Source organism: Schistocerca serialis, chromosome 2, assembly GCF_023864345.2.
Source record: "Schistocerca serialis cubense isolate TAMUIC-IGC-003099 chromosome 2, iqSchSeri2.2, whole genome shotgun sequence".
Taxonomy (NCBI): domain Eukaryota; kingdom Metazoa; phylum Arthropoda; class Insecta; order Orthoptera; family Acrididae; genus Schistocerca; species Schistocerca serialis.
Window position 1 is genome coordinate 174631713 of NC_064639.1, and position 288358 is coordinate 174920070.

The following is a 288358-nucleotide window of genomic DNA, read 5'->3' on the forward strand; positions in this document are numbered from 1 at the left end:
ACTATCAACTCCTTCATTTCCTGTTCCAGTCGCGAATGCTTTGCGGGACGAACGATTGCCGATAATCATCCGTGTGTCTTCGAATATAATCTTATAGTTCATGAGGTTTTCGCGAGAGATATATTGGAGGAAACATTATATTTGTTGACTCTTCAAGGAATGTACGCCCTCAGAACTTTAACAGTTAACCGTACCGTGATGCAGAACACCTCTCTAGCAGTGTCTGCCACTACATTTGATTGGTCAGAGAGCTCTTCAAAGCTTTCACGCTTACGAAGTCAACCTGTATGAAAACACGCTGCTCTTCTTTGGATCTTCTTTGTTTCCTCTGTCAACGCGATCTGGTACGGATCCCGTACTGACTAGCAGTATTGAATTACTGGTCGAACGAGAGTTTTGTAGCTATCGGCCTTGATGATGGACCACATTTCCTGAGGATTTTTCCAATGAATACTACTCTTTCTTGCGATTAGTTTTATGTGATCTTTCCACTTTAAATCGCCTCGTACGCATAGTCCTGGATAATTTATCGACGTAACTGCTTCCAGTGATTGCCCTGCAAAGATGTAACTGTACAGTAATGCGTCTTTCTGTCCACGTATGCGCAAAAACGTTACATTTGTTTACGTTTAGGGTCAACTGCCCCTCCCTGCACCAAACGTCTCGTCGATCCTCCGCAGGTCTACAATTTTCTAATATTGCGACTTCCCTGTATAAAACAGCGTCATCCACGAAAAGCCTCAAACGGCCATGTCATTTATGTAAACTGCGAAATGTAGTGGTCGTGTAACACCAATTTACATTACAACCCACTGGAAGTTCTCCGCGTGGAACGATTGCAAAATGACTGTAAAAGAAAATTATTTATGACACGACTGAAATGGCCAATACATAACCTACGTACCATCACAGAAACGCAATTGGAAAGACCTCACCCGAAATCGCAAACGTCGCACACCTCCAAACTGCCTCATGCAATGCCCAAATCAAATGCACGCGACTTGGTAGTCTCGGAAAATAATTGCGTTTCCCACTGTCTGCGGGACCGAACAGCAGTAAACAGATGTAAACACGTTTCGACGGTGCGACAAAGAGCAGCTCAAAGATTTTACGCCATTTCTCGTAGCTGGCCATTTAGTATCTTTGCTGAATATTGCAAAGACTAATGCGCAATTTTAGAAACTGAAAAAGTTGTGGGCAAAAATTAAAGTGAAATTGGCAGGTGACTTTTAGGGCTAAAACTTGATGATACGATTTGCTGGAGTGTTCTGACAAAAAAAAATTGGGGGAGAGATCTGGAAATCTTGCTGGTGACGGGAGTATCTCAGCATCACATAGAAAGTTCATACAGACACGTTTCATGTATGGACGAGAATTGTTCTGCAGAAAATGGCACCAATACAATGTCACATGAGAGGTATCACATGAGGACGCAGAAAGTCCGGTGGGTGAGATCATACACGATGGCTTCCCACTCCATGACGCGGGAAATAACACCGCTGTGACTCTCCGAGACAGTGCAAGATTGAGATTGCTCCCTAGGTCACCGCGAAACACGCTGACGTTGGTCATCCGGACCACTGCTGAACCGCTATTACAGGATTGGGCGTAAAAATGTGGCCTGAGAACATAATTCCAAGGTACAGAGAAACACAGCAGTGGAAAGGAATACAGTACTTACCTGACTATAGCAGGTGTTGAAAGTCGCACCCATTCATCTCTTGGCACTTTTGGGCCATGATCAGCAAGTTGTTGAAGGCAGATCGAATTTGGAACGCCGTGTTGCGGGTTCGGTATGTCGAACCCGGGACTCCAGATGGCAGAGCTGAAGCCAGCACCCACCGCGCCGTATTTCGTCAAGAGCGTCGAGGGGCAGTGCAGACTGATACAGCGGTATTCGGTAACTTTGCTTTATTCAGCTAATTTACAGTACTCGATGGTGAGGCGTAGTGTCAGCGTGCAGCCCGCCGATGTCCCGCGAGTCCAGCCGACTCAGCAGACTCCTTGTATGCCGACGCCACTGCTGTCGTCATCAAGGCCGCCCTCCGATGCTCTGCGACTTGCGCAGCGCTGCTGCCCGCAATTCCGGAGACTACTACAGTCCCTGGTCCTCGCTGCCCTCCGCCCAGTTTGGTTCAAATGGTTCAAATGGCTCTGAGCACTATGGGACTCAACTGCTGAGGTCATTAGTCCCCTAGAACTTAGAACTAGTTAAACCTAACTAACCCAAGGACATCACAAACATCCATGCCCGAGGCAGGATTCGAACCTGCGACCGTAGCGGTCTTGCGGTTCCAGACTGCAGCGCCTTTAACCGCCCAGTTTGGCCTGCTCTGTCTGACCATGGGACGAAGGTGGATGTACTGGTCACCGGTGGCCCTCGGGCCGCCGCTGCTGCCAGGACAGGACCGGAATCGACTCCGCGCCCTACTGGACACGGTGCCGCAACTTGCCGTTGGTGGTGATTACCGGATGGTAACACCTGCCGCTGTCTCTGGCGCTGTCACAGCGCTGCTGTGCCTCTCGCAGCGTACGCCTCGCCCGGACCCCGGTACGCCAGGTGGGAAGCGAACGTGGCCCGTAAACTGGAGTGGAGCCGAGCCCCTCCTGTACCTGCTGCAGACCACTGTCACTGACCTCTTTCAGGCAGACCGTGCGATCTCCAAGTTCCAGGCTGCCGTTCCATCCCGCCCCGGTGTTGTATCCCTGGAGGCGGAATATAGCCCGAACAAGTACATAGAAACAAAATACAAGTTTATGCCGAATACTTATAACAATGTTGCCAAACTGGCCCCTATAAGCGCAGACGGGCAGAGGTCCGTCCCAACGCTCGACTGACCTTGCTCTCCCTGTCAAGCTAAAATTGCCCATCCATTTATATTGGTTTCTCCATCGCTTCTGACGTAGTGTCAGAGAGAGACAGAGGATATGGCAGGGATAAATTCCCACACGTCAGCCATTTACATATCGCCATTCCGGGATCTCGTCTAATGCCCCGCCTCATACATCGCAATAACTTGAAGCAACGCTGCAGTTTCCTGCCTCGTTGTTGCTCCACTCACAACAAATCGTGCGTGCAATACCGCCGTCGCAGCTCCGCCCCCGTGAGTGCCATGTTTACCTTGCCTGGCCTGCTGGCTGTCGTCTGTTACCACACTCTGCCAGTGGCTCCAGATTTCATGGTCCAACCGCGCCTTCATTGAATTTTGATAAAATTCCCTTTCCCTCGACTAGGACGGACACTAGCACAGCAGCTGGAATTGCTGTAGTTCTTGAAGACTGTGAGGGCTGCCGCGATACACCTTAGCCTTAAGCACTCCCCACATGAAGTAATCCCACACTGACAGATCAGGTGACCTGGGTGCCCAGTTAGGGTCGCGACCAGACTGAACTCTGACAACAGTCTGTCAGGCGTCAAAATTGTATAAATATGCACAACCTGCTGTATGGGCAGTTGCTCCATCGTATTGCAAGTAACTGTAGATCTTTCCTTCTGCATTAATGCTGCCACAAATGGTATCCAATCGTCTGGGCGGCTTTTATTTACACCATCTTGTAATTGCTGAACACAGTTCGACGCCTTTCATCCGCATTCAATGCTTCCCGGTCATGGCACAACTCCAAATGTAGTTGATTTTGTTGTGATATGAATGGCACCCTAAGCATGAAACAGTAATTCCGTAGACCGGCTGATGCTAGTTGCCACAAATATTGCAGGATGACACAGGCTGTTGCTGGTTGTCCGTTACTTGTCGCAGAAGACAGACACAGTTATGAAGTGATTAGTGTCCTTGGTTCAAATGGCTCTGAGCACTATGGGACTTAACATATGTGGTCATCAAACCCCTAGAACTTAGAACTACTTAAACCTTACTAACCTAAGGACATCACACGCATCCATGCCTGAGGCAGGATTCGAACCTACGACCGTAGCAGTCGCGCGGTTCGGGACTGAGCGCATGGCCACAGCGACCGGCGTGTCCTTGGTGTACAGTACTGGAATCCTCCCTTGCGGTGACCAGGCGTGGTCCACCTGAATCTTGGCGACGGCTATGCCCGCCCTCACGTTCCCAAACAGTCCAACATGGGGGTACTGTCACATCAGAATGCCCCACTATTCGACCAACCAGCCAACCTGAGACCCTCAGGGAGGCTCCTTCCAGTCTTTGTCAAGTAATGATAACAGTTTCGCACACGAGCACGGGGATCTCCGTGTCCATCAAAGCGATCACTTAGTATCTGACGCAGTTCACGGCCCTTATATACCCTACTAAATCTGGTAACAACACTACACACGAAAGACACTACTGCACTGCGGTAGCCTTTCTACATCGCCCAGAAAATTATGCCTCTAATCATCTACAAATTGTCGACGATTTGTACGTGCGCGAAGTTTTACTGACATCTGCCGATGTCTTGTGGGTGCTTCTCAGTTTTTGTCCGTCATTGCAGTTGAGAAGTCTTGCTAGTTGGGGAACAAAATGTCTGAGGGTGTCCTGAGTAGAGCAGATAAGAAACACAAACCAGTAATACTAAGGAAAATATATCGAACGTAAATTTAATTATTAGGAAGTCTTTCATGAGGGTCTTTGTCCATGTGGAAGTGAAACGTACTCAATGAACAGTTAAGAGATGAAGAGACTATAAGCTTTTGAAATGTGCTGCTGCAGAAGAATGCTGAATAGTAGATGGATGGATCGGATAAAAAAATGTTAGGTACACTGAACTGCACTTACGGAAAAAAATTATGGCACTACTTCACTTAAACAAGGGAACAATTGAAAGATCACTTTCCTAGGTATAAAAACGGGATATGAGAGGGGTTGTGTAGAGGGAGAGTAAGGCTTTACTACGAATAGTGGGATAACATGGACGTAGATACTAGCAGTAATGCAGAGCTGTAGAGTCGTATATGCGAGAGACTACCGTGGACACATCCGTGAAATTAGTCTTGTCAGTGAGACGGCAACAATGACATATATATTTCATGCGTATTGTATCAAACAAATTAAGAAATTACGTATAAAGTTATGGCAATGTTCAAACTATGTTTTGTGGAATCTAAACTCAACTGAAATACGTATTACGTAAATTATGTTCCAATGTCATTCCAGTGTTCAGTAGTCAACCAGTTAATGACCTTACACATTTTATCGGTCTGTTATACAGAGAAGGCAGCAGACAGTAGGACCTGCATCGAAACGTCCGACGAACCCATTGTAACAGATAATTACAAATACTTGAGTTCTGTTCATACGGATGATTAAGTTCAAGGCTAAATGTTTAAATAAATTTCGTGCAGATGGTTAGAGCTCCAGATATCAAGAGGTTCACCAGTAGTTCTCATAAGTTAGAGAAGACAAGTTGTGTGCAGGCAGAGTTTCTGAAGCTAACGGTCAGTGATCCTTAGTAATCAACGAAGTCATTTTCAGGTTTCTGTTCCTCAATCGGTAAAAACGGTACCTTTACTGGGTCACTTTGTTGTCCCACACTCTGTCTGACCGACTGTTAAAAACTTCTTTTCCTCACGAACGATCAGATGTATGAAGTTGTCATGTATGCTGCATACTAAAGCCTATGGTCCTGGCGGTGTAAAACATTGAAGTTCTCAGTCAGTACATTCAAAAGGTACGGCCTTTTATTTCTCATATTTTGATATTCGCAAACTCTCTCATCAGAACCCATAGGGTGCTTCCCGTTAACCTAGCTCTATGAATTTGGCAGGCAACAAGCTTGCAGAGTAAAAGAAAAAAATCTGAAAATTCCTTACATTATATTACACAAAAATAATTCTTTAGATATTAGGTATCCGATTTCAACATGTAAGCCCCTATTATAGGTTTCTGTATGAAAATGTACCTCCTACTCTATAAAAAGTCCACGTATTACCAAAACTAAGTACTCACAAATTGTAATCCAACGTAAACTCGTATGCTAAACGTTTGACTAAACAGAACCTAATTTGAATTGAACTGTATCTAGTTTGAATAAAATTTATATTATATTAAATGGGCAACTGAAGTAAAACAGTTATCCGGCCCTAATCAAAATTTTCACCTGTCTTGGCTCCTGAAAACATTGTTGCAGACTTCACGAAAGCACAACAGCAAACAGCAAGCAGGCAGTGACTAAGCTAGATTTCGATTTCTTAAATAAAATTTGAAAACACTATACAAAATGTTGCATACCATATGGTGCAATGTGGTAATGCGTAACGAAAAAACATTCTTTAAACAGTGGAATGGGAACATAACTTATTCCTATGAAACGATATTGCAAGATAACCATTTTAGAACGAAGTATGTCTTCAAAAAGACAGAGAAAAGTTTCACGTGATCTTCACACGTAACATTGGACTGAGTAATACTATGCTTAACAAAGTGAACAATAATTTGTAAAAGGTACAGTGTTTAGAAGCAGTTTAGATAAAAATCAAACAGCTTAATCAGTTGACATCTTAACGCATGGCTGAGGGAAGCGGGATAGTCTTTCTCTCAGCTCTGAGCAAGGTAACAAGCTGACAGTCATTTCGACTAGCTGTGCAGTGCTGCAGTCTTACCTCAGACTTGGTCTATTCAAAAAAATAATAACATCATTCAAAATATATGTTCTTTTCGCCTTTCAATATATACATCATATTCACCCTTGCTGTCCTTTACAGTAAATCTTTCTTCATCTAACAGATACAACCACAAGTTAACACAGCACTACTGAATACGTCCATCGCCTAACATGTTTCAACTAAGAATGTATCACATTATGCAGAGGCAAAGTCTGAGCCACAACAAGAGCAAAGTCTGTTTAACGCTAACGTAACTTGCGCTCTCTCTCTGACGTGCACACCGATAGCATACACAAGTCAAAATGACATGGCCACCTTACAAAACTTAAAATTAAAACACTCTCGAAAGTCTTAGAATTCCTGGAAGCGATATTTTGCCAATACCAATGTCGATAACAGGCAGAAATCGTCTAGATCCACGATTCCAGGGATGAATGACTTGTCTGTACAAACAATTAAGTTTGTACGGAACCCTTAGGGCGCGAGTCCTAGTCGCACCTGGCCAATAGTTTCGAGTATGGAGCACGATTGAGAAAGTACGTTTCTGTGCGCTGACGTAGAGTTCTAACTGAGTCATTTCTGGTTTTTTGAGCTAGTCTTCTAGTTTAGCGAGCCACTGGTACGGAGTTTCAGGAACGAGGTGGACTTTGCGAGGTCTGTTTGAAGTGAACGCTGTCCACTTTTTTCCGTGCCAAATTTAAGTGTGGTGTTTTAGTGAATTTTACCTGCTGACATGACCTGCTGGCCCTTTCTGTGTTTAGTAGAGATTGTCGGCGGAACTTGCTAAGAGACGGGTTTGACCTGTTAACGGGATACATTTTGGATTCTTGTAGTTTGAGCTCAGGTTCTGTCTCAAAGTAGTTTGGCTGTTGCCGAGGATTTGTTGGTGATACAGGCGTGCTGACAATTTACCCACCCAGATAGCCCTGCGCGTTGAATACCGCTTTCAGGAGTCGGGGAGGCGCGCCAGAGGCAGATGGCATCCGCTCGGTGGATTAACGACGACGGTCGGTGTGCTGCCCACTCTGGACATGGTTTTCATGCGGTTTTCCTAATCCGACTATGTGAATACCAGGCTAATATCCGCGTTCCGCCGCAGTTGTACGATTCGCAAACATTTCAAAAACGTCCTCACACTTTCTCGTGGGTAGCGACACACACTGGACACCAACAGGTGGGTTCACAGATCCCATCCTTGTGGCGCTGAGGAGAGATGGAGGGGATACAAGTGATCAGAAAAAGTTGCCCCGCCACTAACGTAGCTAAATCCAGATTATCATGCTGACACCATGAAGATACTGCATAAAAACCAGGAGAAAAAATAATGAGGGACAGTGACAATTTGAACTCTCTCTCGCCTTTCAGAGGGAAGTGTGACTTCCGTTATTTAGACTGACATAACAGATTTCTTAGAGTTTAACGTCCCGTCGACAGCTAGGTCATTAAAAAGGGAGCACAACCTCGAATTACTAAAGAATGTGGAAGGAAATCGGCTGCGTCCTTCTGCAAAGGAACTATCCCCGCATTTGACTAGAGTGATTTAGGGAAATCAATGAAAACGTAAATGTGCATAGCCGGACAAGGATTCGAACCGTCGTCCCAACGTATGCGTGTTCACTGTGCTAACCACTGCGCCTCCTCGCTAGGTGACAGAACAGACATCGTCAGGCTTTAAGTGTAGTGCACATGGCGAGCAAGTCATACCCTGTGTATCCACGTCAAGATATACTCCGTCCGAATAGGTGGAATCTGGTTTTTTTTAGACGACTTATTCTAAACAGTGTCACCCAATCGTTCCCTGGCGTCTTTTTCTCTTTGTTCAATACGTGTAATAGATTATCTCGCTCAGCTAGCTGAAATGACAAGTGGCATAAATCAGTTACTGATATGCGATAATATCTTAGTTCCATATTAAAAGTGTGGTTAACGAGTTTTTCGTTTTTCCGAAGCTACCAAGAATCTTATTGCCCTCAGTAGCATCACGTTTTAAGAAATCTTTTTTCACGCGTGTTTCTTCAGCCGCTAAATAGTTTGCCTGCTGTAGCAAACGACATGTTTTGTTCTCTTGCAGCATCGAATGCCTGTTACATAGCTTGGGAACTCCATGAATGTTGTAGTGATTCTCGTAAATGATTTTATGGGATCTTAGTATACCTCCAATAAGAGAACGTAACTTTGCACGAAGATGTTAACACACTAATGTCCTTGCGTGCTCAATTACATTGGATACTCCTGTCTTTTTATTAATTCCGTTGTCTTGAAACAAGGTAAATACATTACAACACAAAGGATATAACATAATTAATGGCGTAAACACACATACTTGAAAGTACACTATACCAGAAGCAAAGTAGACATGATTTCTAAATCGCATATCTTAATGGCTATGAACATTTAATTATATTCGATAGTGTGAAACAAATCTCTTTTACTGCTACCTCTTTGCCTTCCATATTTTGGGGGGAAATGGTATGGACCAAGACAAGAAATAATGTCCAATGGACATGGGCTCTGATGTGCATTCCGTAAGAGCAATTCCAGGATGTTACACCAGGCAGGTGTAAAATGAATGTGCGCCATCGAAAAAACTAAACGGGAAAATGAATATTTGGTGCAGTTTCACTACCCCCTGAAGCAGATCTTAGGATCTCTTAATGGTGATATTATCTCCTCCTTCTTGCTCTTTAACATATAAAATAGAACATAAACATAAATGATGATTAAAGGAACTAGTAAGCACAAAATGATAAATGCTGTTTCTGCTTATACATTTACCGTAGATTATAACCCCTTTACATATTACAAATGTTTATATATCATTGTCCAGTGGGCATAAAGAGATATAAATAAATTTCCTAACTAATATGATTGATCAATTGCCCAAATCCGCTCCTTATTATGGCTACGGATCTAATATAAATAACACGAGATGACTAACATCATCTACGTACCAAACACTAGACGACACTACTTTCAAAGATGATCTATAGTGATGTGTAACCTCAGTGGTTACACTGCTTAGCTTTATAGCCCTAATAAGCCGAAGCAATTAGCAATATTACCGTATGTACTGCGTCCGGTGCGTCGGAGTGATGGTTCTTGTACACGTCTGCGTCGACGGAAGAACTCCAGGCATAAAATATTAAAGAAAAAAAAAACAATTCAGACACTAGGACAGCAGAAGAGGGTCCTCTGACTAGTATAATATGATACTGTCTTCTTCTCTCTGTGTTCTACAGACGAGAAACCTGAACTCCCAGTCACAACGACGGAGTTCAAATAAAGTCTCAACGTGAGTGTGGGCAGAAGTGCTCTCAATCACTGAATGCTGCGTACTCAACGACGACTCCCTACCTGGAGGCGAAGTCCAGAATCTTATAAGTTCGCAATAGTACAGTGCCTAACCGTTCTAACTATAAAATCTCCTGAGAGCAAAGACAGCAAGTCCATCTGTAGAAACAAAGCTAATAATACTGAGCGACTGTGAGATACGGGCACTCAAAACGGAAGAACTTATTCCCTCCACCGATGGCTCCCCAGCAAAGCTCGGCTCCCCTCCCTCGTAACTGCAGAAGGTGAATCATTCTCGAAACCACGGAATATTCTCCCTCTCTACAGGTTCTTCCGAACGTCGACCTACCATATTTTAGTCTTTTGTCGTCCAGCGCGGAAAGTTTGCGAGGACATACCTATCCCCATTTATTAGGAATTGATACAACGGTACGCTTCTCAAAGTAAAAATCCTCAGAAATAACCCAGCCTGCGTTATTTCCGAGGTAACGCTTCCACGTTTCTCTCTGGTGCGTCCCAGATTTTCAGCGTTTCCCAAGTATTATCCGGTTATCCTTCCGTCCCCGCTACAAACCGGCCGATTGCCGCTGTATTGTGCTTCAGCGCACAGGTGCCCCGACCGTCCGCCTTGCCTACATCCTGTGTGAAGCAGGACCAACTCACCTGTGCGGGCTTTTCCACTCAGGGCTTGAGTTACGCCTGCCGTTTCATTTCCACTGGCGTTCCAACCTCTACTAGTACACGCAATCATTCATTAAGCTGTTTCGATAATAAAGGAACTCCGTCACCTTTCATGCAGTAAGAGTTAACAACTATGAACAAGATGTACGTGACAATGTCAGTTTTCTTTAAATATTCATAAATACGATGTGCAACATAACATATGATATCTAAAAGTATGTTGACGAGTGCCTGTAAGGTGCAAAATTATAGCCACTTTACACAATGAGAACGTGAAAAAGTGCTCATAACTCTTAAGGTATACAATTCAGAGCCCATGTTCACTGGAAATTTTTTCCTTCTTTTTGGTCCGTACCACCAAATCTAAAATATATGCAAGACAGAGACCTTGCAGTATAAGAGATTTGTTTCACAGTATGGAAGATGAAGAAGTGATTACGGCTCTTACGGTATGCGGCTTAAAGCCCATGTTTACTCTGACATTTTGCTTCTAGTATCTGGGTTGGAGGCAAACTGTGCTGGCACAACCGATGCAGTTAAGGCGACCACTCAAGTAAAGCGGGAAATCCGCGTTCGAGTTCTGGTCAGGCACAAATTCTCGCCATGGGATTTATTTCAGTGGTCGATAGTAGTCGAGATCCGAGTTTCTCTTCAATCAAGTATAAATACGTTCGCTAAATCAATAATAGCGTCTCTTATTTCGGATTTGCGAAAATATAAGTTTTTACCACACTGGAGCAATCAACTGTTAGAAAATACATGTTTTTAATATACGGAAATGAATTTACCACTTATCTTTCATCTGACGTAGACAAAGCACAAAATACATCACTGCGGAGAAGCGCGCGCAACTATCACCACGAAATTCACTGACGAAGACCATGTCCAAATCTCTTTGAATAGTTTTAAATGTTCATCAAGCTGCAGCAACCGCCTAGCGAATACAACGAAACTGTAATTTTACCCGCCCTGGCCACTGTAGCCGTCCTTACTCTACATACACGAGAAATTAAAATTTTCTGTCTGGGCCACGCAGACCCAACATTAAATTCGAAAGGGATCCCATACCTGCAGTTGTACTGGAACTTGAAATAGCTTCCAAAATATTACCAAATGGGACTTCCTTTTCCCCTACTCCCACCTGTTTGCAAGCTGTATGACTGCAGAATCCCAGTCTCCCTCAGCTGGGTCATTACTCGAACAGTTCGCTCCACCTTTAGAGGGAGGGAGTGAAAAGTATTTTAAAGAAGCGCAACAAGGCAGAGCAATAGTCTGCGTTCACTCGTAAATATTTTAGAGTAAATAGGCGGGGCAGTGTCTTTTTATTATTATTGTTTTTTGATCGTCTTTATTGAACCATACTGCCAACAGATTGATACAGATATAAAAAAAAATATTTACAGGGATACCAAAGTAGAAATAATTTGAACAAAACTTAATATTATCTTACAGTATCCACGTAGGCACACTGTTTATAACAAAAGAATCTTGATATATCAATTACAGACAAAAAATACAAAAATGAAGTCTACAAAGATTGGGGAGCATACGACTGGAGACAAGACTGTTGACAAATCCACAAACAGTACGCCAAATTTCACATAAACACGTTACCATATTGTGTAGAATAAATCAAGGGCTGTATATGTTTGACCTTCATCATGGCACAATAAAACAGAAGCGGTTGTTTTGAGGGAAACCTTAAATTTCAGTAGATTTTGTAGTAAGTGGTTTTGCTGAACTTGGAAAAAACCTGTAGGATAGCAGCATCTCAGTTATATCTCTTCATTCTTGCGAATGTCGCAGAAAGAGTTACCCTGAAGTCTACCGGATGTGGACTGGGAAAAGTTGGACCATGGTTTGTATGCTTTCGTATGAAGGTTGTCATTGGCTTCCTATTTACACGAAATTTTCGAAACATGGGAAAGCTTTTAACTACTGATTGACCATGCGGCAAATCGATAGAAGGTAGTTTGCGACCCAGTCTTTCTCGGCCAGTTTACTTCAAATTGCAAGATGATACACATTTTCTTACAAGCTCAGAAATACTAGCTTCCTCCGTCAACTGTTTGACATTGTCACTGTGAACCAGTCCCACATAAACAAGATAGCCTATCTATCAGACTACCTGTTTTATTTTGCATTGTGTGTCGTATAATTTTCAGTATATATATTTCTATTTTACTGTTTAACCTCGAGTTTTCAGTAGTGAGCAACATACTTTCAGAAGTTGAGCTCCGTAGCTCCACCTCGTCAGGTGGGGCTATGGGGCTCAAACTTAAGAGCATCTCGTTTCGTTACCACTTCCATGGTAAAAAGTATATCATATAGAGGCGGACGGAACTGTCTGGAATATTTCTGTTTGGGGAAAGACACGCACTGCCTACTGCTAAAGTTTCTTGATATCGAGACCGAGGCAGTACGTCGTGTACTTCATGAAATGTTAAAGCTGTCTTCACGTAGAACGTGCTGCTAACCATGATTAGCGACCGTTGTGATCTCTAGTAGCAGTTGTCAGCCATATGTGGCGTGGAAATTACAGTTTGTTTACAAAATAGGGTTGTTCTGAAACTATTATGTCACCTATCCTTCAAGATCCAAAAACTAGCCATTTTCCTCTGTCTGTAGTATAAATAAACAAAAACATCGAAATTCTTGAACATTGTACGAGGCAGAAAGGAAAGTACCTTGTAAAGTTAGTAATGATATCTGTTCTATCACATATGGATACCACTGGCGTCCCACAGTTAGTAACGGAATTGCAAGTTTCCATCTGACGGCAGTAGTGCTCGCGTGGGATCTCGTGATCGCAATGGTGTGTGCCTGATGAACCTTAACACCAGCGACTCTGGACTATTAGAGCCCTCTGCTGATGCAACACAGGGTAGCTAGTGGCAGCCGCTCAGCCTACTTGCACTTGGAGCCTCATCGCTATGACACCACTATTCACGCTTAGTGCAGCGAGCCGCGTCCCAGTTATTGTATGAGCTGTACTCTGCTTCTTGCTGCACTATTTGTAATGAGCCTTCATATGGTTAGAGAAACACACGTTAAGAAAACTTTCTGCTTGATGCGCTAACATGTTCGCTTGTCATTTTTGCTCATGCCCAGCTTCCCCAGGGTGACATTTGCTGCACCACTCTGTAGCCCCCCCCCCCCCCCCCCCCCCTGTCTCATTACTCTTGTGCATAAAGTCGTACACAACAATATCTGATTTTAACATATCTGTTACAAATACTCCAATCGAAAATTTCACTCAGTCTTCCACATAAGATAAAATTATATCATAATTCTGATTTTTAGTTACTTCAGAAAAGAAAGTGCGAGATCTCCTACTGCAAGTAGTGCAAACTATCTTGTAAATAAAGGAAAAAAAATTATATTCTCAAATTTTCTGTGCTTTTTATGTGTGCCTGTATTTGTGTGTGTGTGTGTGTGTGTGTGTGTGTGTGTGTGTGTGTGCGTGTGTGTGTGCGCGCGTGTGTGTGTGTGTGTGTGTGTTTGTGCATCAGCATTGCTGCAGCATATATGAGAGATTCCGATGTCGGTATGCAAACACTGTAACGTCCCTTTAGAAAAATTATTGAATTACTGTGCTGATAAATCTAATACATTATTTGATTTTCAAACAGCTGATCAAAACTGAACGTACTCAGACATTTCGCTCTTTACCTATTCTGATCAACACTAAACTGACACACAATATTTTTTAGCGCAACGCAATGTGACTTTCAATAATCCCTACAAAACAATGGCCCTGACTAACATTAACATATACCTTTCACAAATCACTTACCTCACAAAAATCTTCGTTACTCGAACTACTGCAATACAGCGAGCACCACTACTCCCAGCTAAATAAAAGATTCAACCTACTGAAGGCACTAACTACTGATAGGCATAGTTAGCAAATGAAAGATTTTGATAGGGAACAAACAATGTATTTACCTTAATAGTGTTCAAAAGTCGTAATATATTTGGCAGTTCATGACATCCATTCTTAGATATGTACTGTTTCTGATGGACACACGTCCAGATCATCCGCTCTCAAAAATCCGCCATCTCACTCCCCACATCCACCACTGCTGGCGGCTCACCTCCAACTGCGCAACGCTACGGGCTGTTAACAGCCAACTGCCCAACACTACAATAGCGAATATTACAACAATGCCACTCAGCCACAGACTGCACACAGCACAGCCAGTGATTTTCATACAGAGCGCTACGTGGCGTTACCAATATAAAAACCTAAACAGCCTACTTACAACACCGGCAATGGGGCGGGGTCGGTCGTCTACGTTCTCTCTACCACTTATCGGAAGTCCACCTACCTCGATATGCTACTTTCCGACGTCCCTTCACACTGTAGTAGCAGATACGTGCTAGGCAGTGTAAAGCAGCGTTGATGAAACCACCACCTAATACCTACCACACAGAGACCGCGTAACTCGAGTTGAAAGTCGGTTCCGGAAAGTTCATTTTCAAAAATCGGGCGTTCGGAGGATGCAGTCTACTTGAAGAAAGCATTTAAAATTAGATTGAATCTACTTTTTATTCATATGGAAATACATGAAATGGCTATCAAGTCCGTATTTAATATGGTAATGCTCTATCATTCAAAGTTCACTGTCTGTACAACACAGTTTCACTCGAAAAGCAGCCAGAATATTTACAAGTCCGGCCCGAATAATTTTCACGTTCTAACAGTCACAGACCCACAACTATTAGCGACTTAAACATCCGGTCGTTCCAGCGGTCTTCTTAGAAAGAAGTGCTCGCCAAAGTATTCCGTACAGAGCACTAAATATGCCACGCGGAATTGTTACTACGACCAGAAAGTTCACACGCTCAAAACCTTCAAACTATTTAACTTAGAAACACGAAACTTTCATTAAAATATTCGTAACTCCAGTCGCTTCAGTCATGAGGTATTCGAACCGCAATTAACTCACTATTTCTTCATTTTTTCAGAGTGTTTTTAAGGATCTATCTAACATAGTGTTAATCCGTAGGCCGGTTAGCAAGCGACTAACTCGAACTATTCTACTCGCTGCCCACTCCACTATATTCGCGTGGGAACAGCTTAATTCTGATTGGCTGTTGATCCAAACGAACAATCAGAATGCTCCTTCCAGATCATTCTCGCGGCAAAACTTGCCTTATCCAGTCAATAATCTGATAGTAATTAACGTCATTAAAGCTTCAATTTCTAGTATATTGTTCAATCAAAATGAGCAAAGTACGAATTATTCTCCAAATTGATAAGTAAACTTATTCCGTTTCTAACTTTCATTCTGGCTACTTTTATATAAGAGCAGGCACACACCGACATACGTCACCTGAATCATGATTGCACCAGAACTTTCCCAAGGTCTATTTGTACAAGGTTTTATGAAAAGTGACATATTAAGTTTTAATGTATGTCCCACATACACTCTCTCAATCATTCTCACTGACTCACAAGGCAAAATATAATCGAATAATAATTTTGAACGATTTTTGTATTATGTAACGCACAGTGACTAAAGTGTTACAAAAGAAAATTGTAATTAATTGATTTTTCTGCACCTGGTAATTTTGTAACGGCTTCAAATGATAATGCAAGTCAATCTGTGCTTGTTCCTAACATGGTTTTAAAAAACAGGCAAATAAAAATCTGAAATTTTGACAGCATCATTCCATTAATAACAAAAGGCTGTGTACCAATCTTGAACAAAATCGGATAGTAACTAATTGCATTATTTAGATCCGTAGAGGGTATGAATCTTCACATTGACTGACTCTTATGCTATGCAGTTCTCACTGCAGACAGTGTCCGCTGTGCTGTGAGCAAAGCGCCGAAAAACATAGCCATCCTGCAGCCACCGTACCAAATGGCTGCGTGCCTTACTGCAACGAATGTCATCTCGTAATAACTTGCAGCGTTACACACCAACATGGAGGAAAGGGGTTTGTGTGACATTTTTGTATTTCCGATGTGCATGTAGTAAATGCAGAAATGTGTACAGGTGGGACCAACATGCTGTTATTCTTTCCTTGGCTGCCGAAGGACAAACACCAATAGACATACATCAGAGAATGAAAAATGTGTAGGGGGCAGCATGTCTGTTGAAAACCACCATCGTGGAATGGTGCGCCAAGTTCCGTGCTGCTCGTGCATTGTGGAATGGTGCACCAAATTCCATGCCAGTCGCGTGTCGTGGAATAGTGCGCCAAGTTCCGTGCTGGTCGCGATTCGATATGGCAGGCCAGCCTCAAGAGGGAGACTCAGTGGGAAACATACGAGCAGGTGCCTCATGGTTCTCACACCCTATAGTCAGCATGTGAATATCACACCTTCAGTCCCTTAAAAAATCCCTTGAAGGGTCGACTATTCATGTCAGTGAGGATGTGCAACAGAGAGTTATTGACTTCTTCACACAGCAGGACATGGTGTTTTACCAAACAGGTATCTTCAACTTGACGCCACCTTGCTCACTGTGATTTTGCCAAATTGGCATATGGATTCTAAAGTATACGGTCTTCGAATGGGAAGTTTTTTGTAGCCTCTTGTATAACATCGAATGTTACAGATCAACCAAACAAACAAATACCATCTGAACAGGCCTTGAAGGACTGATCGCTCTCCCTATTATTCTCAGACCTAAGACGTCACCGGATGTCCGGATGTTGATCCACGCTGCTCTCCAGGCCGTTGTCAGTTCTCGTAACTCCTCAGTTGGCCTCACAAGGGCTGAGTGCAGCCCACTTGCCAGTGGCACTTGGCAGACCCGGACAGTGATCCATCCAAGTGCTACCCAAGCCTGCACTTAAGTTCGGTAATCTGGCGGGAACCAGTGTTGCCACTGCAGCAAGGTCGCATGTTACAGAACATACCTGTATTAAATTAATATGAAAGTCACCGAATTTTTGGTAAAAGTGTAGATGAATAAAGAAATGTGCTCAGGTGTCTACACCTCCATCCACTACACTGAGTGGTATTACTCAAGTTGATGTCTTCGATGTTACAATGTATGGAAGGCTTTAAACGCCGATATGTTGTTAAATGCCTTTTAATTACAACAAACCGTACCAAAAACTATGCATTTTTAATAAATCTTCAATACACAAACCAAATACTTGGCCTTTCGCTATAAACGATGTAATCTGTTATGGCGTCTCCTAAGTTCTGATGATAGCATAAAAAGCGGACTTTCATTGGCGACATTCCTTCGATGTAACAAAAATCTGATTTGTCTTATTCAGTCTTTCGGGCTTTGGAATGCCTTGGAATGTGAAATTCCACGTTGTGACGTAAAAAATTTGGACCAGGTCGATGACCGCGAACGCTTTCGCGTCCCATGTGAGGAAGGCTAATTAATTCTAAAACACTAAAGGAGAGAAATGTTACATTCTAACCAAACCATCTCTGATTTTATTACTCCATTGTTTATTCAAAGGAAGTCGTATTTACAGTTTCTGCAGTATTTAATTACAGTTATAAGGACTCCAATGTTATGTCACATACAAGAAAAAGAACAGAATGTCCCGTTTTACACTATACTGACAATACCGGATTGGTAGGACCCGCGAATTGGTACCATAAGCAATCGTAAATTTTACGAGGGTTTAGTAATCACAGATCTGATGTGCGGAATGTGGCCACGATTGACACTCAACTTGACATCACGCAATCTCGGATTGCGGATGAAAGGACCACTTCAGCACGCCTGAATAACAGTGTGGAAGGAGATGGGAGGAAACCAAATCTTTAGAAAAACACTTTGCGTGCTCGCCCTTCCGCAGGTTACACAACAGGTTGTTTGTTTACGTTGTCCTCGGGTACGCAGGTACCCTACGTCTGCCCGCGGCTCCGCGTGTCGAGGCAGCGGCCTGCTCCCAGTCCTCACCCAGTACAGTACAGTCCAGCCCAGGCCATGAATAATGGAGGCGCCGCGCCGCGCGGAAACGGCGGTATTATGCAGCACCAGGACGCGCTCCTGCCTGCTGGAAAGGTCGCTTTGTTCCAGCGCCGGCCGGTGCATCCGACCATGTGCTTACGGGAATCTGCTCGCTCCTTTCTCAGGACGACCGGCGCTTATGCAATTGCGAACGGCCGTCCTGTGTTTACTCAGCTCTCAAGGTATGGAAGTAAAAATAGCTACAGTGGAATGTAGGCCACAAAACTTTGAAACTTTTCCGCCGGAGTAGTCGTCGGCTTCGTTTGGCTGACAGTACAGTACTGTGCACTCAGTGTCTCATAGCAATATTACTTGTGCTGCACACACGTCGGCGATTGATCATCTCTATTCTACCTCTTATTCAGTCTTGGCGTGTTATCTGCTTAGCTACAACACCTCTCACACTACGAAAATACAATACAGATGTTTTCATTTAAAAGTATATTTTCGTATTTTTGTGTAACGTCACTACGAGCGTAGGTATGTACTATCTGCTATCTTGTAAGCCCTCTACATTGCCGATATCCCCGAATCACTTCCGCCTGGCCAATGGTTTCCTAGTCCTCTAACCAGCCAAAGACACCTCAAAATAGGTGTGTCTTGCATATTCCTTGCAACATGAAGTCAAAGATCGTAATTTATATCTCATTATGCGTGAATGTAACAACAAGTAGAATTAATTAGTATAGTCCATGGATAGATACTGTTCTAGAATTCGGTTTAAACATGAATACATCATAGTTAAATAATAATATAAATGAGTACGTCATTGTAATCGTAATAATACGAATGTAATATTAATGTAATATAAAGGCACATACAAATACGTTTCTACAAGATTAATAAATAGGTTAGTTGAAGCCTGAAATTTGTTTACTTTGTACTTAGTAGTAGTAGTTGTTGTTGTTGCTTTGTAAACTAACAAACAATAATTTACACATCACGCTAACAAACAACACAAACCTATATTAGATGAGATCCACATAAACTGAACAAGTCGACTTTTCACGCGTAGTAGTGTTCATACAGATAATACTAATGTCGGTAGCATCACAGATTTCGCTGAACTTCAAAAATTCCCCTTCCGCGGCTGGTGTTGTTAAAGGGCCATCTGTATCTACTTTTTCTTGTACTTTTCGCATGGTCATCTTAAAAGATGCCACATATTTAAAATTTCCTATTTCCATTTCAATGTATTTTCCTTAAAAAGTAAGTTAAATTTTCAAGTAGTGCTGCATGGGCAACGGTCTGCCGCACGGAGTGGCCGCGAGGTTTGAGGCGCCATGTCACGGAATGCGCGGCCGCACCCACAGGGCGTCGGAGTCCTCCCTCGGGCGTGGGTGTGTGTGTCGTTCTTAACATACGTTAGTGTAAGTAGTCTGTAAGTCAAGGAACCGATGACCTCAGCAGTTTGGTCCCTCAAGAATTCACACACATTTGAACATTTGGCAACGGTCCCTCAGCCTCAATGGCGTATCATAATTCTGCTACTCGATAGTGGCCTTGGGTGCTCGCTAAGGGTCCCGTGTGGAGCACTGCAGCCTGCATAAAGTAATAAGATGGAAGGCCCTGGCAGACATAATGCAAAAAATGGCTTTAAGCGCTGTAGGACTTAACATTTGAGGTCATCAGTCCCCTAGACTTAGAACTACCTAAACCTAACTAACCTAAGGACATCACACACGCACATGCCCGAGGAAGGAGTCGAACCTGCGACCGTAGCAGCAGCGCGGTTCTGGAATGAAGCGCCTAGAACCACTGGGCCACAGCGGCCGGCACGTAATGCAGTTTGGAAAAGAAAGATGCTATCTTTACAAACAGAAAGCCTTACCCTGACTCATGCAATTCTAACGTCACCTGCATATCTGGTGGATCCAGTGTCTGTCGCTCCCTTCTAAGCCTTCAATCCCATGCATTCCATGTTGTTAACACATGTGTTCTCGTATTCGAATCTTTTATCGAGCTATCATATTCCTCTTCTTCTTAAACTACGCTGAACATCTTTGCAGATCTTAATATCTTACGCTTTCTACTAACCTTCATCCTCACAGTTATCGGTCCTCGAACGTTTCGAAACAGTGCTAGCATATGCCATTGTCCAAACGATTATTCGCACTTCCCATCCTTTCCCAATACAACTTCAACAGCGTGATCCTTCTCTCAGGCAATGACACCTACACTTGAATTTATCAGTCGTATCTAATCTGACTTACAGCTCCATATGCTTTCCGCCTTAATGGTCATTCTTTGTCTTCTTTCTTCATAACCATGTCCTGTTTTCTAACTCATTTATTCTTTATCCAATTACCAGGCCCCATAACATCTACTGTACCACTCCATACATTCCTATACAGGGTGAAGAAAAGATACCGCATTTGGAGGCCGGCACACAATTCCTTATCAAGATTCAAGACAAAAGCTTATCTAGCAAAGCCAAATCCGGTGCATTTTGAAAACCTTGTCACATCCTGTGTATTATCCCACAGTACCGTATCAGCTATTGTAACTCACTTAGAAGTTCCGCCTTGCACGTAGATCGAGCGGGTTGTCTTTCCTTCCTAGCACAGCAGACTACGTAAGGCAACTTTTGTAACGCTATTGGTAGCTAAATGAAATTCCGAAACTTTTTTGTCAATTATTCCCAAACGAGGGTCCACCAGGGTAAATGGCTTAAGTGTGTTTGATACCTGGGATCTTAACCTAAGCAATCGTATAGATGTTTTCAAAAAGTCGAACTTACCTCTGGGGACCTCTCTTCATGAGTTGGGCGCACCTACATTTAAAATTTGTTGTTAATTTTGTAATCAAGTGCTTCATGCGCAACGTTCGCCTTTTTCAGTTGTATTCACGGTGTCTGTTTGCGTTGTAAGTGTAGAGAGTGTTGGTTAATCATTCGTACAGTAAATGATAGCTTGATGTTGTTGTTGTCTTAAGTCCAGACTCCGGTTTGATGCAGCTCTGCGTGCTGCTCTACCCTGTGCAAGCTTCTTCATCTCCAAGTATCTACTGCATCCTATATTCTTTTGAATCTGCTTAGTGTCCTCATCTCTTGGTCACCCTCTACGATTTTTACCCTCCACGCTGCCCTCTTCTTCCCAATTCTATTCAGTATCTCCTCATTAGTTACGTGATCTACCCATCTAATATTCAGCATTCTTCTGTAGCACCACAATTCGAAAGCTTCTATTCTCTTCTTGTTCAAACTATTTATCGTCCATGTTTCACTTCCATACAGGGCTACACTCCATACAAATCTTTCAGGAAAGACTTCTAGACACTTAAACCTATACTCGATATTAACAAATTTCTCTTCTTCAGAAACGCTTTCCTTGCCATTGTCAGTCTACATTTTATAACTTCTGTACTTCGACCGTCATCAGTTATTTTGCTCCCCAAATAGCAGATTCGCCTCATTTTCTAATCTAATTCCCACAGCATCACCTGATTTATTCGGCTACATTCCATTGTCCTCGTTTCGATTTTGTTGATGTCCATGTTATATTCTCCTTTCAAGATACTGTCCATTTCGTTCAACTGTTCTTCCAGGTCCTTTGCCGTCTCTGACAGAATTACAATGTATCGGCAAACCTCAAAGTTCTTATTTTTTCTCCATGGATTTCAATTCCTACTACAAATTTTTCTTTTGTTTCCTTTACTGGTTGCTCAACATACATATTGAAGAACATCGGGGATAGGCTACAACCCTGTCTCACTCCCTTCCCAACCACTACTTCCCTTTCTTGCGCCTTGACTCTTATAACTGACATCTGGTTCCTGTACAAATTGTAAATAGCCTTTCGCTCCCTATATTTGACCCCTGCCACCTTAGATTTTGAAAGAGCTTGATGTATCTGTTGTTTATGTTGTGACTGCAGCCAAAGAGGCCTGGGTAAGATAAATTCTTTTACTGACAGTGTCTATCTCTCTAGTGGCGATTGCTTCCAGACTTAAGTGAAGAAGAGACATTACTTTACTCTGCAACTCCTACACCTAATATACAGGGTGGCCCAAAAAGGATGGTCACATTTTAAATAACTATAACTCCATCAGTTTTACAAATTAATTTTATTCAATTACGTAACTAAATGCTCCCAGGCACCCAGTTACAAGAACTAACCACAAAAAATCATGTACGGAAAATGACTTCCGGAAGATGGTGTCCTTCCTCGGTGATGCATTCCACAAGTCTTTCCTCGAAATTTTCCATCACTTTCACTACTGTTTCTTCTTGAATTGCCATAATTTCCGCACTGATTGCCTCCTTCAGATCAATTAAGTTTCGGGGCTTCTGTACGTAGACTTTTGACTTTAGGTATCCCCAAAGAAAAAAATCACAGGCTGAGAGGTCAGGTGATCTCGCGGGCCAGTGGACATCTCCAAAACGCGAGATGATGTGGTGGGGGAACATCCGCCTTAAAACACACATGGAGTCATTGGCTGTGTGGGCCGTGGCCCCGTCCTGTTGAAACCAAATTCGATCTCGATTTACATGTAACTCTCGCAGTTTCGGCACCAAAAAGCTACGTAGCATGTTAACGTAACGTTTCGAGTTCACTGTGACTGTAGCGTTGTTCTCCTCAAAAAAATAAGGACCAACAATCCCCAATCTTGAAATTCCACACCAGACTGTTACCTTAGCACTATGAAGAGGCTTTTGGTGAAATTCTCTGGGATTATCTGCTGCCCAATACCTGCAGTTTTGTTTATTGACGTAGCCGTCTAAATGGAAATGGGCTTCATCTGACATAAGAAGCACAACATCATTATTAGAGTACAAAATGTCAAGCACTGATTCACAAAATCGTCTTCGCTGCTCAAAATCACGATCATACAGCTTTTGCGTGATCATAATTTTGTATGGGTGAAACTGTAACTCACGGCTTAAAATACGCTGCAACGAACTACGGCTGAGGCCTAAAGTTTGAGCACGACGCCTAGTGGAACGACGCGGGCTTTGCAGCACTGACGCTCTAACATCATCAATGTTCTGTGGAGTAACTGCCGTACGTGTACGCCCTGTAGATTTACCACTTTTGACAGACCCTGTTGTCCAGAATGCAGTCACCCAACGTGATATGGATCTGCGATCTGGAATGGGTCCATCACGCGCTACACCAAAACGTTGTCGAAACAATCGTTGCACAGTAATAAACGATTCATCATTTCTGAAAAACTGTTCCACAGCAAAAACACGATGCTCGACCGTCCACTGCGCCATCTCGTGGCAAACTGGGTGTAATGGCCGACTTGCAGACGGCCGGCAGTGGTCCCCCCTCCTCACCTTTCAATGGTACTACGCAGTTCAAATCCGACCATCCTTTTTGGGCCACCCAGTACTTTCATTTTGACGTTCTCGGATTATTCCTCTAACTTGTAAGCAGTGGTATTTCTTCTAATTATCTGTAAACAGTCAATTGTTAGTGAATGTCTGATGTTAATACCTGCCAGCTATTTTCAATATGTTTTTGTAATGTGGAATATGCAGGTTAATTTTGTAGACTTTTGGTCTGATTGGACCTCTGTGCTAAGCATCTATCAATTTTTTTAACTTAATGTTGTTCTCAAAAAATAACTTTTTAATTTCATTCACTCATTTCTGAAAGTAATGTAATACCTACCAACAACTGTCTTGTTGGAAATTAATTTAGTTAATTCTGGGGGTAGCTACTCAGATTACTAGCGTCTTTAAAATGTTTTAATAGATCGCTTCGTGTTTTCAGTAAACGAGTCAGTAAATTTGCAGCCCAGTATCCTTCAACTCAACCCCAGCTTCCCACCAAATTGCATTGTTCAGATGGCTCTTCGCAGTTGATGAGTGTACTGAAATATCTGGTTCGATTTTTCACAATTATTCGTTGTATTAGTTTCCAGGGATCCGGTAGGTCGTTGGAAGCATATAGTAGGCGTTAGTAGCCAGGTAAATTTTGTCTCAATGTCTTGTAAAATCTGCGGGTGATGTTCTTCGTAAAGTCTTGTCGTATTTCAGTCAACCTCTTATTACCATATATGCGAGTTTCACGTCCAGTAATTTTAGAGGCATTTCCCGGTACCTCTACGAAGAGCTGCCACTTTTCTGCAGTGTTATGGCTGTCGAAATGATTCCTTGCATTAGTACTACATTCGACAGCTTGATCACATTTGCTGTTCTACAACCTAAGTTTTTCTCTTCTCGGCGGTTGACCTATCTTTACTGTCTGCTTCACTTTCTCCGCAAGTTCAGACCAACAGGTTTCTTCAATGATTTTCTTCTTGTTGTGTTCTAGGTATCTGGGATCAGTCCGGTAACTCTGGGCTACTTCTGTCCGTTTTCTATTGGCCTGCAATTTTACTTTGATTTGGAGTAAGTGGTGGTGTGACTCGAAAATGCCTCTTCTCTGGTTTTTACGTTGAGGACTTCTTTAGCATTCGTCCTGGAAATATCAATAAGGTCAGTCTGAATTCTCCGTGTGTTTTGTTGGGGGATTTCCTCGTTTTTAGACTTTGTGTGGGTTTCTTGAATCATGTTGGCATAATTTTGAGATGAAAATTGGCAGAAACTTGTGAGGTTGTTCAACCTTTTCGTTAGTCCTGTTATGAGCGTTGTACGTTCCTGCGATTCTCCTGTGTTTCTTTTCCTTTCCTAACTGCCCACCGATGTCACCTAGTAGAATATTGATGTGAGGTTTAGGAATTCTGTTCGTGATTTCTTCCAGAACTTCCCAGAAGCCTTCTACGACCCATGGGTCTTTTCTGTTGTAGTCATGTGTTGGTGCATGCACGTTAATCAGTGTGTATGCCTTGTTTCCCGATTTTGGCAGTGCTGAGAATCTTTTTGAAGGTGATGTGAAATCAATGATTGCATCAGTGATGGACTTGTATACCGGGTACTGCGAGGCCTGTGCCAAATTGTTTCGTTCCTGTGTTGATTCGCATTGCAATTTTTCCTTTATACAACCTGTAATTCTCAGTCGAAGTGATTTTCATCTGTAAACTGGCTTTCTTGCAGCGTCAAAATTTTTATCCTTAATCTGTACGGCATATTCGTTAGATGTTGCAGTTTCTAAATGAAAAAGATTTGTTTTGTTAGAAGAGATTTTAGAAACTCCGATCCACCTCTCCGTAGAATGTCCGGTTCCCAAAATCCTATGACCAGAACGGGAATCCAATCTATGATTGGGCTCTGTTGTTCTACCACGGTTGCTTCAAGTTGAAGAATGTTTTTGGGCAATCTCCGATGGAGATCACGGGATTGTAAAGCTTATTTGCTGAGATTAAGCCGCACCCACTAGATAAACAAACACTGACCAACAGTCGTTGGATACCAGTCCGACGCTGATAGATTTTCTGACAGCATTTGGACCGCCCTAGGTATTTCATTTCCCCAGTACCACCCATAAATTGGACGCTTTCCACTATCCGGAACCCGGGCAGGTGTCTGATGAGGGATCTAACAATCCCATACGGGATATATACATATTTATATCCCTTGTGGGGTTGACAGATCTCTCATCAGCCGTTTACCCAGGTGGTGGATAGGGGGAAGCCTCCAAGATATGTGTGGTATATAGTTTTATTTTACAAAAACAATTTGAAGAGTAACAGTTCTGTAAGTGACTTTACACTGTCTGTTATTTCTTAATACAAACGATATTAACTATGAGGGAAATTGAGAAAGTCAAGCTGTTCTAGGCGCTCAGTCCGGAACCGCGCGACTGCTACGGTCGCAGGTTCGAATCCTGCCTCGGGCATGGATGTGTGTGATGTCCTTAGGTTAGTTAGGTTTAAGTAGTTCTAAGTTCTAGGGGACTGATGACCACAGATGTTAAGTCCCATAGTGTTCAGAGCCATTTGAACCATTTTTTGAGAAATTCATCTAGAAAGGAAAAGAGGGAACACAACCATTGCGTAGGCACTTGCCTGCACTCTATTACTATTTCCTTTTCTAAGATATCCTACAGGTATTGTTTGGACAGAGAAGATATCACACAACTACTGCAATAATATTAACAGTTGTCTAAAGATGAGTATTTGATGAGCAACGGATGTGGCAATATCATATACTTTTTGCTAGTAGTCTTGTGTGAGTTCTGACTAGAATGTAGGTTTTGGGGGTGGGAGCCGCTCTTGCGTAATGTCGTCACTAAGAACTTCACTTTTACCACCTGGCAGTCCCTGTCGCCTCGCACTCACGGTTGAATTATTGATACCCATTTTGCATATGTGACACATTGGGACGTACACGGCGACACCTTTCCTAATATTCTGCTAGCAATCTTTTGGATGCTTTTTTGGCTTTTTTTGTTAATTATACACCAATAACTTATACCCGTAAATGGATCGGCTCCAACCTAAACGTTCTGGCTAGAGGAGTTAAATAACGCTCAATGGAAGACAATGTGTTCTGGTTATTCTTCGTCTCCGCAGTCATAGACGCACAGACATGTGGAGACGAAGAATAACCAGAACACATTGTCTTCCACTGTGCGTTATTTAACCTGAAAACTGGAAATTTGTGGTAAGGTCTTATGGGACCGAACTGCTGAGGTCATCAGCCCGTAAGCTTACACACTATTTAATCTACCTTCAACTACGCTAAGGACGACACACTCACCCATGCCCGAGGGAGGACTCGAACCTCCGACGGGGGATGCCGTGTGGACCGTGACAAGACGCCTGAGACCGCGCAGCTACCACGTCTGACTGAGATCGAGGCGTCCGAGCCGAGTAGGATTACGGTCTTGCACTGTTGAAATGTGTACCGCACCTCCTACGATTAACAGGATGCATTTTCCACTGTTCTCAGTAGTTCGGAACACCATAATAGAGTGATCGTTCCTCATCAGTGTTGTCCCATTGAATGTATCAGGAATACACTATTCCGTTTTTTAACTCTGGTGATCGTCGGGGTGTTTTCTCTATTTCCATTCCTCAGCCAGAATGCAACAATATTTTAGCAAAAAATGGTTCAAATGGCTCTGAGCACTATGGGACTTAACATCTGTGGTCATCAGTCCCCTAGAACTTAGAACTACTTAAACCTAACTAACCTAAGGACATCACACACATCCATGCCCGAGGCAGGATTCGAACCTGCGACCGTAGCAGTCGCGCGGTTCCGGACTGAGCGCCTAGAACCGCGAGACCACCGCGGCCGGCATATTTTAGCAGCTGGAGCGGTTACTCACTAATTCGGTAGATAGTTGTGAAACGGCAGCGGTCTTCAGTGATGGAGAAATCCGTGTCTGACGTCTGACTCAGAAGAACTGGGCTAAACAGCTGAACAGGTCTAGAATAGTGCGATCTACCCTTCAGAATTGGGAACGAAACGTATTTGAAAAGTGTCAGTGACGGAAGCACAACTTATGTTGCAGAGAGGGAACGAGCGCCAGCAGCGTATAAATGCGAAGTTGTGCACCTCATTGTCTGCTGTTCAACGTGCCACTGCTGAAGTTAGTGAAGATTTCACACATGTGCACAGCTCAACTCCTTAATGAATGGACTGTCTTTTTTTAGAACTTTTAATGCATAAAAAGGTACTTTTTGCTTTTGGTTAGTATGAAACGGTATACCTTCTCCTTTAAGCGATCTTGTTTTTAATGTGTGCCGTTCCTCGTTGTGCCATTAAGCTGGGGAGTGGTATCATTAAATTTCCGCTCTTATGGGAGCAATTAGAGCTTGTAAAGCCCCGTCCCGTCTAACCGCACTTGGAAATACATGGCGTATTGATCTGGTGTTTAGGTTAAGTGCCACAGCTTAGCTGGAAACGCAATTAAAGTCGACTACTTCCTGTGGCCAAATGTGGGCTGAAAAATACTCTAATAATGCCGTTGGCGGTTGTTCTCATAATTTTTCAAAGTGTTCTCTATCGGCAGTTTAAGTTTAGAGCACCAACTTCCTTTTGTAGCACCTGCAGTTTCTGTTTTAATTCTATTACAGCATATGCACGTTTTCTCATTCATTTATATTTTTTGATCTTCAATAGCTTTGTTTGACGTCCCACCTATTTAGTCAATTTTCACGATGGCAGTTGCATGTGAGGTTTTCATTAAAATGGAACGTTGTTTAAATGTAGGTAGCCGGCCGCTGTGGCGTGAAACGGTTTGAGCTGGAAATGTACCGTACGTTTAAACTGACAACAATGAAAAAATCATTCCGTGGGAAAAATCTGCTGACGGAAGGATGTAAAGCTTGATTGTTAGCCACAATAGTAAGTATATCATGTGTGGTGAGGTGCTGAGAAACAATGACTCTCGTACCTCCTAATTTACGCATGAGCAGTAGTCATGAGTTGGCAGTTACTACAGCTTATCAGTATCATAGTCCCTGGTTGCGTCACCTCCGATGCAGGCATAGTGCCGGCCGGAGTGGCCGAGCGGTTCTAGGCGCTTCAGTTAGGAACCGTGAGACCGCTATGGTCGCAGATTCGAATCTTGCCTCGGGCATGGATGTGTGTGATGACCTTAGGTTGGTTAGGTTTAAGTAGTTCTAAGTTCTAGGGGACTGATGACCTTAGATGTTAAGTCCCATAGTGCTCAGAGCCATTTGAACCATTTTTTTTTAATGTTGATATGTGAGGCATATTGACGCACCCTATCCCCTCTTTTCCCCTTCTCGCTATCGTCGGAAAGTCGACTGCGTTTGAGACAGTGAATTAATTCAAACTGTTTATTATAAATCTTGATTGCAGTGTTTGGCCACGTATCATAAAAAAAACGGATGAGCTTGATCAAGCGCGAAAGTGTCTTCATCTTCACTGTGAACATTTACAACAGAGTCTTCATTGTCATTCTCATTATCTACCGGGTGATAATTCGCGACTTGTAGCTGATCTGGAAGATCACTGCTACCACAGGTAGTCCGATCTTTTTTCCTCGCCTACGCTTAGCATTTCTGACAACTTAAAGGTATTTTACAAAGTTTATACAGATATATGTAAATACAGCACGTCCCAAAGCGCACACTTTGACAACTGTCAGTTCAGACAGTTCTTTTTGCCATCCGCTGCATGCACTACACTACGCCATGCAAAGCGTAACACTCACTTTAATATAATGTTATCTGTTTGCTGTCATAGCGAATGTCTCTCTCACTCACTCTCTCTCTCTCTCTCTCTCTCCCTCTCTCTTCTCAGCGATCACAGGCCCTGTAGTCCACGCGCTGCATAAACGATCTGCTTCCACCGCCTTCTATCTCTCGCAGCCTCTCTCCACCCTGAGGAAATTCCTAATGCTGCGATGTCCTCTATGTCATCTTTCTACCTTGTACGAGGTCGGCCCAATCGTTTTGTTGCCTGGAGAGTTCCTTCAAATGCTTTCTTGATGATTCTGTTGTTTTCGATTCTAGCCCCATGTCCAGCCCATTGCAGTCTCCTACTTTTTAATTTCTGGATGACGATGGATTGCTTCATTAACTGATAAATTTTATTGTTCTTTCGAATTCTCCATACTACCATTCTCCAACACAGGTCCCCAGATTTATCTCATTACTTTTCTTTCAAAAACATTTAGTTTTTCTCTTTCATTCCTTGTAAACGTCTAGCTTTCTGAACCGCACAGTAGTAAGTGGCAGATAATAGTGTTGTATACCTTCATCTTTGTAGTGATTGACAATGGTTTACTCTTGAGTGGGTTGCTTAGTGAGTACAGACATCTAGACCCTGAGGCTATTCTTTCATTTATATCCAATGTTATGATATTTTTTACTGTTGAAACGTGATCCAAGGTATTTAAACTTGAGAACTTTTCTGAATTTAGAATGTTGGTCAATTTCAAAGTAAGGATTTGGGTTTATGACTCGACCTATTTCCATATATTCGGTTTTCTCTTGGTTAATCAAAAGCCCGATTCTAGCACTCTGCCTGAGAGATCTGTACATGTCTTTCAGTTCTTCTTCAGTTTCACTCAACAACACTATATCATCTGCATAAGCCAGGAGTTTCACTTCACTCTGTTCGAATCGGAGACCATTGAATAGATGTAAATTACTCTCCCGAACCATTTTCTCTAATGCAAGGTTGAAGAGGACAGATGAAAGAGCGTCTCCCTGTCGTAAGCCTGTTTTAATTAGAAAGGTCTCCGAATGTCTCACTGCAGCTGGATATCTCACATTGTTCTACATTGCTCGTTGCATCTGCTTGCGGCGGACATCCCCTGACACACGTTCAAGTTCAGTGTTGAAAGGTTCACTCAGCTGTTTTTATTACAGAGGGCGGCTAACCCTCTGACCGATCACGCTGAGCTACCGTGCCGGCACAGCTTCAGGCATCCGAGCACGCTTCTAGGAGTGACCCAAATCTCCATGGGCCCCAGTGCCTGCTTTCCACAGTGCTCGCACAATTAGCCTATGTGATTCGCGCACAGGGAGAGATTTGTTTTTCTCTTCAGGTTGCCTTGTATATAGCGTGAAATACATCACTGCAGTGTCTGCATAGTTTGATGCAATGTTCCTCTGAACATGACGTCAGTTAATGTTGCCCTGACAGCCTACTCATCCTGTAGGCTCGACAGTGAATCTCGTTCGCTGTAACCCGCTCCCTCTTGTTGCCTACTGCGTCGAGTTGATCTGTTATGATGAAATGTTCTTAATTATACCACTTGCAATGTAGTGACCCCGCACATGGATGTTAATTTAGTAACGTTCCGTAGCATCGGATCCAAACTGAGCTCTGAGCCTGTAATGTCAACGCGAATATTTTGTGTCGCCAGTGTATGGGACAGTGCTCGAGACTTATCAACTAACGAATGTATGACTTTTGACTGAGAAAAGACTTATTATTATATTGTGAATTATTATTACATTGTGAAATAACAATATGTTTTATTATTTTATAACCAGTTTCCTACAAAGAATAACCACATAACAAAAGGTAATACCACAAAAAGAGTGTATTGGCTTTGTGTATGCCTGTGGAATTCTTCCTTCTAATGATTTTCTTCTCTATGTTGTATGAAGCGGATAAGATCGAAGATAAGCTGAGGTCAGTTTCTTTAAATAATGCAAAAGACAGACATAAGTGGTCAAAGGAAAAATATGACGTAAAATTTACAAAATGGAATTCTAGTGTACGGATTGTTATTTGTAGCTAAATAACCAACTATGACTGCGTTACGTTTTGTGTCCGCAGCAGTTCAGACTGTGCTTTGTTTGCCGCCATTACCTGAGCGTATGGAGCGGCAATTTTAAACTGCAGAAATATTTTGACACTAACTCTTTCGATCGATATTACAATATTTGAACTCCGAGGACAGGAACCCACAGGAATTTATTGTTTTTCTATTGTAAAAGTGAAGATAACATTCAGTAGACCAATCTTAGATTTTACGCAATGAAATAATTTTATGGCTGGTGTGTAAGATTAATTTTTCCAAAACTAATTCATCAGTGCCTTAAATAGAAATATTTACGACACCAATCTTATGGGTGGAGATGCTGGTGTGATATATTAGTTATTTGGTGCATACATTTTAATGTCAAGTATGGAATTATTGAAACTCGTTACAGTCGGGCTCAGCAGCACATAAATAAGAATTATCAGAGTTTATTTATTTCTTTCAAATAATACTGTTATTCTTGCTGTTACATTTTCATATGTTTTACAATAACACTTACACACCACAACAACAGCATGAAATAGAACTCCAAATTACCCATTACAAGCCCCACACTCAAAACTCGCGATGGTATAACAAACAGTAGCTTTGTGCACAGTTCGAAAACTGTCCTACACAGTTCAAATTGAGTTCCAGCTGTTCACTGTTCTAACTAGTTATTTCTAGCTTCTTCGTTGAGATAACTATTAATTATTTGTCCCGCCAGGGAGACCACCTACGGCACAGAAATACAACACGGGGTGCTGTTGTGGTGAGTGCATTAATTGACTGAGAACTAGTTAATCTGTGCAGCCGGTCCAGTGCAAGCGTTCTAGCGCCCTCCGAATTCCCTCCTCTATGTTACTAAATTTTACATGCGGCAGTCCAAATTTTTACTATGAATGCTGGTCGCATGAGGTGAATCATAGTTTTGCTCTGTCGCATCAAGACAGAACACAAAACCTCTAATTTCACACACCTGCTGTCTCCTACAGATGTCCTAGTGCAGAAGTAGCCCTTAGGCTGAAAGAAAACTACTACTGAGTCGGCTAAGGCTCTCAACTGTACTAACGGAGAATTCAAATTTAAAGTCAGAGGTGCCAGTGGCTTTAACTAAGTGAAACGACATAGCGGGCAAAGTCGTATACCTGAAACTACCAATGTAATAAATATTCGTCTACAGCGTAGCACGTAATACAATTGAAACTGCCGCGCGGGGTAGCCGAGCGGTCTGGCGCCTTGTCACGGTTCGAGCGGCTCCCGCCGTCGGAGTTTCGAGTCCTCTCTTGGGAATGGGTGTGTGTGTTGTCCTTAGCATAAGTTAGATTAAGTGGTGTGTAATCTTAGGGACCGATGACCTCAGCAGTTTGGTCCCATAAGACCTTACCACAAATTTCCAAAATTTACGATTGAAAAAGTAAACACTGTTGATACTTGTTCACAAAATTTGAGATAATTCACTTACTGAAATAATTCCTACGTACACAGTCTGCTATGCATTGCTCACAGATTAGCGGTATATTAACATTTACATAATCGGCGTGCAAATGAGATGTTATTCGTGCAGCACTGCCTACACCGAGCGAGATGACGCTGTGGTTGACACAGTGGACTCGCATTTTTGAGGAAGACGGTGCGGACATCGTGACTTAGGTATTCCACGATTTCCCTAAATCGGTTCAGGCTAATGCCGGGATGGTTCCTTTGAAAAGGCACTGCCGACTTCCCTCCCCATCCGACCCTAATCCGGGGGGCCCAGTGACTGCGCTGTTTGGTCTCCTACCCAAAATCAACCAATCAACGAGTCGTGTAGTCGCTGCTAACAGTGCACTCACTCGATATCCTCCGGCAGTCGCGTACTGTAGTTAGCCCGAGACACTTTGCTGGGATCGCATTAGTGGAGCACCGAAAGCGCACGAAGTGCTTCATCTGCATGTTACAATGCTAACGTTTTTAAGGAATGTAGAAGATGGGGAACCTAAACGTTGTAAATGACAGCTTACTGTTGAGGGTCGGTTTGGTCATCTTCAGTCAAATATGAATATGGATATAAAGCAATGTTACTAAATACAAATACATCTGTACCTCACTCTGTCTCTTACGTCACATGACAGTTAACATTACCCCACCTCAATTGGTGAGGTTTGGTAGTGAATGAAGTTGTTTCCACAGCCAGAAATGCGACAATCTAAATCACTAAAATGGATCGGTGCAGTAAAAGAGTCAGCACAATAGTGCTGACAGGAAATTTTTAGTCAATATGGGCTCAAAGAGAGGCTAAGCCAAAACACTGAAATAAGTAAACTCTGTTGTATATCGCAAGTGAGGATACAAATCTCCACGTTAGTGAAATCCGTACAAGTTTCCACGTTGCTGAGCAGCCAGTGCAACCGCCATAGTTTTTAAATTCACTGTACACAAGACTGGTCTTCTATAGGTTTTAGCCGTTGCACGTCTCTAAATAAACTGTCCATTTAAGTTTCAGACTTTATTCAATGAACCAGTTCCTTCTTTTAGTGTAATTGTGGCACAAAGTCAATTTCTACCCTATTCAACCCACTATTCCTACATTAGTTTTCCAAACTACTCATTTGCTACATCACATTTCTAAAGTTGTCTTCTGTTCTTGTCTGTACTGATCTTGAAACAGATGATTTGAGAAAATTCTCTACACTCAACTTTGTATTTGTGCGTATTTGTCTTTGTGAGAATATTTCCTCGCTGCTGCCATTTTACGTTTTATATTCTCCTTACTTCTGCCGTCACGAATTACTTTGCTGCCGAAACGACAAAACTTACCTACTGCTTGAAGAGGATAATTTTCTAATCCTGGATGTCATCTGGCTTAATTCAATCGTCCACCATTAACTATGCTTTACTGATGTTCATGTTGTAAGAAGTAGTGGTATTGTAGTCCTTACTTATTGCTGGCTTCTGGAATTTTCGAAGGTGGGCGCGCCCTTGTCTGGAGGGAGCGTTGTATAACGTCAACAATGCCAAAGCGCTACTGGTCATGTGCCGACTTAGTATGGTGAGAGTCCAGGGGTTCCCGCAGGTTTCGATGCTGGAACGAACATTTTCCACATACATGAGATTTAGGAATTTTGTGATCATTGTTACCGCTCACGTTTTGTGCTACTAGTTTCGGCAATGTACTTTCAGTACCTGGTCAATGTTATAAACATAAAAATCTGACGCCATAATTACAGTGAAATTCCCATATTTTATATTCTCCTGCGATTTACGTTATTTTCTGTTCATCTCGTCGGATGCCCTATTCTCTTAATTGTTTGCCTGCCATTAAAAATTTCTTAACACTTACCAAATTTTGCCTTCTTGTGCAACAATCATATGCTTGAACGTCGATTACACTTGAAATTACTGCTCAATGTAATTTAGAACACTATAGTTATGTGTTGTTAACGGAGCTTGCATTGCAACAAAAATAGATTTGACCAACCTTACGGAATTGAATGTAATGACCTGTCTTTTTTCGAATTGTTAACTTAGACTGAGGTGAGAAAAGTTATGGCACAGCTATATAAACATACATAAGTAGCAGCAGTGTCGCGTGCACAAGATATAAAAGGACAGTGCACTTCCATGTGATTATGACCGCACGACAGGAATTATCAGACACTGAACGTAGAACATCAGTTGGAGCTAGAAGTGTGAGACAGTTCATATCGCAAATCGTTAGGAAATTTAACAATTCCTTATCCACAGTGTCAAGAGTGTGAAGAGAATACCAAATTTTAGGCATTACCTCTCGCTACAAATAACGCACTGACCGACTACCTTCACTGAACAACCGAGGGCAGCGGTGTTTGCCTAGATTTGTCAGCCCTAACAGAAAAGCAACACATGTGGGATCTATCACGAATGTATTGTCGTGTCCTGACATAGGTGGGAGAGGGAAAAAGGGGTTGCTGGTCTGTCTGCGCTCCCGAGCGGTACAGAGCAGAAGGCAGAAGTACAATTCACAGTGAAGGCACTTCATTGTTTTCTCCTATCTGAGCCGACAGTGGTACAGACATTTACTAGAAATGCAGGTAGTGAGACTCCGTAGAGAACTCGTTGTGGAGACTATCGGACACACAGGGTTTTGAAATAGTTGTTTATTCCAGACAGGACTAACTAATACAATTGAGGTTAGTTCTAGGGTTAGAAAAAGCATGAATAACACTGTTACAACAGTAGCCAGTGGAGACGTCCCAAGAGTGGATCCTAACCACAGTAGCAAACACTAGCATCATCTTAAGGCAACAACTTAGTTGCAAAACAAAACATAACGAATGTGACACTGTTCACTGAGGCACTCCAAGAGCGAGAGAGAGAGCAGACTTACGCAGAGCTGGACCGATGCAGGAGTCGACGGACGCGAATTCGGCGCCCAGATCGTCTGACTGAGAACTCTGCCAAAATGCGGAATCTAGGGGTTTTAAAGAGTCGCGTGGGGGCACTGTTTTTCCCACTTAAAGCCACCCGGCCAATCCCGTAGGTCTCTTGCAGGTGCCTGCCAATCATGGTTTTGTTAGGTCCCCTCTACTGCTCCTAATGCGGGGATGTTAATGCAGTTGCACTAAGTAAGTCAGTATTTGGTATCAACATTGTTCAGCTGAAAGCTAAACGTAACTGCTTTGCCAAATAAGGTTTGCAACATTATTGTTGTACATCATTTAGCCCCGCCCCTCGGGCTCCCCGGAATAGGGACTGCTAGATCAACAGTTTTTGGCGTTTTCGCTCTCTTTCTAAACCTCGTGAGTCTACTGACGTTGCTGTTCTCAGGGCTGGTATCAAGCAGGCTTTATCGCTAACACGTGTCTGTTCGTTACAGAGTTGTAGGGTGGCAACCTACCACAGCGTCTACACGACATATGAAGTTACATGATAATTCCTTGAAGAGAAACTAACGCCGTGGGACCGCGTCTGGGGGTGCCTGCATTTTCGCAAGGCTCTCCCCATATTGTTTACTTCACGTAACAACATCTCTCCTATTTTTGTCTGCCCTCAGCATCGTCTCTACTTCCGCGCCTTGGAACGCCTGTCCTCCTTTCTCACACCTTCAAGATAACACTACAGTAGCAAGGAATAATCAATATACACTCCTGGAAATTGAAATAAGAACACCGTGAATTCATTGTCCCAGGAAGGGGAAACTTTATTGACACATTCCTGGGGTCAGATACATCACATGATCACACTGACAGAACCACAGGCACATAGACACAGGCAACAGAGCATGCACAATGTCGGCACTAGTACAGTGTATATCCACCTTTCGCAGCAATGCAGGCTGCTATTCTCCCATGGAGACGATCGTAGAGATGCTGGATGTAGTCCTGTGGAACGGCTTGCCATGCCATTTCCACCTGGCGCCTCAGTTGGACCAGCGTTCGTGCTGGACGTGCAGACCGCGTGAGACGACGCTTCATCCAGTCCCAAACATGCTCAATGGGGGACAGATCCGGAGATCTTGCTGGCCAGGGTAGTTGACTTACACCTTCTAGAGCACGTTGGGTGGCACGGGATACATGCGGACGTGCATTGTCCTGTTGGAACAGCAAGTTCCCTTGCCGGTCTAGGAATGGTAGAACGATGGGTTCGATGACGGTTTGGATGTACCGTGCACTATTCAGTGTCCCCTCGACGATCACCAGTGGTGTACGGCCAGTGTAGGAGATCGCTCCTCACACCATGATGCCGGGTGTTGGCCCTGTGTGCCTCGGTCGTATGCAGTCCTGATTGTGGCGCTCACCTGCACGGCGCCAAACACGCATACGACCATCATTGGCACCAAGGCAGAAGCGACTCTCATCGCTGAAGACGACACGTCTCCATTCGTCCCTCCATTCACGCCTGTCGCGACACCACTGGAGGCGGGCTGCACGATGTTGGGGCGTGAGCGGAAGACGGCCTAACGGTGTGCGGGACCGTAGCCCAGCTTCATGGAGACGGTTGCGAATGGTCCTCGCCGATACCCCAGGAGCAACAGTGTCCCTAATTTGCTGGGAAGTGGCGGTGCGGTCCCCTACGGCACTGCGTAGGATCCTACGGTCTTGGCGTGCATCCGTGCGTCGCTGCGGTCCGGTCCCAGGTCGACGGGCACGTGCACCTTCCGCCGACCACTGGCGACAACATCGATGTACTGTGGAGACCTCACGCCCCACGTGTTGAGCAATTCGGCGGTACGTCCACCCGGCCTCCCGCATGCCCACTATACGCCCTCGCTCAAAGTCCGTCAACTGCACATACGGTTCACGTCCACGCTGTCGCGGCATGCTACCAGTGTTAAAGACTGCGATGGAGCTCCGTATGCCACGGCAAACTGGCTGACACTGACGGTGGCGGTGCACAAATGCTGCGCAGCTAGCGCCATTCGACGGCCAACACCGCGGTTCCTGGTGTGTCTGCTGTGCCGTGCGTGTGATCATTGCTTGTACAGCCCTCTCGCAGTGTCCGGAGCAAGTATGGTGGTTCTGACCCACCGGTGTCAATGTGTTCTTTTTTTCCATTTCCAGGAGTGTATTACAGTATCCGTTAGGACAGTGTGGCGAAGTTTGGCGTTACTGGGCTACGGCAACAGACGACCAACGCGAATGACCTTGCTAACAGCACGACATCGACTGCGGCTTTCCCCCTGAGCTCGTGACTTTATCGGTTGGACCCTAGACGACTAGAAAACAGCGGCCTGGTCTCATGAGTCCCAACTCCGGTTGGTAAGAGCTGATGGTAGCGCTCGAGTGTGGCGCAGACTCCACGAAACTGTGGACCCAAGTTGCCAACGAGGCAATGTACAAGCCATGTTGTGGCTCTGTAACGATGTGGGCTGTGGTTACATGGAATGGACTGGGTTCTGTGATCCAGCTGAATTTGGAAACCGTTTCCGGTCTTTCATGGACGTCATGATCCCAGACAACGATGGAATGTATTTGGATGACAATGCGTCACCGGGCCACAATTGTTCCCGACTGCTTTGAAGAACATTCTGAACAATTGGAGCGCATGATCTGGACCCCGCATCGCCCTACACGAATTTCATCGAACGTTTACTGGATGCATTCGAGACGTCAGTTCGTGCAACAATTCTCTACCGGCAACACTTTCGCAATTGTGTGCAGCTGTAGAGGTAGCATCGGTCAGTATTTCTGTACGGGACTTTCAACGACTTTTTGACTCCATACCACGTCGAGCTACTGCATTACGCCAGGGCCAAGGTGATCCGACACTGTATTAGGACATATTTCATGACTTGTTTCACCTCAGTGCAAATCCAATTGCCTGATATCGCCCCATTTTGGAGTACTGGTATGTGTGTCCCCGAGGGGGCTACGTTGCTTCCGCCGTGCAGACATGTTACAGAACTGCGAGTGCTACAAAACATAGCGCTACATGCCCCGTACTTCATTACAGTTGCTGAGTTGCACGTCACAAACGTATTAGGTCACTAAGTCGATCAGCATCTTCATGTCATTTCTTATAGCTTATTAGTAAAGCGTGGGTTTTCTTGACATCTAGTCTTCCGCAACTCATAAGCTACGCATTTGTCACAAGTACTGAAGACCCCAATTTTCTGTCTATCGACACATAAATTTAGTTTTTCATTTTACGTCATACAGGTACCATGCTGTATGTTTTGTATCCCGCCTGGATAGGCGGTGCGTGGGTCTGCTGCTGTGAACTGCTTCTGTGATATAGGCCAAGAGTGAAGGAAGCGAGTAGGAGCAGGAGAGGTGAAACACTTCGGTACTGCGTGTAAGTTTAACACTTTTAATAGAGTCAAAAACACAAGTAAATATCAAATGCATAAATAACTTGCACAGAATAGAGTAGCATGGAGAGCTGCATCAAACCACAACAACAACAACAATATAACTTTGGCTAGAATAATCACGTAGGTGTGAATCCGTAGTCAACGTCTAATCCTGTGAAGTTAGGATGACTGTTCTGTATAATCTAAAAGCTAACAAATACTGGTTGCTGTCGAAACTTTAACTGAACGTAACTAATACAAAGTCTCGACGGCAAGCGGTACTAGAAGCGATATTTCCAGGCCGTCTGCTCTGGATGAAATCAAGACGGCACTCCCTGAGGTCCACAACGTCGGCCAGAGGGCGCTATGGTCGGCGTAGTTAGTCTTCTCTCGTAGTGCCAACTTACGAGAGCGTGCACCTACGTTGTGGCATCGTAACTATCGACGCCACAGTACGTAACTTTCCAAGAATGAAGTCATTTTTAAGAATTTATTACGTGTTAGTGTTTAACGTCCATTTACGACCAACAGTTCATTCTCATAATTTAGGCAAGAACGAACAATTGGTACGTGCCTCTAGCAGAAACGAAACAATGTTGCTCAATATTGTATTCGTACATCTTCTTCTTCTTCTTCTTCTTCTTTATCGTCGCCTTGTCCCACGTCATGTAGGGTCGGCGTTGCTCTTCTTGATCCTTCTCCTCCATAGTACTCTATCCATTGGCTCTTCCTTCTTCCATCCTTTCTCCCTTAGGTCCCCGGATATCTTATCCTTCCACCTCCTCTTCGGTCTTCCTCTCCCTCTCGCTCCTTCAATCTTTATATCTTCAACTCTGTTTCCGATATACTCTTCCCCTTTTCTCTGTAAGTGTCCGTACCACCTTAGTCTGCTCTTTTGTATCTTTTTACCCATGGGTCCCACTTTCACAGCTCCTCTAACAAATTCATTTCTAATCCTGTCCTTCCTTGTTACCCCGTACATCCACCTAAGCATCCTCATTTCCGCCACTTCCATCTCCCTTCCCTGGGCCACTGTGATTGGCCATGTCTCTGCCCCGTTTATCACAGCACGTCTTACCACCGACCCTTTCAATCCAATGCTCACCTTCTTGTCACACAACACTCCACTCATTTTCCTACAGTTGTTCCAACTGCAATTTATTCGGTGTTGTATCTCGCTTTCAAGTCCTCCGTCCCTCTGTATGTACGACCCCAGATATTCGTACATGTTGAAAATAAACTGATGACTCATCTGCTTATCGACATTATCTCATCCCTCAATGTTGTTAACTAATACCAGCTGTGGGTAATGAAACAAAATTATCGGTATTCTACCAAACTTAATGTCGATTTGTGGAATACCGATATCCATGTGTCGGATTTTTAGATTGTTTTCTCAAAGCAAAAGACAAAAAGTCTGAAAAAAATACACAAATATTTTGTGAAATGTTTCGTCTAAAAGTTAGATGTACCATAGAGAGATATTTGACCCGCCTTTGAACGATGCTCGAAGTCATGTACAGCAAAAAATTTAAATTTCAATATTTAACTTAGACTCTTACAGGTTTAAACAGTACAGGATAATAGTCTGGTGGATCATGTAGGTCATGCTGCTTTGTGCCGTATGAGATAACTTTTGCTATGGTAAGTCAAGCGGCTAAATGCTCTGCCAGTGGTGTTACTGTCGCTACAGTATGCAAATCACTAAACGTAGCAGCTTAAATAGTCACACATTAGCGACATATGGAGGCCACTGAATGACATTCGGCAACTGATTACAACTGCTATATGAGCAAAGAATCCAGTTTTAGTCAACTTTTTCATTAATCTTTTTCTGTTGACGTACGTTAATGAGTAAGAAGAATATTGTCAACGGCACTTGGAAGAGATGCACTGCTTCCTTGATCACACGCATTTCTTTTTCTAGAACATCCACAGTTCTCTAGTGATAAACTTTTCAGGTTGTAAAACTGTAAAAGCTTTTTCGCAGCTATTTTTGCAGATCAGAAATGTTATGTCGTACCACGCAGCACCAATGAGTATTGTGAAGAACATCCATGTGGCAAATATTTCCTAGAACCAAGTCTAATTTCAGTTCGAACACTGAAGCAAAATTGTGGTTGAGATCGGCATGCAATATCAAGTATTTAAATACATGCCGGTAACATCAGAAACAAAGGACCCTAGCAGCTGGAAAGCTTCGTTAGTAGCATAGAAAGAGCACTAACAATTAATAAAATTCGCAGTTCGACTGTAACTGGTCTCTAATTTATAGTGATGGGACAACCGACTGCATTTAACAATCGATCGGTCAGTCGATCGTTTTTTTTGTTTTTTTTTTCGTTCAGTCGTTTTTATTTCAGTCGAATGAACCAACCGAATGAAACTCGTATCTGCGGTTGTGTTAGCTGAATCAATGTTTCCACTCACTCGCCGGGTTTAAGTAGTGTCACTCAATGCGAGACAACCTATTGAAACAAGTCTCCGCTGTTTGTGGTCGTTGTATGCATGTTTTCACTCACTGACTGCGCTTGAGTGGTTTCATTCAATGCGAGAGAACAGACTGACACAAGTATCTGTCGGTTTCGACCGCTGTATGAATGTTTTCATTTAGCGTGTTTGAGTGGTTTTATTTATATACTTTTCAGCCTTTTCGGCTTTACAAGAACCATGACTGGGATTCACAATTTGTGGCATTAAGTATCAATTTTAGGTTGGTTTTAGAAGTTTGATATACAATGCTGTACTGTAAATTTATGTATACAAATGAACAACACTTCTTGGTTCAAATGGCTCTGAGCACTATGGGACTTAAGATCTTTGGTCATCAGTCCCCTAGAACTTAGAACTGCTTAAACCTAACTAACCTAAGGACATCACACACATCCATGCCCGAGGCAGGATTCGAACCTGCGACAGTAGCGGTCACGCGGTTCCCGACCGAAGCGCCTAGAACCGCACGGCACACACCGGCCGGCAACAACACTTCTTAACACGTTTTTTATTAGGTCGGTTTGTTGTCTGTTTGTTCGGTACAAATTTCGCAGTTCATTTTATACTAACTTCCCGATAAGCTAGGTGCTTGAAACTGCCAACATAACTCAGAACTAGACTACACTGCAATATTAAATCACTTTCGAATCTGTTGTGTGGCGCCGGCTACTTTGTTTATCGGTCTGTTTGTCTGTCTGTTCGATACAAATTGATGGTATATTAGCTTCTCGATGAGCTAAGGATTTTAAACTTAGCTCAGAACTGGCGTTCTTTTCTGGTGTTTGCACCACTGCACCACTGCACCACTGCCATTTCCCTGCTTTCCTGTTCCAGTCGCGATTGTTTTGAAGTTAAGAAATATTGCAGCTAGGCTTCCGTGTGAACTTTATTCTTTCTAATTTTTACATACAGTGTCATTTTGTGAGATATACTCAGGAGGAAGCAATATATTAGTTGACTCAGTCGAAGAAAAGCTAAAATAAACCCGACATTTACATGTCTCTATTGTAACCTCATAAAAACGTTTGAAATCAACTGAAAAGTTTCACACACGCAAGCCTAAAAAGCAGAAAATAACTATTTAAATAAAAACATTTTAAATATAACACGTTTTTAAAACGGACCAAAACTATTTAACACTCTCTTGTAGCCCCATACAGATTCCTAACGCCGTACAATTATCCTGAAAATTAGTGCTTGTGAATTTTTAATAGCTATCTCAATACTCGTAAAACTTATAATGGAAAACGTGGGGCGCATACAACAGATGGCAGTAAGGAGTGGAGAGCGTTACTGTTGTTGAGAAAAATCATAGAACAGTTCATATCATTTGAAATGCAATAAAATTGTTAGTGACGTAGGTGATCTATTCGCACATCAGTTACCTATTTCCATGCGTCCCACGTTTCTCGTTTTAAATTTTGCAAGGATTGTCACAGATACTAAAACTTCAGAAGTACAAATCTCCAGGGCTACCCATATGGCGCTAGGAATCTGTGTGAGACTTGGACAAATTATGTAACACATTTTAATGTTTTAAAAACGTGTTGAATTAAAGAACTCTTTACTTGCATAATTATTTTAAACTTAAATTTATGGAATTTCTATCTCTCTCTTCCCGCCGGTTAGCACCTGACATCGATAATTCGTTTCCGTTAAATGCTGAGGTGACGTGAACATTGCACTGCGTACGATACAATTTTCTTAACTGATGACTTGATCAGCTGCATTTTAAGCGTATACTGCCACTTGAGGAAAATATTTTTTCTTAACGATTTCTCCCCTTGATATATGTTACTCTAATTCATATACAGGGTGAGTCACCTAACGTTACCGCTGGATATATTTCGTAAACCACATCAAATACTGGCGAACCGATTGCACAGACCGAATGTGAGGACAGGGGCTAGTGTAATTGTTTAATACAAACCATAAAAAATGGACGGAAGTGTGCTTTTTAACACAAACCTACGTTTTTTCAAATGGAGACACGTTAGTTTTGTTAGCACATCTGAACATATAAACAAATACGTAATCAGCGCCATTTGTTGCATTGTAAAATGTTAATTACATCCGGAGATATTGTAACCTAAAGTTGACGCTTGAAACCTCTGACGTTCAGTTGCGTGTTGTAACAAACACGGGCCACGGTCGGCGAGCAGCATCTGCAGGGACATGTTTACTATGACGGCCGTGTTTACGAGTGTGGCTGTAGTGCACTGTTGTGGTTTGGTCTAGCTGTCGCAGTGTTCGCATGTAGCGCTTGCTGCTATTGTTATTCTGCATTCGTCTCCGCACGCAGACCAACTGTACTACACCGTGTTACCAGACGTCTGTGATAGTGTAGTGTTGTAGGAACTGTGACCATGGTGTATTCCAACTCTGAAAAGGCGGAGATGATACTCATCTATGGCTAGTGTCGACGAAATGCAGCTGAAGCCTGCAGGGTGTATGCAGAACGGTACCCGGACAGAGGGCTTCCAACGTGCCGCACATTGCAAAACATCTACCGCCAACTGTATGCAACAGGTATGGTCGTAGCACGCAAACGGGTCCGTAACAGGCCCGTCACAGGAGAAGCGGGTTCAGTTGGTGTGTTAGCTGCTGTTGCCATGAACCCACACATGAGTACACGGGACATTGCGAGAGCCGGTGGACTGAGTCAAAGTAGTGTTATGCGCATACTGCATCGTCACCGCTTTCACCCGTTTCATGTGTCGCTACATCAGCAATTACATGGTGATGACTTTAATCATCGAGTGCAATTCTGTCAATGGGTATTAACAGAGAATGCGTTGCAGTTCTACCTGTTTACCGATGAAGCGGGTTTCACAAACCACGGGGCAGTGAATCTACGGAACATGCATTACTGGTACGTGGACAATCCTCGCTGGCTCAGACACGTAGAGCGACAGCGACCGTGATCTGTAAATGTATTGTGCGGAATCATTGGCGACCACCTCATTGGTCCTCACTTTATTGCAGGGGCAAAACAGCTGCAACATACATCGCGTTTCTACAGAATGATCTGCCAACGTTGCTCGAAAATGTCCCACTGGAAACGCGTCAACGTATGTGGTATTAGCATGATGGTGCACCTGCACATTCCGCAATTAACACTAGGCTGACCCTTGACAGGATGTTCGACGAGCGTTTCATAGGACGTGGAGGACGCATAAATTGGCCAGCCCGTTCTCCTGATCTTACACCTCTGGACTTTTTTGTGTGGGGTACGTTAAAGGAGAATGTGTACCGTGATGTGCCTACAACCCCAGATGATATGAAACAACGTATTGTGGCAGCCTGCGGCGACATTACACCAGATGTACTGCGGCGTGTACGACATTCATGACGCCAGAGATTGCAATTGTGTGCAGCAAAATGATGGCCACCACATTGAACATCTATTGGCCTGACATGTCGGGACACACTCTGTTCCACTACGTAATTGAAAACGGAAACCACGTGTGTACGTGTACCTCACCCCTCGTGGTAATGTACATGTGCGTCAGTGAAAAAGACCAATAAAAAGGTGTTAGCATGTGGACGTAATGTGCTGTTCCAGTCTCTTCTGTACCTAAGGTCCATCACCGTTCCCTTTGGATCCCTACGTAATTCGGTGCTCTCCGATACACACGATCGAACAGCGGAGGAGTGGTACTCAAGCGTCAACTTTAGGTTAAAATATCTCCGGATGTAATTAACATTTTACAATGCAACAAATGGCACTGATTACGTATTTGTTTATATGTTCAGATGTGCTAACAAAACTAACGTGGTTCCATTTAAAAAAAACGTAGGTTTGTGTTAAAAGACATACTTCCGTGCATTTTTGTTTGGTTTGTATTAAACAATTACACTAGCTCCTCTCCTTACGTTCGGTCTGTGGAATCGGTTCGTCAGTATTTGATGTGGTTTACGAAATATATCCAGCGGTAACGTTAGGTGACTCACCCTGTATTTACAAGAAATTAAATGAGTTGTAGGTTATAAACGCTAAGGGCTCTCTGCTCTACACACTTCACACAAAATACCTTTTTCTTGCTTTTTGACGAGCAAATTCAACCACAATATCTTCTGAATTGTCTTGTGCCACTGACTGCATGGCAAGAGAAGACAGGCGTTCTTGCGAGATACTCCTTCTCAGATAATTGTTAATAAGCTTTAAACTTGAATAGCTCCTTTCAGCGGAGACGACAGTCATTGGCACGGTTAGGAACGTTCTGTAGGCAATATAAAGCTCTGGAAACGGGTTTCCAGTGTCGTTCAAGTATTTCAGTGTTAACATACTCGTACCCCATTTCTCTGAAGACTTTCTTTTCTGTCAAAATGTCTGATGCAACAAAGTCTTTTGAACATTCACCATTTATGTTTACACTTATCTCTTGAACTTTCTAGAGAAAACGAAAAGCAAAATATTTCCGAATACTTAGTCAGCTGGCCAAACCTTTCTTTCTAACTTCTTAACACTGTGTCAGCGACAGGGTAGAAAAAACCGATTTTGTATTTCTCCTATGAAGGTTGGGCTCTGCAAATTGCTTCGCCTCTTGTCAGGTCTCTCTTCTCCAAATTTTGGTTCAGTCTGTTAACTTTCAGCTACCTCTTTTTCTGTTATCTGCTCATTAACAAAACCTTCTCCACGGAAATTGTCAGTACACTTCTCATGTTCAGTTGTTACTTTCACGTCCATGTCTTCCGCTTAAAGTGCCTTACCTACTGCGCTAATGGCAAAGAGAAGGTCATACCATATGACAACGCCTACAATAAACTCGAAGCTTTCTAATTGGTTCACAGCAAGCGAGTGTGCTTCGCTCTTTGTTTTCGACTCAACAGTGTTGTTGCTCACCTCAACAGAAGCATCTCTGACTACTCTTGTCTGGTACCCCATAGCTTTGACACTCCTCACCCCACTGTCCCATAGAGTATCTGAAAGCCTCTTGTTAAAGCTGGTGTCCTGTTCAATAAGATATGCCATCTCTGAGTGGATGCACTGAAAATAATGTATATTTTTTGAATTACTCCAAAAAATTTGAGTGCTCCCGTTAAAGGTTTTACAGAACCTGATAACACAAGATTAAGGCTGTGGCTGGCGCATGGCATATAAAATGGTGTTGGGATGTACTTTAACATTCTGGCTTGGACACCACCTCGGTAAGTTTCATATTTGCGCCATTATCTTAAATTTGGCCTTTGCAATCATGAATATCGAGTCCTTGTTGATGTATTTCCGACAAAAAGATTTGTCAAACTTTCTCCTTTTGTTAAAGTAGCGTTCAGAAAGTCCAGGAAGCTTTCTTCTACAAACTTAACAATCAATGCCATTTGTTCTTTGTGGCTTGTATCGGGAGTACAATGAAGTACGACAGAAAAATATTTACTTTTGTTGAATCTTGCCTAGTTGTCGGATTGTGGGGTGTCTAGGAAACCTGCTTCTCGGATCGCTAAACAAAAATTTAAGCAAATCGAATTCATGAATTTTATTGTGAAAAGTACATAACAATACTTAACTTTGAGAATTACATAGACGTGTCGCAAGCAAATGGCGACGTCCGAAATAAGCAAACTTCTTCAGTATAACAGTTCTAATACAAGTAATGCGAATCGACCCTTCCATCCAGGTCTCTGGTCTTGAAGCTTCTCATCGACTGCGCCGCGAACAGTTGGGCGCGGCCCATGTGTCCTCTTCGCCTAGAGGCCGCTGCTGTCGCGTTGTTGTCCTGGAGAGGGGTCAGTCAGTGTGCAATTGGTTAAGTCTTGTCACAGCCCTCTCCGCTCTATTGTTCCCGACTGGCGTGCCGGCGTTTGACTTTAAGCAGTTTTTTTACAGAATTTATAATGCTGTTTCTTACGTTGTTGGCAAGCAAATTTGAGTTCATTTTGAGTGTTTTTAGCAAGATGATAGTCATGAATTTATTGAGTATTTACCTTCCTTAATTACTCCCGCAAAACAGGACCAAATTGTGCTATCATTTCGATCAAACCAGAAAAACTACCATTATTTTCTTGATAAAGCTTGTGGCTGATTTCCTTAAGGTCTATTGAGCTAAGTACCTGACTGTGAGTATAATTCTTCTTGGAACCCGCCGCCAATGTTCCTTCTTTCTTTCCGGTTATTCAAGGTCATCTTGATTCATACCACTTTTTTTTTTCAAATGTATCTGACATTCTGTCCATTTTTTGCACAGTTCATGTGTTTAATTGAGTATCATGCTCTTGAAGCTGTTTTCCTAAATGAACTCAGTCGCAGAGTTCATCCCTTTACAGCTTGTTTGAAGAAGATCCAAAGAGTTTACAACAAAAACAAAAAAACTTTTCCGGTAGATTTCGAATACACATGCCATTTACGATCTCTTTCTTTCCCAGTTTGGTCAAGTTTTCCTTAAGGATTAGTTGAAAATTTTCTTCTGTTCTCATTTAAGCAATACTCAAAATTTACAATCTTAGTAGGACCTTTCTGTACAGTTTCACGTATCATGATGATGTTAACGTATTAATTCAAGGGCCTAGAACCGAATTTGTCATTACTTGACAAATGCTACTACTAGGCCTACCTGGAAGTGGGACAGCAGGATGCCCACATTCCAGTGCTTCATGTTCACTTGTATCTAAAGCACGACATGATGAAAGGCGGCTGTTAATCCCATCGTCCTTAGCACAGTTTGGTCTTACTGTCTCAAGTTGTTGGATGAAGAAATTTTTCGAAAGCGCCTTTTTGTGAGTTCAAAAACTGTTCATGTCGTAGCTTTTTCTTGATCTTTTGAGCACCTGAATAGTTTTTATCTAAATCTGTTCCTTTCACGAGACATTTCCCTGTTGGTACTTCGAACCTCACAGGACAGACAAAAACACTGTATCTTCACACAGAGTGCATACACAACACGTGAAACGGTTTGAGCTAGAAGAGTATCGTACGTTTAAACTGACAACAATGAAAAAATCATTCTGTGGGAAACATCTGCTGACGGAAGGATGTAACGCTTGATTATTAGCCACAATAGTAAGCAGATAATGTGTAGTGAGGTGCTGGGAAACAATGAATCTCGTACCCCCTAATTCACGCATGAACAGTAGGCGTGAGTTGGATATTACTGCAGCTTATCAGTATCATAGCCCCTGGTTCCCTCAACTGCGATGCAGGCATAGTTTTCTGAGTTGTATTCCAGTAGCCATAGTCATGTCACAGTGGGCTATACAATTCAGTTACATTACATTGAAAGAAGTTCCAGAACTCCTTATTTTATTTTTTTTCGATTTATCTGTAATAACAAAATTACGGGCTACAGATTTTAAAGTACGTTCTAATAAAACTACAACCGGTTGACTCAACTGTTTTCATTCGATATCTCCTACAGACTGGCTTCATTCAAAAGAATGAATGAGCAGTCCAAACGACTGGACGACTGTTTTCATTCAGTTGCTCCCAAAGACTGCTTTCACTCAAAAGAGCGAAACAATAATTCAACCAATACATAAAGCTACAACGGAATGAGTAATCTTTTTCCAGCGACTGAATGAATCGACTACTTCCATTCTGTCGACGGTTTATAATTATGTCGACAGCGCTCCTAAGGAAGACGTTACTTCATGCTTCACACGCAATCTCTATTCAGGTATTGAAGGATCTGTACTGAAAAGTCGTTGGGACTGAAAAACTGATCGAAGTTCTTTTATACCTTCGAGCATAGATGAAAGATGTATGTCAAGGTCACACCAAGGCAAGTTACACGTTCTGCTTAAGCCACGAGACAAATATCCTATAGCACTCTTTAAAATTCTGAGATTAAACAATGAACTTCAAATTGTCAATTGGCACATCATTCGCAGTACGCGATTTGGAGCATCATTCGAAGGCCTGGCAAACGTTTTTGTAAACTGTTTTTTTATCTTACTTTTAGAGACATCATTTCGCAAATCATTTACCGTTTTTTAAATTTCTTTACTGTCAAGTTTTGTTCAGTTAGCATGAAAGATGATGTATTTAAATATCAATCAGTATTCATCTTTTTCTACAAAAGTAGACCTCACGCCGGTATAACTGATACCTCATTTGTCAGTTCCCCTCTCTTGGGAAAAAAATGTATTGTGTAATTTGTCGGGAGTTGTTTTCGCTCCCCTCAAACATTTCGTCGTGTCATTTGTTCCAGCAAATGTTGAAACATTTTCTTACTGTGTTGTCCGAAAATAGGCGTTCCCTCACTTTTGAGAACCTCTGCATGCTGACTGCCATACGCTCCAGTAGCTCTATGCTGCTTACACAACAAGCTTCGTAAAGCTTCGAAAAATGATACTTCTTAAAGAAATACATAGCGACTTCAAACTAATCATCTATTCTTCAAATTTTAGTTCTAACTCCTACAAAGATTTCCATTAATTCATTTCAAAACTCACCAGGAGGTGGACAGAATGATGGAAGCACCAGAAAACTCAACACTTTATCACGCCTAATACGGTCCAGGAAACAAAACAGCCTCCAGTCCTCTCGGAATCGATAGATGGCTTCCAAGGGAATTTTGTGAACATTCTTTCCACAAAATAGAGGCAAGTTCAGATAGTGATGGAGAAGCTGGGTAACGATCATGCAGTATTGTCTCTACAGTAGACCACAAAGGATCAACAATATTGGGATCTGCTGACTGGGGTGGTCATGGGAGATGCGACGCTTCATTCTCGTGCTGACAAAAGCAGTCCTGGACCATATGAGCTGTGTGAATAAGGGCCCTAGTCTCTCGAAACTCAGCATCAACACTGAGGAGGAAACATTGTACCACGAGATGGATCTGCTCAGTCAAAACAGTCATTTAATCCTTGGCAGTAATGGACTTTAGAAAGCAACCTTGGATGGTATACCACGACATGGCTACTCATACCACCACCGAACTCCCGTCATGTTTCACTCTTGGGACATAAACTCGGCCGGACGCTGGAAACAGCGTGAAACAGGACTTAACGCAAGCAAACGAAATTCTTCCATTGCTCCGTATTCCAGGTTCTATAGTTTCGGCACCTATTACGATCGTTTGTATCACTGATGAATGATTTTGGAATTCCAGCCCGCTCTAAAATTCCCTGCATATGAAGCTCCCTTCGTGTTGTTCTGGTGTTGACAGGTTTCATGAGTGCGACATTCTGTTCTGCAGTGAGTTTTGCAGATGTCATCCTCTTTTCGTCATAATTCTATTCAATGAACGTCCATCGCGATCATTCAACACACACTTCCTTGTGCGATGTGACCGATGGTGTTTTTCCGCTTTCCCTGTATGTGGTACAAATCTTCGAAATCTCTTGGAACACCAAACACCTCTGCTACCTTAGACAGAGAAGCGTCCACCCTACGACCACCAACATTTTACGACATTCGAATTCACTTATCTCCAACGTAAACACAGAAATTACACGGAAAGCTGTTCTGACCATGACTGACCCTTGCAACATTTTGAGAACATTTTACAGGTGCCGTTCATGGTCAAATACAACAGCGCAACCTGTAGGCTTAACTAGCATCTGCATTCATGTTTAAGAATGCATTTCTCTCGATGCTTCCGTAATTTTGTCCATGCCCTGTACTTTCTACGTTGTTTTATAGTTATTTTCAGGTCATTTTTGTGATAATTTTCTAGATAATTTAGATCTTAAAATTCGAGCCCTGCGTCACAGCTCCTTTTTCATATTCATAACCTAAATGAATCGTCACTAGGGGCAGCTGCCCCCACTGCCCCCTCTCCCCGTCTCTCACCTCCTCCCTGGTGGGCACCCCTGGAAGAGCGGTTGGGCTTTAACAGTGGAGCGGTCGCAGGCTGCCGCACCACGTGTAAATAGCGTGAAGAATTAAGAATTGTAACAGTTACGTCGATTCGAAGGAAAATATGTTTCAGTAATTCAATTATTTCGCCGAGAGGTGCGCGAAATTAGTTTTGAGATTTGTGGTTTGAACAGTTTCGTGTTTGTGAATCGCTAATTTTCTTGGAGAAATATATTGATAGTAGAACGTAAGTGAAAATGCTTCCTGATCAGTGGTTGCCTGTTAAACTAATGTGCAAACGCAATGTAGCGATGGATACTTCAGAAAGAATGTGAAACGAGTCTAACTGTTGACGCAACGGAGGACGATTTTATTTGTTGTTAGAAAACGTGTTACGTGCTTGAGAGACAATAAAGGAAAGTAATTTGATTTGCATTATTATTACTTCAGATTCACTTTTCCATTTCTTTCTAATGAATTGTGTTAATATTTGAAAAGTGTAACACATATATGTTCATATTAGGCGAGTGCTATTTCCTAACGAAGTGTGTCCTCTGTGTAATACCCTCATAAACTAATCCGATAGAAGACTAATGAACAACAACTATCGAAAGGACTGGCTCTTCCTCAGTCGCTGTTACAGGGACAAGAATTTTATAATGCAATGTTTTCCAGACGTTATCCATTTCAATAGCAAAAGAAGTAATAATAATAATAATAATAATAATAATTCCACCATGAGATTTTCCTGTATTGTTCGAAGTTTAAAAACGGACAGGTGCTACTGTATTAATCTTTTTGCTTCTGACTGCTCAAATTTGGGGGTTCTTTTGAAAAATACATCAGGACAGCTGGATCAAGTGCACAAATTTTCCTGCCAAATTTTCGGTTCATTTCGATGATTTACTGCTGCTATAACATCGATTTATATACTCCTATACGGAATACCAAAGATTTGTCATGAGAAAGCACTGAGTTCAACTTCCCAACAACAAGTTTCCAGTCATGTGTCCAAAGTGTACTCCTCACTCTTCTAAAAACTCTGTTTCACCTGTAACTTTTAGGGAAGAAGGTGGTATTCTGTTGGGTACTACTGTATGGAGGGGATCTTCAGCAATTAAATGGCGGACGCAGCAGCTGAAAAAGTCTGCACAGTAATGATTGTGGCGCGGTGCAAAGTTCTAAATGCAATGACTTCGCTGTCACAGTCGTAGTGGTCAGAGGGGGGAGAGAGAGGGCGAGAGAAGGGGTGGGGAGAAGGAGTGGTTAACATTACTGGATGCGTCAGCCAGCGAGTTGTAGCTGGTGAAGCAAAAAATTTTGTAAATTTGTGGTAAGATCTTATGGGGCCAAACTGCTTAGGTCATCGGTCCCTAAGCTTACACACTACTTAATCTAACTTACACTATGGACACATCACACACCAATGCCTTCGGGAGGACCCGAACCTCAGACGGGTGGAGTCTCGCCGACCGTTACAAGACGGCCGCGCGGCACTGCTGAAGCCTACTACCAGCATGTGGCTCACCTCCTTCCAAACAACAAGGCAGAAAGATATGCTGTTCATATGCCTCGACGTTAACCGCAGACCACTGGCGCATGGGTTTCTCCTCCAGCAAGAGGATCCACCATTGCGCAGTGCTTGTGATGTAGGACTGGCAGCACATTACATTCTAGATAGCTGTATTTTCTTTGTTGATGAAGGAGCATCACTACAATTACCTTCGGAGTTGCCCTATAGGTAATGGCCCTATAGGTAATAGTTAGACGATCGTAGAGTGGATTTGAATAGTTTGAAAGATATTATGACTTTTATTATAATAGCAGACAGATTTTAACTGGTGTCTCTGTGACAGTACTTTTAGTTTTTAAGTTGTGATCCTGACTTATGTATCTATGAACTGACTCTGCATGCGTGTGCTTATGTGTGTGTGTGTGTGTGTGTGTGTGTGTGTGTGTGTGTGTGTGTGTGTCTGTGTGTGTGTGTGTTATTCACACACACACACACACACACACAAACTGAATGTTTCATTAGCTGTCAAGATGACTGGTTCTATCCGGCTTTCTTAATTATCGATCAGCCTGCCACAATTTTAAAACTTCTGATCTTACTATCGGATTTTACCTCGTGACTGCTAATGTTCCTAAAACTGTTCAAAGCAAAGATTGTATTGGTTTTGAAGCTCACTTGCCTATGGAAAATGAAGAAAAAAAGTCATTTACAGGCACTTATAATCATTATGTTGCCACACCAAACCCAAACAAGAACAGTGAAATTCCTGACCAGTGTACAAGATTAGCTTATCAATATAAAGTTTTTTCTATATTCCGTGTGCAGCTCGTCGTCGTGCACTCTTGGTTAAATTTTATTTAATTTCGACACTACTGAACCAACTGACAGAAATACAGGATCCTTTGCCATTTCGTTTTGTTTAAGTACACCAAAAGATTCCCCAACTGATTTTTGAACTGACTGCGTCATTCACTATACGCATTCTACGCATATTTGTATGACTACCACGGAACTTGTTTCGATGGATATGGTGCGTTTAAAACGTTCACTGGATTGTTGTTACCGTCTAGACGAATTATTGTCAACCTTTTTGGCTGAAGAGCCAATACTGACATTGTGGCGCGGACCTAGAGCCGCGTATATACTCTTGTTATTATTTCATGGTAACGTACGTAAATTAGTATGCTATGAAACGCCAATAGAGTAGCTGTATACTCTGTTCATCATAAGAATAAACCTGATTTAAACAAACACAGATGCGATGATTGGTCAGCAGCCCTAAGTCTCGTACACTAGTGTTGTTCCGCTCTTGGAAGTAGGTCCAACTTACGTGTTAGATACCTTATTACTATGTCATTGTAAATGAGACTTTAAGACATTCTGATATATTAACTGCCATCAACGGTATACCGTAAGTTGGTGGTAAAGTACCTGTGACAAGTGTAATGTGCTGCGAATACGTAGAAAGAAAAATCCTTTATCATTTAGCTACAATATAGCAGGTCAGAAACTGGAAGCAGTTAATTCCATAAATTATCTGGGAGTAGGCATTAGGAGTGATTTAAAGTGGAATGATCATAAAAAGTTGATCGTCGGTAAAGCAGATGCCAGACCGAGATTCATTGGAAGAATCCTAAGGAAATGGAATCCGAAAACGAAGGAAGTAGGTTACAGTACACTTGCTCGCCCACTGCTTGCATACTGCTCACCAGTGTGGGATCCGTACCAGATAGGGTTGATAGAAGAGAGAGAGAAGATCCAACGGAGAGCAGCGCGCTTCGTTACAGGATCATTTAGTAATCGCGAAAGCGTTACGGAGATGATAGATAAACTCCATTGGAGAACTCTGCAGGGGAGGCGCTCAGTAGCTCGGTACGGGCTTTTGTTGAAGTGTCGAGAACATACCTTCACCGAGGAGTCAAGCAGTATATTGCTCCCTCCTACGTATATCTCGCGAAGAGACCATGAGGATAAAATCAGAGAGATAAGAGCCCACACAGAGGCATACCGACAATCTTTCTTTTCATGAACAATACGAGACTGGATTAGAAGGGAGAACCGATAGAGGTACTCAAAGTACCCCCCGCCACACACCGTCAGGTGGCTTGCGGAGTATGGATGTAGATGTAGATATTTCACTGGCCTGTTCAGCATCAAAGGTGTAGTTATACCTCATACGAAAGTAAATATTTGTCGTAAACAACTAGGAAACTTCTCTATATCCTAACGTCGGGAGTGGAGCACTCCAGCAACGTTTTTGCATTTATCCTTTTCCACACATAACCGATGTAAGACTACAGAGGTCCCATGGTGTCCCATGGCTTGTTCAAGATTATGGTTTATTCAGTTTCTTACCCATTTACCTTTGATTCTGGGGAAATATCTTCACAACAGTGAAGCCTATAATATATAACCAGCAGAACGTTCAACAAAACAAGCAGTGATGCAATAGCCCTCGTCTGCAGAAGTACTGTGATGTGGTTATAGTCGTAGCGGAAACAGTTCAACATACTGTCGTTGTGCCGCCCTTCCGTGTCACTCGCAGGGGACCCCTTGACTGCGAGATCGGAAGTTCACTCTTCAGTAAGGTTTATTTGAAAGTGCTGTGTTAACGATTACGAGAGGAAAATATTAGCTGCTAATGACTCAGCATGTGCACCAGGAGGGCAACAAAATGTGTGTTCCGGAGGTGCAGAGATTATCCTTCTGTGGGTTGTCTGTATTACACGTCACAAAATGGAGATCTCCAACATTCAAAAAAAGTTCAAAACAAACCATCAACTTCCACCATGTAAACCGAATGAAAAATGGCGCACGACAATGATTACAAAGGTTAACATTGACAAGATCAAAGGCGAAGTCCTTGAAGTTACCAACCATGCAGGATGTTCAGCTAGGTATCCACTCTTAAAGAACGCATATAGAATCATATTGTTGTAACGAGGTGATGAAGACTGACAGAATGTAATGCCATGCAACGGAATGCGAAACAGTCTGTCTTGGAGTTTATCGTGGAACTGGCTGTCCTTTAAGCCGTAGCTGTAGATAATATAACAATATGCCTTATAAGCACGGATAGGTGATATGGATAGCAAGGTCACAAACTTTTCAGGAGAGATAGTTTGCTCTAAAACAGTATGATTATTATACGCATGCCAGGAATCAAGCAAAAGCAAGTTATTTGGACCAGTTGTTGGCCAAAAGCAGTGCTCATACCATAGTTGCAGTCATCTTAGGCCTTGCTGTGACGTAAATATTCCTTACTGCCCTTGCAAGATGACACGCACGAGAAATAATTGTAGGAGCAAATCACGTCCAAATGCTCACAGCACAATAAATCATTTTCCCGCCAATTTACCGACCAGATTAACAGTAGGCGTAAATGTATACGAATGCGTTAACGTATTGATGTTAGTTGATCTAGATACAGTTCTGTCGGTCTTTCCTTTCATATGGATTTGCTGTTCAAATCCTAATTGGTCGGAGGTTAAAACCTGTTTGAAGGTATGCAGCCGTCCACTGTTTCCCTTGAAATCACTGTAATCTATGTCGTGCGCAATTTGATGTGCATAACATAGTAGGTCAACTACATGCAAATACTATTAATTACACTACTGGCCATTAAAATTGCTACACCAAGAAGATGACGTGCTACAGACGCGAAATTTAACCGACAGGAAGAAGATGCTGCGATATGCAAATGATTAGCTTTTCAGAGCGTTCACACAAGGTTGGCGCCGGTGGTGACACCTACAACGCGCTGACATGAGGAAAGTTTCCAACCGATTTCTCATACACAAACTGCAGTTGAAAGGCGTTGCCTGGTGAAACGGTGTTGTGATGCCTCGTGTAACGAGGAGAAATGCGTACCAACACGTTTCCGACTTTGATAAAGGTCGGATTGTAGCCTATCGCGATTGCGGTTTATAGTATCGTGACATTGGTGCTCGCGTTGGTCGAGCCCCAATGACCGTTAGCAGAATATGGAATCGGTGGGTTCAGGAGTGTAATACGGAACGCGGTGCTGGATCCCAACGACCTCGTATCACTAGCAGTCGAGATGACAGGCATCTTATCCGCATGGCTGTAGCGGATCGTGCAGCCACGTCTCGATCCTTGAGTCAGCAGATGAGGACATTTGCAAGACAACAACTATCTGCACGAACAGTTCGACGACGTTTGCAGCAGCATGGACTATCAGCTCGGAGACCATGGCTGCGGTTACCCTTGACGCTGCATCACAGACAGGAGCGCCTGCGATGGTGTACTCAACGACGAACCTGGGAGCACGATTGGCAAAACGTCATTTTTTCGGACGAATCCAGGCTCTGTTTACAGCATCACGATGGTCGAATCCGTGTTTAGCGACATCGTTGTGAACGCACATTGGAAGCGTGTATTCGTCATTGCCATACTGGCGTATCAGCCGGAGTGATGGTATGGGGTGCCATTGGTTACACGTCTCGGTCACCTCTTGTTCGCACTGACGGCACTTTGAACAGTGGACTTTACATTTCAGATGTGTTACGACCCGTGGCTCTACCCTTCATTCGATCCCTGCGAAATCCTACATTTCAGCAGAATAATGCACGACCGCATGTTGCAGGTCCTGTACGGGCCTTCCTGGATACAGAAAATGTTCGACTGCTGCCCTGGACAGCCCATCCTCCAGATCGCTCACCAACTGAAAACGTCTGGTCAATGGTGGCCGAGCAACTGGCTCGTCACAATACTCCAGTCACTACTCTTGATGATCTGTGGTATCGTGTTGAAGCTACATGGGCAGCTGTACCTGTACATGCCATCCAAGCTCTGTTTGACTCAATGCCCAGTCGTATCAAAACGGCTAGAGGTGGTTGTTCTGGGTACTGATTTCTCAGGATCTATGCACCCAAATTACGTGAAAATGTAATCACATGTCATTTCTAGTATAATATATTTGTCCAATGAATACCCGTTTACCATCTGCTTTTGTTCTTGGTGTAGCAATTTTAATGGCCAGTAGTGAATATCGAGCATCAAAAATGGTTCAAATGGCTCTGAGCACTATGGGACTTAACTTCTGGGGTCATCAGTCCCCTAGAATGTAGAACCACTTACACCTAACTAACCTAAGGACATCACACACATCCATGCCCGAGGCTGAATTCGAACCTGCGACCGTAGCGGTCGCGCGGTTCCAGACTGTAGCGCCTAGAACTGCTTGGCCACCCCGGCCGGCTATCGAACATCCTTGAAAAGCTCAAACACCAGTTTTTGTAACAAGTGCGCCCTGTCCTCCCTTGAATATCCGTTGTTTCTCTTACGCACTACACAGTCATATTGCTGTGGACGTATTCGAAATCTGTTCATAATTGTTTTCGTACTATGCTGCGGATGATCTTCCATGTATGTAATTATGTTTAGCACACGCTCTTTGGACAACGATTGTCCTTTACTACGTTTCACTGGAAACGGTATTTGTAGCTAGTAGCTACCTGTCCGAAAAGGATGACGAACTACATGGCTCGACACCTGTTTCAATATCATTTTCACTTGATAAGCACGTGTCGTCATAGTACTCCTCATGTACTTCGTCTGCACCGTCGAGTGTATACTGCACCACAAATTCCCCTGACTCATCTTGCAGAAACGTTAATATTTCATCTGCCACTTCTGTCTGTCTGCGAAATTTATTGGGTTCCCTTCTGACGACACGTCAACTTCGGCACCTGTTATTGTAGATTTAATGCAATGTATACTTTGTTTATCGATGCCGTTTCTCTACTTTGTACCATCTTGACTTCCGTTGTAGCACTATTGTGAGTTACTAGTGGACTAAGCTGTTCAACTACACTCCGTATCCCAATGCCATGCTCACCTTTGGATATGTCTAGTCCCGCCCCCTGTTGCCATTAACTCGCAATATTGTGGTTGTATGGCAGACATGGGCGTCGAATGCCGTAACCGTCATTGGCCTCTTCCGACCTCGGACTCGTGGGGATTGCTTGTCAGTATATAGCTATTATAGGTGCCTATCACCCGACACTTCAGCAATAAACATATCCACAATGTTGCACATAACTTAATGTACAGGTAGCTCTACCTGAAAAACGGCAGTGAGACAGAACCGAGCATCACTGAATGCAAGCTGAATGGCGATGGGAAAAGTCGGCATTAACATTGTCAACAGCAAGGACCGTGGAAGAATGGAACAAGTTTGATTCCAAGCAAAACATAGAATGTATACCGCCGAAATTTGCAGGTGTTTTCAGTGAAATACAGATACAAAGATAAACGAAGGTAAGAAATCAAACAGAATGTAGTTATTCTGTAACTAACTGACGGAGACCTCAACTCCCTTTTACAAAGACGCTCACACAAAAATCACTGAACAAGCACCAAAATATCACCGGTGTTGTTCGGGGTTACTCTCTATACACTCAGACAAAAGTATAGAAATTCTATAGACTATTTAACTCAGTTTTTATACTTTAGACAATACTATCTTTTCATCAAAGCAGTGTTAATAAATAATATTGATATACACCATGTGGCGTTCGCTGTGTTATTCAGTGGTTTGGTATTTAACTAATTTGTAAATGGTAATCATAAACTTATTTTATTACATTGAGTAATTACTAAATAAATTTTCTCCCGGCTAAAGATTTGATCAAGCTGCTAAAGAACTCCAAGTTAACGTCGTGTTAAAGTGCTGTCTGTAAGTTGTGTGTCACTAAATCACAGTTCATACAACAGATTCTATACAACTATGGATTATGATGGAAACAGTTATCTTCAGCAAAATGATCATTAAAACCACAGAATATCAGCCGCGCACAACACTGACGTATGTTACCTGAAACAATATTCTTCGCAACTCATGCGTCATTAATTTCGGCTCCATACACCAGCTAGAAAAGTTTGTTATAACGATCGTGCTATGAGCACTATTTTTAAAGAACCAATCTGATTCGAATCACTTTCATTAAAATGAGTTCGGGACCACCGGTGCACATTTATTTTTACACATTTGTATTACGTTCAGCATTTATGTCTGCAGAGTTGCGTAATTTGAATTTGCCGCTGTAATAATTGTTAAGATGGCGGCAGACAATTGATAGAGACTTTCTATTGTTAGAGCAAATAAGTAAATATTTAAAATGTTTATTAAACGCTATAAACTATCATATTGTGCAGTATTTAGACCTCATCAAGCAAACATTTGATTTGTTTCTAAGGAAAACACAGACAAAAACGCGATACAAATCGCTATCATCAATGGCTGCGCTCCTTGCAGCGGAAAGAAATAATTAACACAGATAATGCCTACTGAGAGAAGAATTAAAGTTACAAATAATTAATCACTCATATATATAATAATAATGAACTCTATTTTCAAGTAATAATTAACAAATAATTACAATTTCTTAACAGACCTCAGTTTGATATGCGTCCGCAACGTACAAAAGCCATCCAACAAAAGGTAAAAACAAAGGAAGACAAACGCAGATCATAAAAGGAATTTACAATTATCATTGTCTTTGTATGATACACATTGATATGTCTAATTACATCATACAATATTAAATAAATATTTAATATTTATAAGTTTTCGCTATTTTTTCATACGTCGAATACATAATGTTAATAACTGTTAGAGGCATAATTTCCTCTCGACGCACTGTAGCCAAAAATTTATCACGTGGATGTTACAACCATATTTACCCACTACGCGATGTTATCTAACCCGACGTGACTATGGCCAAGTAGCCTATTTGTGTGAGGGCAACAGCCAACCGAAGGGCCGTCAATGCTACACGCGACCACACTGCATTGCGCACAGGGTGACTTACTTGCCTTCATACATCTCAATGCACATAAATCCTGATCACTTAAAACGATTGAAACTGCACTGCGGCGCAAATAAAAATCTATTTTTCCTTCTTTTTCCAGACACTCGTATGCTATCGCTACTCAAATGAGTCTTTCAGTGCGCACCATCATGACTCGTCGTCGTGTTTTTGCGAGATCTAGGCTCATCGTGATCAGTACCTTCTGAGAGATATTAGGTTTCTTGCTTCACAACATCTCAGGAAAACTGACTAATGTACACAGCTCGTTGCTATGATATTTAGTCATATACATGTGTGAGAAGCCTTTTGGCCGTAATTTCACGGAGGATCTGAGTACATCCTTCAGTTTTCCCAAAATTTTATTAGCCACATGCCCTTCATAAATCATTCCAGCTTTACTTCCACTTTTTATTATGGTCATCTTTTTTATTGCTTGTAATATTAGTATTTTTGTTTTATTGGTACACTGTAATTCTTACACTGATTACAATTTCGTTCTAGTTATGTGAAGACTGGCTACTTTGCACCTAATCAGTGTATATATATTCACATACAAAACAAAGAAAAGATCGCCTTCGTAGTTCATGCACTAGAAGCGATTGATTTAGGTTCCTCGTTTTTTCTGAATAATTACTAAGAGATCCCAAGTTATCATTTTCTTTTTCTTTCCTTTAGAAAAGGCCCCAAGCGTTCTGCAGTTGCGTTTTTGTTAATGTTCGTAATAGTTTTCTTCTGTTTCGCGCTGTCCTTTACAGAATAGTTTATGCTCTGTTTACGAAGCAAATATTCAATTTTAACTTCTTCTGTGTTGCACACTTCCGACTTTCAGTAAAAAATAGCTGTAAATAAGAGAGTGGTTAGAGGTTGTTACTAAAAATTTATGCAACAAAAAGGAGCCTCATTATATTTCAGTTGTTGCCAACATACCACAATTTTTTAATGACTCCATGAAACCACAACTGTCAGTTATATAATATTTTAGTACTACTGTACGATTCCAGCCGTAGGACATTTTCAAGTATCCTGTTAAACGCTTTTTCATAAGGCGTTATTAGATCTTCAATTCATAATTTTTAGTTAAAGTTAAAAGCAGTGACTCGACATAACAAAATTTACGGTATATGTAATAGCTTATTAGACACATTTGTTAGCTATTTGATCATAAAATATCTAAAATGGCAAATTTTGCCGATTTATTTTGCTACAAAGAATTTATCCCTACGGTACACTGCATATTTATAAATACGATGCACACATGTAATTCTTTTCCTCATTCTTCTGACTGGTTTGATACGGTCCACCACGAATTTCTCTTCTGAGCTAACCTCTTCATCTGAGAGTAGTACTTACAACATACGCCCTGATTTTCTTTATATATATAATAGCTAGGAACAGTGAGTACATTTCATGGCTTCTAGATATACTGTGGTTGCGGTTGTTGTTGTTGTCGTTGTTCATGTTGCCGTGCTCTTCTGTGCTAGGAGTGGTTACTTGCATCTGTCGACCCTGCTATGTCCTATGCAAGCACTTTGTCTTCAACTCACTACCGCAACCTCTATCCATTTGAACCTACTTACTGTACTCATCCTTTGGTCTCCCTCTATAATTTTTCCCCAAGCTGTCCGCCGTACTTCCTTCCATTAACAAAACGATGATTCACTGATGCCTCAAGATGTGCCTCATCAACTGATACTTTTTTATAGTCATGTAGTGCAAGAAATTTATTTTCTACCCAGCTCGATTCAGTACCTCCTCATCAGTTATTCGATCTACCAATCTAATCTTCAGCTTCTCACATTTCGAAAGTTTCCCTTCTCATCTGTCCTGCATATCATTCGTTTCCCTTCTGTACAAGGCTACACACCAGACGAATACCTTCGGTAAAGACTTCCTGACAAATTTATATTAAATGTCAACAAATTGTACTTGTTTGGAAATGCTTTCCTTGCTATTGCTAGTCTAAATTTTATATTCTCTCTACTTGGGCCACCATTTGTTATTTTACTCCCCAATTAGCAATATTCATCTAAAACATTTTGTGTCTAATTTCCAAAACTAATTCTCTCAGCATCACCTCATATAATTATAATACGTTCCATTACCGTTGTTTTACTTTTGTTGATGATCCTTTTATAACCCCTTTTCTGGGTGACTGTTGACTCCATCCAGTTGCTCTTCCAAGCCCTTTGCTACCTCTGACAGAAATAGAATGTCATCGGCAAAGCTCTAAGTTTTTATTCCTTCTTGCTGAATTTCTACTCCCGCTATCAATTTTTGTTTGGTCTCCTTTTCTACTCGCTTAATGTATAACAACGGGCACAGGCTATCACCCTGTCTTACTGCTTTCTCAACAACAGCTTCCACGTCCTTAGACAGTTAAGAGACTGCAGTCTCATTCCTATACAACTTGTAGTTAACCTTTCACTCTCTGAATTTTATCCCTGTTGCCTTCTGGATTTCAAATAGTGCATTTGGGTCAACATCGTCAAAAGATTTATCTAAATCTACACTATGATCGATGGTTTCCCTCTGTTTAAACAGTTTTGTAAGCGAAGTCACAGGTTCGATATGGCATCTCATGTTTGTACACTTCTCCAGCAACCAAAATGATCTTTCCTGAGGTTGACTTCCACCAGTTTCGCCAGTCTAGAATTGATCCATGTCAGTATTTTGCAAGCATGAATTTTTAATGTGATAGTTCGGTAATATAAACATCTGTCTCCACTTGTCTTCTTTGAAGCAGGAATTACTACATTCTTCTTGAAGTCTGCGGGCATTTCCTCTACCTCATATATCTTGCACACCAGGTGGAATAGTTTTATGAGGCTGGCTCTGCCAAAGATCTCAGTAATTCTGAGGTAATGTCATCCAACACAGGTCCCTTGTTTCGACTAAGACTTCCAACTTTATTTTGAGTTCTTCTGGCAGTATCATCTCCCACTCCTCATACCCATCTACTTCGTCTTCCCCTGTATAGCCTTGTAAGGTGCAATATATGTGGTTTACTTACTCTAGGATTGACCACAACTGTGTAAGTTGAAATGACATGTTTAACGTCGCAATATTAGCACAAAAATACACACTTTTATATAGTTTTCAATGTGACAACAAAAAATAGTTTTCAGGATAGTACATCACGTCAACATCAAAAAGTGAAATAATCCTAAACACAACAATACTAAATATTAACTCTCAGAAGGATAAATTATCCTAAACACGACAGTACTAATGTTTAACTAGAAGTTTCCTTACAAAATCGTTTCTACACTTACGTTAAATTATGTTGGTCAGTACTACGAAAGTCGTCCGATTATTGTTCAAAGTTTGGTACTATTTTGAGGATGACAACCGAGTCTACAGTGGATGGTTAGGTATGTGACAAATTGAGCAAAAGATTACCCAAGGTCGCTCGAGTTTACAGTGGATGCAAGCTGGTGAACCAACAGGTTTACGCCTCTGCACGCAGTATTTACCTTAATCTGCGATCTTCTGCTAGACCGCTCTCTTCCGCTGAAATTCCTATAAAACTAATACCACATTTGCTGGATTTTCCAGCAGAAACTTTTCCTATGTTTCTCGTTATGCGAGAGAACATATACTCAGCCCTAGTCTTACAATGTGGCGATATACATGCGCATGGTTAGAGCAGCGTCCATATTATAATGCCCTTTCAATTCTCGCAAGAACAATTAACTAATTGGCTAGTTCGTTTCTCCACAGTTGGACCTAAACGATGCTACAGCTGGTTTCTAGCTGGATATCAGCTGCTGTGAACGCAGTGTTCACACAAATTACTCGTCTGCGTAGTACAGAACATTATGCGCTCCATTCTGCACTTTACGCCAATTCAGAGAAGAGTCCCCGAAAATTTCGTCTTGTCTTACTCATAGCCGAACTGTCTCCCCACCTGGGTTCTTTCATTCTTCACGTCACGGCTTTTTTCAACCAATAGGAGCGTTCCTCTTATTTTGTGGAAACTCTCTCTACCAATGGCAAGGCCCCTACCATTAAATTGCGTCGAAACTTTGGCTCTTTTCTCGGTCCTAGCGCGTTTCCGCCAGTCGGAGGTTTTGTGACCGTTCCAGACGCCTAAATGCATAAATTGACTCTCTCATGTGTGTACCACTTGCTGGACATGTGATCGTAAATGCGTCACTGGTCTTGTTTCATATCCATTTGAAATTCCAAAACGCAGTTTCTAAAAGCTTTCTTTTCTGTCCTCTCTCAGATGGACCGCTATACTCGCTTTCCCCGTTTGAGTCACCTGGTCAGTCATTGACTTTCCTCCTGGGATACCCCTTTGTTTCCGTGGTACCCCCTGAAGTGCGGCTTTGCCTCTACCCTCGTCCCTCTGAATTCCAAACTAAAACGTCTCTCACTGCTTGTTTCACCTTCAGCTCAAACATGCATTACAGGAACGATGTGTTAATTACTGTCGATTGAGTGTCATCCCTTTTTTGCTCCTTACCGCTGAATTACGTTAGATGTCATATTCACCTTCCTGTTGCGATGCATAAAGCTCTCGTGTAAGGTGCGATTCTGACCTTCATTTATTCTGCCACCTTACAGCCTTTCTTAAGACTCCTTCCATCTTTCAGATATCTCTTCTTTCCTTACAAAGTACAGAATTCCCATCTGAATTACTTACAAACAACCAGCTGCATCGATATTATCCAAATGTCATTTATTATAGGTAGCATCTTCCTTACTCCTCGTTGGCATACTTCTACATCCCTGTATATCTTGTGTAGCCATTCCAGATCTGCCATTTGTTACTTCCTGTCAGTCACAGTTTCTATATATGCTATATATTCCTCTCTGCTTGCTTCTTTCACTACATTTACATATTTTATTCCTTCATCGTCCACTCCTGGTAGCTGAGTGGTCAGCACGACAGAATGTCATATCATACCTAATGGCCCGGGTTCGATTCCCGGCTGGGTCGGAGATTTTCTCCGCTTAGGGACTGGGTGTTGTGTTGTCCTTATCATCATCATTTCATCCCCATCGACACGCAAGTCGCCGCAGCGGCGTCAACTCAAGAGACTCGCAGCAGGCGAACAGTCTAACGTCGGGAGGCCCTAGCCACATGGCATTTCCATTTCCATTCCTTCGTCAATTACGTTCAGTATATTTTGTTATCCAAGAACTTATTCTGGGCTTAATCATTGTCCATATTAGATTCATTTTCCTTATCATATCCTCTGCTACGTTCACTATTTCATCTTTCAATACTACCGATTCGTTTTACATTGTGTTCCTTACCCCTGTTTCATCATGTGGTACTCCCTTTGGAAGTCTCAACAACCTCTGATTCTTTCAACTTATACAGTTCCCATCCGTCACCTCAGTCTTTCTGCAATTTCTTCAGTTTTAATCTAAAATTCATAACCAGTAGATCATAATTAGTGTCCACATCTGCCCCTGGAAATAGTGCAAAAATCTGTCTTACCACTATGTAGCGCATCTGAAACCTTCCGGTGTCTCCTGGTCTCCTCCATGTATACAGATTTCCTTCAATATTTGTAAATCAAGTAGTATCGTTAATTATGGTCTGTGCAAAGTTTGCCTCTTTCGTTCCTTTCTCCCGGTCCATATTCTTTTTAACTTTTCTTTCTCTTCCTTTTCCTACTATGGAACTGGAGTTTCATCACTATTAAATTTTCGTCTCCCTTAAGTACCTGAATGATTTCTTTTCTCATCATACGTAATTATTTCAGTCTCTTCGTAATCCACAGACATAGTTAGTATGCAAACATTTACTCTTATGATGGATGTTGGTTTTGTGTCTATCTTGGATATGATAATGGCATTACTAAGATGCGTATTTATGATTAGGCCTGTTCCTGCATCTGGGTCCCCACACTAGTTACCCAAGCAACCATTACGACATTCCTTTTTCTCTGCTGGTAAACTGAAACTTAAAACAAAATTTTGGCCCAGACCAGACCAGAATCATAACCAACGTTGGTGATAAAATCGGTACCCGAAATACAATTGTTGGCTAAATTCTCTACCACTCTTACATCGTCCGTCGACCCAAAATCACCGATGGTCGCCTTGATCTGGAGGCATCCCTTTACACTCAGGCTTGATTATCAGTCGTAAAACACACACTGGTATCAAACTGTAACTTCTTCCACTTACAAATTTCCTGATTAGCATCAAACCATTAGGAACTGCGTACGGAAATAGTGCAGCCCAAGTCAAGCAACATCCATACCTATTCGGTACTTAATGAAGAGGAAACAAACGGCAAAGATTTGTTGGAGTCCACCTGTCTCTGGCTACACTTCGGTATCTGATCCAACAATCTGCATACATAACTTTGGAGGGCTTCGTTGGGGTTGTCGTCCCTTAAATAATAATCTCACGAGGCTTTGAAAAAGACTGAGAGATGCAGGAGGATTTCAGTTAGATTACGTAATGGTCAGACAAATATTCTAAAATCAGATAGTGGATCGTAAGGTGTACCAGGTGGAGATACAGACTCAGATCATATCCGATAACGGTGAAGAGTGGCTAAAGTCCAAGAGACTACCCAGGAAAAATCTGTGTGCATGGAGATGGGATACAGAAGTAGTAAGGAATAAATAGATACGTTTGTATGAAACTTCCTGGCAGATTAAAACTGTGTGCCGGACCGAGACTCGAACTCGGGATCTTTGCCTTTCGCGGGCAAGTGCTCTACCACTGAGCTACCCAAGCACGACTCACGCCCTATCCTCACAGTTTTACTTCTACCAGTACCTCGTCTCCTACCTTCCAAACTTTACAGAAGCTCTCCTGCGAACCTTGCAGAACTAGCACTCCTGAAAGAAAGGATATTGCGGAGACATGGCTTAGCCACAGCCTGGGGGATGTTTCCAGAATGAGATTTTCACTCTGCAGCGGAGTGTGCGCTGATATGAAACTTCCTGGCAGATTAAAACTGTGTGCCGGACCGAGACTCGAACTCGGCACGCAGTTTTAATCTGCCAGAAGTTTCATATCAGCGGACACTCTGCTGCAGAGTGAAAATCTCATTCTAGATACGCTTGTAGTTTTCTGAGGATATAGATACTGCTATAATAAATAGCTCAGTAGCAGTTGAGATGAAGAGGAATGGTCATCTCTAAAAAGGGCAGTCACAGAAGTTAGAGAGAAAAAAGTAGGTACAAGGTAGTTAACTGTGAAGAAACCATGGGTAACAGAAATGATCAAGGAAATTCAGGAATACAGAAACAAACGTCATTTAGTAATGAAATAAATAAGAAGCGCAGGGCACCTAAGGCTAGGTGGCTACATGAAAAATGTGAAGATATCGAAAAAGAAATGATTGTCGGAAGGAGTGATCCAGCAGATAGAAAAATCAAAACAATTTTGTGTGAAATTAAAAGCAATGATTGTAACGTTAAGAGTGCAGTAGGAATTCCAGTGTTGAATGCAGAGGAGAGAGTGGATAGGTGGAAAGAATACACTGAAGGCTTCTGTGAGGGAAGACTTATCTGCTAACGTGATGTAGAAGGGAAGCGATAGGAGACCCAGTATTAGAACTAGATTTTAAAAGAACTTTGGATGACGTAAGATCAAATGAGGCAGGAGGGATAAATAACATTCCTTCGGAATTTCTAAATCGTTGGGGGGGGGGGGGTAGGAATGACAACAAAATGACTATTCACGTTGGTGAGTAGAACTTATGAGACTGGCGATATACCATCAAACTTTCGGAAAAATATCAACACTATTCTTAACGTTGCAAGAGTCGACAAGTTTGAGAATTATCGCATAATCAGCATAACAGTTCATGCAGCCGAGTTGCAGACAAGAATAATATACAGAAGAATGGGAAAAGAAAATTGAGGAATGATTAGATGACCTTCAATTTGTCTTTAGTGAGGGTAAAGACACTAGGAAGGCACTTCTGACTTTGAGGTTGATAATAGAAGCAAGGCGAAGAAAAATCGAGACACGTTCACAGGATCTGTCGACATGGAAAAAGCGTTCATCAATTCAAAAATGGTGAAAAATGTTCGAAATTCTGAGCAAAATAGAGGTAAGCTATAGGGAAAGATAGGTAATATCCGTATGTACGAGAAACAAGAGAGAACAATAAAAATGGGAGGTCAAGAACTAAGTGTGCGGATTGAGAAGGGTGTATGACAGGAGAGTAGTCTTTCACAACTGCTGTTCAGTCTATAAGTCTAAGAAGGAAGGACGGAAACAAAAGGAAATTTCAAGAATGGGATTAAAATTAAAGACGGAAGGATATCAATGTTAAGATACATAGATGACACTGTTATTCTGAGTGAAAACGAGCAAGAATTACAAGATGTTTTGAATAGAATGAACACTCTGAATATGAAACCTCCCCTTAGAGAAAAATTTATGAATGATTGTGCTGATAAACCCCCTTCGTTATTTGATTTTCAAACAGCTGAACAGAACTGAACGTACTCAGACATTTCGCTAAACTGACACACAATAATTTTAGCACAACGCAATCTGACCTTCAATAATCCCTACAAAAGAATGGACCTGACTAACAATAACCTGTACGTTTCACAAATCACTTACCTCACAAAAATCTTCGTTACTCGAACTACAGCAATACAGCGAGGGCCAATACTGCCAGCTAAATAAAAGATTCTAACTACTGAAGGCACAAATAACTGATAGGCATAGTTAGCAAATGAAAGATTTTGATAGAGAATAAACAATGTATTTACCTTAATATTGTTCAAAAGTCATAATATATATATCAGTTCATGAGATACAGTCTTACAAACTGACTGTCTCTGGTAGACACACATCCAGTTTTCTTAACTTTTTCTTGTTACAAAATTTTTGAAAGGGCAGCGTTTCGTGACGCAGTTCCCTATAACACTGGTAGAAAGTAAGAAATGTTTAGGAGAGGGTTGTTAGTGATTGCAGGGGAGGAAAACAATGAGAGAATCCATGAAGCCACGCTTGTGGATGAATGTCGTGGCCAGAATTCTTAAATGTTTTGAATTTTCGTGTAGTAATGACCAGCTTATAGTCAAGATCCTCATGTCGGCGAGTCGGATATCGGTCATTGTTACTTCGTTTCGGCGGTTCCATCTCAAAATTCGGTGTTCTTTGCTCTCAAACAGCTGAGAAAACTGAACGTACTCGTACATTTCGCTCTTTACTTATTCTGATCAACACTAAACTGACACACAATATTTTTAGCACAACGCAATCTGACTTTCAATAATCCCTACAAAATAATGGCCCTGACTAACAATAACCTATACTGTTACTTTAAATCCGTCTTGATTGCAATTTTTTTTTTATTATTCATATGACCGGTTCCGGTTCATTCAGAACCATCTTCAGATCTGTAACTTAAATATCAGATCTGAAGATGGTTCTGAATGAACCGAAACCGGTCATATGAATAATAAAAAAAATTTGCAATCAAGACGGATTTAAAGTAACATTATAAAATCACTGATTGCTGTTATCCCATAAGACATTATGTCTGTTTTTGCAAAATAACCTATACCTTTCACAAATCACTTACTTCACAAAAATCTTCGTTACTCTATCTACTGCAATACAGCAAGGGCCAATACTGCCAGCTAAATAAAATATTCTAACTACTGAAGGCAATAACAACTGATAGGCATAGTTACCAAATGAAAGATTTTGATAGAGAACAAACAATGTATTTACCTTAATAGTATTCTAAAGTCATTATATATATATACATATATATATATATATATATATATATATATATTGTAAGTAGGCTGTTTAGGTTCTTATATTGGTAACGCCGCCGCCACGTAGCGCTCTCTGTATGAAAATGAAATCACTGGCTGTGCTGTGTGCAGTCTGTGGCTAGTTTGCATTGTTGTCTGCCATTGTAGAGGGGCAGCTGGATGTTAACAGCGCGTAGCGTTGCGCAGTTGGAGGTGAGCCGCCAGCAGTGGTGGATGTGGGGAGAGAGATGGCGGAGATTTGTAATTTGTGATGAACTGCTATATTTATATATGATGATATCAAGGTAAATACATTGTTCGTTCTCTATTAATATCTTTCATTTGCTAACTATCCCTATCAGTAGTTAGTGCCTTCAGTAGTTTGAATCTTTTATTTAGCTGGCAGTAGTGGCGCTCGCGGTATTGCAGCAGCTTGAGTAGCGAAGATTTTTGTGAGGTAAGTGATTTCTGGAAGATATAGTTTAATGTTAGTCAGGGCCATTCTTTTGTAGGGATTTTTTGAAAGTCAGATTGCGTTGCGCTAACAAAATATTGTGTGTCAGGTTAAGCACAGTCATGTATAAATTGTTCAAAGGGGACGTTTCATAAAATTTACTGTCTCTGATGGACACACGTCCAGATCATCCGCTCTCAAAACTCCATCTCTCTTTCACCTCATCCACCGCTGCTGGCGGCTCACCTCCAACTGCGCAACGCTACGCGCTGTTCACATCCAACTGCCCAACACTACAATAGCGAATATTACAACAATGCCAACCAGCCACAGACTGTACACAGCACAGCCAGTGATTTTCATACAGAGTGCTACGTGGCGTTACCAATAAAAAAACCTAAACAGCCTACTTACACTATCAGATAAATAAGGCACAGCCAGTGATACAACAAAATTTTCAATATCTTTATTACTACATAAGTTAACATTTTACAGTGGCTAAATATTTTCATAATGTATCGGTGAATTAATAACTTATAAACGCTTAAAGCGATTTCAACAAACGAGATCTCAGATGATAGCATTCCCCTATAACTGTCATCCTTCAAAGCTACATGTCTGTAACTGTTTATTTCTTGATTTATTACGATTTATATGTGTTTTAGTTATGCAAATCTTTGTCCAAATGTCGTATTCTCCACAGTAACTGACTGGACTGAGTGTAAACCAAAGTTAGAAGAAAGTAAGCGAGAAACTTGTGGCGTTACCTGTGTTATTCAGTATTGGTATTTAACTAATTTGTAAATGGAAATGATAATTTTATTTTATTACACTGAGTAATTAATAATTTTTCTCACAGCTAAGGATTTAATCAAGTTGCTAAAGAACTCCAAGTTAAAGTTGTGTTAAAGTGTAGTCCGAAAGTTGTGTAAGTGTCACCAATTCACAGTTCATACAACAGATTCCTTACAACTATTGATTAAGATGGAAGCAGTTATCTTCAGCAAAATGATCATGAGCCCCGTACAACACTCACGTATGTTACCTGAAACAATATTCTTCGCAACTCGTGCGTAATTAATTTCGGCTCCATGCATCAGCTAGAAAAGTTTCTTACAAGGATCGTGCTAGGAGCACTGTTTTTAAAGAACCAATCTGATTCGAATCATTTTCATTAAAATAAATTAGGGACCACCGGTGCACATTTATTTTCACACATTTGTATTACCTTCGGCATTTATTCTGCAGAGTTGCGTAATTTAAATTTGAATTTGCCGCTGAGATAATTGTTAAGATGGCGGCAGACCATTGATAGAGACTTTCTATTGTTAGAGCAAATAAGTAAATATTTAAAATGCTTATTAAACTCTATAAAATCTACTTTCGTATTGTGCACCATTTAGACTTCCTCAAGCAAACATTTGATTTGTTTCTAAGGAAAACACAGACAGAAACGCGATGCAAATCGCTATCATCAATGGCTGCGCTCGTTGCAGCGGAAAGAAATAATTAACACAGATAATGCTTACTGAGAGAGGAATTAAAGTTACAAATAATTATTCACTCATATTTATAATAATAATGAACTCTATTCTCAAGTAATAATTAACAAATAAATACAACTTCTTAACAGACCTCAGTTTGATATGCGCCCGCAACCTACAAAAGCCAACAAACAAAAGGTAAAAAAAAAGGGAAGACAAACGCAGATCATAAAAGGAATTTAAAATTATCATTGTCTTTGTATGATACACACCGATATGTCCAATTACATCACAGAATATTATATAAATAATTAATATTTATCATCGTTTTCATTCGTTTTCACTGTTTTTTCATACGTCGAATAGATAATGTTTATAACTGTTAGAGGCATAGTTTTCTCTCGTCACACTGTAGCTAAAATTTATCTCGTGGATGTTACAAACTTAAGATCAAGATTGGTGATCACGAAATAGACCAAGTTAAGGAATTCCGCTATCTAGGTAGCAGAGTAACTCGTGATGTACGGAGCACGGAGGACATGAAAGTACACCAGCATGGGCAAAAAGAGCATTTCTGGCGAAGAGAAGTCTCTTGGTATCCATCACAGGCCTTAATTTGAGGAAGAAATTTCTGACAATGTGCGTTTGTAGTTCAGCATTTTATGTTAATGAGACATAGACTGTGGTAAAACCGGAGCTGAAGAGACTAGAAGCAATTGAAAATCAGGTGGGGTGACAAGGTAAGAAATGAGGAGGTACTGCGCCGAAACAGCGAGGAAAATGATATATGGAAAATACAGACCAGAAGAAGGGAGAGGATGATAAATATGTTGAAACATCAGGGAATGAATTCCATGGCACTAAAGGAGGCTGTAGAGGGTAAAAATTGTAGAGGAAAATGGAGCTTGGGATATGTCCAGCAAATATCTGAGAACGTAGGTTGCATCAAACCAGCCAGAAGAGTAATGACCTCACCACCCCAAAACAAGAAAAAAAGAGTCGTATAACAATGATTTTTTTACCCAATAACTTGTTGATACAACACAAGACAGCTGCTTCTCGTTGACACCAGAACACCGAGTTCTTCCAGTTGTTCAACCTTTCCATCTTGGTGGTGTTGCTGCCATTAATAAAAATCATCAAACCCCCAGTCAAACGGTAAACAGAGTGTCACTTTCATAAAAACGTTCATTAATCAGTCAAAATTGTCCTTACAGATGCTGAATGTAAGCAGACACGTAAATCATCAGATTCACCCATTACAATATCACCAAGTTTTCACTAAAATCATATAAGAGCAAAATTTAATACTACAGTATTATATATTCTCGTGATTCTTCGCACCGTCGCACCATTTAAGTTCTCTGACTAGCACTGGGAATCATGACAACAAAATGACTATTCATGTTGGTGAGTAGAATGTATAAGACTGGCGATATACCATCAAACTTGGCCATCAGTATAACTCAAAACATTCTTCGCGCATGTACCTTTGTAACATAACGTACACATCAGAACATTAACTGAAACTAAAAATTTAGTACTACGTCCAGTACTCCAGTTCTAGTCTGAGCCAAGGGGGTATTCTTTTCCTCATTATAGCTGCTCGCTTCTAATGACCGGCTTCTCAATCGATTGAGCACACAAATAGCGTCGTCTCATTCCATTAAAACAGTTTTCCTGTAACAACTTCTCACATATATTAGTACATGGTATTACCCATCCACCCCACTCGTCCCCACCACCCTCCGTGTTGCCAAGTCGTTTCGTGCTCAGCAGTTATTATACTCATCGGTCGCACTTATAAGCGGACCATCACAAGTTCTGTTCCGCTTAATAGCGCTAATTAATTTACTACTCCTGGGCTGTAACTGTCGTAAGTGTTACATCCGTCAGTTTTTCCACCCAAATTCGCTCGTAATATACCAGACTCTCCACAGTTCCAACGAGCTGTTTTTTGCATAGCCATTTTCCTTGTATCTTTGTGAACTAATCATTCTTTTAGTCCTTTCTTTGTTGAAAAATTGCCCTCTCTTCCTCCCAACTAAACCGTCTCTGTTAGGAAAACATTCCTTTACGACCTGCCTATCCCTTCAAAAATCCCCCTATTCAGTGGCATGAATTTCGCAAACTACCTTCTCTAATTGAGCTATAGATTCGCGAATACTAAAAAATACAGCTTTTGTGTGCTGTCAGGTGTTGCCTACATAAAATATGAACTACTTGTTCTTTGCTGTACGATAGATCCAAAGATACCTCACTCTTTTACATTCATTATACATAGTTTACCATCATTATACATAGTCTACCACTGATTTCTTAGTTCATTGTTTATTGCCATACTGATTATGTACTGACTACTGCAGGACTCTGGGAGAAATCGTTCAGCAGATTCTAGCCAGAAATTGCTTTAAGGTGTTATTTTTCTGTATGGCCTTTAGTACATCCCTCAGTTGTACTGCTCAACCTCAACACATCAAAATCTCTCATTTTAATTGTCTGCACCCTATTCTGAATTTCAAAGGTAAAAATCTAAAGTGCTTAATTATCTGGCCAACGGAATTAAGAGATAATGCCTTCTATTTACTCAAAAGTTCATGTAATATATTTTGAATTTTCTTAAAGAAACTTTCAGATCTTACTAATTGGCTTCATTTCCAGATTGACTAACTTCTTATTAAAAGTCCGAAACCACTTACTAACAGTTTTACTATAAGTTTCTATAAAAATTTCATTGTCTCCATTTGCACCTACCGCATCAATCAGTCTTCGATTATCTACATAATGCTTCGAACAGGCCTTTAACTGCATATTTGATTCAGGGTACAACCCCAGCCAATTGAGTAACCTCTAAAATTTCCTCAAAAACGACACAAGTTGTGGCAGCAGCCAAATTTACCTGGCTTCACTGGGTAATCTGTGTACAACAGGTTGAAAATGGTCCAAATGGGGCTAAGCACTATGGGACTTTAACATCTGAGGTCATAAGTCCCCTAGACTTAGAACTACTTAAACCTAACTAACCTAAGGACATCACACACATCAATGCCCGAGACAGGATTCGAGCCTGCGACCGTAGCAGCAGCGCGGTTCCGGACTGAAGCGCCTTGAACAACTCTGTCACAGCGGTCGGCTGTACAACAGGAATGTGACTGTTACGGAACTCAGCTGGATTTCTAACGGTTCCCTTTAGTTTAAGATCCCTTCTCGGCAGTACTTCTATGCAAAGAAACCAGTGCTTTACATCAACAGGCATTCTGAAAAACTGGAGCCAATACAGCAGACAGTTCCTAATTTATTGTAATATAACACAATTCATCATCCACACTCTGCTGCCACTGTTTGTAGTAGCACTGGGCTGTAGGATGGAAGGCTCGAATCGATGGACCGAGTTGAGCTACAAACGCAGCAGTTGTTAGACATATTTAACAACAACCAATAAAATAATAACCTGTTACTTAACTAGGGAGCTCGCTTTTCAGACCTCCTCAAGATACATTTAAGTTGAGCCCAAGTAACACAAGCTTAAAGATACCAAATGTCACAGAAACAAGATAAAATGCATCTACACATCAACAACTGGAAATGCAAGGTCCAAGGATTATACTTAAAGAATTACGATTTTTGAAGGATAAAAGCTTAAAAACAAAATCATCTTTAAAATAACATTTTTAGTAAAACCAATTTTTAAAACAGAACTTCAAAATAATTAAGGAAACTAACAGTAATAAATATCGAACATTTAAGTAACAACAATGATGGTGTTGAGTTTGGATGCCAGAAAAGCTTGTTCAAATTTAGTTGCTGTTAAACATCCACCCGACTCCATTACACACTTGAACTGGTTACATCATAATTTTGGCTAAAAAATTAGTCAACATCCGCACATATAGTGTGAATTAAAATTAACCACTATTCCATGGTTTATCTGAAACAGTTCAGTTAGACACAAGGCACAAAAGCATGTTACCGATCTCAAATTACACGAAATTTGAAACGTCCCCTTAGAAAAATTTATACGACTGTGCTTAACCTGACACACAATATTTTTAGCGCAACGCAATCTGACTTTCAAAATTCCCTACAAAAGAATGGCCCTGACTAACATTAAACTATACCTTTCACAAATCACTTACCTCACAAAAATCTTCGCTGCTCAAGCTACTGCAATACAGCGAGCGCCACTACTGCCAGCTAAATAAAAGATTCAAACTATGGAAGGCACTAACTACTGATAGGGATAGTTAGCAAATGAAAGATATTAATAGAGAACAAACAATGTATTTACCTTGATATCATCATATATAAATATAGCAGTTCATGACAAATTTCAAAACTCCGCCATTTCTCTCCCCACATCCACCACTGTTGGCGGCTCACCTCCAACTGCGCAACGCTACGCGCTGTTCACATCCAGCTGCCGCTGCCCAACACTACAATGGCGAGTATTACAACAATGCAAAGCAGCCACAGACTGCACACAGCACAGCCAGTGATTTTCATACAGAGGTGGCGTTACCAATAAAAAAACCTAAACAGCCTACTTACAAGTTAAACGGTCATTAACTGCAGTAGAAAAATTTATACGACTGTGCTTAACCTGACACACAATTACTACCTGATTACTAATGGCTATTCATCTAGAAACCAGACAACGGTTTCCAGCGAACTGGAATCACTGTGGTTGAGCGAGGGCAGGATTAGCAACACGTCAGCCTACACTACCTGATCGAGGCACAACGTTTCTAGGCACAAGCTAATCACATTTACTTGTGTGTCACGGCTTAACGTAGCGTGTCCAAAAGCTAGAAATCACAGCAACAACTGCACAGTCAACGCCACTGAGCCACACATTCCAAAACGCCTATCGGAAAATCGCGCCGCCTTTGGCGTAATGCATAAAAGTGCAATGTGAAAAAAGATTAATAAAATCACTGTAATAAACAGGCAACGATGAATCTAATCTTCTTTTAATGCATTTAATGTGCTTAATCCTAATGCGATAGCAAAACAACCGTACCATTCATATTGTTTCAACCGAAACCTAAGTGTTTAAAAAATATTTTATATGTTACATTACATGTACTACACTGCTTGTGTAAACACAGAAGACATGAGTAAACTCTTCCGGGCTAAGTTGCCGTGGTCGATCTGTAGAACTTCTTCTCCCTGACGTTTCGTTCTCAACTGCGGAGAACATCTTCCGAGGTGAGTCGACGACTGGCTGCTAGGAGCTGGGGCCGCCGCTTATATAGAGATCGTAGGGGGCGCCACCACACGTCACATGGCGTCGATGTGCAGCTATCTCTGGCTATCGTCTGTTCTCTCGATTGCAGGCAATCGATTGTCACGTGATTGATGCAACGTCGACCGCCATATCTTATCCAATTTTAATCCTTCTTCTTTACGATTAAAATTGTATTGATGTTTGTGGATTTCAATTGCCTCTCTATACATACGTGTATAATAGTGCGACGTCCTCGCTAGCACGCTTGTTTCACCAAATTTTATGTCGTGATCTCCATCCTTAAAAACATGTTCCGCTACTGCCGATTTGTCGATATGTCCCAAGCGACAGTTTCTTTTGTGCTCCGTCAACCGTGTGTTGATGCTTCTTTTGGTAGTTCCTATGTAAACCCTGCCGCAACTACACGGAATTTTATATACCCCTGGGGTGGCTAGGGGGTGACGAGCATCTTTTGTTGATCTTAGGCATTCACTAATTTTCTTAGTAGGCCTAAAAATGGTCACTACCTGAAACTTGGCTAGTACTTTTCCAATGCGATCCGTGATATTATGGATGAACGGAAGAAATACTTTTCCAGCTGATGCTTGTTGCTGTCTCCCATTTTTAGGCATTTTTCTATTTGGGTGAAGTGCTCGATTAATCTCGTTTTTTGTATAACCATTTTTCGCAAAGGCCATTCGTAAATGATTTAGTTCTTCTTGTAAGTAGCCAATATGTTCCCTACTGATATAGTAGCCTTGTTCCAACACTGTCTATCCTCAACCTATTTTCAGTATAATGGTGAATTTTATGAACAGATCGATGGGGTAGCCATGGGAAGCCCCCTACGTCCCGCAATTGCGAATTTATTCATGGAATATTTTGAACATCAAGCATTGCAGTCGGCCAAAAAAAAGCCCCTCGAAGTGGTATCGGTATGTGGATGATACCTTTGTAATATGGAATCATGAGGAAGAAGACTTGAATGATTTTCTGGTACACTTAAATAGCATCAACCCAAAGATTAAATTTACTATGGAGAAGGAGAAGAATGGACAACTTAACTTCTTGGATGTATCAGTTATCAAACGGGCGGATGGGACCTTAGGCCATAAGGTCTACAGGAAAGGTACACATACCGATCGCTACCTCCATAAGAACTCAAACCACCACCCTAGGCAAAAGAGGGGGGTCATAAAAACACTAGTGGATAGGGCCAATAATATTTGTGAACCAGGCTACTTACAAGAAGAACTAAATCATTTACGAATGGCCTTTGCGAAAAATGGTTATACAAAAAACGAGATTAATCGAGCACTTCACCCAAATAGAAAAATGCCTAAAAATGGGAGACAGCAACAAGCATCAGCTGGAAAAGTATTTCTTCCGTTCATCCATAATATCACGGATCGCATTGGAAAAGTACTAGCCAAGTTTCAGGTAGAGACCATTTTTAGGCCTACTAAGAAAATTAGTGAATGCCTAAGATCAACAAAAGATGCTCGTCACCCCCTAGCCACCCCAGGGGTATATAAAATTCCGTGTAGTTGCGGCAGGGTTTACATAGGAACTACCAAAAGAAGCATCAATACACGGTTGACGGAGCACAAAAGAAACTGTCGCTTGGGACATATCGACAAATCGGCAGTAGCGGAACATGTTTTTAAGGATGGAGATCACGACATAAAATTTGGTGAAACAAGCGTGCTAGCGAGGACGTCGCACTATTATACACGTATGTATAGAGAGGCAATTGAAATCCACAAACATCAATACAATTTTAATCGTAAAGAAGAAGGATTAAAATTGGATAAGATATGGCGGTCGACGTTGCATCAATCACGTGACAATCGATTGCCTGCAATCGAGAGAACAGACGATAGCCAGAGATAGCTGCACATCGACGCCATGTGACGTGTGGTGGCGCCCCCTACGATCTCTATATAAGCGGCGGCCCCAGCTCCTAGCAGCCAGTCGTCGACTCACCTCGGAAGATGTTCTCCGCAGTTGAGAACGAAACGTCAGGGAGAAGAAGTTCTACAGATCGACCACGGCAACTTAGCCCGGAAGAGTTTACTGATAAAGACGCCGGCCGTGAAAGCCTACATGGAATGACAGAAGACATGGTCAGATGTCACAGTAACTTCTAACACATAATCACCGTCGCTGGGTATGTAAATGACTAGTACTGAAATATGACTGTTACGGAACTCAGCTGGATTTCTAACGGTTCCCTTCAGTTTAAGATCCCTTCTCGGCAGTACTGGGGATGTGTTAGGAGTTGGTCCCAGGTGGGGCCGTCATTCTGTTGCGGGTGTCTGCGTCGAGTGGTCGGTTTGTGGAGCCCTGATGGCGGACGTGGTAGACAGAGGATGATATTTCTTTGAGATGCTGTGCGGTACAACGGAGGACAGAGAATGGTTTGTGAGATGCACACACAGAGTGACTTTCCATTTTGAAAGAGGTAACACTGACAGAGTTCTTATTTGTTGCGAGAGCATACAGCACATTTAATTTCCGAGTAGTGTTGTAATGCAAAGCTGTGAGTCCAGTCGACAATAGCTTTACCATGAGACCAAAAGTATGTGGACACCTGGCTGAAAATGACTTACAAGTTCTTGACGTCCTCTATCTGTAATTCTGGATCTCAATATGGTGTTGGCCCACTCTTAGCCCTGATGACAGCTTCCACTCTTGCAGGCATACGTTGAGCCAGGTACTGGAAGGTTTTTTGGGTAATGGCGGCTCAATCTTCCCGGAGTGCTGCACTGAGGAGAGGTACCGATATTGGTCGGTGAGGCCTGCCACGAAGTCGTCGTCCCAGAACATCCAAAAATGTGTTCTATAGGATTCAGGTCAGGACTCAGTGTAGGCCAGTCCATTACAGGGATGTTACTGGCGTGTAACCACTCCACCACAGGCCGTGCATTATGAACAGTTGCTCGACCGTGCTGAAAGATGTAATAGCCATCCCCGAATTGCTCTTCAACAGTGGGGAGAACGAAGGCCTGTGCTGTGATAGTGCCACGCAAACCAATAAGGGGTGCAAGCCCCCTCCATGAAAAACACGACTACACTGTAACACCACCGCCTCTGAATTTTACTGTTGACACTACACACGCTGGCAGATGACGTTCACTAGGAATACGTCATACCCATACCCTCCCATCGGATCGCCACATTGTGTACCGTGATCGTCACTCCACGTAACGTTTTTCCACTGTTCACTCATCCAATGTTTACGCTCTTTACACCAAGCGAGGCGTCGTTTGGCATTTACCGGCCGTATGAGCAGCCGGTCGACCATTAAATCCAAGTTTTCTCACCTCCCGCCTAACCCTCATAGTACTATCCGTGGATCCTGATGGAATTTGGAATTATTGTGTGACGGTCTGGATAGACGTCTGCCTGTTATACATTATGACCGCCTTCAGCTGTCGGCGGTCTCCGTCAGTCAGTAGAAGAGGTCGGCCTGTACGCTTTTGTGCTGTACGTGTCTCTTCACGTTTCCACTTCACTATCACATCGGATACAGTGGACCTAGGGATGTTTAGGAGTGTGGAAATCTCGTGTACAGACATATGACACAAGTGACACCCAATCACCTGACCACGTTCGAAGTCAGTGAGTTTCGAGGAGCGCCCAATTCTGCTCTCTCACGATGTCTAATGACTACTTATGTCTCTCATATGGAGTACGTGGCAGTAAAATCCACCTAATATGAAAAACGTATGTTTTTGTGGGTGTGCGGATACCTTTGATCACATAGTGTTATTTTGGTATCCATTGCAAAATTATCTTTCATGTAGTCACTGTTTTGGCAACTGTTCTTCACCCACTCCCCTTCACTTAGAAATATTTCATAAGACAAGCAAAGAGTAAATTTCCTAATTTAAGTAGTGTATGTATGAACAAGTTTTCATTGTTTGACAATGCCAAAGAAAGAGAATAGTTTTCAAGTTAATGTGAACCACGTGTTATTAAAAAATCGTAATACAATTACAGTTTAAAGTACACTTTTCGTTAATTTGCTAACATTTCAGAATGTTTCGGTTCGCAGTTTGAATGTAAATCTTAACAAAACCGTCCTGTCTGGCCTTGCACTACTACGTGGACAGCAAGCTGCATTTCGTGGTAAAACATTAATTTCTTTTTCAAACCAGCTATAAATGAGTATTAAGGTTACCTGCCGAGCTGTAATTTCCTGCCTGTGATTTAATATGCAGTAAAGCAGAGGAGAGCGGAGTTGTCCATTGAGCAAGTAAGAATCAATCTTAGGGTCAAAACGAACTTTGTGATGTGGAGTTAGGAAAAAGTACTCATTTGTAAAATTTTCGTATAATTCAGATCATTTTTGAAAAAGACATGGATACAATATGCGATTGGTAACCACTCTATTCCGATTATTTGAAGAAGAAACCATTCTGTGTATCATTGATAGTCATTCCTTGTCTTTAGATTCATTTATAGATAGCCCGATTCCGTTTGGAGTAATTTTCTGACACTTTTTACATGAAATTTACACAGTAAGTATTCATATTTGAAGGAAGTGCAGCTATTTCTACTCTAGTTCATATTACATTGGTGACAACGTAATCAGAATTTAGAGTACGTCCGTTCACACGGTTAGTAAAACAATGAGAGACTGTTTTCTTGTGGCTTGAAAGAGCATAGTTTACTTTATAAAAACACAATTTAGAGGGGACGTTGAAAGGGCGGCTGGAACAGCTTAATTTACATTTTTGAAATTATTGAAGCTAGCTAAACGTTATATGGAGTGGAACAATAAAGAAATAAGGAACACAAGCTATACAGTAATCATAATAACAAATATTCTTAAGTAACAGGGTTTGTTACAAACACTTTACAATTAGAAACAAAGACATTTGAAAGTCATGTTGTTTCCAACTACAGGTTTTAAGTCGATTAGTCACAGATAACAATATAAGCTGCAAATTACTAGGGATTATTAAATGTGCAGGAGGCTTCCTCTTTTATTCTTTTCGCCCAATCCATTTTATCCTATTTTTCCTTCTCTTACTTTTCCTACGGCTGACATACAGTCTCCAATTAAAATATTTTTTTTCTGTTAACATACTGAGTAATTTCTTTCAACTAATCATTCAGTCGTTTCAATTCCTTCATCATCTGCTGAATTAACAGGCCTAAGAACTTGTACTAATGTGGTATATGGTAGGTCATGGCTTTGTTTCTACCACTGCTATGATGACCTTGTGGCTATTAGATTACCTACAGTCCTGTACCCGCATTATAAATACGACTTTATTGCCCATATCTGAGTTTATATAGGGAATGATACATTCACTGAAGCGTAAATACTGTTATTTCTGCTGCTGCACTACACCATATCCGGCTACATTTGTTGTTGTTGTTGTGGTCTTCAGTCCTAAGACTGGTTTGATGCAGCTCTCCATGCTCCCCTATCCTGTGCAAGCTTCTTCATCTCCCAGTACTTACTGCAACCTACATCCTTCTGAATCTACTTAGTGTATTCGTCTTTTGGTCTCCCTCTACGAGTTTTACCCTCCACGCTGCACTCCAATGCTAAATTTGTGATCCTTTGATGCCTCAGAACATGTCCTACAAACCGGTCCCTTCTTTTTGTCACGTTTTGCCACAAACTCCTCCCCAATTCTATTCAATACCTCCTCATTAGTTATGTGATTTACCCATCTAATCTTCAGCATTCTTCTGTAGCACCACATTTCGAAAGTTTCTATTCCCTTCTTGTCCAAACTATTTATCGTCCATGTTTCACTTCCATACATGGCTACACTCCGTACAAATACTTTCAGAAACGGCTTCCTGACACTTACATCAATAATCGATGTTAACCAATTTCTCTTCTTCAGAAACGCTTTCCTTACCATTGCCAGTCTACGTTTTATATGTTCTCTACTTCGACCATCATCAGTTAGTTTGCTCCCCAAATAGCAAAACTCTTTTACTACTTTAAGTGTCTCATTTCCTAATCTAATTCCCTCTGCATCACCAGACATAATTCGACTACATTCCATTATCCTCGTTTTGCTTTTGTTGATGTTCATCTTACACCCTTCTTTTCAAGACACTGTCCATTCCGTTCAACAGCTCTTCCAAGTCCTTTGCTGTCTCTGATAGAATTACAATGTCATGGGCGAACTCTCCATGGATTTTAATACCTTCTCCGAATTTTTCTTTTGTTTCTTTTACTGCTCGCTCAATATACAGATTGAATAACATCACGGAGAGGCTATAAGCCTGTCTCACTCCCTTCCCAACCACTGCTTCCCTTTCATGCCCCTCGACTCATAACTGCCATTTGGTTTCTGTACAAATTGTAAACAGCCTTTCGTTCCCTGTATTTTAGCCCTGACACCTTTAGAATTTGAGAGAGAGTATTCCAGTCAACACTGTCAAAAGCCTTCTCTAAGTCTACAAATGCTAGAAACGTAAGTTTGCCTTTCCTTAATCTTTCTTCTAAGGTAAGCCGTATGGCCAGTATTGCCTCACGTTTTCCAATATTTCTACGGAATCCAAACTGATCTTCCCCGACGTCGGCTTCTACCAGTTTTTCAAAATGGTTCAAATGGCTCTGAGCACTATGGGACTCAACTGCTGAGGTCATTAGTCCCCTAGAACTTAGAACTAGTTAAACCTAACTAACCTAAGGACAACACACACATCCATGCCCGAGGCAGGATTCGAACCTGCGACCGTAGCGGTCTCGCGGTTCCGGACTGCAGCGCCAGAACCGCGCGGCCACTTCGGCCGGCACCAGTTTTTCCATTCGTCTGTAAAGAATTCGTGTTAGTATTCTACATCTGTGACTTATTGAACTGATAGTTCGGTAATTTTCACATCTGTCAACACCTTCCTTCTTTGAGATTGGAATTATTAAATTCTTCTTGAAGTCTGAGGGTATTTCGCCTGTCTCATACATCTTGCACACCAGATGGTAAAGTTTTGTCAGGACTGGCTCTTCGAAGGCCGTCAGTAGTTCTAATGGAATGTTGTCTACTCCTGGGGCCTTGTTTCGACTCAGGTCTTTCAGTGCTCTGTCAAACTCTTCAAGCAGTATCGCATCTCCCATTTCATCTTCATCTACATCCTCTTCCATTTCCATAATATTGTCCTCAAGTACATCACCCTTGTATAGACCCTCTATATACTCCTTCCACCTTTCTGCTTTCCCTTCTTTGCTTAGAACTGGGTTTCCATCTGAGCTCTTGATATTCATACAAATGGTTCTCTTTTCTCCAAAGGTCTCTTTAATGTTCCTGTAGGCAGTGTCTATCTTACCCCTAGTGATATGCGCCTCTAAATCCTTACATTTGTTCTCTAGCCATCCCTGCTTAGCCATTTGGCACATCCTGTCGATCTCATTTTTGAAACGTTTGTATTTCTTTTTGCCTGCTTCATTTACTGCAATTTTATATTTTCTCCTTTCATCAATTAAATTCAATATTTCTTCTGTTACCCAAGGATTTCCACACTAGCCCACGTCTTTTTACCTACTTGAACCTCTGCTGCCTTCACTGCTTCATCTATCAGAGCTACCCATTCTTCTTCTACTGTGTTTGAGCCAGGTGGTTTATAGTGGAAGCTTCAAAGGCCTTCGTAGAAAGACCAACAATTTAGGGAGCTTTTCCTGCCTCCGGAAACAAGTACTTGCATCAAAAATATCCAGAAAAGTTGTATGGTAAACACCAGGATGCTGGCATTGGCTTTGATGTGGCTGACAACTGGTTTACTGGGATGGACTGGTGAATGCTCACAAAGACATTCTTGGAACACAGAACTTGTTAACAAACACTTGTCAACAAACACTTGTCAACACTTGTCCCAGAGGATTTTGTGCCGGCTCTGATATAGCTGACAACAGGCTTACCGGGATGGACTGGTGAGCACCGACAACTGCATTCCTGGAACATGAATCTTGCGAGAAACACCCAATCCCGGAGAATTCCACACAAACTTTGATGTAACTGACAAAATGTTTTTTCGAGGAGGACTCGTGAACGCTGACAAAGACATTCGTGGAAGAAGAAGAAGAAGAGCTGGTGGCTGTTTCTTCATTCTGTGGAAAAAAGCACCCAATAAGTTCTGATTCTAATACTGGATCCTCCAGTTTCTTCTTCCATCAGCCTGCGCTGTTACGGAATGGCAGATGCAGATTTGTACGGGCAAGCAACTGAACTTTTTTGTACATTTGTGTGTGGTACGTAGCCAGCGGTCACTTCCATTCATAAACAAAGCACTTAGGCAATCATATTCACAGACAAAGTCCTTCCTGGGACATTTCGGACACAGCTGAATTCCCTTCCTGTTTTCAACAAACAGGGAAGCCCTTTCAACTCCAGCCTGCAATAATAATATGGCTATCTCTCCAGATATCGGAAATCTCTGTTGTTAGTTATAAACGCTTTCTCTCCCATGAGCAATACTTATAGCAGAGAGAATTAATACTGCAGGGGATCCCTTTCAGCAGCTGTCTCTGATAATAATGCAGCTATTTTTGCTGTCAGCCTATACTCAGAAATCAAGGCATTCGGCTGTTAAACGACTCAAAACCCACAAAAGCCGCCCTATGCCTCTTGGATGGATTCGACGTTTAAATGTCGCTGGGGTCAATACCAGGACGTCGAACAATGTGCTTCACATCCTAACACCTGCGAAGCGAAACGTTCTGATAGATGTATGTGAGATACGCTGGGAAGATTGACCCAGTCAGCAATAGCAAAAATACTTCTTCTGACCACTGCATCCCACACGAGTGTGAGCCTGCAGACATGGGTTCTTCTCATAATAAAACCCTGTAGAAACGTTCCTATTGCTTACCAGCAAATTAGAGGACAGAATAGTACTTCTGTTAGCAAAGTGATATTTACACACAATACTGAGCATTGAACACGCCATCATATTCATTTCCATCTGGATGTGAATGTGTAGGAATGTGTAATTACCATTCTGCTGATTGAAAGCCAATTGACAGGCGTATGGGCGTTTATTTTGAGAAAAACTTTCCGGAATCCACATTTGAGACAGGCAGCTGAACGATCACATCTCGCATAAAGCATCCAAGCCAAATCGCACAACTTTGTACTTAAATGGATAAAAAATTGACGGAAAGAGGAGAATTCCTCGTCTTACCACCACCCTTTCTCACCTATAAATAAATGTTTTAATTCCTGCTTGATGTCTACGAATTCGTTTGAAATACGATTCTTACTCACTGTAAAATAGATCATACTACCGTCTTCCATAACAGAACATGTCATTAACGATGTATGTTTAAAAGCGTTTGTAGTAATACATAACAGCACAGGATCAAAATTCAGTACAAAAAGTGCACTCGTGCTCTAGTTGCACCGTCTCTGGTTAGTGAACACAACGTTCTCTGTCGGGTATACTAACCCTGCCACCACTTAAATTTTGAATAAAAATCAGCTTTTGCGGCCGAAGATTTCCGGCATACGAAGTCACACTCATTCTGCCAACGGCCTTGTCAAAGAGAGCAGATGAGCAGACATAGATCAAGGGCACTCTCTTGCCCATGAGGTGGGAAACTGCCCCTATGTGCGGAAGAACCAGCAATGATCAACGGCATGAGAAAGCAGAAAGTAGAAGGCAATGGAAACCACTGAATTAAAGACACATAATGTGTATCCACAGAACGCCTGGCCTGTAATTACTGTCATGACGATCTTTCCATTGGCAACAGTTTCCAGAATAGTCCCCCATTCGGATCTGTGGGAGGGGATCCCCGGGGGAGGGTTACCATGAAAAAGAGAATAACCAACGAAAGCATAACTTTCTGAGATTAATGGCATGGTATGCCAGAAGCTTGAGTGGTAGGGCAGCTAGGAAGTCTCAAAAGTGAAACGCAAAGGCTCAATGTAGATATAGAGTGGGTCAGTGAAGAAAATAGAAAGAAGACAAGGATTTCTGGTCAGATGAGTGTAGGGTAATATCAATAGCAGCAGGGTTGCTCTCACGAGAATCGACAGTAAACCAACACCAATGGGTTCGGGTAAAGATGGTTCAAATGGCTCTGAGCACTATGGGACTTAACACCCGAGGTCATCAGTCCCCTAGAACTTAGAACTAATTAAACCAAACTAACATAAGGACGTCTCACACATCGATGCCCGAGGCAGGATTCGAACCTGCGAGCGTAGCAGTCGCGCGGTTCCGGACTGAAGCGCCTAGAACAGCTTGGCCACAACAGCCGGCCAGGTAAAGATGCCGACGTCCCAAGCTGAAGGTGAAGAGACAGAATGTATATCAGGATCTTGAACGGATAATTCGGCTCGTAAGGAGACATGAAAATCTAAAAGTTATGGGGACTGGAATGCGGTTTTAGGGGAAGGAATAGTAGAAAAGGTAATAGGAGAATTTTGGATTGGTATTAGGAGCGAGAGAAGAGGAACAATGACTGAGTTCGGTAATGAATTTGAGCTACTAATAGTGAATACGCTGTTCAAGAGTCACATGAGGAGGAGGTATACTTGGGAAAGTCCAGGAGATACGTCAAGATTTCATTTAGTCTACATCGTGGTCAGACAGATTCCGAAATCAGATACTGGATATGGACGATCACCATTTTTGTAGTAATGAAGAGTAGGCTGAGAGAATGAGATTTTCACTCTGCAGTGGAGTGTGCGCTGATATGAAACTTTCCTAGCAGATTAAAACTGTGTGCCGGACCGAGACTCGAACTCGGGACCTTTGCCTTTCACGGGCAAGTGCTCTACCACTGAGCTACCCAAGCACGACTCACGTTTCGCAGGAGAGCTTCTGTAAAGTTTGGAAGGTAGGAGACGAGGTACTGGCAGAAGTAAAGCTGTGAGGACGGGGCGTGAGTCGTGCTTGGGTGGCTCAGTTGGTAAAGCACTTGCCCACGAAAGGCAAAGGTCCCGAGTTCGAGTCTCGGTCTGGCACACAGTTGTAATACGCCAGGAAAGTTTAAGAGTAGGCTGAAGTTTTACTGACTACTCAGCAAGAATCAGTACGCAAAGATGTGCGATACGGAAGTACTAAGGAATGAAGAGATACGCTTGAAGTTCTCTAACGCTATACCTACTGCGTTTAGGAATAGCTCAGTAGGCATTACAGTTATATTAATGGACATCTCTATAAAGGCAATCATAGAAATGGGAAAGAAAAACATATATAAAAATAGATATCTGCGAAGAAATCATGGGTAGCAGAAGAAATGGATGAAAGAAGAAAGTACAAAAATGTTCATGGAAATAAAGGAATACAGAAATACAAATTGCTGAAGAATGAAATAAACAGGAAGATCAGGGAACCTGATATGCAAGAAAAAGGTGAAGCAATCGTAAAAGAAATGATTGTCTGAAGGACTGACTCAGAATGGAAGAGTGCAACGGGAATTTTACTGCTAAATGCCGAGAAGAGAGTGGATGGGAGGAAAGAGTATATTGAAGGTCTGTATGAGGAGGAAATTTGTTTGATGTGATGGAAGAAGAGACAGGTGTGGACTTAGAAGCGATAGGGGATTTAGCTATTGAATTAGAAATTCAAAGAACTTTGGAGGACTTAAGATCAAATAACGCATAAGGAATAGATAACATCCTATCAGCATAACTAAAATCACTGAGGGAGAGGGAAATAACGACTATTCTCGTTGGTGTGTGAAATCTATGAGTCGGGCAACATAGTGTCTGACTTTCAGAAAAATATCATCCACAAAATTCCAAAGACTGCAAGAGCCGACAAGTGTGAGAATTATCGCACAATCAGTTTAACAGCTCATGCATCCAAGCTGCTGACAAGAACAATGTAAGGAGAATGGAAAAGAAAATTGAGGATGTGTTACATGACGATCAACTTGGCTTTAGGAAAGGCAAAGGCAGAAGGGAGACAATTCTAACGTTGCAGTTGATAATGGAAGCCATATTAAAGAAAAATCAAGACACTGTTATAGCATGTGTTGACCTGGAAAGAGCTTTCGACAGTGTAAGATGTTGCATGCTGTTCGAAATTCAGAGGAAAATAGGAGTAATCTATAGGGTGAGACGGGTAATGTACAATATGTCCAAGAGCCAAGAGGGAATAATAAAGTGGAAGACGAAGAAAGAAGTGCCTGTATTAAGAAATCTGTAAGACAGGAACGTAGTCTTTCGCCGCTAATGTTCAACCCAATCTGTGAACTAAAGAAGCAATGGTGGAAATAAAAGAAAGATTTATAGTGGAAGTAAAGTTCGAGATGATAGGATAACAGTGATACGATTCGCTCATGACATTGCTATCCGCAGTGAAAGTGAAGAAGAAATATATGCTACGCTGAATGGAATGAACGGTCTAATGAGTACAGCATATGGATTGGTTCAAATGACTCTGAGCACTATGGGACTTAACTTCTAAGGTCATCAGTCCCCTAGAACTTAGAACTACTTAAACCTAACTAACCTAAGGACATCACACACATCCATGCCCGAGGCAGGATTCGCGCGGTTCCAGACTGTAGCGCCTTTAATCGCTTGGCCACCCTGGCCGGCCACAGCACATGGACTGAGAGTGAAACGAAGAAGGATGATGGTAATGAGAAGTAGCTGAAATGAGAACAGCGAGAAACTTAACATCAAGATTGATGTGCGTAAAGTAGACTATGCTAAGGAACTCTGCTACCTCAGCAGCAAAATAACACCTGACGGACGGAGCAAGGAGGATATCTAAAGCAGACTAGTACAGGCAAAAAGGGCATTCCTGGCCAAGACAAGGCCACTAGCATCAAACATAGACCTTAATTTGAGGAAGAAACGTCTGAGGATGTACGTTTGGAACAAAGTATTGTGTGGTAATGCAACAAAGGCTGTGGGAAAACAGGGACAGAAGAGAATCAAAACATTTGAGATGTAATGCTACAGGCAAAAGCTGAAAATTAAGGGGACTGCTACAGTGAGGAATGAGGAGGTATTGCGCAGAATGAGAGAGGAAAAGAATATATGGAAAATACTGACAAGAAGAAGGAACAGGTAGATAGGATATCTATTAAGACATCAGGGAGTAACTTTAGAGGAAGAGAGAGAGAGAGAGGAGCTAGCAAATAACTGAGGACATGCGTTGCAAGTGCTACTATGAGATGAAGAAGTTGACAAAGGAGAGGAATTCGTGGCGGGCCGCATCAAACCAGACAGAAGACTGATGACTCAAAAAGAAAAATAAATAAATAAAATAATAAACTGCAGCTATGAAGCGCTGGTAGCGTTACTGGATTACAGTGTGTGAGAACCATCCAAGAATACTGAAAATTGCCATCATCAACAGGAAAACTACACATTAGTCCTAACCTTTACAGATCTCAAAGCTGAGACAGGTAGCTGAACGTTCACATCGCACTTGAGGCTTCCAAGCCAAATCACAAATTTTTGTGCTTATATCGAGGAGAATATTACCAAAAGTAGCGAATTTCACGTCGTACCTCCACCCTTTCGTCTGACCTACATATAAGTGTTTAGATCCTAGAAGGATGTCTATGAATTCATACGATACCTGCTTGCTGTGCATAGTACTCTCGATCATACTAGTGTCTTCGTTTACAATTTACTTGTAAATGTGTTTGAAGTAGAATAGATCAGGACAGGATCAGAATTCAGCATAAATATGCGCAATTGGAACAAACAATTGTGTGATTGTGAAACATGGACTGCGGGAAAATCGGAACAGAATAGAACCGAAGCATTTGAGATATGGTGCTGCAGGCGAATGTTGAAAATTAGGTATACTGATAAAGTACGGAATGAGGAGGTTCTGCGCAGAATCGAAGAAATACGTGTAGAACACTGACAAGAAGCAGGTACAGGATGATAGGATATCTGCTAATACATCAGGGAATGACTTCCATTGTACTAGAGGGTACTGTAGAGGGCAAATACTTTAGAGTTAGACAGAGACTGAAATACGTCCAGCAAATAATTGAGGACGTAGGTTTCAAGTGCTACTATGAGATGAAGGGGTAGACACAGGAGAGAATTCATCGCGAGCCACATCAAACCAGGAGACTGATAACCTCAAAACTGGAGGCAAGAAATGAAATTGGAAGCTGACTGGTAGAATTTTGCGCAGAGCATAACTTAATCATAGGTAACACACTGGGTTCAAGAATCGTGAAAGGAGGTTGTATACATGGAAGAAGCCTGGAGGCACTAGAAGGTATCTGATAGATTATATAATGGTAAGACAGAGATTTAGGAACCTGGTTTTAAATTATAAGACATTTCCAGGGGCAGATGTGTACTCTGACCACAATCTATTGCTTATGAACTGTAGATTGAAACTGAAGAAACTGCAAAAAGGTGGGAATTTAAGGAGATGGCAGCTGGACAAGCTGACTAAACCAGAGGTTGTACAGAGTTTCAGGGAGAGCATAAGGGAACAATTGACTAGAATGGGGGAAGGAAATACAGTAGAAGAATGATGGGTAGCTTTGAGGGATGAAATAGTGAAGGCAGCAGAGGATCAAGCAGGTAAAAAGACGAGGGCTATTAGAAATCCTTGAGTAGCAGAAGAAATTGATGAAAGGAGAAAATATAAAAATGCAGTAAATGAGGCAGGCAAAAAGAAATACAAACGTCTCAAAAATGAGATCGACAGGAAGTGCAAAATGGCTAAGCAGGGATGGCAAGAGGAAAATATAAGGATGTAGAGGCTTATATCACTAGGGGTAAGATAGATACTGCATACAGGAAAAGTAATGAGACCTTTGGAGAAAAGAAAGCAACTTGTATGAATATCAAGAGCTCAGATGGAAACCCAGTTCTAAGCAAAGAAGGGAAAACAGAAAGGTGGATGGAGAATATAGAGGGTCTATACAATGGCGATGTACTTGAGGACAATATTATGGAAATGGAAGAGAATGTATATGAAGATGAAATGGGAGATGCGATACTGCGTGAAGAGTTTGACAGAGCACTGAAAGACCTGAGTCGAAACAAGGCCCCAGGAGTAGACATTCTATTAGAACCACCGATAGCCTTGGGGGAGCCAGTCCTAACAAAACTCTTCCACCTGGTGAGCAAGATATATGAGACAGGCGAAATACCCTCAGACTTCAAGAAGAATATAATAATTCCTATCCCAAAGAAAACAGGTGTTGATAGATGTGGAAATTACCGGACTATCAGTTTGTGGTGTCACCGCCAGACACCACACTTGCTAGGAGGAGCCTTTAAATCGGCCGCGGTCCGCTAGTATACGTCGGACCAGCGTGTCGCCACTATCAGTGATTGCAGACCGAGCGCCGCCACACGGCAGGTCTAGAGAGAGGTCCTAGCACTCGCCTCAGTTGTACAGCCGACTTTGCTAGCGATGTTTCACTGACAAATTACGCTCTCATTTGCCGAGACGGTAGTTAGCATAACCTTCAGCTACGTCATTTGCTACGACCTAAGAAGGCGCCATTATCAATTGCTATTTATCTTGTGATGCATGTACCGTCAGACCGATGGTCACCAGTTATGGATTAAAGTTAAGTATTCCAACAGCTACGTACTTTATTTGCTAGACTCAAACCTTTAACTGTTCCAGACCTCACGCCAGCCTGCGTGAGCTTAAACGCGTGCCTTTCGGCTTCACCTCCTAGTGGTTTGGCTGTCTTGCCAAGCCACAACACAGTTTAATAAGTCACAGCTGCAAAATACTAACGCGAATTCTTTACAGACGAATGGAAAATCTGGTAGAAGCCGACCTCGGGGAAGATCAGTTTGGATTCCGTAGAAATATTGGAACACGTGAGACGATGCTGATCCTACGACTTATCTTAGAAGAAAGATTAAGGAAAGGCAAACCTACGTTTCTAGCACTTGTAGATTTAGAGAAAGCTTTTGACAATGTTGACTGGAATACTCTCTCTCAAATCCTAAAGGTGGCAGGGGTGAAATACAGGGACTGAAAGGCTATTTACAATTTGCGCAGAAACCAGATGGCAGTTGTAAGAGTCGAGGGACATCAAAGGGAAGCAGTGGTTGGGAAGGGAGTGAGACAGGGTTGTAGCCTCTCCCCGATGCTATTCAATCTGTATATTGAGCAACCAGTAAAGGAAACAAAAGAAAACTTTGAAGTAGGAATTAAAATCGACGGAGAAGAAATAAGAATTTTGAGGTTTACTGATGACATTGTAATTCTGTCAGAGACAGCAAAGGAATGGGAAGATCAGTTGAACGGAATGGACAGTGTCTTGAAAGGAGGATATAAGATGAACGTCAACAAAAGCAAAACGAGGATAATGGAATGTAGTCGAAATAAATCGGGTGATGCTGAGGGTATTAGATTAGGAAATGGGACAAAATAGTAAAAGAGTTTTGCTATTTGGGGAGCAAAATAACTGATGATGGTCAAAGTAGAGAAGATATAAAATGTACACTGGCAATGGCAAGGAATGCGTTTCTGAAGAGGAGAAATTTCTTATATCGAGTATAGATTTAAATGACAGGAAGTCGTTTCTGAAAGTATTTGAATAGAGTGTAGCCATGTATGGAAGAGAAACATGGACGATAAATAGTTTGGACAAGAAGAGAACAGAAGCTTTCGAAATGTGGTGCTACAGAAGAATTCTGAAGATTAGATGGGTAAATCACATAACTAATGAGGAGGTATTGAATAGAAATGGGGAGAAGAGGAGTTTGTGGCACAACTAGACCCGAAGAAGGGGTCGGTTGGTAGGACATGTTCTGAGGCATCAAGGGATCACCAATTTAGTATTGGAGGGCAGCGTGGAGGGTAAAAATCGTAGAGGGAGACCAAGAGATGAATACACTAAGCAGATTCAGAAGGATGTAGGTTGCAGTAGGTAATGGGAGATGAAGAAGCTTGCACAGGATAGAGGAGCATGGAGAGCTGCATCAAACCAATCTCAGGAGTGAAGACCACAACAACAACACATGACTCGTGGTCAGCAACCATGTAGTGTTGATCTGTCGAATAGATGTCACCAGAACATATCATTTAACCACAAACAGGTCTACACGTATTAATGTGACAGCAGCCCTCAATGATCTAAACGTTATAGTGGAAGTTGTGAATGTTTGGTGAGACATGAAGGTGCGTCTCAATCCAACAGTGGGAGAAACTGTGTGGCAAACTGACACACATACTGACGTGCAGTTGACTGCTATGTACGTCACATTTTGTCTTTCCTTGGGCATCCCTGTCTCCATAATCAGCAATGTTAGTGCACTATTGCTCCTTGTGCTTGTCGTTGCCACGTTCAAATTAACAGTTTGAGAGTCATCTCAGAGCGTATTCCTAAGGCCTCAAGGCGTCACTCACATACTTGGTCTGCAGGAAGCGGTATGCGCTTCAGTGGATTGAGACTAAATCTGTGGTACTGTCTTGCTTAAGATAGTGGGAGCTTTGAGATGGAGATGTGCTGTTTGTAATTGCGGTTACTCAATCATTCTATGATCAGCGACAGTTCGCTCAAACAAATTTTGGATTAAATAAATGTATAATTGCCGGCCGTGGTGGCCGAGCGGTTCTAGGAGCTTCAGTCTGGAACCGCGCGACCGCTGCGGTCGCAGGTTGGAATCCCGCCTTGGGTATGGATGTGTGTGATGTCCTGAGGTTAGTTAGGTTTAAGTGGTTTTAAGTTCTAGGGGACTGATGACCTCAGATGTTAAGTCCCATAGTGCTCAGAGCCATTTGAAATGTATAATTCCAAGCATACAAAAACAATCATTTGTGAAATATTGTCGCGTAGTCTTCAAACGTAAATCAGTGCTTTCCAAGTGTAAGTAGCCTGTTTATATGTAGGCTGCAATAATAACTTTGACAACGCTGTGCGCCCTCTGTAAGAGACTCTGTGACTGGTTGGACTCGCATTTGGGAGTTAATAGCCAGCAGTGATGGCAGTTGGAGGCGAACAGCCAGCAGTGATGGAAGTTGGAAGGGTACAGTCAGCATTGGTGGAGGTTGGAAGTTAATAGTTAGCAGTGATGGAGGTTAGAGGTTTGGACGTGTGTCCGTCATGGGAATGTAAGATTGTTAATGATTATATAATTTTTTTGGAACTGGATGTCACGGACGATTATGTAACTTTTTAAGTGAATGTCACATTATTAAGGTAAAATTTGGTAAATACATTTTTTGCTCTGCAGCAAAATAATTCCTTTTCTAACCACACGCCTATTAGTTGTTAGAGCCTACAGTAGCGGAATCTTTTATTTAGCTGGCTATATTGATGCTTGCTGTATCGCTGTAGTTCCTGTAATGAAGATTTTTTGTGAGGTGTGTGTCTTATGTAATGTATAGGGTATTTTTAGGATTTCTTCTAATTCAGGCCAATTTTTTTTCGTTAATTATTTGTTCAGTCAGATTGCGTTTGAGTTGTACTTGTCAGGACTAATTCTGTAGGTCAGAGATTAAATGATAAGGACTAGCGAAGTGACAGTGCTTTCAGTTTCACTCAGCAGTTCCAAAATTAAATTAAGAAGTTTTACCTTCTCAGTTATTCCAGTCCGAGTAAACAAAAAAAATGGTTCAAATGGCTCTGAGCACTATGGGACTCAACTTCTGAGGTCATTAGTCCCCTAGAACTTAGAACTAGTTAAACCTAACTAACCCAAGAACATCACAAACATCCACGCCCGAGGCAGGATTCGAACCTGCGACCGTAGCGGTCTTGCGGTTCCAAACTGCAGCGCCTTTAACCGCACGGCCACTTCGGCAGGCCGAGTAAACACTTTATTAAGAAGTTTCACCTATCACCCTCAGACGAAGATACTTGACTGGAGTCTTCTGATTTTTCTTGTAGTTTGAATGATTAGTGCATGATTAGAAATTAGTTATTGTTTATTGCTAGCGCGTACTTTATAGAAAATTTCCTTTGTAGTTGTAGTTTCTTATTGTTGTACTGTATCGTAAAGCAAAGGAGTTGCGGCATGCATGTGGATTTGCACCAAGTATTTCGGAACCGCGTTTGCAACTAATTATATATTGAATACACTTGTTGTAGCTGGGATTCACAGTCATAAAGAAATCTTTTAAGGACATCATATTTACGCCAGTGACTGTTATACACTATTGCAATTTATGCTTTAGGCCATTATCGGTCGCTGTGACGTCAAGTGGGCGGGCACGCCGGCACGTGGCACGGCTGGCTGAGGCAGGCGGCAAGGCGAGCGCTCTGATGTGCCAGCTGCGTCTTACAAGATAGTCAACCTCATACTCTTAGTTGCTAAGATGTGGTGACATGCTACACCAGAAAATACGATGTTCAGGAAATAAAACAGAAACAACTGTTTTACGAGAAATTCCATACTACATTAATTGGGCCTCTATAGCTTGACATTTTTTTTCCATTACAAGATCGGAAATGTCAGGCGGCAAAGCGTTCGCAGCGTTAATGCGGAGGTTAGCCTTAATTGTTGCATCCTGAAGAAACGATCGTTCCTTACTTTTTACTCTTTTCATTGCTGAGAAAAGCTGCTCACAACAATGCGTAGATCCAAACATGCACATGATCTGAGCAGCATTGTTGTGAAACTTGGGAATTTTTTTGCTGTAATGAACGATACCATCGTGACAATCCAAAGTGTCGTAGTACCTCTCTCTCAGCAAAGTTGTATTTTGCAAATCAATAATCTCCAATTGAAGTGACGATGACAAGTCATCGGGGGGAACTGAAGAAGGAGTACTGAACACCTTAAGTTTCATTTCCAAACTAGTGAGGCCTCGGAATCGTTTTCAAACGATGTGATGAGCTGCTTTAACTTTGCTTGGTAATCGCCGATCGTAGTATCTACAGGTAGTTTTAAAGAAGCAAGACGATTGAAGAACATTAAATGCCCATTACTCATCTGCCTCTCAAATAAACGTAACTTTTCCATGAACGCTTTGATCTGGTCGTGCATGTCAACAATTAGCTGCCCTTTTCCCTGCAATGACAGATTTAAATTATTCAGATGCATAGTTATGTCAGCTAGGAACGCCAAGTCTGATATCCATTTTATATCCTTCAGACAATGTATTTCTTCCCCTTTCATTTCGAGAAAAAGGGATATTTCCTCACGAATGACAAAGAAAACATCAAGAACTTTTCCCCGACTCAGCCAACGAACTGTACTGTGGTAAGGTATATCTCCATACTCCGCTTCCATACCTTTCAGGAATAACTTTGAATTGGCTATGATTCATGCCGTGACGCCGCACAAAATTCACACACCTTACATCTTTCATTACGCCACCTAGCTCTACTGTTTCAGCACACAGTGCCTCTTGGTGAATAAAACAGTGAAGAGTCAAAATGTCTTTCCCGACTTCGTTCATGAGTTTATTTTTCAAACGAGAAGCAAAACCTTTGTGACTCACGATCATTTGTGGTACACCGTCTGTCGCTACAGAATGGAGCTTATCCCATGGCAAATTCATATTGTCCACTGATCCACAAACAACTTCAAAAATGTCACGTCTCGTTGCGGTGTAATCGAGTGGTACCACTTCCAAGAGTTCTTCAGTTACTTGCAGCTCCATATCGACACCACGCACCAAGACTACAAGCTAAGCACAGTCCGATATGTCGGTGCTTTCGTCAAGCACTAGCGAAAACGCTATAAAGCTCTCCGCCTTTTTCCTGAGCTGTGTCTCTAAATCAGCTGCCATGTCCAGGATTCGGCGAGACATTATTTACTTCGACAGGCAAACCCCTTCGATTGCCTGCACCTCCCTTGGAAACAAACATTCTGCAACTGCTACCATGCACGATTTTACGAGTGGTCCCGCCGTAAACGGCTTGCCACTCGTCGCAATAATGTGAGCGACCCTGAAGCTTGCTCGAATTGCAGATTCAGTAGTGTTTTCTCCGCTCTCATTCACCTGAAAATTATAAACGCTTTACAGAACACGGTTGCATGTTTTGATATCCTCCGTATTACGAAACCGTTCTTAAACTTACGGCTCCTGGTATGTCGTTCTTAAGTCTGGCTACCAGTTCTCTGCGTGCAACGCCTTCTACCTGATCGTAGTGCGCTGTGTGCAAGTGTGTGTAATGTCGTTGTATATTGTACCTCTTCGCAGAATTAAATACTTTATGACATACAAGACACTGCGGACGACCATCCCTCTCAATGAATAGAAAGGTATCATCCGACAGAGGTACAGGGCTCCCGCGGCTACTCATAGACGTCACTGAACACGGATTATTGCGTTAGTTGCAGCTGCATGCGGCCAGGGGGCAGTGAATTCGCTTTCCCCCTCCACGAGGGCTCCGAGCTGCCGCAGTGAGCGCCAGTGTTGCCAATTTAACGACTTTGTCGCTAGAAATGGCGACTTTTGCCTTCGTCTTAGCGACAAAGAAACTTTTTAGCGACAAAAATTATTTAGAGACTTATCTGGCGACTTTTGAAGTACTGACGACTTTTGAAGCACAAATCAAAACTATTCTGGGCCATTATTTTCATTAATAAAACTAAGATTTTAACCATAGAATGGGTACTATACTGACTTTGTTCTAGATTTACTAAGTCAAATTAAGTTCTTAGCAGATCATGTAGCATTGTTTAGCATTTAGTAAACCTGAATGTGGGAATTGCCTACAGAGAAAGAAAACCTTGACTATAGAACAATTCGTTATTCGTTACCCACTAGTCTGTTATTGTCGATAGCGTATCGATCTACAGTTCTTCAACTTTTGAACTCCCTTTATTTTTCGAATTGACAAAAAACATACGTAATATTAAGTATAATAAAATACATTCCTGTCCCGCAACCTCTAATTTTTCGAAATGTTAACTCGCAGTCAAATTATTGCCACATGCACAATGGTAAAACAACAAAAACATGGTTCAAGACAATTGTTAAACTGCCGATCTTTTGTACAAGATGTATTGTGGCGACTCAAATCATCTTTACACGTTTTATCTTAAACATGCTTTAAAAGACGTACAAATAGCAATAGAAACTTTTGTTGGAGAAGACAATGACCCCACTAAATTACTAGATACACTTGTATTTCTCATGCAGTACTCGGACAAAACATAGTTTTTCCAACTTTTAATTTGTTGACAATACCAGTTCCAAGCGAATGTATGTACTCAAATCCGAACCTTGGCTTTATGTTTGAACAGAAATTGTCTGAGTCAAGTTTGTCTGAAGAAAATAAGTTTACTTGAAGAAGAGATGCATTCAGTTTAGTATGAAACTCATAAAAGAAATTCAACAAAGACTGCCAAGTAACGTTACGACCCTGAAAAAAATGTCAATTCTGAATGTTGAAGAAATACTAAAAGTGAATAAAAATAATGCTGTAGCGGATGTAGCCTAAGAATTGGGTTTTAGTGGAGATTTCATAGACGATATGCTGCAAGAATGGCATAATATCAACTTCATTAGGTGGAATAACACTACTAACACTGTTCGATTTTGGAGTGAGGTTTTGCAGTATAAAAATGCCGCAGGGGAGACTCCTTTTTCTTTGATTTCACAGCTAGCACTGACTGTTCTCTGCATACCGCATTCAAATGCAGAAGTGGAAAGAATATTCAGTTCTATGAACATTATAAAAACTAAACAACATAACAGATTATCGTTAAAGACAATTAATGCTTTGATCATATTGGGACACGAGCTGAAGAAACAATATAAAGATTGTGCATCTTTTGACATACCGTCAGATGTATTGGAGCTTAATGGAAGGAACAAAAGTTCCTCTCTTGCGGCAAAACCAGTCGAACTGCAACATCATCTTTTGAGTGACGTTCAACCCTCTACATCAACTACAGTTCTGTCAGAGCATGAAACAGAAGAGTTATTCGATCTTCTGAGTGACGACGATGAATAGCTCACATACCAGTATGTAGATGTTTTGTACCCTAATTTGAGTTCTTGCTTTCTTTTGTTAGAAATATAGTTGTATATTTCTAGTATATTTGACTACTGCAATTGAAACAACAATTTATGTGTTGTGTCAATTATGATAACATGTTTAATTAAACGTTAGCGTATTTTATATGTAAGTTGTTGCAAGCGATGCGTCATTTAATGAAGAGAATATAGCAATTACGTATCAGACAATTTTTATTAATATTTTATTACTCCCCCCCCCCCCCCACTGGCTTATTACACCATCCACAGCACGAAATTTTCAGTACACCCTGTAACCTCCCCACAAAAATTTAAAAGATAATATTATATAGAAATGCTAATGGACATTGCGCTAAGTGTAACCTCTCCACTGAAATTTTAAAGACAGAAATAATAATGAATGGGACCCAAGCGTAACCTCACTAGAAATTAAATTTAATGACAATAAAAAATGAGAACCGCAATCTGACTCAAAGTATAAGCTCCCACAAAAATAATGAAAAACAATTCAGTGCTAATGAAATCTCAGTGATAATGATAATTCAATTAAACCGAAATATCGGTCTTTGGCCCTGTGCAAAAATCAGAATTAAATTCTTACCTCATTGTAACTGCTAGTCAAATTTCTGCTCTTATTCTTGCGCACGGCTTGGAGTAACTGCATTGCAAATAATAATATTCTTTTTTTCTGTAATTTAACTGAAAACTGAAACTTTTCTTTAAGGGAAGTGGAGCGAAATCGTTAGTTCAATTAAATAAATTTTTTTTGTAAAATTGCTTTTGAAATCAAAATTATTATTGGGGGCACTTGTTGGAAATTAATTACAATAAATAAACTTTACATTATCTGATGATTACCTTGATTAACAATTTACCTCATTCAGCATCTTGACCAGTGTTGCCGACAGACTACATCACACAACCGCACTGGGCTGCTACTACTGACCGAGTGCACTGGCCTACTGCAACTCGCGTACTGCTCTACATGACGACTACTAGCGTACTAGACGCAACGACTACTGACAGAGTAATGCTCGCAACGACTACTGACAGAGTACTCCTCGTAACACTCGTGCGGTCAAGTGCATACTAACCACCATAATAGGCTCTCTGGTCAAAGATTTTAACGTGCCTCACCATCGCTGCTACGTTACATACGTGTTTCATAACCCTCCACTGGGGGGGCAAAAATTTGGCAGCGATGGTGAGTCATTTGGACTTGCCATCGCAAGAAATTTTTACAATTTACAGAATATTCAAATTTAGTACATAAATTAATGTTGTGCACACGCACCGAGTACAAAATATATCAGACAAAAACAAAGTGATTACAAAACATAGTAGCAAATCAGAAAACTGTATATACAAATTATTTGACAGATAACAGAGTGCACACGCACTGAAAAAAAAAAATCATACACACTGAAGTATTGAATATACAGAATGAGTACAAATCATATTGAAAAATGAGAAAAGTGCACAGGCACTGAAGTTCAGTAGAAAACATATTAACACCTAACATAAGTGCACATGCACTGTAGTTCAGAACATATCATTAAAATAAAAAATGTATATAGAATATAAAAGACAAGAGTGTACATATACTGTACTTCAGAACAAATCGAAAAATGTCTTTAGCATTTTCACAACAAATAAACATAATGGCAAAAAAAATCATATCGATAAGTGACACAAATGTACTCGCACTGGAGTTCAGCGAATCGAAAAAAAATGTATAACCCATGAACATAAATAATGTTAGCAAAAAATGATTTTCACTATGTGACAAGAATTAGGATAGGAAAGGGAAGGATTGCATCATGGTTGTAGCACTTTAGATTGCACACAGCTGTTCTGAAAGTCCATATCTTTCCACAGAAGTACAACACCAAGTGACACAATTTGAAGTTCTTTTCCCATCAGAATTTATCAGCGTAGCCAAGACACTGAACTGTCGTAGTAATGTTCCATGTTCTCATTTTGGCAGTACACTAGGTACACCAAACAGTGGGACCATAATAACGTCTTCATCGCTCACGGTGGTGGACAGCATGTCGTGTCAACACCACGCTCTTACAAGGCACACCAACGTAGAACTAGTGCAAAACCAAATATAGTGCTCCATGATCACTAGGATAAACAGGACTAATGGACATTGCAGTAATTCAGGGTAGTTAGCTCATGAGGTGAAGGACATTAAGTCACATAATATTGGCAATTACAGTCTTCATTAGTAGTTTGCGGCATTCATAGCCCAGTTATTGAACATTTCTGTACCAAGTATGTAGTATTACAGTAAAATGTTCATTAATTGTTTTACATAGAATCAGTAACCTTCTTTTCCTAGTTACAAAGCATTATGAAATAATCGCATTCTTTTCCAGTTACAAAGTATAGCATAGTTAATTAATCATTTGTTATTCCAATACAGTAAGAATCATTAACCTTCTCCTAATTACAAAGTATTATTAAACAATCACATTCCTTTCCAGTTACAAAGTATGGCATAGTTAATTAATCATTTGTCATTTCAATATAGTAAGAATCATTAGCCTTCTCCTAATTACAAAGCATTATTAAACAGTCGCATTCTTTTCCAGTTACAAAGCATAATTAAGAATCATTAGCCTTCTTGTAATTACAAAGCATTATGAAATAATCGCATTCTTTTTCAATTACAAAGCATATCATACTTAATTAACATTTGTCATTCCAATAGTAATAATCATTAGCCTTCTCCTAATTACAAAGCATTATTATACAATCACATCCCTTTCCAGTTACAAAGTATCAACATTGAAAACAAGAGCTAATTAATGGCGTAATTAATAACATAATTCATTGACTGACATTAATTATTGGCACTCAGTGGCCAGCAAGTATTGAATAGAAATAAACATAGTTCATCATTCAGTATTATTCAGATCATTACGAAGTCATTATTAAAAATCAGTTAATTACAGTCATAGCATTAATAATCCTGGGCATTTTAAGTAGTCTCATTACAATAAACAGTGGCAGTTATTAGCCAGTTACAAAGCATTATTTTATATATATATTTTTTTGTCTCAGTAAGAAGTCATTACTCAAGTGACATACTTTTCAGAGCTAATCAGCATTACTCAGAACTTTCTCAAACTGATATCACTATTTGGGACTGGTAATACATTTTTTTGTTAGCAATGCATTGCGTTGGGATCGATAATTAATTGCTGAGGCATAACACTATTTGCTTTTGACCTATTGCTGCAAATGAGGATAGGTAACGTCATTTGTCATGAGTCAGCTGTAGCAAGGTTATGTAGCAAGGCAGTATATGTGATCACATTTATAAATGATAGACACAAATGGGTAAAAAAATAAAATGCAAGTACTAGAACAGGTATAATAAGTAACAGGTTTAGTAAGTATCATAAAAAGCTTCTCCTGGAAAAAATACAAAATGGATTATTGACCTGAAAGAAGAAACGCACACTATGCTGAAAAGTAGTGAACTTCAAATTAACAGGTAGTGAAATGTGTATAAAAATGTGTTCCATAGCTGTCCTTTCCAAAACTTTCCGTCATCCTACTATGCAATATAACACCTGCTGTCAAAACAAACTGCAACAAATACTTAAATAACTACATAGCATAAATACATAACTTCAACATTATCCTCATCTGTAAAGAAAACTTCATTATCCATATTATCATAACTTCATTATTATCATCACCTGTAAAGAAAAACTTCATTATTCATAATAGCATATTCTTCATCATTATTCATCAGCATTCGTTATCATCTGCAAAAAAATCACTTCATTACTCATTACACAACTAACCCTTATCTCTAGCATATTTCATCACTAAAACTAAGATGTGTAGTTCTGTCTGACAGCCTGCATCAATCACCTTGTATTCTGAAAGAAAAAATTAGTTAAGACTGCTATTCTACGATGAGTATAGTATATTCTTGTTAATGCTTGTTAATCCTGATCCATTTACTCTTCCTCATAAAGTTATTGCATCTTCTTTCGTTTATTCCGTAGGTGAAATTCCCATTTCTGTTGAATTTATTTCTTACACGCATCATTTCTTTCTGAAATTGATGAACAAAGATTAATGTCTTGCATTTAAATCATATACCCACTAAATAACGACTGGTTTATGGTAACATAATTAAGCATACAGCATAACATGACAGAAAACGTAATGTGTCAAAGACATTGACAGTGTTCAGATGCAAAAATGTACACAGAATAATACAATGCAGCAGCAAAAAATGTAAAACAGTCACGATGTTGAGATGTCATAAGGCAAAAAAAATGTCAAAGTCGACTGGTGTGTGTTATATCTTAACTATTTCACAGTGCATACAAACAAAACTGGAATACAATCATACATAAAAAAGTGGAAAATGTGCACGGTCTGATGTGTAACGACAAGAAAAGCGACCTGCTAACCTTACCTTGCCGGGCACTTGCCAAGAAAAAATACGATAATCATCAGTAATTAGTCAGGTGAAATAATTGCATTAGTAAATGACATCATAGTGTGTTGAATCATAAAGTGTCTTCATTCAATAAACGGTTTAATGTTTGAGATATGGTGATTGCCTTTCGATTTTCTGGTTCTCAAAGTTTCGACGTGTACAACATTGGGGTGAGGGATGCTGCGAATCCGATATGGACCGGCGTATAGAAGTTCAAATTTACTGCACTTACCTTTTAATTTGCTGGATAAATAGTGTGTACTTACTAATATCTTCTGTCCAACGTGAAAGTCGCGGCGTCTACAAACCTGTTTTTGCTGTTTTCTCCGGCGCTCTGCGGCACGTTTGATGTTGTTCAGTGCAATGTCAATTATTTCGTGGTGTCTTAGTCGACGACATTTAGGGAAGTTTACTAATTCTTTAATTTTGTTTGGTGGTTCAACGTTTTTCAGTATAACAGACGGAGATAGCATAGTGGATTCATTTGGAATGGAATTAATTACATCTTGGAATGAGAGTATGTGTGTATCCCAATCAATATGTCTTTTGTGGCAGTATATTCGGCACAGCTTACCAATTTCTTTCATTAATCGTTCACAGGGGTTCGAAGAAGCGTGGTACTTGGATATATAGATCGGAGAAATGTTTCTGGCTCGTAACATGCGTGTCCATACACCACATCGAAATTGTGATCCATTGTCAGAAATTACTTTCATCACATGCCCTACATGAAATAGAAAATGTTTTATAAATGCTTTCGAAACAGTTTTAGCAGTAGCTTTGCGTAATGGAGTGAAAATAACAAATTTTGAAGTGAGCTCAACAGCGACAAAGATGTAGCAAAAACCTCTGTTAGTTCTCGGAATTGGACCAAAAATGTCTACAGCGGCCATATGTCTTAATTTAACAGGTGTAATGGGATATAATGGAGGAATATGTGAAGTGGTGTCTGATTTAGCTTTCTGGCAAATTTTACAAGACGCTAAAACTCGTCGTATACGTTTCTCCATGTTGGTAAAATAACAGTTCTGTCTCAGTATAAGAAAACATTTTCGTGCTCCGTAATGTGCGTAACTTAAATTAGTGTACCAGATTAATTTGTTGACCAGTTCGTCAGGAATGCATAATAACCAATTGTTGCTGTCAGGATGAGAGCGGCGAAACAGAATGTCATTGCGTACAGTGTAGTGGGTCCTAATCGTAACATTATTCTTATCTTGCCAAAGGTGTTTAATTTCTTTCCACACGTTGTCTTTATTTTGTTCTTGTGCTATGTCCTGTAATGACGATGAAATAAAGTTTTCAAATGCAACTTGCTGAATGTACATGACACTGAAATTTGTTTTGCAGAAGTTGGTTGCTACGTCTTGCTGATTGTTGCCGAGAGAACGCGATAGTGCGTCTGCTATAACATTTTGTGTGCCGGGAATGTGAACTATTCTAAAATTAAATTCCTGTAAATAAAGTTTCCATCTACTTAATCTGTCATGAGTAAATTTAGCCGAAAGTAAAAATTGTATCGCTCTGTGATCTGTGTAGACGGTGGTATGTCTGCCATAAAGAAAGTGCCGAAATCTCGTAAAAGCCCATACAACACATAATGTTTCCAATTCTGTAACAGAATAATTTCGTTCAGCAGGTGACAGAATGCGGCTTGCAAATGCGATGTTTTTAATTACTGTAGAACCATCTTCTTCAATTTCCTTGAAAATGTGTACTCCTAAAGCGGTGTTAGAACTGTCGGTCGCAATGGAAAAATTTCTAGTAAGATCTGGGTGCGATAAAAGTGGAGCATTCAGCAGAGCATGTTTCAGGTTCATGAATTCAGAATGTGCTTGCTTATCCCAAGACCAAATAGTGTTTTTACCTGTTAATTGGCATAGTCTAGGCGTGTCTAAAGCAGAATGATGAATAAATTTTCGAAAAAAGTTAATTAAGCCCAAAAAACTGCGTAACTGCTTCTTCGTCGTAGGAACGGTAATGTCACGTAGAGCTTGAGGCGCAATGCCCTCTGCTGAAATTACGTGTCCAAGAAATTTTATGGAAGTTTTGCCAAAGTGCGATTTACTAAGATTAACTGTAAGTCCTTGTGCATGAAAAGTTTGTAACAGTTGTTCAAGAATCAGATTGTGTTCAGACCAGTTAGCTTCTGCGATAAGAATGTCGTCTACATACGTCGTGATTCTGTCCTTAAGTTCTGTCGGAAGTATTGTGTTCAAACCGCGAATAAAAGCTGCAGAAGAAATAGTTAAGCCGAACGGTAATTTGCAAAATTGATAACAGTCGCCAAAACAGAGAAAAGCTGTATATTTTCTACAATTCGGATGAAGTTGAATTTGCCAAAATCCCGATTTCAAATCTAATGTGGAATAAATAGCAGTACCGTGAAATTTCTGTAAAAGTTCCTCTAATGTCTGTGGTCGGTCTGTTTCATTAATAATAATGTCATTAATGTGACGTGAATCAAGTACGAGGCGAAGTGAGCCATCTTTTTTCTTAACAATATGCAGCGGGTTTATGTACGGACTAACTGCTGGTTCAATAATTCCTTGGTCAAGCATATCCTGCAATTCTTTTTTAACTTGTTCTCTATGAATATACGGAATAGGATAATGCTTAGCTTTAAATGTATCGTGCTGTTTGACTTGAAATTCATACATAAATCCGGGCTTAGTACCAGGAATGTTGTCAAAAACTGGAGCTTGCTGTAAAAGAATTTTGTGTAAGTGCGTTCGTTCGTCGTCTGTAGTTGCACTGCTACTAACTTTATCGGAAATCATTTGCATTACGTCGTAGTCAACTTCGTCTGGAGTATTATAGTTGTGTACGTACGTATCAGTGAACAATGTGGGATTACAGTCTATGTTACGTGTTGCGGAAATGACCTCTGTGCGGTTAATTGCAACAAAACCAGTACCTAAGTGAACCGTACAGTGAATCCGCACTTATACAATTATGCATCTCTAAATTACCACGGTCATTAAGAGTGTCACTTTTAACAGGCCAGCAAAAAGAAAACATTTCAGCATTCAGGGATCTGTTGCAGCTTTTAGAAGTGCAGCAATCTGATTATTCTTTTGTAAACAAAAACTTTTCGTGTAACAACCAAGGTCAGCAAAAGTACGGTAATTATGATCAGGGACGTAATTTCAATAGGAAAAGTAACAGACGCTTTAGGAACGACAACTACCAGAACTTAAATCACAGACAAAATTCAGATTATCAATATCGTCAAAATTTTCAGCAACAGGAAGCACATTTTGGTAACAATAGAGGTGTTTCACAACAACAACATCAAAACCAGCCGGTTAGCATACCTAACCAACAATGGAATGCACAAGGTCAACCAGGCTTTAATGTTCCGCCGCGTGCACGTATAGTTCAAGATCCAACAAATAGTAACGCATGGGAGCAAGGAAACAACTATGTACAAAGAAGACAGTATTTCAATTCCCATCGCAATACACCGTATAGGAATGACTGTTACGACAGACGTAAAAATAATGAGAACGATTTTCAGCGTACATCTAACAACAGTCGGTCATACCAACAGCAAAATTATGCACGAGAACCTATTCTCATGAACGAACCCGACAGTAGGTATCATCCAGAGCGTAATACGTCTGGAAGAAGTAATAGGACAGTTCAAATAGTCGAAATGCCACAACATCCTCCTAATAATAATAACACGTCAGATAGAATCTGACTAGATACTGTACAGGACGCATCTTTCAATAATACAAGCACTACCTTTGACACACAGAATGTTATTCACGAAAATGTAATTACTTTTGACGATATCAGAGACACTCTTTTACAGGAAAGACCAGTTGTTCAGAAAACTATTTCACATCCTGTTATCGAAATTAAAATTGGTTCATCAAAATTTTCAGCAGTAATTGATTCCAGATCACCTATATCAGTAATAAATGAGGAGACTTTCAACGAGTGCAACAAAGAGAATACCTATCCGACATTACCTTTAGGCAAAACAAAAGTAAAAGGAGCAGTATCGAGTAAAGGTGTAGACGTTAAATTACAGACGCATTTATCATTTTGTATTGGAGGTCATACTTTCCACTCAAATTTTTGGATTGTTCCTTTATTGACAACAGACATAATTTTAGGTACGAATTTTCTGGTACAACACGACGCAGTCATTGATTTTCAGAATTCTTATTTAATGTTGAAGGATGAAAATATACAATTTGCTATAGAATTTCAGCACTCACTATTAATTGCTCAAAAAATTGCGTGACACTGGGTAAATTTGTGTTCTCATAATTTGGTAAGCTAATTAATTGGTCTTTAATTCCGCGCTGTGTCGTCTTCGACCAATACGCTGACAGAAATGCATTCTGGAATTCTTCTACCGAATAGCATTGTCTCGCGATCGGTCTCATACGAGTTGCCGGTTCGCCTTCCAAAAAACTGCAAATAAATTCAAGTTTATGAGTTACAGGCCAAGTCGGTGGAAGAGCAAAGCTAAATTGTTGAATCCAATCCAGTGGGTGAATCTGCGTTCTATCGTTTTTAAAAACCTTAAACTTTCTCACTGACAGAAAATGTTTGTAGTCGAAATTATCATCTCTGTGTGATGGAACATGTTCAGGATCGTAAGAGAATCTATTGAACTGTGGTTGATCGGAATCTAAGTCCCGTTCTCTCTGTAGATTACCCAAATTATACGCGCTGCGTGAGTCTGACAAATGTTCATAAAGTGGCGTCTGTTGTATGTTATTAACTGAAGTGTTTTTCATTTCTGTTACTTCTTGTTGTAAATTTGATAACTTCCTACGTAACGTGTTGTTAGATGAATCGATTTCATTAATTGTCTGCTGTAAATTTTGAAATTCAGGTGTTTGGATAAATGAAATCGGTGCAGTATCGTCTGATTTATTGTCATTAGTATTTTCGATAACATCAATACGACTGGCCAATTCATCACATTTTTCAGTCAGTATTTTAACCTGATCATCGGTTTTAGAATCAGACGCATTAATCTGTTTTTGCAACTTACGCGTAGTTTCGCTCAGTTTTTTAACATCAGCTTTGATGATATCGCAATCCTGTGTTAGATCTAATTGTTCGAATCTGTCTGTCACTGTTTGAATATTTACTGTGTGTGTATCTGTTTTTGATTTAAGATCAGAAATTTCATCCCGTAATTCCGCGTTCAACTGTTCTATGGTATTAATTTTGTCGGACACTGTAGTAATATTATTGTCTACATACGTTTTTGCCTTCGCAAACATTTTACGTTTGTCTTCCTGTCTCTGTGCTGTGATTGTTTCCATTACTTGTCGTTTTACTTTGTTTTGATCGTGAATAAATTTGCGGAAACGCGTATCACTGTTTTGTATGTGAAGATTAAAGCGCTCATCAATCTGAGTGTTCTGTTGTTCGAATTTCGCGTCTATCTTTGCGTCCATTGTGCGCGAAAGTTCTACCGTCATTGCTTTAAACTCGTCCCTTAATTGTGTAGCTTTTTCAGAGCATTGTTTAGCGACTCCGCTAATTTCGTCTCTGAGTGTTTCTGTTGCGGCTGTTTGCATTTCTCTTAATTCTTGCGCAACAGACTTAATTTCTTCGCTATTTTTTTGTGAACAAGCCTCAATTTCCGCGCGCAACTGTTCCTTAGTGTCATGACACTGTGCGGCAACGGCTCTAATTTGTTCACTAAGCTGTCTGGAATTGTTGTCTAATTTTTCATTCTGTTGTCTGACCTGTTCACTAAGTTGTTTGAGATTTTCACTCTGTTGTTTGGAATTGTTATCTAGTTGTTTGATATCTACACTAAGTTGTTTGTAATTGTTGTCCATTTTCTCACTTTGCCTTTCATTCTGTTCTATCAATATTGCCATAAATTGCTCCAAGGTGACATTACCTACTCTATTCTCAGTACTGTTTGATGGTGTATCTACAATTGTCGCGTTTTGTGTGACCATTTGGTCATTCTGTAATTTACAAAAAGGTTTGTCAGTCGGATGTACACTGTCGGTCACTATTTCGGAATTAAATGAATCCGTCCTACTTTGAGTATCCTGATCACTTCCATTAGAAGAATTTGTCTGAACGTTACTTGAATTTTCCATATCGGGTGTGTTAAGCTCGGCAGCGCTCATTACAATAGAGCGTCTCGCGTCATCAATTGTCGTCAAATTAACAGACGAGACAATTGAGTTCGTTTGTTCATCATTAAGGTAAAAGTCATCACTAGTGGTTGGAATGCATTGATTGTCAGTGAACGCAGGATTGTCATCATTACACTGCGTGTCACAATTACTATCGGTCACGCTGTTTAAGTCGGTAATTTCATTCAAAATACCTCGCGATACACTATTCACAGTCTTTCGCGGCATTTTTACAGTGGTCACAATTATTCACAAAACAATAAGCACAAATGCAAAAGCAACACACAAATACAATAGAGCAACGAATTGCCGTTGACCTGTAGAAAGAAAGTCACAAGATTAGTAAAAGCGTAGCGCCAAATCCTAATTATACTTAAGCAAATAAGAGCAGATATCTGACTGTTTTCCAAAAGATTCGCAACGAAATACGATCCTGGACTGGGTGTCGCCAAGTGTAACCTCCCCACAAAATTTAAAAGATAATATTATATAGAAATGCTAATGGACATTGCGCTAAGTGTAACCTCTCCACTGAAATTTTAAAGACAGAAATAATAATGAATGGGACCCAAGCGTAACCTCACTAGAAATTAAATTTAATGACAATAAAAAATGAGAACCGCAATCTGACTCAAAGTATAAGTTCCCACAAAAATAATGAAAAACAATTCATTGCTAATGAAATCTCAGTGATAATGATAATTCAATTAAACCGAAATATCGGTCTTTGGCCCTGTGCAAAAATCAGAATTAAATTCTTACCTCATTGTAACTGCTAGTCAAATTTCTGCTCTTATTCTTGCGCACGGCTTGGAGTAACTGCATTGCAAATAATAATATTCTTTTTTTTCTGTAATTTAACTGAAAACTGAAACTTTTCTTTAAGGGAAGTGGAGCGAAATCGTTAGTTCAATTAAATAAATTTTTTTTTGTAAAATTGCTTTTGAAATCAAAATTATTATTGGGGGCACTTGTTGGAAATTAATTACAATAAATAAACTTTACATTATCTGATGATTACCTTAATTAACAATTTACCTCATTCAGCATCTTGACCAGTGTTGCCGACAGACTACATCACACAACCGCACTGGGCTGCTACTACTGACCGAGTGCACTGGCCTACTGCAACTCGCGTACTGCTCTACATGACGACTACTAGCGTACTAGACACAACGACTACTGACAGAGTAATGCTCGCAACGACTACTGACAGAGTACTCCTCGTAACACTCGCGCGGTCAAGCGCATACTAACCACGATAATAGGCTCTCTGGTCAAAGATTTTAACGTGCCTCACCATCGCTGCTACGTTACATACGTGTTTCAACCCCTAGTAAAATCAGTTTTAGCGACTTTCTAGCGACTTTTGATATTGAATCTAGCGACTCGGGTTTTTTAGAGTTGGCAACACTGGTGAGCGCTCAGGCTCCCTGGAGTTCGATTGGAACAGCCTGCTTCAAGCCATGTCAAGCTGACACATTTGTGTGTCGTTGTCACTCCTGTTAAATACGTTTGTGTCGTGGTTACACAGTGCGAGCACACGTTTACAAACATCGTAAAACAACATAATCAGCAAATGCACATGCTCATTAGCCCATCACTAGTGAACACATACATTACATCAAAGTGGCAGACTACTAACAAGAGAACCTCCCCATCGCACCCCCCCCCCCCCGCCCTTAGATTTAGTTATAAGCTGGCACAGTGGATAAGCCTTCAAAAACTGAACACAGATCAATCGAGAAAACAGGAAGAAGTTGTGTGGAACTATGAAGAAAATAAGCAAGATATACAGAGAAGTCCATGAACAAATAGGCAAGATCGAGGACAGTGTGAGCCCAGGAGCGCCGTGGTCTCTTGGCTAGCGTGAGCAGTTGCGGAATGAGAGGTCCTTGGTTCAGGTCCTCCCTCGAATGAAAAGTTTAATTTTCTATTTTCAGACAATTATTATCTGTCCGTCCGATGCGAGGTAACTGCGCCGTAGCATGGGTTCGGAAAAAATTCATTGACCTTGATATTGGGTCGCGAGCTATATTTGCTGGATTCATATTGCCCACGGAATACATCTCACGTATTTAATGCACTCTCATCCAAAGTATCGAACAGTCAACTGCCAGCCAGGGAGTCTCGTTAGCAGGCATACTCTCTCTTCCGTGCGCTGTAGTCGACTGACGTGTGTGTCGATGTTTGTTTAGGTGTAGCGTCCCCATACTACGGCGCAGTTACCTCGCATCGGACGGACGGACAGATAATAATTGTATGAAAATAAAAAATTAAACTTTACACTCGAGGGAAGACTTCAACCAAGGACCTCTCGTTTCGCTGCTGCTCACACTAACCACGGGACCACGGCGCTCCTGAGCTCACACTGTCCTTGATGTTGCATATCTTAAGCATGGACCACTCAGTTTGTATATTTTTCTTATTTTTTCATAGTTCCACACAACTTCTTCCTGTTTTCTCGATTGATATGTGTTCAGTTTTTCAAGGCCTATCCACTGTGCCAACTTATAACAAAATCTGAGGGGGGTGCGATGGGGAGGCTCCCTTGTAAGTAGTCTGAGTAGTCTGCAGCTGTGGCCTGCAGCTGGTGCAAATGCACTGCAGAAATGCACAAAGGAGCATGTTTCAGTCACTGATACATTGTTATTGCAATTGATGCAAATCAGAAACAAATAGCAAAAATGGAACGAACTCAGCAATAGCTTCAAAAGTTAGACAAAATGGAACAAAATCTTCAAAAGTTAGACACAATGGAACAAAATCATGAACGAACATAGCAACAGCTTAAAAAGTTAGACATAAATGAGCAAACGCTTGAACAAACACGTGAAGATTTAATTGCTGAGATACTTAAAATCGAACTGAAATGTCAAAAAATTTGTGTAGGTGGAAAAACGAACATTTGTGAGCATTTTCAGCCTATTTTCTCGCGAAATGGAAACGCATTACAGAATCATGAAGAAGCGATAAAAGAACTGCAGATTACTGTGCACGAAAATCACGGCACCTTGCAAGCTATAACTGACTCTGTTGCCCCTACCGATACTGTTGCGCAGCTTGTACAAAACCAGGAAAACTTAAAGGACACAATGGATAATCTAAAATATAGTTCAGAAAAACATACGGAGGAAATTAGCTCATTATCTGAAAAGTAGCCGAACTTTCGGATCGGCTAACTAGTTTATATACGAAGGTAGATGATGGTCTGAATCATACAGGACCGGTAGATTTTAATGACACAGAAGAGTACGAGGAAATTAGGAAATTCAAGCAAAATCAAAAACAATCTAATACGCAATTTCGGAAATTTTTGAAGGAGTTGGCAAGGTGCGGCAAGACTTGAGATGGAACCGCCGACTCGACGTAACAATGACCGACTTGCTACTCGCCAACAGGATGATTTTGACTATAAGCTCTTCATCACTACGCGTAAATTTGAAACATTCAAGAATTCCAGTAACGACATTCATCTACAAGCTTGGCTTCGTCAGTTTGATCATTGCTTTCCTCCTAGTTGGTCATTAGAACATAGATTAGAATTTATGTGTGGCTACTTAGAGAATGAACCAGCTGTAAGAATGCGATCGTTTATTCGCGACTGTCACAATGAAGGAGATTTATATCATGCCTTCCTTTCTCCATGTTGGTCTCAGGCTACTCAAGATCGAGTAAAACACAGCATCATAATGATGAAACATTTCAAACAATCTGAATTTTCCAGCCAGGTAAAATATTTGGAAGATATGTTGCACAAAAATCAGTATTTGTCAAGCCTGTACAGCCCCTCGGAACTCATCCGCATTTGCTTCGTTAAATTACCTGAACACTTAAGACATATTATTTTGGCAACACGTTGAAAAATGATATCGAAGCCTTTCATGAACTTTTACAAGAATTGGAAATCGAGACAGACAGTCGCAGGATACGAAAACGGGAAAACACGAACAATTACAGGTCACATCCATCACACTTCCGTGACGACAGAAATAGTAACCGGACACGACAAGCCTATTATTATAACGCGGATCGTGACCAAAACAGACTCCACCCATACGACAACCGTTGGGAGAATAACAACAGTTATAGGGAAAGGTCACCTTACCATGGTAATGATTATGACAGAGAGAACCGTAGAAACAGACAATATAGGAAGCAGAGCAATTATTATCAAGGGAGACAAAATAACTTCAGACGCAACGGTCCACATCGCATTCACGATTCCGCGAGAAATTCTCCACCACTTAACCAACAAGAAAGAAATTACAGAAATCACCGACATGACGACAGACGCTATAATCACGACGACAGACCTGAATTTAATCAGAACCTCTCTTCAAGTTGAAATTGTAGAAGTTATTCTCCAAATTCCGATAACGACGCCGGACAACAAAGTGATAATAGACACTGTCTCACACCGCAGGCAGACAAAAAACTCACTTATGAAGCTGACGACGTAGCCGCCGTGGCTATCAATTACGTGAAATTGGAAGACATTAAGGACATCTTACTCCAGAAACATGACATGAGAGAGAACAATATTGCGTATCTTGTAATTCACATCACATCAAATGACATAAAAATTTACGGCAGTACTTGACTCTGACAATCCTGTTTCAGTAATTAGTAAAAAACCTTTCAGTAAATGCTACAAATGGAACAGTTGGCCCATACTTCCTTTACCTAAGATTAAATTAAAAGGTGGAATTTTTGGAAAAAGTGTAGATGGACGCCAACAAACTAACTTAGAATTCTTTTGTGTAAGCCACAGATTTACTATAAATTTTCTTATTGTTCCATTATTGTCGACGGAGATTACATTGGGTGTAGACTTTTCGAATGAGTATAAGGCAATTTTAAACTTTCACGACGTGAAAATAGTTTACAGAAAGAAGGTAAGTCAATAGCTTTAAAATTTGAAGATTGGCTTTCAAACTATGACGAGGAAATAAATCGGCTTTACCTTTTGTTAGATCACAGTTTGGAACTTTCGACGGAATTTGACACTATTAATCACTTTGCAAGCACTGACAGGGATGATATTGTTGACGTATTAGATACTAACGTTTTAATTCAGAAAAAATTCAAACAATTGAGAACTGTAATGACACTGATAGGCAGGACCTTTTTGACATTTTACAAGCACATTCCACAGTTTTTACTCACAAAACATGAACAATTAAACGAAACTTCCTGGCAGATTAAAACTGTGTGCCCGACCGAGACTCGAACTCGGGACCTTTGCCTTTCGCGGGCAAGTGCTCCACCAGCTTTTTTTCTCATTTTGGTCGTTTTTTTTCGTTGAATCTGATCGGAGCGGATGTCCTAAGACACCCTTTTAAGTTCGTTGTTGATCTATTAACTCAGTTTTTTTTTATTACAGAGGGCATCTAACCCTCTGACCGAACACGCTGAGCTACCGTGCCGGCGTCCATCTGAGCTACCGAAGCACGATTCACTCCCGGTCCTCACAGCTTTACTTCTGCTAGTATCTCGTCTCCTACCTTCCAAACTTTACAGAAGCCTTCTGTAAAGTTTGGAAGGTAGGAGACGAGATACTGGCAGAAGTAAAGCTGTGAGGACCGGCCGTGAGTCGTGCTTTGGTAGCTCAGATAGTAGAGCACTTGCCCGCGACAGGCAAAGGTCCCGAGTTCGAGTCTCGCTCGGGCACACAGTTTTAATCTGCCAGGAAGTTTCATATCAGCGCACACTCCGCTGCAGAGTGAAAATCTCATTCTGGAAACAATTAAACGATTTCAGTATAAATTTCGCGGTTGTGGGCATACTACATTTTGCGTCAGAACATACGTAATTCCCACACATTATAGGGACCATGTTAAACTGAAATACAATCTATGCTTGACAAGGGTATTATTGAACCAGCTGTAAGCTCATACAATAATCCATTACATGTTGTTGAGAGGAAAAACGTATCGATCAGGCTTGTCTTAGATTCGAGACAAATAATTCCATAATCATGGCTGAAACAGATGGACTGCAAACGTTGAACTTATTCAAAATTTTAATAGCCTAAAAGTGTTGTCTTCTACTAATCTCAGATCCAGATTTTATCAAATTGTACTTCATCCAGAACGTAGAAAATATACGGCTTTTCTTTGTTTCGGCATTTGTTATCAATTTCGGAAACTTCCTTTTGGTTTGAACATTTTTTCGGCAGCATTCATTCGTGGACTAAATTCCATATTACCTGAGTTCTTAAAACGTCACGTCACCTCATATGTGGACGATATTTTAGTAGCAGAAGCATCTTGGGAACAACATAATCGTATCCTTAACAGTGTGTTACGCATTTTTCCAGACTCTGGAATTACAGTCATCTTGGAAAAATTTGAATTCCGTAAGAAGAAGGTGAAGTTTTTGGGACACATTATTTCTTCTGAAGGCATGCAGCTGGATCCTGAAATGTTAGAAGCAATCAGAAGCATTCTAGCTTGAGTTTTCCAGGTCTCGTCAATTTCTACCGTCGTTTTCAAAATATGCAAAATCTAGTAACACCATAACGTCGTTCTCTCACTGGCAAAAACATTATTTGGAACTGGGACGAACAAATACATTATGAATTCAATTCTTTGAAAGAAGCGCTAATTAACGCGCCAATCCTAGGTCACCCAGATCTGTCACAAGATTTCTGCCTTAGAACGGATTCTTCTAAAGTTGGTCTTGGTGCCCATTTATTTCAAGAAGCCATAGAAAATTACATTACTGTTCAGAAAACCATAGCTTTTGCTAGCCGTGTGCTAACAAAATACGCGAAAAATTATTCTGTCACGGAATTGGAAGCGTTTGCTATCGTTTGGGCATTTCACAAATTTTATTTCTTTGTTTCTGACAAACACGTAATACTTTCTGGTGATCATCGAGCATTACAATTTCTTATGTCATCAAAATTAAACCACGACAGGTTGAAAAGTTGGCTATTCTTTCTACAAGAATTCCACTGCACAATAGTCCACATCCCCGGCAAGGAAAACATTGTTGCAGACGCACTGTCACGTGCACCGGCTGGCCTGGAGAAAAGCAACACAGAAGCTAACCTTGAGAAAAATTTCAATATTGTTTATATTCAAAAAGTAGCCTTTGAAAACTTCGTCACTGCAGCTTTAAAGAACAAGCAAATGGCATGAAAATACACACACGCAGACTCGTCATTAATATCTGGTTAGATACAACGTACTCTTCAAACGTTGTGCTGTTGATGATAAGCTATGGGTACTTGTATTCCTGACAATTTTGTTGATAAGCTCATCTGGTACATTCAGTTCAGTTACTCACATTTTGGTCCACGAAAATGTTATCATATTCTTCGGATGATATGGAAAACTGGGTTTTGTCAAAAAGCTAAACCGTCTACCATCTCACATCGTGCTCCGTTGTTTCCTGTCATTCCTACTGGATTAAAAGAATTTGCTGCTGTTGATCTTCTGGGACCCTTGTCGAAACACAGAATGGATTTTCGTACGTTGTAGTCGCTGTTGAAGTTAATTCAAAATTTGTTTCTTTCACACCGTCACGCAGAGCCACTGGACGGTCTGTATCCAACGCCTTTGTTAAAAATTTCTTAAGTGAAGTTGGACACGTTGCCAATTCTTCTACATTTATAAGCAAATTTAGAATAGGTGGAAGGAAGTGATGTCATGATCGTGTGAGCAGAAGTGTTGGCATCTAGAACGTTTACAATAGGTTGCATATAAAGGCAGTTTTCAAAGCAGGTCGCTCTGTAACACATTGGATGTCTGAGAGTGTCATTTCAGATAACGGACCACAATTCAGATCTGCCGTTTGGTCACGCATGCTTCGGAATCGTAAAATCAAGCGTGTATTTATTTCAATGTACTCCTCACATTGTAACCCGTCTGAACAGATTATGAGAGTAATCAATAAACTTTGCAGACTGTATTGTCACAGAAAGCATACTTACACTTATTTCAAAACGTACTGAATGAAATGCCTCATGACTTCAACTCTTTACCACCTATTCTTGTACTGAAGAATGAGGAACCACTGAACAGAATCAGAGAAATTGGACCTTCTCCGTATACACATAGACTTCGACGTAAAGACATAATTGATTTGCCTATTAAAAATATAAATTCTGCTGCAGATAAAAGGAGAAAACTACATGGTAAGACAAATGCAAGAAAACTACATATTAGTCAGAAAGTTTTCATTAAAGCCCATTCATTGTCACATAAGAAGAAACACTTTAGTCGCAAATTCTTTCTGATTTACAATGGACCTTATAGGGTCCGACGTATACCGCATGATAATTGCGTTGAAGTTGAAACTATGCGTGTTAAGAAAAGTAAAGGACAACACCGCATTTCTCATGTAAAACCGTTTATTGAGAAATAATTTGTTTTCTTCGTCGTTGCTATAAAAATTTTTCACTTCAAGTTTCTTTTATGCTTTGTCGCATTTAGCATGCAGCCATGTTTTGAAGTTAACTGTCTAGTCAAGAACCTATGGAATTTAATAATGGTCTGAAGAGAATAAAGATTTTAAACCATACATGTGGCTGGTAGCTGTTTTTTATATAAATTATAAATTTAATAATACAGTAATTGTAAGAGTCCACAATCTTATTGTGTGTTCATTTTGCTTGTTAATCCCACGACTATGCCACAACTATTCATGGAACATATACTGCTAATGAGGTTTTACTGCAAAATTTTAGGTTACTTGAAAAGACATTTTTATTTAAAGTAATTCGCGAGAGGTCACAGATGACAGAGTATTTGATTTGTTTGATAGCTACACGATTGCAGTACGACGCTACTTAAAAATGACACAATCTTCATTATTGCTTTTGCACTGTGTCTGTTTTCTGGCTGCACAGTTTTCTGCGTTCTTCTGAAAAGTAAAACATGTTTTGGTAATGACTTCTGTGGCATAGCTACAGTGAGAGAGGCATTTTTCGTATCACAACAATACATTACAGTATGGCACTTTCAAGGTCGCGGAAATGAACGTAACTACGACCTTTATACGCATAGCATTTTACTTTTGTATATGACGGGGTAAGTACATCGATTTTTTGGAGAACTTAGCTTATGGAGGACGGTAACTACGACACTTGCTACATCTTTACCGTTAAACAATGACAGAAATTATCCTACAGCAAGAAGCACAGTTCAGGGCGACAGGAAACCCATTTGAGTGAATAATTTTTGTACTTTTCAGAAATATTTTTGAATTATAGTGATACAGATGTTTTCGGTGATACATTTGATTCTGCAGTTTAATGTGTAACATGTGATGTATAATTACTTATCCCTCATGGGGGTACATCGTGTACCATGCGTGTGGCAAGCGCAAGAAGCCCTAGCTAATATGGTATTTGCTTTATACACTTTTACACACCAGTATCATATTTCATTAACACAGAATTACACAGCTATCTGGTCATTTAACGGAGAGGAATGAACATTCTTTTTTCAACGTCAGTGACACATGTGTAAGTAATTATGCAGTTGGATTACTTCACACTTATGAAATTTTGGGAACTGTTCACATTTACTTTTGGAACCATTGTGAGAGATTTGAGTGATGTGTTTTGCATGGGATCATGATTTTTGAAGTAGGTTTGAGGTATATGACACTACTGAAACGAGCAAGAGAGCATTTTATTAAGGTTCTGAGATTATTGAAGGAAGCTACGACGATTTTGAGATTTGATTGATCTGTTATGATGATATTATTACGACAACGATGCTTTTTATGATGTTGAGATATGTTTATGGTCAGTAAGGTGATGCTATATGAGGAACGTTATTCTGCTATGTATTTATATGTATATGAATAATGAGTAGCGGTTAGGGACTCAGGTTTGTGGAAAAGAATGTTGGGAACCAAGAATCGTACTTTAAGGGGTTACGAAAAGTGAGTATATGTCTGAATGTGAATATCATAATTCCGACGGAAGTTTTGGACACTGTTATTGATGAGATTTCGTTGTTACATAGTTCTATTGTAATTTTTCGAACTGTGAAATTTTTTATTGGTATCAAACAGTAGCTGAAATTGTTGTCATAAATAAGTCAGTAAAATGCTTATGTGACCTTGACGTAATGCTCTGCTGCGCCAAGCTGTACAACATCCACTTTGAAATACAGCCATTGTTGTGTGGACTTTCAACTTTACTTGTGCCGCTTTAGTCACTTTGAAGCTCGCCGCACCCCCGTAGCGGCTCGCGTAGCTGCGGAAAAGAGAGGCCTTTCACCTTGTTATTGACATTTCTTTGCAGTACAAACATGACACACTATTACTTGGAAATATATTATTACACTTTGGAGCTCGTACTTTGTGTTATTTACTGAAATGCTTGTGAAGTGATGAGAAATATTTTTACGTCTACACGCCTGATTATAAGTGTCTCTCTACGAGAGTTGCGAAAATTTTTGTTGACTTATGAAATGCCACATGGCTATTTAATGATGTTTTTATGCTTTACTTTGTACATATTTGCCTATTTTATTTGATATCTAGTTGCTAGCTGCGCTGCAGCATTGGTTTTACAAAATAAAACTGAATACATATGCCAATGTGTACATTTTCTATTAACAGATCTATTAAATAATAAATCTGTGATCCACATTCTTAAAAAAGGAGCACTAGGAAAGGAAAGAAGCTTAACAAGGAGAAGGGACTAATAACAGGATTTGCATGCATAATTTTCTTTTCAAGGACTTGGTAATATTTTGGTAGAGTAAGTTGTTGTGGTGCACCACTTTAGTGATGAGATGTGACATAAACATTAAGATGTGAATAGACATTTCCCTTATCTTCACTACTGTTTTGGTCTACATTGCAGAGTCATGAGTTTTAACATAGAACTGGCATATAATACCGTCGTTCTGTCAACGTATGCACTTTCCCATGGGGTCGAAAATATCAAACTGTAATCCAGTAACACAATAAGAGCTGGAGAATTGCACTTATTTGTGCTGAATTCTGATTTTGTCTTGTTCTATCCTATTACAAACACATCTGCACATACATCAGTAATGACATGTTCTTTAAAGAAGGCAGCTAGTATGACCGATTTTACAGTTCACGGCAAACAGATATTGAATGGAACTATAGACATCATGCTAGGATCAAAACAGTTATACACAGGTGAGAAGGAAGTGTGGTGGTATGTTGTGAAATTCCCCGCTTTCGGTAACATTTTCGTCGATCTGAGCACAAAGTTCGGTGATTTGGCTTGGATGCGTTATGTGAGATGTGAACCGTTCTGCTACCTGCCTCAATTATGAGTTCTGTAAAGTTTAGCACTAAAGTATGTTCTCATTGTTGATACATTTTTTCATTATCTCTGAATGATTCCTACACACTGTAATCCAGTAACACAGCACTTATACGTGCTGAATTCTGATCCTGCCATGTTCTGTAAAGAAAGAGGCACAAGAAACAGATTTTGAATGAGCTCATAGACATCCGCCTAAGATAAAAACATTAATGTATACTTCAGACGAACGTGGGGCGTTATGACGTGAAATTCACTTCTTTCGCTAAACTTTTTATCGATTTAAGTACAAAGCTGTGTTATTTGGCTTGAATGTCGCATGTGACGTGTGAATCGTTCAGCTATCTCTCTCTGGTGTGGATTCTGTAACGTTTTTAGCGAAATAAACGGCCATACCCTCTCAGCTGGCTTGTAATCGGTGGAATGGAAATGCCACATTCTCACATAGACGCATCCGAACGGAGAGATGGAACTGAAGACGCTGGTACGCTCATTAGCGTGTGTAGATAGAAGTACCACTCCACCCTCTAATTTGGTGTAACAGAAAAACCGTTGATTCTGAGGGAAACCTAGGTCAGCAAGCCCATACACGTTTGGGATGGAGTGGTCAGCAGAGGGGTCTTTTGCTGTTGTTCACTGTCAGTCTTTTTAGCGTATCTCACACACACATAACGGAACGTTTTTGTTTGCAGGTAGGAGGATGGGAAGCACATTGGTATTGGCCCCTTGACAATAGTGCCCAGTGCTTCCGAGAATGATACGATAGCTTTAGTGAGTCTGTAACCATTAACAGCTGTATGCTCTGACTTCTGGGGAAAGACCGACAGCAAATAACACCTGTATTATTGTTGGAGTTTGCTGCTTAAATATTGTTTGTGTGAGAGAAACTGTTCAGCATTAACAGCAGAGTGTTCTGATTTTTGGGAAGATAGCCAGATTATTATTGGAGGCTGCAGTTGAAAGGGCTTATTGGTTTGTTGACAACAGGAATGATAGAGATCTGTGTCGGAAATATCCCAGAAAGAAGTTTCTCTGTGAAAATGACTGACAGAATCCTTTGTTTACGAAATGTGTTCTAAAGTATACAGTTGCTTGCTTCCTGCAGATCTACGTCTGTCGTTAGAGACCGGCACCAGCTGGCAGAAGAAGAAATTGGAGTCAATGAGAGGATCAAGTAATAGAATTAGAATTTAAACGTTCTCTGGAAGACTTGAGATACAAATAAAGCAGAATGGATCGATAACATTCTATAGGAATTTTAAAATCATTAGGGGCAAAAGGTGACAAAACGACTATGCAAATTGATGTGTAGAATCAGTGAGACTGGCTACGTACGATGAGACTTTCTGAGACATATCAACCACACAATTCGGAAGACAGCCCGGCAGGCCGGTACGAAAACTATCGCAAAATCTGGATAATGGGCAGCTAAACAGTTGACTAGATTGAAATACGAAAGAACAGATAAAGGTAAATGAGGATCTATGGCGACATGGTTTCGACATTTATGACAAATTGCATTTGCACATCAGCATCTATTGGGTACTTAACACTCTTGTGTTAATAACTGTGTAACAGTGGTACGAAAATTCGGTTTGCCGAGCGGTTCTAGGCCCTTCAGTCTGGAACCGCGCGACCGCTACAGTCGCGGGTTCGAATCCTGCCTCGGGCATGGATGTGTGTAATGTTCTTAGGTTAGTTAGGTTTAAGTAGTTCTACGTTCTAGGGGACTGATACCCTCAGATGTTAAGTCCCATAGTACTCAGAGCCATTTGAACCATTTTGAAAATTCGGTTTTACTGAACGTTGCTGATGATTCATTAAAAACTACAGCTTTGGAAATATACATTTCAAAGTCAGGATAAAGGAAGTTAGGAATGTATATGTTGTAATTCATATTAATATCCACTAACAGGTGTCTTGATACTTTTGATGACATAGTGTTACAGGTGCATGTGTCGATTTCGTTGGAATATGGCGTTCCATCTACTTGGAGATATCTATACCGTGGCTCCATCACTAATTCGCTGGGAACCAATGGGAATGCTTACAAAGAGGAAAACCCTACTCTTATCAGACAGCTCAGACACATTACGTGTTGTGGTCCCACAGAATGCAACGAAACTGCAAGTAGTTCTTCCAGGAATGTCTTTACTGGCCCTCCTGTAAAAATACCTGTTGTTGGCTACATCAAAGCCTGTGTAAAATCGTCTGTGGATGGGTACTGTTTACAAGATCTAATTTCCAGGCATGTAGTTGTTGATGTTTACAAGACACACCGGAAAACATGATGTGAGTTACATCAAAGTCGACACAAAATGCACTGGGACTGGCATCGTTCACAAGTTCCATGTTTTAGGAGTGTCTCTGTGGCATTCACCAGTTCACCATGGAATGCAGGTTTTCAGCTATATGAAACCCATAATCAACACCCTGGTATTTGCCAACAACTTTACTGGATGCCTCTCAATCAAGCACAGGTGTGCGGAGACAGGAAACACACCATTCTTTGTCGGTCTTTGTAAGAAGGTCTTTGAAGCTTGTGCCACAGATCTGCTGGCTCAAACATGCTGGGGGATGGGTTGATTCACAAGGGATGAGCATCCAGACAGAATGTGGGACGTACATGATTAAGTGAGTACAACTTGCAGGAAATGTCTTTGATACAACTGCTAAAGCCGACAGACCATTTCAAATAGAGACCATTACAATGGCCACATGATGCCAACAAAGACGAACTACTTCTGGTCTGTGGGCTGTTGGGGCACGGACAAAAGTAATATCTGGTCTGCAAAGAATAGTCATGGTTGCTGCATACAGGGTGATATCGCCTTTCTTGTAAGGACTTTTTGTGGCAGTTGCCAACTGAGTGAACAATGCAGGTGGTGGGCTACCAACAAAAAAGAAAGCCAACAGCTTAGGTCTCTAGAGGATTGCAGCTGTTCACAGAGCCCAGAAGGCCACCAAGGGACAAAAATTAAAAGACGTTTCCCATAACCACATTGCCTTTTGCTGGCTGCTGGCTACCAGCTGCCATGGCACTGACCATGTGGTGCAGTCCTCTGGCCATAACACACAGAACTATGTCATTAGTGTGCCTGACTCTGACTCAAGCTGACTTTGGCACTGAACAGCAACTGTTGCTTTCACAGCACCTGTAAGTTCAGCTTATGTTTTACAACAACCAGGAAATGCTCCAGCCGCATGGAAGATGCAAGAGTTCCTCAAAGTATGTGGCTATATTTTTTCTTTGACGATATTGAGCACCATGTATTGTGATGTTTTTATCTACCGTTTTCTCGCTGTATGTATGATTTGCTTCAATTCCTGCAAGTCAGTACAATGTAAAGTGGTGTAAGTTCCATTTCTCACGGTTTTTCACCACGCGTTTCTTAACGATATGTGTGACCTACCATCAAAAAGACCTCTGTTCTGCTATGATTGCAACCTGTACTAGTGTAATTTTGTGTGGTAAGTGTTTATGTTGATGCTAATGCCGATTTCATGGCTGCATTGAACACATGATAGGAAAAAGCGTTATGTTTGTGTATTGAATTATTTTTCTAAGGGTCACTGTTTTCATAGTATTTTACAAGAGCTGCATCTGTAGATATTTAATAAACATCAGAGAATGATGAGCCTTTCCCATTATTTTTGAACAGGATTATTCACCAATAAAGAAAACGGACTATTCTCTGTCCTTTGGCACAAACAGCTCAGGGCAGACTGAGCTTTCTTCACATCATTTTTCCTGGTGGTGGTGGGGATGAGGAAGGAAGGGAGGGTTGTGTTGAGAGGGGGTAATTAATTTACCTGTTTAATTAATTAATTTGACATCAAAGGTGCAATTTTCGCACATCTACAGTATGAGGCAGGTGTCAGGTGTGAGTGGAGGGTCTGCCATCTAGAATAAGTTAAAATTGTTTCAGAATGTCTTTGCCTCACTACTCTGGTTACACCTATGGTTTTCCTATCTGTAGCACTGTGACACGCAAGCCCCCCCCCCCCCCTCCCACTGAGGGAAGGTCCATCGTTAGTCATAGCTCCTTTAAGTAAAACTGTTAATACAAAGGAATGGTAAACCTTTCTTCTCAGAAATTTCGGAAGGTCGATGTTGCAATCTTTGTTGGGGTTGTCAAAATAACTTCATCTCTTAACTTTATTTACATTGCTGTCCACTGTGTCACTGTCTTCAGTCAAAACAAAAAATTCGAACTGTGACACAAGCATTAATTTGTTATTCTTTCTTTCCAAAGTGCTAACTATTTTGGTCTTATTCTAATGAATATTGCGACACCTTTGAAGCTTTTCTTACTAAAATTCTTGTATTAGCTGTTGACATTTTCTCCACGTACACTATGGAAGGAAGTACACTGTCATTTGCAAAATGAATCTGATGTAGGTACATTCCATTAAATAAACTTCGTTTCCTCAACTGGTGTTAACTGAAACTTGTAGTTGCTTGTATTAAATAAGCTAGGGATCTCTTTGGTTCTTCTTGCAATAACCAACTTAAACTTATGCATATATCCCAATTTGTTTTCTTACCTGTTCTTAGTTATGGAAAGCCCCTAAAACAATGCCATACCAATATGAAATACCGATTTCATTAGAAATGTAACAACAGCTAATATAAGCAAGGACCTAGGTAGGAATCATGTGCGTCCTTATGGTTCACTGAAATCCTACATCTGGACAGCTGAATGAGAATTTTAATCTTACAAATATTAAACAATTTCATTTTCTGTGTACTAAAATGTACCCATTGTACTGAAAGTTGCATACACAATTACGATGAGAAACTTTCTATTAAAGCTCGGTAACGTAAAACTATATTTATTTTTAAATTGCTTGTTTTGCTGAATTGCAGTTCTTGTACATATGTCTGAAGGAGAGATAATATTCAGAAAGCGTGAGGTAGTAATTTAGCGTTTAATAACATTGTACAAATTCCAACGCTAACCTCATTGCTGTCGAAAATAGATTTCAGTGTAAACTGTGTATTGGCAATTGCACGTTGTTTTCCACTTTCAGAATTTCGCTATTAGTGAAGTTCACTGGTTTTCTTCTGATATTATCTATAAATTGACGACGGCTAGAAATTTTCAAGACTTGCCGCTTACGTCTAATTTGGTTCTTTTGCAGTGTAGATCGAGAGGGATAAACAAGGTTTTTCTTTTCACTATAATTGCTTGCGTCTCTTGATCATGCATGTGTGTTTCAGGGTGTTTTTGCAAAAAACTGCCATATTAGTACTGTTTCACTATTTTAATAACATGTGTAGATGCACATTAATGAAGAGATTTCAGAGGCACTACGTTTACCTTAAATCGAATTTCATCTTCAAGATTTCAGCTGAGTTATGGGACAAAAATGTACTTAATGCGACACTTACTTGTCTTATTACTTGACGATCCCTATTTAGATATAGAAAATAATTTTTGACAAGTTAAAGGTAATTCCAATCTCTTTCCAGCTAGATGAATAAGGATAACAATTCATAAAACGTATTTTGTCTTGAGTGTAAACACTAATACAAAGTTGTCTTTTATGTTTTGGTGCTTTAATCAAATTATTTCACCTCGGCGCAACCAAAACATCTGACATCCTATCTACCTACAATGTGTTTTGTACTGTAACCTCCCCACAAAAATTTAAAAGACAATATTTAATAGAAATGGGAGCCAAACGTAACCTCCCTGCATGAAATGTACTGACTATGACAATTAACTGTTTGAATCGCAATCTGACTCAAGATGTAAGCTGTCACGAAAATAATGAAAGACAATTCAATGCTAATGAAACTTCAGTGACAATGAAAATTCAATTAAACCGAAATATCGGTCTTTGGCCCTGTGCAAAAAATCAGAATTAATTTCTTACCTCATTGAAACTGCATGTCAAATTTCTGCTCTTATTGTTGGCCACGGCTTGGAGGAAATGCATTGCAAATAATTTTTTTTTTTAAATTTAACTGAAACTTTTCTTTAAAGGAAATGGAAGGAAATCGTTGGTTCAATTAAAAGGTTCTTTTGTAAAAATTACTTTGAAATCAAAATTATTATTGGAGCGATTATTGCACAAATTAGTTACAATTAATTTACATTATTAGCTGAGCATTGCTGATTCATTACCTTGTTTAAAAAATAATATACCTCGCCCTGAATCTTGACCAGAATGCCATGTCGACGCTCGCCGACTCCTCACACACAACTTCACTTGACTGCTGCTACCGACATACTGCACTGCTCACAGACTGCCCACTGACAGACTGCTCGCAACTGTACTGCACGACTACTACCGACCGACTACTGGACGCAACTGAACTGAGCTACTGCTACCGACAGAGTGCACTGCACGACGACTACTAGAGTACTGCTCGTAACACTCGCGCGGTCAAGCGCAGACTAACCACGATAAAAGGCACTCTGGTCAAAGATTTTATCATGCCTGACCATCGCTGCTACGTTACATACGTGTTTCATAACCCTCCACTGGGGGGGCAAAATTTTGGCAGCGATGGTGAGTCATTTGGACTTGCCATCGCAAGAAATTTTTACAATTTACAGAATATTCAAATGTAGTACATAAATTAAATGTGGTGCACACGCACCAAGTACAAAACATTTCACACAAAGACAAAATGTGAGTACAGAACATAGTAGCAAATCAGAAAACTGTACATACAAATTATTTGACAGATAACAAAGTGCACACGCACTGAAAAAATTCTTTAGCATTTTCAGAACAAATAAACAGAATGGCAAAAAAATCATGTTGACAAGTGACATGAGTGCACACGCACTGCAGTTGAGAACATATCAGCAAATGACGAAATGTATATACAATGTGTAACAATTGACATAAGTGCATACGCACTGAAGAATTGAACATACAGAATGAGTACAAATCATATTGAAAAATGAGAAAAGTGCACAGGCACTGAAGTTCAGTAGAAAACATATTAACACATAACATAAGTGCACATGCACTGTAGTTCAGAACATATCATCAATATAAAAATATATATACAATATACAGGGTGTTTCAAAAATGACCGGTATATTTGAAACGGCAATAAAAACTAAACGAGCAGCGATAGAAATACACTGTTTGTTGCAATATGCTTGGGCCAACAGTACATTTTCAGGCAGACAAACTTTCGAAATTACAGTAGTTACAATTTTCAACAACAGATGGCGCTGCGGTCTGGGAAACTCTATAGTACGATATTTTCCACATATCCACCATGCGTAGCAATAATATGGCGTAGTCTCTGAATGAAATTACCCGAAACCTTTGACAACGTGTCTGGCGGAATGGCTTCACATGCAGATGAGATGTACTGCTTCGGCTGTTCAATTGTTTCTGGATTCTGGCGGTACACCTGGTCTTTCAAGTGTCCCCACAGAAAGAAGTCACAGGGGTTTATGTCTGGCGAATAGGGAGGCCAATCCACGCCGCCTCCTGTATGTTTCGGATAGCCCAAAGCAATCACACGATCATCGAAATATTCATTCAGGAAATTAAAGACGTCGGCCGTGCGATGTGGCCGGGCACCATCTTGCATAAACCACGAGGTGTTCGCAGTGTCGTCTAAGGCAGTTTGTACCGCCACAAATTCACGAAGAATGTCCAGATAGCGTGATGCAGTAATCGTTTCGGATCTGGAAAATGGGCCAATGATTCCTTTGGAAGAAATGGCGGCCCAGACCAGTACTTTTTGAGGATGCAGGGACGATGGGACTGCAACATGGGGCTTTTCGGTTCCCCATATGCGCCAGTTCTGTTTATTGACGAAGCCGTCCAGGTAAAAATAAGCTTCGTCAGTAAACCAAATGCTGCCCACATGCATATCGCCGTCATCAATCCTGTGCACTATATCGTTAGCGAATGTCTCTCGTGCAGCAATGGTAGCGGCGCTGAGGGGTTGCCGCGTTTGAATTTTGTATGGATAGAGGTGTAAACTCTGGAGCATGAGACGATACGTGGACGTTGGCGTCATTTGGACCGCAGCTGCAACACGGCGAACGGAAACCCGAGGCCGCTGTTGGATCACCTGCTGCACTAGCTGCACGTTGCCCTCTGTGGTTGCCGTACGCGGTCGCCCTACCTTTCCAGCATGTTCATCCGTCACGTTCCCAGTCCGTTGAAATTTTTCAAACAGATCCTTTATTGTATCGCTTTTCGGTCCTTTGGTTACATTAAACCTCCGTTGAAAACTTCGTCTTGTTGCAACAACACTGTGTTCTAGGTGGTGGAATTCCAACACCAAAAAGATCCTCTGTTCTAAGGAATAAACCATGTTGTCTACAGCACACTTGCGCGTTGTGAACAGCACATGCTTGCAGCAGAAAGACGACGTACAGAATGGCGCACCCACAGACTGCGTTGTCTTCTATATCTTTCACATCACTTGCAGCGCCATCTGTTGTTGAAAATTGTAACTACTGTAATTTCGAAAGTTCGTCCGCCGGAAAATTTACTGTTGTCCCAAGCATATTGCAACAAACGGTGTATTTCTATCGCTGCTCGTTTAGTTTTTATTGCCGTTTCAAATATACCGGTCTTTTTTGAAACACCCTGTAAAAGACAAGAGTGCACATAAACTGTACTTCAGAACAAATCGAAAAAATGTCTTTAGCATTTTCACAACAAATAAACATAATGGCAAAATCATGTCGACAAGTCACATAAGTGTACTCGCACTGGAGTTCAGCGAATCGAAAAAAATGTATAACCCATGAACATAAATGATGTTAGCAAAAAATGATCTTCACTATGTGACAAGAATTAGGATAGGAAAGGGAAGGATTGCATCATGGTTGTAGCACTTTAGATTGCACACAGCTGTTCTGAAAGTCCATATCTTTCCACAGAAGTACAACACCAAGTGACACAATTTGAATTTCTTTTCCCATCAGAATTTATCAGCGTAGCCAAGACACTGAACTGTCGTAGTAATGTTCCATGTTTTCATTTTGGCAGTACACTAGGTACACCAAACAGTGGGACCATAATAACGTCTTCATCGCTCACGGTGGTGGACAGCATGTCGTGTCAACACCACGCTCTTACAAGGCACACCAACGTAGAATTAGTGCAAAAACCAAATATAGTGCTCCATGATCATGAGGATGGACAGGACAAATCGACATTCCAGTAATTCAGGGTAGTTAGCTCATAAGGTGAAGGACATTAAGTCACATAATATTGAGAATTACAGTAGTAGTTTGCGGCATTCATAGCCTAGTTATTGAACATTTCTGTACCATGTCTTTAGTATTACAGAATAATGTTCATAAAATTAAATTATTGGCATCATGGGTAATCGTATTACAATAAACAGTGGCAGTCCTTGGCCAGTTACAAAGCATATTTAGTATGACAGAATAATGTTCATCAGACATCTTAATTGAAAAGGAGAGTCAATTATTGGCCTAGCATTAACATAATACATTGAGTGATACAAATTATTGGCACTCATTGGCCATTTACCAAAACGTGAAATGTCATAATTGAAAACAGGAGCTAATTGATGACATAATTAATATATAATTCATTAAGTGACACTAATTATTGGCACTCAGTGGCCATCAAGTATCGAATAGTATAAAATATTGTTCCTCATTCAGTATTATTCAGATCATTAAGAAGTCATTATTAAAAATCAGCTAATTACAATCATAGCATTAATAATCACGGGCATTATAAGTAGCCTCATTACAATAAACATTGTTCTTCATTCAGTATTATTCAGATCATTAAGAAGTCATTATTAAAAATCAGCTAATTACAATCACAGCATTAATAATCACGGGCAGTATAAGTAGTCTCATTACAATAAACAGTGGCAGTTATTAGCCAGTTACAAAGCATATATATTTTTTTGTCTCATTAAGAAGTCATTACTCAAGTGACATACTATTCAGAGCTAATCAGTATTATTCAGAATTATCATAAACTAGTGACATTATGTGGGAATGGTAATACATTTTTTGTTAGCAATGCATTGCGTTGGGATTGATAATTAATTGCTGAGGCATAACAATATTTGCTTTTGACCTATTGCTGCAAATGAGGATAGGTAACGTCATTCGTCATGAGTCAGCTGTAGCAAGGTTATGTAACAAGGCAGTATATGTGATCACATTTATAAATGATAGACACAAATGGGTAAAAAAATAAAATGCAAGTCCTAGAACAGGTATAATAAGTAACAGGTTTAGTAAGTATCATGAAAAGCTTCTCCTGAAAAAAAATACAAAATGGATTATTGAACTGAAAGAAGAAACACATACTATGCTGAAAAGTAGTGAACTTCGAATTAACAGGCAGTGAAATGTGTATAAAAATGTGTTCCATAACTGTCCTTTCCAAAACTTTCCGTCATCCTACTATGCAATATAACACCTGCTGTCAAACCAAACTGCAACAAATACTTAAATAACTACATAGCATAAATACATAACTTCAACATTATCCTCATCTGTAACGAAAAAAACTTAATTATCAATCACTTCATTATCCATATTATCATAACTTCATTATTATCATCACCGATAAAGAAGAACTTCATTATTCATAGTAGCATATCCTTCATCATTATTCATCAGCATTCATTATCATCTGCAAAAAAATCACTTCATTACTCATTATACAACTATTCCCTATCTCTAGCATATTTCATCATTAAAACTAAGATGTGTAGTTCTGTCTGACAGCCTGCATCAATCGCCTTGTATTCTGAAAGAAAAAATTAGTTAAGACTGCTATTCTACGATGAGTATAGTATATTCTTGTTAATGCTTGTTAATCCTGATCCATTTACTCTTCCTCATAAAGTTATTGCATCTTCTTTCATTTATTCCGTAGGTGAAATTCCCATTTCTGTTGAATTTATTTCTTACACGCATCATTTCTTTCTGAAATTGATGAACAAAGATTAATGTCTTGCATTTAAATCATATACCCACTAAATAATGACTGGTTTATGGTGACATAATTAACCATACAGCATAACATGACAGAAAACGTGATATGTCAAAGACATTGACAGTGTTCAGATGCAAAAATGTACACAGAATAATACAATGCAGCAGCAAAAAAAAAAAAAAAAATGTAAAACAGTCACAATGTTGAGATATCATAGGGCAAAAGAAATGTCAAAGTCAACTGGTGTGCGTTATATCTTAACTATTTCACAGTGCATATAAACAAAACTGGAATACAATCATACACACAAAAAAAAATGGAAAATGTGCACGGTCTGATGTGTAACGACAAGAAAAGCGACCTTCTAACCTTACCTTGTCGGGCACTTGCCAAGAAAATACGATAATCATCAGTAATTAGTCATGTGAATATAATTGCATTAGTAAATGGCATTATAGTGTGTTGAATCATACAGTGTCTTCATTCAATAAAGGGTTTAATATTTGACCAATGGTGGTTGCCTTTCGATTTTCTGGTTCTCAAAGTTTCGACGTGTACCACATTGGGATGAGGAATGCTGCGAATCCGATATGGTCCTGCGTATAGAAGTTCAAATTTACTGCACTTACCTTTTAATTTGCTGGATAAATAGTGTGTACGCACTAATATCTTCTGTCCAATGTGAAAGTCGCGGCGTGTACAAACCTGTTTTTGCTGTCTTCTCCGGCGCTCTGCGGCACGTTTGATGTTGTTCAGCGCAATGTCAACTATTTCGTGGTGTCTTAGTCGACGACATTTAGGGAAGTTTACTAATTCTTTAATTTTGTTTGGTGGTTCAACGTTTTTCAGTATAACAGACGGAGATAGCATAGTGGATTCATTTGGAATAGAATTAATTACATCTTGGAATGAGAGTATGTGTGTATCCCAATCAATATGTCTTTTGTGGCAGTATATTCGGCACAGCTTATCAATTTCTTTCATTAACCGTTCACAAGGGTTCGAAGAAGCATGGTACTTGGATATATAAATCGGAGAAATGTTTCTAGCTCGTAACATGCGTGTCCATATGCCAGAACGAAATTGAGATCCGTTGTCAGAAATTACTTTCATCACATGCCCTACATGAAATAGAAAATGTTTTACAAATGCTTTCGAAACAGTTTTAGCAGTAGCTTTGCGTAACGGAGTAAAAGTAACAAATTTTGAAGTGAGCTCAACAGCGACAAAGATGTAGCAAAAACCTCTGTTAGTTCTCGGAATTGGACCAAAAATGTCTACTGCGGCCATATGTCTTAATTTAACAGGTACAATGGGATATAAAGGAGGAATATGTGAAGTGGTGTCTGATTTAGCTTTCTGGCAAATTTTACAAGACGCTGAAACTCGTCGTATACGTTTCTCCATGTTGGTAAAATAACAGTTCTGTCTCAGTATAAGAAAACATTTTCGTGCTCCGTAATGTGCGTAACTTAAATGAGTGTACCAGATTAATTTGTTAACCAGTTCGTCAGGAATGCATAATAACCAATTGTTGCTGTCAGGATGAGAGCGGCGAAACAGAATGTCATTGCGTACAGTGTAATGGTTTCTAATCGTAACATTATTCCTATCTTGCCAAAGGTGTTTAATTTCTTTCCACACGTTGTCTTTATTTTGCTCCTTTGCTATGTCCTGTAATGACGATGAAATAAAGTTTTCAAATGCAACTTGCTGAATGTACATGACACTGAAATTTGCTTTGCAGAAGTTGGTTGCTACGTCTTGCTGATTGTTGCTGAGAGAACGCGATAGTGCGTCTGCTATAACATTTTGTGTGCCGGGAATGTGAACTATTCTAAAATTAAATTCCTGTAAATAAAGTTTCCATCTGCTTAATCTGTCGTGAGTGAATTTAGCCGAAAGTAAAAATTGTATTGCTCTGTGGTCTGTGTAGACGGTGGTATGTCTGCCATAAAGAAAGTGCCGAAATCTCGTGAAAGCCCATACAACACATAATGTTTCAAGTTCTGTAACAGAATAATTTCGTTCAGCAGGTGACAGAATGCGGCTTGCAAATGCGATGTTTTTAATTACTGTTGAACCATCTTCTTCAATTTCCTGGAAAATGTGTACGCCTAAAGCGGTATTGGAACTGTCGGTGGCAATGGAAAAATTTCTGGTAAGATCTGGGTGCGATAAAAGTGGTGCATTCAACAAAGCATGCTTCAGGTTCATGAATTCAGAATGTGCCTGCTTATCCCAAGCCCAAATACTGTTTTTACCTGTTAATTGGCATAACCTGGGTGTGTCTAAAGCGGAGTGATGAATAAATTTACGAAAAAAATTAATTAAGCCCAAAAAACTGCCTAGTTGTTTCTTCGTCGTAGGAACAGTAATGTCACGTAGAGCTTGAAGTTTTTCCGGATCAGGCGCAATGCCTTCTGCTGAAATTACGTGTCCAAGAAATTTTATAGAAGTTTTGCCAAAGTGCGATTTACTAAGATTAACTGTAAGTCCTTGTGCATGAAAAGTTTGCAATAGTTGTTCTAGAATCAGATTGTGTTCAATCCAATTAGCTTCTGCAATAAGAATGTCGTCTACAGACGTCGTAATTCTGTCCTTAAGTTCTGTCGGAAGTATAGTGTTCAGACCGCGAATAAAAGCTGCAGATGAAATAGTTAAGCCGGATGGTAATTTGCAAAATTGATAACAGTCGCCAAAACAAAGAAATGCTGTGTATTTTCTGCAATTCGGATGAAGTTGAATTTGCCAAAATCCCGATTTCAAAGCTAGTGTAGAATAAATAGCAGTACCATGAAATTTCTGTAAAAGTTCCTCTAGTGTCTGTGGTCGATCTGTTTCATTAATAATAATGTCATTAATGTGACGTGAATCAAGTACAAGGCGAAGTGAGCCATCTTTTTTCTTAACAATATGTAGCGGGTCTGTATTTGCACTGCTCTGTTTAACTTTATCAGAAATCATTTGTATTACATCGTAGTCAGCATCGTCTGGAGTATTATAGTTGTGTACGTACGTATCCGTGAACAATGTGGGATTACAGTCTATGTTATGTGACGCGGAAATGACCTCTGTGCGATTAATTGTTTGCTCTTCTGCAGATAGTGAGTGCTGAAATTCTATAGCAAATTGTATATTTTCATCCTTCAACATTAAATAAGAATTCTGAAAGTCAATCACTGCATCGTGTTGTACGAGAAAATTAGTACCTAAAATTACGTCTGTCGTCAATAAAGGAACTATCCAAAAATTTGAGTGAAATGTGTGACCTGCGATACAAAATGAAAAATGCGTCTGTAATTTAACGTCTACTCCTTTACTCGGTACTGCTCCTTTTACTTTCATTTTGCCTAATGGCAATGTAGGATACGAATTCTCTTTGTTGCACTCGTTAAAAGTTTCTTCATTTATTACTGATATAGGTGATCCAGAATCAATTACTGCTGAGAATTTCGATGAACCAATTTTAATTTCGATAACAGGATGTGAAATGGATTTCTGAACGACTGGTCTTTCCTGCAAAAGAGTGTCTCTGATGTCGTCAAAGGTAATTACATTTTCGTGAACAACATTTTGTGTGTCTAACGTAGTGCTCGTATTACTGGAAGATGCGATCTGTACAGTATCTAGTCAGATTCCATCTGACGTGTTATTATTATCAGGAGGATGCTGTGGCATTTCTACTATTTGAACAGTTCTATTACTTCTTCCAGCCGTATTACGCTCTGGATGATACCTACTGTCGGGTTCATTCATGAGAATAGGTTCTTGTGTATAATTTTGCTTGATAATTGTGCTCATCGTTTTTACGTCTGTCGTGATAGTCATTCCTATACGGTGCATTGCGATAGGAATTGAAATACTGTCTTCTCTGTACGTACTTGTTTCCTTGCTGTCGTGCGTTACTATTTGTTGGATCTGGGACTATACGTGCACGCGGCTGAACATTAAAGTTTGGTTGACCTTGGGCATTACATTGTTGGTTACGTATGCTAACCGGCTGACTTTCATGCTGTTGTGGTGGAAAACTTCTATTGTTACCAAAATGTGGTTCCTGTTGCTGATGATTTTGACGATATTGATAATCAGAATTCTGTCTGTGATTTAAGTTCTGGTAGTTATCGTTCCTAAAGCGTCTGTTACTTTTCCTATTGAAATTACGTCCCTGATCATAATTACTGTAAGTTTGTTGACCTTGGTTATTATACGAAAAGTTTTTGTTTACAAAAGAATAATCAGATTGTTGTACTTCCAAGAGCTGTAACAAATCTCTGAATGCTGAAATATTTTCTTTTTGCTGACCTGTTAAGAGTGACACTCTTAGTGACCGTGGTAATTTGGAAATGCATAATTGTATAAGTGCAGATTCACTGTACGGTTCACTCAGGTATTGGTTTTGTTGCACCATGTGCTCAAAAAATTGCGTCACACTGGGAAAATTTGAGTTCTCGTAAGTCGGCAAACTAATTAACTGATCTTTAATTCAGCGCTGTGTCGTCTTCGACCAATACGCAGATAGAAAAGCATTCTGAAATTCCTCTACTGAGTAGCATTGCCTCGCGATCGGTCTCATACGAGTTGCCGGTTCGCCTTCCAAAAAACTGCAAATAAATTCAAGTTTATGCGTTACAGGCCAAGTCGGTGGAAAAGCAAAGCTAAATTGTTGTATCCAGTCTAGCGGGTGAATCTGTGTTCTGTCGTTTTTAAACACTTTAAACTTTCTCACTGACAGAAAATGTTTGTAATCAAAATTATCGTCTCTGTGTGATGGAACAGGTTCAGGATTGTAAGAGAATCTGTTGAACTGTGGTTGTTCGGAACCAAAGTCCCGTACTCTCTGTAGATTACCCAAATTATACGCATTGCGCGAGTCTGACAGATGTTCGCAAAGTGGCGTCTGCTGTGATGTGTTATTAACTGAAATACTTTTCATCTCTGTTACTTCTTGTTGTAAACTCGATAACTTTCTATGCAACGTGTTATTGGACGAATCGATCTCATTAATTGTCTGCTGTAAATTTTGAAATTCAGGTGTTTGGTTAAATGAAATCGGTGCAGTATCGTCTGATTTATTATCATTGTTACTTTCAATAGCATCAATACGACTGGCTAATTCATCATATTTTTCAGTCAGTATTTTTGCCTGATCATCGGTTTTAGAATCGGACGCATTAATCTGTTTTGCAACTTACGTGTAGTTTCGCTCAGTTTTTTAACATCAGCTTTGATGACATCGCAATCCTGTGCTAGTTCTAATTGTTCTAGTCTGTCGGTCACTGTTTGAAAATCGGTTGTGTATGTGTCTGTTTTCAATTTAAGGTCAGAAATTTCGTCACGTAATTCTGTGTTCGACTGTTTGATGGAATTAATTTCGCCGGACACTGTGGCAATATTGTTGTCTACGTATGTCTTCGCTTTCGCGAACATTTTACGTTTGTCTTCCTGTCTCTGTGCAGTGATTGTTTCCATTACATGGCGTTTTATTTTATTTTGATCCTGAATAAATTTACTTAAACGCGTATCACTGTTTTGTATGTGAACACTAAGACGTTCGTTGATTTGAGAGTTCTGTTGCTCGAATTTCGCGTCTATCTTTTCATCCATTGTGCGCGAAAGTTCTACCGTCATTGCTTTAAACTCGTCCCGTAATTGTGTAGCTTTTTCAGAGCATTGTTTAGCGACTCCGCTAATTTCGTCTCTGAGTGTTTCTGTTGCAACTGTTTGCAATTCCCTTAATTCCTGAGCAACAGACGTAATTTCTTCGCTACTTTTTTTTTTAACAAGCCTCAATTTCCACGCGCAACTGTTCCTTAGTGTCATGGCACTGCGCGGCAACGGCTCTAATTTGTTCACTAAGCTGTCTGGAATTGTCGTCTAATTTTTCATTTAAGTGTTGTTTGAGTTTTTCGTTATCTTGTTTGTTATCTACACTCTGTTGTTTGACCTGTTCACTAAGTTGTCTGAGATCTTCACTCTGTTGTTTGGAATTTACATCATTATTGTCTAGTTTTTCATTAATTTTATTAAATTTTTTGTCCTGTTCACTAAATTGTTGTTTGAAATCTTCACTAAGTTCGTTCCTAAACTGTAGCATTACTGCCATAAATTGATCCAAAGTAACATTACCTACTCCATTATCTGTGCTGTTTGATTGTGTACCTGCAATTGTCGCGTTAAATGAATCCGTCGAATTTTCAGTACATTGACCATTTTCATTCGAAAAATTTGTCGGTACGTTACTTGAATTTTCCAAACCGATTGTGTTAGGCTCGGCAGCGCTCATTACAATAGACCGCTCCGCGTCATCAATTGTCGTCACATTAACAGAGGAGACAATTGAGTTCGTTTGTTCGTCATTAAGATCTACATCATTATTGGTGGTTGGAATGCACTGATTGTTAATGAACGCAGGATTGTCATCATTGCACTGCGTGTCACGATTACTATCGGTCACGTTGTTTAAGTCGGTAAATTCATTCATAATACTTCGCGATACAATATTCACAGTCTTTCGCGGCATTTTTACAGTAGTCACAATTATTCACAAAATAAATAAGCACAATGCAAAAGCAACACACAAATACAACAGAGCAACGAATTGCCGTTGACCTGTAGAAAGAAAGTCACAAGATTAGTAAAAGCGTTGCGCCAAGTTCTAATTATATTTAAGCAAATAAGAGCAGATATCTGACTGTTTTTCAAAAGACTCTCAACGCAATTCGATCCTGGACTGGGTGTCGCCAAGTGTAACCTCAACACAAAAATTTAAAAAGGATATTATTTAAGAATGCTAATGGACATTGTGCTAAGTGTAACCTTTCCGGAGAATTTTTTAAAAAGGACAATATTTAATAGAAATGGGAGCCAAACGTAACCTCCCTGCATGAAATGTACTGACTATGACAATTAACTGTTTGAATCGCAATCTGACTCAAGATGTAAGCTGTCACGAAAATAATGAAAGACAATTCAATGCTAATGAAACTTCAGTGACAATGAAAATTCAATTAAACCGAAATATCGGTCTTTGGCCCTGTGCAAAAAATCAGAATTAATTTCTTACCTCATTGAAACTGCATGTCAAATTTCTGCTCTTACTGTTGGCCACGGCTTGGGGGAAATGCATTGCAAATAATATTTTTTTTTAAATTTAACTGAAACTTTTCTTTAAAGGAAATGGAAGGAAATCGTTGGTTCAATTAAAAGGTTCTTTTGTAAAAATTACTTTGAAATCAAAATTATTATTGGGGCGATTATTGCACAAATTAGTTACAATTAATTTACGTTATTAGCTGAGCATTGCTGATTCATTACCTTGTTTAAAAAATAATATACCTCGCCCTGAATCTTGACCAGAATGCCATGTCGACGCTCGCCGACTCCTCACACACAACTGCACTTGACTGCTACTACCGACATACTGCACTGCTCACAGACTGCCCACTGACAGACTGCTCGCAACTGTACTGCACGACTACTACCGACCGACTACTGGACGCAACTGAACTGAGCTACTGCTACCGACAGAGTGCACTGCACGACGACTACTAGAGTACTGCTCGTAACACTCGCGCGGTCAAGCGCAGACTAACCACGATAAAAGGCACTCTGGTCAAAGATTTTATCATGCCTGACCATCGCTGCTACGTTACATACGTGTTTCAGTACATTCTACAGTTTTTTGTAACACTGTTATTTTTTCCCCTCTACTGATACATTCTTGGCGATGATTCCTGGACGCCTTCACTAATGTTACAGTATCATATTTGCTGACATAATAACATAAATTTATTTCTTTTTTTTCAGGACGAACCAAACACTCAATGTAATTATTCGAGGAAGAACTAAAAATAATGAACGCTTTGTGCCAGACAAGGCATATCTCTACCTAAAATAAGTCGCTGCATTCTAAACAGATCAAGATTTTAATTACTAAAGAATAAACAGAGGAAATGAGTGCTGAACATTTCAGTACAAGTTACAAGAATATACAACGAAGAAGAATTAGGTTTCACGTTCTGTCGTCGAGCAGATCTTAAGAGACGGAGCATAAGCTCACAATGGGAAATACTGAGAGGAAATCAGCCATGTCAATTTCAACTTTTGCCTTTTGCCTATTGCGAATTAGGTAAACCACGGATGTGTTGTAGTTTATGCAGATTTACGCAGCTAAATGACAAGTAACAACTATTTAAGGGACAAAAAAACTTTTGCTTTATTTGCGCAGCACATATTAATACATTTGGCTACACAAATATATTACGTTGACCATCAACAAACACAGAAAATGTACATTCCACAGAGTCTAATGCACTCTGCACATCGTATCTTGTGCGCCACTATGCACGCTCGAAAATGTTTGTTCGCATATCCCCAACACTCCCTCTTGCACAAATATTTTTCAGGTAGTCAACACTATACTTCCCAGGTTAAACCATAATGTTTCACCTGCTTTTGAAATTTGTCCTTACTGAGTGGCTTGGTTAGGAGATCAGATAACATTTCTTCTCTGCATAGATAACTGAGGATTATATTTCCCAGTTCCACATGATGTCTTATAAAGTGATGTCTTATGTCAATACGTTTGGATCTTACACTGGTAACATTATTTCTTGCAAGTTTAATAGCTCCCATATTGCCACAAAATACCATAGTTGGCTATAATTTTGGATGAGATTCTATTTCACTCACGAGCGCACAGATTCAAAGAGCTTCTTGGATAGTGGAGGACAAGGCCATATAGTCAGCTTCAACAGTACTCAAAGCAACAGTTCTTTGTCTCTTACGTGACCATGACAACAATCCTCCCATTAGTCTAAAACAACTTCCTGTGATGGAGTGTCTGCTTTCCAGCTCATTTCCCCAGTCTGCATCACTGTATCCTTCCAAATTTACATTTACAGTTTTAGAATACTTCAACTTATAATCAGCAGTTCCATTTAAATATCTGAATATTCTCTTGACTGCCATCCAGTGCTTTCCTCTCGGATCACTGCAAAACTTGCTTACTGCATTTGTGGCAAATGCAATGTATGGTCTGGAAGTCTGTGCTAAGTAGACTTCCTACACCTTCCAAATAGGGCGCACCTTCCTTACATTTCTTGTCATCATCAGTTATTAGCAGTTTTGCATTTTTTTCCATAGGAGTAGAAACAAGTTTACAATTTCCTGTATTAAACTATTCTAAGATTTTCCTTGTGTGCAGAAATTGATCAAGCAATAATTCTTCTCTGTTGGCACTTCTTAGAATCTTCATGCCTAGGTATTGATTAATTTCTCCTAAATCATGGATATTAAATTTTGACAGTAACTGTTTTTTAAAAAAGTCCATCTGGCTTTCACTATTGGTTAAAATAAAAAAATCATCAACCCATATGGCCGTGATTGCAATTTCTTCATTGCTCCTATTATGATACATACTTCTGCCTGCCTTTGACTGTAACATGCCTAGTTTTATCAAAGTTTTATGCAAACATTTATTCCAGCAATGGCCACTTTGCTTTAATCCATATATGCCTTTCTTCAAACGCTATATTCTCCTTTTCCCTTGGTAAGGTCGCTTAACTTCATCAGGTGGAATCACATATATTTCCTCTTCCAGTCTTCCATTCAGGTAGGCTGTTTTCACATCCATTTGACGAATTAATAAGTCTTCCCTTACTACAAGAGCTAATAGTATCTTAAGACAAATACTTCACCACTGGTGAGAAAGTTTCATTTTAATCTATTCCTTCTTTCTGGGAATATCCTTTAACTACTAATATGGCTTTGAATTTTGGTATTGCACTCTCAGGATTTTTAATACGAAGCACCCATCTTGTTCTTAGTAGGTTTTTATTTTCAGGCATGTCAACCCATTCATATGTATAATCATCCACAAAAGATTGCAGCTCCTTTCCAATAGCCTTTTTCCAATCTTGAGCATTTGGACTTGCTAAAGCTTCATCAACTGTGATCGGTTCATTCTTGATTGTTTGGGCAGCATTATTTCATACTCTGGATTTTCTTTTGGTTTTGCTATATGTGAAAACCGACTTAAACTGACTTCCTTCTTGCTCTATTTGATACTCAGGTAGCACATCAGCTTCCGCTTTATTCTCGCCTTCCTTTGTTTCGGTTTCCATCTCTGTTTCAGCAATATCACACATTATGCTTGGTTGCATTACTGTATCATTTGGAGTACTTTCCTTTATTTTATGTCTATAATCCTCTAAAATACTAAATCTCTACTACTTATTATTTTCGTATTCACAGGATTATAAAATCCGTAGCCTTTTGAAGCCTAACACTAGCCTACAAAAAAATATTTTTGAGATTTTGCATCTTATTTTCCTCTTAATGGTTTTGGAATCTGAACCATGGCTTCACATCCGAAGACTTTTAAGTGCTTTAGATCCAGCTTCTTCCCAGTCGCCGGCCGCTGTGGCAGAGCGGTTCTAGGTGCTTCAGTCCGGAACCGCGCTACTCCTACGGTCGTAGATTCGAATCCTGCCTTGGGCATTGATGTGTGTGATGTCCTTGGGTTAGTTAGGTTTAAGCAGTTCTATGTCTAGGGGACTGATGACATCCAGTGTTAAGTCCCATAGTACTTAGAGCCATTTAAACCCTTTTCTTCCGTCCATACTTCATAAGGTGTCTTGTATCTCACAGCTTTGATAGATGATCTGTTAATTAAATATACTGCTGTTGACACTGCCTCTGCCCAAAAACACTTAGGCAGCTCAGCATCGATTAACATACTTCTTGTCTTTTCTATAATATTTCTGTTGGCTCGTTCTGCAACTCCATTCTGAGAAGGGCTGTAGCGAATGGTAGTCTGATGCCTAATACCCATTCCATTTAACTGTTCCTTAAACCGTCTGTTTACATATTCTGATCCATTGTTTGACCTAATAATTTTAATTTTCTTCCCAGTCTGTCTTTCGACTATTTTGCAATAAACAACAAATACATCATTCACTTGATCTTTGCTACTTATAAAATAAACATACATGTATCTATAAAAATCGTCTATGAATGTCAGGAAATAGGAGCTACCTCCTAAGGATTTATTCTCCATAGGTCCACAGAGATCTGAGTGTATGAGTTGCAAGGCTTCGGTAGATCTGCTCTGACCTGATTTAAATGGCAATCTAGCCTGCTTCCCTTGCAAACACACCTCACATTGGACATTATTCTTCTTCTTCATGTGCCGTCTCCTCTAAGAAGGTTGGCTGTCATCATGGCAATTTCTGATCTTGATTTGGCTGATCTAAGGAGTTCTGACGTTGAACAGTTGTACCAATTTTTTTAAATTGTCAATCCAGGATGTCCGTCTTCTACCCCTCGTTCTCTTCCCACAAATTTTCCCTTCTAGTATTATTTGCAATATTTTGTAATTTACTCCCCTAATAACATGGCCTAAATATTGTAGCTTCCTTACTTTAATAATTTTAATTAATTCTTTTTCCTTTCCCATTCTTCTTAGGACATCTTGATTAGTAATCCTCGACACCCAACTAATTCTAAGTATTCTTCTATATGCCCACATTTCAAAAGCTTCTAAACTGCTCATGTCCTTCTTTTTCAATGTCCACGCTTCCATTCCGTATAATAATTTTGAGAATACATAGCATCTTAGCAACCTCATTTTTGTGTTTAAACAAATGTCTCTCGAACAGAATGCATTTTTCATCTTATTAAAGATACTTCTGGCCTGTCCTATTCTCGATTTAATTTCTTCTGAGCTTTCAATCTCCTCATTTACAATTGTTCCGAGATATTTAAATTTACGTACTTGATCGACTCTTTCCCTATTGATTGTAAGATTTTCTTGTTGGTGTGTTTTAGATATCACCATGAACTTAGTCTTGCTTACGTTAAGAGTCAAGCCAAATTCTTCACTTTTTTCTGCGACTTTGTCAAGAAGTAATTGTAGATCTTTGAGGTTTCCAGCTAGTAGTGCAGTGTCATCAGCAAACCTAACATTGTTAATGTTTAGCCCATTCACTTTAATGCCAGCTATTTCATCTGATAGAGCTGCCTGGATTATGTCTTCTGAATACATATTAAACAATAAGGGTGAGAGAACGCAACCTTGTCTCACACCCCTCTTTATTTCTATATCATTCGATAACTCATTTTCTACCTTCACGGTTGCGGTTTGATTGTAGTAGAGGTTATATATAATGCGGATGTCTTTCTTATCAAGTGTTTTCTTTTCTAACAATTCTATGAGATGATCATGACGAACTTTGTCAAATGCTTTATTATAATCCAGGAAGCACACATATAGTGGCTGGTTAACCTCCATACATCGTTGCGCTAATATGTTAAAAGCAAACAATGCTTCTCTTGTACTGAGGGAACTTCTAAAACCGAATTGTGTTTCACTTATACCTTCTTCTACTTTTTTGTATATTCGTTGGTGTATAACTTTTAGAAATATCTTTAAGGTGTGACTCATTAAGCTTATTGTACGGTGATCATTACAAGTTTTGGCATTAGCCTTTTTGGGTAATGTAACAAAGGTAGATGTCAACCAATCCCTAGGAATAATTCCCGAATTATAAATATCATTAAACAATTGTACAAATATATCTATATGGTCTATTCCTATGAGTTTCAGGATGTCATTTGGTATCTTATCCGGTCCAGGGGCTTTTCCTGTCTTTGATTTGTTGATAACATGTAATATTTCTTCTTTCGATATGCTTGGTCCTCGTTCTCCGATCATGTTATCATAAAATTTTTGATTTTTTCTTGTATCTTCAAATAGTTCTTTGACATATTCTGTCCACCTGTCCAGTTTACCTTTAACATCAGGAATTATTTTGTCATTTTTATCTAACAATAAACTTGTACTTTTCTTTTTATTAAGTCCAGCTAAATCTTTAACTTTTTTGTGTAAGTTGAAACTATCATGTCTTGTTTCATAACTCTCAATTTCAGAGCATTGTTCCTTGTACCATTCTTCTTTTGCTCACCGTGTTTCTTTTCGTATTTCTGCATGTAATCTTTTATACTCACTTTCATCTCTATTTTTAAGTATTCTTCTTTGTTCCATCAATTGTAATATCTTCTCTGTCATCCACTTCTTTTTCATGTTGTCGTGTTTGGTCGCCATTGTGTTTTTACATGCATTATTTAATGTGTCTTTTATAAGTTCTCATTTGCCATCAATGTCTTCTGCTTGATTATTCTTTATCCTAACTAATTCCTTATTAACCTCTTCAGAAGTCTTTTGTTTAGTCAAGGGGTCTCTTAGAATAGTTGTATTTATATAGTCCTTCTTTTGTTTATTTTGTATGGCTTTCAGTTTCACATGGAACTTTGCTACTAAAAGGTTATGATCAGAAAATATATCAGCTCCTGGATATGTTTTCACACCATGAATAGAATTTTTGTACCTCTTGTTTATAAGTATGAAATCAATTTGATTTCTGCAAACTTCTTCATTACAGTCTCTTGGTGATTTCCAAGTATAAAGTCTTGGTTTAGGGAGTTTAAAAAATGTGTTTGTAATAGACAGATTGTTTTCCTGGCAAAATTGTGACAGCAAATCTCCTCTTTCATTTCTTGTTCCTAAACCAAAAGGTACAATAAGACCACCTTCACTTCCTTCACCTATTTTGGCATTAAAATCTCCCATGATGATAATAATGTCTCTGCTTTTTGAGGTTCCTATTGCTTGTGTTAATTCTTCATAAAATTTTCCTATTTCTTCTTGGTCTTTGTCGGCTGTTGGAGCATAGATTTGGATTAAATTAATATTTGTTTGTTTCGTTTGTAAATGTAGACTGATTACTCTATCTGAGATTGGTAAAATGCTTTTGACAGATTTACTAGCATACTCATCTAAAATTATTCCTACCCCATTCCTGTGCTGGCTATCAGAATTTCCCGAGTAATATACTTTCATGTTGTCAGTGGTCATTTCTCCTGAGTCAGGCCATCTTGTTTCACTTACACCCAAAATGTTAATTTTTAGGCGTTTCATTTCTTGTATAACATTATTTACTTTGCCTGGTTGGTATAATGATCTTACATTCCAAGTTGCTATTGTTGCATTATTTTTGTATTTACTTGTGGCATTGTTCAAGGCTCTCCCCCCCAGAGATCCGAGTGGGGGAGTTGAAACTCCGGATAATTTGACATTGAACCCTGCCATGATGAGTTTTCCTGGGGATATCCATTGGATCTTTAATGCTGTGGTTTCCCGTTGCCTTCAGCATCCTATGCCGTTGACCACCCTTGGTGATTCTTCCGTCTTTAGGAGTGATTTCTCACTCCAAGGACAAGAGGGTGCCCTTGCTCTACCAGCTCATCCGCCCTCTAGAAGGTCGTTGGCTTAGTAGAGGGTTCTCCTTATCCCAGGAGAAACTCGGTCGCCAGAGCCTCGTTAGCGTAGCAGGGGATACCACGTGCCGGAGAGGTTGACATTTGTGTGGGAGAGGCTATTGGTGACGCATTCCACACCTTACCCCACCGGACATTATTAATTCCATAATTATTATGGACATTATTAATTCCATAATTTTCCATCCCAGTCGCCATATTCTTCAGTAAAGTCATACTTTTCCTATTCAAATGTCCAAGTCTCCTATGCCACAAGAAACCTTTTTCAGCATAAACAGAGAGATTTCCTGTTTCAGCAGTATTTTTAACTGTATTCGCTATGTAAATACCTCTTACATTACTTGCAGTAGCTACAATATCACCACAAGAGACTATCACTTTGGCTCTCTTTATATCGATGATAACTTTATTATCCTTCTTTACTATGTTGCTTACTGACTACAAATAAGTTGCAATATTATTTACATAATGTATATCGTGAGCAGTAACAATTTCCTTTTTTCCCATTCACAAGCAAATTGAGATCCACTTTTGCGAGTACACACCTTAACTTAGATCCGTCAACTGTGGAAATTCCACTGTCAGTCCTTGACTGAACATTATACAAACCTGACGGAGTTTTGGTAATGTGCACAGATGCTCCTGAATCTAGGAACCATTCTGCATGTTCGACACTCGCTTCATTAAAAGAGTAAAAAACAGAAAATGCTTTACCTTTATGGGTAGTCTTTCTCTCAAGACTACTAGAATCAACATGCTTCTTTTCTTTTCTACTTAATTTTTCGTTACACTGCGAAGCAATATGTCCAATTTTCTGGCATCTGAAACATCTTACTGGCTTCTTCTTGTACTTAGAGTATAAAGCCGACGCTGTTTCTTTTTCTAGAGCCTTAGAAACTGGTTCATTCGTCATGTCCTGTAGAATTTTTACTTTAACACTATCTGCTGTAACAGATATTCCCGAAATTAAGTCCGTAATCATTGGAGAATATTTCTCTGGTAGTGCAGCTAAAATTAAAGTTCAAATCCATTCATCAGCAGTTTCAAAACCAATATTCCTCAGACGATTGGAGATTGAAATTATTTTATTCACATATACATCCACGGTTTTACACTTATTCAATCTTGTGGTTATCACCTCACGAAGTAATCCTACTTTTCTGGTTAAAACACCTTCTTCAAATGCGTTTTTTTTTGTTTTTCCCATATCTTCTTTGCTGATGTAACTTATTCGATGTGAGTCCACTGGATCAATCAAAAGGATTAGTTTTGATTTCGCCTTCCGATCCTTAGTAGCAAAACTTGATTCCGTAGGTTCCAGTTTACCGTTTACGACGTCCCATAAGCCTTCCAAGTGCAAGTACGCCTCAACGGCAAATTTCCAGGTCGCGTAATTTTAGCGCCCTACAAGCCGCTCTATTTGCGGTATCTGTGCTATACTCATTTTACATTTACTTTTCTTCTTCGTACAGCGTATACAATCCAACTTTATACGAACTTCCGCGCACCTTTTGCGCAAATACACGTCACCTTAAAGTTTATTATTTCGCTTTAATCCAGTAGCTGGGCCCATAACCTATTGTAGTTTATGCAGATAACGCAGCTAAATGACAAGTAACTATTTAAGGGACAAAATAAACTTTTGCTTCATTCGCACAACACATATTGATACATTTGGCTACGCAAATATATTACGTTGTCTATCAACAAACACGGAACATGTATATTCAAAAAAATGGTTCAAATGGCTCTGAGTACTATGCGACTTAACTTCTGAGGTCATCAGTCCCCTATAACTTAGAACTACTTAAGCCTAACTAATCTAAGGACATCACATACATCCATGCCCGAGGCAGGATTCGAACCTGCGACCATAGCGGTCGCGCGGTTTCAGACTGAAGCGCCTAGAACCGCTCGGCAACCCCGGCCGGCCATGTATATTCCGCAGAGTCTAATGCACTCTGCACATCATATCTTGTGAACCACTATGCACGCTGGAAAATGTTAGTTCACATATCCCAAACAGGATGAGCTAATTCTGGACCGATGGAGTGCGCTAATGGCAGCCCTTCTGAATGCGAGTCCGAAAGTGTGTTACCACAGTGCCAGCTCGGTAAATGAGAATTCACGAACAGCGCAGAATTCAGGTAGCTATGAAAGTTGGCGGTAAAGGGCTCACTCGTGGGAAAACGTTTCTACTGGTACGATATTTTCGCTGATACAGCCGAGAATGATGGTCTTACTGTGAAGCGGCTGAGTTGCCTGAGGAAACGTAAAATACGATATCGTCAAAAAAGAGCACAGTGCTGACGCTTGAGCAAAAAATTCCTCCAGAAGAGCGTTCCGATGGCGGATGTTTGTGGCACGCGAAAAGCATACAGTGTGAGGCACGGAAACCGCTTTGCAAGGGGCCAACTGCAGATCCTGAAGAGAAAATACGTTTACGCCACCGTTCGCTCGGAAACTTTGACTGTTCTCCTGCTCACAGCATGTGTGTCAGAGTTACTCTCTTCTGAAAACCTGGGCAGAATTTTTTGTTACTCTGGCGAGTGCACAATGTTGAATTTGTAGATCATGTGACTCATCTGAAGATGAACAACGTACACTCGGTTTAGTTCATTACCACAGACATCACCAACGTCATTTGAAGATATTAAGCATAATAATAACATTAATTGTAATTTTTCATACGGAAACAGTAATTTACAGCTCCATGTTAACTCTACCTGTGATGCCTGGCCGGCCGCGGTGGTCTAGCGGTTCTAGGCGCTCATTCCGGAACCGCGCGACTGCTACGGTCGCAGGTTCGAATCCTGCTTCGGGCATGGATGTGTGTGATGTCCTTGGGTTAGTTAGGTTTAAGTAGTTCTAAGTTCTAGGGGACTGATGACCACAGATGTTAAGTCCCATAGTGCTCAGAGCCATTTTTTGTGATGCCTGGACTAACAGTTTTCGTGTCAACAGCGGTAACGTGAAAGCAGAAAATGTCCCAATCATGTCTACTTGTCTGCTATTTGTTAAGCTCAATGTAGTCAATAGTAGACCAAATAAAATATTTTCATTGAATTAACGAAAACTGTGTCACAAGATGGCGTATGCGAGTTTGTGCCGTATATACAATGCTACAAACAGACAACAGACGACTGGCGCTTAGTGTATAACAGCCATATGAGCTGTAACTCTTGCTACTTCAGAAAGCACTTCGACTAAAACCATTTTATCTCCTCGCCAAAACCAAACCGATAACTTTAAAACAGTAACTTTGCAAGGCATGTTTCTCGATATTGTCAAAACAATTTCTCCACTCTCAAAATTGCGGGGACATATTTCTTTTCACTTGCTCACTGCACTGTGTCAGCTTAGTTAGCAAGGAGAGTTTGTTATCATCATATTGAGCGGCATATTTCTACCAGTTGGGAATAGAAGAGACATGAATTGAGTCACAGGGTTGGTCACATTATACGTAGTAGTGAACAGTAGCGGCATTTTCTGGCAAGGTGTTCATATCAGCAGGTGCAAGATTCCATTCCCCACCAGATCTATCGTTTACAAAAATTAAATAGACAGAAAACCTCTGTTGCTTGTATTAATCCATTTACTAATGATGATTGTGTCAAGTTACTTTTATTTAATCACTGTGTGGGTAGCTGGCGTTGCCTGGGTATGTATTTATTCCAGTCTTCTAGTGGCCCAACTCCTTCTTCACTCTGTCTCTGTCCAGCTACTAATCTCCGCTACCCCTGCCCATCTGTCCATCTGTTCCCTCCTCCTCCTCCTCCTCCTCCCTCTCTCAATCCATCTCTTCCTCCCCTCCTCACCCCACCCCTGTTGTTCCCCTCCTTCCTCCTCTCTCTGTCCATCTCCTTTTCTTTCCTTTCTCTGTCCTTCTCTTCTTCTCCCCTTCTCTATGTCCGTCACCTCCTCTTCCATTTTTCTGTCCTCCTCCTCTTCCCCTGTATGTGTCCAGCTCCACTTCCCCCTCTCTGTCATCCCATCTCCTCCTCACCACTTCTCTCTCCACCTTATCACACCCACCCCAATGGGAAGTCGCTGGCTCTTACCCCCACAGCATTTCTTGTCAGACAGAAAGTAATATGTGTACTAAATTTTGAGGCTTTTACGAGTGGTTTTGTCCACTTACGCACGTGCCACATATATCTCATACCTGTACACATATTTCACCTGTATCTGCATCGAAATTCGCCCAGCTATTTCGTTTTAACGCAACTCAGGTCTTATTACGTTTTACCTCCTTAACTTTATGTCATAAAGTGATACAATTTTGCGGGTGCACCCAATGGTATATGTGGATCCTGTCTGCAAGACATATTCCAAATGGAGTGAGTAATGAAGAAGTAATAAATTAAAACGTCATGCATGATGCAGTAGGTGCCCATACATCTCAGTATTTAACGTCAGGCTTCCTGAACTATTGGTATATTTGTGAAGGTACTTTGAACGGCATATGTAGATATGAAATGTAAACTTTCACGGCCGGAAATATCACGTCCATTATAATTATCCGGGCTGTTATGCCGTGATCGGTTGATGAATTCTGTGGTGATTCCCACAGAATTCATCAACCGACCACGGCATAACAGCCCGGATAATTATAATGGACATATGTAGATATGGTCTGCGAAATGTGTTATGAATACATTTAGTAACAAAAAAGGATAAAATTTAAACGTCATGCATGATGCGATAGTTTTCACGCATCTCAGTGTTTATGACGTCATATTTTCTGAATTATGTGTCGTACAATTGGGTAATTTTGCTGGTTCGTTCAGTGGTATATGTGGATGCTGTCTGCAAAATGTGTCACGGATACAGTTATTAGTAAAGAAGTAATTAATTAAAACGGCATGCTCGACGCGGCAGTTTTACTGTGTGAACAGCGGAAATGTTGTATGCTTCAAACTTTTTCCTTTTCCTGTTTTGTTGTGGTTGTCAGAGAGAAGAAGTTCCGTAAGGGTTTGAAATTACGTGTTAACTTTGTTGCAAGACACTAAATACACTCATTCTCCAATACTGGAAGAATAAGTTTGACTGATTGGGCGTTGTGATCTACACCACTTTGTTGCCCCCCACCTCTCCCCCCACTCCCACCCCCTTGACAGGTAGGTGGTTCTTACCACATAGGAATTCTTTCCAGGCAGAAAGTGACATGTGTACCAAGTTTGGTAGAAATCGGTCCTTTGCTTTAGCAGGAGGTGTGGACCTTACATTTGCACAATCATTTCTATAATATGTATGGATGTATTACCCTCTGTCAGATATATCCTGGATACTGTAGAACCGTTGCATAGTTTTCCTTGAACAGTCCACCACGTGAACGAAATATGTTCAACATTCTTCGAGGAACGATGGGTACATCTGCTTCCCTTGTCTGCATTTCCGCCATGTGATTGGATGGAAAATTCTGTCACAGCCTGTGGCCCTCATTGTAATACATTAGAAACATATGAAGGAACTCTTTAATTTAATGACACAACAGTTACGGCATCAGACTGAGCACATCAGAACTTCATACCATAAAGTAAGGTTCTGTAATCCTGTTCACTTGAGTCTTGCCATTTAACTAATCTGTGACATAAATTAGCAATATTTATAAACATTAATGAGTACAGAACTTATCAAAATCTAATTACAGATGAAAGGCAAGAGGTGAATCAGGAACACAGATACTTAAAAACTAATAACAGTGCGAAAGAAATGAGGTGTATTAAGCCATTCCGTGTGTAAAGAAAGGAAAGGCCGCTAGAGACATTGGTGTTTCATAACAGTGGCTACTTCTGAACGCAAAGTAATTTGTACACTTAACAGAAAAAAGGGCCGCTATAGACAAAACAGTAGAAAAATCGGACCATTTTTCAATAGCTGCCAAAAAAACTGGACCAGAGCGGGACGTTACACAGAAGAAAGTGGTTATTGAATCTGAAAATCTGAGATATCCGATGCTCAGTTTGCACACATATATGCTGTGCGTGCAAAGGTTTGTGCGCATCACTGGCGGCCGAGGAAGCTCCAGATCCAGTAATTATGACGCATGTTATGAACGTGACAGCATTTTCGAATCACAGCGACAACGCCTGGATGTCGACAAATATGAAGCACATAGGGCTTGAAGGATCACTATAAATCATTCATGCTCACCTGTGAGTCATAACTAAGAACAGGAGATCGATTTCAACTACCTTTTTTTTTGTTCTATAATCGCTTTTCTTTGTCTATTACAACTTGAAATGATAATTTCGCACGTTTTAGAATGAAGACTATAGCCATAACATTACCTTTCACGAGCGTATGGATGCATATATTTAAGATTACTCATACATTTTTTTATCGAGGTGTAGTAGAAGTGTAGAATGATAATCTGAAGGTAAGGCGTTCAGATTTATATTCTTCCGTTTTCGTTGTTTCAACGAACAACTTCACTAGAAAGAAACATACGGGGAAATTTCGGACAATATTTACCCAAATTATGAAATCGAGTATGAGGGTGACGAAGTAGCTACTAGCCTTACTGCATATCGGCTTCGCTGTGATTCCATTATTTTTTCTAAAGTAACGACAGTTGCGAAAAACATAGTATCGTATGTGCGAGATCCTGCCCACTCGTACTCGTATAGGGTGCCTAGGAAACTGTTTTCTCGGATAACTAGACAACATTCAAGCAAATCACATTTATAAAGTTTATTACAGTAATTGAATTGACAATGCTTAATTCCACCTGTTCACAATGAAGTGTCGGAATCAATTGGCGACATGCAAGTAATCAATGTCCTTCGATATACAGCGTGAATCACGAAGTTTTCCCCAGGTTTCTGGAGGGTACTCCTTAGGTTACTTGGAACAAAAAATGTAAATAAAGTAATGGGACCAGATCCATAATTAAGTAGCTACAATAATTGAAAAACTCAGGAAAATGGCAGAAAGAAACTTTTATTCTAGGATTCCACTATCAAAAATGCACATATTAATTAATTTAAACAATTTTGTAGCAGTCTCTTGCGTTCAGAGTGGATTTAAAGCAAGTGTTCAAAATGTCCTCCCTGCATTTGAAGGCAAAATTCGCACCGGAGTGAACCGCGCGAGTAGCATTTCGTAATTTCACATGCTCGTTCCTTATTGACGTTGCGACAGCGAATATGTGTTTTATCCATTCCTCTCGTGTTTCCACCTTAACTTCGTACACGATGTCTTTCACCTATTCCCAGAGGCAGTAATTCAGGGGTGTTAAATCTGGGGATCTGGCAGTCTAGTTGGTAGGGCCCCCGTGACCTATCCATCGATGTGGCAGCTGCTGATTAACATAAGCTGTTACCACATGGTGAAAGTGTGCAGGTGCCCCGTCATGTTGGACGTACATGTGGCGTCTTGTTTCCGGAGGAACATCTTCAAGAAGCTACGGTAAGTCTTCTCGTAAAAAGTTACCGTTGGTCTGACCATTTAAATTTCCCGGGAGAATAAACGGCCCCAGTAACTGGTCACACACAACACACCAGACACTGGTACTGAATCTGCGTTGAAATTGAGGTACTACCTTGGCATGGGGATTTTCGTCTGCCCAGACATGCATTTTATGCATGTTGTTGATGCCATCTCTGGTTGAAGACTGCTTCATCACTGAACATTATGAAGCAATAGGCCTGCCGATTTCTATTTAACCAGTTACAAAAATGCACTTTCTGCACATTAAAAGGATACAGTCCATTCTCATGAAGAATTCTACATACCTTAGATTGCGAAAGGTTCAGTCGTGTAGCTAGGTGTCTTGTACTTGAACGAGGAATGCTCTCTACTGAATTAAGAATGTTTTCCTCTTCTTGAACGTCACGATGTCTTTCGGAGAGCGTCGCGGGGTAGCCATTCGGTCTGAGGCGCCTTGTCACGGTTCGCGCGACTTCTCCCGTCGAGTCCTGCCTGGGGCATGGGTGTGTGTGTTGCGCTTAGAGTAAGTTAGTTTAAATTAGATTAAGTAGTATGTAAGCTTAGAGACCGATGACCTCACCAGTTTGGTCCCATAGAACGTAACACAAACTTCAAATTTCTTTCGGAGTGAATACGAATACTGCGAAGAGTAAAAGTTTCTAGCATTGTACGATGCGTTCCACCAAATGTTTTGGCACTCGGAATCTTACGATTAGGATACCGACGGTGAAGTTCGGGAACAGCAGCTTTCGCATTACCATCACAGAAGCACAAAATGTACACCATCTCTCCATACTCCTGCGATGAATACTTGAACAGCATCGCAAAGTGTACTGTACACAGGAGACAATAACAGTAAACAGTGACTGCAGTGTAACGTGGCTGTTATGCAAACGTACCACTCACTGCACTTGTCTGCCTAAGACTGATAGTGTGTGCTGTGGACACAAGTGTACTGCTCCATACAGCGTGGCATGGTTCGGAACTCTCTTGTAATTCCTTAATTATGGATCTGATCACATTACTGTGTGCATAATCTTGGTTCGAAATAACCTAAGGAACAACCTCTAGCAACCGGGGGAAAACCTCGTGACTCATCCTATACACAATTTCCATGCAGGCTATTAATCTAAGTCAAAAGTCTGAGCTAAACAGCTAGGATGACTTATCGTCTTGTAGTGCGGCTCTCCTAATGAGGCCTTCTATTGCGGCCGAGGCTATCTGGAGCGCCGATTACATTCTTTTCGGATAGAGGCTGCTTCTGTCGTGGTGCAGTCGTAGTCAGAGTAATATTGGCTGTCGTTGTCTCACAGCCTTCTCTGAGGTTACGGTTCGGGCCGACGTAACAGCGCTTGATGTTACGCCGGAACAGTGCGTTAGAGAATATATCTAACCACGAAACCAACTTACGGAGAGCTATTCTTAAAAGACGATACCAAACGTAAAACCGTTATCAGCTCAGTGTGACAAATGTTACAGACTCGTACAGTTACACGTAATAGTTACTACCCCTTAGCTTTTAGATGCAGTTATTGTAGTGACTTGGCAAGACAGCCAAGCCACTCGGAGGTAGCCGAAAGGCACGCGTTTAAGCTCACGCAGACTGGCGTGAGGTCTGGAACAGGACAATGTCTTGAGAATTGCAAATAAAGTACGAAGACCTTGGAATACTTAACTTTAATCCATAATTGGAGAAAGTCGCTCTTGATGATACATAAAACAATCTCAATATAAACTGGTAATGGCGCCTTGCTAGGCCGTAGCCAATGACGTAGCTGAAGGCTATGCTAACTATCGTCTCGGCAAATGAGAGCGTATTTGTCAGTGTAGCATCGCTAGCAAAGTCGGCTGTACAACTGGGGCGAGTGCTAGGACGTCTCTCTAGACCTGCCGTGTGGCGGCGGTCGGTCTGCAATCACTGACAGTGGCGACACGCGGGTCCGACGTATACTAACGGTCCGCTGCCGATTTAAAGGCTACCACCTAGCAAGTGTGGTGTCTGGCGGTGACACCACATTTCCCCCCCCCCCCCCCCCCCCCCCCGCAAATCGGCGTACGGTTGTGTTATAAGGCTTCCGCCCGCCGTGGGGAGGACCCCATGTTGACGTATGCGACGAGGTGGGGAGCCTAACAGCAGGCGAGGCTGTGCCATCCGCACCCTGCCATTCGGTCCGAGGGGAGCTAGGAAACGCCTGAAAACCTGCTCCAGGGTACACGCCAACATGCGGTGTATGCGCCCGTAGAGAGACATTAGGGGCCGAAGATTCGACCTCCATCGGGACGGGGCAGCCGACGGGCGAAGACGACATCTGGTCCGGAGCGGGCAAGAGTTCCATGTCGGAGGACAGCTGGTCACGGGAAGCGATCGGCGGCGCGTGACCCAGGGAGGCGCTTGGCGGTTGCAGCGAAGCGTCCACTGCGGGCGTCGCCGGCGGGAGAACAGGCGGCGGCGGCGGCGACGGCACGTCGACATGGGGCAAAATGGAAGGCAGCGTCGGTAACACCTGGGGATGAGGCGAGCCAGTAGATGGGTCCCCAGGGCGCTGACCGGACGGCACCGTCGCTGAAAGCAGACGGGGAGCGGCAGAACCCGTGCGTCGACAGAGGCGCAGCTGATTGAGATGCCGACGCACCTCACCAGTGGCCCCCAAAACCAGATACATAGCGCGGCCGAGGCAGCGAAGAATGCGCCCTGCGAGCCAACGCCGTGAACCGCGATAGTTGCGATAGTATACAACGTCGTCTGGAGCAAAAACAGGCGGCTGCCGCTGCACAGGAACCTGATGCGGCGGATGGAGCAAAGACATCAAGGTTCGATGAGGACGACCGTGGAGCAACTCAGCCGGAGAGCGACCATCTCGGGGCTGAGAGCGATACGAGGAAAACAGAGCAATAACGCGTCCTCCCGAGAATGCGACTCTTTCAACTTCAACATCTGTGACTTGAAAGTCCTGACCAATCGTTCAGCAGCACCGTTTGACTGAGGTGAAAACGGTGCGGATGTCAGATGTTGAATACCATTGGCCTTGCAGAATGACTGAAATTCTGCGGACATGAATTGCGGGCCACTGTCGGAAACAATAGTCTGTGGAAGACCTTCAATACAAAAGATAGCGGATAACGCTTGGATGGTGGCAGATGACGTCGTGGAAGACATCCGGACAACAAAAGGAAAATTACAGAATGAATCTACCACAACCAACCATCGAGCATTCCAGAATGGACCAGCAAAATCGATGTGTAAACGTTGCCAAGGGGAAGTGGCTTTCGGCCATGCAAAGAAGTTCCGCGGTGGTGCGGATTGTTGTTCGGCACACGCCATGCAATAAGAGCACAGATTCGTAATCGCAGCATCGATTGCGAACCGAGTACAGTGCTGACGAGCAAGTTGTTTCGTTCGCACTATACCCCAATGTCGTTGGTGGAGAAGCCGTAAGACAGAGGACTTCAACGAACGTGGGACCACGACCCTGGACTGATCATTATCAGAACGCAACGGCAAAACACCACGTCGAACAAAAAGTCTCTCCTTGTGAGCAAAAAATCGGCGAACCAATGGATCCTCGATCCGTGACTTTGACAAGGGCCATTGCGTAGCAACAAAACGCAAAACGGTAGCAAGGACAGGGTCAGCAGTTGTGGCTGTAGCTATACGACGAAAATCAATCGGAAACGATTCGACCACGTCATCGGTTTACGCATCAATGAACATGCAAGCAAGTTCGGAAGAATCGAATGATCTATCCTCAGCAACAGGCAAATGGGACAACGCATCGGCGTTTCCGTGCTTAGCAGTGGACCGATACAAGATATCGTAGCGGTACTGCGAGAGGAAAATAGACCAGCGAATGAATTTCTGCGCTGTACGTGGAGGTACAGGCTTGTCCGGATGAAAAAGCGATGTCAAAGGTTTGTGGTCTGTGATGATGGTAAAGTGACGACCATACAAGAAATCATGAAACTTTGTAACACCAAATACGAGAGCCAAAGTTTCTTTCTCGATCTGTGAATAATTTCTTTGTGCAGACGAGAGCAATTTGGACGCAAAGGCAATAGGGCGATCGTGCGAACCATCTTTGTGCGCAAGCACAGCACCGATCCCGAAATCCGATGCATCTACCATCAACAAAAGGGGTTTCTGGGGATCGAATGGCGTAAGGCAAGTAGTGGAAAGCAACGCCGATTTCAACTGGCGAAAGGCGCGTTCGCATTCCGCCGTCCAGACGAACGGAACACCCTTACGGCGTAAGCGATGAAGCGGAGCTGAAATGGAAGAGGCGTGGCGCACATATTTATGTTAGTAATTGATTTTTCCCAGCACATTCTGTAGCTGCTTCAACTTCTGTGGCGAAGGCAAGTCTTGTATGGCACGGAGGTGCTCTGGACTGGGATGTATGCCTTGGGCATTGATGACATGTCCCAAATAGGGTAAGTCACGAGCAAAAAACACACATTTGTCCTTCCGCAAGCGAAGACCATTTTGTCGCAAGACCTGAAATAATGTTCTGAGATTGGCTAAATGTTCTTCTTCCGTCTTTCCGGAGATCACAATATCGTCCAGATAGTTTGCTGCAGTAGGGACCGAGGCACAAAGAGTTTGCAGATATTGCTGAAAAAATGCAGGGCAGATGCACACCCAAATGGCAGTCGTTTGAATCGATACAAACCAAGATGCGTGTTAATCACCAAAACGCGCTGGGATTCTTTGTCCACCGGTATTTGCAAGTACGTATCTGCTAGGTCCAACTTCGAAAAATATTTACCCGGGCACAGTTTGTCAAAAAGATCTTCCGAGCTGGGTAAAGGAAAAGTTGCAATCACCAGTTGTGCATTCACTGTTGCCTTGAAGTCCACGCAAAGTCTCAATTTTCCGGAGGGTTTTGGCCAAAATTACTAAGGGTGATGCCCAGAGAAGCCTGCACACGTTCAATCACACCTTGTGATTCCAAATCGTGTAATGTTCATGTGACCTCATCACGCAATGCGTGGGGAACATTGCGCGCTCGGAATAATTTCGGTTGCGCATTTACTTTCAGCTCCAAATGTGCTTGATAGTTCTTAGCGCAACCAAGGCCCGGTGCAAAAATGTCTGCAAATTCTTCACATAGACGAGAAACACTGGCTGAAGGCACAGTCTGGTTCACTGAGAGGACCTGATTTACTATAGACAAGTTAAACAACTGAAATAAGTCCAAACCAAACAAGTTCACGTCAGAAGAAGAACGAAGAACATAAAATGACACAAGTTTTGTTTGTCCCTTATATGTCGCAAGAAGGCTGCACTGTCCTAACACAGGGATATTCTCACCGGAATAGCTAGTTAACTTAACATTTGCGGCACGCAACGGAGGTGTGCCCAGTTTTTTGTACGTGTCTTTATTGATCAATGAAACTGCAGCTCCGGTATCGAGCTGGAATTGGATCACGTTGCCATTCATGTCCAAGTCTACAAAAAGTTTATTGTCCTGCTGACGACAAGAGCGACTGTCTCCTGCAATGTGAACAGACACTGGTACAGAATCACTTGCTACTTGACGGGATTTCCTGCAACGTCGACGCACACTATTTGTGGGATGAACACAGTCACCATTAGAGAGAGCGGCACTGGGCGGAATGGAATTAACTACATGAATGTCGATGGGCGACGGTTCACGAGCCTGAGTATTCCTGGTTCGATTCCGATTCTGGCGCGAAGCAAAGGCCCTGGAATGGTTGGGAGTGTCCGATCTGAGCTTCTTCTGGCAAACACTCTGAACATGTCCTCGTTTTTTAGAGAAAAAGCAAATAGCTTGGCGTGACGGGCAATTGTCACGCGAATGACTAGTAGCACACCGCGGGCATGATTTTAGCACTCTATTTGTTTGCTTTCGGCGGCACACGTAGCGGAGAGCTTGGCGGCAGCTGCACGGGCGCAAGGGCTGTTTACTGTTCCGTGCAGCGTGCCCGGCGGGCCGGTTAATGTGACACACAGCTGGGGAAGTTTCAAATGATTCCTGAGCAAAGTCAAGTGTGTCCTGCCGATCCAATATATCTATCACTTGTTGAAGGGAGGGATTGACTAGTTTCAAAATCTGTTCCCTTATACAAACATCAGAAATGTTCTGTGCAATTGCATCACGTACCATAGTATCTGAATAAGGGAGGCCACATTCACAGTCAAAAGCACAATCCTTAGTAAAACCTTGCAAAGTTGCAACCCACTCCCGATTAGTCTGACCTGCCGTACGTTTTGTACGAAAGAATGTATACCGTTTTGCAACTACATTGACTGATTCTTTGAAATATGCATCTAATGCCGACAAAATTTCTTCGTAGGACAGAGTTACTACGTCGCGTTGGGGAAATAATTTGATTATCACACGGTACGTGGTCACTCAGACGCATGCCAACAAAAAAGGCTCCCACTCGTTACCTTGAATTCTGTAGGCGGCGAGATGGAATCCAAATTGGCGTGACCACTCCGTCCAGCTTTCCAGTGCCGCATCAAAAGGACGAAAAGGTGGTGCAACAGCATGTTGTGGCTGCGGTAGCGGTGGAGCGGCGGCGGCCGCATCGGTTTGCATGGCACGTTGACCCTGGACGAGCTGTCCAAGGGCATCCAATAAGGCCTGCGTCTGCAGATTCTGCAAGCGATAAAATTCGGACAGTACATCTGGAGATTGTGGCGAAGCCATGACACAACTAATTTAAGCAAGTATAAAGAAGAAGACCGTTTGTACACTCGTCGCCAAACTGTAGTGACTTGGCAAGACAGTCAAGCCACTCGGAGGTAGCCGAAAGGCACGCGTTTAAGCTCACGCAGACTGGCGTGAGGCCTGGAACAGGACAATGTCTTGAGAATTGCAAATAAAGTATGAAGATCTTGGAATACATAACTTTAATCCATGATTGGAGAACATCGCTCTTGATGATACATAAAACAATCTCAATATAAACTGGTAATGGCGCCTTTCTAGGTCGTAGCCAATGACGTAGCTGAAGGCTATGCTAACTATCGTCTCGGCAAATGAGAGCGTATTTGTCAGTGTAGAATTTCTAGCAAAGTCGGCTGTACAACTGGGGCGAGTGCTAGGACGTCTCTCTAGACCTGCCGTGTGGCGACGCTCGGTCTGCAATCACTGACAGTGGCGACACGCGGGTCTGACTTATACTGACGGACCGCGGCCGATGTAAAGGCTACCACCTAGCAAGTGTGGTGTCTGGTGGTGACACCACAGTTATTACATTTTCTTAATAAATTAACAACAAAATACTTTGGCTAACAGAGAACGAGCAAGGATGTAACGAGTAATTGTGTGCGAATAAACAGCTTTTAAAGCTCCCATAAATGGGCAGTAGTATCAAATTAGTGTCACAACAATACTCGATCAACTAGTTTCCACAAAACATTAACTGTAATATACGAAGTCTGCTACAGATTCAAGAAATAAATACAGAGGAATCTGAATTGAGACGTTCGCATTTCGAGTAATGAGATGACTGCAATTAATTGGTTTTTATTTCGGTACAAACCAAACACCACGGTAAAAGGATAGAAACGCGAAATCGTATTTCGGTATATTTTCGTGTCGCTGGTCTAGTCAAACAAAATGTTGCATTACGATGTAATATTATGTACCTAGAAAACTCGTCCATCACATGCACCAAACTATTATTTCACATTCCCATGACTGAAATGCTTACTTGGGATCTATTGTAAAGTCGACGCAGTTCCACAAACCGATCTATGGCAAAAACCTACAATCTCTTCATAGAGTTTATGGTACCATTCAGACTCTTTCGTTCACGGTTTATGCCTTGAACGCGTATTCTGGGACACACTACATATTGCCGATGCGCCAGTGATTATTTACAGATTGTTAACCATGGATTAACTGCCCCAAAAAGGAGAAATGAGAAGGGGAACACACGGAAGAAGATGGTGAAGTGAGCTGCAGTCATGTAGTACAGGGGTTCTCAAACTTTTCCCGTCGCGCTCCCCTTCTGAAACATAAATTATTCTTGGCGGCCAATTGTTCCTGCCCCAATGTTCATTTTCCGCACGACTGAATGGCAAACACAAAATCTCATCTGTGAAAAGGTTGACAGTCATTGCGCTGTCTGTGAGAACCAGAGATAGTTCACGCAGTTTGCCAGATGCGCATGAGGTTCCATCCGTCGGATTCCTGTCGTAGCTACAAAGACAAAGGCACTAGGCCATATTGAATCACAGGACATATTGAGTACTTACTTCGAAAATGACACGTTAATGAGGAGAGTTTCGTAAAAAAGCGTATTTTTATAGAACAGTTTATCATGAGAAACAGATCATATTCAAACAAAATAATTTATAGGTTCAGTACTTCATATGTATCTAAATGGACTCCATAAACTTACACCACGGCAAAAAATTTCTTTATGTTATACTGTGTTATAGTCACCAAAAAAGGAACTGACGAGAACAAAGATACCTTTACCTGTAGTCCTCCCTTCCAGAACTTTACGACGTAGAATGTCGTCGTGCATTTCATATTCATAATAAAAGCATGCAAAAACAAGAAGCTGGGTAAGATTTCACATATCAGTACTGTGGTCAAGTTGCAGGGTGAATTTTGGGCTGTTATGAAGATGCAGAAGCAATTGATTTTCATGTCAGTAATCACTGCGTCAATACGGAGGGCCACAGTGCCATCTGAGCGTGTCATCAACTTCAGACTCTCGCCAAACCTTTCTCCACAGACGATATCGCACATTTTGACTGCTGCTGAGAGAGGTAACTTGTCACCAGGAATGTGTGATGATTGGGATTTTGCAGTAAAGTATGACACCTCTTGGGATGCTATTAAGGCTTTCTTAGGAACTGATACCTGTTTATTGGGGGACTCTAGCACTTAGTTTTATAGGCTTCAAACGATGGTTGTGGCCGAGCGGTTCTAGGCGCTTCAGTCTGGAACCGCGCCACTGCTACGGTCGCAGGTTCGAATCCTGCCCCGGGCATGGATGTCTGTGATGTCCTTAGGTTAGTTAGGTTTAAGTAGTTCTACGTTCTAGGGGACTGATGACCTCAGCTGTTAAGTCCCATAGTGCTCAGAGCCATTTGAACCACTTTTTTTTTAAAAAAAAAAAAACATCCAAACATAGAACACATTGAGCTCGTTCTTCATTTTCCAAAAGTATTCTTGTAAAGCCTAAAGGAGGATTATCAACTTGATATTTCGAAGGAGAAGTGATACCCAGAAAATCACTTCCATGGCGTCTCTTGTTACCACTACTAATCAGCCGCTTTTCCGTGGGAATGGTGGAAATTGTATCATTTTATTTTAAATCCGAATAACTTCACCTTCCAGCTAGCACACCACATTCAACCTTGAAACCAGCGGTGCCCAGCCTTTTGCTTACCCACACCACATTCGAAGATAGGACAACTCTTCGGCCGCATATGAAGCACATAACAAAAGCCGCTGAAAAAAGAAAAAGAAAGATTAGACCAATGAGGGAGTGCAGCATTATGCCGCGGGAGTTTCAGTTTTAAAACATTTAAAACTTCATAATTTCGCGCAAACTAAAGCGTATAGGGTATGCTGCGGGTGGGTACTCCGCCAACATGTACAGTAGGTACGCAGCGCAGGAAACAGAAACTTAGTGTTTTCAGCTTGCGCGAGCTCCTGGTAATCGGCTTCCTTTTCTGAACTGGAGTAGAAGATAGCCCAGCAATGCTGCAACTGCATCATCACTCTTCTGCGAACACTGGACTCGCATTCGGGAGGACGACGGTTCAATCCCGTCTCCAGCCGTCCTGATTTAGGTTTTCCGTGATTTCCCTAAATCGTTTCAGGCAAATGCCGGGATGGTTCCTATGAAAGGGCACGGCCGATTTCCTTCCCCATCCTTCCCTAACCCGAGCTTGCGCTCCGTCCCTAATGACCTCGTTGTCGACGGGACGTTAAAGAACACTAACCTAACCTCTTCTGCGACAACAATCACAGTGATAATAGCGCAAGAAAACACAGTGAGATTACAGCTGAGTAACAGTTTGGCAACAGTGCTTTCAAACAGAGGCTAATGGTACGCTACGCAGTTGTCAACGAGCGTCTACAAATCAGTATGACACGAAGTGTCCCGACTATTGCCGACTGATACCGACCACAACTTTGTATCAGCGTGCCGAGTTATAGTTCCCACATAGTACTAATTGTGGTCGCTGTATTCATTTTATCCCAATCACGACACCGAAATACACCAATCCTTTCTGCTATCAGTAAACGTTACTAGGGATTTGAAAGCATATTGGCAATGTAGTATGAGGAGACAGGCAGCGGCGGGAATCCCTGCCACCCCGAGTACATCATTCCAAACATGTCGTTTCGCAAGAAGCCTGAAGTGTAAGTTAGCAGTATTTGCGCCGAATTAAAAAAAACACCTGGCCCTCCCTAAGGCACTCCAGTCTTTGACGTCATGCCTTGAACCTATTTTGTGGAGTATTAAAGGTAATAGGTATTTCCGTCTTGTTGACGAATCTTTGTTCTCTCTTCCCTTTCCCTTCATAAATATAATCTTGAAACCAGAAAAAAAATGGCTCTGAGCACTATGGGACTCAACTGCTGAGGTCATTAGTCCCCTAGAACTTAGAACTAGTTAAACCTAACTAACCTAAGGACATCACAAACATCCATGCCCGAGGCAGGATTTGAACCTGCGACCGTAGCGGTCTTACGGTTCCAGACTGCAGCGCCTTTAACCGCACGGCCACTTCGGCCGGCTTGAAACCAGATTTCAAGCTCTTGATTATCTATAAATTTCGCTGTAATATCGGGTCTATAGCGTTATAAGTGAATTTCGCTTTAAAACGACCATTTCGCTTTAATTCGCGGAAATAAGATCATTATTTTCTTAACTAGAAACATATGGTTCGTTAAGACATCGCAAAATCGCTACATAATATTTTCTGCCGCGTTTATCGCTAGTGCGAAAAAAATCATGCCTCTATAAACATGTAATATTTAACATCCTGCAGATGTCAACAAACTTGCCCATGGTGCAGCAAGACGGAACGTTTAACTTTGCCCAAGCATAAAAACTGGCAGCAAAAGCATGTGGAGTCTCACGATGAAGAGTGTAAGGCGTTAGGCTAGGCGCAAATTGAGACGCGTATAGCGCGTGTGGCGCGGCGCAGCGCAGCGCGCGTTTTTGTAACGTCACAGGTTCAAATGGGACCGCGCAAACTGCGACGCGACGCGACTGGGACGCGACACGCGCCTGCGGCAGGTCGCGCGGCGTTGTGGTTGTGGCACAGTTTCTCGCGCCGCGCGTCGCGCTTGCCTCGCTAGCATCGTGGGAAATTTGAGTAGGGGAGCGGAGAAGTAGCCCGGCCATATGCTCACATCGGAACGGCGCATATCAGTAGTGGTAGTATTGCCAATACGATAAATTTTGTCTTACTGTGTACTGAATTTTATTGCCTTTGTGTAGTGTTTCGTTTTTCGCCATTTAAACGCTCCAGCTTTCTTCGTAAGCACGTTATACTTTTCTTTTATTTATATCTGCATAGTTTTGTTTTGTTTTTCTTCTGTCAAGAAAAATGTATACTTCAGTAACTGATGAGCCATTGGCCGCTGGAATTGCACCATATGCCTCCGTGATGTTTTCAGATCGCAAGAAGGGACAGAGGGTAGTGAATAAGGAAGCAAGGAATATTATAAAATCATGTGATTAAGAATCAAGGCAGGAAAGTAAAGCAAGGTTATATTCTCGCTGCCTAGTAAGCTACCGTATCTGTACGATCTGTTACAAAAATTTAGAAAGGGATAATCTCCACTGGTGTGATCCCTTTGTTCTTGTGGTAAAAAGCGTCCAAGATCTGAAGTATATGTGTTTCACTGTGATTACTCTGATATGTACGTAATAATGCAATACGACACACTGTACTACATGCATGTGAACAACATATTTCCACTGCAAGCTAGAAACAGTCGAAAAGTAGTCACAAATAACAATGTTTTAATTGGTTCGCCGTGATGAGAAAAAGCATTTCAATTGTTGCATGCACATTATCAGCATTAATAAACTAAATATACACCAACAGGCTACACAAATGAAGAAAATGGTCGTTATTATTACGAAAGTAGGAATATCCTAAAAGAGTGTTATGATTAGATATATTTAATTTGTTGAAATGTGCTGCTGACAAAGGCAGATCTACTTTCATGACAATGTTTTTCGAACTCCATCTCACAAGGCACACATGGCTAGCTTGTGCATTCGTGTCGCGCGCATTATCCTTCGCTGCTGACAATACACTGACCATTGTGTTGTGTGACAGATCAATTCTTTATTTTTCTCAATAACAACTATTTTATTCGCGATCACGCATTATCAGTTTGGCAAGCCCTAGGTGAGTAAACGGTATCTGGCATGTGCCTATCATTCCGCCTGAAGGAACGGTCGTCATTATTTTAATACTGCTCAGGTCAAGAGAAGGAATAAAATCCTTTGCTAAGTTTCCATTCCAGTCGCTCGGCGTTAAAAATACGATGGGTTACGGGGATTCCACCAAAATTCCAACAGAACTGCCAATCTGTTTTTGTGTGAGTTGTTAACCTTTTCTCATTCGAAGAAGCATCACCATTTATGAGTAAAGGCCACATTTCTCTTGGTGACTGGTATAATTGTACTTCCTTTGTCACAATGTAATTTGCCAAACTCATCTCACAGCAGCTATTGAGACAGAATTCCGAAACGTAGGGCCTCATTAAACAAGTAATTGGCAATTACAGAGCTCAATAGCTTGCGAGAAACCTCATAGTATCGGTTTGCACTAACATAAAAGAATAAATTTTATGTTTATTTTCATACTAGGAAGCTCTTGTTTCACTAGCTGTCGATAACTCTTAAAAAATTACAGTCACTGGAGTGAAGTAAATAAAAAAATAAGTATAAGTGTAATGATATATCGCCATAGATAAGAAAGTTCCGTGTGTTTAATAATTGGCAAAACACTCTCCTCCTTGTATGCTATCATTCGCCAAACTCTCGTTTCGATGTCTCGAGTGGTTTAGGAGATACGAGAGATGTTGCGAGGATTTCATTCTCGCGGGCGTGAGATCGGAAGTGAGCGCGCTACATGGGATCCATTTTCTCGAGATCGGAGGCAGATAGAGATCTTCTCCCAAGTCTAAACAAAAATTCAGCATGTTAGCTAAATTTCATACGCAGCAACATATGGTGTAATACGCACCAAACGCAAAATCATAGGGACCCCTAATTTTCGATGCAAACTTTTTGAGTTTTGCGCAGTGTCTTACCAAAATGTGTACATCACAATAAGAATGGTCATTAGCGAGGTGATGGGCACGAAGCTGACATATAACGCTACAAGTAAGGCAAAAATCATTTATTTTCAGAGAATAGTTTCTGTAAAATCGTTTGAGAAAGATAAGAGGTTGCGCGCGCTTCGGTTCAGTCAGAGCAGAGCGTCGCCAGTCGACGCGTGCGAAGTAAGGTGTACGCGTCGCAATATGCGCTGGACCCGCGTGACCTGTGCGGCACGTGCGTGTCGAACTGTAGTGTCGTGTTACGTCACACGTGCTTTACGCTTCTCAATTTGCGCCTAGCCTTACGCTAGGCGCAAATTAAGACGCGTATAGCGCCTGTGGCACGACGCAACGCAGCGCGCGTTTTTGTAACATCACAGGTTCAAATGGGACCGCGCAAACTGCGACGCGACGCGAATGGGACGCGACACGCGCCTCGCTAGCACCGTAGGAAATTTGAGGCGGGGAGCGGAAAAGTAGCCCGGCCATATGCTCACATCGGAACGGCGTATATGAGTTGTGGTAATATTGCCCACACGATAAATTTTGCCTTACTGTGTACAAAATTTTATTGTCTTTGGGTAGTGTTTCGTTTTTCCCCATTTAAACGCTCCAGCTTTCTTCGTTAGTACATTATACTTCTCTGTTATTTATATCTGTATACTTTTGTTTTGTTTTGTTTTTCTTCTGTCAAGAAAAATGCATACTTCATTAACTGCTGAGCCATTGGCCGCTGGAATTGTATCATATGCCTCCGCGATGTTTTCAGATCGCAAGAAGGGACAGAGGGTAGTGAATAAGAAAGCAAGGAATATTATAAAGTCATGTGATTAAGAAGCAAGGCAGGAAAATAAAACAAGGTTATCTCTTCGCAGACTAATATGCTGGCGTATTTGTACGATCTGTTACAAACATTTAGAAAAGGATAATCTCCACAGGTGTGGTACCTTTGTGCTCCTGCTAAAAAGCGTCCAAGATCTGATGTATAGAAGTCTCACTGCGATTACTTGGATATGAAGGTAATAATGTAATACGACACAGTGTACTACATCCATGTGAACATCATATTTCTACTGCAAGCTAGAAACAGTCGAAAAGCAGTCACAAATAACAATATTTTAATTAGTTCGCCGTGATGAGAAAAAGCATTTCAATTGTTGCATGCACATTATCAGCATTAATAAACTAATTATACAACAGGCTACACAAATGAAGAAAATGGTCGGTATTGTTACGAAAGTAGGAATATCCCAAAAAGAGTGTTATAATTAGATATATTTTATTTATTGAAATGTACTGCTCACAAAGGCGGATCTACTTACATGACAACGTTTTTCGAACTCCAACTCACAAGGCACACATGGCTAGCTTGTGCATTCCTGTCACGACCATTATCCTCCGCTGCTGACAATACACTGACCATTGTGTTGTGAGACAGATCAACTGTTTATTTTTCTCAATAACAACTATTTTATTCGTGGTCACACATTGTCAGTTTGGCAAGCTGTAGGTGAGTAACCAGTATCTGGCACGTGCCTATCATTCTGCCTGATGGAACGCTCGTCATTAGTTTAATACTGCTCAGATCAAGAGAAGGAATAAAATCCTTTGGCAAGTTTCCATTCTAGTTGCTCAGTGTTAAAAATACTATGGGTTAAGGGTATTCCACCAAAATTCCAACAGAGTTGGCAGTCTATTTTTGTGTGAGTTGTCAACCTTTTCTCATTAGAAGAAGCATACCCGTTTGTGAGTAATGGCCACATTTCTCTTGGTGACTGGTGTTGTTCAAATGTGTGTGAAATCTTATGGGACTTAAATGTTAAGGTCATCAGTCCCTAAGCTTACACGCTACTTAACTTAAATTATCCTAAGGACAAACACACACACCCATGCCCGAGTGAGGGCTCGATCCTCCGTCGGGACCAGCCGCACAGTCCATGACTGCAGCGACGTAGACCAGGTGATGGTTTAATTGTACTTCTTTTGTCACAGTGTAATTTGCCAAACTCATCTCACAGCAGCTATTGAGACAGAATTCCGAAACGGAGTGCCTCATTAAACAAGTAATTGGCAATCACAGAACTCAATAGCCTACAGAAAACCTCATAGTGTCGATTTGCAGTAACATAAAAGAAGAAATTTCATGTTTATTTTCATACTAGTAAACTCTTGGTTCGCTAGCTGTGGATAACTCCTAAAAAATTACACTCACTGGAGTGAAATAAATATAAAGGGAAGTATAAGTACTGATATACAGATGTTGTTGTTGTTGTGGTCTTCAGTCCTGAGACTGGTTTGATGCAGCTCTCCACGCTACTCTATCCTGTGCAAGCTTCTTCGTCTCCCAGTACATACTGCAACCTACATCCTTCTGTATCTGTTTAGTGTATTCATCTCTCGGCCTCCCTCTACGATTTTTACCCTCCACGCTGCCCTACAATACTAAATTGGCGATCCCTTGATATCTCAGAACATGACCTACCAAGCGAGCCCTTCTTCTAGTCAAGTTATGCCACAAACTTCTCTTCTCCTCAATCCTATTCAATACCTCCTCATTAGTTATATGATCTACCCATCTAATCTTTAGCATTCATCTGTAGCACCACATTTCGAAAGCTTCTATTCTCTTCTTGTCCAAACTAGTTATCGTCCATGTTTCACTTCCATACATGGCTACACTCCATACAAATACTTTCAGAAACGACTTCCTGACACTTAAATCTATACTCGATGTTAACAAATTCCTCTTCTTCAGAAACGCTTTCCTTGCCATTGCCAGTCGACATTCTATATCCTCTCTACTTCGACCATCGTCAGTCCTTTTGCTCCCTAAATAGCAAAACTCCTTTATGACTTTAACTGTCTCCTTTCCTAATCTAATTTCCTCAGCATCACCCGACTTAATTCGACTACATTCCATTATCCTCGTTTTGCTTTTGTTGATGTTCATCTTATATCCTCCTTTCAAGACACGGTCCATTCCATTCACCTGCTCTTCGAAGTCCCTGGCCCCGCCGGGAATCTAACCCGGGAACCCGGGCGTGGGATGCGAGAACGCTACCGCACAACCACGATCTGCGGACACATATGTAATTGCAAACTATTATGAACTAAGGAAACGATATGAAGCGCTTAAACGGCGAGGAAAGAAACACTAATCGGTGACAATAAAACTCGTTATACCGTAAAGCTTATTTTTGGGATGGGCAATACTCCCGTTCCCCATATGCGGTCTGCGGAAGTGAGCATGTGGGAGGACTGCCCTCTAGCTCCCTGCCTCGCGCGGCGGGAGAAACTGTGTCGCATCCACAAAGCCGCGCGATCTGGCGCAGGCGCGTCTCGCGTCCCAATCGCGTAGCGCCGCAATGTTCACGGTCCCATTTAACCTGTGAAGTTACAAAAACACGCGCTGCGCTGCGCCACGTCACACGCGCTATAATCGTCTCAATTTGCGCCTAGCCTAAAGGGTTATAATTTCAGAAGCTGTAGGTGCGTGTGCTATCTTCGATTCTCCACGAAAGGGATACAAAGGGAAAAGTACATTTACTTAAATCGACGATTTTGGTAAAGAAGAGGTCGGCAGGACTGCATTAGAATAATACGGGAGGGAAGAGTATCCTACTGACAATAACGTCCGTGCCCAACTACAACACGATATTGAGTAGGAGGGCACGGAAATGGCCGTTATTCGCTTTTTTCCGTTTTAAGATCAGGAAATGTTACAGCGGACAAATTTCGAAGGGAACGAAGGGATACTGCCACACCGAAAGATACAGTTTTGCGCCTTGTTTACGGAGAAACAAAGGTCTGTCGTTTATCAGGGACTAAACTTGTGTTTCGCAAAATCATACAAACAAAAATATTTGAGGAGAAAAAAAAAAAAGGTTCAAATGGCTCTGAGCGCTAAGGTACTTAAAATCTGAGGTCATCAGTCCCCTAGAACTTAGAACTACTTAAATCTAACTAACCTAAAGACATGACACACATCGATGCCCGAGGCAGGATTCGAACCGGCGTCCGTAACGGTCGCGCGGTTCCAGACTGTAGCGCCTAGAACCGCACGGCCACCCCGGCCGCCATTTGGGAAGATTCCGAGGGAAATGACAGCCTGTTAGTACCCGCAGGTAGGGTCTACATCTGTGTGGCGTATATTGGTGTATTGGGTGTGGGTGCAGTGACGAATATTCTGTTACAGCTGCTAATATAACCTCTTCTGTAGTTAGGGAATATTCTTGATCCTATTAAGGCAAAGGCGTCGGAACCAGAATCCTGGAGGCAGCTAGCAAGCCCTAACGCGTAAATAAGTCGCGTTCGTAAGTAATTATGTCTCAGAAGTAACCAAAATTAATTTTATAGTTTTCTTAATAACTTTCCCGCTGGAAGTTCCTGCAAGGTCAAACAGAACGCAAATTCATCAGTGACGAATATTTTCGTTACACAGGCGAAATCATTGCACACCTCTGACGGTGTTTTATTTTTTATCCCTGAATAATTTTACGTTTTCACTTTAAAATATGGTGCACCTTATAAACTTTGAGAATGTTCCTACATTTTTCCAGTGCCATTATGTGTTTCTGGCTTTTTTTCTCAGATTGAGGTAAAAACAAGACACTGCTTTAAAATCTCGAGTCAAGTTAGTTTTTAAAAAAATGCTTCAAATGGCTCTGAGCACTATGGGACTTAACATCTATGGTCATCAGTCCCCTAGAACTTAGAAGTACTTAAACCTAACTAACCTAAGCACAGCACACAACACCCAGCCATCACGAGGCAGAGAAAATCCCTGACCCCGCCGGGAATCGAACCCGGGAACCCGGGCGTGGGAAGCAGTTAGTTTTTACTTTTGGTTCGTAACCATTAGTAAGAATTTTCTTTCGGAAACTACACCATCATATTTCTGAATAAATATAAAGATGTCTGATAACTTTTTGGAAATTTTTTCTAATGTTTGAAATTATCACCAACTGGCAATACTGTAAGTGGTAAAGATGAGCTGCATACTTTCATGACGCCTACTATAGCATTTCTAAGCCAATAGCAGTGAATGATCTCTGTGACACTCCCAGGCTGAAAGCAAAAAAAATTCTGCAGAGCTCCGATTCTGCAGTGCAGGCCTGAGTGGTGTGGTGTTGCAGGCTGGCTAAGTCAGATGGGGCCCACGGCAAGGCTGAGTTCTCCCTGCCGCTGCAGCGTGGCAGGAGCGGGACGGGGAGGGGAGGGGGAGAGCCGTGGACACGTGTGCATCCCAGTGGCTGGCGAGTGGCTGCGACCACTCAGAAGTGACTGCGAGGCGAATGGTTTTGTTGTGAGAAAATCTTGCGACACTTACGGCGCTGATAAGTTACGTAGCTTAAGCTTCGTATGAGCAGTTGCCAGCGGGCTCGTGCGCATGCGCAGAGCCGAATTCGTGTATGAGCAGTGCCTTCCTCCCGCTTCTGGCCACTTGGAGCGTGGCTGTTTGGTGTATGAGCAGTAGCAGCAAGTAGCCAGAAGCTACCCGGAAAAATTTTCCTGGCGCGCCCAAGCTGCCAGATTCGCGCATGCGCAGAGCAAGCTGAGTTATAGTGGGGGGTCCTTCCCCACGTGACCCGTAGCCGTGTATATGTTTCGTCTCTTCGTTTACAGCTCCCACGTCAAATGAAAGCAAAACAGATTTCTGTGGCCGGTAGCCATCAAGTGAATTAATATACATTCTCATAACCATGAAAGACCAAAATAAATTAGTAGTTTCAATCTTCTGATTTTATATTATTTCCACATTATTAGCAATCAACCATTAATGTCTTAATGAAGCTATTTCTGTCTGTTTTATAGAGAAATTTGCTTCAGTTAATTTTTTTCCCGCTGAGGCAGTTAGTTTATTTGAAACGAAGTGTTTCATTCCGCGCTATTGGCTACTTTCAACCTCGTTCAGTTTAAAGTGCAAATTTTCATTTTCTGGGACGAATGACGTTATACCATAATAAAGAACCAAACATGAGAATACAGTACGGGACCTCCAAGAAAATTGGTATCACGAGAACCACATGAAAAGCTGAATATCAGGTACTTCAGAGTCCATCTGGACACAGAAATGTGCAATTAGAGCGGAATGAAGCAATTTAGAATGGTTTATGAAATTCCGATGCTGCTGGAGTAGTCTCTGATGTCCTGTTCCTTTTATGACACTGTAAGATCTCTTAATGCCATATACGTACGAACATACGTAAACATTGACTTGAAGCTAAGTAGGCAAATTTGGTCATTAGTTTTGAACTAAATATTTTGTTTCAAATATAATGACAGCTGTAGCAGAATTTTATAGATCTGCCTTCTGTGAAAGTGTTTTTCGATCACAAGGCACTTGTCTAGTACTTCCTCTGGGCCTGAAATTATTTCTTAATTTATAGAATGCCATTCTATGCTAAATTTTAGACTGGCAGCATACCATATTTTATCGATCTAACTCCCCACATGGCTTCATATTTATTCCTAGGGTAGAATATAAACTGTCAGTTGTACAGTTTTTTTGCCTCGCAGACAACCATGTTAATTTTTTCACATTTTGAAATAGTCATGAAATTTATTGTCCTTTATTCCGGTATAAGCTACACAAGAAACTGTCTCTTTTTTTTTGTTGCAAGTAACTTGTATTCCATACCAGTAGCTTTTTGCAGTGCTGTGTAGATGTAAACCTGTTGGAAATGCTGCATAACAATATTGGAGGGTACGAATTAAAAAAAAAAAAAAAATATCTGTCAGTCACCCCTGAGCAAAATTTTATGGTACTTCGAGCTGTGGAGTCTAATTTTGAAATGATATTTTGCCAAGAACTGCTTCCTTATTTGCATCCTTTATCTGTGTGGGATACGATAAAACAACTGCTCTAAGTACAACTCAGTTGTCCTCTCAACAACATGCCACACGGGCGGCACGGCGACACATGGTCACGTGATGCCCCACCAGATATACGACGAAAAGCGTATGAGCAGAGCAAGCACCAAGCACGAGCTGCCTACGTCATCGTAGCTGCGCATGCGCAGTACAGCCTGTTGTCTGGCGCTTTCTGGTAACTGCTCAAACGAACCTTTAGTTTCCTCACTGTAAAAAATCACGTCTAGCTCAGCAGATGGTTTACTGGAGGAAACTTACGAGAAATTGAAAGGATCATTTACAGTTTTCTTCAACATAACGTCAAACTGAAGTACAGATAGTGTTTATTAAATTAATTATAAAGGATTATGATCAAACAAAATTCCTTCTCCTCCTGCTTCTCGAGCACGTCGAGATAGGAGGTTAGGAGCTGTACCCTTTTTCCGTCTGGTATTCTGTAACGATACCTTAATACGTTCAAATATTATAGCAGTCCTCAAGATTTTTCGCAGATGATGCTGTTATTTACCGTCTTGTAAAGTCATCACATGATCAAAACCAACTCCAAAATGTTTTGGACGAGATATCTGTATGGTGCGGAAAGTGGCAGTTGACTCTAAATAATGAAAAATGTGAAGTTACCCGCATGAGTCTTAGAACAAGTCCGCGAAATTTCAATTGCACGATAAATCACACAAATCTAAAGGCTGTAAGTTCAACTATATACTTGAGGATTACAATTACGAATACCTTCAGTTGGAACGATCACATAGATAATGTTGTGGGTAAAGCAAACCAAAGGCTGCAATTTATTGCTAGAACACTTAAAAGGTACAACAGGTCTATTGAAGAGGCTGCGCACACCACGCTTGTCCGCCCTCTTCTGGAGTATTACTGTGCGTTGTGGGATCCGCATCGGGTGGGACTGACGGAGGTCATCGAAAAAGTTTAAAGTACTGCAGCGCGATTTGTATTATCACGAAATAGGGGAGAGGATGCAACGGACATCATGCGTGAATTATGGTGGCAGTCGTTAAATCAAAGCCGTTTTTAGTTGAGGAAGACTGTTTTCACGAAATTTCAAGCACCAACTTTCTCCTCCGAATGCGAAAATATTCTGTTGGCTCCCATCTACATAGGGAGAAATGATCATCATGATACAGTAAGAGAAATCAGAGTTCGCACACAAAGATTTATGTGTTCGTTTCCACCGCGCGCTGTTGGAGAGTGGAACCGTGGAGAAATAGCTTGAAGGTGATTCGATGAACCTTCCGCCACGCACTGAAATGTGCATTGTAGAGTAATCATGTAGATGTAGATGTAAATCGGCAGAAAATATGTGCTTCGAGCAGTAACTTGCATTTTTCATCAGATCACAAGCACGACAGTTTTCTGGCCGAATGAATACTTACATTCTTGTACTGTTTCCATCTGTGACAATACATCATATTTCGAAGAGCAGTATTGTGTAATTAGTGTAGCTTTTGTTTATTGCTAGCTCAGACTTTGAGAAAAACACTGAAATTTTAATGTGATGAATGATCAGGACTGTCTTTATGGACTGTGAGAAAGTTTAGTTTTTGACCAACATTGCATCAATAAGTGTGTGCATTTGATTTCTTTGTTATGGTAATTATGAAAATTTTTATCAAATCATTATTGGCCACTGCCCAAAACAATTTGTAAAAATTTTTGTGGGGAGCATGGAGGCTATGTAAGTAGGCTGTTTAGGTTTTTTTTTATTGGTAATGCCACCTCTGTATGAAAATCACTGGCTGTGCTGTGTGAAGTCTGTGGCTAGTTAGCATTGTTGTCTGCCATTGTAGTGTTGGGCAGCGGCTGCTGGATATGAACAGCGCGTAGCGTTGCGCAGTTGGAGGTGAGCCGCCAGCAGTGGTGGATGTGGGGAGAGAGATGGCGGAGTTTTGTAATTTGTCATGAACTGCTATATGTATTATGACTATTAAGGTAAATACATTGTTTGTTCTCTATTAAAATCTTTCATTTGCTAACTATGCCTATCAGTAGTTAGTGCCTTCAGTAGTTTGAATCTTTTATTTAACTGGCAGTAGTGGCGCTCGCTGTACTGCAGTAGCTTGAGTAGCGAAGATTTTTGTGAGGTAAGTGATTTGTGAAAGGTATAGTTTAATGTTAGTCAGGGCCATTCTTTTGTAGGGATTATTGAGAGTCAGATTGCGTTGCGCTAACAAAATATTGTGTGTCAGTTTAAGCACAGTCTTGTATAAATTGTTCAAAGGGGACGTTTCAAAGTCCGTGACTGTTCCTTTGTAGGGAATAGAAAAATTTCCGCAGTCAGTCACAATAAAAGATTATTTTTTTATCACGCGACCGGTTTCGGGTTTGTGAACATCCCCAGATGTTTATACAATACATTCATGTTTTTAAATACAAAGAAAACTATTTGCTGGTGGCTAAACAGATTTTCTTTGTGTTTAAACAGTGATCTCCAGAAATACGAACATCAGCGTATAAACACCTGAGGATGGGCACAAGCCCGAAACCGGTCGTGTGACGAATAATTAATCTTTTATTGTGAGTGGTAGTGGAAATTTTTCTACAACCTGTATCGTACAACGATTGCAGGCCTCATACATCCTTTCATCACTATCATGCTCCCCGATGGCAGTGGCATTCTTTCTTCAAGATAATGCGCCATGTTACAATGCCAGAAGCATTATGGAATCGTTCGAGGAACACATGGCGAGTTCCAATTGATGTGCTGGCTACCCAACTAGCCAGATCTGAATTCGATCGAAAGCATGTGGGGTGTGAACGAACGTGGCATCAGAGATTCCCCCCCCCCCCTCCCTGCGGAATTTAAGGGAAGTAGGTGTCTTGTACGTGCAGATGCGGTACCAGCACCCTCCAGCGACCTTCCTACCAAGACCTCATTGCTTCCACGACACGATGTCCTCACTGTTATCCGTGGCACAGATGGACATACTGGCTATTAGGTAGGTGATCATAATGTTCTCTCTGATAAGTGTAAGTGCCATTAAAGGAAGCAGTGCCAACAGCCATTCCGCAGTGGTAACACCGTTTCACATCACATAACCAAAATTAATTGCTGTCTGGCTGGGTTAGCACTTGGATGCGTGACCACCAGTGTGCCAGACGCCGTTGAAATGCTGATGCACTCAGCCCTTGTGAGGCAAATTGGAGAGCTGTCTGATGACTGAGGAGGAGTGACTCCTGTCTCATGAATTGACGACGACTGGGAGAGCAGTGTACTCCTCCATATCCGCATCCAGTGACGCCTACACGTCGAGGTTGACACAGCAGTTTGTCAGTTACATGGGGCCTTACGACGCCTGTTCGGATGGAGTGTAGTTTTAGAGAAGACAGTGTGTCGTCTTCACTTTTATCACATTTCCCAGCTATTTATTGTCGCTTCGCTAACAACAAACAATATATAGTTACCTAGGGACTGAAAGACTGGCATTAAAAATGGAATGATGGAGCATAAAATCCAACCAAGTGAAAAAAAAACTAGTGTCTTGAAAGAAGATTTGGGAAACACCTGTGCTCCCCTATCTGAAGGACCACCGCAATCAATAAATAAATGTCTTTGTATCCACTGAAAGAGTTTATTCACTATCTGTCAGTATCAGCGATTCCTACTTCTTGCACTTACATGGAAGCAGTTTGCAAAGTGTGCATGTGTGTGTGTGTGTGGGGGGGGGGGGGAGGGCTTGATGAGCAGGTGAGCGTGGGAGGAGGGGCGAAGCACTAGACGCCGGCAGCTTTCAACGCTGTTAGAGAGAGAGAGAGAGAGAGAGAGAGAGAGAGAGAGAGAGACGCTTACAAGGCCTGTTCAGAAAATCCCGGAACGTTCGCACCAGTTGCGTGTTGGAGCGAAATGCGGTTGGCATCGCAGCACACGCCTGTGTTTAACGTGCAACCGCTGAAAGTTTCATTGTTGTATGTCTGTTAGTTGTTTTTCAGTGCTTCGTTGAGTAGAAAGTTGTGTCGCACAGTTTGCGAATTTCGAGAGTTAGAGTAGCAACGCGTCTGCATTAATTTTTGCGTAAAACGCAGGCAAACCTTTACAGAGGCACACCAAATGATGCAGGAAGCATACAGTGATGAGTGCTTAAGTCGGGCTCGGTGTTACCAATGGTTCGCCAAGACCAAAACACTTCCGCCAGGTCAAGTCAAATGTCAAAGCCATGCTGATAGTTTCCTTTGATTTTGAGGGATTCGTTCGTCACGAATTCGTGCCACAAGAACAAGCTGTTTATCGATGGTACTATCGGGATGCGTTGCGACGCCTGCGAGAAAACTTGAGAAGGAAACGACCTGAAATGTGACGAGATAATTCATAACTCTTGCATCATGATAACGCAGCCACACATCCATCCTTGTTGGTGCGTGACTATTGCACAAAAAACGAAATCACTGTGCTGCCTCCTCCCCCGTACTCAACAGACCTGGCCCCGGCAGACTTCTTTATTTCTAAAGTTGAAAACCCCGTTGAATGGATGAACATTTCCAATGACAGACGAGATACAATAAAATTCACAGACGGCGCTTGCCGCGACGCAGCAAATGGTGTACCGAGACTGCTTCTGGAAGAGGAAACGGCGTTGGAAGCGGTGAATCAATTGTGGAGGGGAATCTTTCGAAGGAGACCATGCCCAGTAAGTAAAAGGTAAGCGTAGAAAAATTTTGTGGACAAAGTTACGGGATTTTCCGAATGGATCTCGTACACGAAGAACTATCATGCATAACCGAGGCCTGCCGGAGATCCTGACTGCAGGCGAATGGCGCGGGGCCTCATAGGAGGAGGTGCTGGTCGTTATCGTATACTGTGTAGCAGGTGTGTGTCGCCGACCGCAAATCCCTCACTGTGACTACATCAAGAGCCGCAAAAAGAGAAACTAAATCCTATTTGTTCGTCAAATATTCGCCTTAATAAACAAATACAGATTTTCCTTTTCGGGAAGGAATGAAGGTGGGCGAAAAAAAAAAAAAAAATTACGAGAATGAATGTGAGTCTCGGCCGCCATTATACGAAGAAACGCCCCCTTAGAAAAATTTATAAATAACTGTGCTATTTTCAAACAGCTGAGAAAAACTGAACGTACTCAGACATTTTTCTCTTTACTTATTCTGTTCATCACTAAACTGACACTGTTTTTTTTTTTTTTTCTTTTTTTTTTTTTTTTTTTTTTTTTTTTTGCAGCGGAATCTTACTTTCAACATTCCTACAAAAGAATGGCCCTGACTAACAATAACCTATACCTATCATGAATCACTTACCTCACAAAAATCTTCGTTACTCGAACTACTGCAATACACCGAGCACCAATACTGTCAGCTAAAAGATTCTAACTACTGAAGGCACTAACTACTGATAGGCACTGTTAGCAAATGAAAGATTTTCATAGAGAACAAACGATGTATTCACTGCTGACGGCTCACCTCTAACTGCACAACGCTACGCACTGTTCACATCCAACTGCCCAACACTACAACAGTGGATATTCCACCAATGCCAACTAACCACAGACTGCAAGCAGCACAGTCAGTGATTTTCATACAGAGCGCTACGTGGCGTTACCAATATAAAAACCTAAACAGCCTACTTGCAATCGGGACTGCAGGTAAATGCCGTGGCGCCTCAAATGAGGAGGTACTGGTCGTTATCGTATACTGTGTAGAAGGTGTGTGTCGCTGACCGCAAATCCCTCGCTGTGACTACGTCAAGAGCCGCAAAAACAGAAACAAAATACTATTTGTTCGTCAAATATTCGCTTTAATAAATAAAGATACAATAATGTATTCTCAAAACAAATATGTTTTACAAGGGGCGTTGCACTCCTTTCCGGGAAGGAAGGAAAGCCGAGTAAAAAAAAACAAATTACGAGAATGAACGTGAGTCTCGGCCGCCATTAGACTAATAGTGGGCAGCGGTTTTTGTATGCATCACTGCTGTATAAAGTCGAGAGCTGCTGACACCTTCTTGTACATCTTGTACACCTAGTAAACCAACGACTTTAAAAAGAATCTAACTCACTTATAAAACAGCTTTTAACGCCGGATTGCTTTACAAATGAGTTAATGTGTTCAATATTTAATATGCATTTAAGCGAGAAAAAGTTTAGAGAAGGTTATGCTAACAATTTGTTGAAAGTCAGTAAGTGCTTAAAATAGTGAAATACGAGGTGTGTGAGGAAAGTAATGAGACCGTTTTTTTTATCTAACGTAGTTTTTATGTTATTCAAACAACAATATTGTACCCTTTAAAGTAGATTCCTTCAGCAGCTAAACACTGGCGTAGTCGTTTACCCCAATCTTGTTACTAGCGCTGAAATCCTTTAATTGGTAGGGCCCCACATGTCGGTCACATTATTTTGAATGTTCCCCATAGTCCTAAAATGACGTCCTTTTAAGGCAATTTTCTATTTCTACGACAGACAAGTGAAACATGAATTTCCAGAATAACATTGTAAAACATGAAACAATACAAGAATAAGGCGGGAATGAGAACTCAGACTAGGTGAAATGGGGGGGGGGGGGGGGGGTTGCTTTGGAACAAGAGGAATGCCTTTTGCGGTCAAAACTTCCGTGATAGAAGTGGACATGTGACGTGGGACGTTGTCATGATCCATTTGTCTGCAATGTCCGATCTCACTCGGTTCATACTGTTCCTGAGCCTTTTTAAGGACTTCTTTGTAAAACACTTGGTTGTCAGTTTGACCTTGAGGAAAAAGCTCCTCATGCACGAAACTCTTTCTTTCTTTCTTTCACTGGTGCCATGTCCCGCACTGACGCAGGGTCGGCATTGTTAGGAACGTGTTTGGCAAGGCTAGGATGAAGGGGTGGCCGGATGCCCTTACTGCTGCCACCCCGTACCCCCGGGGACAGAATTAGTGCACCCCAGCTGTCTGTGTGCAGTGTAATTCATGGAATAGTGCGAACGTATTCAGATGTCGGCGAGTCGTGCAACTGAGGTGGAACGTGGGGACCAGCCCGGTATTCACCTAGCGGGATATGGAAAACCGCCTAAAAACCACATGCAGGCTGGTGTGCCGTCGTTAACCCGCCAGGCGGATTCGATCCGGGGCCGGCGTGCCTACCCGAGTCCAGGAAGCAGAGCGTGAACGCTCTCGCCTATCCTGGCGGGTTCCTCATGCACGAAACCCCTACTAACAAAAGAGCAAATCAGTTGTTTTGATCTTTGTTTTGCTCATTCTAACTTCTTTCGGTCGTGGAGTGGTCTCAGTGTGCCCCTCTTCATTTTGCCCCTTTGTTTCAGGACCGTGCTGAAAACTCCAGGATTCATCACGCGTGATCACATGACTTAACCATTCGCGGTCACTGGCAATCCTCTCAAGATGATCAACGTAAAAGTTTCTTCAATTGCCCCTCTGTTCAGTTTGAGGCTTTTCGGCACCATCTCGGCACAATCCTTCTGCATTTTCAAATCTTCGCACAAAATTTGACAAATGGTGAAAGTAATTAACAGGTCACATGTCGTCATTATTGATAAACATCGGTCTGATGACGAAGAGTACGTACAAATACGAAATTTTCGTCGGTGTTTAAGCTGAAGATCACCCTGAGCCCGCTTCATCTTCAATATCTTCTCGGCCTTCCAAAAATGATTTCTGCCAGCGAAAAACTTGTGCTCTTATCCAGGAATATTTCCCATAGGCCTGTTTCAACTTTACGGTCACTCTCGCGCATTCCCCAAGTTTAACACAAAATTTGTTTGCATAACTTCGCTCTAAATCCCGCTGCTCCATTTTCGTAATACACAACAAAATCACAACTTCGCTGATGGCACTCTCAAAAATCACGTGATGACCGTACGGAGCTGAAACTGGAACTGGCCATTTGGAAGGGATGAATACACCGATCTGCACAAGTAGAACAATACATTGTCGTCAGATCGCTCGCAGTGTTGTCAGTCTCATTACTTTTCTCACAAATCTCGTAGGCACGAATATATCGCGCTAAAATTTGTTCCCTTTATGACGTATACGAATGAATAAACTTGTAGAGTTATAGTGTTGTTCTTGGATTGTTTTATGTTACACAACGTTACTCTGGAAATTCATGTTTCACATGCAGAAATTTGTCTCTGTCGGGATTTTTGCACTTTCTGTTTGAGGTATTCGTTGGGCTGCGAGCGGTGTTGGGTGGCAACAGCCGATGTCGTGACGTCAGAGCAAGTGCAGAGTCGGCAACGCCAATCGCAGATCCAAGAAATACGTCAGGGAGAAGGTTCCTTGAACCCTAATGAACAATGCTGTAGCAGATAACATCGAGTTTGTATTTTTAAGCAGTTTCATGTCTGAAGTCTCTTGATAACTGGTGCCCAACCTTTTATCTGACCTGGCCACAATGGAAGATGACGAATATATTTGGGCTGCACGTCATATACTTAACACTACCAGCAATAACAGATGAGCAAGAAAAATAAAAAAAAATAAGAGGATGGATTAGTAACAGAGGAGCATCGTGTGGCGGGAGTTTCGGATTGACAATATTGAATTTATCTTATCTTTACACAAACGGAATTCTATGGAACTTCTTTTTTGCCCGGTCGTATGGTAGATGCTCGCCACTTGGGCCGCATTGTTACTTGCTTTGGGAGTCACTTGGCCCACTTGGAAAATCCTGCTTTAAACTGACTCCAGAAGCCCAGCTGAAATCGAGTGGACAGCCACAATGGCTGTAATTCAAATCTAGTCCTGTCGTTAGTGTTTCAAGAAAGTGGGTGTCACATTATCCAGCGGCTTATTGCCATTAGTGGTTGTTAAACGTTTGGGAGGTTGATAAGATCGCCGTCGATAGGTGACGAGACTGTGTGATGAAACATTACTTACGACTTTTCTCAGCATTCCGGCCGACTGGATCTACTGGTCAGTTCTTGTGAAACAGGGCAGCAAATTAACGATGGGGGATCTTCCTAACTTGGCTAGTCGAAATTAGAATCTGACGTTATCTAGAGATGGTCATCGGAAGTCGTTCACGTAGACAATAATAAAAATAAATATTTAAATATTAACCTGCGGCCCACTCTGTTACTAACTGCACCACCCACTTTGATAAAGTGAACCATCATGGGATTAACATCACGTAAAGCGATGGAAGGTGTAAGAAGTCGGGAGAGGCCTTTGAACAACAGCAGAACTCTAACTGCTGGTAAGAAAAATAATAAATAATGTAGACAAACAAACAAATACACCATTGGATGTCTTTACACACGCCCTGGGTTCAAGTCAATCCGTTCACCTCTGCGTAACTGTAATATTCTGATTGTGCATGGATGACCGTGGTGTACTGGTTGCCCTGCGCAGAACAATATTTATTCATATGGAATTACGAATAGTGTGATGAATTAAGACTTTTATGACTCTTGAATGACGTACATAAAAATGTGCAGAACAAACATTTATCTTTCATCGTAATTATATTTAAAAACAATATCGATTCATTATGTGTATTATTCTTTATTCTGTATTAATAGTTGTGTTAATAGCTGTGAACCAGTAGGACGATTTTATGCAATTACCTACTCTGGTCTTTATCTTGGTTCAGGATACACGTGACGGACAATGCAAGTGTACTTACGTTGTCTTTTGTTTAAATATATGGCTGATTTGTTCTTAAATCTATATTTATATATCTTCAGCATCCCTACGTGTTAGGAAACTAATGAGTTAGTTTCTCAGAATATCAGAACATGCAATACAGAGCGAGCCCAAGAATTATTGTTGTCGTCTATTAGCACGGCCGCATTGCCTTTTTCAATATTGCCAATATTTAACGGCACAGAGCCGCGGCAATAACTTATAAAGTTTAAATTTTTTATTATATTGATTAAATTTGGCTTTATTTTAATTTATCTGCAAAGATTAATAGTAGTTTTCATTAAATTCTTGTGGTTGCCGCCTAACGGCTATCTTTAATCTCAGCTACGTAAATTCACGGAAATGGAATTACTCCGAAGTGATCAGTGATAAATATAGCACAGAATAATATTTCTCTACGAGAACTCATGACATTAAAAGAGTATTAATTTCCATTGAAACTTCATTGCAAAAATAATCTGGCATGTTTCGTTAACAGAAGAGACAGTACGGTGCTTCTCACCACTCGTTACGTGTTTTATATTGCGGGCGTTAAACCTTGAAATAGTATTTCCATAAGAAAGACTGTTTAATTTGCCCGTGATAAGTTGTGTTGTCACTCTGGTGTGTACTGCCTCGTTTGATGTGTACCTGTGTGTTTATTTGTCAGGAAACCATACAGTTCAATGAACTGCACATGTACACACAATTAAAGCCCGTCACTTGACATACAGAACGGAACACAACATATATATTAATTGAACAACACAGTGGCTGAGGAGTTGTCAATGGGGTTGCAAAAGACCCGTTGGTGTTATTATATTATTTAGGGTCATTTGACTTTTGTGCGCATATTGAAATGCTATAGTACTCCCCTGAAGTTGCATGTCTGAAAAACCTGCGCAATTATCTGAAAACGGCCTCGAAAGGAATGAATCTGACCTTATGACATTCCATTTAAGGTCCGGCATTTAGCATAAATTACTCCTGCTCCTAACTCTTTGCCGGCCTGTGTGGCCGTACGGTTCTGGGCGCTACAGTCTGAAACCGAGTGACAGCTACGGTCACAGGTTCGAATCCTGCCTCGGGCATGGATGTGTGTGATGTCTTTAGGTTAGTTAGGTTTAATTAGTTCTAAGTTCTAGGCGACTGATGACCTCAGAAGTTAAGTCGCATAGTGCTCAGAGCCATTTGAACCATTTGAACCTAACTCTTTGCAATAACGCATCTGACTTACATGAATTTAATTTGGTACTTGTTAATAAACTATCTGACTTGCACGAATTTAACTTTTGTATTTCTTCATAAGGTAACTGATTTACGTAGTAAAATTATAAACAGCCGACCAGTTGCAATAGATAAAGAATTCTTTACCTAGGTTTCAACAAATTTAAATTTGTCTTCTTCAGAAGGTGGCAATTTTACTTTAGTATGGACTGATGTATCATCGCCGTTTTTACAAATGTCGGCATAGATCCATTTGTCAAATTAAAATATAGCCCTAGAAATAGGGTTTGTCACGTAAATATAAATTAGTACATGGATGTTACAGAGCTCGGTTGTGAGCTCTGTAACATCCATGTACTAATTTATATTTACGTGACAAACCCTATTTCTAGGGCTATATTTTAATTTGACAAATGGATCTATGCCGACATTTGTAAAAACGGCGATGATACATCAGTCCATACTAATGTAAAATTGCAACCTCTGAAGAAGACAAATTTAAATTTGTTGAAACCTAGGTAAAGAATTTTTTATCTATTGCAAATGGTCGGCTGTTTATAATTTTATCACGTGGACCGTTGCTGTTGTGCAGCTATGTTTAAAATACTGATTTACGTAGTTTGGAATTGGCAGTTCCTTCACATTGCATTCAACACATACAAATCTCAGGGGTGAATGGTGCTATTACTTGAAAGAAGATATTACGTTCAATGAATACCATTTATTCTCCCCAGTTAAAAATTGGCGTTGAACATGACATCAATAACTCCAGATAACATTAAACATGAGACATAAGAAAAACAAGAATTTAACTGAATTAGTGGATGTGTGTTTGGATACAGAAAAGGAGGAAACAGAAACAAGAATTTAACTGAATTAGGTGACGTGTGTTTGGATGCAGAAAAGGAGGAAATAGAAACCAACAGATTTCCTTTTCATCGTTCACGAGAAAAATGACGTGCATTAGAAATGTTAACGAAACTGAGCTTTCCTTGAAAACAAAAGAAAAGCCATAGAACCTAAGAGATTACCGTGAGTCTTGCCATCCGACTTCCTGAATGGGCGCTACTCTTGGCGCTGGTCGGCGTGCGTTCTGCGTATCGGATCTGTGCTTACAGTCATCTGGCGGTGGTTGAATCACGACTAAACTTGCCCTACGCTGAAATAATTTTCCCAAAAAAATGTATCCCAATTTAAGTTAAAGAGGACGTCATTATGTGTCAACAGCAAAGCAAAACCTGTCTGTAAATTTATGCAAAATTCGAAACAGAGTAAATAAATCTTGTAACGGAAAAGTGAAACATGTAATCCTGAGTGAAGCTCCTAAATAAGCTCTTAGAGCCAGAGGTCCCCTAACGTGGATCAGCAAACGAAATGTTTTCGAATTCCTTTCCACTTTCCTTGATCACAACCAGTTGAACGTCACATCAGCACAACCAAAGGTTAAATAGAAAACTATCTGCTTGGCTGTATGCTGAGGCAGATGGCCGGTTTACACGTGCTAATTACCGAGCAGAAGTACCTCCTGTGCATCGCCAGGGCAGCCGGACATAGAGATACCTGTTAATCTCGCAAAGCAATCCGATTGACTCAGAAAATAGCAGAAGATTTCTGGAGAATGAAGTGAAGGAATGACGCCAGACACTCGTGCTGGAAATTCTGAAGCTTCGCATTCCCTGATTTCTGTCATTTCTTGCATGACTCTCCTAATCAAGGTGTAGACCACAGTGCAAAGTGTCTGTATTGTAAAACGAAAAAAAAGTCTGCCGAGTTCGGGGTGTTCTTACACTACCGGCCATTAAAATTGCTACAGCGCGAAGATCACGTGCTACAGACGCGAAATTCAACCGAGAGGAAGAAGATGCTGTGATACGCAAATGATTAGCTTTTCACAGCATCACACAAGATGGCGCCGGTGGCGACACATACAACGTGCTGACATGAGGAAAGTTTCCAACCGATTTCTCATACACAAACAGCAGTTGACCGGCGTTGCCTGGTGAAATGTTGTTGTGATGCCTCGTGGAAGGAGGACGAATGCGTACCATCACGTTTCCGACTTTGATAAAGGTCGGATTGTAGCCTATCGCGATTGCGGTTTATCGTATCACGACACTGGTGCTCGCGTTGTTCGAGAACCAATGACTGTTAGCAGAATATGGAATCAGTGAGGGGTAGCGTCTTTGATTCATAATCAAAACGTCTTCTGTCCCGGGTTCGATCCCCGCCACTGCCTAAATTTTGATAAATAATCAGCATTGGAGGCCGAAGACTTCCGGCATAAGAAGTCAGCTTCATTCTGTCAACGGCCTTGTCAAAGAGGGCGGAGGAGCGGATAGAGGTTCAGGGCACTCTCTTGTCCTAGGGGTGGGAAATTGCCCCTAAAGGCGGAAGAATCAGCAATGATCAACGACATGAGGATGCAGAAGGCAGTGGAAACCACTGCATTAAAGACACGTAACGTGTATCGACAGGACATGTGGCCTGTAATTGAAGAAGTGTCATGATGATCTCTCCATTGGCAAAAGATTCCGGAATAGTCCCCCATTCGGATCTCCGGGAGGGGACTGCCAAGGGGGAGGTTACCATGAGAAAGAGATTGAATAATCAACGAAAGGATAACGTTCTACGAGTCGGGGCGTAGAATGTCAGAAGCTTGAACGTGGTAGGGAAACTAGAAAATCTGAAAAGGGAAATGCAAAGGCTCAATCTAGATATAGTAGGCGTCAGCGAAGTGAAGTGGAAGGAAGACGAGGATTTCTGGTCAGATGAGTGTCGGGTAATATCAACAGCAGCAGAAAATGGTATAACAGGTGTAGGATTCGTTATGAATAGCAAGGTAGGGCAGAGGGTGTGTTACTGTGAACAGTTCAGTGACCGGGTTGTTCTAATCAGAATCGATAGCAGACCAACACCGACAACGATAGTTCAGGTATACACGCCGACGTCGCAAGCTGAAGATGAACAGATAAAGTGTATGAGGATATTGAAAGGGTAATGCAGTATGTAAAGGGGGACAAAAATCTAATAGTCATGGGCGACTGGAATACAGTTGTAGGGGAAGGAGTAGAAGAAAAGGTTACAGGAGAATATGGGCTTGGGACAAGGAATGAAAGAGGAGAAAGACTAATTGAGTTCTGTAACAAGTTTCAGCTAGTAATTGCGAATACCCTGTTCAAGAATCACAAGAGGAGGAGGTATACTTGGAAAAGGCCGGGAGATACGGGAAGATTTCAATCAGATTACATCATGGTCAGACAGAGATTCCGAAATCAGATACTGGATTGTAAGGCGTACCCAGGAGCAGGTATAGACTCAGATCACAATACAGTAGTGATGAGGAGTAGGATGAAGTTCAAGACATTAGTCAGGAAGAATCAATACGCAAGGAAGTGGGATACGGAAGTACTAAGGAATGACGAGATACGTTTGAAGTTATCTAACGCTATAGATACAGCAATAAGGAATAGCGCAGTAGGCAGTACAGTTGAAGAGGAATGGACATCTCTAAAAAGGGCCATCACAGAAGTTGGGAAGGAAAACATAGGTACAAAGAAGGCAGCTGCGAAGAAACCATGGGTAACAGAAGAAATACTTCAGTTGATTGATGAAAGGAGGAAGTGCAAACATGTTCCGGGAAAATCAGGAATACAGAAATACAAGTCGCTGAGGAATGAAATAAATAGGAAGTGCAGGGAAGCTAAGACGAAATGGCTGCAGGAAAAATGTGAAGACATCGAAAAAGATATGATTCTCGGAAAGACAGACTCAGCATACAGGAAAGTCAAAACAACCTTTGGTGACATTAAAGGCAACGGTGGTAACATTAGGAGTGCAACGAAAATTCCACTGTTAAATGCAGAGGAGAGAGCAGATAGGTGGAAAGAATACATTGAAAGCCTCCATGAGGGTGAAGATTTGTCTGATGTGATAGAAGAAGAAACAGGAGTCGATTTAGAAGAGATACGGGATCCAGTATTAGAATCGGAATTTAAAAGAGCTTTGGAGGACTTACGGTCAAATAAGGCAGAAGGGATAGATAACATTCCATCAGAATTTCTAAAATCATTGGGAGAAGTGGCAACAAAACGACTATTCACGTTGGTGCGTAGAATATATGACTCTGACGATATACCATCTGACTTTCGGAAAAGCATCATCCACACAATTCCGAAGAGGGCAAGAGCTGACAAGTGCGAGAATTATCGCACAATCAGCTTAACAGCTCATACATCGAAGCTGCTTACAAGAATAATATACAGAAGAATGGAAAAGAAAATTGAAAATGCGCTAGGTGACGATCAGTTTGGCTTTAGGAAAAATAAAGGGACGAGAGAGGCAATTCTGACGTTACGGCTAATAATGGAAGCAAGGCTAAAGAAAAATCGAGACACTTTCATAGGATTTGTCGACCTGGAAAAAGCGTTCGACAATATGGTGCAAGCTGTTCGAGATTCTGAAAAAAGTAGGGGTAAGCCATAGGGAGAGACGGGTCATATACAATATGTACAACAACCAAGAGGGAATAATAAGAGTGGACGATCAAGAACGAAGTGCTCGTATTAAGAAGGGTGTAAGACAAGGCTGTAGCCTTTCGCCCCCACACTTCAATCTGTACATCGAGGTAGCAATGATGGAAATAAAAGAAAGGTTCAGGAGTGGAATTAAAATACAAGGTGAAAGGATATCAATGATACGATTCGCTGACGACATTGCTATCCTGAGTGAAAGTGAAGAAGAATTAAATGATCTGCTGAACGGAATGAACAGTCTAATGAGTACACAGTATGGTTTGATAGTAAATCGGAGAAAGACGAAAGTAATGAGAAGTTGTAGAAATGAGAACAGCGAGAAACTTAACATCAGGATTGATGGTCAAGAAGTCAATGTAGTTAAGGAATTCTGCTACCTAGGCAGTAAAATAACCAATGACGGACGGAGCAAGGAGGACATCAAAAGCAGACTCGCTATGGCAAAAAAGGCATTTCTGGCCAAGAGAAGTCTACTAATATCAAATACCGGCCTTAATTTGAGGAAGAAATTTCTGAGGATGTTCGTCTGGAGTACAGCATTGTATGGTAGTTAGACATGGACTGTGGGAAAACCGGAACAGAAGAGAATCGAAACATTTGAGATGTGGTGCTATAGACGAATGTTGAAAATTAGGTGGACTGATAAGGTAAGGAATGAGGAGGTTCTACGCAGAATCGGAGGGGAAAGGAATATGTGGAAAACACTGATAAGGAGAAGGGACAGGATGATAGGACATCTGCTAAGACATGAGGGAATGACTTCCATGGTACTAGAGGGAGCTGTAGAGGGCACAAACTGTAGAGGAAGACAGAGATTGGAATACGTCAAGCAAATAATTGAGGACGTAGGTTGCAAGTGCTACTCTGAGATGAAGAGGTTAGCACAGGAAAGGAATTCGTGGCGGGCCGCATCAAACCAGTCAGTAGACTGATGACCAAAAAAAAAGAGTTGAGGAGGGTCATAAGGAACGCCGTGCTGGATTCCAATGGCCTCGTATCACTAGCAGTCGAGATGACAGGAAACTTATCTGCATGGCTGTAGCGGATCGTGCAGTCCCGTCTCGATCCCTGAGTCAACAGATGGGGACGTTTGCAAGACAACAACCATCTGCACGAACAGTTCGACGACGTTTGCAGCAGCATGGACTATCAGCTCGGAGACCATGGCTGCGGTTACCCTTGACGCTGCAGTACAGACAGGAGCGCCTGCGATGGTGTACTCAACGACGAACCTGGGTGCAAGAATGGAAAAACGTGTTTTTTTCGGATGAATCCAGGTTCTGTTTACAGCATCGTGATAGTCACATCCATGTTTGGCGACGTCGCAGTGAACGCACATTGAAAGCGTGTATTCGTCATCGCCATACTGGCGTATCACCCGGCGTGATGGTATGGGGTGCCATTGGTTATACCTGTCGGTCACCTCTTTTTCGCATTGACGACACTATGAACAGTGGACGTTACATTTCAGATGTATTACGACCCGTGGCTCTACCCTTCATTCGATCCCTGCGGAACCCTACATTTCAGCAGGATAAATCACGACCGCATGTTGCAGGTCCTGTAGGGGCCTTTCTGGATGCAGAAAATGTTCGACTGCTGCCCTGGCCAGCACAGTCCCCGGATCTCTCGCCAACCGAAAAAGTCTGGTCAATGGTGGCCGAGCAGCTGGTTCGTCACAATACGCCAGTCACTACTCTTGATGAACTGTGGTATCGTGTTGAAGCTGCATGGGCAGCTGTACCTGTACACGCCATCCAAGCTCTGTTTGACTCAATGCCCAGGCGTATCAAGGCCGTTATTACGGCCAGAGGTGGTTGTTCTGGCTACTGATTTTTTCAAATGGCACTGAGCACTATGTGATTTAACGTTTGAGGTCATCAGTCCCCTAGAACTCGGAACTACTTAAACCTAACTAACCTATGGACATCACACACATCGATGCCCGAGACAGGATTCGAACCTGCGACTGTAGCAGTCGCGCGGATCCAGACTGAAGCGCCTAGAACCGCTCGGCCACGTCGGCAAGCTGGGTACTGATTTCTCAGGATCTATGCACCCAAATTACGTGAAAATGTAATCACATGTCAGTTCTAGTATAATATATATGTCCAATAAATACTCGTTTATCATCTGCATTTCTTCTTGAGGTAGCAATTTCAATGACCAGAAGTGTACATTCTGTGCTCGCCAGAGAAGCGTCTGCTACTGCCGTCCTGATGTCATTGCGTTAAGCCAATGAGCATTTCTCTATTCTACGCATTACTATAGTCACAGCGTTCTCTCGTTCGGCTTTGAATTGCTCTAAAAAATGCCAGCATTGGTTGGGGATGGAACTGCGCAGTTCCTCTGCTGAAATTCTTAAAATTCTGACTTTTATGAGAAGCCGCCTCCCTATCGTAGGTGCAGAAGCCTCTTTCCCCCCTGTATCGCAATGACACGGCGACGAGAAAGCTTGTTTAAAGTTTCCGCTGAACCTGATGCCTATTGTACACTTCAGGGGCCAAACAACCTCCTGTGTGCGGCTACCCAAGGGCTGTGGCCCCTTGCAGGACCGTAATTTCCATCTCAAGTGGTGTTTCCGCCCTCGCGGTGTTGAAGGCATACGAATCCAAAGGCTTGCCGCTGGTGGCTGTCCCATTTGAACCTGCCTTCTCACTCAGCCCTGACACAGCCTGCTTTACTACCAGCCAAACTCATTGTAACTAAATGCTGAACTAAAGTTTGTCATAAGATGTAGAATTAAGGTTCTTAAATTAAAGGATAAAGAGAGAAAGAAGGAGAACACTTACGTGCACTCATTGACTACTGCTCCAGTGCCTGAATCCAGGCCAGAAGGAGTGTAACATCATAATTGATCATACTGACAAGTTCATTGTAAATTTGATTCGATTCTATAATCAGTGAAATAACATCGTATAACATCTTATCCCTTGGTGTTTGATTTCGTTTCCTCCCCTTCTGGCTGTTGCTGCACGTAGACATGGACTCCTAATGCTGTCTGTTTGAGACTCCAGTTCATACTACGAGTTATTTGAGCTAGTGACACCAGGGATTGCAGTAATTAGATGGGTGGTGGCCACACAGAGAGTCATCTGGCATTTGTCATGCTGTATACAGAAATCAGACAACCACTATCTGAACAACTGATCTAGTAAAGTCAAAGACTCACTCTAACAGCGCTTATGACGGCTCAAACAATTGCAGCTATGGCTCTGTCGGTTATAAATAGATGCTATAACGATATGTTTACGTAATGTGTGTACGTAAACATACAGTTATAAATGTCCCCGTTCGTAGTCGCTAATTATAACAATATGTGTACTTTTGTGCTGTAACATATAGCTATAATCAGCGGTGGAAAAATATTTGCGAACGCCGACCGTGTGCGTCTGATCAGTCGGAAGTTGCATTGCAGAGAAGAGTTAAAGCCTATTCAAAACAGAATTATTTTTAGGATAGCTCAACATGAATTTCCTAAGGGACCGTAGTTTATCATGCATTTACCAGTAGAATATGGCGCGGAAAAAATATTTCGCCCGCATGCAACTTCCGTCCGAGTTCGACGAAACAATTCGTGACTGTGAACTCTGTATTTGGCAGAAACATAAAGAAAAATTAAATAACTTCATGAAGGAGTGAGACATAGATTCTATACTAAATAAAAAGGTCCATACACAAGTTCCATTTAACTCTGAATTTATGGCAATTAATAGATGAACTTACACTGCAATGAAGGATTTAACATGGATGCCGTTTTGACTGGCACTTCTCTTCTCGTAATGAAAATAATTCCTGTGACGTTTTCACACACACGTCGCACAGTAAATCTACTGCAATGCAGTATTGCACTTTTAGTGTATTGCGCTTTTACTTTACACTAAAATAATAATATTTTAACAATAATAATACGGCGGCAAGACATGCGCGTCCGACACAAGTTACAAGAGACAAGAGAAAAATGAATAACTGAGTAACTGTTCATCGAGAATACCTTGTACATCAAAAGAATGTGTGAAAGTGTTCTTATTCCGTCCGTTTTTCGCGCCGCGGTTTTCAAAGTCAGTAACTCACTGCATCTCTGACGGCGCTTCGACAGTAAACATGTTACGCCACAGGTCGTTCACCTTTTGCATTATCGCAACATTATTTGCTAACTGTTGCTGTTGCAGAGCGCCTGCTCGATTAGTGGATGATTTAAAATGATAAGGCAATCACATAATGTTACAATGGCTTTCCTCAGAATGCGTGGAAAAATAAATTACTGCCATTCCTAAGTTCACAAATCCCATTCACTTACGAACTTTCTTGCCAAAGACTTATTGGTTAGTCGGGAATAATTTCAGAGAATGTGGGATCCTATTGGATTCAACTGATTTATGGGCTTAATTACTGTTGTCACTTCAGCTAAAGAGAATACTGCTGGAACACAAACGGCTCAAATGGCTCTGAGCACTATGGGACTTAACTTCTATGGTCATCAGTCCCCTAGAACTTAGAACTACTTAAACCTAACTAACCTAAGGACATCACACAACACCCAGTCATCACAAGGCAGAGAAAATCCCTGACCCCGCCGGGAATCGAACCCGGGAACCCGGGCGCGGGAAGCGAGAACGCTACCACACGACCACGAGCTGCGGACCGCAAACGACTATTTACAACTTTCTTACAAGAGACAAGAGAAAAATCAGTAACCGAGTAACTGTTCATTGAGAGTATCTCGTACATTAGAAGAATGTGTAAAAGTGCTATAGCTTCAATAAACAATATTTTGTTCTGATGTTGAATGAGCGCGATTTCCTTTGTAAAGTTGTCATCCTGCGATGTATTTCGCCTCAATTTACTACTTCATTCTTTTATCCACTTTTTTTGCACGTGAACATTTTAATACATACATAGCCACTTAATGCAAACACAGCTAATATTTTAAAAGAAATAGGTGCTAGATTCAGAAAGGAATTTTTTTTGTACTGTATCCAATACCGAAATGTGCAAATTGCGCTTTAAATTTACTTTATATGAAAATTTTCTGTGTATGGGATCACATAAATATGCGCTGAATGCAAATACTGTTAACAGTTCATAAGAATAAACTACAGAATTGACAAATATATTTTTACAGTGAATACAGTAGTTTTATATTCAAACTTTACTTTAAGTAGATAATTCCTTTCCTTGCACTGTTCCACTTCCATCATCGGACCACGGGATAAATTAGTAACTTGTGTGTAGATAGGTAGACATGGATCTATATGAAAGATTCTTTTAGAATCCTTAATATTCCTCACACCAATGCACAAATACACAATGGGCTGGTTAGTTTTTACATCATGAAAATATTCTTGTTGAAAGTTATTTTAGTGATGCATATAAATATAGGACATTGATATTTGTAATAGTAGAGACTGGAGCTATTAAATTTCAAGCAATACCCTACTATTGTTCACAAAATAGCCTTCTTCTGGATAGGTGTGAAACAGAAATTTTCTTTTATGTCTTCTTGTATTTTTCTTAACCTTTTCCGTACCTAAAAAGTAAAGAGTATGGTGCCACGTTAGTATGGCAAATGATATCTGTCTTCAGGTAGGTGAAAGTAATCTTCTGATGAATTAAAATGTCGTCTTGAGGAAACTAGCTGCTGAAGTTAACCTAGAGTAATGGTATGAATGCAACAATTTTTGCAGTCCGGGATGGTCAGTATTTGCGGAGTGTACTGTTTCACCATCTTGGCCGTTAGCCGATATTCGCATGCTTTTCTCTCATGAATAACGTTTTAGTTAAGGCAATGGAAGTGGTATGTTACTGAATCTGGAACAAAATGATAATACTAAAAGAAATAAAAAACGAAGTCGGATTGCTGAAACTTGTCTTAATTTTGCTAAAAAGACAGCGTTGTAACAAATTGTTATTTGGTAAGACAAGAAAAGTTTAAATAGGAGAAACTGATTCCGAGTTCCCTTGCAGCAAAGAATCACGGCATTAACGAACCCAAGCGGTAATGTTATAACTGGAGTGGAAAATGTAATTAACACGATAATGGATGCTATAAGCCCGCCAATCCCATCTAAACTATACTCGAGTGTCCATATACGATAATCAACCCTGTTTATTCCCTGAGCCTTATCCATTAATAACGCTATCTGATTTCCGAAATTCAGCGAGGAGATGGCAAAGCTTACGTAAAGCGCAGCGCACGGCGGTTTGTCGGAAGTAACGCAAGTGAATGATAAAGCAGAACATTAACTGCAATCCTCAGGTACGCAGAATCAAGTGTGTTAAAATGTGTCGTTTATGTTTATACAGGTCTTGTAGGTTGGTACAAGGAGAGATATTACTTTCATCTGTGGCCTACACTACCTAATAACCTGAAAAAAATGAGCTGGTGTGGTGAAAGCAATAATTTACGATGAATTCATGTACGCCGCATTATAACTAGAAGTCTTGCATCAGCGTTGCCTTCTCTGGATTGTTGAAAAGGTCTTAGGGAAAACAAATGTAAGCATTGTAACCATGTACAACTTAGCAATATGCAAAGTAAGCGAATGCAGCATTTGCATGAAACACGGGTTAAGTACTTAAGCATGAAAGTAAGATCCTGGTGGTAGAATTTTCGAAGGAAGAAAAGATGTAAGATAAAGAATTCGTAAATTGAAAATGTAAAAAAAATCGGATATTATAGATGAACAGATATTGTATATAAGATAGCCGTTATAGCTAAGAACAGACGTCGAATTAGAACAGTCCTTCCCAACGTCATATTACAAAATTTGGTAAAATAACATTACAAACGGTGTGGTGTGAAAAACTTATGGCGGAAAGTTGCTATACACTACTTGCCATTAAAACTGCTGCACCAAGAAGAAATGCAGATGATAAACGAGTATTCATTGGACAACTATATTATACTAGAACTGACATGTGATTACATTTTAACGCAATTTGGGTGCATAGAATCTGAGAAATCAGTAGCCAGAACAACCACCTCAGGCCGAAATAACGGCCTTGCTACACCACGAAGATGACATGCTACATACGTCAAATTTAACCGACAGGAAGAAGATGCTGTAACATGGAAATGATTAGCTTTTCAGAGTATTCACACAAGGTTGGCGCCGGTGGCGACACATACAAAGTGCTGACATGAGGAAAGTTTCCAACCGATTTCTCATACACAAACAGCAGTTGACCGGCGTTGCCTGGTGAAACGTTGTTGTGATGCCTCGTGTAAGGAGGATAAATGCGTACCATCACGTTACTGACTTTGATAAAGGTCGGATTGTAGCCTATTGCGACTGCGATTTATCGTATCGCGACATTGCTGCTCGCGTTAGCATCGAATCGGTATTCAGGAGGGTAATACGGAATGTTGTGCTGGATCCCAACGGCCTCGTGTCACTAGCAGTCGAGACGACAGGCATCTTATCCGCATGGCTGTAACGGATCGTGTAGCCACCTCTCGATCCCTGAGCCAACAAATGGGGACGTTTGCAAGACAACAACTTCCTGCACGAACGGTTCGACGACGTTTGCAGCAGCTTGGACTATCAGCTCGGAGACCATCGCTGCGGTTACCCTTGACGCTGCATCACAGACAGGAACGCCTGCGATGATGTACTCAAAGACGAACCTGGGTGCACGAATGGCAAAACGTCCTTTTTTCGGATGAATCCAGGTTTTGTTTACAGCATCTTGATGGTCGCATCCGTGTTTGGCGACATCTAGGTGAACGCACACTGAATGCGTGTATTCGTCATCGCCATACTGGTGTATCACCCGGCGTGATGGTATGGGATGCCATTGGTTACACGTCTCGGTCACCTCTTTTTGGCATTGATGGCACTTTGAACATTGAACGTTACACTTCAGATGTATTGCGTCCCGTGGCTCTACCCTTCATTCGATCCCTGCGAAACCCTACATTTCAGCAGGATGATGCAAGTCCGCATGTTGCAGGTTCTCTATGGGCCTTTCTGGATACAGAAAATGTTCGACTGCTGTCCTGGCCAGCACAGTCTCCAGATCTCTCACCAACTGAAAACATCTGGTCAATGGTCGCCGAGCAGCTGGCTCGTCACAATACGCCAGTCACTACTCTTGATGAACTGTGGTATCGTGTTGAAGCTGCATGTGCAGCTGTACCTGTACACTCCATCCAAGCTCTGACTCAATGCCCAGGCGTATCAAGACCGTTATTACGGCCAGAGGTGGTTGTTCTGGGTACTGATTTTTCAGGCTCTATACACCCAAATTGCGTGAAAATGTAATCATATGTCAGTTCTAGTATAATATATTTGTCCAATGAATATCCGTTTATCATCTGCATTTCTTCTAGGTGCAGCAATTTTAATGGCCAGTAGTGTATATACTTATATGGATGTGGTGTGGGGTTCTTTCGGACATGTCTGAAAGAACAGACACCAAATCCATAAAAGTATAATGTTCCCGAACGTCTTACAAGTCCACATCTGAGGGTACGTAATGCATCCAAGAACGTTGTCGAACATGATCGTTTTGGTGGTCCAGGCTCTATGGCGTAGGGAGGTGTTCAAGTCTCTATGGTGTGGGGAGGCGTTGTGTTACAAGGGCTTATTGGTATCCAAATCTTCCAACACTGTACATTCACTGGTCAACGTTATTGTGACACCGCTCTCTTGCCGAGTCTTCTTCTTTGAAGGGATGCGTTCAGTAACGACTTCTTTTCACGGACAACAATGCTCGACCGCAACGAAGAACGCAGGTGGAGGAGCAGGTGAACTGACCTGGCTGTTCGCCCGACCACAGTTCCATCGATCACGTGTGGGTGGCGTTGTCGAGACGTAGCACTTCCATGTGCGCCAACAATTATCCACCACGCGTTCACCTCTCTGGCGGAGAAATAAATGGGACATGTCACGAACCCTGTGGACAGCATGGGAGCGCTTTGCGGAGCCTTGGTTATTAGACACCCTGTTATGAACCACCTGCCTTTTGTAATGGTTTTTGGAAAGTTATAAATCGTCGTGACTCCAGGGTGATCATCGTGTTTGTATAAGAGGGTCATTTCTGTTCGTCTCACTGCCTATTTTTCGTTTCCTTTTTGTACTATACTATAGCAGTTCTTTCTCTGTACAGTTCGAGTTCCGTCTAACTGTGTTACTTGGCAGTGACATCATACGGAGGTTACTTACGTCTTTAAGTTTTGCACACCAATGTGCTTGCGAGTGAAAGAAGCTGTAAGTCACCTGAATGTAACGATAGTTAACTCAGTTTCAAAATACTGGATGGATTTATGTAAAATTTGCCATTTTCCATATTAAAGTTTATCCCACTGATTTATCCTTAATTATTGTCACTATCTAAGGTACTGATGTAATATTTGCACTTGTATCAATGAAGCTTCATGACAGTATTTTGAATCCAGAATGCGATTTTCACTCTGCAGCGGAGTGTGCGCTGACATGAAACTTCCTGGCAGATTAAAACTGTGTGCCCGACCGAGACTCGACCTCGGGACCTTTGCCTTTCGCGGGCAAGTGCTCTACTTTTTTTTTTTTTTTTTTTTTTTTTGTTTGTATCCAATGTCAGGCTTACCACCTTTGCTGACATACATTTTGTTGTACTATCACTTAAATAGTGTCTACGAAGTCCATATGTTGACAAATAGTGGCTAATTAGAAAATTAATTAATTAAGGAAATGAATAAAACTGAAAATGCCTAAATGAAAGACATGAAGACATTGCGGATAGTACAAATACAAAAGAAACATGCTCCCGTAGCAATGAAATGAAATTCGTGTCGGGGGCGACACCTGCTCACGACCCGACGTTCGATAGAGCAAGAGAGCCATCTATCGACTCGTTCTCCAGACGTTGCTGTAAGACTGGCTCGTCTTCTCGAAATTAACTAAGGGTCCGTGAGTGTGATCGATGTCTATCTCGGCATCTTCGTCTATCTCATCTCTCACCAGTCACACCCCATCTGGCCGGCGGGTCGGTAAATGTAAGTCGCAAGTAATTAGCGAAGTCTTGCCTAAAATGCCAAAAATCAATTTTGTCCTTTTCCGATTCGTTATACACGTAGCCCACCACCATTCCACGCACCCATGTCACTGCATTGGTTTTTTTGACTGGGAAATAAGATTCTTGGGGGAAAAAAAGTGTGTCTGATGAAATTGTGTGAGGGGCGGAGCGTAACAGGAACGCCAATATCTGTTGTGCCAAGTGCCACACTGGAGCCGTCCCACTACATGCTAAACGATGTTCATCAGTGTCCACTGTTGCGCAGCCTAAACATAGTGGAGTGTCTGCCAAATGAATCGCGTGCCGCCGTTGATTCGTTGCAAACTTCCTATTTATCACCACATGCCATGTCGAGCGTACCGAATTTGGGAGGTAAACGTTCCGTATAACGCGCCATATCTGTCGCCAGTTCTTGTCAGGGTACTTCTTTTCCAGGGTACTCCTGGGGCACCGGAGCAGTAAGAGTTGGTATACGTCTCGCGTCGTCGGTAGTCGTGTTGTTGGGAAGGAATCTCCGACATAGCTAAGCTCCAAAAAAAAAAAAAAAAAAAAAGACTTGAAATGTGACAGCTTCGGTGAAATATGGCCCACATTGACTGGGGGCAGCATTGAAGTGGGCGCTAGTACCTCGGCCAACGCACCCGAGATATTGCGAAATTGACCGCGCCACTGTCGGAAAATCGTACTGACGAATAACGCCCGTGCCTTTTCATATACGTTCACTAGACCACGTCCACCCTCTCCAGGTGGTAGCGTAAGCGTCGTGTATCGGATCTTAAACAGGTGTCCCACACTCACGTAGGTTCCGAAAGTTGCTTGTATCCGTGATGCCATTGTGCGTGTTAAAGGCAGGACATGCGCTACGTGAGTGAGTCTCGGTGCTAGGTATACGTTATCATAGGTCACCCTCTGAATCATATCCAAGGCTCTTAATTTCTGTAACTGCACCATTGTCTGCATCAGCTTCAATATGCCTCGGTAGTTATCCGCTGCTGTCCGCTGCACATCCGTGTGGAACGTAATACCTAGGCATTTTATGGTCTTAACTAAGATGAGCGGGCCTTCCTCCCCCGGTTGTAATCCTCGACCGACATTCATGCAGCGAGATTTTTGTAGGTTAAGCACGCTTCCTGCCGCCATCCCGTATCGCTGTATCCATGCCAACGCCGTACGTACTTCTTCGCCTGTCCGTGCCACCAGCATCACATCGTCAGCATAAGCGCGGCAATGAAAGGTCAGTTGTGGCCACGGCACTCCCTCCAACCGTCTTCGGAGACCATATAGACGGGGTTCCAAAGCCATTGCATACAAAAATACCGAAAGGGGGCAACCTTGACGAACTGACCTTGAAATAACAATGTAGTCAGTGCCCCGCCCATTCACCGAGACAGTCGCACGATCACTAGGATGAAGGCCTGTGGGATTCCCAATCTGCCCATCACCGCATGCAAAAAGGTATGATCCACTCTGTCGAACGCATGATCGAAGTCAGTACCGACGAGTGCCCCACGCACTCGGCATGCCGCTGCTAATGCGATGATATCTCGGTAGTCACCGAGCGCCGTATGTACGTTACTCTTACCGCCGAGGCAAGTTTGATCTATGAGGAGTCTATCAGAAAGTGAAGACCGCAGGCGAGCCCCAAGGATGCGCGCGAAAATCTTATAGTCGCAGTTCAAGAGAGTGAGTGGTCTATAATCTCCTGGATTTCTGCCACCGCGTGGTTTGGGTATTGGGATGAATTCGGCAGGTATCTCAGTCTGCGGTAACAGGAGTTTGTTGTACATATGAATCCAGGTCCGTCCCATGAGATATGCAAAGGCGCGGTAAAATTCAATTGGGAAGCCGTCCTGTCCTGGGGACTTGTTCGGAGCCCCCCTGGCAATTGCGTCTGTCAGCTCGTCCTCTGTTATCGCTGTGATGAAAGTCTCTGCATCCAGTGGTGGTCCTCTATCTGGCATTTCCGAGATGACATCATGCAGTGTCTCGTGGTTCACATGTACAGGTCCATATAACTGGCGGAAATAGTCGGTAAACACATGCGCAATATCACGCTTGTGCACAACTTGCTGGCCAGTTTCAGAGATTAGTTCCCTGATCAATGTCCTGCGTCGTCGTTGGCGTTCACGTACCACGTGGTGCATGGAGGGGGTTTCGGCAGCAACTGTGTCCGCCAATCTCGCCCGGACCATTATACCTTCCATTCTTAGTCTCGTCAGCTCTAATAACTTGGCTTTTATCCTGCGCATGGCCGTGTGCCTTTCCGGCGATGGTTGTTGGGTCATCAGCTCCCTCAGGGCTGTAAAATAAAAATCAGCCGTCGTGCAGTTCCACTGCGATTTGTCCTGCCCGTATCGTATCAACGTTCTCCGTAACGTTGGTTTTGCGCATTTAATCCACCACTGGAGAACCGAGGTGTATGCTCGTTGGCGGCGAACGCAGGTCTCCCAGGCCACCTCTATCGACCGGTGACATTCAGTGTCACGTAAAAGTGCACAATTCATTTTCCAGTGACCCTTACTCCGCCATATCTTCTGACGCGTTAGTGAAATCGTACAGACGTACGCCATATGATCCGTAAAAGCCGCTGGCCAGATTTCGGCATCCAGTATCGCCGTCCGTAGAGCTCGTGTCACATACGCTCTATCAAGTCTACTCGCCGAGTGTCCCATGACAAACGTATAACCCGGTCTGTCACCATGCTGCAGATCCCAGGTATCCAGAAGCGCCATTTCGGTAATCAACGCACGCAGTTCCATGCATGGCACATAATGAGGCACTTGGTCCTTTTTGTCGACGACACAATTACAGTCGCCGCCCACTATATAGTTATCATAGCGTCCAGCGAAAAACGGTGCTATCTCTTCGGTGTAAAAAGTCGCCCTTTCTCTTCGTTTTGTGGAGCCAAATGGTGCGTATAAACTGATGAAACGAACGCCGTCGACAGTGATCGCTATGCCACGTGCCGAAGGGAGATACCTGACGTCCTCCACTCCTATTCCTTCCCTGGTGAGAATCGCCACACCACATCCACTTTCATCGTGCACTGAATAATGTGCCTCGTAACCGTAGAACTCTGGCGGCGATGTGAAACGCACTTCTTGTAGGAGTACAATATCCACGTCCGCAGCGCGTAACATATCTTTCAGCATTTGAATTTTAAGCGGTGTCCGTATGCCATTAATGTTTATCGTGGCAATGCGGTACGCCTGGCTTGTGTTCATCAGTTGTAGGGCGGTGTCATTAAGCGTCTATCTGCACCCCCGGCGCTCCTCAACACACTAAGTTGTTCAACATTTCCCGACCCCTCCCGGCCTCTGGCCAGGACTATCCTAAATCGTCGCGTTCGTATTTTCATCCTGTTCCTGTTGGTCCATTTCTTGCGCCCAGTCCCCCAGCATATTTCCGGAACTGGTCGAAGGATGGGAGGCAACGTTGTCATCGCTCTGATGTTGGACAGTTGTCATCTCCACTTCCGCCTTCCGGTCACCGGAAGGAGAGTTCAAGTTATCGTCGCTGTGTAGTTCCTACATCGTCATCTCGGTATCTGTTGAATCCACTGGTCTCAGGTCGATACTGTCGTTGTCGTCCACTGTCCCCTCGGGACTATGGCTATCGTCAGCAGAAGTCAGTCGACGCTTCTTTCTTCTCTTCGGCGAACGCTGTTTCCGTTGCCTTGCTTCCGCATCGGCTGTTTGGGTTGCGTATCCTCCGTCTTGGGCCTGGCCTATCACGTTCTCGGTGGAAGCACTGGCAGCCACCACGGATGAGCCTGGAGCAGCCGTCAGCTGCATCTCTTGTGTGGTGTCCTGTGTCTGCTGTGGTGGAACCGGTGGTCGGAGTTTCAGTCCGTTGGTGTCCATGTTCTCTATAGAGGGCAGCTGCTGGTGCCCATCGGAAATCTCCCTCACGTCGCCTCTCAGGGCTTTCACAAAGGTCAACGGTGAGACAGTCGTCTGTTGTGGCGCCTGAACGTCATCCCGTGGAGTTTGCACTAAACGTCGCTGGAGGCATTCCGAGCGGACGTGACCTCATTTCCCGCACCCCGAGCAAGTGCGAGGTTGCCCATCATAGATTATAATCGCTCGACAACCTCCTATGTACAAATAAGAGGGGACGTGCTTTCGCAGTTCTATCCGTATTTGTCTCACCCCATTTAAAACGGGGTACGTGTTAAAACTCGTCCATTTTTCGGCCACATGGGATAGAACCGTACCGTATGGTCGAAAGGCGTCGGTAACAAGTTCAGACGGGACCTCAAACGGAAGTTCGAAGACTCGTATAGTGCGGATCCCCATTCCCGCGTGATCGACTGTAACCGCACCAACATTTCCGTCGGCATGACAGAAACGATACCCGTTCGGTGATCGTTGTAGCAGTCTTTCGCAAGCAGCCTCGTCAACAAGCTTGACATAGACGACGCTTGAAACGAGCGATAAATCGATTCCCACGATTTCCTGTGGATCGATTTTTACCTCTTCTCTGAAGAAACGTTCAATCTCGTGTGCCTTTGGTCGTGTATAGTCGTTCGCAAAACTGAACTTCAAATTCGTTTTTCTGTACGAGTGTGCCATCTCGTTCTAGACTCACAACACCGCACACACGAAGCTGCTCCGGCGTAAACAAACAGGCGCGCGCACCACAGCGCGGCCGGCAGGCAACACGGTCCGCAGTGTGTCACTGCCGAAGGCAGACTGCCATCTGAGCTACCGAAGCACGACTCACGCCCGGTCCTCACAGTATTTTGAATGTCTTTAACTGGGCGTAATTCAAGTTTTTCATGGCACTACGTCATTTTCACATATTTCACTGCTGACCTTTGTCAGAATGTGTGCGAAACGCAATTACTGAACATAGAAGGCTTCATAACTTCATAGAAAATATCTCTTTACAACGGAGGCTGATAGTTTTCCATTTGTAAACGATAGAATCGATCCATACTTCTAATATTGGTTCGAATATTGTTAGCACTTCTTTGCGCAGTCACTTTATCAACCTGTGTTTTCCAAAGGCATTTGTTCTATCTGATGTGAAGGTCGATGGCAGCGTGTCGTGACCTGACACAAATGCAGCATGCTTTTCGATCGGTACCCCTGGGATTTGCAGTGGGATGATAGAGGCTAGCACGAGTGGGGTGGTTGTAGGAATCTGGAACATTATATAATAATTAGTACTGGAATACTTAACTAAATACTTTTACTTAACTTTGTCCTGCTACTGCACTCCAGGAACATAAATAATAACAACTATATTTCTTGAATACAAATGAGTCATTAACAAACATTAACTGGCTTATATAAAAAGCAAGATAACACAATTCTGATATTATGTGCGTAATACGTGCGCGAGCTAGTGGCTGCAAACCTAGCGAGATGAAGGCTATTCTAATCTGACTTCGTTCACGACCTGTAACTGACTCGGCCGGTGCGATCTGCAAGTCTCTGTCCATGCCATACGGCGGCGCTGCAAGCGCCAGCGAGTCCAGAGAGGTAGCAAGTGCTGGACCGCTATCGATTATCGCAACCTCTAGCGTCGTGTCTAACGCTGACACCACGCTATCACTGTCTGGTCGTCACAGATCTTCGCCGTACTCCTTGGAACACAGCCGCAGCACACCACGATGTATGTGCAGCTTCTGAAGTCTGAGTGCCGCCGCTTCGCTGCTGCTGCTCGAGCGGTGGTCAATGCCGAGTCGGTACATGCATTTTCATGTCGAGGCTGACATTTCGTTAACTTGCAGAAGTTCTTAAAATCCTAGTTCATCGTTGTTTGTAAGAGAACAACCAACAAAACTAACAGGAGACGGGTGCTACCACAGCCGCCTCTGGCAAGCTCACAGGATGCGTTGCTCCTAAGCCCCCCTCCCCCTCGCCCGACCTTGCTACGTCCCCCTCACAAAATCCATCCCCTCTCAAGGCCCCCCATTAGTGCTCACACTTATTACAATGCCTTCCGTCGCCCCTTTTTGTTCAACTGTCCCCGCAGGAAATGGAACCGCCAGCCTCCCCCCCCCCGTCCCCCTCCGCCCCCAACAGCTTTGGTAGAGAATGATTAATTTGCAAGAACTATTTACCCTGCAGTAGATGGCACACTGCTGAAGATGATTAATACGATAATCCACAGCTGGTTAGAAATACGAGATAAACCCAAAAATAAGGTCTCCTACTTTTTTATAAGTACTTAGACCTGTTTATTTCTACAATGGTTTACATCAATTTACAGCTTGGACATTTAGCTACTTCTCGATATAATCATTTCTGATCTAAACATTCTGCATGGTGTCTGTTTGTTCTATATCGTGTCTCCCTCCCAATTTCGCGCGACGATGCTCTGAGTGTGTTTTTTAGTGAATTGACTAGTTTGAACCTGGGACCTGTTGCTGGTAAGGAGACGTCAGACCACAGATGACATGTAGAATTCAGAAGAGTTCAGTGAGACTAGCGATGATATAACCAAATACTTAATGATTTCAGCGTCAGTTCCACTGCACTCCCTGTAAAAGAATCTTAATACTAACTAAATTTAGTGGAAGGGGTTCGAGGCTTTCCTATTTTTAGTTAGCTGGTAAAATAACGTCAAAAAAGCAGTTAAGTTTACCATTGGAAATTTTATTCTACTCACAAAACATTGTTTATAAATTGCACTATTGATAAAAGGAAATGTTTTAATACAGGATGGTAAAAACCAACTGCGTTCAACAAAAATGTGAACGAATATTCCCTGAATGGGTTTCCAAGTTCTACAATGGATCGAAGGATGACCTATGCCTTATCACATCTATAATATAGGTTTAAATTAAGTTTCCCAATAGAGAAAACTATCAAAATGGTCTACAGTGACCCTCAATTATCTTTAATTACTTATCTAACTTGTCGTAAATTACAGTGGCTGATGTGGCTTCTCAGTAACTATATAACAGAAAAATCATCGAGTTTCACATTTTTTACTTCAAGTGGCAAATGTGAACACCATGAGCTTTAATTGACGATCGACACCAGTATTACGCAAAAAGGGGATGTAACAGATGAGACTTCTGCAGTTCTGAGTGAAGCCTTATGCGCTGAAAAATGCGGCATCGCGTGCGTTCATCACCTTGTTGCTGTTCGTCAGGGGGCGGCGGGCAGCACAGCTCCGCTCACCTCGCCGTCTCGGAAGCAACTCTCTCCTAACTTCTACTTACTACAATTTACCGATGTTGGTTTTAAAAAAAAAAAAAAACAATCTGGCTGTGTTTTCATCTGACCAATCAGGGTCTCAATGTTAACCTTAAGCTCCGCCTACAAAAATTCTGTCTATCCAATGAGAAACGTTATACTTTTCGTGATGGGGCAATGTTTTTTAAAGTTTGCAACGTAACAGAGACGCGAAAAAGTCTCACGCTAAAAACTTGCAGGTGGTGTGGTCCTAGCAGTTAGCGGGCGACGTGGGTGTCCGTCCGTCCCTTATCGTAGGGCCTTCCAGCTTAACACGGTTCTGCTCTCGGCTTCTGTTCTCGTTTCTCCCCTCGGAACTGCGTCCGTCTCACGGTGGGAAGGTATGACATGCATTATGTATTCTTGTGTTTGTCTGTGGTATTCCATTTGCTCACTCGTTACTCGTATTACTTTGGTTAATTTAATGTCACGATTTATTCGAAGCTATGTGACATACTACTGGATTTGCTTATCATGTCAGGGTTTTCATGGAAGGTGTTGGATTTGCCTGACACCTTACACTGAGGATGCATTTTTGTAGACGCTGTGGCAATTTTTGTATGCTCATGTCACACCAGCTCGCCGCCATGCTGTTCAGAAAGTTATGAACCTCTTCTTTCACCTTGTCGTCGGAGCTGAATCGCTTTCCGTCGAATGTTCTCTTAAACTATGGAACAGGTGATAGGGTGATTATGTTCCAGGGAAACTGTTGCAGGAGAGCAACGGTTTGCCGAGCGATGTGTTGGCGAGCGTTGTCATCGAGAATGTGTACGCCTTTGTTCAACATTTCTCTTCTCACGTTCTGAATTGCCCGTTTGAGTTTTTTCAGACTCTCACAGTACCTGTCAGCGTTAATTGTGGTCCCAGCGATTCTGCTCCGACGACGAGGTGAAAGAAGAGATTCATAACTTTCTAAACAGCATGGCGGCGAGCTGGTATGACATGAGCATAAATAACTGCCACAGCTTCCACAAAAATGCATCGACTGAAATGGTGATTATGTCGAACAATAGGTAAATGTTCAAGCTGTAAACTGGTGTGAACCATTGTAGACATAAAAAGGTCTATGTACTTATAAAAAAATAGGAGACCTTACTTTTGGGATAACCCTCGTATGTGTGTAAAACGACGCTGTGCTATGTATTTCCATGCATCTTGGACCTACAAAAAAAGGAAAAAACTTCCATTTTTTGCATAAACAAAATCCACTCAGAAAAACGCACTAAATTCTTGGGAATCTACCAACATTTTCGTTAGTAACAAATAATTTTTTTACAGAATATCAGAAGAAATGGAGATCATCAGACACATGTAGGTGAAAGTGTCAGGTTGTTCCTCATACACTGTCGAGTTACATGAATGCGACTACCTGCAAAAAACACCAACTACATGACAAATTTTTGCACCGCGGATCACTGCTACACGTGGAACAAAGGCCTGCCGACTCCAGTGCTTCAGTAGGTTTCTCGTTTGAGAATCCATCATGCGATCATTCCGATCGGGGAGATCCCACTAATTCTCGACTGAGTTTAAATGCGGGGAGTTTGGTGGCCAGAGGAGTATGGTAAACTCACCCTGGTATTCGTAGAATCAAGCACGTACATTACGAGCTGTGTTACGAGTTGCATTACTCTGCTGGTATATGCCATCGTGTCGAGGAAAACCGGACTGGATGCAGAGGTGAACATGGTCCCCAGGATAGATACATACTTGTGTTGATGCACTGGGCCTTCCAGAATGACAAGATCACTCAGGTACTGCCACGGAATCATTCCCTAGACCATAACACACCCTGCTCCAGCCTGGACACTTCCAACGACTGTCGCAGGTTGTTTGAATTCTGTACGATGGAGCATAAAACGTGATCCATCTGGAGAGGTCACCTGTCGCCACTCAGAGGATGTCCATTTGCTGCATCGAGATCCAAATTCACACCTTAGTTGCCGATGAACAGCAATCAGCGTAGGTGCATGAACCAGGCACCTGCTACAGAGTCCCATACGCTGCAACGTTCGCTGACTGGTCGTTGGCGAGACACTGTTGGTAGCGCCTCGGTTCATCTGGGCGGCCAATTAAACAACTACTGTGAGCCTATTCGCCCATGCATATCTCTACAGCCATCGTTTACTCCTATTAACTATTACCTGTGGTGCAGCACAGTTGCTTTGGCGCCCGTTTTAGGTAGCGTGATTTTGACATGGAAAGTATATGTATACTGTAACCACTGCGCCACGTGAACAGTTTACGAACTTAGCCATGTTTTCACCCTTGGCCCGAAAGCCAATGCTGATGTCCATTTGGACGGCAGATAAATCGCTTCACTTCCGCATTATGACAACGGCTTATGTTATTTTTCGCGTTCGGCCGACACGCTGTACTTACTCTCCATTCCTACCGTTGCCACTTGCCGTCTGTCAGTGGTTACTGTACATCGTACAGAATCTACTCTGTACGAATCAACATGGATTCCGGAAACAGCGATTGTGTGAGACCCAACTCGCATTATTTGTTCATGAGACCCTGAAAATATTAGATACAGGCTCCCAGGTAGATGCCATTTTCCTTGACTGATAAACAAAGGAAGAGCCTAGGGAATATCAGACCAGCTGTGTGGCTGGATTGAAGAGTTTTTAGCAAATAGAACACAGCATGTTGTTCTCAATGGAGAGACGTCTACAGACGTTAAAGTAACCTCTGGCGTGCCACAGGGGTGTGTTATGATACCATTGCTTTTCACAATTCACAGTGTGTTACAAAAAGGTACGGCCAAACTTTCAGGAAACATTCCTCACACACAAAGAAAGAAAATATGTTATGTGGACATGTGTCCGGAAACGCTTACTTTCCATGTTAGAGCTCGTTTTATTACTTCTCTACAAATCACATTAATCATGGAATAGAAACACACAGCAACAGAACGTACCAGCGTGACTTCAAACACTTTGTTACAGGAAATGTTCAAAATGCCCTCCGTTAGCGAGGATACATTCATCCTACCTCCGTCGCATGGAATCCCTGATGCGCTGATGCAGCCCTGGAGAATGGCGTATTGTATCACACCCGTCCACAATACGAGCACGAAGAGTCTCTACATTTGGTACCAGCGTTGCGTAGACAAGAGCTTTCAAATGCCCCCATAAATAAAAATCAGGAGGGTTGAGGTCAGGAGAGCGTGGAGGCCATGGAATTGGTCCGCCTCGACCAATCAATCGGTCACCGAATCTGTTGTTGAGAAGCGTACGAACACTTCGACTGAAATTTGCAGGAGCTCCATCGCGCATGAACCACATGTTGTGTCGTACTTTTAAAGGCACATGTTCTTGTAGCACAGGTAGAGTATCCCGTATGAAATCATGATAACGTGCTCCATTGATCGTAGGTGGAAGAACATGGGGCCCAATCAAGACATCACCAACAATGCCTGCCCAAACGTAGAGCAATGAGTCGCTTGTCAACACAAGCACCGAAGTCAACATCACTTTTCTTCAATTGGGCCAACTGGCGGTGAATCGAGGAAGTACAGTACATACTGACGAAACTAAAATGAGCTCTAACATGGAAATTAAGCGTTTCGGGACACATGTCCACATAACATCTTTTCTTTATTTGTGTGTGAGGAAAGTTTCCTGAAAGTTTGGCCGTACCTTTTTGTAACTCCCTGTATATAAATGACCTAGTAGATAATGTCGGAAGCTCCATGCGGCTTTTCGCGGATGATGCTGTAGTATACAGAGAAGTTGCAGCATTAGAAAATTGCAGCGAAAAGCAGGAAGATCTGCAGCGGATAGGCACTTGGTGCAGGTAGTGGCAACTGACCCTTAACATAGACAAATGTAATGTATTGCGAATACATAGAAAGAAGGATCATTTATTGTATGATTATATGATAGTGGAACTAACACTGGTAGCAGTTACTTCTGTAAAATATCTGGGAAAATGCGTGCGGAGCGATTTGAAGTGGAATGATCATATAAAATTAATTGTTGGCGAGGCGGGTGCCAAGTTGAGATTCATTGGGAGAGTCCTTAGAGAATGTAGTCCATCAACAAAGGAGGTGGCTTACAAAACACCGACATATACTTCAGTATTGCTCATCAGTTTGGGATCCGTACCAGGTCGGGTTGCAGAGGAGATAGACAAGATCCAAAGAAGAGCGGCGCGTTTCGTCACAGCGTTATTTGGTAAGCGTGATAGCGTTACGGAGATGTTTAATAAACTCAAGTGGCAGACTCTGCAAGAGAGGCGCTCTGCATCGCGTTGTAGTTTGCTGTCCAGGTTTCGACAGGGTGCGTTTCTGGATGAGGTATCGAATGTATTGCTCCCCCCTACTTACACCTCCCGAGGAGATCACGAATGTAAAATTACAGAGATTCGAGCGCGCACGGAGGCTTTCAGACAGTCGTTCTTCCCGCGAACCATACGCGACTGGAACAGGAAAGGGAGGTAATGACCGTGGCACGTAAAGTGCCCTCCGCCACACACCGTTCCGTGGCTTGCGGAGTATAAATGTAGATGTAGATGTAGATGACGTCGAACATAGGCGGTGCTCACATAAGGGTGACTGGAACGTGTATATGCTAGACCCTTCGGATAATACTCTTTGAGCGAAGTAAGGGATTGATCTATGACGTATCTGGACATCCGCCATATCCTACATATCTGTATAGCGTTTGTAACAGGGTAAGAACTAGGTGTGTCTGTGGAAAATCGGCGCACCGGATTATACCCTATGAAATGTCCCCTAAGTGAAGATACAGCAAGGACTGGTTGGCAGGCTTTAAGACATAAAACTTTACAACACTATTAGATTAAACGAAGACATAAATACTCTAAGTTTTATAGATGATGATGTATCAGCAAAATCAGTACCTATCTAGAGCCAACAGATGGCTCAGCAGTGAAAAATAAATCATGTAGACGACCATAAGGAATGAGAACAAAGCTTGGTTCTGGTAACGGAAAGGTGAAAGATGGCGGCCACAAGCGTACCTAACAACTACGAGAGGAATCTGTCAAACGTAAGTGATGCTCTAAAACCATCACCATGTAGTCTGGAGACAACAAGGTGTTGCTGCAGCCGGCAGCGTGATCGATTTGATACGGAACGTACAAACAAAATAGATACAGTCCGCTAGTGGTAAGTTGTGTGTATGTCTATCTCAGACCACAAGGAACAGAAACAGTGAAGATCCACCAGACAGTATGCTACTTAAGTGTTCTAGATGTGTCAGTGACGCTAGGACTGTCTAAGAATTCTTTGTAGAAGTATTAGTGTTATTGTTAGTCTTAGTAACACAAATTTCAGGTATAGTAGTTCATGTACAAGAATCAGGAATGGAACTAGTAACAGGTTCTTTTACACTTGTGTTGCTTTTTTTATTGTACTAATTGTACGTTATGAGTATAAAGACTTTCTCTCGTTACGAAAAGTTGTACAGAAGGTATTATGCTAGATATTGCTCTGCGGTACGTTGAAAACGATAGCTTAACTTATAAAGTTTTTAAGGAAACACTTCCACCTTTTTTCCCTTTTTTCTCCGTTGTTGCTCATAGAATATCTAGGTGATGCTCGATTTCTCTCAATGACTTTGCCAGCGTCTCTTCTGTCTCGTCTCTACAGCATCTTGTATTCGTTTCGTAAGAGTTTTGCACAAGACAAAATCAAGAGCGGTGGCCTGGACGTAGGACCGTCTCTACCCATCCATCTCGTCATAAAGGTTCTTCCAGAACCTGGCTGACAAATTACCTCTAGTATGGCGGTGAAAAACGAATGGTCCTCTAATGTATTATTTACTGTTTTGTGTATTAAGCTATGCCAAAAATTCAGTTTCTGGGTGTCTATCTGCTGTACCACGATATGCGATTTCTACGATCCTCAGTTTTTGACATTATGCCTGTTTGCTTTCATCTGAAACTCAAACTTTATTAAGATAGCCGTTGTCTGCATTCGTTACAGCACGTTTATGGAAATCTCAGCACGTTTGGGCGACCATATAGCTGCATAGCTGGCTGAATTTGCCCTTTGTATGCTTGGAAATACAGCCGTTTGTGGAAAATGGTCTGAGGTACGCCTGTTTCTCTGTAAACACGATGCTTCGCTTTTCGGCGGACTGCACGGAAATGCTGTACCTACGGTGTTAACAGTGTTATTGCTTACTCCAGCTCTGCCGGTAATTCCCTTGTCACCAACGCTGACAGTCTCTTTGTCCTTTTCATACCATGCTTTGAAGCTCTTCATATCTGGCAGGTCTGTCACAAACGCTACAGATCGGCAATAGGCGACCGTGTTAGATGAAAGAACAAAGCACATTGCGCTTTCTCCTTCATAGACGCCATTGTAACGGCACGACTCGTAAATTAAGCTATCTCTAAAACGAGACACACACACACGCGCGCACACACACACACACACACACACACACACACACACACACACTAACAACACACAAACACACACACACACACACACACACACACACACACACACACACACACACAGAGAGAGAGAGAGAGAGAGAGAGAGAGAGAGAGAGAGAGAGTGAGAGTGAGAGAGAGAGAGAGACAGATCAAATCTACCATCTGCAAAAAACACGTAGACATTTGGAAGCGACCGGGGGAGGGGGGGGGGGGAATTAATAAAAATGTGATTTCCTTTGTTTAGGTATCCTTACATAGGGAAACAGGACGAGCTGGGGCAAAGGGAGGGGAGGGGGGTGAAGTTCCAGAGGTCCGCTCACTGCCATAGTCTCTTCTCATTGCATGTTTGTGCGACTTGTGAGAAAGTTAAAGCCCGTAGTATTGAAAGTATCACATCCAGTCTATGATCGTAAATGTTTAATACACTGTACAACGGTTAACGCATTATACGAAGTGTAAATTTTAAGTTGACAAACGAGAATAACTCGAAAAATGAGCTTCACACGAAAAAATGTGTAGAATCCAAAGTTGATTATTTTCGAGGGGGACATCCGCTGCTGCTAAAATTAGCAAGCCACCCCAGCCCCCTAGGGATGGGGTAGGAGGAAACTTTAAAATTTCAAATGGCAACGCCCATTTTTTATTGCAGAATCTGATTCTACATAAAAAACTACGTACATTTTGTCTTAAACATTTTTTTTTGGTTCTCGGTGGTTGGCGCTGTAATTCAAGAAAATTCATGTTCTCATTTTTGCGTGGAAAATGTTTACGGATGAATAAAAAATACTTATTTACTTCGTAAATTTTGATTCGCTATAACTAAGACTCTCCCTCTCTCCCCATAGGGTGGGGTTTGAGAGAGAGCAATTAGAGTTTTACAAATGTTGACCGAATCTACGGAAAAAATTAATATGTGAGTCAACATGTGCAAAAGTCTAATTCCTCTCTCTCAAACCCCACCCTATGGGTATAGAGGGAGAGTTTTCCCCGCAAAAATTAGAACACGGATTTTCTTGAATTATAGCGCCAACTACCAAGACACAAAACAAATGTTTAAGAGAAAATATACGTAGTTTTTTTATGTAGAATCTGATTCTGCAATAAAAAATGGGGGTTCCCATTTGAAATTGGAATTTTCCTCCCGCCCTACCCTCAGGGGGCTGGGGTGGCGGGCTAATTTTAGCACCAGCGGATGTCCCCATCGAAAATAATCAGCTTTAGATTCTACACATTTTTTCGTGTTAAGCTTATTTTTCGAGTTGTTTTGGTTTGTCAACTTAAAATTTACACACTGTATATCTGCGGTCTGAGAAGACAACGCACAGTGAACCGTTCTGTCTATTTTGACCCACTCGTTCTTCATCTTTCTTTAATCAAACATCCACCACAGTTTCCGTAATCAGCAGTAACTCGATAAAACATCCTACGATGAGTGTAAAGCTTGGATTGGTGGAGTAGGGAAAATGGCCGCTCTTGGTTATGAATAACATGGACTCCAAGTTAAACTATTTGGACATTTATTGTCCTAAATGCTTCACTCTTGACGGGATACAGAAATTAAGAGAACATGTTTTTCACTGCTGAATATCGCGTATGGCGAGCATTGCCCACAATACGCTCGTTCTTTTGCAAATCATGACTTAATTACGTTTGTTAAGAATCTACTGGATCTCCAGTTTAATTGTAACAAATGCATATGGGACAGGAGCAAAACGTGTCCTCAGTTATTGGCTACTTTTTATCCGATCTCGTATTAATTCTCTTTATTTCACATCCCCTTGAAACGGCCATGAGGCGACAGAATCAAATGTAAACAACTTGATTTGCGCTGGCAGAGCAAGATATTATCCCACCCACAAGGTGCAAAATCATTTACTTTACTCATTGTGGATGGAAAAGCTATCTCCTGCCACTTCTACTCTGGAACCGGCCCCATCTAGATTTCACATGCACATAATGGTTAATACACAGTTGTGATATAATTGAAGTCACCAAAAGCCGTCGTTATCATCATTGTCTGCACCTCAACGAATGATACTATAAACAAAAGACAATGTGTCGTGTGCGTACTGTAAGACCTTCGGTACACACACAATCAGATTATTTGACTTGTCGCTCTAGCGAAGTAGGCGAGTGTCAGCAATACCTCTCGTGGTCTTATCGTGGCGTGTTTATCTCCTGCCGTTAGGTCAGACGATAGAAATGCCACTTGCACGCTTATAGTAGCAGATTGACGGTGACCAACTTTGAACAGAACTTGATTAATTTTCACACACATTTGTTAAAATAATAAAAATCATAAACCTTACTTAACTTGATTCGGGACGCTATTTGCAATTGTCAATCTGATGTTCCTTTGGTCTTGGTACGGTAATCTTTTTCTCACATATCTCTGATACTTGACAAAGTGTCTATACATTTCTCTACATGGCTATGTACAGGAATATGATAATCTTATTAGGCACAGACTGAAACTTGACTATAGACTAATGTAGACTGATGCAGACTGACTAATCAGAGGTCTGTACGCTCGTGATAATACCTCACGCGTTCAGGTATTACTGCGCGAGTGTGATCCGCGAGGAGAAAAGGCTCTACGTTAGCAGCAATGTCATTGGCTGCATTACATATTAATACGCGGATCGGCGGAAGCAGAATTTGGTCCGTCTTTAAGGCAGCGCCATCTCGTAGTGCGGAGACGGACGAGCGCTGCGCCTGCGCTGTTGTGGTTAGCGGGGCGCGCTCTAGTGGGAAAGTTGTGTACGCGCTGACTACGCGGAACTATGTACACAACACAATGTCTGCTTACTGCATTCACCATGAGGTTGCCTTGACAGACCAAACGTTACACGGAAAGTTATTGATCAAATTTCACAAACGAGCTTTTCCCAACTTAACCTTTCATCAGGAACCGTTTGGCTCACTATGTGGTGCAACTAATTCACATGGGATCGGAAAATCAATGACAATTAGTACTCATCAAGGGTCGTTACAGTGATTTAATGAGATCACACCCTCAGATTAGATTTTAATTAACTCTATCACATGCTTTATCCTTTTGTGAACATCTCAAGAACAATTTGGTCCATCGTGTGCGCAGTTATGCTACGTGTGACAAGGAGACAATGACCAAACAATCCACTCGCCCTTAATAAAGTTCTTGAGAAATTGATATCTTTACACAAACAGTATTTCACCTTTACCAATACACACGCAATACCTCCGGTGGGAAAGGATCAAGCGCAACGTCGGCAAATGGTCCTTGTAACCACGGATCTCGGGGCCCACGGATACAACGGCATCCAAAATTGCTCTCCCATTTATCGTGCTTGACCAATAAAAAACTTCATAGACATAATGTATTTCAACTTGATCTGTAACACGCACACTGTGTTTCAACTTAATCTGCAGACACTTGCCAAAATAACGTGCCCAACGATCAGGACAAAGCATGTTTGATTGGTTAAGTTCCTCCAGTGATTTACGTACTGAAATGAATATAAATTTCCCCATAGCCTACAGACTGCTAATATCTGGAAAAAGAATGGATTACTTCAACATTCTCCTTGATTATTACGCACTATATGGCTCTGATGTCCACTAAATTTACTCAGTACACTCTACGTGCAACCGTTCAGTACCGTAGCTTCTGAGTGTCTAAAGTTGGCCGCTACAACGACCATTCCTCCATCGGCTTTGTTGAGATCGGACTTGCCACAGTGTCCAACCACGGTCTACCACTCCCTGCCTGTACCGCGTCTTTATCCATACCGTTCTCTTTACCATTACGGACAGAAACAAAGGTTAGTAACTACCTGAGAACGCCCACGTAGCATCTCTGATAGCTTACAACAACATCGAAGCAGGCGACCCACACCATGTCACTCCTCAATCATGCACACATATCGGTAATTAACTAATGAATCAACTAAATGAGATCACATAGCGAAATGGTAGAGATATATTCGTAATGCATCAATACCGTCTATCCTTCCTCTATAAGTCACTGGTGTGTATACATGTATTTAACCGGGGACCTAGAAACGATGGAGAGGTTTCGTCCCCGCCGTAGCCCGCAGTGGTTCACAACCCCACAACAGGCTACAGCAGTCCACTCACCCCACCACCGCCTTCACCGAACCCAGGGTTATTCTGCGGTTCGGCCCCCAGTGGACACCCTTCCCCCCCCCCCCCCCCCCCCCCCCCCCCCCAAGGAACGTCTCATACCAGACGAGTGTTACACCAATGTTTGCGTAGTACAGTCATTATGCTGTACGCGTACGTGGTGAAGACAATGTTTACGCAGCATTCGCCATTATAGTGAGAGGCGGAATAAGGGGAACGAGCCCGCATTCGCCGAGGCAGATGGAAAACCGCCTTAAAAGCCATTCAAAGGCTGGCCGGCACTCTGGACCTCGCCACCAATTCGCCGAACGGATTCGTGCCGGGGACCGGAACGAATTTCCGCTCGGGAAGCAGCGCGTTAGACCGCGCAGCTAGCTGGGCGGGATTTAGGTCACTGGTACATTTGGTCCAAGATATATAAAAGATGAGCGAAATAACTTCATGACCTTCAGGTCGTATCAAATGGTTCAAATGGCTCTGAGCACTATGGGACTTAACATCTGTGGTCATCAGTCCCCTAGAACTTAGAACTACTTAAACCTAACTAACCTAAGGACATCACACACATCCATGCCCGAGGGAGGATTCCAACCTGTGACCGTAGCAGTCGCGCGGTTCCGGACTGAGCGCCTAGTCAGGTCGTATCAGTGTTCACTAAAGGGAAATGGGAACTACTGTCTCCCTTCAGTATATCCTTAAAAACTGTGTGAGTTGAGCTACCATCTGCAAGAAACCATATCTAGTGTAGATCCTGGGCATTAGAGTTGTGCTGTGGTTAGAACACTAATTGCAGTAGATAAGTAAAGTAACTGACGAAGAAGTCAAATGGACTGAAATAGCGACAACTTACGACTCTTTTTCTATCGCTAAAGGAACACCTGGCGGACAGCGGAAAATGATAACGTTACGAAATTATATGTAGAGTAGCGTATCGTCTTTATCTAAATATTAGAGTACGGGAGTACAAACAAATGAAGGTAAGGAAAAGAGTATGATACACAACTTGGTCCAGAATAGAAAAAATAGAAAGAAATTATTAAGAAGATTCACTTGAATTTAATTTTATATGCGTTCTTGGCATCAAGAGAGGGAAAGACAGTAAACAAATACGTTGAGGGATTAGAATTCACGAACATGAGTCTGTCTGCTTTGAGAGAATATGAGCAGTATTTGAGAGACGCCGCGATATATTAAAACATTCGCGTTCTCATCGACTTCCAGTGGCCATTTTGTCTCTGTTCAAAGTCTGAAACGCAACTGGCTCGCTACTGCGTTGGCCATAGAGCGGGAGACTGAATATCGAAAGGAATCTGGCAGAGGGAACACGTGCAGTCGAGTGCAACGCGAACGTGACTCTGAGACTGCAAACTGAAGGGGGCGTGGGAGGAGTGAGGGCAAGAGACAATTCTCTGGAACGTGACTGCCACCGGCTGTAGACGCCCACACGCCGCCGTCAAACGCTGCGATCCACGTACGTGCAGCCCAGGGCCTTAAGCCGTCGGCACACGGGACGAGTTGACATGGCGCTCTACGAGTTTTGTGATGTCACTTCCTGCTATTTCACACTGAGGAGCCATTTTGTCATGTGAAACAAAAGAATAAGTTCTGCTATATTTCGGCGACGTGTCACGTAAAGTAGAATCAATTGGAAGCAAGAGCGCTCCCTATATCACATGCAGAAAGCCTGAGACCCGCAGAAAGCAAAACAGCATATTGTACTTGTTTCCCGGTACAAGTCCATAGCTTTTATGTTGTACCTTACACCACATGTATATACGTAGTTTCTAAGCTACTGAACACTCCGTGTCTCGGGAACGAATCGTTAATGGTACGATTTGGTGTAATAAATTTAATAATAAATTTGTTGTAATAAATACTGGGATTAAAGAAATTTCGTATTTAGTTATTATCGTTTTATAGCTCACGTGTTCTCAGAGAAATCAATTTTAAGGGGACTGGGTATTAAATATTCAGGAAAAAGTGTGCTTCTTGTTAGAATTTCTAATAATTAAATGGAAATTCTTGACGTATCGGTGAGTAAAGCCTAGAGAACACAAGATAAAACCCAAAGTGTTACAACGAAGCTACATCCTAGTGCAGTGTTCAGAGGCCCCATGTCACATTGCAAATACTACGTCGGGTATAGGGTTCCAGTCCTGTTTTATCTATTTCTTTTCTTTTCAATTCGCCTTCGCTTTTCCAAAAATTTAATGGTCACGTATATTGCAGCTTTTACTTATGTACAGGGTGTCCTGCTCGATAGAGGCCCCACAAACACGTATAGTACTTCCGCTGAAATTGCGCCGTGTAATAAGTGACGTTTGATGTGTCATCACTGCACTCTGCAACATCGTTTGACGCAACAGAGTGTTCCTCGCGTCGCTGTGGTTGGAGCTCAATGTTCAGTGTTGAATGACAATATACCGCCATGCCGTTGAAGAGCTCATGATTCTTGTGAAACATTATTGGATTACTGGTTCCAAGACTACATGTCAGAGAATATTTGTTGAACGTTATGGTGACCAGCACGTATAGCGTCTAAATGCCGCGTACGAGGGTCACTCCAAACGAAATGCACACAATTTTTTTAAAAAATCTATCTTTTATTCTACATGTTTGGAAGGTTTACATTGTGTAGATACATCTTTTAGGAACAATGTTTTCATTTCTCCACATAATTTCTGCTGTGGACTGGCGAGACAGCCAATCCACTATGACAGGTAGCCGAAAGGCACGCGTTTAAGCTCACGCAGGCTGGCGTGAGGTCTGGAAATTGACAAGGAATTGAGACTAGCAAAAAAGGTACATAGCTTCTGGAATACTTAACTTTAATCCATAATTGGTGAACATCGGTCTGACGGTACATGCATCACAAGATAAATAGCAAATGATAATGGCGCCTTGCTAGGTCGTAGCAAATGACGTAGCTGAAGGCTATGCTAACTATCGTCTCGGCAAATGAGAGCGTAATTTGTCAGTGAACCATCGCTAGCAAAGTCGACTGTACAACTGATGCGAGTGCTAGGAAGTCTCTCTAGACCTGCCGTGTGGTGGCGCTCAGTCTGCAATCACTGATAGTGGCGACACGCGAGTCCGACGTATACTACCGGACCGCGGCCGATTTAAAGGCTACCACCTAGCAAGTGTGGTGTCTGGTGGTGACACCGCAATTTCCATCCCTCTCAACTGCCTTACGCCATCTTGGAACCAGCGCCTGTATACCCGCACTGTAAAATTCTGGATCAACCTGCTGGAACCACTGTTTGGCAGTGTGCACAAGGGAGTCACCATCTTCAAACCTTGTTCCACGAAGAGAGTCTTTCAGTTTCCCAAAGAGATGATAGTCACATCGAGCCAGGTCAGGACTGTAAGGCAGGTGTTTCAGTGTTGTCCATCCGAGTTTTGTGAACGCTTCCATGATTTTTTGACTGACATGTGGCCGTGCATTGTCGCGCAACAGCAAAACCTTCTGCTTTTGCCGATTTGGTCGAACACGACTCAGTCGAGCTTGACGTTTCTTCAGTGTCGTCACATACGCATCAGAATTTATAGTGGTTCAACTTGGCAAGATGCCCACAAGCGATAGTTCTTCGGAATCGAAAAACACCGTAGCCATAAATTTTCCAGCAGAAGGTGTGGTTTTGAATTTTTTTTTCTTGGGTGAATTTGCATGATGCCACTCCATTGATTGTCTCTTCGTCTCTGGCGAAAAATGATGGAGCCATGTTTCATCACCTGTCACAGTCCTTCCAAGAAATTCATCTCCACCATTCTCGTACTGTTCCAGAAGTTCGCTGCATACCGTTTTTCTTGTTTCTTTGTGAGCCACTGACAACATCCTGGGAACCCACCTGGCACAAACCTTTTTTAACGCCAACACTTTCAGTACTCTGCAAACACTTCCTTCCCATATCCCAACGTAGCGTGACAATTCGTTCACTCTGATGCGTCTGTCAGCAATCACCAGTTCGTTAACTCCTGCACATTGTCTGGAGTGTGTGCAGTACGAGGGCTGCCGCTGCGAGAACAATCCTCAATATTGCCGTACCCGCTTTCATCACGTAACCTGCTTGCCGACTGACTAACTGTTCTGCGATCGACAGCAGCGTCTCCATACACCTTTTCCAACCTCTTGTGGATGTTTCCCACTGTCTCGTTTTCACAGCACAGGAATTCTATGACAGCACGTTGCTTCTGACAGAACGTCAAGTGTAGCATCCATCTTGAAGACATGCTGTGACGCCACTACACACGGAAACAGGTTGACCTAAGTTTGAAAACAAGCGGGAACGATGTATCTACACATTGTAGAACTTTCACACAAGCTGAATGAAAACTTTATTTTTATAAAAATAGTGTGCATTTCTTTTGGAGTGACCATCGTACAAAAGTTAGTGCTGGACCTTCACGGCAGGACAGGCCACCTTTTCGAAAGACGTGAAACAAGGATTGTTGGCTCCTCCTGCAATGTCTGTTCGAAGTTAATCTCAGGAATGTGCAATGTCACGGAGCACATGTCACAGAGCTGCGAAGAAAGCCGCCACGTATTCATACAGGTTTACAATTGTTCAGGAACAGAATGTCAACGAAAAAAACAAACGTCTTACATTTTGCCATTGGTTTTAGCAATTTATCGCTCAGCGGTCAGGAATATCGCGGTACACATGGTTCAGTGGTGATGTGAGACTCCAACTTTGTGGCTATTTAAACTCTCAGAATAAATGTTTGTGGTGTAATGGAAACCCACATATAATGGTTGAGCAACCCTCGCATTCACAAAAGACTGTCATGTTCTGCACAATATCTCAGCGTCGCATCATTGGACCAATTTTTTTCGAGTCTACTGTGACAAGTGCAGTTAACATCGAAATGCTTACCCTCGGCTGGTACCAACAGGATGGCGCCACATGTCACACGTCTCGAGTGAGCACGGCTGAGGTGGAATCATTTTTCCCTGGCAGAGTGATTTCGAAAGATCTGCTGCCGTCAAGGTCACCTTTTAACACCACCTGACTTTTTCCTCTGGGGTAGCGAAAAAGGCAAGGTCTACTGGAACAAACAACACAACTCATAAGATTGACGAGAGAACAAGATGCGTGAAATCAAGGCATTGGCACCAGAGGTTTTTGCAGCAACGTTCGAGAATCTGCAGTGTCATGGTCAACTGCGTTTAAAAGTCGAGGCCAGTCACTTCCAGCACCTTTTGTGCTCCATCTTTATTACCCAAGAACAAGATATTGCCTGCTTGTGACAGAGGAAGTTAGGATGAGGGGTACACTTAGCATGGAAGGTCAAGACTCCTCTCATGTCACTCAAACACAACAAATACCAAAACAATAAATTAATTTATTCAAGACAATATTTATAAAACAGCTAACAGACAATCAACACATGGCCATCTTTAAGACAATACCAAAATCACAGATGGCTTGCTTATTAATCAAGGCAGCAAATTATAATTACCAAGACTGACTTAAAGATATGAGCCACAAAGATTTCAATAGTTAGAACAATAAATTACAATCTGGAGGTAATTTAAAGAAATGTGACAAATAATTCTTTTTTAAAGAGCTATAATTAGCAATATGAAAGTGATTTACGAAGCGCACACCAGTTCATTTAAAACCCAAATAATACAAGCAGCGGAACAAGTTACCAATTAATACAATTCATTCCCAAACAAATTTTTAATACCATATATTTTTTTAAATATACATGAAACAAGTTAAAAGTTTATCAAACGGGCAGTGACGCCCGGCTGCCCTGGGCAAAAGGTGATTTAAAATGCCTGAACCAGCAGACCAGCCGTCCAAAACAACACCTAAATGCCGGAGACCAACCGGGAGTCACTTCCCATTAGACGTCACGTCACAGCTTCTGTGCACCGAAGCGAAACGTGGTGCCGCTCCCACACACCCAAACTCACAGAAAACTCGAACACAAACAGACCGCAGAAGACACGGCAAACACAACCAAACATCAATTAAAATAAGAGATCAATGAAAAAACAATACAAACGAAGAAGAGATTGATCTAATACTAAGTGCATTCAAATAAATGCACGCATATAAAGGAACTATGTATAAATGACTAATTTTACAAATACGAGTCTTTACTACCGAGTGAGTGCTTTCAAATAAATGCACGTTTATAAGTGACCCAAATTTTACAGTAATATACAAGGGACGTCGACTTGATAGCAATCAAAATACACTGAAAATCTCATACAGACAGTACATAACTTCTGGATACTGTCCCAAAAAGCCAAAAAAATATAACATACCTTCGTGCTAATCAGTTTCCTAATAATAATCCAACCAGCGGATATTTAAAAGTAGTAACTGCTGGTCTCCATGCGGTCACACACATTGCCGGCTGCTCTTACTTCAACAACGCGTACATTAGGGCAACCAAGCAAGAAGTACACTTACTGGAACGCAAATAGTTCAACGAAACGAAGGCACCAAAATCACTTACACCTTCGATGGAGAGCGTTGTTCGAGATGGTCTCCAGAGATGGGTCCCTCTGAGAAAACAGGCACCAAGGTAATGCGGCGAACAGTGCCCGGAGTTGACATCAGGCTGGTGCACCACAAACTCACGACCGTGTTACGAGGTAGGCCCGGCGTGCTGCTGCTGGCCGAGCACGCGTGTTTTCCTCTTTCGTCCACTCAAGCACGTCCTTGCACCCCGTTGCGCGCTCCAACACCAACCGCCGTGAGCACGAATCACCCACGACATCACAACAGGGGCAAAGACCCTAGTACAGCAGGGTAATCGATAGTGTCGTGCCAAAGAGCTGGTGTCCAGAAAAGGTGCACCATGGTTCAACCTCCCCCGCTCAAACCTGACCAGACCCCTCCCCCTTTCGTCTCGCCACCACTAAAAGAAGGGAAAGAGGCTTATCTAACATGCTTGATTTGACCAGGGTGTACTCTGAACACCTCCCCCGTTGCAAGCTCCTTATCTAACAAATTAGCAGGACCTAAGACGCTGGTGACGACACACGGTCCCAAGTAACGCTGTACAAAATTACGAGTTCCAGTACCACGAGCATTCAGACCGGCGATGTTCTTAATGAACACCCTATCCCGCGGTTATAGCCTGAAAAACGCTTCTGCCCTGGTTATAACGTTAGGCTTGTCGACGATGGGCCATCTCCATGTCGTTTCGAGCACGCTGCCAATTTCCCCTCAGGGTATCCGGGGGAATGGAAAACGGCAGTAAGTCATTGATCTGCCAAAGATGGGAGAGAGGCGAATTGACCGGCTGTGCCAACATTAACTCAGTGGGAACTGCATTAGAAGTTTCATGTTGGGCCCTGTTGAATGTGAAAATTTAACAACGGAAGTGTAGTATCCCACCTATTGGGGTATTTGGCGTGGTAAATTATAAGCGCTGCCTTACGGTTAACTCTTTCTGCCAAGGATGTTTGGGAATAGTAAGGGATTGTCGTAATATGCCTAATTCCGCTATGGAAGCAAAACTGTTTAAACTCTCTTGATATAAAGGCAGGCGCATTATCGCTATCAATTTCTTTCGGGCCCCAAACCATAAAAATTACGGGTCATATGACGTATGGTTATACTCGCAGTGATGCTGTTACTGGGCAGCAACTATACAAAACGCAAAAAGTCATCCACGGCGACGAAGATATAACGGTACCCACCCTTAGTCCCAGGCATAGGTCCTACAAAGTCGATAAACATCTTATCCATCGGTCGCTGCTCTCTTTGAGATTGAAGTAGACCCAAAGGGGCGTGAGAACTGGCCCTGCTCCTTCTACAGTCGTCACACTGACTGACGAGCCGCCGCACATCGAGGTACAGGGAAGGCCACATCACATGGTCCTCACTTCGGCCAAAGTTTTATAGAGGCCGAGGTGCCCTCCTAGTACAGAATTATGAAAATACTGAAAGAGGGGTGAAACTAAATCAAGTGGTACGCAAACCCTAACACCTCCATCCTTACCAACCTCTTCACAGAGCACCACATTCCTTAACAGTAATCGGGCAAGGCTTCGCCAATAGTGACCTTCCGCTTGATCTAATCCAAATATAGATCCTCATTCTGCTTGGTTTTAAGGTCAATGAATAATTGAGAGATCTCTGTGAAGACACTATTCACCACTTCTCTCCCCTTGGCCGAGATTCAAGGTCTTCACTAAACAGCCTACTAAGGGAGTCAGCTACCTGATTGTCAGAGCCTTTAATATGACACACCTTAAAAGGAAAGGCGGAAATACGGACCACCCATCTAGCAATCCTTCCGGTCTTTCGAGGCCGAGGTAGGACCCAACTCAATGCTTGTCAGTTTCGAGGTCAAACTCCATATGTTCTAAATAAAAGCGAAATTTCTTTAAGGCGAAGAGCACCGCAATTTAACTATCTAGCTGTGATCTTCCTTGAAACAAAGGCAAGGGGAGGGGGGGGGGGAGGCTTCACTGATCATCTTGAAGAAGCACGGCTGCTATCTCGGTATTGGAAGGATCGGTTTGGACTACAAAACGTTGCTGGTAATCGGGAACTGCCAAAACGGGAGGGTTCGCAATGCCGGTCTTAATCTCCTCGAAAGCACTTTGTTGGCTGTCTCCCCGGGTAAACTCTTGGCCTTTCTTTCGCAAGTCATTGAGAGGGGCAGCCAACTGTGCGAAATTAGGTATGAACCTGCGAAAATAATTCGCCATGCCAATAAAACTTGCTTCCATGTGCACGGGGGCGGCAAGTTCTTAATCCCACTGGTCCGCTCTTTATTAATTCTAACTCCGTCGCCAGAGGCAAGATGGCCTAAAAAGGAAACCTGGTGTCTAGCAATAGTAATGTGGGCCGGCTAACGATCAATCCAGTTGAACAAAATCCACCCAACACCTGCTCAAGATATGAAATGTGTTCATCGAGGGTTCGGCTATACACCACCACATCATCCAGATAGTTGTACACACACTTAAGTTCCAAACCTCCCAAAACACGGTCTAACAGACGCGACAATTCTGCGGCTCCGGTGACCAAACCAAACGGAACTCTGTTAAATTCAGAGATTCCAGTCCGTGCAGAATGCGGTAACATTTTTTGATTCGTCATTAAGGGGAATCTGATAAGGTTTATTAAGATCAAGAACAGTGAACCATCTTGCCCCGGAAAACAACGTAAAACAATTATGACTATGAGGTAAGGGAACGGATTCCAACACAACCTTCTTATTCAATAAACGGTAATCAACTACAGGGTTATGATCGTTACCGCCGGCTTTAGGGACAAGAAATTCTGGTGAAGCGTAAGATGAGGTTGACGGTCTGATAACGCCATTCTGCAAGAGTGTCCAGTTTTTGCTTTAGGATTCTCACTTACGGAGGGCAATGTCTATAAGGCGACTGCCGAACCGGTAGGCTATCATACAAACGAATGTGATATTCAATAAGGTGCATGGGGGCTTAATTATTTATAATGCAAATATTTTTAGTAGCTGTGAGTCCGATTACGCTGTGTCTCGTAAACGGTTGGCCCTGACTAGTATTATTACGCTATCTGACTGCATAGAATAACAACAAAGAATGAAAGAAAATTTTCGTTAACACAATTAATTAATTAAGTCCCCAGCAACTATAAAACCTACGAAATCAAAGCACAAGTGTAATTGTTCTGTGTGTGGGAGTGTGACTCAACGTACACATCTGGCACGGTTCTTCTTCAACAAGACAAGAAATTTTAAATACCATTTATACTGAAGTAACTAAAAAATAGAAATACTATAATTGCGTAAGGAAAGCAGAATTACACTCTAATACAAGAACACAAGCCAGATGCTTTGTTGACTGAACCTGTAATGACGCATTATTCAGGACATTGAAATAATGAGAAAAAAAAGAAAAGTAGTTTGTTACCTTAATTTATATTGATGAAAAGCACTCTAGACATTACAATCTCTCCACACCGACTCGTTACTATCGCATCTCAACCAGAACTCTCCAATATCACATCTCAGCAAGCACTGCCCACTAGCACATCTCAACAAACACTTTTCACTACGACATCTCAGCACAGACTACCACGAGTTCTCGACAGGCACTGTGGAGGAGGCTGAATAATACTCTTTGGCGCAATCTCTGGCGCCGTGGCTCAGTGTAGCCACCTTTCATATGCCCCTCCTCCACGGGCCAGAATTTGATGGTATTTTTGCCAGCATTGGTGGTGAAAATACCACCAAATTCGTCCACAAAAATACAGACAAAAATAAAAGAATATTAATAGCTAAATATCACATAATTAGATAAAATTTTAGCTTTGCACTGACCTTTCAATAACCTACTATATAAAATACAGTAAGCAATACAAATTCTTTTCATACATGTGACTTTACATAATAGTTCACACAATACACAAAAAATCAATTTATACAAATGTTCACATAAAATGATTTCAATGATTAGTTCCAGTAGTAGCACCCAGCGATGGTCAACAGGTGCAAACACCAACAAGTGACATCATTTTAGTAAAAGCAGTTTCATCAGTGGCACCCAGTAAAGTTGAGCAGGTACACACAGCAACAAGTGACAGTTCAGTAGAAGCAATCCATCAGTGGCACCCAGCAATGTTGAATAAGTGCAGACAGCAAGAAGTAACATCATTTGAGTAGAAACAGTTCTAACAGTGGCACCCAGTAGTGTCGAACAAGTGCAGACACCAACAAGTGACATTATTTCGGTAGAAGCAGTCCATCAGTGGCACCCAGCAATGTTGAGCAGGTACACACACCAACAAGTGACATTATTTCAGTAGAAGCAGTTCATCAGTGGCACCCAGTAATGTTGAACAGGTCCAGACAGCAGTCCATAATATTCACTATCACTAATCACACTGTTCATCAGAGTTTATAAGCAGAAATTAAAAATGTCCTAGTGGCACCAATCATGTAGAAAAAGTACAAGTAACAGTCCATAATATTCACTATCCTAATCATACAGTTCATCAGCAGAAATTAAACATTTCTAAGTGGCACCCATGATGTTGAAAAAGTGCAGGTAACAGTCCATAATATTCACCATCACTAATCACACAGTTCATCAGCAGAAATTAAACATTTGTAAGTGTCACACATCAATGCTGAACAAGTGCAGGTAACGGTTCATAATATTCACTATCACTAATCAGACAGTTCAGGCATGAACAATAGTTTGAATCCACATACAAATGCTTTTACACTAAACATACAAATCATAACAAACACACAAATGATGTCAGACAATTTTCATATTAACTATTACAAATACACAAATACCAGTAAACCTATAATATTTATGGGTGTCAGTGTAAGCCACTACAAACAAATAAAATAATAATTATGAGATAGGTGGGTAGGATTAGGAAAGGAAAACACACAAAACACACTCACTCATCTTTCATCCACATTAAGTACTACTGTGTAATTGAATAGTGTTAACTGTGTAAATGCAATTCTGTCAAAATTTGATGTTCATCTTGTGTATCAAGTAGTAGTGGCAGCAATGTATAACAGTCAATAATAGTTAAGTCAACGTCATCGTCATCATGTCAAGACCAATGTTTGCCAAGCCAGATCAAATGTACTGTTGCTGAACAACTGTCAGTGTGCCAAGGTATGCAAATACTTCCTCTCTTAAAAAAAAAAAAAAAAAAAAAAAAAAAAAAAAAAAAAAAAAAAATGTACTGCTTATTGATTTAACAAGTGTGTGTAGACAATCATCCTTCCACTTTAGTGTTCTAGTCTGCTATCTTCATCCTCCTTGTTCCATAAAACCAACAAAAAAAATATGCTCCTCACTTACTTTACCTCTTATCCACCAAAACTCCAATAATCATCAGCATCACATAATCTAAATACTTCAATAATACCTCTTACGTCGATACATATAAATCTTATCATCAATAGCATTTACCTTACCTCTTGTCCACAAAAACTCCATTAATCATCAACTTCATATAATCTCAATACCTCAATAATATCTCTTCAATACGTCGACACATATAAACCTTATCGCCAATATCATTTCACTTCCAGAACAACTCTTTCCTCTAGTCAGTCTCCTCGAACAAGTACAGATAAAATCCTAATGCAAACCTCATCGTCCCATACAATCCGAAGACACATTGTCAACACACAACCTCTGTGTAATCCATCTGACCCAAATCTTCTACTCATTATGAATTATAAACAAAAGAAATGCATACATGACCTCTAACAGACTTAGTTCGAATAACTCTCAGTAATTAAGTACGATTACGGAGTGTGAATGATCATAATATTTCACAGTGTGTACATCACTTCAAGAATTATGGCAAACAGAAGCAACATGTGGAGTATTTCTTGTGTCAAGTGTCACTTCCTATTTCAATTGCTCACGAAGACCGCAGTGTAATAATTGTTAATGGTCTAAACCTAGTAATGGTATGTCATGTCGTTAGCTTCCTTCCTATTAGCATAAATTTCTACAGCTTTCACAAAACCTCAGCTCATGTGACTTCTATGAAGTTTCTTGTACTAATGTCGTTCGTCGAATTATAGCAGTTCATTTTCTTATCTTAAAAATATAAGGCACTGAGCGTAAGCAAAACATGCAACAGCGAGTAAATATACCAGTAGAGAACAGAATGTCAACCAGTGGATGCAGCACAATTCCTACAACGAGGCTCTGCCAAGCGAACAATCTGTAATTAATACAATAATGTGACCTAAACTCTATGTTCATACACAGTATATCAGCATTTCTATATACCAAATTAAAGAGTAGTTATGACAACAAACAGAAATGTATAAATATGCAATCCATACGCATAGCAGTAAACATATCTTACGTAATAAACAGGTCATTAGCATCATATCAGCATAAGCAAATAAATGTTCATATGTCATCTTAATAAGTAAACATGAAGGCGCAAGCAGATAAATCACAAAGTATAACTTACATACCTAACCACATCAGCACAATAAATCAGGTGACAATTATAATTTAAATAAATAAGCACAGCAGGCACATAATAGAAAAACATGACATCAGTGAAAAAGCAGTGCAGCCAAGCGATGCATAATATACACAAGTTACAACCCAGTTCATTAATAATCATGTCAAAATCAGTTAACGTACGCAAGCACGTCGCTTCACAAGTAATTTCATAGAACATGAAATTAGCACAAAGTATGAATCACGTAATCGCGAGCAGCAAATTACGTCTAAAGTACGTACCTAAGTGGAAGTATGTTACCCGAAAAATGAACTCAATTAACAATTACCTTTTTTTTAGTTTATTAGTTTCTTCTTCGAACTTACATTCTTCCTGAAAATTTCTCGATAGCAAGTCGTCTTAACGTCGGACACGCACAGAATTTACCTGAAGTTCTTAAATATTTACAGAACCGTATCCTGAAAAATACTGAATGTTAATAACATAATTCATCAAGTCACTATAGCTTTATACTGAATTTAATCGGAGAAATTAAACTGTGTATTTGTTTACGGCTGTCAGTGCATTCGCACTGAGCGCTCGATCAGCTGTAGGCGCGTGACGTAGGAAGTAATTGTTTGCGGTCAACGACTGCCTTGTGCGGCGCGCAGACTTGACTGTTGCTTTGAGTATGTGCCGCCGCCAAAACACAGCGCGGTATCCTTGTACTCTCTGCGTGTTTACATGTAGCTGTTAGTTTCTCACAAGTATGTCATTCCACAAAAATTTTTACGTTAGATATATGATGTATTCCCTTAGAGCGTCGTGATTTAAGAGTTTCTACTTCGACAGTGTTATCATGAATAATTTTACGAATTCTATATGGACCGTTATAAAGCAGAAAAAATTTGAGACACAAGCCTTTTCCTTTGTGCGACAAACGATGAGACTTAATTAACACCTTTTGGCCAACTGAAAAAGTTTTTAAACGACCAGGACGCTTAGCTGATTTCTCTCTTCTAGCAGCCGCAGATGCAATATTTCGTAGAGCCAGGTTCACAACTTCAGAATGCCGCAGTTTCCGTGTAGGCGGAAAAGGAACGATTTCAGATATGCAATTTGTCGGTGCTTTGTTTTTTAATATCAATATAGGCGGTAAAGAAGCTGAATCATTAGGGAGTTCATTCAGAATGTTTTGAAAAATATGAAGATACTGATCCCAAGTTCCGTGATTCTGATGACAATAAAGACGACACAATTTATTGATTTCCTTCATCCATCTCTCTGAAGCATTAGATTGAGGGTGAAAAAGTGAAATGAAAATTGGTTTAATTTTACGACGCCGTAGAGTACGAAGCCAAATTTTAGAGCGAAACTGTGATCCATTATCTGATATAACCTTATCAACATGACCCACTTCTTTAAGAAAATGTTTGATGAAAGCATTAGATACTGAACGAGCTGTTGCTTTGCGTAACGGTGTAAAACACACACATTTTGATGTCAACTCCACTGCTACGAAAATGTACGCAAATCCATTAGTAGAACGAACCACTGGACCGAACAAATCGACTGCAGTCATCTCCTTTAATTTCGCTGGAATGATAGGAAACAATGGTGCTCTGTGAGAAATTGTTGGCGGCTTAGCCTTTTGACACAATTTGCATTTGGCCAGAACAGATCGAATACGTTTTTCCATATTACTGAAGTAGCAATTTTCCCGTAATTTATGAAAGCATTTTCTGGGACCAAAGTGTGCATAACTGAAATGCGTATACCAAATCAGCTTATTATCCCACTCATCAGGAATACAAACTAACCAAACAGAGTTGTCGACCGATTTTCGTTTAAAAAGAATGTCATTGCGAACTAAATAATGCTGTCTAATCGCTACGCTTTCCTTTCCCCTCCACTTCTCCTTAATGTCCTTCCAGATTGGATCCTTATTTTGCTCCTTAGCGATGTCCTGGAGCGAAGACGAAATAAAGTTCTCAAACGCAACACCTTGAATATACATCAAACAATAATTGTTTTCTATGCAGTCCTCTTCAACACTTTGTTTCAAACCCATAGGTGCACGTGATAAAGCATCAGCAACAATATTTGAAGAACCCTGTATGTAAACAATACTAAAATCAAACTCCTGTAGGTACAACGCCCATCGGGACAATCTGCCGTGAGTTAATTTTGTCGACATAAGAAATTCCAGAGCTCGATGACCGGTGTAAGCCTTAGTATGTCTGCCAAACAAAAATGTGCGAAATTTTGTGAAAGCCCAAAGAACCGCCAAAGCTTCAAGTTCCGTTATAGAATAATTCTTTTCTGATTTAGAAAGAACACGACTTCCAAATACAATAGTTTTCTGTACTACAACGCCGTTTTCTTCTATCTCTTGAAATAAGTGTGCCCCTAGGCAACTAAAGCATCACGAAGTTGTTCAAATTCTGATTGAGCTTCCTCATCCCAACACCAATTAGATTTCTTTCCAGATAGTTCACATAAACGAGGTGTGGCCAAATCGTCCAATCTAACAAAGCGTCTAAGAAAATTACAGACACCAAGGAAACTACGAACATCACGTTTTGTGGTAGGAACAGCATAGTTACGAATAGCGTCCAATTTCTCTGGATCAGGGAGAATACCTTCTGTAGAAATAATGTGACCGAGAAATTTCACCTAAGAACGACCAAATTCAGATTTTTCTAAGTTCACTGTAATGCCAACTCTTGCAAAGATACGTAATAATGAATCCAAAATTTTGTTGTGCTCACTCCAAGAATGTTTAGCAATAAGAATATCGTCAACATATGAAGTAATATTGTCACGAAGATAAACAGGTAAAATTTCATTTAAGCTACGAATGAATGCTGCAGAAGATACAGTGAGTCCAAACGGTAATTTCCGAAACTGGTAACAGTTACCAAAGGCTAAATAGGCAGTATATTTTCTACAATCAGGGTGGAGTTCTATTTGCCAAAAACTTGCGCGCATATCAATCGTGGATAAAACTTTAATTCCATGAAAATGTTGAAGAAGTTCATCTAAATTTTGTGGACGGTCAGTTTCAGGAATGATGATATTATTTATCTGTCTGGAATCCAGAACCAAACGAATTGACCCATCCTTTTTAAGAACAACGTGTAATGGGCTGGTATAAGGACTGACTGCTGGCTCAATAATGCCTTGATCTATCATGTATTGAAGTTCATTCTTAACCTTGTCTCTGTAAGCCAAAGGAATAGCGTACGTTTTTCCTGGAAATGGTGTGTGTTCTTTTACTTTAAATAGATATTGTAGGCCTTGTATAGTTCCTGTGTGATGACTAAATACTGTAGCATGTGAAGTCAAAATGTGGTGCAGCTCTTCTCTTGCAACGTCGTCTGGCACATCAGCTTTCTTAACCTTTTCATTAATTAATTCTTCGCTATTAATTATATCATCCATCGCGTCTCTATATCTATTGTCATTGTCATGAATAAACACACTGTCGTCATGATGCTCAACGAAAACATCAGAAGTAAGAAACCTTAAACATTTTGTATCTGATTCAGATCTTGCTAAACACTCGAAAAATTTCAAACATTTCGGCATTCCGGCAACAGTCAAATTCACACTTCCTTCTTTAAAGTTCAAAATTGCCTTATGTGCGTTAAGAGACTCCATACTTAATATAATTTGTGTACTGAGTAATGGAACAATAATAAAATTAACAGAAAATTCGTATCCTAGACAAATGAAATTTAAGTTGGTCTGTTGTTTAACTTCCACACTTTTTCCAGAAATCGCTCCTCGAACTGTAGTTTCTGAAATAGGTAACACAGGACAGGCAATAGTTCTTTCACGTATACGAAAAACTGATTCACTAATGACGTTCAATGGGCTCCCAGAATCTAAAACTGCAGTGAACTTATTCTTACCCACACATGCTTCAATAACAGAATGTAAAAATGCGTCTACATTATTTTCCTTTTCGTCTAGCAAAATGTCTCTCATGTCTTCCAGGAGTACGTAGTGTAAAGTCGTAGTGTCATTACTTTCTGAACCGTCTATATTGCTGCCAGAAGCCGAAGCTGCAAGTCATTGTCGATTGTTTGCGTCACGTCTCTGAGTATTCGCGTCATTTCGCGGATCAATTTCTACGACTTGCACTTGTCTCTCGGAATTTCTGTCACGCGGAGGATGCCAATTAGGTCCCTCCTGTCTGTTAGATGCAAATTCTTGGTCGTGTCTGTTATTAAAATTTCTGTTTTCCTGTCTATCTGCATAACTACTTCTTGTGTAATTTCGACTGTCACTTCTGAAATTATTGTTGTATCTACTACCCTGATTATTTCTGTAGTAAGAATTTCTATTATTGTATGAATAATTTCTGTCTTGATGATACCGATTACTGTTTCCATATGATTGATCATTCCGGTACGAATTACCGTTATTATAACTGTCTGTGTAATTTCTGTTAGAACGTCTGTTATTGTCATAAGGCTGGTATCTATTGTCCTGTCTGTTACGTCTGTCATTCTCAAAATTACCCATATAACGCCCGTTCCGATCACTATCCCTTTTCTCTGAAAATCTATTGTAATTACTGTTACTGAAAAAGTTACAAGAAGTCCCGTCGTCGTCGTCGTCGTCGTTGTCATACTCAAGTTCTTGCAACAAAGTCTTGAAAGTCTCGATGTCGTCTTTACATCTTCCAGCTAAAGCAATTTGTCTTATGGATTGTGGTAGCTTAGTTAAACAAATGCGAATTAATTCAGTCGGGCTATAAGGGTTGGACAGGAACTGATTCTTTCGAATCATGTCTTCAAAGTATTCTGCCGGCGTGCGGAACTCAGACTGTTTAAATTACGCTGCATAATCAGACTATGCTTGATTCTGTCTTGTGTGTTTTCGGACCAATATGCCGATAGAAATGCATGATAAAAATCATTCATATTATTACAATCTCTAATGAGTGCGCGCATCCGCGTCGCCGGTTCGTTTTCTAAATATCCACACATAAATTCCAGTTTGTGACTTAGTGGCCAATTTGGTGGAAGTGTGTACATAAATTGATCTAGCCATGAACATGGATGTATGTCATTCTTAGAATTACGAAAGATCTTAAATTTCCGAACAGTCAAAAAGTGTTTATAGTCAAAGTTTTCGCCTCGTGGCGACAAAGACCTACCGCGTCTGTCCCAGTCACAATGACGATTATTGTTAAACTCACGCGCCTGGCGCTCTCTTGTTGCATCCCGTACATGAAACAAATTACTTTCTTCAAACCCCTCTGCTATCTGTGATTCCATATTTCTTTTGCTGTCTTTTTCTACGATTTCGCCTTCAATTTGTTTGACTTGCTTTCGTAATGCCTCAACTTCCCTTTTAACGCGTTCCATGATTTTCAACATGTCTATTTATGTTCTGGTACTCTTCGGTTTCTGTAAATGGTAATGGAGCTGTATCATCCGAATCTCTGTCCCCATTTAAACTAAGACTTGTCAATTTATCTGAAATCTCCTCAACTCTTTCCGATAAGTCACCTATTTTTTCTTTCTGTTTATTTACGTCTTCCGTAAGTGTCGCGAGTCGAGTTTCAGTATTAACACATTTAGTAGTTAACTGTTCATACTGTTGTGTTAGGTTATTTAATCTGTCATTTGGTACGGATTCCTCGATTCTCTCAAATATTTCTTTCTTATCTTTTGCACTTTGTAAATTTAACTCTGAAAATTTCTGTACTATCACGCGATCTCTTTCTTCCTGTTCTCTATCCTGTTCCCTTTGTCTAATCTCTACTGCAACTAATCTATTATTATGAGAATTCAAAATCGGTTGTACTTCTCTGATTTCTTTCTTTAATCCATCTTTCATATTTCTGAAACATGTCCCTATTCGTGAGTCTAACCGTGTTTCCAGTGTTCCCATCTCAGTTCTAATTGTTCCTATTTGTGATCCCACTGAGTCTAACTGTGGTTCCATTGTTCCCATACCAGTTGTAATTGTTCCTATCTCAGTTTTAATTGTTCCTATTTGTGATCCCTGTGAGTCTAACCGTGTTTCCATACGTGCTCCCAAATTTAATATTGCACTTATCAACTGCTCCGTACTAACTTGTTCGAAATTCTTTTCGCCCCTAACACTTCCCGCAAAACCAGTTTCCTTCGTCATAGCTGTAAAGCTATCTGTGTTCGATACTATTCCAGAATCTTCTATCGTTAATCTCGTATTCTGTGAATTTTCTGATTGAGAAAAATTTTGAAATGGTTCCGGACTATTTTCCCGACTTATTACATTGTTTTCCACTTCATTATTCATCACACTGTTTTCCTCTGTTGGCGAGTTCGCCATGTTAACAATTTAGTCATTCTCACTATCCATCATTTTTGCCTTCTTCATCGATCGCGTAATCATTTACAAAACATACAAAACTCGTCACTGTACGAAAATTACACACAATGACTCTTTATCTCCAACAATACCATTTACATGAAATGTTTCCCTCAAACACGATTAATCGAACAATTGAAATAATTGCCCTAAATTGTCAAACCCATAGACAAGACAATAGAAATTAAATTTTGAAAAATACCATTAGAAGAATGCCAATTACCAAATCTACACATGCAAAATAGACTACAATTACTAAACTACAAATTACTACAACAATACTACTGTCTACTATTTTTACAATCAGAAGATTCCAAGGGACGATCCGAAGCAGCGGTCGCCACGTGCATGGGGGCTTAATTATTTATAATGCAAATATTTTTAGTAGCTGTGAGTCCGATTACGCTGTGTCTCGTAAACGGTTGGCCCTGACTAGTATTATTACGCTATCTGACTGCATAGAATAACAACAAAGGATGAAAGAAAATTTTCGTTAACACAATTAATTAATTAAGTCCCCAGCAACTATAAAACCTACGAAATCAAAGCACAAGTGTAATTGTTCTGTGTGTGGGAGTGTGACTCAACGTACACATCTGGCACGGTTCTTCTTCAACAAGACAAGAAATTTTAAATACCATTTATACTGAAGTAACTAAAAAATAGAAATACTATAATTGCGTAAGGAAAGCAGAATTACACTCTAATACAAGAACACAAGCCAGATGCTATGTTGACTGAACCTGTAATGACGCATTATTCAGGACATTGAAATAATGAGAAAAAAAAGAAAAGTAGTTTGTTACCTTAATTTATATTGATGAAATGCACTCTAGACATTACAATCTCTCCACACCGACTCGTTACTATCACATCTCAACCAGAACTCTCCAATATCACATCTCAGCAAGCACTGCCCACTAGCACACCTCAACAAACACTTTTCACTACATCTCAGCACAGACTACCACGAGTTCTCGACAGGCACTGTGGAGGCGGCTGAATAATACTCTTTGGCGCAATCTCTGGCGCCGTGGCTGAGTGTAGCCACCTTTCAAAGGGTAGTTACACCAAGTTTCACAGAAAGCATGACAGGAAACTCATCTAACAATTCTATTAACCGAGCCGCGCGATCATCGGGAAGGTGACTAACCGCAAACCTGTTGGCTTCATTGCCGACCATACTGACCAAGTTAGAACGACCACCGGTCTGAACTTAAAGCTTAATGTGCGACTAGCGTAGTCTTATACCAATCTGGTGAGCTGAATGAAACCGCAGCCCAGGTGTAAGGGTATGGCTAAACCCTTAACTACGAACAAGGTAACTGGCCACGTAAAATCACAGATTGATAGGCTACACTGCACGGGGAATTATTCTCCATTTGTACCGAGCGAGGTGGCGCAGTGGTTAGACACTGGACTCTCATTCGGAAGGACGACGGTTCAATCCCGCGTCCGGCCATCCTGATTTAGGTTTTCCGTGATTTCCCTAAATCACTCCAGGCAAATGTCGGGATGGTTCCTCTGAAAGGGCACGGCCGACTTCCTTCCCCATCCTTCCCTAATCCAATGAGACCGATGACCACACTGTCTGGTCTCCTTCCCCAACCAACCAACCAACCATCTTCTCCATTTGTAGCGCGACAGTTCTGCCAGGTAGGCCTCACAACAGATAACCTATTCAATTGACGAAACTCCAAATACCATTTATGGTCAATCAAGGACACCGAACTTCCGGAATCAAGAAGTCCACAAAGGGGAACTGTTCCCACGGGAGTACAAATGTAGGGGAGAGGTCGCCTACCGGGATTCCTACTGCCTATCTTCCTGTGGCGTCAGATGTTTGCCTGCGATTACTTAGGAATAGGGCAATTGCGCACTACGGGATTAGTGTCGCCACAGCGAAAACAATGCTTCCTAGTCTGCGCAACAGCCTCGGCGCGTAACTTGCTATTCCCTGGAACTAAAGATACTGTCCCTGTGCTATAATTAGCACTACGCTGGGAATCAGCGAACGCAAGGGCCTGAATTGACTACTTGGTCCAACTCCGAAAAGCTAGCCGGCCGGCTGGCAAAAACTAGCCGTGACCGATCATCAGGGCGCATCCCCTCAAGAATGTTAGATATATCGGACTCAGCCATAGACATATCCAGAGCCAACATTGCGTTACAGACTCTCTCCACGTATTGTTCTAATGTTTCGGCAGAGTCCTGCACTTGACAGAAAAACTTGCGCTCAAGCTCGATTCGCATTCATGCTGACAATTTCCTAGCTATAATTAAAGTCCTCAGTAGTTTAATAGACTGCTGATGCATCAAAACTTCCGAAACTAATACATTTAACACTCCCTTAGTTAAGGGATACAGCAACGGAAGAATTACCTTGTGCGGGACACGCATCGTATCCGCCTGAACCTCCAACTTGGTTAATAACCACAAAAGTTCTTGAACCTGACTCAAACTATCGGCGGATGATTCCGACAATCCAGTAAAATTAGCACATGATGGGATTGGGCAGTTTAGCAAATCCGGCCGGCATTGGTGGCCCAGCGGTTCTATGCGAAACAGTCTGGAGCCGCGCGACCGCTACGGTCGCAGGTTCGAATCCTGGCTCGGGCATGGATGGGTGTGGTGCCCTTGGGTAAGTTAGGTTTAAGTAGTTCTAAGTTCTAGGGGCCTGATGACCTCAGAAGTTAATAGTGCTCAGAACCATTTTTTAGCAAACCCGTTACCTGACCGCGATCCTTTACGTCACAATTCTGAGTGCCGCTAAGCTCCTGACTACCAACGTCCTCTTGTTCCGAACTAGCGCCTTCCATAGTTAAACTTAAGGCAGCGGTTCTTGTTTGCAGATCCTGCACACGACACGACCTGTTTTAATTCCAGCCTCTCAGCATCTTCGACTTCCACGCAATCAAAATCGCTTAAGCGGTTCCCCAAATGAACTAAATGGGACTGTATACGATATTTGCCAATGATCCACTAAAAAGGTAAGGTTCCGGTGTACTTCATCAACAGTGCTCAAAATAAATTTCAAGGCATCACCTACCTCGCCAATCATACCCGCCGTGAAGGATATCGGTAGATCCAAGGCTGCGCGGCGCAACCTAGCTGCCAACTCAGGAACGCTGCCCGTTATAGGTTGTTCACGAATCCTCAATTCATACAGCAATAACTCCTTCCAGAATGAGATTTTCACTCTGCAGCGGAGTGTGCGCTGATATGAAACTTCCTGGCAGATTAAAACTGTGTGCCGGACCGAGACTTGAACTGGGGACCTTTGCATTTCGCGGACAAGAGCTCTACCAACTGAGCTACCCAAGCACAACTCACGCCCCGTCCTCACAGCTACCTCGTCTGCTAACTTCCAAACTTTACAGAAGCTCTCCTGCGAACCTTGCAGAACTAGCACTCCTGAAAGAAAGGATACTGCGGAGATATGGCTTAGCCACAGCCTGGGGAATGTTTCCAGAATGAGATTTTAACTCTGCAGCGGACTGTGCTCCGATATGAAACTTTCTGGCAGATTAAACCTGTGTGTTACTAAGCAACAAATGACCAGTTAAGGAGTGACACATATTGAAAGTAAGACAATTCTATCCCCCCTCCCCCCACCGGCAACAGAAAGCAACCACGCTCTGGATTACCAATTGTGACTGAGGAAGTCAGGATGAGGGGTACACTTAGCATGTCACACCTTAAACACAACTACCAAAACAATCAATTAATTTATTCAAGGGAATATTTACAAAATAGGTAAGAGACAATCAACGCATGGCAATCTTTAAGACAATACCAAAATCACAGATAGCTTGCTTATTAAGTAAGGCAGCAAATCATAATTACCAAGACTGAGTTAAAGATATGAGCCACAAAGATTTCAATAGTTAAAAGGACAATAAATTACAATCTGGAGGTAATTTAAAGAAATGTGACATAGATAATTCTTTTTAAAAGAGCGATAATTTCCAATATGAAAGTGATTTATGAAACGCACACCAGTTTATTAAGAACCCAAATAATACAAGCAGCGGAACAAGTTACCAATTAATACAATTCATTCCCAAGCTAATTTTAAAAACCTTATTTTTTTAAAAATATACATGAAACAGATTAAAAGTTTATCAAAAGGGCAGGGACGCCAGACTGTCCTGTGCAAAAGCTTACATAACTTAAAATGCCTGAAGCAGTAGACCAGCCGCACAAAACAACACCTAAACGCTACGGTCCAACCGGGAGTCACTTCCCTTAAGACGTTACGCCACATCTTCCGTGCACCGTATCGAAACGTGGCGCCGCTCCCACACACCCGAACTCGCAGAAAACTCTAACACAAACAGACCGCAAAAGACACGGCAAACACAAACCAAACATCAATTAATATAAGTTAAGAGATCAATATAAAACAGTACAAATGAAGAAGCAATTGATCTAATACTGAGTGAGTGCATTCAAATAAATGCACATATATAAGGGAACTATGACTCAATGACTAGCTTTACAAATACAAGTCTTTACTTGTAACTGTCCTCCCATGAACCATGGACCTTGCCGTTGGTGGGGAGGCTTGCGTGCCTCAGCGATACAGACGGCCGTGCCGTAGGTGCAACCACAACGGAAGAGTATCTGATGAGAGGCCAGACAAACGTGTGGTGCCTGAATAGGGGCACAGCAGCCTTTTCAGTACTTGCTGGGACAACAGTCTGGATGGTTGACTGATCTGGCCTTGTAACACTAACCAAAACGTCCTTGGTGTGCTGGTACTGCGAACGGCTGAAAGCAAGGGGAAATTGCAGCCGTAATTTTTCCAGAGGGCATGCAGCTTTTCTGTATGGTTGAATGATGATGGCGTCCTCTTGGGTAAAATATTCCGGAGGTAAAATAGTCCCCCATTCGGATCTCTGGGCGGGGTCAACTCAAGAGGACGTCGTTATCAGGAGAAAGAAAACTGGCGTTCTACGGATCGGAGCGTGGAATGTCAGATCCCTTAATCGGGCAGGTAGTTTAGAAAATTTCGAACGGGAAATGGAGAGGTTAAAGTTAGATATAATGGGAATTAGGGAAGTTCGGTGGCAGGAGGAACAAGACCTTTGATCAGGTGCATATAGGATTATAAATACAAAATCAAATACGGGTAATGCAGGGGTAGGTATAATAATGAATAAAAAAATAGGAGTGCGGGTAAGCTACTACAAACAGCATACTGAACGCATTATTGTGGCCAAGATAACCCCGAAGCCCTCGCCTCCTGCAGCAGTACAAGTTTATATGCCAACTAGTTCTGCAGATGATGAAGAAATTGGTGAAATGTATGATGAGATAAAGGAAATTATTCAGGTAGTGAAAGGAGACGAAAATTTAATAGTCATAGGTGACTGGAATTCGAGAGTAGGAAAAGGGAGAGATGGAAACATAGCAGGTGAATATGGATTGGGGGTAAGAAATGAAAGAGGAAGCCGCCTGGTAGAATTTTGCACAGAGCATAACTTAATCATAGCTAACATTTGGTTCAAGAATCACAAAAGAAGGTTATATACATGGAAGGAACCTGGAGATACTAGAAGGAAACAGATAGATTATATAATTGTAAGACAGAGATTTAGGATCCAGGTTTCAAATTTTAAGATATTTCCAGGGGCAGATGTGGACTATGACCACAATCTATTTTTTATGAACTGTAGATTAAAACTGAAGAAACTGCCAAAAGATGGGAATTTAAGGAGATGGGACCTGGATAAAGTGACTAAACCAGAGGTTGTACAGTGTTTCAGGGATAGCATAAGGGAACAATTGGCAGAAATGAGGGAAAGAAGTACAGTAGAAGAAGACTGGGTAGATCTGAGGCATGAAGTAGTGAAGGCAGCAGAGGATCAAGTAGGTAAAAAGACGAGGCTAGTAGAAATCCTTGGGTAAACGAAGAAATATTGAATTTGATTGATGAAAGGAGAAAATATAAAAATGCAGTAAGTGAAGGAGGGAAAAAGGAGGCAAAAAGGAAAACAATATCAAGAGCTCAGATGGAAACCCAGTTCGAAGCAAAGAAGGGTAAGCCGAAAGGTGGAAGGAGTATATAGAGGGTCTATATAAGGGCGATGTACTTGAGGACAGTATTATGGAAATGGAAGAGGATGTAGATGAAGATGAAATGGGAGATACGATACTGCGTGAAGAGTTTGACAGAGCACTGAAAGACCTGAGTCGAAACAAGGCCCCGGGAGTAGACAACATTCCATTAGAGCTACTGACGGCCTTGGGGGAGCCAGTCCTGACAAAACTATACCATCTGGCGAGAAAAATGCATGAGACAGGCGAAATACCCACAGACTTCAAGAAGAATGTAATAATTCCAATCCCAAAGAAAGCAGGCGTTGACAGATTTGAAAATAACCGAACTATCAGTTTAATAAGTCACAGCTACAAAATACTAACACGAATTCTTTACAGACGAATTGAAAAACTGGTAGAAGCCGACATTGGGGAAGATCAGTTTGGATTCATTAGAAATATTGGAACACTTGAGGCAATACTGACCTTACGACTTATCTTAGAAGAAAGATTAAGGAAAGGCAAACCTACGTTTCTAGCATTTGTAGACTTAGGGAAAGCTTTTGACAATGTTGACTGGAATACTCTCTTTCAAATTCTTACGGTGGCAGGGATAATATGAAGAGAGCGATTGGCTATTTACAATTTGTACAGAAAGCAGATGGCAGTTATAAGAGTCGAGGGACATGAAAGGGAAGCAGTGGTTGGGAAGTGAGTGAGACAGGGTTGTAGCCTCTCCTCGATGTTATTCAATCTGTATATTGAGCAAGCGGTAAGGGAAACAAAAGAAAAACTCGGAGAAGGTATTAAAATCCATGGAGAAGAAATAAAAACTTTGAGGTTCGCCGATGACATTGTAATTCTGTCAGAGACAGCAAAGGACTTGGAAGAGCAGTTGATCGGAATGGACAGTGTCTTGCAAGGAGGATATAAGATGAACATCAACAAAAGTAAAACGAGGATAATGGAATGTAGTCGAATTAAGTCGAGTGATGCTGAAAGAATTAGATTAGGAAATTAGACACGTAAAGTAGTAAAGGAGTTTTGCTATTTGGGGAGCAAAATAACTGATGATGGTCGAAATAGAGAGGATATAAAATGTAGACTGGCAATGGCAAGGAAAGCGTTTCTGAAGAAGAGAAATTTGTTAACATCGAGTATTTATTTAAATGTCAGGAAGTCGTTTCTGAAAGTATTTGTATCGAGTGTAGCCATGTATGGAAGTGAAACATGGTCGATAAATAGTTTGGACAAGAAGAGAATAGAAGCTTTCGAAAGGTGGTGCTTCAGAAGAATGCTGAAGATTAGATGGGTAGATCGCATAACTAATGAGGAGGTATTGAACAGAACTGGGGAGAGGAGGAGTTTGTGGCACACCTTGACACGAAGAAGGCACCGGTTGGTGGGACATGTTCTGAGGCATCATGGGAGACCAATTTGGAATTGGAGGGCAGCGTGGACGGTAAAAATCGTAGAGGGAGACCAAGAGATGAATACACTAAGCAGATTCAGAAGGATGTAGGTTGCAGTAAGTACTGGGAGATGAAGAAGCTTGCACAGGATAGAGTAGCATGGAGAGATGCATCAAACCAGTCTCAGGACTGAAGACCACAACAACAACAACAACTAGTAACTGAGTGAGTGCTTTCAAATAAATGCACGTATATAAGTCACCCAAATTTTACAGCAATATACAAGGGACGTCGACTTGATGGAAATCAAAATACACTGAACATTTCACACAGACAATACACAACTTCTGGTTACTGTCCCAAAAGCCAAAAAATATAACACGCAAACCTTAGTTCTAATCAACTTTCTAATAGTAATCCAACCAGCGGATTTTGAAAAGGAAGCAGTAACTGCTGGTATCCTTGCGGTCACACACTTTGCGGGCTGCTCTTACTTCAGCAACGCGTACATTAGGGCAACCAAGCAAGAAGTACACTCGCTGGAACGCAAATGGTTCAACGAAACGAAGGCACCAAAATCTCTTACACCTTCGATGGAGAGCGTTGTTCAAAATGGTCCCCAGGGAAGGGTCTCTCCGAGAAAACAGGCACCAAAACAATGCCCCCAAAGTTGACATCAGACAGGTCCAACACAAACTCACGATCGTCTTACGAGGTAGGCCCGGCGTGCCGCTGTTTTCCTCCTTGCGCCCCGTAGCGCCGCGAGCGCGAAACACCCGATTGATCACAATAGCGACAAAGACCCTAGGACAGCCGGGTAATCGACAGTGATGTGCCAAAGAGTTGGTGTCCAGAAAAGGCGCACCACGGCTCTATGTCCATTTCGCTTCATTTCCTGATTTTTATGCAAATCCTTTACGTGTAATTTCAGCAAATGTTTCTTTGTGCGGTCTCTTTCGATTGGGACACCCTGTATATCATAAACAGAACAGCACAAGTAGCAAAAGGCCACAGGATAAAATGTCCCATTTAATAGAGCTACTGGAGGAATTTTACGTGCGTTCATTTTCGGCATTTTCGGGAGTAAACATTATGATTTGCGAGTCAAATAAAACCGATAACTCAGCTATAGAGCGCTGAGAGCAAAATCACGTTAATCAGATCGTCCCGTGTGCTGACACCGCTGAGTCTCGATACATTGGATATCAGATCTGTGTGCATGTCAACGTTAGCTGCCTCGTCTCGTGCGGCGACGGCTTTAGGAGACTGGTGTGACCGATCTGTAAAAATATTTCTTCGTGCCTCATATTTCAGCCTCAGGTCACACAAATGCAGGTAAAGTAAAGGTAAGAATTATGTATGTGGAGCAAGCTGGAAAAGAGGCTATTGTACCGCATGCACGTGGACTAAAGCCTTTCTTCGACGTGACACGAGAAGGTGTGAGGAGTGGGGAGCCCAACACCTCAGCCGTCTTTTCCCCCGTGTAGAGATCAGCGGTAGTCATTGGGTAGTAGGGTGAGAGGACCTAGACCGTCCTGGAGCTACTGCCACTGGGTAACATCTCCTCCTCCTCCATCCCCTCCCTCCTTCCCTGTCCTTCGGCCCCCTTACAGGACTGAAGCCAGGACCTCCGGGGTTGGAGTCTAGTGCTCTACCTGACAGAAATTTTTTTAAGTTGATATCTTACGCAACGTGCCCATACAGACATTTCAGCACTGGAAATGTTATACTACAGTTTATTTTGACAATGCAGAGTATACATTAATTTACGTCGTACTCTGGTGCTAAGTCACAGAGGCTTAACAAGGGCAGATTCAGACTTAAAATAAGTTTTACGTCCACAGTATAATGAAACGAATAAACAAGATGAAAAGCTTACAAAGGATACACAGATCTAGTATGCTATAAAAATCTTGCTGGTAACACAACAAGAAATGGAACCTCTAGTTCACCACAATCACATCAACACTAGCAAATGAAAGTTAAAATTTCGATCTCTGTGTCTGCGCAGTGATTTGGAAGCATGCGCAATTACGGTGATACGTTACTGAAAGGTTACAAGTCGCAAGTGAAAATGACGGTTCCCGCACAAGAGACATTCTGAATATTAGAATTCAACGTTTATTCTTTCATCACAGTGCAGAGAAGATTTGATTAGCAATACAATCAAGCACGTCAAAAAGTTAAAACTTTGAGAGATGCCATCGGCAAATTGAAGAAACAAGATGTAAAAGAGACCGCATATTGAAAACTAGGGACATCAATTCTGGAATACTGCTCTAGTGTTCTGGATCAGCACCAGGGTGGATTAAAGGAAGACAAACAATGTTCAAATGTGTGTGAAATCTTCTGGAACTTAACTGCTAAGGTCATCAGTCCCTAAGCTTACACACTACTTAACCTTAATTACCCTAAGGACAAACACACACACACTCATGCCCGAGGGAGGACTCGAACCTCCGCCGGGACCAGCCGCACAGCCCATGACTGCAGCGCCCAAGACCGCTCGGCTAACCCCGCGCGGCAAAGCAAGACATCGAAACAACTCAGATTTTTAAGATTTTTACAGGTGGTTTCGAACAACGCGCAAGTTTTACGGAGATACATGGAACTCAAATAGAAATCCCCGGAGAGAAGGCAACGTTCTTTTCGAGGAACACTGCTGAGAAAATTTAGAGAACCGGGATACGAATCTGACTGCAGAAAAATCCTGCTCCCGCTACCATACATTTCACGTAAGAACCACGAAGATAAAATATGAGGGATTAGGGCTCATACGGAGGGACACAGACAGTCGTTTTTCTCTCGCTCTGCGAGTGGAACAGGAGAGGAATCGACTAGCAGTGGTACAGTTTACTCTCCACCACGCACCGTACGGTGACTTGCTGAGCACTGATATGTATGTAGATGTGGACGTAGATGTCTTACAAAGGAAAACAAGTATAGGCTGGCCATTTGCGTCAGTACGAAACACTGAAAGAACATGCATTTTGCTTCAACGTAGTCGCCTATCGTTGGCAAACGAAGCCGGTAGGGAGTTAGAATGCCGCAAACAACGGTTTGCCGTCTTCTTAAAATGAAGCTGGAAATGTAACAGTACGTAATTAAAACGTTATAGATATCTGAAAAGGAACACTAAGTAAGATGTACGAATTGTGATACGGCAACAGATGGGAGCCATACATGCAGAAACAATTGCTACACCTCTCGTTAAAGAACTGTTTGAGAATTACAGAAAAAGCCTCGCTAGACGTATGTTAAATGTACACACACAGCAGCATAAAACACAAAATAACAGAGTAGTGAAAATGCAGAAGAACTAATAAACCACATATATTTATTCTGGAAACAGCTACGTTGGTCTCATTTGATGTTGTTGTTGTTGTTGTCTTCAGTCCTGAGACTGGTTTGATGCAGCTCTCCATGCTACTCTATCCTGTGCAAGCTTCTTCATCTCCCAGTACTTACTGCAACCTACATCCTTCTGAATCTGCTTAGTGTATTCATCTCTTGGTCTCCCTCTACGATTTTTACCCTCCACGGTGCCCTCCAATGCTAAGTTTGTGATCCCTTGATGCCTCAGAACATGTCCTACCAACCGGTCCCTTCTTCTTGTCAAGTTGTGCCACAAACTCCTCTTCTCCCCAATTCTATTCAATACCTCCTCATTAGTTATGTGATCTACCAATCTAATCTTCAGCATTCTTCTGTAGCACCACCTTTCGAAAGCTTCTATTCTCTTCTTGTCCAAACTATTTATCGTCCATGTTTCACTTCCATACATGGCTACGCTCCATACAAATACTTTCAAAAACGACTTCCTGACACTTAAATCTATACCCGATGTTAACAAATTTCTCTTCTTCAGAAACGCTTTCCTTGCCATTGCCAGTCTACATTTTATATCCTCTCTACTTCGACCATCATCAGTTATTTTGCTCCCCAAATAGCAAAACTCCTTTACTACTTTACGTGTCTAATTTCCTAATCTAATTCTTTCAGCATCACTCGACTTAATTCGACTACATTCCATTATCCTCGTTTTACTTTTGTTGATGTTCATCTTATATCCTCCTTGCAAGACACTGTCCATTCCGTTCAACTGCTCTTTCAAGTCCTTTGCTGTCTCTGATGTAGAAAATTCTTATTCAATAAACAATGTAGATAATAGAACAACAACGTTCCTTCTTTTCTTTTTTTCTGTTTTTTTCATCATCAGTCTTCAGACTGGTTTGATGCGACCTGCCTAGAATTCCTCTTCTGTGTCAACCTCTGCATTTCAAAATAGCACTTGCAGCATACTTGCTCAATTGTTGCTGGATGTATTCCAGTCTCTGTCTTCCTCTACAGGTTAACACTCTTAGGGCTCCCTCTAGTACCATGGAAGTTATTCCGCGATGTCTTAATACGTAACCTACCATCCTCTCCCTTCTCCTTGTCAGTGTTTTCCATATATTCGTTCCCTCGCTGATTCTCCTGAGAACCTCCTCATTCCTCACTACATCAGTCCACCTTATTTACAACATTTTTCTGTTTGTCAGGAACACCCTCTTTGCCAGCGCTAGTCTGCTTTTAATGTCCTTCTTACTCCGTCTGTTATGGGTTATTTAGCTTATTACTTAATTTCATCTTCTTCGTGATCACCAATCCTGAATTTATGTCTCATGTTCTCATTTCTGCTACTTCCTATTACATTCGTCGTCCTTTGATTTAATCTTATTCTGTATTCTTTAGACTGTTCATTCCAGTCAGCAGATCTTGCAATTCTTCGTCACTTTCACTGACGACTACAATTTCATCACCGAATCTTACCACTGATAGCCTTCCACTTTGAATCATTGCTTCTTCGTTGCAGGTTGAACTTCAAGGGCAAAAGACTACATCCCTGCTTTACATCGCCTCTAGTCCGAGCACTTCGTTCTTCGTTTTCCACTCTTGTTTTTCCGTCTTGGCTCTTGTACATACTGAACATTACCCATTTTACCCTCTAGCTTATCTCTACTTTTCTCAGAATTTCGAACATCTTGCACCATTTTACAATCTCGTACGCTTTGGCCAGGTTGGCAAATCCTATTCTTGATTTTTCTTTAGACCTGCTTCCATTATCAACCACAACGTCAGAATTACCTATCTGGTGCCTTTACCTTTCTTAAAGCCAAACTGAGCGTCATATAACATCTTCAGTTTTCTCTTCCATCCTTCTTTATATTCCTCTTATCAGCAGCTTCGATACATGAGCTGTTAAGCTGATTGTGTGACGGCTCTCGCACTCGTGAGGTCTTGCAATCTTTGGAATTGTGTGGATGATGTTTTTCCTAAAATGAGAAGGTATATCGCTAGGCACAACAACGTGAACAGGCGGTTTGTTTCCGCCCCCCCTCCAATGATTTTAGAGATTCTGTTGGAATATTATTTACCCCTAAGCCTTCCAAAGTTCTTTTAAAGTCGAATTCTAATGCTGGATACCCTGTATTTTCCATCATATCATCTGACAAGTCTTCCACCTCATGGATGCCTTCAACTCACTGTCCGCACCCATCAGCCCTCTGCTCTGTGAAATTCCCATTGGTTTTAGTATTTCCACCGTTTCTTTCAATTTCACTTAAAGCTGTTTTGACTATTCTATAAGCTGTGTCAATCCTTCCGACAGTGATTTCTTTTAGATATCTTCACATTTTACATGTAGCCATTCGCCTTAGCTTCCCTGGACGTCCTATTTACTTCATTCCTAAGTGGCTTATGTTTATGTATTCCTAAATTTCCCTGAACATTTTGTACTTCCTTCTTTCGTCGACCAAATTAAGTACTTCTTCTGTTACCCACGGTCTCATCGCACATACCTTCTTTGTACCTACGTTTTTCTCTCCAACAGTCAACCGTTGACTGTAGCACAGGACACATGGCAGCCCCTAGTGGCTTGCACCTCTGTTGCATTTTATTTTAATTCTGACTATCTGATGCTGTCAGGTATGACCGCAGCTTTCGTAGTTTTTGGTACGTTATGCTGTAACATTTAGTTTTAATTTTGTCCGAAGAAGGTGTCCCTTGTTCCCTTGTGACACGTAAACCTAGGTCGCAAATTAATTGTGTTCGCAACTGAGGGCTGTGTTTTGCAAAAATTTTGTATACATTAAGAGTCTTTAATGTGGTGGCTTCCATTGCCATCTGCATCCTGATGCCATTGACAATTGTTGATCCTCCGCCTTTGTGGCCCGTTTCCCACCCCAAGGGCAACGGAGTGCCCTGAACCTCACACCGCTCTTCCGCCCTCTCTGACAAGCCTGTTGGCTGAATGAGGTTGATTGTTATACCGGAAGTGTTCGGCCGCCATTGCTGATGATTTTTATTCGAAGCAGTGGCGTTGTTTGTACCCGGGATCGATGAATTTTTGGTTTCTAATCAAAGGTGGTATCCCTAGACCATGCGTTGAAGAGGTAGATGTTTATAATCAGTTAGCAGAGGAACACATATTAGAGATATTTACACTCCTGTTCGTGATCGCTGACCTAAACGTCTACTTACAAGATGAAGGATTGAAAATGGGATACTCCCTCTCTTAAAAGTTAGCAAATACCTTCATGAACAAAACAGAAGACGGAATATTCCAGAAAATAGTTCCAGCAATATGCAGTATGCTTTACTGGTGGAGACACATGAAGAAAATCCTCTGCTTGTTTGGCATTCCGTAAACTAAGGTAGAACAAAAACATGCAGAGATAAACACGCTACACAGAAACACAAAATACACTTTAGAGAAAGAACAAGCAGTGCAAATAAACTTCCTGAACTTGAACGAACTGTGGATGAAGCCCGGCCAACAGGCATTACATGCATTGATCAAAAATGATAGTGCATTGAGAATGGCTAGTTTCTAGCTGAAATCTAGATCTGCCAATAAAATTTAAAAAGGACGACTGATAGCTGAATATTATTTACAAGTCGATATAACAGTCGCTGCGTGCAACATCCTTCGGATTGGAAGGTAACCTGATAAACATCTTTTGCTGCTTAGGATCACACGAAATTTCGTCGAATGATTTTGGACGGTTCCTCGTGGTTCCATTCTGTAAACAAGAGAAAATATTGCGATCACACTGTATATCAGAGGGTGTGATGGTGAGATTACATTCAATGACCTGCTAGACAGCAATATCCTCAGAAAGGTTTGAAATGTCCTTGACGTCGGTGGTGTCAAGGAGTGTCTAGAACGTCGTCATGTTGCTGAACGCACTGTGAACTGTCGTTTTCGACCGCGATATGCGGGGGATCAACGCCCGAAGTGAAACGGTTTCCTGACACCGTTTATGCCGCCCCATGAGACCTTTTCGCGTCAGTTCTGAGCGGCGGTGTATCTGAAACGTTTTCCTCGGCCACCCACAAAAAAACGATTGATTTCAACGCTGAGAGTCGCGGTTGTGAAGTTCACAGGACAGGTGTCACTAAACCAAGAGTTGAAACGTGGGTAAGAAGGAATGTGATGACATTCCCTTCGTATGACACGTCGATGGTTGGAGAGAACTGTGATGAAATTTGGTGCTAGTGCGACCACATTAATCCACCTTTCATCTCACATGAACTGAGCTCTGGCCTGTTTTATGCCTCTGTCGACCCCTTGCTGTTTGAAACGTCGAGTCAGAGGGTGACGTCACAGGACTCCACGCTTTTGTATCATTACATAGAAAGGCTGTAGGCGCCTTTGAAACAAATTTCAAATTTACGTATGGCGGTGGGACACAATTACGGGGTTTCGAAAAAGTGGTAATTAAATTATGAAGCACAGCATACATTTAAGGGGCGTTCAAAAAGAACCGAGCCGGAAGCATAATTACAGAAACCAATACCTGTATGTTAGCAGTACTGACCCTGGCTGTTGAGACACTTGTCCCACGGTGACACAAGGTGGTTAATGGCTGTCTCATAAAATTCCTGGGGCTGCGATATTAATCAGTTCCGAACGTACAGCTGGACGTCGTTATCCGTGGTGAATCGTCTGCCCCTCAGAGCCTTTTTAAGGGACCAAAAATGGCGTAATCACAGGGAGAGAAAAAAAAATGGTTCAAATGGCTCTGAGCACTATGGGACTCAACTGCTGAGGTCATTAGTCCCCTAGAACTTAGAACTAGTTAAACCTAACTAACCTAAGGACATCACAAACATCCATGCCCGAGGCAGGATTCGAACCTGCGACCGTAGCGGCCTTGCGGTTCCAGACTGCAGCGCCTTTAACCGCACGGCCACTTCGGCCGGCAATCACAGGGAGAGAGATCCAGACTGTATAAAGGGTGGCCGAGAACCTCCCATTAGAATTTCTGCAGGAGTGCCGCGACTTTGTTGGCCGTATGAGTCTTTGCATTGTCGTGGACCAGAATGACCACACGGGTGAGATTGCCTCTTCGTTCTGATTTTATCGCTTGGCGAAGGGTGATCAAGGTTTGCTGGTAACGCTAGGCATTCACTGTTGTCCAGTGCTGCAGGAACTGAAGCAGAAGGGGACCATCTTGGACTAAAAATAACGTCAGCATAACATTTCCTGCACTTGTTTGGATGGCCTCGGCTTGTTTTGGTGGTGGTAACCCTGTATGCTTCCACTGGAGACTTTATCGTTTTGATTCTGTTTCGATGTGGTGACCCCATGTCTCATCTCCAGCCACCACTCGTGCCAGTTACGCATTCCCTTCCCGAGAATAGTGCTGCAGATGAGCAAGACAGTGGGACATTAGACATGCTTCCTGGTGTAGCTGAAGACTGTGAGGCACCCATTGGGCACATACTTTGCGCATGTGCAGTCCTTCCTTCAGGATGGTGTGAACACTTCCGATGCTCAATCCGACAACGGCGGCTATGGCTTTCACTTTCACTAGGCCGCCGTGGATAGTGAGTGCTTCCACCAGCTGGACGATGTCACTAGTAATGCAGTGTGGCGCTCCAGACCGTGCATCATCGGCTAACGACACCTGACCTTTCCTGAAGCGCTTGTGCCATGCCTTCACCATTGCAAGGGACATGCAGTGTTCGCCATACACTTGTGACATTCGTCGATGCATGAACGTTCCTTCTACTCCTTCCTCTGTTAAAACACTAACAACACCATTTTGCTCTTCTGTTGACGCCTCAATGTCACTATGTGCAATGCGACTAGAAGCGTGCCTCTGCAAGCTCTGTATAGTCACGTGACGTGCACGCGTGCCCTCTAGCGACGGGCTGTGAACTTCCACGCTCTGGTCGGAACAACACCTCGTTATACACGCCACGATATTACCCTCTTGTCACCGTTTTGCACATTCCAGACTCTGGTTCGTTGCTTTTTGAACGTCCCTTATACCCTTTAGTGTGGAAGAGCTCGTGTATGTCTCCTTTGCGAGACATCGCTGAGATGTTAACCGTGTAACCAAGAGAAAACATACAAACACAAATACTGTGTGAAAAAATTTAAAATACCATTAACTTTCTCCATAATTCACAAAAATCTTTCGCTATGTGTGATATAGATGTAGCCGTTTGTAATCGCTATGACTTTCCCGTACGATCATTTCACAAGTGTACCGTGAATATCAGCAATCCGGTGAAACATCGAATCTCCGAGATCGCTGCGGCCGGAAAAAAACGAGGGCAACGCCGACTGAAGATAATAGCTCAGCGTGACAGAAGTGCAATCCTTCTGCAAATTGCTGCAGATTTAAATGCTGCGCCATCAACAAGTGTCAGCGAGAGAACCATTCAATGGAACATCATCGATAAGGGCTTTCGGAGCCGAAGGCCCACTCGTGCACACTTGATGGCTGCACGACATAAACCGTTACGCCTCACCTGGACCTGTCAACGCCGACATTAGACTGTTGACGACTGGAAATATGTTGTCTGGACGGACGAATCTTGTTTTAAGTTGTATCGAGCGGATGGATGCATACAGATATCGAGACAACTTCATGCATCCATGGACCCTACATGTTAACAAGGGACTGTTCAAGCTTGGTGGAGCGTGTGCAGTTGGAGTCATATGAGCCCTTTGATATGTTTACATACGACTCTGACAGGTGACACGTATGTAAGCATCCTGTCTGATCACCTCCATCCATTCAAGTTCATTGTGCATTCCGACGGACTTGGGAAATTCCAGCAGGACAATGCGACACTCTGCATGTTCAGATTTGCTATAGAGTAGCTCCAGGAACACTCTTCTGAGTTTAAACGCTTCCGCTGGCCACTAAACTCTGGGATGCCTTGCAAAGCGCTGTTCAGAAGAGATCTCCACCCCCATCGTAGTCTTACGGACCTATTGACAGCCCTGCAGGATTCGTGGTGTCAGTTCCTTCAGCACTACTTCAGATATTAGTCCAGTCCACGCTACGTTGTGTTGCGGCACTTCTACGTGCTCGCTGGGGCCTACACGGTATTAGGCTGGTGTAAGAGTTTGTTTGGCTCTTCAGTGTAGTATAAAATTGCTGAACTACCGCTGTAGTATATAGCGGTAAGCCGAAACTGCTTAACTGCGTGTTTGAAAACCATACAGTAGCAGTTCTGCATGGCATGTATTTGACAAATCCATGGTAGGTTTTCAGAGGCATGTCGCGTCATATTTCCACGCACAGGCCGCGCAGATCCCATGAATTACTGACTGGTGGTTTGTGGGTGCGGATCTGGCGTCCGATAGTGTTCCAGAAATGTTATCGGGTTCAGTTCAGGAGAATTTGCTGTCAAAGACTTCAGTGCGAGTTCCCTATTATGCCCTTCAAACCACTGTAGCTTTGGCCTTGCGATACGGATGGTTATCCTGCTGGAAGATGCCAAGCCGTCAAACATGAATGTATGCATCAAGTCTGTTTACAGCGAGGCTTTAACGAGAACTCAGTTGCCTATCAAAACCTTCTTTCCTTTATTTTTTTTTCTCTTTTGCGAAAGTAGCTGATGAGTTGTACACCACTCCCGACAAGCAGCTATACTGATTTCCAAAGGATCTGGTTTTTCAGTCAGGGTATCCTAGAGGTATTCAGCCTTGTAAATAAAATATAGGGATTCTGCACTTTGGACTGATTAAAAAAAACATGCAACATAAGCTTGATTCTGTGGAATTCGTGACTGTCTCTGGACATTTAGAACCTCTCCCGCATGTCATCTTTTACTTTCGACTATCGTCGCTCAGGTTCGTACCACCGTAGTAAAAGGTATTCTCTGGCTTAACATCTCCAAACACATCGTTAAGGTTTTCGGTAAAACAGACCATGGCTTTTAATCTACAACAGATCTTACTTTTTTATACTACTTAGAAATCTAGCTGACAGTTGTCATTGCCTTTAAAGAAAACGAAAAAGGAAAGAAAAAGGTTCATTGAATCTCTTCCTGATAGACAGTTCTTGAAATATGAGTCAGTTCTTCATCGCCTAGCAAAGTAAGATTTTATTAAGAACCTCAAATGGAATTCACTGTAAGGAAATATGAAAGAAACAAATTTTTTTCAAGAAGGCTTGCCGAAGCCTGTTCTTCTGGTGTAAAAAATTCTTTGGACGTCCTAAACTGTTGTATATTCACCCTTAAGCTCCTGTCTGCGTGTAACTTTGGTAATCTTGTAATGAGGCGCAGCTTATCGTTGCGTCATCTGCTTGGTCGTTACAGCCTCCACACAAATTTGCTTTTTTTCATCAGAGTAGTCAGCCCATTTTCTGCTGCCAAGTAGTTTTCGGTAACTGTCAGCTATGTTCCTTGGTATCTGAAAAAAAGACACCTATATTCTAAGGCTTCTTTGTTATAATTATTACAGAACCGTTTGATATAATTAGTCTTAGAGACATGGATGTTAAGGGCTGCTTAAGTCCACATTATTATCGTATGTGCACATTACAAATGTGATTCAGGGCTAATTGGGACCAAACTACATTAGAAAAGCCATGCCCTGATGCAGCGCAATGTTGCAGGTTAAGTTGACAAATTATGTGATCAAACTGTTTACGTGATTTACATTTTGATTGCACCGTCACAAAACAGTTGACAAGTAACACAGTATGTTTTAACCTAACCTAAAATTCTTCTGAGCAAGTCCTTCTATTCCATGGACGAATTTCTCTTTGGAAACTGGTGACCCATAGAAAAAAAAGTAACTTTGTTTTGAAGTGTAGTAGCACGAGGATGAGTAAAACATAACGTTTTGGTTAATGTTAACGCTAATCATATATACATATATTGTATTTCATTTCGATAAAAGAATCCTTCAAACGTTCTGTGGAACGTATAACTAAGTAATTAATGAAGACTGAAGTAATGGTACTGCTATCTTTGGTTATATAATAAATGAAGTTTTGAATTTTATTTTGTAAGAAAACGTGATTCGATTTTCTACACCTCAGCCTTCCAAGTATTTAATGTTAGTTGGTGCACCGCCACCAACATTCAAGTCCACATTTTGGTTTTGCGAGGCTGTAATTAAAATTGTATGAATACTCTTCGTCTGTTGAAGCACAGTGCTCCCACTCAAAATGACAGGAAAAGTCGCTCCTATGGTCTCGATTCATTGCGGTTCAGGTAGCTTCAGCAAATGCTATGGTAGTTTCATTTATTAAAGCAACTAACAAATTTTTCCTACATTCTTAGCCATTCGAAACTTCCACTTGAACTCTAATGTCCTTACCGTTAATAGGACAACAAATCGAATTGCTTCTCACTTACATTCAGAGATAACCTGTGAGTGTGTGTTTTTTATTTTGTCAAGTTGCGCAACGGATTGATCTAACAAGTACCCTTTTGCTCCTGCAGGAAACAATTTCCACCTCACACTACTACAGAAGTCAGACAGACGCTCCTAATGTATCAACAAGAACAGCTTGAAAAACATTCAGCAACAAATATCTTCTGGAGTCGACTGCTGTAAGGAAGAGACACAAAAATATTCTATATTCTTACATAACTAGTGGACTGCTTGGGTACTGGAGTATTGCTAGTTAATATAAGAAAAACATTAAACGAACCAAAAATATTATTTATTGCAAAAAAATTCTGAGAAATCAAGTGAAACTCTTTCTGATAAATTAATAAATTTCTGGGTTCTTTTCGGAACAGTAGGTTGCCTCTTATGGATAGGAATGCTATTATTTTACAAAGTATGGACAGGTTCTTCTCTCCCTTTTCTTTAAGAATGTTATTTAGTCGGCAGAAAGTCTGAAAGCCGTGCCTACACAACTTGAATAACTTTTCTAGGTACAGTCAAGGCTGTCGCGTGAGAAATGTAATGGAGTGTACTGTTAGGGAGGAAAGATGGGGCTCGCATACACTGTAGCACACAATACCTTGAGCTGCGACAACAGCTGCCTGCATCGCTCGCCACTGACAAATAACACAACTATCTAAACAGTTCAAATGGCTCTGAGCACTGTGGGACTCAACTGCTGTGGTTATCACTCCCCTAGATCTTAGAACTACTTAAACCTAACTAACCTAAGAATATCACACACATCCATGCCCGAGGCAGGATTCGAACCTGCGACCGTAGCAATCACACGGTTCCGGACTGCACGCCTAGAACCGCGAGACCACCATGGCCGGCACACAACTATCTCTTTCTATCTGGATTGACCTTCGCCAATCAAACTCTCCCTATGCCTTGATGAAGTCAAGGACTCCTATCCGTCCCTAGTCTAACTATTGGCGTGGTACACTGGTCAGATAACCAGTCCACCGCAATGCCACTCAATATTCGCTCCCTGGCATTTAACTAGTACTCTGTCCATGTTCACAGCGCACAACAAGCGTGGCGGCCAACACAGTGAACAACTCTTAATCGTGAGCGACTCAAAATAGAGTATCACTCCGATTTCATAATTACAGAGGTGCTCTCCGAGTGAAGTACTGAGGAGAGACTGTTTCTCGCTCTTTACATACACGTACGAGTGCACTAGCTCTCGTTATGTTTTCCCACTCCAAGAGCGAGAACAGAATGGCCCCTTTTTCTGGAAAAATTGCAAGGGTATATCATTCGGTTGCTTCCCTCCTTCCTCTGGCTCTTTGCATCATAAATATTTCGCCAGTCATTGTTGCTCCTTTAAATGGGAGAATAACGTTTCGTTTAAGTCGACCAATGCGGAAATATGTAGCATCTCTGTTAGGCGTATACTGTCCACCCGTGAAAACTCCGTAACTAAGCAGTCGGTCTGTCGAAAAATGCGTCTTCTGGGCACTCCCACACAATGTAGTGGAATTTGCTTTTAAGTGGAACACGGGAGTCATCCGTTCGCTCTGGCAAAAGCTGCTCTCTCTCTGGGCGGTCGCTCTGGCCGAAGTAGGTGTGTGTTGACTCATCCCTCTGAAGGGATGGGCCTCCAAGTGGGCTGGTTGCCTCTTTAGAACGAAAATTCCTGTGGCATTTATGTTGTGTACGCAGCCTCGACTTTTTCAACCTCGGGGCAAAGTTGCGATTTACTTGTTAGATTTGCATATCACTTACATGAATTCATACAAAATTGACTCTACCTTATCGAGTTTGGGTTCGAACGAAGCATCTTGATGTGTAGAATACGATTGTGAAGACGAAATATGTAAGAAATGAAGGTCAAGAGACCACGCCAACGTACCAACCTTCTGCAATTTCACCTATCAGTCGCTCTTGGTTCGCTATTTCAAACGCGGATGAGAGAAAAATCCGCGAACGTCAACGTATAATTCACTTTCGCAAAACAAATCAAATGTGATTCGTAAACTAATAATTGATTCAGTTAACATTGGTATATTCATAGGAACCACGCTGGAAAACCGTTGACAGAATGGATCACGCAGCTCATCCAGTCCAATTGGTACTGTTTTGACTACTAAATGACGTCCAAACGCAATTAATAATAACACATTCATGTTTTCACGTAAGCCATGGAAGTGCACTGTCAGATCTCTGACTACCTTGAAATTTATTAATGTCTGTCGTAATTCGGTTAAAGAAAATCACGGCACCATTCGGTCATTACATTCTCTTTGGCTTTATCAGCGTCTTCGACCACCCGTCGGCTATTCGTCGTCAGTGGAAGATATTTAGAGCCCTCGTCGTGACTGGCCGGTTTGCCCACACGTATCCGATCACTGTGTAACATTTCATAGTGTTAAAACAAGGAAATTCCCCCTCTTAGACCATATGTGTATACTATACGGTCCATCAGCCACTTACATCATTTAACCGATCCTTTGTTTCGTGAAACGTAACAACATGAGGGCAATATGCATGCTCCGGTCCAATAGTGAAGCCCCACCAGTTCTGTCTATTGTCTTGACTCAAATAACAGTTCCGACAGCGCGTGCCGTTTTTAATGACTGAGACACCGGAAGCAATAAAACTCTGGATAACCGGTTCCAATGGAGAACTGTAACTCCAACCAGGCGCTAAGAGAAGAAATGACGAAATCTATACCGACACGTGGACGTTTTTCCGTCTGCAATATAGCTGTCTTCTAAATTGGACTGGTGGCGTAATACTACTTCTGTAACTGTTCCGATATTGGCTGTTACATGGAGAGCTCTCATCCTCCTTCATATCCAGTTTACAACTTCCTGTTTTCTGAAACGGGAAAATTTCTTTTTCTCTTGGCAGTTCAACGATTTTCAGCTGTCGATTATCATTGTGTGTTACTATCTGAAGTACTACTTACGAAATGTAATACTGGAACTGAATTTGGTAACGTGCTAAGAAATCAAAGATAGGGAAGAATGACTTGATAGGATGTAATGAAACTCCTCATGGACATTCACAGAAAATATTGTAGTTTCACAGGTCTTAACTACTGCATTCAGTTCTATACAAGATCGTTAGAATTTACGGTCTAACTTTTTGACGTAAATCAGCGTCAGCAAGACCCTCAACGAGTAAGCAGTTTAGGTGTTGTTTTGGACGGCTGGTCTGCTGCTTCCGACAATTAAGTCACCTTTTTCCCAGGGCAGCCTGCGTCACTGCTAATTTTATGAGCATCTAACATCTCTCATGTATATTAAAAAAAATTAAATTTGGTTGCCAGTTAATTAAGTTAAGTGTAACGTATTGTGCTGGTTGTGTTATTGCTCAAAATTTTTTTTTATCTGAGCCACTTTTTTAAATTACTTCAGATTGTATTTTATTGTTCATTAAGTAATTCTAATTTGCTGCTTGCTTGAGAAGGAAGCTATCTGTCATTTTGGATATTGTCTTTATGACGGCCACGTGTTGGTTGTATGATAGCTGTTTTACAAATGTGGTCTTGAATAAATTGTTAATTTATTGATCTGCTAGTTGTTGTGTTTAGGGAGTGACATTATAGGGGCCTTGAACTTTGGTGCAAATCCCGACTTCCTAAGTGACAAAAGGTTTGCTGGTTTCACACCTGGCGTAAAACGGGCAATTTTCTAATAGTTTGTTTGATGTGTCATAGAAGAAACTTGTTTTCTACGCCAGCTTCGCTGCGCCTCACACCTTGCCGCGTGACCAGTACAACTGAGTTGGTCTACGACCACGGAAGGCCGTTTAGTTTGAGCAGTACTGTAAATGCTGCATGTATTCTACCTTTAAGAAAAATTTTGTGATTTAAAACTATAGCTTGTAAATAATATTTTTGGCGTGTTTTAACTACTCAAAGGATTCCAAATTCTTACGGAGTCGCCAGGCTTGTTAGTCTTCTGTCAAATAATTTTGTCCACAGTATTTGCATTGAACACGTAGAATATCTATAAAGTCTTTTATTAAAAATTCTTTCTTTTTTTAACAAAGATATATTTTCCTACTGAATTTTGTCACAAGCAGAAGCGTATGTTCCTAGTTAAAAAAAAGATATTTTTATTGAAGTAAGTCACTGCCATTTGTTTTAAATTGAAATATATATTCTTAACTTTATGCTTGTTGCTTTGCAAGAATTTACTGAATTTTTTACTCCATGCATTATTTAAACACATAGTAAGTTTTAATATCTTTATTTATCTTTGTTATTACTAGTGTTGGTTCTTTTGATGCCTGGTGAATAAAGTTTGTTGTTGCGAATCCTCCGTGGACTTGGTCTTTCCACTCTCCGTAGCCTTGAGACCTGCTAGCAACACACCAAAGTACTATCTGAAAAAATCCCTGCAAATATCCAGTCAGAGGGCTTGTAATGTTTCAAAGTGGTGTAAAGACTTGTTTTAAATGCTTTAAAATGAAAAACTTTTCACTTCACCGAACGTAGTAAAATAGAATCCTATGAGCACAACATCAATGAATCACAGTTACAATCAATCAAGTTCTTCAGATACCTGAATGTAAAAATTTAGTAAACTATAAGCGTATCAAACAGAATGTTAGCATTTGTACAGGCGTAGGTAAGGCAGGCGGCAGTCTTTGGCAGATTGTCAGGATGCTGGGAGAATTTAGTTAGTTACAAACAACACTGCTTACAAATCACTCGTGCATCCCATCTTCTTATATTGCATAAACGTGCGGGACCCATACCGAATACGGTTAATAGAGGGTATACGAAATACCCCTTATGGACGATTCCAAGCCAGTAACTGCATTTATTACTGATTACGAGTTGTATAGGGTCCCCATTTGCTTGGCCACAGATGTTGTGGTCTTGTCCCATCTGTTGTACTATTTCTAATAAAAATAAAGACGGGCGGCAAAAATGGCCGCACGTTAGTTATTCACGGGAGAGCATCACGGAAATGCCGAAGAACTTGTATTGGCAGACAGGGGCAAATTATCCCACGAAGGCCTAACTGCAAAGTTAGTAGAACTCAGCCTCGCACCTTTAATGTAAAAACAGGGGAGGGACCCCAGTCCCTTGCTCCTCCATTACACCAGTTTTGCTTTCCAAATTGCTACATTTTATCTGCCTCAGATTTGCCCTGATCTTTCTCCTAGGCCTTAAATCTTGGAGCAAAAAGCTTACTGGCCGTATCCTCTCTACAACCACATGTGATCGATGATAACAGTGCTACATTTTTCTTGATAATCGCTCTGACCCTTTACTTTGCCCCCATAAGTTCTGAACATATAACTGATCACCAACTGCCAGTGAAATGGCCTGCTTTCCTTGCACATCTCTCTCCGATGTGTAACACCTTCCTCGTAGTTTCCCATTGCAACCTAATATCCACAGGATCAATGCATTCCGCCAACAAATCATTGAACGACCACTCATTGGACAGGGGAGAATAGAGTGGGTAGGCAAATATGATTTACGTGGGAGTGATCTAGTTTACTCCGTGACTGGTGTATTAAAAGCAAATGAAAGCAAACTCATTGGCTCACGCCAACAACTTTGAAAGCAGATGTGATTACCAGGGCTGACTTAAGGTTTCTATTTATCGTTTCAGCAATGGAAGGCTGTGGATGGTGTTGTATAGTGGTTATATGTGAGATGCCATGGCCGGAATTAAATCTCAACTCTCTTGACGTAAAGGTGGGAGCATTATCGCTTATCAAAGCCTTTTCGGGACCAAAACTAGCAGGCATTGCAGATGCTGAATGCCAATGTCTGTGGATGTCCCCTTAAAAAAATAGGTATCAGAAATGAACCTTGTGAATGGTTCGACCACCACAAAAATAAAACGATTACCGTTCTTGATTCGTGGCAGGGAACCCAAATAATCAATAAAGAGTTTGCTCATTGACTAATGAACTCTCGTGGACTCCAACAAACCCTGCTTGGTTTAGTATTTGGATCAGCTGTTTGTATTGATCACATCATGTCACGAGCCTCTGGGTATCAGTGTCGATTTATTTTCGCATTATTTGTTCTTTAATTTAAAGTCTCGTTTTATGGAAGGCAAGATTCATCCCACACAATGAATGGTGGATACACTTAAAAATAACAGGCATCGAACTCTCCAGAATACAGACATTCAGTTTATTACTGTGACATGAGCAGAAACGCAAGATTTTTCTTTCCAAAGAATAACCCTCCACTTTATAAACCTGCTCCAACTGACGCTGAATATTACATAATAACCCTACCCTGATTGGATTCCACCTCAGGTTCCTGAAATATTTGACTTATACATCAGGTACCTGGTTCTGTCCTTGCCTTATATGAACACCTTGAACTTACAGGCCGACGTCCACAGGGCCCAACGTGGAATATGGCCTGTCTTACGGGGCCGAGCCAGCACCCAACTCAGGGCCTGATTGTCAGTTTCTAACCGAAACTTTCTAGGTTCTAAGTAGTACTTTTCCAACGCAAAGAGAGCTGGCAGCACTTCTAACGCATGCAATGAGTATTTGATTTCGAGAGGAGAAAATACCAATATACAAGATGAAGGCAATCGATCCCTGACATTACTGAAGGAGAATCTGCGAAACAACTAAATTATACGCGTTGGTCTGCTGTATAAAGTGAGCACTAAAGTCAGGAACGCCCAGTGCAGAAGCATTACTAAACGCTTGCTTTTAAGTATCAAAATCACTTTCCTAGGAGTCACCCCAAAGAAGCCTCTCATTTTTTCCTCTGTGGCTGCTTGTGAAAGCCAACATTGAGCAAAGTACAGATTTCCTAAAGAAATTGACCATCCTGACAAATCAGGCATTCCCCTTTTATCCTGAGGCACTGGAAACTTATATATTCCTTGAGTATAGATCTGATTAGTGCTAATCCCTGGTCAGACGGTGTGGCCGTGCGGTTCTAGGCGCTTCAGTCTGAAACCGTGTGACCGCTACGGTCGCAGGTTCGAATCCTGCTTCGGGCATGGATGTGTGTGATATCCTTAGGTTAGTTAGGTTTAAGTAGTTCTAAGTTCTAGGGGACTGATGACCACAGATGTTAAGTCCCATAGTGCTCAGAGCCATTTGCTAATCCCTTTGCTGGATGTAACACGTGCCAAAAAGGAAATTTCACTGCCTAGCAAAAACCCAAAACTTCATCACAGCTACTTCTATGCACAGTCATATAGTTCTGATAGTTCTTTACAAACATGAATTTCAGATCCTCCAAGAAAGAGCCCAACTGATGGGACAAGACCACGACATCTGTGGCCAAACAAATGGGGGCCCTATTCAACTCAAAATAAAGTAATCAGTACAATATGCAGTTACAGGCTTGGAATCCTCCATAATGGGTATTTCGTATTATACGTGATTACGATTTAATATGATAAGACCTTCACCTCCGCGAAACATGTAAACCAACAGTGTAGTAGGGGCAGTGAGACAGACACCAACAGTGCCTTTTTTTCTTTTTTTCAGAGCCAGAGTGTCCACACCAGGCCTAATGTCCAAATCTTCATGCTTAGGGCCCAAAGACATTGGTGCTTCATGTAGTGAAACCCATGATCTCACAAACACCATCTTTCAACAATTGGTTAACGGATTGTACGGAAGTGCACCGTTTTGGGAGGTGAAAGCCTGTATGGAGTCTGAAGCAAGAGATTCTTATCGTTAACTGGATTTGATATTTGATCTTATCAGTAACCCCTAAACGATCCATCGTTGCTTCTGAAAAGCTGTTTAGTAATTCCACTTCAGGCTGAAGTTTAAAATAAAATCCCCTCCCATGGCATAATCCTGAAGATACTGTGCAGTTTCAATTAATCTCCAATCCACCAATACCTATGCGGCCAACCCTTTCACCGCCAAATACTTCATCAGCCACTTCAAATCATGAACTTGTACCTCAGAGTGCCGGCCGGTGTGGCCGAGCGGTTCTTGGCGCTACAGTTCGAATCCTACTTCGGGTATGGATGTGTGTGATGTCCTTAGGTTAGTTAGGTTTAAGTACTTGTAAGTTCTAGAGGATTGATGACCTCAGCAGTTAAATCCCATAGTGCTCAGAGCCATTTGAACCATTTTTTTTGTACCTGAGATTTGGCCTGTCCTACCACCTGTAATGAGGCCGTACATAAATGAAAAAGTTTCTAAGTGTTCAGAAAGAATTTTCTTATGCAAACATTTAAGGATTCCTCCCTTTGCAATTTTGCTGTGATTATCCTACTCAAGCGACCAGACAAAATCGTTAGTGTAAAAGTGACTTGGACAATCACACTTCAACGAACACCCCCTCCCCCCCCCCCGCCCCCCTGCAGGTCTGGGGGTTAGAATAGGCCTGATGTATTCCTACCTGTCGTAAGAGGCGACTAACAGGAGTCTCACACGTTTTGGCCTTTATGTGATTGTTCCATGTAGGGTTTGACCCTTCTTCCGTACATACTGCAGCTTCTGGGCGAGCTCACCCTCCAGGTGTGTTTTCCTCCGTCCTCCGTGCAGTATAGGTTTCTGCACTGTCGACGATAATGGACTTCTTAGCTCATTTGGTCCCTGATAGCACGGTAGCCAGTCCATTGTGGTGGGGCTGCCATGTACTCTGTTGGTTGTATCGCTCTGAATATGCATGCGCCATTAACTCCACACATATACCAAGGAGGAGTTGCCTGTCACCCTTGGGCATCGGGGCTCCCAGCAATGACCATCTTTCCAGGTGGCCTTTGCTGTGGTTGGGTGGCGCTTGTGGGGAGGGCCCCTGGTTAGAGAGGGTAGCATCAGGGCGGATGACACCATGAATTGCAGTACGTCACCTCTTGCTGGTGGTCAAAAACCAGCAGTCTCTACGCGGTCAAGATCTAACATGAATGCTAAGAAATACGCCCAAAATCGCCCTCCTCCCCCCCCCCCCCTGGCCACACCATGGGAGAAACACCGGGCTAAGGATGGCAGCGAAGAGTTGATGGGGAATCTTTCTTGTCAACGAAACCTCAGTTTTTTGTAGAGCAATTTTAGGACAAATTTGGGGAGGTGGCGGGCTTGTCCAAAATGCAGTCAGGGTCAGTCTTAATCAAATCAGCATCTTCTGCCCTGTCACAGATACTAATCGTCTGTGACAAGCTGGGGGATGTTTCTATCACGCCCCCTAAGACCTTAAATATGGTACAGGTATCATATTTCACAGGGAACATCTTTTGCAGTCTGACGATGAGCTGCACGCCAGTTTACAGCGGGAGATGTCTATTTCGTCCAGCGCGTCCAGTGGGGTCTGAGGGATAATCAGTTTGTCACCAGTGCCTTCATTTTGGCCTTTAAGGTTGTTACATTACGCGAGAAGGTCAAGGTGATGATCTACCTCTGTAACGTAAGGTAATATGTCAATCCCCCGATGCGGTACTTTAAGTGCTGGAAGTTTGTCCATATGTCTTCCTGCTGTACTTCTAGCATCACACAGGTTGGACATCCTTCACATCCCAATACTCCCTGTACCCCGCCTCCCATCTACGTCAACTGTGGAGAGCATCATTCCCTGGACCAACTGACCTACACTATGGCTAAGAGAAAATATGAGAAGCTACATCCTGTGCATATGATGTCAACCTACGCCGCTGCTACAACAGTCGTTCTACCATCTTCTGTTCCACCATGTACAGTTGGCTCTCAGAGGCGTCAGACTCCACGTGCCCCCTTGATGGTGGAGGGCACTACCCTCCTTGTTGCTACTGCACAACCTACTTCAGGAGCAACGCCCCCTGTCCCTGCCCCACCATCAGGGACGTCAGTCCCCACTTAGCTGGAGAAGCATAAGTCTTCTTTGGCTCCTCTCGCCAAGATGGGATCCCTTGGACCACTCCCTTCCAAGGTTCCTACTAGTGGAAAAGCACTGGCTGAGCAGCAGTGGCTGAAGCAACCACAGGTGACTGTTCATAGGGCTTCACAGTCGTCCTCAGTACCTGAGACTAAATCAGTGAAACCCTCCCAGCTGGAAAAACATAAGGAACAGCGAGTGAAATCTAAAAGAAAGACCCCCAAGGACCAAGGCACTGCAGTGACACCCGCACCACCACTACCTAGAAGCTTTGTTTCAGAGGATGAGATGGAATTTCTGGCGTCCGCTGAGGATCTAGATCTCGCAGGGCCCTCAGACACAATGGTTGTCGACCGCACAGGTACTCATCTAGTGGCAGCAGGTGACTGAGCCGTAGGCTGCCTCACTGAATGTTTCGTGCCTTTCCAGTCTCACGATCACGTAATCCTCCAGTGGAATTGCGGCGGTTTTTTCCACCACCTGGCTGAGCTACCCCAACTGTTAAGCTTTAGACCTGCTTCCTGCATTGCCCTGCAGGAAAGATGTTTCCTGGCAATGCAGACCCCTGCCCTCTGCCGCTATAAGGGATACTGCAGGAACCGTAGCGACTATAATAGAGTGTCATGTGTAGTTTGCGTATCTGTCCTGAACTCAGTATGTAGTGAACCTGTGCCCCTCAAACACCTCTTGAACTGTGCCTGTCGGGATAAGAACGACACAGGAAACAACTGTCTGCAATGTATATCTGCCTCTAGATGGTACAGTTCCCCTGAACGTATTGGCTGCAGTGATTGATCAACTCCCTAATCCTTTCCTACTTTGGGGAGGTTTTAACGCTCATAATCCTTTTTGGGGTGTCGCCATGCGTACTGGCCGAGGTAGGGAGGTAAAAAGTTTACTGTCACAACCTGGCCTTTGCCTCTTAAAGACAGGTGCCCCCACATATTTCAGTGTAGCACGTGGCACATATTCGGCCAGTGATCTCTCGGTTTGCAGTCCTAGCCTTCTCCCATCTATCCAATGGAGAACACATGACGACCTGTGTAGCAGTGACCATTTCCCCATCTTCCTGTCACTCCCCTGGCGTCATGCACACGGACGCCTACCCAGATGGGCTTTAAACAAGCCAGACTGGGAAGCCTTCACCTCTGATGTCCCCGCTGAATCTCCCCCCACATGGTGCAACCGATGTTGTTGAGCAGGTCACTACAACGATCGTTCCTGAGGTGGAAAACACGATACCGGCGAGCGCTGAGGTTGACAGCCTCAACCTAAAATTAAAAGCAAAGTAGGCACATTCTAGCCAGGTTATTTTTCGTATCACTCTAAAATTTTTGTTTTTACGGTTTTGACTTTAAAGGTTCTGGTTCAAATGGCTCTGAGCACTATGGGACTTAACATCTGAGGTCATCAGTCTTGACTTTAATAATTAAGCTTTATTGATCCCCCGTTCTTTAGGGTGTCCCCGCGAAAGACAGTCCGCTCTACTACTGATAATCTTGTGTCCCTTGAGTCTGCCATCCGAACAGCCTTCCAGACGCCAACATCTGGTTGCCATCTTTTTGACTTATGTAAAGCATACGACACGACCTGGCGACATCATATCCTTGCCACAATGTATGAGTGGGGTCTCCGCGGCCCGCTCCCGATTTTTATCCAAAACTTCCTGTCGCTACGTACTTTCCGTGTCCAAGCCGGTGCCTCCCATAGTCCCCCCTCTCCCCCAGATTCAGGAGAGTGGCGTTCTGCAGGGCTTTGTATTGAGTTTCTCTCAATTTTTCGTGGCTATTAACGATCTAGCTGCAGCTGCAGGGCCGTCGGTCTCACCTTTCAGTATGCGGATGACTTCTGCATTTCGTACTGCTCCTCCAGTGTTGGTGTTGCTGAGCGGCACAGTCATGGCCTCTACCTCACGGCTTCCAGTTTTCAGCCGTGAAGTTGTGTGTCATGCATTTCTGTCGGCGTCGCACCATTCTTCCAGAACCAGAACTTTACCTTAATGAGGATCCACTCATGGTAGTGGAAACATATCGATTCATAAGACTGATTTTCGACTCCCGATTGCCTTGGCTTCCTCACCTTCGTCAGCTTAAGCGGAAGAGCTGGCAGCCCCTCAGTTTCCTTCGCTGCCTGAGCAACACCAACTGGGGAGCAGATCGCTCTACGCTGCTGCAGCTCTACACAGCCCTTGAGTCCCGTTTTGTCCATGGGAGTCTGGTCTACGGTTCAGCGGCGCCCTCAGCGTTGCTTTTGCGCGACCCAGTGCACCACTGTGGCGTTCACCTAGCAACGGGAGCTTTTAGAACGAGTCCGGTGACTAGTGTCCTGGTGAATGCCAGAGTCCCTCCATTGAAGGTTAGGCGTGCAAATCCGCTCGCCAGATACGTTGCACAGATTCCCAGTCCTCCTGCTCATCCGAATTACCCTCTCATTTTCCCAACCACGGCGGTTCACCTCCTGCATCGGCGGCCCAGGTCAGGGCTTACAACTGTGGTTCGTGTCCGGTCCCTTCTGTCTGACGTGGAGTCCTTTCCGTTACCACCCTTCTTCAAGGTCCATTCACGCATACCTCCATGGTGTACACCTAGGCCGCAGATTCTTCTGGACCTTTCACATGGCTCTAAGGACTCGGTTAACCCCGTAGCTCTCCGCTATCACTTACTCTCGTTTCTCGACATGTACCGGGGCCATGAAGTGGTTTACACCGACGGCTCGATGGCTGATGGTCACGTAGGCTTTGCATATGTTCATGGAGGACATATTGAACAGCACTCCTTGCCAGATGGCTGCAGTGTTTTCACTGCAGAGCTGGCGGCCATATCTCGTGTTCTTGAGCACATTCGCTCATGCCCTGGCGAGGCATTTCTCCTGTGTACTGACTCCTTGAGCAGCCTAAAAGCTATCGACCAGTGCTACCCTCACCATCCTTTGGTAGCATCCATTCAGGAGTCCATCTATGCCGTGGAACGGTCCTGTCGTTCAGAAGTGTTTGTGTGGACCCCAGGACACGTCGGAGTCCCAGGCAACGTACTTGCGGACAGGCTGGCCAATCAGGCTACGCGGAAACCGCTTCTGGAGATGGGCTGTTTCGAAACTGACCTACGTTCTGTCTTATGCCGCAGGGTTTTTCTGCTTTGGGAGACGGAATGGCATAACGGTACAATCAACAAACTGCGTGTCGTTAAGGAGACTACGAATGTGTGGAAGTCTTCCACGCGTTCCTCTCACAGGGAATCAGTTCTCTGCCAGCTCCGCGTTGTCCATACGTGGCTAATGCATCGTTACGTCCTCCGTCGCGAGGGCCCACTTCGGTGTCGCTGTAGCCCACAAATGACGATCGTCCACCTCCACTTTTAGCCGCGCTGCGGCGGACTTTCAACTTTCCCAGCACCCTAACTTCGGTGCTGGGCGATAATGCCTCAACAGCAGCTTTAGTTTTGTGTTTTATTCGTGACGGTGGTTTTATCATTTGATTTAAGTTTTAGCGCATGTCATTTGTCCCTCTGTGTCCTCTGCCTTAGTGCTTGTAGGCTGGAGGTTTCAATGTGTTGCGGAGCGACTGACTTTTCTTTTTTATTCTCATGATCAGTCAGTCATGGTAATCTTCTCCATTGTTTTGATCTCTTCTACACGTTTCTTACATCTCTCTTTGGTTTTGTTGCCCGATTTTGTACGTTTTAGTGTTTGTTGCTCTTCTGTCGTTCTTATGGCTTTCTCATTTCTTCCAGCTGTGTTCTGTATGTCTCGATTATCTTACTCCCACCCTTGTGGAATTATTTTAATCGGAACGAGGGACCGATGGCCGGCCGGAGTGGCCGTGCGGTTCTAGGCGCTACCATCTGGAACCGAGCGACCGCTACGGTCGCAGGTTCGAATCCTGCCTCGGGCATGGATGTGTGTGATGCCCTTAGGTTAGTTAGGTTTAATTAGTTCTAAGTTCTAGGCGACTGATGACCTCAGAAGTTAAGTCGCATAGTGCTCAGAGCCACTTGAACCATTTGAGGGACCGATGACCTAGCAATTTGGTCCCTCCCCCTCTTTAAAACCAACCAACCAACCAACTACAACGAACTTGCAGTACAGTAGCTTGTTTCTGTAACTTAACCGTGAACCACAATAACTGCAGGATCTCGTCACTACCGGTACTTCCTAATGAAATCCCCTGAAACTCTTGATTAAAAGCAGCTAGTGGGATATGTAATTTACAAACCTTTGATTTATGTCCGCATGGCCTGTATGTACTACGTCATTCACATATTGCCAGTCAGGGAACGACGCTGGCTATTGTACTGCTATTAGTTTCCCTTGCAGCATCCGAATTACGGCAATCTCTGAGCATCTTTGTTAATCAGTCACGTGTTCTACACCGTATTCGCCAAATGATCGAACAAAGCCTGTAATCTAAAAATTTGTTTACGGGAGTGAGATCTAAAACTAAATTCTGAGAGATCTTGTGCAACGGATACTAGCGCCTACACACGGAGTAGGGTGCACTTACCTCTCCAGCAGACGAGGTGGTGATGATTACTTGTAAGCTCAATGCAGTTCTTAACCGCTGGCACAATTATGCGATGCTGCCCTGTAATACCCAAGATTTTACAATTTGGAACAGTAACCAATTACAATAGAAACTGCTCTCAGATCCTGCAACGATCATCAGATACACTACACTGTTTGGTTATTACCGGCGTTTATAATACTCCACCTACTTCACCGGACAACCACGCTACCTAAGATCATTGAAATGGGATAACAGGATATGGGGAAGCGGGAGGGAAAGGCAGTGAGAAGCAATAATAAATAAATGGTTCAAATGGCTCTGAGCACTATGGGACTCAACTGCTGTGGTCATAAGTCCCCTAGAACTTAGAACTACTTAAACATAACTAACCTAAGGACATCACTCACATCCATGCCCGAGGCAGGATTCGAACCTGCGACCATAGCGGTTGTGCGGTTCCAGACTGGAGCGCCTTTAACCGCTCGGCCACTCCGGCCGGCAATAATAAATAAATAAGTAAATAAATTTGAGAATCTTTATTTCTCACAACACCTAGGCTATACCCACCGTTGATAAGTACACTTGACAATACCGGCAATCAGTGTACAGATATGTGATATAACTCAGTAAAAATCAGTTGTTTTCCACCTCCTTGTTTTAAAGCAATACAAGAGCCGAAAATTCAAAATCCTGAAAAATTTTAGTACCCCTTTTAAGAAATGCAATCTCAGAGTTTCAGAACCCTTAAAAAATTCTAAGAATTCTTTTTAAATAAAATACAATTTCAAGAAATTAAAAATAGTATTAAGGAATCCCACCTCTGAAATAAAACTTCAAGAGAACTTCAAAACATACAGAATTTTCTGAAGCCCTTCAAAATAAATGCACCTTTAAAAGAACTTCAAACTCTTGAAACATTTAACGATTTTCCAAAAAAGGACCAAAAATGCAAGCATTTATAAAATCAGAGAACAAACGGCGTTATCCCCAAATCAGTCAATATTTGATAGACAAGGGAAATTTTAACATTCATTTCAAGAATTTCGAGAGACACATATGTAGTACTAGACACAACCAGCATACCAGTGAGCACTCAGAACTGGCACACAGGTTTCCCCACCTTATGCTCCTACTGGGCGTTCACTGTGCAGTTGGCCGTCGTGCCTCAGAACGAGGCACGTAATAATAGTAAAATACGAAACTTTCTGAAACAGAGAATGATCTATCAGCTCTAAGCTCATGACACTCTGAGGAAGCACGAGACAACCAAACAATCTTTATCACAACACCTTGTCTGAACGAAATTAGCTCACCGCTATTCAGTACATAGGTGAGAGTTTACTAACGATTAGCAACTTGCCTTTTTGATAGAGCGTGGTCGTATCAAAGAAAATAGACATTCAGTGCACGTGAATTGCTATACGATTAAATTTACTAAGGGGAAAGGTGCTAATCAACAGAGGGTTTAGCTTCAACAAGCTTTGGACGACGGAATAACAGTAAGCAGTTTTTTTTTTGTTTTTGTTTTTTGGGTAGGGTTTAAGGGCGCTCAACTGCTGAGGTCATTAGCGCCCAGTCACTGGTGTTAGAGCACGTGGAATCTGCTAAAACTCAAGGGGATGGGGGGGACATCAGAAGGACCTGCCAAAGATGCAGATAAAATAAGTAAAAAGGTTAAATGTCTTTGGACAAGCCAGTTAAAGTTATAAAACGCAGAATACGAGCAGCTGCTCGAGCGTCATCAGCTAAAACATCCGGTAAAGTAGATGGCAGGGACAGGATAACACGAAATTGACTAAAACGGGGACACGACAATAAAACATGGCGCACTGTTAATGCCTGACCACAAGGGCACTGCGGGGCTGGGTCACCGGAGAGCAGGTAGCGGTGGCTAAACCGGCAATGCCCAATCCGCAACCTGGTCAGAAGGACCTCCTCGCGCCGAGATGGTCGGGAGGATGTTGTCCAAGCAGTTGGGAGCGGTTTTACTGCCCGGAGCTTGTTTCCTTGGAGGGATGACCAAGCATCCCACCACAACGACACAAGCCTCTTACATACATCCCCACGAACGTCAGATGACGGGACACAATGGGAGGCTGGCCGAGGCAGGAGGACTGCAGCCTTGGCTGCAGCATCCGCAGCCTCATTCCCAGGCACTCCTACATGTCCGGGAACCCACAGAAAGCTGACAGAACCACCATTATCAGAGAAAGAATGGAGGGACTGCTGTATCCGTTTAATCACGGGGTGGATCGGATTGGGAGCTCCAAGGCTCTGAAGAGCACTGAGTGAGTCAGAGCAGAGTACATACGATGAATGGCGGTGGCGGCGGGCATACTGAACGGCCTGATGGAGAGCAAAAAGCTCGGCCGTAAAGCTGGAACATTGGTCGAGGAGCCGGTATTTAAAGGTGGCGGCCCCGACGACAAAGGCACAGCCGACACCGTCGTAAGTTTTGGAGCCATCGGTGTAAATAATGGTGTGACCGGCAAGTCGAGCACGAAGTTCGACAAACCGTGAGCAATACACTGGAGCTGGAGTACCCTCCTTCGCGAGTGAGCTGAGGTCGAGATAAATAGGAACCGGAGCCTGGAGCCAAGGTGGTGTCGGGCTCTCACCCTCTCTGAAGGTGGTAGGGAGGACAAAATCCAATTGTCGAAGCAGGCGACGGAAGCGGACTCCGGGGGGCAGCAGGGCAGACACAAACAACCCCTACTGACGGTCGAGAGAATCAGCGAAGAAGGACTCGTAAGAGGAGTGGTCGGGCATAGACAACAGCCGGCAGGCATACCGACACAGCAGTACGTCGCGCCGGTAGGTCAATGGTAACTCGGCAGCTTCAGCATAAAGACTCTCGACAGGACTAGTGTAGAAGGCTCCGGTCGGAAGACGTATCCCCCGATGGTGGATGGAGTTGAGCCGGCGTAAGAGGGATGGCCGAGCGGACGAGTAGACGAAGCTCCCATAATCCAGCTTCGATCGTACTATGGACCGATACAAGCGAAGCAGAACAGTGCGATCCGCTCCCCAAGATGAACCGCTAAGAACTCTGAGGACATTAAGGGAACGTGTACAACGGGCTGCCAAATAAGAGACATGTGGAGACCAACACAGTTTCCTGTCCAACGTGAGCCCTAGAAACTTAGTTGTGTCCACGTATGGGAGAACAAAGGGACCGAGATGTAAGGATGGCGGAAGGAACGCTTTATATCGCCAAAAGTTGATACAAACCGTCTTCTCTTCAGAGAACCGGAAGCCATTTGCCACGCTCCAAGAGTAGAGGCTGTCTAGACAACGCTGAAGGCAGCGCTCCAGGAGGCATGTTCTCTGAGCACTGCAGTAGATCGCGAAGTCATCGACAAAGAGAGAGCCTGAGACATTAGGTGGAATGCAATCCATAATTGGATTGATCGCGATGGCAAAAAGGGCTACACTCAAGACGGAGCCCTGAGGCACTCCGTTCTCCTGGAGGAAGACGTCAGACAATACGGAACCCACACGTACCCTAAACTTTCGTTCCGTTAAAAAGGAATCAATAAAAAGGCGCAGGCGACCGCGTAGGCCCCACCTGTGCATAGTGCGGAGGATACCTCCTCTCCAACAGGTATCATAAGCCTTCTCCAAGTCGAAGAACACGGCTACCGTTTGGCGCCTTCGCAAAAAGTTGTTCATGATGAATGTTGACAAGGTCACAAGGTGGTCAACAGCGGAGCGGCGGCGACGAAAGCCGCATTGGACATTAGTAAGTAGTCGTCGAGATTCAAGAATCCAGACTAACCGAGCATTAACCATGCGCTCCATCACCTTACAGACACAGCTTGTAAGAGAAATGGGGCGGTAACTAGAAGGAAGGTGTCTATCCTTCCCGGGTTTGGGTATAGGAACAACAACGGCGTCACGCCAACGCATGGGGACTTGACCTTCGGTCCAGACGCGATTGTAGGTACGAAGAAGGAAGGTTTTGCCCGCCGGAGAAAGGTGTGCCAGCATCTGAACGTGAATGGCATCTGGCCCCGGAGCAGAGGACCGGGACAGTGCAAGCGCACGTTCGAGTTCCGGCATAGTAAAGGGGGCATTATAAGTTTCCAGATTCAGCGAGTGGAAGGAAGGTCGCCGAGCCTGTTCTGCCTCTTTCCTGGGAAGGAAGGCAGGATGGCAATGGGCGGAGCTCGAAACCTCCGCGAAAAAGCGGCCAAAGGCGTTGGAGACAGCCACAGGATCAACAAGGACCTCATTACCTGAGGTCAGGCCAGGTACTGAGGAGTGGGCCTTAATGCCCGATAGCCGGCGCAGGCTACCCCAAACGACGGAAGAGGGAGTAAAACTGTTAAAGGAGCTGGTGAAAGAGGCCCAACGAGCTTTTTTGCTGTCTTTGATGACTCTACGGCTTTGCGCTCGGAGTCGTTTGTATTCAATACAATTCGCCAACGTAGGATGGCGGCGAAAGGTGCGTAAAGCACGTCGTCGAGCACGGATAGCGTCCCTACAAGCCTCGTTCCACTAGGGGACGGAAACGCGACGTGAAGAAGAAGTAGTACGAGGAATGGAACGTTCGGCAGCATTGATGATAACAGCCGTGACGTATTCGACCTGACTGTCACAACTGGGAAAATCGTGGTCCGGAAAGGTCGCTAGGGAGGAGTAAAGTCCCCAGTCGGCTTTCAGTATGTTCCAGCTCGAAGGACGTGGGGATGGGGTGTGGTGCAGGAGACGAACGACACAGGGGAAGTGGTCGCTCGAATAGGTGTCAGAAAGGACATACCACTCGAACTGACGGGCAAGAGTGGTAGAACAGATCGAGAGATCCAAGTGGGAGTAGGTATGAGTAGAGTCCGAGAGGAAAGTCAGGGCGCCGGTATTGAGGCAGACAAGATTGAGATGGTTGAAGACATCCGCCAAGAGTAAGCCTCTTGGACAGGATGCAGGAGAGCCCCAAAGGGGATGATGGGCATTGAAGTCGCCAAACAATAAGAACGGCAGGGGAAGCTGAACGATCAGGTGCATCATGTCAGCCCGACTAACAGCAGATGACGGTGGAGTGTAGATGGTACAAACTGAAAAAGTAAAAGCAGAAAGAGTAATGCGGACAGCTATTGCTTGGAGTGCTGTGGTCAATGGGATGGGATGGTAATAAACATCGTCCCGAACGAGCAACATGACCCCACCATGAGCTGGGATACCGTCCACAGGGGTGAGGTCATACCGCTCCGAGGTATAGTGGGGAAAGGCAATACGGTCAGTCGGGCGCAACTTGGTTTACTGGAGACCAAGGACGAGCGGACAGTGCAGGCGGAGGAGCAGTTGTAATTCCTCCCGATTAGATCGAATACCTCTTATGTTCCAATGAAACAACGCCATCGCTAGTCAAAAGGTTGGGGGAACGAGACGGGGGAAGAGCTGGTCACCTCGACGGCCGCGGAGGGCCAGGTTGCGAGGGAACAACGCTACAACCGACGGGAGGCGGATCCGGTGACATCGACTCGTCGCCATCCGCGGCCGCTGTCCCTGGTTGTGTAGGAGGGGCCGCATCATTTGTCGACGAAAGGCCGGCGGAGCGCCTGGCAGCAGAGCGTCCCGGCGAAACTGAGGATGGCCGGGAGCAGCGACTCACGGATGGAGCGTCAGACGAAACGTGCCGGGGTGGAGAGGGGATAGAGACTTTTTCTTGGAGGCCTTCTTGGAAGGCCGAGGAGGCACAGGGATGGTGGGCTGCACCCGAAGAAGGTCCTCACGCGCGGGGTCCGTTTTGGAACGCCGGACCTCGGAAGCTGGGGTCAGGAACGTTGCCCCGATGGACGCCTGAGAAGAGGATCGCTTCTCAGGCGGCGGGGGGGGAGGAGGAGGAGGAGGAAGGGTGGCCCCTGGGGCAGAGGGGGTGGGGGCCACGGGGGAGGAGGATTTGGAAGGGAGGGATTTGGGAGGCGGAGGCAGAGCCCCCTGATGGGCGGAGGAGGCGGAGGGGGGACAGGAGAGGGGTGAGGATACCGCGGAAGGAGTGGACACAACTGAGGCGAACGAAGTGGTCAATGACACGGGATGGAGGCGGTCGTACTTCTTCCGGGCCTCAGAATAAGAGAGCCAATCCAAAGTTTTGATTTCTTGTATCTTCTTCTCCTTCTGATATGCGGGGCAGTCTGAGGATCTAGGTGAGTGGACGCCAGGACAATTAACGCACCGAGGTGGTGGGGTGCATGTATGTTCCTCACGAAGAGGACGTCCACAATCGCCACAAAGGGGCTCAGCCTCACACTGTGATGACATGTGCCCAAAGCGCAAACACCTAAAACAGCGCATAGGAGGCGGGACGTAAGGTCGCACGTCACACTGGTAGCACATCACCTTTACCTTCTCCGGGAGAACGTCCCCCTCGAAGGCGAGGATAAAGGCCCCGGTGTCGATGCGACGGTCTTTGGGGCCGCGCTGGACTCGCCGGACGAAATGCACGCCTTGGCGCTCCAGGTTGGCCCTGAGCTCCTCATCAGATTGTAGCAGGAGGTCACGATGAAAAATAACCCCCTGCATCCTATTTAGTGCCAGATGTGGGACAATGGATACTGGGATGTCCCCTAGGCGGTCGCACGCCTGGAGCGCCGCCGACTGTGTGGCAGAGGTGGTCTTGAGAAGAACGGACCCTGAACGCATCTTGCTGAGAGCCTCGATTTCCCCGAAGACGTCCTCGATGTGCTGAACAAAGAACATGGGCTTGGAGGTGGCAAACGTCCCCCCATCGGTTCGAGAACAGACCAAATAGCGGGGGAAGTACTTCGCCCCAAGCCGGCGGCCCTGTCCCTCCTCCCATGGAGTGGCCAAGGGGGAAAGGGCAGGAGAACCAGAACTAGAAACGGTACCTTTTCTTTTGAAAGACTCGGCCGCAGAGCGACCTGATACATGTTGACGTTTCATCTGCGAAACGTCCGCCACGATATCACACACTCCGACCAGGGGCTCTCCCCACGGGCGCCACCCAGCCGCAGCAAGGGCCACCTGGCAGGATGACCATTGCCGGGAGTCCTGATGCCCCAAGGAGACGGGCATCTACTCCTTGGCCGACGTGGGGAGGGTGCAGCTCAGGTATCGGCAGTACGATCCCTGTGTTGTCAGGGGGCTACAACCTAGAGGGTACATGACGACCCCACCACAACGGGCTGGCTACCGTGTTGGATTTCTGGTGCCATGGAAAGTCCATCATGATCGCTGGTGCAGATGGAGATGCACTATGGGCGTAACTTGGACAACCCATCACGCGTTGAGGCCCAATTTGAGGAATAGTGGGTATGGTTACAACGCCAGTGCAATGCTGAGTGCCAAGGTCTTAGTGCACTTAGGACCAGTGGTACACCATGTAAGGTGTCCTTCCCCAAAAGGCTCGTACTTCTGTAGAATTTTGAAAAATGGAGGTCAAACCCCAAGGGGGACCATCACATGGAAGGCCGAAACGGTTGAAACTCCTTTTAGTCGCCTCGTACGACAGGCAGGAATACCGCGGGCCTATTCTAATCCCCGGACCCGCAGGGGGGACAGTAAGCAGTGATGCTAGCTAGCCCTTGCCGAGCACACTTTTACCTTTAGGCAAGGATCTGTACGAAGTATTGCTCGTCAGTATGACGGGTCAAAAAACATAGGCGGTTAGTTACCTGATGTTACAGTGACAAAGGACCCCAAACATGGCATTAGCAGATTCACCATTTTCAAACTGAGGGCTGTACGGATATAGCCGACCCGGCTACTAGCGTCACGAAGTAGGCAGGTCGTCTCAATAACACGGACTTAATCGAATCACAGGTGCAACCCCACCGTGCCATAGCCTTCATCCAGTTGGCTATTGCGCCTTACCAGAGTAGGGACAGCGAATGGCTCTACCACCTGCCCCTCTGCACCGCCCTCGGCACTTCCCGTTGTAAGTAGGTTTTTATGTTGGTAACGTCACGTAGCGCTCTGTATGAAAATCACTGACTGTGCTGTGTGCAGTCTGTGGTTGGTTGGCATTGTTGAAATATTCTCTATTGTAGTGTTGGCAGTTGGATGGGAACAGCGCGTAGCGTTGCACAGTTGGAGGTGAGCCGCCAGCAGTAGTGGATGTGGGGACAGAGATGCTAGAATTTTGAGAGCGGACGATCTGGACGTGTGTCCTTCAGAAACAGGAAATTTGAAATACAGGATATCATCAACTGATATGACTTTTGATCATTATTAAGGTAAATAAATTGTTTGTTCTCTATCAAAAGCTTTCGTTTGCAAACTATGCCTATCAATAGTTAGTGCCTTCCGTAGTTAGAATCTTTTATTTAGCTGGTAGTATTGGCGCTCGCTGTATGTAGTAGTTCGAGTAACGAAGATTTTTGTGAGGCAGGTGATTCATGAAAGGTATACGTTATTGTTAGTCAGAGCCATTCTTTTGTAGGAAGTATTGAAAGTCAGATTGCGTTGCGCTAAGAATATTGTGTGTCAGTTTATTCATGGTCAGAATAAGTAAAGAGAGAAATGTCTGAGTACGTTCAGTTTTACTCAGCTGTCTCTGTATCAAATGACGTAGAAGTTTACCAGCACAGTAATTCATAATTTTTTCTAAGGGTACGTTTCACCGTGACCAACTGTCCAGCTTGTCCTCATCTGTCACAGCAGTCTCTCAATCCGTGGGCATGCCTTAGCTTTGAACTGCCTATTGATCCCTTAAATGAGTGTTTCCGTTATTCTGGTTGAATTAAATTTTTGGTAATTAATGACAAAATAGAAACAAAATGATAGCGAAAATATGGGGGGAATTAAAAATTGAATATTTAAAAATCAGAATGTTTCTTATATATCTCATACGGAAAGAGACAGCTTAATCGATTAAGAAAGAGATAAGTATGCAGGTACTAGAATTATGTACGCTTTCCGTGCCTTGCATAGGTTGGAAGCAGCGTCGTCCTCTCTGCGTGCGTATTTTGTGTTGATTCAGAGGGGGTGTTCGCAAAACCGCTTGGGCTTTCGTGTCCGTCAGGCGAACTTTCATCAAAAGGTTAATTATTTGAGGTTCTCACGTAGACGTGTGTGGGTGTGACTGACTACAGTTTTTCGAGCGCCCGTGGCCACAGTTTTCAAAGGCCAGTGAGAAACCTGGCAGACGTGCTGCCGCAGGCTGCGGAGATTGCTCTGACTTTGAAGTTTACCCTTTGCGGCGATCTGTTCATACGATGCTGCCAAGGAATGACGTAATCACTGCACACAATCGAAAAGCTTCTTTTTTTCGTGTTACAGTTATTTGCACATGAACTTTGGTAGTCTGTACAAATCACTCATTATGCGACTGCCTTGACGTGCTACACAGCCGGCCGGGGTGGCCGAGCGGTTGTAGGCGCTACAGTCTGGAACCGCGCGACCGCTACGGGCATGGATGTGTGTGATGTCCTTAGGTTAGTTAGGTTTAAGTAGTTCTAAGTTCTTGGGGACTGATGACCTCAGAAGTTGAGTCCCATAGTGTTCAGAGCCATTTGAACCATTTGACGTGCTACAGCTCGCCTCGATAACTGAGTGGTCAGAGCGGCGGAATACCATACAAAGGGGTCAGGGTTCGATTCCCGGTAGGGTTGGAGAGTTTCTCCGCTCAGGGACTGGGTGTTGCGTTGTCTTTATCATCAGCACATCTTTCCCATCGACACACAAGTGGCGTCAACTAAAGAGACTTACACCAACCGATAGGTCTACCCGACGAGAGGCCCTAGACACACGACGTTTCATTTTCACGTGCCACAACCTGGCAACACAGAGATAACGATCATTCACATAGGTTGTGCTTCTCTTCCCCCCAAAGAGAAACGTTATGCACTAAACGTATAGTCGTATTAGCATGTTTGCCTAATTAAATGGCTTTTCCCTTCGTAAAAAATGTGTAAAGTGACAAGCTGCAGTAACTGTTAAACATACACTGGGCGGCTTTTGCTACATGGAGAGAAAATTCAGGAAACGATTTGTGAGATGATAAACAACATAGCGGCACATGGCCGGAAAGGTGTTACAAGGTAGGTAGTTACATTTGAAGATGGAGTTAATAAATAATCTTTGACACCACATGTTTCAATAAGTGAAAACACGCAGGCCAGTGGCAATTTTCTGTCTTGCCTAATATTTCAGCACCAACTGCAATTATGAAAGAATCTTTATTGCACAATTCTTTATTAAATGTTATGCGTCGCGAAAAATCTTTGTCAGACGTAAGCTATAAAACACTGTAAATTAGAAATAACGAGAAATAGGTGACTCGTAGCAGTTAAATATATGATAGTGAGAAACAATGTAGCCGCAATTATTTCAATACTACACGTAGAAACCGTTTTAGGGTCAACGAACTCAGCACCCGGAAGGTACATTGTAGATAAATTCTCATTTCATAAAGACTGTATATGTCGCGTGTTAAACCGTCAAAGAAGTAAAGTACACGACACATGGAGTAAGCAGTGCCGAAAGACAATTCACATCGACTGTCTCTGAAAAACACTGTAAGAAATTTCATGAAAGAAAATACATATTTTAAATGTCTTCTTTGGATAAAAATTAAATAGTATTTAAAAGCAAAACACTGCCCAGTGTGCTGCAAAATTATTTTTATGTAGTCACGAACTTGCTTTTGGCTTTTCGGGCCATCTTTACGTGTCAAGTGAATGTCAAACACAGATGAAAATGATGTATGAATAACACATATTCTTTGTACAGCGGATAAAAAAAATTACAAAGTGTTTACATTGGAAAACATTACCATAATTATATCAACTAAAAAAGGAGATAAAGTTTTTATGTGGAGATGCATTAAACAAATGACGAAAACGCAATATGAATTTAAATTTGGAATTTAATATTGGAAACGAGAAGTTAATTAAACAAAGGGAATAATGGAGAGTGGGTTTGATCTTTCAATACTAGGGTGCCATTCTCTGTCATGTGTTTGTTGATTTCCAATATTTCCAGTAGGGTCCGCTTTTTTTGACAAAGTGTAAACCTTCACATTTTATATTGTATGAATGGTTTTCTGCTAAAAGATGGTCAGGAAAGGTAGAATCATTCTTCCACAATTACAAGGTTCTATATGTTCACGGAGCCTAATTGCCACAGCTCTCCCTGACTGACCAAGATACAGTTTTTCACACTAATTGCAAGTGATTTTATATACACCACTCTGTGCTAAGGGTCGTATTTTGTCTTTACTATTGAATAAAAGTTCTGATTTGTTGTACTGTATTGTATTGTATTTTAACCTGGGACCTAGAAACGACGGAGAGGTTCCGTCCCCGCCGCAGCCGCAGTGGTCCACAACCCCATGACGACTACCGCAATCCACTTCACCCCTGCGCCGCTCCATACGGAACCCAGGGTTATTGTGCGTTTCGGCCCCCAGTGGACCCCCCAGGGAATGTCTCACACCAGACGAGTGTAGCCCCTATGTTTGCGTGGTAGAGTAATGGTGGTGTACGCGTACGTGGAGAACTTGTTTGCGCAGCAATCGCCGACATAGTGTAACTGAGGCGGAATAAGGGGAACCAATCGGCAATCGCCGAGACGGATGGAAAACCGCCTACAAACCATACACAGACTGGCCGGTTCACCAGACCTCGACACAAATCCACCGTGAGGATTCGTGCCGGGGACCAGGCGCTTCATCCCGCCCGGAAAGCCATGCTTTAGACCGCACGGCCAATCGGGCGGGCTCTGATATGTTACTGGTACTATAAAATGTATGTCTGTAGTTGCGAGACTAACTTTTCTGCAAGATTGTCTGAAATGTTGCCAGTATGTGGAATTTTGCACCGGACTTTATAACTAACGACTGTTGTCGGCCTGCGTCCAAGAGGGGCTCAGCACCCGAAAGCCGGCTTCCGCCCAAATAACTATAAATTTGCAATAGATTAGGAAGTACTATCCATCTTAATAATATTATCATGTTCTGCGAAGCACCGACGGAAAACTCACTCAATGTTAAAATTGAAATGACAATAAAACTTGAACCGAAAAATAAAACTGACAGATGACTGGAACGGTGGTCTGATCATTTAATATTAAAGACTACGACCAAGGTGTGGACGGGGCCAAGGAATTGACATATCAGACGTGATTTAACACATAAATAATTTATTTATAACGTACAATACATAACACCAACTACGTAAATCCTGCTTCGATGCTTACAATTTCCCAAAATGGGAGGGCCACCACTTTCCAATTGGAAAAGCTTTAATTTAAGAAACTAAAACGCCTATTATAATCTTTAAAAATAATAATAACACAACACGTAAGTAAGCGCTAAGTGAACGCACTCTTAAATCTTTAATTATTAATCACAAAGCGTGGGTTTACCACATTTAAATCCTCATTGCAATATAAAAGATAAATACATGAATTCACAACACAGCATGGCTTCAAAATTTCTACCTGGACAACCTACGGTCCTAAAACTTTCGTATTACGTTCCAGCTAATCACATTAATAACTTATAAACACGGTTGGTAAAATTCAAACGTTTGCACTATAATCAATTTCAGTAATCCACAATCACTCAAGAAACAACAACAGAAGTTCGATACGGAGCATGTAAGCCTGTTTATACAATCTTTCGGACCAAAATAGGCACGAGGGCCACCACAACAGAAGTGCGCTAGTTGCTTTTAGGATATGTGCTCCCATTAGCTTAATCACTGAGCAGATATTTACTTAAGCGACAGGTAAGATACTTAATGCAAATAGAAGGTATTTCTAGAGTTTTTTTTCCTTCTTCCCTTTTAACAAGGGGATTTTAGTAAGGTGGAAATTACACTTTGAGGAGACGCAATAGCAATCTAGCGGGCACGCCTTCACGAGGACGCCAGGCCACTACACACGTGCTAAACTAGCCGTGTATCCGCTGTTCAAGCCAAACATTAACAACACAGTTTCATATTCCTGACACCCAAATAGTCGAGATCAAAACAAAACCAAAAATCCGAAGAGCGCAAGATCCAGCACAGCTTCAGAACAGATCTTACTTCATGAGGTTACCTTCACAAATACAGGTATCGAAATGAAAACAAGAGCGTGGAACAACATTCCCCAATCAGCACGATGTTCTTGTTTAAGTCCCGGTAGCGCTAGACAATGCTGACATGCCAATGTTAACTAACCTCTAAGGCAACACCCTCCAACTGACGAGCCGAAACCAATGTGACCCCTTATCAGCTCCGTGACAGGACTCGAACCCCCAACTACTGTCAGTGCAACTCACTTAGAATAAATACAGCGCAAATAGTATGGCGGACACATATACCCAGGGATTAACAGAATACCAGACTGAACTAGAATTCACCTTAATAATACAGCACTAGATCTTGGGAGACAAGGAACTAACCCCCACCCGAAATTCTGCAACCACAGGGCGGGAGGATGAACTACCAAAACATAGAAGTGCAAACGTACACAAATAACTACCAAAATACACCACTACATCGGTTAGCAACGATGTGTGGAGGAATCTGCACTGTCAGAATCGCACCAGTGAACAGAACAGAGGATTGCTACAGCGGTGGCCACAAGGCGGGAAAAACGACTGGATGAACTCAATCCCGAAGGACGATAAACTTGAAACATTCACACTTAACTTCTTTTCTCCTTCCCCTCGGCGCACTTCGTCGTTTGTCCGGGTCTTCTGTGCCCTAGTCGTCCCGGCAGACACCGACCCAGCCGAACTGCTCCCGGACTCAAACCCTCGCCGAACGGCGGCTCCATCGCCCCATGATGGTTACTGTTTGCTTGCCTTCTTCGACGCAGGTGATGATTAGACTGCCATCCACCTCCCGCGGAAAACCAGTGAAGAGCGGACAGTGGGGCCCAACCAAACCGGCGTTCCTCCACGGGTAGAAGTGCGGGTTCAATAACAACACCCGTATGCGAAAGGCAGGATGTCGACGTCACCAGAGCACACACGAAGACCACTGCGCGACAACCTCCTCCAGCGTGACCGCGCTCGCCTGTAAATAGTACAGGCCAAAGAGTCTGCTGCAGTAAACACGTGAGTCGATCGTGTTACCAACCTATGGTTTCTAAGTACACCAAAGACAGAACTCGCAATCGATAGTGGGTACACTACGGGTGGGAGTTCAAACGAAAGAGCTTCATAAAAGACCAACCCTGAACAACAGCGGAAAAACGAAATAGAAGCGAAGCAATAAAAGACAGCAACGAGATGCTAGAGCCCGATCACGCCCAAACACTGTCGATTACCAAAAATATTGGCTCCACACGACGCTCAGGAAACGAGCCATGGACAGATGGAAGTACACGCGTCTCAATGACAGTTAAACGGCAATAAAATGTAGACCAATAATACATGAAGTTACGAAACGTATGCAATAAACGTATTATATATGACATAAAATAAGAGAAATACATATTAGTCTCTATCCGGCAAAAGCATCAAACCTGTTTTCTTTTCGGTCCAGTAACTTATGCCTGAGAATGATTTTTCGAAACGAAATGCGTAACGTTTAATAAAGAATTGCGCAATAATGATTTTTTGTGTCAAATGTGACTGGTTGCCTACGTGTACCATGGACGAATTTCTTGATCAAATAATAAAAATGTTTTAGAGCCACACTGAAGAGGACAACGAGCTGGAGCACCAGCACATAGCAGCCACATTATCCGTAGTGCCACCAATGGCACGTCTTGGAGGAAGGGTTGAAGAGTGACCTGCAGGAAGTGCCGTTGAAAGCGTTGTGGAACCATAACTGATCCCAGGAAGCGGTCGTCAATAATTCTCGTCTATACACTGCGCCTGAGCCGGTGCTGGAGGTTCGCTGACAACATACCATAGGGATTATCCGCAACTCACAAGTGGTTGTCCAGACGTTTGGCGATACCGCCGCTCGTTGAAGTAGCCTTATCAGTGAATAAGGTGGTTATCAAAAATTACAAGAACGTGGTGGTATGTGGATGCATCAATGACAAAAACGTCGCAATACAGGCAAGTCTGTATGTAGTAAGGCCTTCAGGCGTTGTAAATGGTGCGGATAGTGCCATTTGTGATGGAGAATATTCTACAACGTCTGGGTTACCTTCTAAACATTCTGCGTGGTGTCTGTTTGTTCTACATCGTGTCTCCCTACCACTTTCGCGCAACGACGCTCTGAGCGTGTTTTTTTAGCGAATTGACTAGTTTGAACCTGGGACCTGTTGTTGGTAAGGAGACGACAGACCACACATGACATGTAGAATTCAGAAGAGTTCAGTGAGACTAGCGATGATATAACCAAATACTTAATGATTTCAGCGTCAGCTCCACTGCACTCCCTGTAAAACAATCTTAATACTAACTAAATTTAGTGGAAGGGGTTCAAGGCTTTCCTATTTTTAGTTAGTTGGTAAAATAACGTCGAAAAAGCAGTTAAGTTTACCATTGGAAATTTTATTCTACTCACAAAACATCGTTTACAAATTGCACTATTGATAAAAGGAAATGTTTTAATACAGGATGGTAAAAACCAACTGCGTTCAACAAAACTGTGAACGAATATTCCCTGAATGGGTTTCCAAGTTCTACAATGGATCGAAGGATGACCTATGCCATATCACATCTATAATCTAGGTTTAAATTAAGTTTAACAAAATAGAAAACTATCAAAATGGTCTACAGTAACCCTAAATTATCTTCAATTACTTATCTAACTTGTCGTAAATTACAGTGGCTGATGTGGCTTCTCAATAACTATATAACAGAAAAATCATCGAGTTTCAGATTTTTACTTCAAGTGGCAAATGTAAACACCATGAGCTTTAATTGACGATCGACACTAGTATTACGCAAAAAGGGGATGTATCAGATGAGACTTCTGCAGTTCTGAGTGAAGCCTTATGTGCTCAAAAATGCGGCATCGCGTGCGTTCATTACCTTGTCGGTGTTCGTCAGGCGGCGGAGGCAGCACAGCTCCGCTCACCTCGCTGTCTCGGAAGCAACTCTCTCCTAACTTCCACTTACTACAATTTACCGAAGTTGGTTTAAAAAAAAACTATCTGGCTGTGTTTTCATCTGACCAATCAGGGTCTCAATGCTAACCTTAAGCTCTGCCTACAGAAATTCTGTCTATCCAATGAGAAACGTTATACTTTTCGTGGTGGGGCAATGTTTTTAAAGTTTGCAACGTAACAGAGACGCGAAAAAGTCTCACGCTGAAACTTGCAGCTGGTGTGGCCCTTTTTGTGTTATCGTAAGATCAATACTGTTCTTCTGGAGGGCTCTAGCTTTTAACATG